Raw genomic sequence first — 249,325 nt, forward strand, 5'->3', positions numbered from 1 at the left:
GATGGACAGAAGCTATACACAATATTAAGACAAGACAGAGCCAAGACGGAAATAACACATTGAAATAGTTATGTTTATATATAGTGGGCGTTTAAGTTGTTCACCCAGCAGCCTTCATTATCGTCTGTCTCGTTTCAAGAGGGGCAGGCCAGGGCCTTCAGGCTTTTCTAACGCACAAATCAACGGGGAACTGCTGCCGACTAGCACCCCAGCCTGCCATGGGCCTATTCATCTTGCACAAAATACACAAAAGAGCAGACCATGAGCCACATTCTTGACATCCAACCTCATCACCCCCACTACCCTCCCACCCCCCGGCCCTGACTAGCGCCCCTCCCCCAGCGCCTCACACCAGCCAGGGCAGACAGGAGCTGCTATGCTACACTACCTAACTGGCTGCCTGACTGGCTGGCTTGGTTGGAGTTGTTTGGTGGAGGAAGGGATGCATGGAGGGGAAGGGAGGGTGTGGGAAAGAGGGGGCAGGGATGTTTTCTCTTCAGTCAGCTAATTGACTCACAGATGTCAGGAGGAGTTGTGTTTGTGGCAGGGCTAAAGCACCCTGTGACACTCTTCCCCACAAACACAACACCCATGCACGCACATATGCAGCCAGGGGTCGTGCACACACACACATGCATGCACCGTGTACCTGTGGCCTCGGCGAGTGTTTCTCCCACACTCAGGGGGGATTCAGAGATGGCTTTGTTCACTTCTCTAAAATAAATCTCAAGGCCTAGATATGACGTAGATATGATCTGTGAGGCAGCTCACAGCACAATAATGATCTGGATTGTTCTGGGCATAATTTCATTTCTCTGTTCACCATCTGGGGAGCCTCTCTGGCTGTCGGGCTAGAGCAGGTCTCATCTACTGATACATTGGTGCAATAACACTTGAGGCAGTTCAAATGCTGTACAACCTATGAAATGACCTATTTTCTAGCCAAGGTCTCATGTCACGCCATGTTTGCACAGTGCAGTTTCATCTGCTACATGTACACGGTGCACAATTCAAATGTCTTCTCTGAGCACCCAAGCCACTGACAGCTGTGTGTGTGTGTGTGCGTCTGTCATCATGTTCACGTGTTTGTGTGTTCCAAGTAGGCTGCTAAACAGCTGAGTCCAAATTGAAAGTCAGTGCTGTCACTCCCTATATTTACCAAATGACTCACTCACAGCAGAAATCTGTTTGGACACACAGTTAGTATTCAAGCAGTTGGTTACAGCGTCTTTGACAGCAGGAAAATAATTACGAGTGAAAGTGTTGGTGACTGTGGAAAATATTGCAGAATTACAGTGGTGGTCTGCTCATGTGCTAATTTACTGTCTCTGGCAGGATACCTTTGCCCTTTGGGGTTGTGATGAAAGTACATTTAAGTTTTTAAAGGGTGTATCTTTTAGTGTTTATTTGGAGTGGAAAAAGATCTGTACATTTTCAGAAGTATTCATCCCCCAGAGGGGCATTCAGGAAAGCAATCATGCTGTACTACCAAGAAAACACAAATCATGCATTATTGACTTCCCCCAAAAGCTCCATGCCTGGGCGAAGTTCCCCCTATGGTCTTTGTCCATTGGTCTTCCCATCATGAGGTCCGTTAATGGTTAGTGTTGTTTCCCTTGGTATATACTGGGTGGGGACCTCTTGATGTATTGAGTATTTAGAGTTTTCCAGTATTTGGTGTTGCTGCAGGGCACAGTGTTGTGCCCTGCAGGACACAATAACATTATATAACAGCAGTGAATGGAGGTACAACAATTTTATATTATTCTCTCGGATTAATAAACTGCGGGCTTCATGTAGCTGATAACTTCTTGAACTCAAGAAGTGTTTATTGTGCAGTGTATTTTTACAGAAAATAAATAATAATTTTTCCAACTTGTCGACAATATGCTGTATCAGTGGTAGATATAAAAACACAACCCAGAAATTAAAAAGTGTTTAAATTAAAATACAAAACAACAATCAATACACAAGCACTAAAAGTTTACCTTAACTGACCTGCAGAGAAGTGACAGCAGGCGATCAGGAGTAATATCCACAGGCTAACAGGCTAACAAGTACTGAGTCTACATTCTGGCTGTGGTGTATGAATGAATTTGGTGAGCCCTGGAGCTCTGATGCAGCCTCTTTGGCATTCTCTGGCAAACAGGCTGCAGTTTGGCATGTATGGGGAATGTTTTGTAGCATATAAAAGGCGAGTAGGCGAGAGATGGTAAAAGCTTTTGTCAGTGTTAGAGTGCGGGCACATGGCTACCTCCTGGAGGCTGTTATGTACCTGTGTAAACTCTATTCATACCAGTCAGTAAAGGTTTGTTCGTGTTGCCAGAACTAATGGCAGAGTCATATCCCACACCTACACGGGTGCTGAAAGCTTCATGTCCCCACCAGGAAACAGCTAGCTCTCCTTCCTGACCGAGGAGCCTCTCTGTGTTACACCACCGTCCCAACTGAATGTCCTGGTGAGCACATGTCTTAGCAGGTTAACACATATGGTGTATATAGACATGCTCAGGCTTCAGCGCACACACACATAAACACACAGGCCAATCCGCTGCCCACTAGAGCTGCCTATAGTCAGCCTGTCCTCTTCCTGTTTTTCCACTCACCCACACTGTTGTCACTCTGGCCAGGAAGCTGTGGGAGAGATACGCATGACAAAGTCTTTCTTTATTAAATTGGCAAAGAGTGTCTGTAGTGCTTTCGGAGTCCCTGTATGTGTGTGTGTGTGTGTGTGTGTGCGTCAGTGTTTGAGTGTGTCTGTTTGAGAAAGAGAGAGGAGGATAGAGAGAGAGAGAGAACTAGCTGTAGAGAGGTGGGGGTGGGGACCTAAGCCAAGGGCTAGAGGCTTATCCAAGATCCACTCTAGGCTCATCCCTGGATATTGCTGTTTGAAACCATGAATCAAAAACAGAGGATACAGAATAAAAACCAAAAGGCGGCTGTCACATATCCTTAACAATATCCATCCATCGCAAGAAACTGTCAAATAACATTTTCAAATACTTATTAAAAATACCCAGACTGCATGTCCAAACCTTTCTTAAATATCAATATTATTCACTCAATGTACTTTAGTAACGAATGCTGTGATATTTAAACTACCATAGCCACAATAGACCTTGGCAGTTGGAGGCTGAGTGCAGCATAACAGTAAAATATGGGCAGTTCATTTCAACGGAATGGCAGTGATCTGTGGATTTGGGGAGTAAGTTTGTGCTGAACTTTAGTAAAAGTTCAGCTTTGGGAAATTTGCATAATTGATAAATTGTCTTGACAGTGCTGACCTTATTGAACGGAGACCAATATGGAGGAAGCTATCAGCTATACATTATGTAGCTGCGTATAAAGAGAATAAGCTGCCCCAGGAAAGAGTTGACAGTAGGTTGTGAGTTGACAAACACATTTCCGTGAATGGACCATTTGCTATACTCAGCCCCCCAACGTCTGGCCATAGCTTAGCAACCATGCACACATCAGACCTGCCCAGCTGTTATATCAACACATGCACAAACAGCGTGCACAGGGATTTCCTTATATAAAAAGTTATTTTTATTATTAATATTTGCTAAACTTATGCTGTTTTACCTCAGTGTAACCTACTGTATTTTAAGGCAGTTTGAGTTTAATTGATAAAAACTGATGCAACTCTTTCATTTGTAGAGAAGAGTCGGCCTGCATGCTTCCTCCAGTCTCTGCTGGTAGAAAACAGCTGTGTACAGTCTCTACGTCCATGTGCAGGAGATAACGACAGGGAGGACAGAGGACAAGATAAGACATTGTGCTCTGCGGTCAGGGAGTACGCCCTCCTATCCCTCCTCCATTCTCCCTCTTCTCCTCCGTCCCTCTTATCTGGTGCCTCTGTCTTGACCTACACCCTGCTGCATGCTGTTTAGTCAGGGGAGAAAATAGCATGGGACTGGAATGAGTACAAGTGAGCACTGTTAAAAACATTCTCCAGAGCACCGCTCTCATACAGAGATAAAGCCCGTAATGCTTTCATTTTGCATTTGCTCAAAATGAGCAATCGAACTGTTGCATAATGAACAGCTCTCAGGTTTGTGTTGCTATGCATTTGGCGGTAGAGTAGTTAAAGCTCTGTTTGAGATGTGCACTTGACATTTATTTTTATTGAAGACGTATACCGAAAACATTGTGGACGTGTTCATTGAAAAAAAAAAAGTATGATGTGCATTGTGAGCAAAGGGTGGCTGGTAATCTCTGATTATGACTGTCGCCGGGGCAATAACACTCCTAAATAAATTTTAACTGGCATGTTTGCTCAGGAAGAATGGCCGGTTTATGACCAAAATAACATCTCACTGCACATGTTTGGTGACTGGGCGCATTTTTTATTACAGCATTTTACACACCCCAGTGCAGCACACTGCTCTGCACTTTAGCATTTTCCCTCTCAACGGTCTGGCCCTATAGCAGAGAGCTAATTGATTGTAGGCACCTGATTGACTTCTGTAGCCACTGCTTTGAAATGAGACTGAATGTGTCAATACAGTAATGAAGGTTGAGTGGCTGAAAACATTATGCACAGAGACATTAGCACAAAGACATCACCTTCTGTTCATTTTTCTTTACTTGCATTCTTCTTTCCTCTGCTCAATCACAAGACAGTAAACTTGCTTTAGTTCAGAAGCAACTGAACTGTGTAAACAGGGACAACAAAACACCCACTGTCTCTCCTGTTATGTCACTGTAAAAACACAATCTCCACTCTCACAGGAATGTTATTAAGTGAATTGACCCGAGGCTCAGTGACTTTTTGTTCAAGTGCTATTTTCTAGTATAAACAACTGTCAGCTTTCGTGCTTAGTGTGTGCTAACGAGTGGTTATTGTTATTATCAGTCACCGAAAACCATTGAGGAGCGGCCCTCTTTTATTTTGGCGTTGATTAACAGAGCATTAATATGAACAGATAATGCACATAAATAATTAAGAAATTAGTCACATGTTAGTATCAGGCCTGTGTAAAGATGGCATGATACAGACTTACAGAACCAAACCAGCAATAAAAATAATTTTCCAGCAACAAACTTAAACCCTTTTGCATACGCTTCACATTATCCATTAGTCTGCTTCTGCTGTATTAAAATGTGGAGGTGTTTTCTGATATTACAGCTGCAAAGATCACGACAGGCTGAGTCAACATGTGCTGAAATAGAGCTCAGATTGTTGAATTAAAAGAAACTACAGAGTCAAATTCACTTGTGCAGATGTTGGAACATGACAGCACCTTTAATTAATTCCACATCTTGTGTAATCTTCTCACTGTTTGTGAAGTTTGATTCATTTCCACTTAGTGGGCTTCTGTTTTTACATGAAAAAAACAAACAGTACTCGATTATAAAATAGAAAGAATTGGCCAAGGCCACCAATCCTACCTGTACATGTCTGTCTCAAATACAGCCTTATTTATTCATTGTTTAATCCTGAGGCTGTATGAGCAGCTATGGCGCAACAGCTATTATGTAACTTCATTCGTTACAGATTGAATGAAATTGTGTTGTAAGCATTTTAAAAATGCTGCTGATGCCATATGAGCTGGTACTTGATATTAATAAATAGTACAACTGTGAATAGTGCAGATTTAAAATTCTCATTCACCAAATGCAGGTTATTATCTGGGTCTGTGCCGAGTTGTCAACATCATATGTAATCAAGATCCATAATCTGAAAATCCCAAATATTGAAAACTACCATATATCACAATGATTTTTTTTTTTAATTCAAAGATCCACCTCTCTATCTTTGACTGGATCCATACCAGAATGTAAAATCCTCAGCAGATGAAAGAATTCAGCAGCAGAGCACTGCATCACATGGATCATTGAGTTTTTACATTTTATTTTAGATCTCACAACAGCTCCCTTTCATAGCAGCCACCTGCTGATCATGAGAAAAAGTGGTGTTAATACACACTGTTTATAGTTCTTCACTGTCAAAAGAGAAAGTTTCAGTTTCAGACAGTCAAGTGCTCAGAAGTCACTGTGTCTATTAATAAGTAAGTAAGTAAACTATTTTAAATTCCTGCAGAATGTTGAATATAGTCACAATTTGGTCTAGTATTTCTTATTTCTGCACTTTACAACCATGTGATTTCAAAGCTCCACATAAGAGATTCAGTGCATGTCTGGGTTTAACAGTGGAAAAAAGAAAAACTCAAATTCTTGGCACTTATCCCTGTGGTTTGGCCAAGTCCTCTCTCCGAGGTTATTAGCCATGTTAGGTTTGGGAAACTAATGAGAATGCATGCTCATTCATTGTGCTTATGGCTCCTACCTAGTAGGAATGCACTAACTGATCCGGAATAATGACTCTCTGCTCACATTAAGGTGTCACTATGGCTCAAACAAACAATTTTTCACTTTGCATTGTTGGATGGCGTTAAAGGCGAGCTGTGTTTATACCTGTGCTGAATGGTCACACTCTCTCCTGCCCCACGCTGATCTCTCAGCATGAGCCCTCACTTTTGCATGTCTCAGTAGTTTTGATGCAGTAAACCACATACAAAATGAGGGTGAGCACTTTTAGACATTCTCTTCTCATTCATGCAGCAGACAGATTGTGTTCCACTTAATTGGGTTCAGGAAAAGTGACGTGTGTAGTTTTGTGAAATGAAATGAAAACAAAGAGCTAACTAATTAAAGAAGACCTCGGTCAAGGTTTAGCACAAACAACTTGGTTGCATTTAGGTACAGACCAAGGTTTGTGTTAACTGAAGTACTGAAGGTTCTGGAAACATCGTGGTTTGTGTTCAAATTTCTGTTTGATTAAGGTTCAGGGACCTTTCTTCCTCTGAGATTACAACAAAAGAAAAACACTTAAATATGTAAAAATCAGTTGTTTGGAAACAGAAAACAATGAGCAATGATCTATGTTGAAAATAAATGTTCTCTTGACCTTGACCAACCATCCCAACCCTCCACCCGACCCTCACCCTTGTCCTTAAGCAGATTTCGTTGTTCTGAAATGACATTCCTCACCCTAACCCTTATGTCCTCCTTTACTAACAACATAAACCACAACAAAGGAAACAAAAAAGTTTTGTTTGATGCAAAGAAATAGCACTATTCAATTTAATTATTTGTTCTTAATCACATTCTTAGGGTGGTTAAAAAAACAAAACATTCTCTCACTTCTTGTTATAGAGACATAACTGAAAGAAAATGGTTGCACAATCAGAATGGGCAGCACTCAGTCACTGGCCAGCAAAGACTTCCACTTGACAACTTTCTGGTTTTAGTTTTAGTTCCAGCTGGCTCTATGGAAAAAATTTCATCAGAAGATGAAATGACTTCACACCTCCTAAAATGCACTGGGAGGTGTGAAGTTTATTTAAAAAAAAATGGTGACACAAGGTCAGTTTGTCATTTCTGCCAGGGGGGAGAGTACAAGTAGAAGCCATTCCCAAGTCAGCTTTAGTAACTCTTTTACTTCCTGGTGAAAAAAAAACAACCTGTGATCAACCTATTGTGATGTGCCATTTTGCCATGAGGAACTGAAACACCTACACAAACCAAACAACACTCATGATGTGTTACAGTGATTTCAAACACATTTAAAAGGTTATACAGTTTGGAGCTGTGAAAAACACAGTGCTACAATGCTGCTGTTCTTGCCGTGGCAAAATCATTACACACACATGATAGAAGATTTAAAAAAAAATCAACAATAGGTTTGGTGATCCAAGGTGGACAAAGACATCATTATTTGACTATGACAGCAAGTCAACCATAAGCCCAGGGCATAGCTCATTTCCATCCCTTTCCAGAGGGACAATGATGGCATTATCAGTGAAATGGGATGAGGTGCCACAAGCTGCCTCCTGTGGAGATTTCCTGGCAATGTGGTGAACAGGACACACACTTCCTCACACACATGCACATACACAAATGGCACTGCCTATTTGATGGACTTCTGTATTCCCTTCTAGCCAGGCTGCTAAACATACCTCCTCTGCCGCCTGTTATCAAGGCGCGAGCACATGACTGTTCAACTTGTGATGCATGTTAGTCATGAACATCATAGGATGACAAAGGCAACAAGTCATACTTGTCTATATTTACGGACTACCCATAAGTCATTCTCTTGTTCAGACATCAAGCTTTATGTGACTGATAAAGTGACAGTTTCTGTGCTCAACAGAGGACGACAGGAGCGCAGCATTTGACAGAAAACAAAATGAAGTCTGTGGCTGCAAAACATTTCCTTTATCTAGTCACGACAATTCTACTATGACAAACTGGAGTGCCTTTCACAGTAAGTTTTTCACTGCCAGACAATTTCATTTCCAAAACAGGCAGATGATTCAGTTTCTATATCTATTTGCAGCAATGAGGCAGTAGAGGAGCTACAGTTTAGAGCAGCTCCCTTGGTTCAATTGAGTTCAATACAGCAGAAAAACAACTGTTCAGAGCATAGCAGAGGAGTCTCTGTCAGTGTCTCTTTCTGACTCACCTCTTTGTTCCCTGTCATAATACAGCCATACCTTGAGCCATCAGTGCTTTTCAAAATGCCCACAGCATGTATAGGGAGCTGTGTAAAATCAATAAACTTTAAGTGCTAAATTGTTTGTTAGCCATTGATCGTGTGAAATCTACATCTCTGTAATTCAATCCGCCTAATAACATCCAATTATTGTTTCCACCTCTGCTTCAAATCCCAGAGTTAGAGTCCCTCCAACCTTGATTTGATTCCAAAGAGACAAATCTATATATCGATGCCTCTTGTTTTCCTTAGCTGACCTTTACTGGCGCGAGGTTGAATACATAACTCCCTGTGAATTTGTATGAGTCTTTCGATGGCAAGACACCTACATGTGAGGCACCACTGCTGGTCATCACAGTCATGTTTCTGGCTGTTGACAGTTATAACTGTCCACAGATTTACAGTCAAGTCGAACCAGCGTGCCGCACGACTGAATATGCTTCATTCTGCCTGGCATAACATGACCTTTAGATACTGTTAATGCATTTATACATGATAAAACTACTGGTCCATGACTGCTAAAAGGCAGCTGGTCATTGAGGACAGATTTGAAAGCTGTTGTTCACTTCAACTAGGAGGGACTAATTGAGAAAGGCTCAGGCAGATATTAATGAAATTTATGACACACCACGGAACATGTATAACATAATAAAAGCTGGAGTTATGTCAACCCATTCATCGGGTGACAAGTGGCAGCAGCACCAGAGAGGAAAATCAGTTGGTTCAGAAAGGTCCTCCTGACAAAATATGATTGAGCTAGGAGGAAAAGAGAGAGGGCAAACATTGTGAAAACTTTTTTCCTGACTAAATCCCCAGACAACTTTTCAACTTTCCCCCAGCTCATGGTAACACTGCCGACGGCACAGTCACAAAAACTGGATCGCAACATGGCCGCTACTATCAGCCTGGCTAGAGTTCAAAACAGGAAAAAATAAATATTGCACTTTTAAATAAAAAACAGACTGCAATCTCTGTGCTGTGCTGAGTATAACATCAAGTTGTGCTGATACAAAGTTGTATTTCTACCTGATCCAGTAGAAATAATGCCGAATGTACTGTACATCAGTTTTCCAGTAAGGCTGCTTCCTCGGCGGGGCGGTGGACAGTCTGAGTTTCACTCCCGTCTTATCTCAGTTTCTATCACTCTCCAACTTCAACTTCTTTCTTCACTCTTCTGCAACAACAAGGCTGTTTTTCTTGTGCTGAGTAGAGTTTCAACAGTTGCTTTGGCTGTGCCAGCGTACCCGTGGAAAGTTATCGGCAGCTACTTGGGAATTTAGAAGTGCTATCCTCTTCCTGTTTTGGTTGTGCAACGGCAGACAAAATTCCGTAAATCACGCCTTGATTTTCCTGAGAAATTTCGTACCTTACAGCAGACAGAATTGCATAAGCAAAGTGAGGCTTTCTGAGAACCTACGGAAATAGTGTCATAATTCCAAGTAGTTACGTCGTCTAATCAGCATTTACAAAAAGAACAACAACAACAACAAAAAACATGTCAATTATCACTTTCACTTTTCATGTTATGGGCTTATTCAACATGGATGAAACTACTCCCATCTCTCGGAAAGACGACCACACAGAGTGATGCAACAACTTAACACGGGAAGAAACAAATGATGCCAATGAGTAATCTGAAGTATCTTTGTACTTGACAACAAGTATTACAGACAGAGGTGCAATCCTCTTTGCAGCACTGTTTGGATCCCAACAAAGTGGAGAAAATGTGTCCCCTGCGAGCTGCTGAGCTGGCGATTGCCTTATCAATATTTGAGGGGTAAGGTGTGTAATTTATGGGTTCACTGACACAATGACTGTTTGGCTGAGTGGGGGCCTTGCAGCTGTAGTCTCTCCAGACTTCAGGGGTTTCGAGTGGGAATGCTCGTAAATAACGTTAGTGCAGTGTGCCTATGTGTTTTGGGGGAGGGTCGGGAGGCTTTAGGCATTGATCAGCACTTGTGTGTATATTGTGGGACTTTGCATTAAATATGCACGTATGTGTGTGATTGTGCACACATGGTATATTGTATTACAGGCGCCAGCGTCCAATCTTCTTCCCTTCTCTTCTCCTATCCAATGAGACCCCCACTCTGTTTTTCCACCAGGCTTATCTTGCCTGGCCGTTCATTCTTGCGAGAAGCAGCGTTTGGCAGAAAGAGACATCTGCTCAGTGAGAGAATGCCCTAATTATTCATGACCATTTAACCATTCAGGATTTGGTCTGCGTGGCATATGTGGTGTTTCTCATAAGTGCGCGTCAGCCACACTTGTTAATGGCAGTTTCATTACTGTTGTTTTGTATTCTGCACCTCCAAATTATCACAACACAGCATGCAATAATTCTGTTCTGTCAACCAGTTGTTGGTTATTATAATTCAAGACAAAATGTATTTATGTTTGTTGAAAGGAGAAAAACACAACACACAAATTGGGAAGTGAAGTGTTTGCTGTCCTATTTTTTTCCTTTGGCATGTTTTTTTTTTCTTCTTTTTTTCTTGTAGTTTGCTGCAGTTTGGATGTCTGTTCTCAGACCTGTGTGAGATCACTCTGATACCTCTGTTGTTTTTTTTCCCTCAGGTGTGTTCAGAGCTTTCTAGAGGGGATTTCAGACCCACACAAACACAAACAAAGGCCCAAACTGCTCTCCAGCTTCATGCATTTCTTTTCATCTGACTTGACTTCTCATGCTCACTCTGTCTGCCTTCCTCCTCTCCCTCCCCTCTCCCTTCATCTGTTTGTCCCTATCACAACAAAACCCTGTCACCACGGTAGCTGTGGCCACGTAAATCAGCCCGGCCAGCATCATCTGTTCCCAGCTGTTTACCTCCAGCCAAACAAAGGAGTCTGCCTTTTTGTTGTCGCTGGGGTGGAGTGCTGCGTCGGCTGAGGGCTGTTATTCAACAGCGCACGCTGCTATCAGCCCCCCTCTCTGAAAAGGCCAATTCAACACAGGGAATCAATGGAACAGGAGAGGAGACCGGGAGGGAAGATGTCAATGTGGGGGTTGTTGGACACTTAGAAACTATAAGCAATCCTTCTTTCCCAAAGGAGCAAAGACAGACGGGGCACAATGGAGGCACATCACAAGCAAACGTGAAAAGCAAATAAATAGTTGCGCATCCCCTCTCTTCCCAGCTCAGGTGTATGCGGGAGCTGTTCTCCGGGGATGGGGGGGTGAAGGGGGGTGGGGCATTTTGTGTCTCCAGAGGAGGCTTAGCAAGCGTCGGTAGGAGCTGCAAGGTCTCGTTTGCATCTGCAAATGAGACAGAACCCGGCTGGCCTGTGTCACCTTGGCAACAGGCCATCAGCACCTCCCTCTCTGCTATATTAGCAGCCACGGTTGTCTGTCTGCTTGTCAGTCTGCACCCTGCCTCCCTCCATCCCTCTGCTGCGGGTCTCATCACCAGAACAGCAGCAGGAGCGGAGCGGCATCCATCTACCTGACTAGACCCATAGGATTAAGCATCTCCTTGAATCTTTCATTGAGACCGTCAAATATAGACAAAAACAGCATTATAAAAGATGAATGCCCTAGGCTTTTGTGGGTGTCCCAGTGAATCCGACTCAAAGCGAAGAATTGGCAGCGGTAACATGCTGTGGTCATGAAATTTACATGGCGTGTCTGTGCCAAGTGATGAGAGGCAGGCAGCTTCGGTTCTTTAGGTTTTTTTTTTTTTTTTTTTTGCATAATGTGTGGTGCTGATCAATTAAGCCCCAGCCAACAAGTTGCATACAGATACCAGGCAGGTCTGTAGCACTGATAGAGGAAATAGACAGAGCTTGGTTGGCTTGTCTTTTCAATTATCTTGACTATCGATCCTCAGACGGTTGCTGTGTGTTGGGCGCCTCAAAAAAGAGCTGCTGTTTCAGTGTCATGTGTCAGACAGATCAGCGACAAAGTGCTGCACGTTATGTTTCTCTCTTCCTCTTTAGAGAACTATTCTTAAAACACACAGGAACGTTGAATGCTGTCTACTGCAAAATGCTCTGAGGTCACAGAGTTTAGCTTTGTCTGTCACGATCCACTTCAGTCTTTGTCTTTTCTATTGTTAACTATTTAACAAAAATTATGGTACACCACATAGACCTGTTGTATGTGAGTTTAAAATATTTCTTTCTTTCTTTCTTTCTTTCTTTCTTTCTTTCTTTCTTTCTTTCTTTCTTTCTTTCTTTCTTTCTTTCTTTCTTTCTTTCTTTCTGTCTTTCTTTCTCTCTTTCTTTTCTCTCTCTCTCTACCTACCTCCTCATTTGTGCTTTCCTTCTAAGCTTGTGCCTCCCTTCCCCCTCTTACATGCCACACGCTTCCTGTTTACTCTTGATACAACTGGAAGAGGGAAGAAGACAAGACTATTTGGTTTGGGCCTGGCCTCTCAAATTCCCTCAGGATACGTGCCAAAAGTAGCCAGCGTCATAAAATCCCCATCAAGTCATCTCTTACCATTTCCACGTAAGTCCCAGCGAAATGCTTGAATGCTGGTGAGTTGGAGTCATTTTACCAATTAAACTGTTGTATTTCAGTATATGTCAAGATTTGAGTCCAAACTAGGTGAGCTGGCAGTATTGCACACACAGTGTCAAACAGTGCCAGCCCTTCAATTCAAATGATGCAAATATGATTTCAGTGGATGGGATCCGAACAGTTCATGCTGAAAGCAATTAAACTCAACTGATGCAACTCTGCTTGACTGGGACTCAGCACATGCTTACATCATCACATCCAAAGTGACTCTATATTACACAGTGTGAAAAATGCTCATCTGATGAGAATATTCCTATACACTCCATAAACATTCAGCATTTGTTCACCATGGAAACCTCACAGCTTAGGCTACGTCACAGCTTATGGGTTGAATAACTATTTATGTCACAGATAAGAGATAAGAACCGATTTCACCTTTAAACGTAGACTTGGTCACGGCACTTCAGTGATAGTTTACCCTGGGAGTAATACGTAGATGTTAAGGCTTGTTTGGGTGTTCGTGTATAAACATGGGCCACGAGTCCAGCGCCTTCTGACCTTTGAGCCTGTGAGTGCAGCGTGCTTATGTTTGCCTTGGCGACCAGTGTAACGTTAGCCTCGGCGCTGCGGCCACAGGGCGTAACTTAATCACGTCCGGTGTGATTGGCAACACTGATGAATGTCCACTTTGTTCACACAGCAACCCCCTCCGCTACCCCCCACCCCCCAGGTTGGTTGCAACCCGGACTAAATCTAATTAAACAAGGCCACCAATGCTCCCTGCCCCCAATGCTGTCTCATCAGCACAGACATAGTCACAGTCCCTGTGTATACAGTGGCCAGTATGAATCCTTTTGTTTTCTATAACTCAGACACAAGGATCAGTCCTCCCACACGTGTGACCCATTTTTCAGACATCCTGTAGGCAATGAGCCACACCTCCGGCTGCCTCGTCTGATTTTTCATCACAGGTCACAGCACTTTTTTAATGGTCCTGTGGAGTGAAGCCATTCCGGCGCTCATCGACTCTTTGTCATTGTGGTAAGATCATCTTTAGTCATGAAGGTAAATTGGAAATGGATCAATGCTGAGTGAAGCACTGACAGGGAGAAGAGAGGGTCGGGTCCTGTGTCCTTTTCCTTTTCAATTCAATGTCCTTTTCTGTCTGGTGGTCCTTGTTGGGGCTGATCCTTCATCATCCTGTGCTGCTCAGTATTGTGAGATATAACACAGAATATGTCCTTCATAAAACATTAGCTATTATTGTTACATACTGCAATGGTATATGTCATTGTCTGGGAACAGAAACTATAGTTATATCTATGAACAATAATCCAATATCTAATAACTGTCTGAATCCTGTGACGATGTGTAGTTTCTTTTTTTTAATACTTTATTTTTAAAGTCTGATGTGTAGTTTCTTAAAGGGATAGTTCAACATTTTGGCAAATTGGCCCATTGCCATAATCGCTAAAGTCATAGCAGTAGGTTCGTTGCCTTTAATTGTCGGTGTAAGCTATTTTTAGAACGGTGGAGCAGAGCTGCGAGCTGCTCAGAGCTACGCTACGGAGGCTAAAGGAATTTCTTGGTTTCCCTCATCAAACTCATCAAATACATAATCCAACAACTCCAAAACGCTCTGCTGGACAAGTTGTGACCTGCACATTCACCATGCTATGAGATAATAACGGAATGTTATGAGACGAAGTAAATTGATGCAAAACCACTGATGCGCGTTGCATTCAGGGACAGTTTTTCAGCAAGTCTCTGTATTTACCTCGAAAACGGCTCTGTTTCATAACGTTCCGTTATTATCTCAGATCACAACTTGTCCACGAAAGCGTTTTGGAGTTTTTGGATTTTGTATTTGATGAGTTTGATGAGGGAAACCAAGAAATTCCTTTAGCCTCCGTAGCGTAGCTCCGAGCAGCCTGCCGCTCTGCTACGCCGTTCTAAAAAATTGCTTACACCGACAATTAAAGGTAACGAACCCACTGCTTTGACTATAGCAATTATGGCAATGGGCCAATTTGCCAAAATGTTGAACTATCCCTTTAAGTAGTAGAGTTAACCCTTATTATGCAAATTCAATCTATCACCCAATGCAAATTATATAAATGACAACATGACACATGGAAGCACAGGCACATGGATGTTGCACTAGTGGTCACGCATCACAAGTCATAGCATATGGTTAAGCCATAGCACGCTCATAACACGCTGTGTTAGTAGTGAATGTAAAAGCACCTGACTCCCGCTCTTCCTCTGGTTAGACCCTGGCGATCATAAACAGGCTTTATATTCCCTCTGACCACTCGTTTGATGGTCAGATCACTTTAGAAGAGCTACTTCCCACACACATTTCCAGTGTTTTGTGGTGTGATGTGATGCAGTGCACGTCTCTGGCATTCACCTGATGGCTGGTATCACGCTATGATTGACCAAGCTATACAAAGGTGACAAAGGAGTCAGGCCTTGTACTTCTCTCTCCAGCTTTTTTTTTTTCATCTGTTACACAATATTTGCGACACTGTGTCAACAACTGAGTGCCACACTATGAATGTCCTCCTTTTAGTTTTATCTCTCTTTCTTAATAACACTGTTAGCTCAAGAATATGTATATTTAAAACACATTGAAGATACAGATGGAGAGTGGAGAGGTGTCGGCCACCTTTGCACACTGCCGAGGTGAGGAGGCATTTCTGTACAATAGAGCCAGTGCAGGCGGAGAAACAAGCAGGTAGATTGCTCCTCTTGCTCACCCACTTGACCTACATGGCAGCAATGATAGCTTCACTGTGAGAGCTCCGTGTCTATACACATACACATGTCTTGGCGGGAAGAGAAATGGCCCCTCTACGGCAGTCAACTGCTACTTATTATCATTTTGAAAAGAGCAACACAAGTCATCGCAGAGGGCTGTAGCTACTGTCATCCTAATCAATCCCTGCTTATTTGTTTCCAAGGCACTCATCATATCCAATGAGGACTGGCAATGATGGCCAGGCTGGGACACACAAAGCACGATCACAAGACCAACTGACTCAAGATGAGTGTCGTTTACTAGGCTCATCCTGATTGGCTCCGTACAAATATGCAAATTTCAGGTTGTAATAGATAGCCAGTTTGCACAGACCTGTTTGGGAGTGGAGTACAGCTCCTGTATCAACAGCAGACTTTCAGTTTGACTTCATTCTTGTCTTCTGTCATTGAGGTGGCTTGCTTTTTTTTTTTTTTTTTCATTTTCTGTTTTCAAGCAAAGCACAGTCTCACTGGATGAAACAGGGTGGTAATAGTTTGTGAAAAGCATATTTTCATGAAGCACTCTTGCGTGATCATTTCATCATTGATTGCGATCATCTTTGGCCCTGAACATCAAATACAAAGAGTGGCAGGAAGACGCACAAATAAGTTGATGTGCTAGGTCAACAACAGAGACTTTTGCTTGGCAGAGTAATTATGCAGGGGAAAAAAAAGAAACTTTAAAGTTTGTTTCTGGCGTGATTCAAAACCCAAACTGTCCTTGGAAGACTGCAGAGAGCCTGGATGACAATAACAAAGTAATGCGTGCTGATAAGGAGCGGCAAAGAAGTGGAAGCCTGAAGGTCAGTCCTGGTTGTGCTGGGAGCTCCCAGAGCGCTGAGGATTCTGCTGACATCGGCCGTCTTTGTTCTGCGTAATTGGCTAAAAGACTGAGCAACTATATTTACACATCCCCTGAAGAACATTAATTACAGACTGAGTGAGGAGAAGAAGTAGCACCAATTCACTGGTAGATGCACATATGAATACATATCAAGGTTAGCAGATAATAAACTGAGTCTGGTAGTTAAACATAGAATCCAGGCAGTTTAATAAGGGTTAATACATGTGAATATTCACTAATGCATATGTGGTTGAGAATGAGATCAGTATTAAATCTGATAAGATAATAGTGACAGCTGATGTGTTATTTGCAACACACAACAGCCAGTGCTACATTTTTAAAATGATACAGAAGGATTTTAGTCGTCTTCGTGTAATTCCACGGTTGGATTGCCTTTTTACAATCTTTTATAAAGAAAACGTCTGTTGCATTCCACTGTGGATTACAGGGATGAAATACAAATAGCAGTAGGAAAGAGAGAGCAATCAAGAAAAAACTAGTCATGCTCCCACTCTAACACAACATGTCCTTTGGCCACGTTGCGTCATGGTCCACTGAGGCGACTGCCAGAGAAAAAAGTTCTCTGCCTTTTCTACAGCAGATACTTTTAGTTTTTAAGCTAAATGGTGCCTGAATTCCTTTTTTTAAAACATAATTAGGGAAAATCTCTCAGCCAAGCTGCAAAGGTCTTCATTCTGTTTGTGCTATGTTTGCTACATGTCTGCTCATAGACACTAAAGTACCGTTCGTATGGTTTATGGTCATGTTAAGGCATTGAAAGCACTTCATTAAGGTCCAAGAAAGATTGCTCTCAGGGGGTGAACCCTGGTGTTCATGGCCCACTATACTGCATTTTGTTTTCTGAAAATCAACCTTGATCATTACCCCATGATTTGGATGTGAACCTCAAAACATAATTATATTTTGCATGATGTATTTGTTGTAAAGCAAGGAGACAGGAGTTGACTACTACTGTACTGTATTATATATATAGGCTACAGTATATACTGTTATTATATACTAGAATAGTGGCTCTAGGGATTTAATCCAGAACAAATGGCTATTTGATGCATTGCCATTAAATTTTGTACTGACATCGACGCTTTTCAGGGGATAATTACAACTAATTTTGGTGATCCCCTTACTTTTCCTGCGTCTATATTTTTTGTTTATCCTGTGTAAGAGCTCAGTAGTAGAACATTTGGTACAGACACTCGCAACATTTTTTTGTCAGTATTTGGTTTGTGTCCAAATACCTACAAAACTAATGATATTACCTCCACTTGTACCTCCATTTGATGCCAAATAGTGCTGCTAAGATGCCTAAGTTAAATGTTGAACATAGTTAACATTAATCCAGCTAGACATCAACCTGATGTGAGCATTGTGTGACATGCTAATGTTAGCATTTAGCTGTGGTAAGTACAATCACATGGAGACACTTTCATGACTCACTCTAGCCTTTTAATCTCTTTTCAGTGGAAGCCACTGACATTAAGCACCGATGACTTCTTTTCTCACCCTGTATGTGCTGTTTATTAGCAGGAATAAACTATTATGGGAGGGTCAGGAATGTCAATAACATCTGCCTCAGCTGACATTATTATTCTTTGTATTTGAGTGTGTGTTCAGCAAATCCCCCATGAACCAATAAAGCTTGTTAAGGCTTTTATTATTACACTTCTAACAGTCTCTAACACTGACACACCCCTCCATATGTTTCTGCACGACCCCATCACATGGATGACTTAGTCAAATTGAGACCCCACCTTTTCCTGCGGTACGCAGTTTGTATCCTGTGTTTTGTGAACAAAACAAATTTTGTAGGAGTGTCCTGTGCTTGTGGCTCTGTGCTCTCTGACATTCAGTTTGAAGCAGCCGTGTTGTTGTGGAAGGAATCGCATGCATTTCCACTACAGGGGATGCCTGCCATGGACCTTGTTAACCACTTCCTTTTATTGTCTGTCGCAGGAAGTGGTTTGGCCACTACATTGCAGAAGTTCAATGGCAGACTTTCTATTTTCCTGTGTTTGTGTGTGTTCATATTTTGCAACTGATAGGTGCAAATTATCCAACACATTAAGGAAACTGGAAGAAAAAACGACATGACTGAAGAGCAAAGAAGCAAAAACGTTACCGCTGATACTGTAAACAATAACCGCAGCTATTTATTATGTGCAATCAGTGCTGCTTTGCCAAAACATACTGCTCAGTAAGCAATAGACTAATCATTTGCGCATCGCGGTGCAAAAGGGTAATACACTTCACAGTATAGCTCACAACAGCTTTAATCATTATCACAGTGAATTTTTCTATTATGCATTTGGAGAAGATCCTTCAGAGGTTACTTTGAAAAGGCAGTTGATTAAGTATAGCGCTGTGTGGGAAATACAATGGGAGCACTTGACCAGAGAGCGAGAAAAGTGGCAAGGGAACCATGATAAAAGGCAGCAGGGATGCAAACAATCTGGATCATCAAGCTATTTGTCTGATTCTTCACACTGGAATAGTGATGAAATACTCCACAGAGCGGTGAGCAATAGAGCAGTTTGGATGATGTGACAATACTGTTTGCAGCAGAGAGACACCTGTGACTTATAAACATGACTGGAAAAGACAATTCATGGGTAAAACCTGAGCTTCTGTGGGTACTTAAAAATCCATTCTGTAAAAGTGATTTATGACACTCAGAGACCCTAATCCTTCACTTTATGGCTCTCCTGCCACAGAGGAGGATATACTTCTGCAGGTAAGGGATATCTGGAATTTTTCCAGCTTTATGAAACATTTTTTAGGCTTGGAGAAGTGGAAACGTGTAATTACAGGCATACATAACCATGAACACAGGAGAACAAGTGATAAATCATATTTCACAGGCATTGTTACATCTTGCCTGATGTTTGTCAAATTACATCATGCTACGCGTTTGTGAATCTTTGAGTTCATAATGTGTGACCACTACGGCTTATTATTTGGAGTAACCAAGAGTGGTGATGCAATTGAATGCAACTGGCCAATTATTTCTCGTGTGGCATGATTTTGTCCGCCTCCCAATTTTGTCTTGCCTCCACATTGTTCTTTTGTTTTGGGCTGTAAAACATCAAACTCACACCTGAAACCTATTGACACATGTGCCAATCATACAGTAGTGTACATAATATATTTTATTTCATATTTATCTGAATGTGGATCATATTATTATATCACACCAAATACTGGTTGGAGGAGACAAAACAGAACTGACAAAGGGCACAAGCGCAGGCATAAGGGAAGAAGAAAAACAGTTCTTGCTGAGGAGGATGGGGAGTTGGCTGATGTAATTGAGATAGAATGAGATGGTATCAGCACTGGGGTCGCCATGAATAAATAGAGGGAGGGCAAAGAGGACAACTGAGTGTATGAAGGAGAAAAAGCCCACCCTTTGCATGTGTGTGTGTGTGTGTGTGTGTGTGGAAGTGTTCTCCTATATGCCTTTGAGCATATGTTTCGCTCACATGCATGTCCATGTCCGTGTGTGTGTGCGTGAGGATCACGGTTGTGATGGGGGGAGGGGAAGCCTTCGCTCTAAGCCCTGGAACTGACTGACTATGGTGCGTTTCCCCCGTGGAGCACTGGCTGTGTTTGTACTGCATGGAATAAAGACCTCGCTCTTGAGGAATACCCGGGGGACAGTTACCTACACAAAACAGCATCACGACGTCATCTTCTCTTTGTCTCGCCCACACGTGTATTTACTCAAACTCCATGCTCTCATGCACACACGTATCACTGACACATGAACAATCAACAGCTAGTAAATAATAGAAACTGAGAGCTGAAGGGGGTGATCATGAGAGATATACTTCATGAATATGAAGAGCAGATGCTCATCATCAAGTATGTACAAATAATTTATCGTGTTTCCACAACATGTGTGGAGTACCAGAGTGGTTGGGTTTACACAGTTTCAACAGTGTCAGCTCATCACAACTTTTTTGATATTTCTTTGCAACACGTAAATTAGCTTAAAGATTAGAATGCTTACCAAACAGACTTGTGTCATTCGGCAAAGAAAATATTTTAACATATGGCCTTCATTGAGCCTGGGTTGGGCTGGGTGGGACCGCTGTGGGTTTCCAGCAGATCAGATTCAGACACCAAAATTAGCAAGCATGTATTAGCAGGTTTGTTATTGGTAAAACCCTTTAAACATATTATTATTGACTCTTTTGGCACTTTACCAGCTGAGTTGACCCTTGTGTTCACAGAGGAAACACACCAACACACACAGCTGTAATGAGCAATGTCATCTCATGTACTTAAAGATTGCATGCAGGGAGAAAGCATGAGCTGTGCCGATGAGTAAAATGGATCCATTGCATCTTAAGGCAAGGCAAGGCATCTTTATTTATATAGCGCATTTCATACTCAATGTGCTTTACATAAAGACAAAACATGTTTTAAAAAGAAGCATAAAACAGAATAAAAACAAACAAAACACTAAAAACAGAGTTAAAAGCAAGAGCAAATAAAAGTAAAATAAAAGAAAATAGATAAAGTTCTTAGTGCATTTTAGTGTCAGAGACTCAATGCAAGACGCTTTAATTGGCAACTTGTGTTTTTTAAATGTGCTTCTGTAGCTGAAGTGTTTGTAGTTGAGTTGCACCTTGCATGGAAGGTGGCTGGTCCTCTAAAAGACATCATAAAGCCCTAGTGTTGTGTTTACTTCACTGCAGATCAAAGTTAATAAATGCACCTTGTAAATGACCAACAAAGACCAACGCCACCAAACCCAATCTGAACTAGAATTTAATTGAAATTATTGTCCAAACCTAATTTAGTTCTAACTTTGACCTGTCTCGTTACAGTACAGCTGGAATGTGTCTCACACTACACACATACAGTAGTATCTGGTCTCTCTGAGCAAGGTTTCCCTCAAAAGACCTCATACAAGTTGCAGTAATTTTCTGAGTAATTATAGTCAAAGAGATGAGAATAAATGCATTGCAGGTCATTTGCCATATTGCCAGTGTGTGAAGGAAAGGGTATTTTGTCAGACAAAAATCCACACTTATGGCATATGTAAATTTGGAAAGAGCATTGACTGTAAACACTCCAGAAGATTTATATCACCCTTGTGTCACTACGTTATGAGGCAGGAGCCACGAGATGATTAGTTTCGAAAAATAATGGGCAAAAGCTTCCCAGACTTTTCCAGAATTGAGAAAACACCCTCTATAGCTCACAAATGAATATCTTGTTTGTTTAGTTCATACACAGAGAGGTATAAAAAAAAATATAAGTTGGAGGTTTTAAAGGGAGTTGCATGCTAAATTTGTTTGTATTGTATTCAATCCAGAAAACTGTGAAGGTACTTAAAAAAAAAAAAAAAAAAAATCAAACAAAGGAATATCATTTTTTTAGTCACTCATTTCTCTTGCAACCCCATTTTTGCATCAGGTGTCCCTGGATGGGTGGCACATAATCAGCTTTGGACCTTTAATTAAGTCTTCTGACAGTCAGCTGGCTGCCACTGTTGGGGTATTCTTGAGCATCTGTGGCTGGCTGTTATGTGTAGCATTTGCAGTGTTTCCTTGAGTGGTGACTAGACTAATAGACTGTGCAGTTAGTATACCGCAGGTTGTAATATCAGTGAGAGATAGCGGTCCAACCTCTGTGTACAAACACTTACCAGCCAGTATAGCCACAGCAATCACAAGATACAGTGATCCCTCAACTGCTTCCCACAACAACCCAGTGTCTCTGACATCAGAGACACTTGGGAAGTGTCTCGGTGCTGGTATTTGTACAAAGATTTGTATTACTCAGTATTCACTAAAAGATCTATTGTATTTCTTATGGGAAAGACATTCTAGGCTATGCTGTATCACATTAATTCGATCAGTGTAGAAGGGACAGGTGGAGGAAAAGTGTGTAGACCACAACTTTTATTTTTTGTTAATTAAAAGTGACCATACAGAAAAAAAAAACCCTGCTAGTTTTTAAGCCTCCTTCCCTGGTAAAGCTTTAAAATCTAGATAAGTCAGTGATATGAGTTTCAAATGTTTGATGCCATGTGTTTTTTTCAGGGATGTGTCCATGATTTGCTTCCGAAAGAGGTCTTGTGATAGAAGTGTGACAAATCGGGAAAGGATATGCTGTGACTGATGAGACCCAATCCGGAAGTGAACACAAATGTTTGCTTCATTCTTTTCTAAGAATAAAATACAAGCACTACTAAAACTAGAAAAGGCGCATCAGCCCTTCCCAAACTCAGTTTTTGTTGCAAATAGTATGGACACCTGGTATTAATGAAATTATCTTTTTGTTTTAAAACAAAAAAATCCAACCCAAACACAAAAAAGTACACACAAAAAAAGAAAAGAAAAGAAAAACATATACGACCGTATTCTTTAAATATTAGTTTTTCTCATGTGACTTATTATGCTCATACATGCTTGAACATGTATGCATCCAGTCCTCCACAAACACACCAACCTGTTCAGAACAGATACAGACATGTCGGCTTTGAATCCAAGCATGTTCTGGCTAGTGTCCCTGGAAGCAGTCTGTGGAGAGCCTGGGGACTGAATGAGGCCTTTTGAGTCCTGGCTGGTGAGGGGCAGGTCCATTGTTAAGGACAGCTGGGCCTCTTGTTTTTTGCTCTCTCTCTAGGGGCAATGGGCACCCAATATGAGGAGATTGGGTTTCTACCACCCACTCCTTCCCAGCCCCCCTCACATCTGCAGCAGCATTGACTGTGATTGTCTGCCCTTTTCTCCGAGCCCACTTCTAGCCTTTTGCAGCTTCACTTTTCTGGACATGAGAGGGATGCAAGCAAATTTCCTAAAAAAAAAAAAAATAGGCCTACACATGCAAGAAACTGTTTTCTGTAAAAAGTTACAAACTATGGAATTAAGTTGTTGCAGTCTTAGCTGTAAACCTGCAAGTTATGTTAAGTTTAAAAATGTGCAGCAATGTCATCCCCTTGTATATTAGAGGGCAAAGCAATCAACTCTTTAAGAGCCGTGGTGCAGAGGTAATCAGCTCTTTTGCGGGATCATGTTGTCTAAATGGCTTTTCAAACAACAAACACAGCTCCAAGCTCATTCTTGTCGCCACATCTTGTCCTTCTGTGTCTCCATCCCCCATTCCTCCACCCCTCTCCTTTTTCCCACACTCTCCTCCTTCCTTCCCCGCCCGAGGGAGCACTGTGATTGGGTGAATAGAGCTGCTCTCTGCGGAGTGTGCGCCGTCTGTCACTATCCTTGTGGCAGGAGATTGGAATGGAATAAAGCTCCCAAACTGGGCTATTAAAGGCTATTTTCATCCTTGCACGTCTGTTTCTGTGGGCTCATGCTCCAAATATAGATCTGGCACCAGTGACACTAATGAAACATGTCCCCCTTTTCTCTGGTTTAAATCTACTTATGTAATCTCTTCCCTCGCATGAACAGGAGCCGGCCATACCTTACCATGTGGGCCTGATCCTGCACTTATCTCCTCCTGTCATTGCTGTTTTACAAACTCACGCCTGCACGTGTGTTTTTTCATGCAGTTCTTTGAGGTCAGGTGTGCAAGTGCTATAGTGCGGGTGTTGGAGCAACATGTTTCCATTTGGATGTCGAGCTCAAATCCAAGAAAAACATGCTGGGTGTGACCTACAAGTTCCAGCCAGTATCCTGTCATTCCAGTGCACAATGCAGCGAGGGAGGTGACAAATCCCTAAGCCACTTTGTGTCCAAAGAGTAAGACACAAATAGAGTGGCGTTCCATGTGACAGATGCTCCACACACAGGGGCCATGTTAAAACTCAATGACTGTTCAATTCACCTGATGTCCCTCACTTTGTTTCTCCAAAAAAGTAAAATTAATAAATAAAGCTGTTGGAACAAGGAGTCTGGATTGGACTGGAACATCACCGACACCCCACAGACACAGTCACTGAAGGTTTGTTGGTGTTGTAGTGTGGCCTGTTTTTGAATTAACAAGCAGTCTTTAAAAAAATTAAAAAAAACAAGTTGATTCTATGGTGTTAAAGATTTAAAATCCACCTGTACATCTGTCTCCATCTACATGGAGGACAGATACACTATGCTGAAATGGCACCTACAGCGTTTCAGCGGTATGTCTTCATAATGAAGCAAATAATAGGTGACTTATACAAATAGAGTGCCATTCTCAGTTTCTCCACAGCTACACGCGAATGCGCGTGGCAGCACTCTCTCTCTCTTCTGTGTTTGCTGAATAGAGGTACTATGGGTCAGTGGAGCAGCTGGTGACTGGGAGGAAGAACTTAACCAGGCCTCCTTTGTGGATCAGCTGTCTCTTGCCGAGCTTTGTCATTCCAAATTGGGTCCCTTACATCCAGAGCCTGGGGAGGTTTTGACATGTAAATGGGGGACTGAGAGCTCCAAAAACCCTACGATTACTCACTAAAATGCTACAGGGGCCAAAAACGGTTCCCTGAGATGCACCCCTGGTGGGGGAGGGGGGGCGGACACACGCAGCCTCACCACAGACTGAAGTGTGCCTCACAGTCTGGAATTATGTTAATGATTGAGCTTCCGTCTGGACACCAAACAGTTTCCACCCTAATAGAATTATTTACAGACGATATGTGGGCAGTCACGGGAAACATGGAGTCCAACATGTAAACTCTGCAAAACCCCACAGTGACAATGTGATACTGTTCACTATAATATTGTGTTATCTCTTCATTAATTTAACAGGAAAAGCTATAAATGTTGCAATACTTGGCCTGAGCGATCTGCATGTTTATTTAAATTCATTTCACATTCATTTAACCCCTTGTTGCCTAAATTATTTACAATTATCTTGATAATTTGTGTATTTGCCTTCAAGCAGATGCTAAATTAAGTGGATTCTGAATGGAAGCAGTTTGAGGTGAGTTCGCGACAACCGGCATCAAGGGGTTTATACATACAGTACAACAAAAAAAAGGAATAGAGACTGTAACACACGACTTTAAGAAAAAGGTGGGCAGAACAAGTGGAAAAATGACCTGTATGGAAAACCATCTTATACAAGCCTAACCTTTGATCATTTCAGTAGCTCTATAAAATGAAGCTTATGGCCAGACAGCAACACCCCAGTGAGCTGGTGTTCAGCATGTCTGTGAGCCACATGTGCACATCGCTGTAAAACAACCAACACTTCCAACTCACTTGCAGGAGAAGCTGCCCATATGCTGTTAAGTAGTTACACTGCTGCTTTAACCAAGAGAGCAAACAAACAAGAATAACTTTGCACATTTGGACAGACGCCAGAGCTGCAAACATCATTACTCTAACACAAACAAAATACTCCACGGTCTCAATAATGCACAACATCACACATCTGGAGCGTGTGTCTCTCTCATATTTGTAAGAGAGGAGAAAACCAACAGCAGAGAGCTGGCAAACAGCGGGAGCAGTATAGGCACACAGGAAGTGAAATTTGCTCAATATACTGTAGCCTGCGGCAGTTTGAGGGATAATTGCTGACACTCCTAGCTTCCTAGATACCCATTCCATGCTGCAGTGGTCAGGAAAACCCTCTGTTACTGACAGCTGTCCGAAAGCACGGCACACAGAAAGGACATGACACAAAGCATGTAAACATGGATTTACCCCTGTCCTCCATACTGCCCGCACAGCTTATTATAGAAGGACTCTGGCAGCATAATAAACCAGGAATTGCTGCCTGCTGTGGCACAGTGCTTCTTTCCAGGCTGCCCTACTTTCTGCCTGTAGTTGTTGACTTGGTTTATTTGTTCTGAATGGCCATTTATCGCTGTTTTTTTTTTCTTTTTCTTTACTTTTGCTGTTTATGAGTAAACTGAGTCGCTCCACAATTGAGGGCAGAGAACACTGCTGTGCCTCTGTGAATATTTTCCATCACTGGTGTCAGGGTTGTGAAGCTGAGACTCTGTAAACAAGGAAACATGTATCACATCCACTGAGAAGACCATAATAATGAGTTTTAATTGACGGCAAAACAAACAGTTTAAGTTGCCTAATGTGTTTGCATGATGCAAAACACTTAATAACATGTTTACATTCAATGCCAGTCACACAGTAACTGATCTGATATCTCTTTGCAGCACAGTGATGCAGGGAGATAGAGATAGATAGAAAGATAGAGAGAGAGAGGGCATGAGGGTGTGGGGAGTAAGGAGATGAACAGAGCAGCAGATAATGACCTCAGCTTCCATCTGCTGGGCACCGTGGGGCGGAGACACCTTCAACCTGCCACCGGTCGGTCGCCACAGCAATCTGCCGCTCCCCATCGTCCTGGTGACATCTGCTTTTGGGTGACTGAAAGATGAATGCAGCACCAGCCACACGGGCACAGAACAGACGTCACGCAGACCACTAGACACACACACTAACACTGCGGCACAGATGGCCACAGACACACTACTATGGAGATTACAATCCAGGCATTCTCCGCTGCCTCTAACCACTCAGCAAAGTGGATGTAATATAATCACAGATTTGTAGCGCTGTTAGCTATGACTATGTTTTGGGTCTCTTCCTAAAGAGCTGGCATTGGTTTCCACTGGCTTGCATTTCAGAAACCATGCCATAGTGCAATTTATTTAGACAATCTAACAATCTAGCAACCTCCTGTTACTCCATGCACACGAGCTTTCACCTGTCAAAGGGAATAGGTTAATGTCTGCGTCTGTTTGAAATCACAGTACCAATTTGTTTGTTTTTAGAGCAGAGGGAATAGGTGTCATTGTTTACTAGTACTCTGTATCTATGGTAATATTGTTTTGCTTGACTGGAGTCCCCAGCCACAGCTGTCACAGTTATTTAGTGCCTCTGTGGTAACCTTGGAAACACCCACCCTTGCATACAAGTGTTTTCACCAAGTGAAATCCTGATAAATAGGTGAGGAGCTTGGAATATGGTGATTAGACAAGAGGCAGCTCGAGAAGGTGGCAGAAGCACTTTATGTGTTGGGTTCAGTGTGAGGAGAAGGACAGCTGGAGGGAGGACAGAGAGAGAGACAGAGAGAGGAAATTAAGGGGTGGGGTGGCAGTGACAGAGGAACAGTGATGCAGAGGAAGCAAAGGAAAAAGAGGGGAATTCAGGTCAGTGTTGTGGATTATGCATGCTGGGCTGGGCATACTGAGCCACCTCTGGTCGGGAGATAGAGAGAATCTGTGGGTGAAAAAAAGGACAAATGAGCATTAGGTGGAAAAAAAAAAGACAAGACGGACAGCATGGAAGAAAAGCAGCAGACTGAGAACTTGATCAATTGTAATTGGCTTTCCTAATTTCTTAGGGAGCAGGGCTGAAACTTTGTCGCAATCATCTCATGAGACAGCTGGTTAGATTTAAAGTGAGTGCTGACAGGTTATGCCAAGTTTGAAATATTACACAGTGCTCAGTTGGATGGATGGGATCCAAAAGAACAAGACTGCAGTTTGAAAATCAAGAAAGTAAAGCATGGAACTGGCAGACGTGAAACTGAAGTTAAAATAAACTATAGAAGCAGAAGAGCACTAATTGTTAGTTAAAGCAGGCCAAACTTTAATGGGTTGATTTCAGTTTTGTGAAAAAAAAGGGGAAGTTTAGTTTATAAATTCAATTTCCAGGAATGACTCTGTGTTTCCTGAAGCTCTGTTAAGCAGCACTGTTTAGAGTCCAGAGTTGCCCTTTTATGGGTGTTAGAAAAACAGAGTCTCTTCCATGCCAGTGGAAGAGGTGTCAAGGTATAAAAGTGTGTCAAATTCAGTGTTTACGGGGTCGAAACTATGTGGGTCAACCGAGCTATAGTGATGTTTGTGTCTGATCCAGATTGAAGTGTGAGAGTTTGCCACGCTAACATTTAAGGTCCAGACATGAGGCTTTGTAAATAAGCCATGAGCCACTATACAACTTTGCTGTATTTCTCATACAAAATCATAATGATGCCTATTACCCTATGAGAAATCTCACCACCTGGTATTTAAAGGGCCATTCCATCACTCAATATATCATCTCATCCCCCCATTTCTACCTTCTCTGCAGGGGGATAGATTAATCAACATACACAATAACAACATGTCAACACTGATTATTGGTGAGTTAGTAGTACTGTTGCCTCTCAGTAAGAGGGTTCCAGGTTCGATTCCTGGGCCTGAGGTCTTCCTGGGAGGAGTTTGCATGTTCTCCTCATGTGTGCATGGGTTCTCTCTGGGTACAACTGTTGATCTGTATGTTCCCTGTCATAGACTAGTGACCTGTCTGTGGTACACCCTGCCCTCGCCCTATGTTAGCTAGGATTGTGTATGTTTGATTATGATGAGCAATAAAATTAACTTCTAGTTGCTGGTGAACATCTAGCAAGTGTAAATGATGCACTGCATCTCCTCAGCTGCTCACAAAATATACATAGAGGAACTAGAATGAGTATAAGCTGCTGCTGGTTGTGAAGAGATTTTCACATTTTTACATTCAATTTAAAGTTAATGTTTATTTTATCTTTAGAAGCAAAAGCAAGGGCAGTAGGGCTCCTTTCCCTTTTGTGCTCCTCCCTGATCAGCTGGGTGACTGGTGTGTGGTAGACACCCTGGAACTCTTGGAATTTCTGGTCCAAGTGATTCACTGTAGGCACTCTGTAGGAGGAAGTCTGTCGTTCCTCTGGATAGAAGACTGTAGAAATACTTCTTGTCCATACAGGGAGGTGAGATAGCTCTGGCTACAGTTACCACCCCCTGGACTTTCTTCCAACTGGGCTCTCTGATGTTGAACTCCACTGTGGGTGATGTTATGTCCAAAAGGACAGGGGGCCTAGCTCTTGTGCTCTATTGGGGTCACTCAGAGTTTTGTGTAGGATGTGGTTGACCTCTTCCTTAGAGCAGGAAAGACAGCTGCTGTGCTTCTGCATGCTGCTTTGTGAATCCAATCAGAGCTTAGCTCTCTGACGTTTTGGGCTCTGTGTGTGCCTTTCCTATGTCTCACCAGGAGTAGATCCTGTGTGTTGCTCTGCTCTGTCTGCTCTATCCTGAACCAAGAATTTTATTTAAGCCTGATGGATTTCAAGGCTGCACTTATTCTTGCAGACATTGCTGCACATACATCACTTACTTAAGTTACGTTGTGGCACTGCAAATCAGTCTTGTCATGGACACACAGAATATGCCATACAGAGAAAATAACTAACTACTAACTAACAAACTACAGTAGAGCAAAGTGTGCTGTCAAAGTGCAGAGTGAATTTGTTAAAATTACGTAAAAGAAAACCAGGCTTCATGTGACATGCCCATTTGCGATTAAAAGCATTAAAAAAGCAAATACTATTAAAGTGAATTCAACTACCTGCATGGCTTGTTGTTGTTGTTTGTAGCTACAATAACACTGTTGTACAGCAACTGACTTGTGGAAGAATCACTGGCCTGTTTCTGGCTCTACAGACTCTGCAAATTTAACATCACACCACGAAGATTCCACTTGCTACCCCCAGCCAAGTGTGGAGGCCCACATAACACACTCACAACACACACATGCACAGCAACTCATTTAAATACACATACGTGCAGCCAGAAAATCACATGTTCCCCCAATACACATGCGGGCACATATTCACACATGCATCCATGCTGACTTTCATATGCACACTTTGAAACACACACACACACACACACACACACATACACACACACCATCCCTGCTGTGCCTGTAAAATCAGCATAGCTCTCAGAAATTCCACTAACACCTCCCACCCCATGTGGACGCACACATACACGCATACAAGACGCACACTCTTGTGAACCCACACAATTAATGTGAAATCACATCCATCTTCCACCCCTCTGCCCCTCCCCTGTTCTCCATTACAAATAGCTGAGGACTGCATTCTCTCCCCCTGGCCTTGCCTGATGTTGTTTTTACATGTCTTGTTGTGTGCAATAGTCTCCCTTATGTAAGACAAAATTACCCAACATGAGTGTTATTCTCAGTGGGGGTGATTGCACTGGTGCATTCCAAACTCAATGAGAGATTTAGGGAGATTGAGAGAGAGGTGAGAGGGAGATAATCTTTCCTTAATGATTATTTTTACGGCAGCCACGCTTCGCTGGATGGACTACAGCGAAGCTAGAGAGCAAACAGGGGAGAGGGAGGCACGGCGCAAAAGTCATGAGTCAGATTCAAACTCACGAGCACCTGCTGAGCTATCACGATGCCTGAGAGTCAACAATCTTAAGTGGATTATTTCTTTGCAGATTTAACCTCAGCCCCAGCGCCACCACTGAGGATTCCTTGATAAACACTGACCAAGAGATAAGGAGGCAGTGTGCGCAGTTAAGATCTTGTTTACTGTGTACACAGTTACAGGAGACCAGAATCTAGTCTAGTGTGCTGTGAATTAGATTGAAGAGAATAAAACAGGTACTGTTTATAGCGCACATCACATGGAAAAGATCCAAGTTCTGGATGTGCAGAGGAGAAGTGACACCGAGACAGGAACATATTTGTTGGTCAATGGCTTTTTGTCTCTGATGCTTCATGCACTATGGGCAACAACTGATACATTCAGTGTTTTCGCCTAAAATGACCCACACATGTCTTTGAAGCACAGTCTCATGGTAGACCTTGATGAACCTTTGCTCTCCGTGGCAAATCAGTGTTACATGGCCAGGCTTGTAAACCAAACAGTTCACAATCCATAAGGGCCAAACTGCATTGGTTCAGGCTGGGTCACGGTCCTGCATTCTTCCATACATGTGATCCAAACAGAGATGTCCTCCAATCAAGTCGTCCATTGTCCTTGCACTCCTTCATGCAGACGATGCAGGGGGCTGAGATACTGACAGAGACAGATCCTCTATTGATAAGCAGACCAAAATAGTGCACTTCATTGTATAATACTGTAGCTCCTTTGTGGACATAATGCACTGGCAAGCGCACATGAGATATTGGACATGAATGGAGACAGCCAGTCGACTGATGACGGGTCCTGTTGACAAAATAAATGGGTCAAATTATTATTTAAAGATGATGTTTGTAGTGAAGAAACAACAGAGGATTACCACTCAATGCCGAACGTCTGGAATTTTTAATTTTTTTTTTAATCATTTTGTTTAGGTATTGTAGTCCACAACTTATGTCAATCAGTTTCATGGTTGTCTAGAATCAAACAGCAAACAGACAAAGCTAGCAACAATCTTAATAACCATATAGCGCATTTACAGCTCAATATGTCATGTGCATTTCTCAGGAGTTGGAGGAGACAAAAACAAAGCTAGAAGGAGACTGAATACTGAACTAATATTCTTCATGTCACTAGACACAAAACTTCAAATAAAAAACTGATGCTGCTCGGTCCCAGACACAATCTCTTGAAGAATCTCCGGGAGACTCATATCTTCCGAGTGCAGCTCCCCTCCTAACACCTCTAACACCCCGACACACCTCGCTAACACTTACTTTGTACTATGTGCTTTCCGTGCACTTCTTTACCTGATCTTTCTGCACCTTGCCTTGTTGAATAGACTTTGTACTTAATACTTACACCAACATCTCTCACTGCACTGAAGCAGTGGGAGGTGTGATGGTGAAATGGTAGCCAAAAAACTAACTTAAAATAAAATAAAATATCTGTGTCCTTGAAATGAAAGGTTTTACCAACTTGAATGGAAATGTCTGTGGTCATTGAGAAAAAAAAGTATCCTGTAACAATGTCATTGTAAACATTCCTGCCTCAGAGCAAAAGGGGTGAGGTGGGTTTAGTCACCTAAACACCACATAAAATCATGGTTGTGAGCTATTTTAAACTTGTTGGCATCAGCAGCCAGTCACACCTCTTTGGTCCGTAAAGGATGCTGCCACAGCTAAAGTGATGTGAGCGAGCTGAACAGTCTTCAATGCATGAAGAGGTTGAAATAATTGAATAACTGAGTTAGTGATAAAAGGACTGCTTGTTCACCCCAGCCTAACATCTGACTTGAGAATGACATGTGGTCTAGAAGTGCTAATGCACATGGTCACAAGGCATCAGGGTGCATCTCTTCCCAATCTCTGGTATGATCTTGTTATCAGACTGAGTACTTGTGTCCAGGGCATCGTGAATGTCACTTCAGTTATTTTAGGGCGCAACACTGAATATGATACTAATTGAAGATGGAGAAGGGAAATTACCTCTCATTGTGTTTTGATTTGAAAAAGAGAAGGGGGGAGGGGGGATCCCTACTGAATGGAGTCGTCTTCTTTTCTATTAAATCAAGTGTGTGACCAGCATCTTTACATGGCTTCCTTATAACAGTGAGAATGTAACATATGGAGCGGTTGTTTCATTATAAGTACAACAAAAGAAATCCCTGTCTGTTTGGCTTTAACATATCGATCTCATCACCACTCCACCATCAAAAAACTTTTCACAGAACATATAATAGCAGAGCCGGTCAAAGGCCACAGTAAGTACCGAGGCTTGTTTGCACATTGCACACATTATTTATAATGGAATACACAGCTTGATGAATGAGCTCCCATGATCCTCCTCTCAATCTCTCTATTGAGCAGGCTTGTCCTCCTGAAGGGGGGCTCAGCGGAGAAAAAAGAGGAGAGCATGCGTTTTAAATTAATCAATCCTTCTCATTTCCCCCTCTCCTCTTAGGCAGACAGACCTCTCCTGGAGGGGGGTCTGCGGCAGTGTGGGGAGGGAAAAAACAAAACACTGTCGTCTGTTTTCATGAAGGTGGCAGAGGCCCAGCCTCTAGCTGTTCTTTGGCTGGCTAAAAAGAAGAGAGAGCGAGAAAAAGAAAGGGAGAGCAAGATGAGGGTGAGGAGGGGAAGAGGGTTATGGGAATAAAGGAGAAGGGAAGGATACAGTAGAGGGGAAGGAGCAGGGAGGTCAAGGGAGGAGGGCAGAATGGAGATAGGCAGGAGAGAGCAGGAGGCCACATGCTAGGAGCTGGGTCATGATAATAGTTGAGGATCATGAGATATGCTGGCCTCCATACGTGTGCAAAGGCAGCTCACAGATGACAGTTCAGTGGCATACCAGGCACTAATCCAGAGTCTCATCCCCAATGGGAAGAGTCTCTCTCTCTTTCTCTCTCAGTGTCCCTCTCTCTTTCTCTGTCTCTCTCTCTCTCACATACACACACAAGATAACTCACTCTCTGTTTTTCTCCATTTTACTCTCTCTCATCTCTCTATTGTCATCCTTGGCCCCATGTTATACAATAAACTCTCCCTCAATGCCTTTCTTCACTGGTGCTCATAATCAAATTAGATTTGCTCCAAGTAGCGGGAGGAAAGACTAACTCTGAGTGCAGACACCAAACAGACAACGCCCTTCAACTGACATTTGTTTTCTCAATAACTTGGCTCAGGCAATAAGACGGGAACGGTAGGTGTCACACTCCCACACAGGCGCGCGCACACTCACGTGTACGCACATAAGCGTAAACAGAGTATTAACTAGGTTTAAGACAATGACAACAAACTCAGCGTGTGGGTTTCCCCCAGAGGTCTATGAGCTAAATATCTCAGAGAGACTATTGTTCGCCTTAGGCTCCTGTTTACAACCGCACCTGACCTCATTGCCACATGTGTGACACTATAGCTGTCACGGGGGGTATGTGGGTGTAATTTAAGAACATGTAAATTTTCTGTCATAGCTATAATTTCAGTGATTGACAGAACGCCAAATTCAAGAATAATTAATTAACCCTAACCCCCCCCCCCTTTATTATTATTATACTGAGGCCCTACACTACAATACCTGTTGTGCTCTGAATGCTTTGTCTGATTTATCCGGTTACAATGGCAAAGTGTGTATTTTGGCTGTGCTGCACGACTTCACTGATCATCATTATCCATGCTACCCACATGCCTAACCCTTTGCCACCACAGCCACTGTTTATCCAGCCCAACAAGCACATGAGCAGCCATAATGACACTAATTGCCCAAGAGCTCACTTTTCCTCTGAGTGGTTGTGTACTGCATTGAGCCTTGAGAGCCATCTGTGTTCCCTTCTTAAATCGATCTATCCTGCACATTCCAAAACTACAAGAGGACAGGGGAAGGCACCACTCCCATTCATAAATAATGGGTACTGGGTGCGGGGGATGAGGGCTACTGTTTCTTTTGTGTGTCTGTTTGAGTGAGGAGTCGGACCTCTCCACAGAGATCTGGGAGAGGAGAAACTCAGGACATGTTTCTTATTCTTGTAGCTACTGTCTCACTTCACAGGGTGTAGGTGAAGTGAAGAAAACACTGACAACATGACCTGATATTTCCTTTTTCCTTTTTGGAGAATGTTTTTTTTTTGTTCTCTTTGCATTAATGTGCTTTTTGTTGTTGTTGTAGTTGTTGTTATGAACCATTTTGATTTATTCTAACACCAGCACAGTGCATGAAATATACACAAATATTTCCAATAAAGGGTGGTACATGGCTCAGGTGTTCAGAAACATTACCCAGTAGGCCTTTTTCTTTTCATTTGTGCTGCTGATAATCTGCATCACAGACTATATACAGACTATGGAAATGTAAAATTTGTATTTTTTTGTTAAGAGTCATATAAGTGAAATAACGACAGGTTTGTAACCGATTATTATTTTTATTGGTGGTATACTACATCTTATTTGGTCTATAAAACAACAGATAACACTGAAAATGCCAACCACAATATCATATCTTTCAGCATAAGGTGACATCTTTACATGTCCTGTTTTGAATAACCAACACTTTAATATTTAATGTAGGGCTATACTACATCAATGTATGACTCGAAAATGCAGCAAATTCAAATATTTGATGAAGTGACGCCATCAAATGTTTTTCCTTTGGCAATAAATCTCTCTTTCAGTTCTTTCGTTCTTTCAGACCAAAGCAGTTCCCCATTCAGCACCAACATTGTTTGAATAGCAAATACACTTGCACTGTGCTCCCAGGACCAGGCTCACTGGTCAGCGACAATATATAATCAGCCGACTGCAAATAGAATCAAACTCTCTATGAAACACTGTGCCATTATAATAGCAATACGTCAAGGCATCTGCATCTGGTTTTTAAAGGAGACATGAGATGCACTGTGATTGGTATCCAAAATACTACCATGAAGAATTAAGAGATTAAGTGCAACTTTTTTAAACCACGGGTCTGGCACATGGACTGTTTTTTTTCCATGTTTAAAACAGCAAAAAAGACATGGATATGTCCACATCACATTTGAGCCTCACTTCAGACCATTTCGATTTTTTTTATTGTATTAAATTAATGTGAACGGAGCAGTTTGGGAAATACTCTCATTTGCTCTCCTAAGATGAAATCAATATCAGTGTCGTGTCTGCATGTTGAATATTCAGTTAGAGCCAAGAGGCGAGTAGCTTTGCTTAGCATAAAGACTGTGGACCCAGGGGAAAACAACTAACTTAACTCTCCCCAAAGTTGACCCAGCTGCAGCTCAGTTATTTATATAAAAAGATGTCAATGACAAGTTTTGGTTTTGCAGAGACTCATGAGCTGTAACTCCTTCTTGGAAAACAGTGTCTAGGTAAAGTGACTTGATGGTAAACCCCTCGAGCACACTGGCATCACAGTGGTTTCTTGTCTAAGTGTAGTAGTACTAATCCCAAAATGTTGGAATATTCCTTTAAAGGTAATTCAGTCCAATTTGTACAGCGTTGCTGACTGCATTGTCACAAGCCAGCAGTGCTATATGATGTTATGTCCATTTTAATAGCAGCAAAGTCAATCAATTTTGTATGAGCTCCATTATGATTTAGCTGGATAAATCAGGTCAGGTCCATTTCCGCCCCCTCTGAAAGACTTATAGCCTGGAGTTATTTTGAGTTACGTTTCATTCAGTGTTCAGATCTCTCCAGACTCTTTGGCTTCTCTGACTTTTTGTGAAGGGTAAAAATAAACACCTAAAGATTACAGATAATCATTACCAAAAAAGGATGAGCCGTCACAGCTGACTCTGGCCACACTAAGACATATGACCAAAACACATTGCAAAACACGACATTTCATGCTGTTAGCTGTATCAAAACACACACACACACAGTACTGTAGCTGAATAACACTGTGCACTGCCATCCAGTGATGTGTTTTCCAAAAAAGGTGAATTCAAAGAAGTGGAATTGCCTTTGAATTGCCCTCTCTGTGATTTCAAGATTGCAGAGAGATGAGGGAAGCACAGTACCTCTTCATGCTGGAGGTTAATGTGTGTCTGTGCTCACTTGTCAGATGTAGGCTAATTGAAGGGAACAGCTTATGAAAATGAGGTGGCAGGGATGAGGTCTTTAATTAGATCAAGATCATGGACAGAAATGAATTAGAATCACCACTCTCATTACCCATAGCAAAACTGGAGCAGCACGACAGTGAATAGATGAAGGAAAACTTTAATATCTCAGAGACAGTGCGACAGTGTGAACAGGATTTTTGGGGGGCTGCTGTTCTAATTTGCTGGTCACTGGACCAAACCAGAATCTATAGGTGTAGAAATTTGTCAATAAACTCAGTGCTGCTAGATCTGATGCCTTATGCCATAAATCCACAGTATTTCTACTTGTAAATAACCCTGTGCATTTAAGAGCCCATTGTAGCCTAGATGTAGCTTACATACTACTGCATAGAACTCATATGCCACCTGGTGGTGAAATTGCTTGAGGAACAAATTGAAAACTAGTAAATGACAGAATTAGATTATTTCAGTAATAATGATTAAGATATTTAGAATCTAGCCTAATAGTAAAAAACAAAACAAAACAAAACAAACAGCATTTTCTTTCTGTCACTTAAAAACAAGGAGCAAATGTGATGATAGCTATGTACATGAACACTAATCTTGGCAAATACGTAATTTGCTGTAGAGGACAGGACGTGATTCATTGATAATGTTTCATTTAGGTTGTTTATGTGTGATTACTTCGCACCTTATTGCAAAAATGTACACTTGCACTGACCTTGAAATACTTCATTCAGCTAACACATGTGATGCTAGGCCTGGGTGAAATCCTTTATTCCCAGAGTGCAGTCTCACAGGGAGACCTTCTCAGCAACCGTATCTTAAATCCATGCACCTGATTGGTGGATTCATAAGGGGCGGTCAAGCGATGTTGCCTTGAAGGCAAGCAATAGGGCAACAAATGAAGAGGGAAACGGAAGGAGGAAACAGACTGTAGCAAAGCCTGCGCCAACCTCTGCTACACGTGCTCCTGCTGCTGACACTGAAACGTGGAGTTTGAAGCTTCGTAAATAGAAGAAATTTCCCTGAAGTGACAGGGAAAACATCTCCTCTCTACGTACCTTTGGACGTCAGTTTCTCTGTAGCCGTTAAGTAAGTTTGTCTTTGATTTGTCTGGATTTAAATCGCGGAACATTTTGTCCTACATATCGGCGCTCAGAGGCTAGTAATGCTGCAAACTCACACTTCATGGGGCTGCTAGCTAGCTGGTCGACCGTAGCTACTGCTGTTTGTAGCAGGCTGGATATATAACACTATTATCACCTCAGTGTCCAGTTAATACTCACTGTAAATACTAATGTTATCATGGGGAACTGTGGCTGAGAACAGGCTGCTCATTTGGGCAACGGCGGTAAATAAACTAAGCTATGTCAAACTTTCCAGCCACTCCGGTTTTACAGCGTCCTTTATATTTTAGCTTCCCTTTGTAATTAACATTGGCTGTCAGAGTTATGGACTGACATTATGCAGGAGACTCGACGGAAACGCCATTAACATTTGCGCGCTTATTGTGGTATTTCCCGCCATCGACATTTCATATCATGGTGTTGACTGGCGGGAATTAATGTGGAAGTGGAAACTGCAGTGATATTAAAATATAATAAAGTTTAAACACTTTCTCAGTTGAGCGTTATAGTTTTTGATTTTATCAAGTGTGCTGCTTCACTGTCGTTGTGCTGTAACGTTATTTATCCGGTTAATGTAGAAGCACAGGCGGTTATCCAGATGTAAACAAACGTGTAGCTCCACCTCCAAATTTGAAAACATGGTGTCGCCTAAAACTTTCTGCCTTATAAAAAGAAATGATGGTGACAATCTCTGATACAGGTTCAGAGATGCTTCATGTTACATTGTTAAAATGTGAAAATAGTTAATATAGTGAGAAATAACGTTTCATGAAAGTCTTCTGGCAGTTTGGTGAATCCTGTGATTAAAGCAAGTTGTGATCTAATATAAACAATCTACCTCATTGTTGCAATACACTGCTCACAGTATTTACTGTATAATGCACTGACTCAGTCTCACATCTGGTTGAGCAGGTAAATAAACGCCTTAGGTGTTGTGCACAATGTTTCTGCCAGTTATTTACTATTGCCATGTTTTTTTTTCTGTGTGTTTTCAGCCTTCTAATGCCATTATGAAGTACATACTTGTTACTGGCGGTGTCATATCTGGCATTGGCAAAGGTATCATTGCCAGCAGCGTGGGAACAATACTGAAGTCCTGCGGCCTTCATGTCACAGCTATCAAAATCGACCCCTATATCAATATTGATGCCGGCACCTTTTCACCATATGAGCACGGTGGGTAAATTGAGTGTATTCAGCATGTTTTTTTTATTTTTTTTTATTGTCTGTTATGTTTGGCTGAGTTCTGCAGTTGTTATAACTGACACGACGCAGCTTAAGAATGTGTCATTTCCGTGTCGTGCAGGTGAAGTGTTTGTTCTCGATGATGGCGGGGAGGTGGATCTGGACTTGGGGAACTATGAGCGTTTCCTGGACATCCGTCTTACCAAGGACAACAACCTCACCACAGGAAAGATCTACCAGTCGGTGATCAACAAGGAGAGGAGGGGAGACTACCTTGGCAAAACCGTACAAGGTGAGAGCTTGTTGGTCGTGAAAGGAGACTTTGATATATAGCAGCTTATTAGGGAAAGGGATATACTTGTCTCAGTGAGTGTTTGCATTTAATTCATACTTAGGACAGAGAGACCATTTCACATGACTTTTTGAATTCACTGGTGTCTGTTCTCTTAGTGGTACCCCACATCACAGATGCCATCCAGGAGTGGGTGATGAAACAAGCCAGGATCTCAGTGGACGACGATGGTGTGGAGCCTCAAGTTTGTGTTATTGAGGTAAGTGTTGTTTTAGGCATCATGTATTATTATACTTGAAAACACTGAGTAGAGTCTGTGTCAGGTCAGAAGTGGAGTACTCTAACAACCTCCTCAGGCAACTCGAATAAGTTTTGACCAGGGCATTTTTCTGCTCGTCTGTTTAAAAAGGAAAGAGGAAGTTTTTCGATCAGAAATGAAATCAACCATGTTGCCTCAAGCGAGAGAAAATATTGGCTCATTCTGCAAACAGTGGGAGAAATCGCTGAACCTACACAAGCGGATATGCCAGTGAAGCAGAAAAACAAACATTATTTCTGAAAAACTGAAAAATAAAGGAGTTTAAAAACTCACTTGTTGAGAAGAGACTGAAATAATCCACTTGTTTAAGAAGAAAAGGACAGCTGGGTATTGTGGATGTAGTCATAAAAACAAAAACAAAAATAATCTTGGCGGTGGAGTAAATCAAGTGCTTTTTTGACAGGAGCGCTGTAAAAGTATTTCATCTCTTGTAAATTTATAGTTGAAACAGTCATATCCTCATAAACCAAGTTAAATTATAACCCTGCCTCCAGCCTTTCTTTTCATGCGGCATGCATCAAAAGCAGCCCTGACATTATAATGGGCTCAGTGCGGGTGATGAAATCCAGCACTTTACAATTCTCTGTCGGGGTGTGTGAGCTGCTGAGAAACCGGCCCGTGTGTTCATCGTTCTGCGGTCTAAGCTGATGTTTTGTGTCAACAGCTGGGAGGCACAGTGGGGGACATCGAGAGCATGCCCTTCATCGAGGCCTTCAGACAGTTCCAGTTCAAGGTGAAGAGGGAGAACTTCTGCAACATCCATGTCAGCTTGGTACCACAGGTAAGACGGACAGATGAACACACATGTAAATAACAGCAAATAACACAGACAGGATATGGTATCAGCATTATTATTATTATTATTATTAATTACTTTAGTTAACGTTTTGTTCTGGTTTTTGAAATAAAATCTGTAGAATCACCACCATGAATAATGAGGGTAATTTGCTTTTTTGTGTCCTCAGCCCAATACCACAGGAGAGCAAAAAACCAAACCAACCCAAAACAGTGTCCGAGAGCTCAGAGGACTGGGCTTGTCTCCAGATTTGGTGAGTCAGATTTACAATTTGTTCTTAGACTTAGTCCACCTCTATGCTCCAGATATAAAACCGCCATTCCACCTTTCCCTTTTTATGTGCATATAAATCAATAATTGTTCATCTCAGTGGCTTAAAACGACCAAATAATAGCCTAAGCTACAATGTCTGCATATGAAATACGTTGAGATTAGATTGTACTGTGGTCCTGTAGTATAACATGATGTTAAAAAATAAATGTATTGAATTTTCTCAGATTATGTGCCGCTGTACGACACCCCTAGAAACGGCTGTCAAGGAGAAGATCTCCATGTTTTGTCATGTGGAGCCCACACAGGTGAAGTACCAGGATTTTTCTGCAGTAAACCTCATTTGAAATTCTCTGTGTAAAGCATGCTGCCAACACCAGCTAGGATCTAGGGCAGCTCCTGTTGTATCCACTTACATCTGCCACTGTGGCACAGTGAGATGAGTTTGACAGAACAGTACAATATAAGATGGATATAACAATAATGGTAATAATAATAATAATAAACTGAATTTATATAGCAGTTTACTTGACAAAGTTACAAAGTGCTTAACAAGTAAAGCAAAGCCAACACAACACAGACAACAGGGATCATAAAAGGAGAGTACAGAGTAGATACATTAAACATTTACAAAGGCTTGTCAATTCAATAAAAGAAGAGTTTTAAAAGACACTAAGGAATTGGCCAGTCTTATTTCAATGGGAAGTCTGCTCCACAGTTTGGGGTTTCTAACAGCAAAGGCTCAGTCACCCTTAGTCACGAGTCAAGGTCTTGGAGCGACTAGTCGAGCTCCATTCACTAACCTAAGTGATACTACTACACACAGGATACTACTACACTGTTTCTAAATGTTGATTAGGATTGAATAATATTTGGGAAAACTGTTCTCATGTGTTAATGTGTTTGGCACTGGCAGGTGACTTGGGGGAATGTAATGTAATTAGGTTTGATTTAAATATTGACAAGCTCTAGAAACAAATTCAAAAATATCTCAGTTTCAGCTTTATTTGTGTCCCCGTAGGGCAATTAGTGTTGCAGCAAGTAGAAAGACATAAAAAACATACAACTAAAAGTCCAAGAGGGAGGGATAATACAACATCAGTAGCTACATCAAAGCACATCTTAAATAACGAGGAAAGGTTTATTTCACCAGGTAGGTTGTTGATGGACAGTTAGGTCACAAGTTAAAATCTTACTCCAAAATAAGTAGTCTGTATCGTTCATCTGTTAACAAGTGCACAGGAGGAAAACTGCATTGGTGCAAAACAAACTCAGTCAAGCAGCCTTCAGTAGGCATCTCAGCTGAAACAGTGTTGGCAGTGTGCTGGAGTCGATTCTTTATTTGTCTTGTGAAATAACAATGTCTAAATGTTGACATAGCTCAGCTCCGTTGCCAGTTAAAATTGAACTAACATGTTTTGCCACTCTCTGCAGGTGATCTGTGTCCACGACGTCTCCTCAATCTACAGAGTGCCTCTGCTGCTGGAGGACCAGGGTGTCGTGAGCTACTTCCGTCAGCGGCTGAACCTGCCTATCGAAGTGAGACCCAGAAGGATGCTCACAAAGTGGAAGGAGATGGCTGATAGGTGAGCCAGCTTGTCTCAGTCACTGACATTTCTCCCCCCGGTTTTGTGTCTCGCTCAAGAAAAGTGAGGATATATGGGCACAAATTCTTTACTTTTTCAGCGGCGGACCAGTTAGTTTAACCACAGAGACAGTTTGTCTCCTCTACCATTTGTTTTACAAACCAAACCAAATTGAACTGCAAAAGATGAACTATTCCTCAGCTACTGCAGCATTGTGGTCGAGAGGTGAAATCCAACGAACATTGAATTGTTCTCTGAGTAGCTGTGGGCTATGATTATGAGTCAGAGTTCTGGGAATCATCTTCCTCTCTCTTCAGGTCTGATCGTCTTCTGGAGCACGTTTCCATAGCCCTGGTGGGGAAGTACACAAAGTTATCAGACTCTTACACTTCAGTCATCAAGGCCCTCGAGCACTCGGCCCTCGCCATCAATCACAAACTAGAGGTCAAGGTATGGGAACATTTCTTGCTTTTTTATGTTCTGAATATTCATTTCTGGATCCACCATGAGTGGTTTGTAGTCCAGGACTGGAGTAATGCCTGACAGTTTTTCAGTCTGTTGGCCATGATGTCGACTGATCTCCTTCCAAACGCTGTGTTTGTTGTTAATACAGTACATCGACTCTGCAGACCTGGAGAATACCACGCTGCAGGATGAGCCAGTGAAATATCACGAGGCCTGGCAAAAACTCTGCAGCTCTAAGTGAGTAGATAAACCCGGGAGAACACACGTGCCAGTAGGCTTGGATGATATTGAAAATCTGAAATTAACAATGTTAGGTTGTACACTGTGGTGATCCAGTGCTGTTCACGTGCCACATGATGGCAGCAGAGTGCTGTCCTTCCTAGAGGTGAATGGAGCCTCATAAAACCTTCAGTGAGGATGTTTGGAGGTGCATAATGTTGTAGTATTGTTTTTCTCTGAGGGGAAAAAAGACTTAAATTTATGAGTTTTGAATCCATTTTTGACACGCATGCAGATTTTTGTACCCAGACTGCAATCAAAGAGAGGCTTGTAAGGTATTGATTTCCAGTACTTGGAGATTCTTTCATTAATGATATTTTATGCATTAGTTTAAGCTTGTTGAGAAACCGTGTCCTACTGTAATGAACTTTTTTTTGATCATATCTGAGAAGATAGCATCTTAAAAAAAGAAAATGTAATGTTGATAGCAACCTCATTCAGTAGTTGTATAGTAGGTTTTAGAGCTCTACCAGTCCTGAGGAGTGAGAGGAAAAATGGAGATTGCATTCTCATTGTCTCCCAACTATGTGTATGAATTCTCCAACATAATACCAACAAGGAAATTATATGAATATAACTGAAAGTGTGAATCTATAAGCATCTCCCACCATTTCCTCAGATGAACAGGTATATTAACATCAACTCTCCCCCTCTCTGTCTTTAGTTTATCTGAACAGGGCTTTATGTACTAGCCACGTTCTTAGGAGCAACACGCTGGTACAGAGGGGTTGGGCTTCTGGTTGGGCTGGTTTCAGTCTCATTTCTTTTGTGGCATTGATTCCACAAGATGTTGGAAACTTCCCCCAGATTCTGGTCCATGTTGTTATGATTGCATCAAGTCATTTCTGCAGATATGTTTGCGACAAGTTCATACTGCCAATCTCCTGTTCTGCCACACCCCTGAAGTGTTCAATTTAATTGAGGTCTGTGACACAGGAGGTCATTAAAGTTCACTGTCAAGTTGATAAAAACCAGATTGACATGACTTTTACTTTGTGTCATTGTGACATTATTATGCAGGAAGTAGCCGTTTAGAAGATGGGAAATAGTGATAGTGAAGGGATGCACGTAGTTGGCAACAATACTCAGAGAGCCTGTGGAATTCAAACCATGATTGATTGGTATTAAGGGGTCCAAAGTGTGCCAGATAAACATTCCCCACACTATTACACCACCAGCAGCAGCCTGGACTTTTGGCTCATAGCAGGTTGGGTCCGTGGATTCGGGTTGTTGACGCCAAATTCTGACCCTACCATCTGCTGCCTCAGCAGAAATCCTGATTCACGAGACCAGGCTTCGTTTCTCTAGTCTTCGACTGTCAACTGCTTAGTGAGCCCGTGCCCACCGCAGCCCCAGAGGTTCAACGTGCTGTGTATTCTGAGATGCCGTTACACTTACCGCAGTTATAAAAAAAAGTGGTTGTCTGAGTTACCGTAGCCTTCCTGTCATCTTGAAGCAGAACCAGTGTCCTCTGACCTCCTATCAACCAGTTGTTTCCATCTGCAGAACTGTCACTTGCTGGATGTTTCTTTTTCTTTTTTCCCCCCCACCACTCGAAGTTAAAACTCCACAGACTGTTGTGTGTCAGAGTCTCGGGGGATCAGCATTTTCAGAAACAGTCAAACCAACCTGTCTGGAACCAACAGTCTGAGTCACTGAGATCATTTTCCTCCCATTCAGATATTTCATGTGAACATTAAATGAAGCTTCAAACCTGCATCTACATTATATTGTACATTGTACTGCTGCTGCCATATGATTTGGATCATTGCATGGATTAGCAGGTGCACAGGTGTTTCTACTGAACTGAGGCCGTCATTCTGTTCCTCTTCCCCACAGTGGCGTGTTGGTGCCAGGAGGGTTTGGTGTGCGTGGGACAGAGGGAAAGATGCTGGCTATCAGCTGGGCGAGGAAGCAGAATAAGCCATTCCTGGGTAAGAGATCGGAAACTGCTACGTCTCATAAATTCTGTCCTCTCCATTATTACATATTCAGATTTGATGCATATCAAAAAATAAACAGATAAAGACTAGACATAAGGCTGTTCTCTTTTATCTGGTGACTGATGATGCAGCTTCATAGCTGTATTACTATGCCGGTGTTTGTAGATAAAGGAATTAAAGTGACAGCTAAAGTGTATTTTAAAATGCATTTTGTTTGCTTTGAACTGTCGTGTTTTATTGTTTTACAAGACTGAGTCACAGTTAATTTTGATTCAGCACATAACAGACATGAAAACAAACCTCTTGAATTTATCTCAAGTACAAAATGAAACATGTAATTGATTGCATTATTGAACCACTTTGACACACCATCTCTTGTCTGGAGTATGCTAACGTTGCATAATATTCAGGGCCCATTGGTGTGTGGCAGCAACATGTGACATGGATGTTTCAGTGCAATATGAGCCTCAACGTTGAAGGTCTTTGAGGAACTAAATGAACTGGGCAAAAATATAAAAGAATAAGTTGAATTAACATCTGCACACAGCTTGCCAGAGAGCTTTAACGTGCCAAAACTACACTTAATGAAAACGTTGATGTATTTGATAGCCACATAAAAAGGAGAAAATAATCAGTTGTTTGAAGTTGTTAAAGATCCGCTCTATTCATAGACTCCAAGGTAAAGTGTCTGCTAAAGAGGAAAAATAGCAGTGAGGGGGAAGAATACTACTGCAATCATTTGCTTTGTGTGTAATTTAAGTCCATTTGTTCTCACTTTGACATTACACCATCTTTGCGTTCCTGTTTTGTTTAAAAAAGAAACCTTAATTGCATCCACTTTCAAAAGTTGTAAAATAATGAATCCAAGTCCACAGAGATGTGAATACTTTTTTTTATAGGCACAGTATAATAAAATGCAGAGACAGTAATGTTAGCCATGTAAGTGTTCTGCACAGCGGGATGTTGTTCTGCCTTTCTTTATTAATGAGTCCTTACAATAGCACTCATTATGCACGAATCCTGCTGGTCTTGTTTTGTGCAGGGGTCTGTTTGGGCATGCAGCTGGCAGTGTGCGAGTTTGCCCGCAATATTCTTGGATGGCAAGGTGAGTAATTGCACAGTTCATCTGGACACATTGCCAAGAAACGTTTAATTCCTGTGGTTTCTAATTTAATGATGAAAGAACCTTAGTCGTACTGCGAAGTTGATTTTGAGCTTAGATCAGTTTTGCTTATCTATTTCCAGATGCAAACTCCACAGAATTTAATCCTGAATCCAAACACCCTGTGGTAGGTTGTATCCCCCCCCCCCCTCTCTCTCTCTCTGTGCTCATATCAGACCACATCATCACAGCTGAATGGTTTTAACATACAGTATTATTTGATCTCTGCAGGTGATTGACATGCCAGAGCACAACCCTGGGCAGATGGGTGGAACTATGAGGTTGGGGAAGAGGCGGACACTCTTCAAATCCAACAACAGTGTAATGAGTATGTGTCCTGAGATAAATGGTGGACTGCTGACCTTTTTAGACTTTACAGCTATTCTGTTTCTGACAACTGATGTTTCATTCTTGCAGAAAAACTGTACGGAGGCTATGAGTATGTTGAAGAGAGGCACAGACACAGATTTGAGGTACAAATGAAAATAAGGTTTCAAAGCTTAATTTTCTTTCTGGGAACAGAAATTCAAAAAGACTATATCTAATCTTGAATTATCATAAAAATTATTATTTTTCTTTAAAACATATCCTGAATTGTCACCCCTTGTTGTTTAGGTGAATCCTGAGCTGAAGCACCACTTTGAAGCAAAGGGTCTCCAATTTGTTGGTCAAGATGAGGAGGGAGAGAGGATGGAGATCATCGAGTTGGAGGGTAAGTGAAAAGTGTTGTAGGAAAAAAAAAAATTCACATGCTGTTGATAATCCATACATCATACTTTCATACGTTCTTTGTTGTGTTGTGTGTATATACACCCCTGTGTCTAGTTGCATGCTTTTGAGAACTAATGTAGAGGAAACCAAAATGTCTACTTTTATGTTTCAGGACACAATTACTTTGTTGGAGTGCAGTACCATCCAGAGTTCACCTCCAGACCCATCAAACCATCTCCTCCATATTTTGGTCTCCTGCTGGCTGCTGCAGGAAAACTCCAGAGCTACCAGGCCAAGGGCTGTCGCCTCTCTCCACGGTACGCTCCGACAGCACTCTTATCACCCAAAAGCTGCTTAGTGGAAATTAAAATGTGATATTCCTATACTGTGTGATGCTCCAGCTATTCATAGGTTTACCTCTTTTACCTTATAAAAAATGAACTTGCTCCACTCTCATCTTATTAACATTTCATTTCATTGATTTTCAGTCCAAATATACTTGTTATTTGATGTTATGCTTTGTCATTCCACGCTGCTTAAATTGGAAAATGCCTTGGGCATTTTTCACATTATATTTTATTTAATTGGCTGAAATTTAGTTGAATTGTGAACATGAATTGTAATTTATATGAATATTTCAAGTCGGTGTCATAATCTACACAACACTGTGTTATTATGTTGTGAAACTGTATCAGAAAGTCCCATGGGTGTTTCAGCTTACAGTGAAGCTGTAACATCAATATTGCATCTGCACTGTATGAAAGCAATCCCTGTCAGGCGTCGAGGCCATAATACTCATTTTATGTTTCTTGCCTCTCATTGCAGGGACACTTACAGCGACCGCAGCGGCAGCAGCTCTCCTGAAGCTGACATCTCGGAGCTGAGGTTCCCCTCTTTGTAGTGGTGCAGATGTGTTTGTTTTCATTAGCGCAGTTAAATGCAAAGCCCAGAAAAAAAAACCTGCCCTAAATTGACATTATAATACCAAATTATATGTTAAACAGGTTTTCTGCTCTAAATGGCACAATGTGTTGTCAATCATTTTTATGTTGAATAAATAATGCCTTCAGCACAGTGCTTTAGAGCTGCTGCAATAAGTACAAAACTGAATAAGATTTTTACAGGGAAATTGTTAGAAATCATGGAAAACCTGTCAAGAAAATGGGTGCCAGTGATGGGGGCACATAGCAGTATGTTGGGGTAAAAATGTAAAGGAATGGAAAATGTATTTGGAGTTACTGTAGGTATAGAAAGCGCAGTGACAAAGGGCTAAGATGAGAGTCGGGAACTGTGCAATCAGGTTTTTGTTGGGACAGCCATCTTGCATATCAGTCCACTGAAACACATGAAAACACTGATGAGAAACAATGACTCCGTACAGTTGTGTGTAACTTTTACTGTTAGAACTTTGCCTGTGTTGTGACAAGCTGACCTATTAACTGATAATTTAACCATTGGAAATGTTTCTTATTGTCTGTCTTACCCTGTGATTCCATGGATTAATGTATTTTTCATTTCCAACTGAGAGGTCATGGTACTCACTCAGGGGAAGTACACAAATGCGTAGAGAACTTGTTTGGTTTCAAATAATTCAGTTACGCTTTTGTGGCTGTGGGGTGTACAGGGATTTTTTGTTGTTGTAAAGAGGTGGATTGTTTTAAGTAATAGTCAATATCACATAGACTTTGGGTTTTAACTTCTGCATGCAAGTTGTTCTACCAACACAAGTTTGTCTTTATAAGTTTTTAAACCTTAAAACCGAACTCGCCGGCTCAGGTTGCATGACTTTTTTTTTTTGGTTTGTGACCTTTCCGCTGCTGACATCAACACAAACGGTTTTGAACTCCATTACCTTTTATTGTCATATCTGATCCACAGCTTCCTAAAAATGTTGCAGCCATCTGACAAAGCAGCCAACTTAGAGTTGCCCCTGAGTCAACAATATTAACTGGAAAAGCAAGCTTGGCATTTAAAACCAATGCCATAAACCGCAAGAGGAAGACCTAAGTTTTGATCTCAAAGCGTCAGACGCAGTCAACTGTAGATGGTAAGCATCAAGCTTCCAAAGTTACATTTCTGTATGGAGCGTTGTGAAATTGGCTTGAATAGTTAAATTATTTCTGCCAGTCTACTCGTTAATCTGTTTGTGACCCAAATGTATGAAAAAACATATTTTTATATTTATGAAGTTCAGATGCATGTGCTTGAATATGTGCATTAATTCTGAATAAATAAATTTTTATTTCTCATGACACTTTTGGCCTTTATTCTAGCTGAGCCGCAAATTAGGGTAAGTTCTGCTTTGCTTAAGTCATGCCTTTTATTAAACCTCTGTGTTCACTGATGATCAGTGTTTATATGTTGTGTGTATTCAAACCATAGATAATAAGTATTACAAGTACAATCTATTAGTGAAGCAGACAGGATGTCATCTCTAAATATAAACCCGCAGACATGTAGTCATCACGAAAGTAGAAAATGTAAATATAACACTATACTGTCTGCAAAGTAAACCTATTATGAAAAAATGAATTGCATATCCTGAGCCTTTCCCTGGGGATGTAAGGCTGTATTGTTATCAACTTCCCCTTTTTTGGCGGCACTGCTCACTCTGCAGTCATGACCATAAAAACGCATGAAAAACGTTGCTTGCACTCAAACTCATTTTGCGACGTTGGTGACGTGTAGTTATCTATTGGGGAGGGCAGCACAGTGAAAGTATAAATTACAACTACTGCTTCCTTATAAGCCTTTGCCCTCTTTCACACATCTGGCCCTCCCTTTCCACAACCGCCCTCCCTGCGTCCTTGTGCTCTTGCCCCTCCTTTTGTCAAGTATCAACAGGCAAACTTTAGAAGTCCACGCCCCTGCACGGCACACTCATGTTCATGCATACAGTAGCAGCACCTCGGATCAGAACTACAGCAGTGCTGGGATCTACTTTACGGGACAGATTTTTCTACACACCTGCTTTTGGATTGGATTTGAGGAGCCACCACAGGAACGAGACTCAGAGAGTTGCGCTTCAGTGATACTGTGCTGCAGGAGTGAGGAATGACTGTGAACACACTGCTCTGCTGATTGTGAGATTAATAAGGAGTGGCTGCTGTAGCTGTTACTCAACATTGGAGCGTCAGCACACAGGGTACAAACTGATGGGAAGCTGGGGTGGGACTGATAGGTTTCATCTCTTTCTCCATCCCTCTTGGTGTCATCCAGACTGTTCACTGCTCTCTTCTTGAGTCACTCCTGACTTAAACTTCCAACCTTGTTCAAAATTGCTGCACTGCTTCTCGAGACCCACCCTTCACGGCACTGTGTCTCCACCTTCTCTGCCGCTCTCATCCCGTCACAACAATGGACCTGACGTTGTGGCAGTACCAGTTCAGGATCATCATGCTGGGGGACTCCACAGTGGGCAAGTCGTCCCTGCTCAAGCGTTACACTGAAGACTTGTTCCTGGAGTCCATCAACCAGACAGTGGGTGTAGACTTCTATGTTCACTTCCTGGAGGTGGAGCAGGGGGTCCGTGTTAAGCTGCAGTTCTGGGACACAGCTGGACAAGAGAGGTTCAGGTGAGGATGAACTCATCCTGTGACAGAAAAGGTTTTATACCAGTGCTAGTCATAGCTTATTCTCATGTTTGTATTCATTACATTCATGAATCTCTTCATATACCACAAGTGCATAAGACATTTATGCATCGGGCCTTGTATTGCATTACTTTGACTACAGCAGTAAACTGTATCATAAAAACAGAATGCCGTTCTTATGACGCATATTCAAGATACAGCTCGTATCCATGCAAATATGCTATTCAAATAAACTACCACTGCTTATTCCATTCACACCAGATCAGTTCATCAGTGTTTGCTTTCAGCAAAACACTGTATCCACCCTGTCACCCTCTCAAGATCGGTGTGCGCCATTTGAAGATAGGCAGTATACGAATTGCTTAAAGTGGAAAAGGCCTTATTCTCCATGCTCAGCATATTTAATGAAATAACTAGAAGTAACTTGTCTCATTCTGTCTCTAAATTCATTATTTCAGTTCTCCAGTTGAATGAACCGCAGAAAATTGCAAACTGTGCCTGTTTATGTTTACCCCCTCTCTGCATGGTATCAGTTGCCTGCTAATCCCACATGAGTCAGCGAAAAGCCTAGAAAAATTTGGTTGTTTTCCTAAAGAAGTATTCTACTGCAGAAGTTTTGCAAACTGGCAGATGGGAAGCTCCACTCCAAAGTCTTTCCCGTGGTTTAAACATTCTGTGACTCATCAGGGAACTACTGTACATGCTGCTTGTCAGCTTCCTGATTAGGATGACAAACACAGTGGTTATCGATTACTTACAAACAGACAGTCTCTGTCACTTTGCTTATCTTAAAGCGCTCAAACCAAAACAGTGCAAAGAATCAGGTAATTATTTGCTCACTAGAACTAGAAATAAGCTGCCGGCAAACTCTGACCTCTGCACTGCCCTGTGGGGTTTGAATTTTTCATATGTTGAAATCCAAGGGTCCTCACTCTTTCCCTTCTATGTGTTTTTCCCTTTGTCTGTGTTTTTTCCTTCCTCAGGTCAGTGACTCGTTCTTATTACCGCAACTCAGTTGGAGGACTGCTGGTGTTTGACCTGACCAACCGAGCCTCCTTTGACCATATCAAGGAGTGGCATGCTGAGGTGTGCGAGCGAGTGCAACCACATAAGGTTCTGTTCGTCCTTGTGGGCCAAAAGAATGACCTAGACGAGTTTGAAGAGAGGGCTGTGAGTCGAGAAGAGGCTGAGAAAATGGCGGGGCAGCTCGGGATGCCGTACGTGGAGGCCTCCGCCAAGACGGGCCAGAATGTGAGGGAGTGCTTCGAACTTCTCACTCGAAGGGTCTATCAGGGTCTTTTGAGTGGTGAGGTAGAGCTGCAAGAAGGCTGGGATGGAGTGAAGTGCGCTGCCCCACAGGCGCTGCAGTTGCAGAGAGCCAGCCTGGCTCAGCCAAGCGCAACCCCCAAGACCAAGAAGTGCTGTGGTTAAACTGTAGAATGACGATGGTCATCTATTCTTGGATTTGTGGTGTGACCATCAGGAAATGCACTGAGTTGAAATGCAATGTTTTGCACCTTTTATTGTGAAGATACTGTCTTCAAAACTTGGCAAGAGACTGATTTGTTGAAATATTTTGTGACCTAATGTGTAGAATATTTTGTCATTCCTACATAGGTCAAGATTTAGGCCTCGTCCAGACGAATCCGTTTTTTTCGAATCCGGATAAATACTTTATCGGATTGGCCTCGCGTCCACACGAATCCGGCGTTTTCAGGGGGTGAAAACGGTATTTTTTGAAAACGGGTCCCAGAGTGGGAAAATTTGAAAACGCCTACAGTGTTTTGGGTCGTTTTCAGGTGATCAGTGTGGACGCAGATATTTCTGAAAACGATGCCGTGTTTACGGAGATTTTTTTCAAAACGATTAAGAAAAAGATCGGATTCGGTGAAGCCGCGTATTCGTCTGGACGGGGCCTTAGGTTACTTTGATAATAAACATTCAGTTTAGTAATTGATATTTATTATGTCATACTACAGTGGTGTGGGTCAGTTCATCTACCACTTTGGTTCAGAAATACCTCTAAAAAATTCCACGACATTTTGCACATTTCTGATCCTCTGACTTTTTCTCAATACAGTACCACCTTTACCTTGACATTTGTGATTTTGGAGGGAAATATGATGACTATTGGAGATACTGCTGTAAAATGCAAATAGGTCCCATTCCCAAGATGTTATAAAATGTCCAATTCTAAACTAAAGGTAACTCCAAAACTAAAACCTCAGTTGGACTTGGTGTTTTTTTTTTTATTGCTAATTAGCAATCTTATTATGCTAACAGATATAACGGATGTGAAAGTGGTAAAACACATTAGTGTGTTAGCATTGTCAGTAGCCTATATACAAAATGTATAGGCTTTTGTAGAAAACTTTGAAAAGGTCAGCAGAGAAGTTTGTGTTCTTTTGTGTAACATGCTGGACTTACAGCTTATCTGGCTGCTGTAACATGGACTGACAAGGTCATTCCACCTTAACTGAGTAAGACGAGTGGTTGTGTAACATTCAGAAACTGGAGCTTTTTCCTTTTTCAGTCTAATAGGTGCTAAAGATGAGACTTCAGGGTCACCACTGCATCTGGTCTACATCTTCCCGACCACTGATTTTGGACCTGAAGTGAGTGACCCATGCGCTGGAAAAGTGGTTCCCAAACTGGAAGTCTGGCCCACTCAAGATCTGTGATAGGATCTCACATTTGGTATTTCAATCTCTTTTAATTAATTTTTGGTTCACAGCTCATGACCACACTAAAGGTCGTAATTTGTAATGACAGCGTGCAAGTAAACCTGGCACACGGACACTGTGCTGTCTCCTCAGAAGCCATGGACAGAAATCTGTGAGTCTTGTATGTATTGTTGTTGTCCTGTGAATAACTGGCAGCAGTTAAAGTATTAGGTTCCCTGGCTGAGATTATAAAACATCACCATAGGCTTTCATGTGAACTAATCTCCTGGGTCTGAGTACATGTCGGGAAAAGGCTTTGTTGTATCACCAATAATTGCACAGCATCCTGCGAGTGACTGATTGTTTTCAGGTTTTGTCATTGAAATTAATTAAATGAAAACTCTAGGGCGCCTTTGGATATTGTTCTTTTGAAATGTGAGAGGTTTCCATAGCAATTACTGTTCATCCGGCTGATGAACAATCTCCTGTGTTTCTGCAACAAAAACGCAGACTATTTATTTTGCGAGAAGACACCCCCGATTCACTGCTAGGTTCTTGTGATGTTTAATCTGTATATTGGTTTGTGTCCTTGCTTCACTGGAAATATGTCAGCTAGTAAAATAAGTGTATTTCAATATTTTAACCCTTTGCTTCGATTTCATCCTTCAAGACCTTTTAAGTAATTTATGTAGGCTACTCTTCGTTAGTGTGCTATTTCAAAATATACTGGGAATTTAAATCTTAAGTGTGTAAAATATTTAACTAAAAAACACTATTTTCTCTATAGGTTAAATAATATTTAAAGTCTTCCTTTCTAACTTAAAGGCATAGTTCACCCAAAATTCAAATTGCACTCATTATCTACTCACCCTCATGTCGACTAAGGGCTGGGAGAAGTTTCAGAGTTATCCATGGCTTCTCTGAGTTACAGGGGGTCTCGGTGTAGCAGTGCATGTCCATATAACGGTTGCAAATGGATACCACTTTTCTTCGTAACAAAAAGACACACCAAAAACGAATTTTGGACGAACCAGGAAGAGGAGCTTCCGCTACAAACAAGCTTGAAATATAGACTTGTTCCATTTTTTTCGGAACAATTTCGCATTTCGGGGCTTCAATACAAGACGGACATTACATACGAGCAGCATGGAGGCATTTGGATGTTTTTTGGTGTGTCTTTTTGTTACGAAGACAGTTGGTATCCATTTGCAACCGTTATATGGACATGCACTGCTATGCCGAGACCCCCTGTAACTCAGAGAAGCCACGGATAACTCTGAAACTTCTCCCAGCCCTTAGTTGACATGAGGGTGAGTAAATAATGAGTGCAATTTGAATTTTGGGTGAACTATCCCTTTAAACAGCAATTTCCTATAGCTCCTTTGGCTAACTCCAGTCTGGCAACAGAAGCCATACAGAAAAACATTTGTTTGATAATATCCGTCATTTATTGTTTCTGACACTACGAAAAGCCAACACCTGGGGATAATTTCTTCTATCATTATTTTTGATGCAATTTGTGTTAGACTTAAATTGGACAAAAGTTAAGATAAAATGTATAACAATTGTTGAAATACATGTGTTAATGTCATAAAATCTATTATATTCAGTAAAGGTACAGCACACGTATCAAATGGAAAGAAAAAAAAAATCATTGTATATTTTTGCCATTTTTTGCAGTATAAGAATTTGGTATTATAAATCCTCTATATAAAAAAAAACTATCAACAGCATTGTATGAGTAGAGTGGGTAAACAGTGGAGCAATTATTTTTTACATACTCAACATTTATGATAATCTATTATTGGCAAGATAATACCAAAGATAATTTTGAGAAGGCAGATGAATCAGCAACATTTACATCCAAACACTCTAGAATACAAAAGGCACACTGGATACAGCACTGGTCACAATCCAAAATAAGTATTCCAGTAAATGTTTATTGACAAAAACGCAATGAACAGAGTTTTGCCTAGGTTAGCTTAATGGTAACAAAACTGAATCAGGGACAACAATTATTTTATTGTGTGATGTTTCTGGCAAAACAGTCAAACGTTAGGGAGACATAACGATGAAACACTAATCAAAAGAAAAGAAAAAACCCCAACCCAAACCCTCTCTTCTTTAATCTTAGTCCAAAATTCCCAACTGAAAAGAAAAAAAAACTAAACAAACAAAAATCATCCAAAAAAAGAGTAAAAGAAATTACAGAGTGGGTACAACATATTAGTGTACTTTCTTGCTATTTTTTGGTTGTCTTGCGGATCAGCGCCATTCTCTGAAATGAAAAAAATTGCAAAATGTTAGATTCAGCCATCATGTTATTCCTCCCAAAACGAACATTGATGAGCTGTAACTTCTCTAGAAAGCCTTCTTATTCCTCACCTGTTTATGAGCCTCTGTGGTGCACGCCTTCTTGAATGGCCGGATCTCATCTGAGCCATAACCAGGAATCCACATGTTCCACTGACGTTCTGAAAGAAGCAATGCACAACTCGCTCAACACCGGCTTAATGAATTACTTATGCCTTCAAACAAATAAAAAAATGTAGAGATCTAACGAGGAAATTTACCAACTCTGCCTATAAGTACATTCAGAGTAACTCAGTGTCAGCAAAGTGTCACACTCTCAGGATCAAATTTCCGATTCATTTCCAAAAATTGTTAAATGTGTTGTCAGGGCTATAAAACAAAATAATTACAACTTCTGAAACTGTCTGTGTATCCATTAAGTGTGGCGTTCTGTGTGTGATCTACTGGCAGCAGAGATGTACCAGTATACCAGCTGATGACATGGTTGCCATGTTACTCATCTTCCCTTTAATTTGCCAACTGTCAGAATGTCTTGTGTTATTCAAATGTAACAAATCTGCATGCACATTGCATTAAACCCAACAGCCATATTTGGGGGAAAAAAACAATCATGGCTAAAATGAATGAGAAGATAATTAGATGAATGATTCATTTTCACACTAAATTTTTTCTCTTGCATGTCCTGAAGAGACAAAATAAATTAATCAGTGAAAACATTATTTGGTACAAAAAAAAAGCCAGAGCAACTTACCAAGATGTAACTGAACATCCTTCACCTCTAAGGTGTTGGACTTGCGATGACGTGCCAGTTGACATGCCGCTGTCACTACACTCTCTATAAAGTCATCTGCAATTTGTAGCAGCATCTAAAAAAAGAGGCATTTTGAAAATCATCAATCATGTTCAGTAAAGGAAAGTTATACAACAGCTGGAAAGACCCTTGAGTTTTCAGCTGCTCACACCATTTATCATGCAGCTTGGCTTTCAACGGAATAAAATTTGATGGATGTGGCAGTGGGTTAGGGAAGCATTTGAAAAACAAGAACAGGCAAGATGAAAGCCGTATTAATGTCACACGAATATGCTTACTCAAAAAAAAAGTAGTACAGTGTGCATTTTAAACTGCAGTTAAAATCCCAGACAAACCTCCTCGACATCTTCATCCAGCTGCTCATTAGGGTCAATCTCTCTCACCAGGTCCTGCAGCTTCTTTTTACTGAGCACCTGCAACAGGAAGCAGATGTACCCAGCATTCATCACTCATTACAAAAGAGCGCAAGCATTGAAGATGTTGCATTCTCTCTACAGTAGTCTCATGACAAAAAGAACAAGACACATGCAAGTTAAATATGATACCACGATAATCAGAACAAGCTTAACATAATCAGTCTGATTGATCTGAAATCTTTTTTTTTTCAGTCACTGTTTCAACCAATTCTCTGGTGACTAAAACCAAGATCCTAACAAGTCAATTTTACCACAACCCTGCCCAAAGATTACACTCATTCAAGTGTATACAACTGTCCTGGTGCAGCACTTTCCATTTTACCATGACTTGTCTACACGATGATATTAATGTGTGTGTACAGTTCACCTATCAGTGGGATCCTATCCTGGTTCACTGCAACATCTTTGAATTTGCTGAATCAAAATAAACTTACCTGAGAACCTTCTGGGCTGCTCCTGCCAGCAGGACCAGGACCCCCCAAAACCTTGACAGCTGTCGTGGTGCTGTTCGCCATACTGCAGGAAAAGTGGAGGGACTCTGGAGTTTCACAAGACTCTCAACTTCTGTGTCTCTGTGTCAGAGCAACAACCCAGAGAGGGCACACGTGTGGTGGATTATCTTCTGATGGGGATCACGTCCGTAGTAGTTCTGTGGTAAAATCTGAAATTATATCGTAGACACAAGCTCAGTTATTAGTTTTAACGGACAAACCAACCTGCAAGGAAACGCTTTGTATTGATATTTTCGTTTTCGGCTCGTGTAACACAGCATGTAGGCTACTTATGGCATCCGCCGGTAAAATCAAGTTTGTATTTCATTTTAGCGTTGATGTGTTAAGCACTCAGTAGTATTGTTCCGAATGGCTTTAAGAAACAATGATTACGTGGATTTTATGATCGATTATCTGTATCGACCCCAGGACACATAGTGATTTTGCCATTAAACAACGCTATAGATCTACTCAAAATGTTAAAGTAGCGAGCCAGTTAACACTACATTAATAATATAAACATCACAAAGAGAGCTGTTTCGCGGCTGTGGGGCTTCAACAAATAAAGCAAACATTTTAACTAGTGGCGCTAACACAGCGTTAAGTGCTAAAAACAATAGCAGCTATCAAGCTTTGACGTTAGCCGCGGGTGCTAATCTAGCAGCTAATCTTGTGGCACGGTTTTCCGGTCGCCGCATCTTGAATATTCACGTTAAACTTGAAACTTACCCGAATAAACAAACACTATCTGTCCATGTTTCGGCACTGTTGTCGCAACATATGAGGTTAATACAGAAACAGCGTTTTGGATCGCCTCCGAGCAGCTAGCGTACCGAGCGAGGATAATTTTTCACTACTTCCGCTTTGTTTGTGCCGCTTCCGGTGGCAACACGTCGCCCACCACCTGCCACCTGCTGGTTGTTTGGTAGAACTACACGAGGATTCAATCATGCATGAGCTTAATTTGGTAAAGTGGAGTGCACTCACTGACAGAAAACATATCTACTTTACATTCAGATGAAATTGCTGCACCGGGCCCAAAAGTCCTTAATTTCTTTCTTTTCAAAGTGTGAGTTTGCGCTATAAGATATGCGGTTAAATTAAAAAAAAAAAAAAAAAACACACATCAACACCAACAATAGCCTAGTAGTAAAGGTTTGGTTACACCATGTGGAATATGTGAACTACTTTACGTTATGTGAATTTTGGCACGTGAATGCATCAGTTTATGTTGAATACAGCGGCTGGTCGGTGATTTAAAAAAATGTTTGCATAGCAATGAGTGTAATGATTAATCAGTTAGGCTACAAACCTGTTGCAAATTAACAAATTAAGCAGCCCTTTAATCTCAGTGCTTTAGGAATGAATAAAACAACAATGTATCCCTCTCCATCCCGGGTTCCTTTGAAGGTTAATTGGGCCATGACAGCATGGCGTGAAAAGCGACATGGATATAATAACACTTAAAAAAATTTGTTTGTGCCTTTTCCTCTCAGCTGCTTAATGAGCAAAACACACCAACAACATCCCATAAATAGTATGCTATATGAATAGGCTATAGGCTGCATATTTTTACATAATCATATTAAAATATGCACGTAGGTGGTAAATGCAGTGAAATGCAGCAGGGCATAGGTTAACATCTGACTGCAAGTAACAAATTAACATTTCAGTAGATGTCACTGAGTCTATAGATGTCAAGTGTAAGCATGTATAGCGGACAGGTCTCTAAGGGCTCGACAGACTCGCTTTCGCTTGTGTCTCCAGTTCAGGTTTGGTTAACAGCTAATGAATCAAAGGTCACAGCAAATGAAGCGTAAAAGGTTTGCTTGTTCGGTATTACATATCACGCCAGGAAATCGCCGAGCTCTGTAGCAACAAGTCAAGACTTATTTCAAATTCCGCTGAACGACTTCAGAGAAAACAAACCGGCCTCGACAACAACAAGCCCCGACTGAAAACGTGATAGGTCCGACTCCCCTCAGAGACCGGTGACGCACTGGGAGTGAATTTGATTATTGGAGCAGCTGCTGCAGCACTTTCCTACTGTTCATATACAGGTATAATTAAGGCTTGAAGTCTCATCAGCAAAGAAAGGGGGTAGACATATAATGAGGCTAATTGAGCACTTTATTCTATTCATAATTGTTTTCATGATTAGATCATTTCTGCTTTCACATTTTCAGACTACTTTGAATTCACTTCCTGCTAAAACAAAGAAATGAAAGCCACACCCACACAACGTTACGGATAAATACTGAGAAAACTTTCATTTCAGATTAGAAGCTGCGTAGGTCTGGACATCTTTATTACTGATAACTTCAACTGAAAAGCTTTTCCACAGCCATGAAAGCTGTTGTGGTTGCTGCACTGATTGCCCTGATTCATGGCAGTTTTGGTAAATATGTCTCTTTGTTTATGTTTTTTTTTTTTTATTTAGCTATTTTTTTATTATCATGGACTGCTCTACACTCTTTAAGATTTTGATTTTGTCACTCTTCTGTAATGTACTACAGGTTTAGTCCTCAATTCTAGTTCTGGTATTTTGTGACTATATTATACAGTTGCTGTTGCCCGTATTTGTTGTGTTGTTTCTGTGTATGTGTATTGGTGTCTGTTTCAGAGTTGAGGAAACTCTTTGGTAAGAGTTGTTTTCCCCTGCGGCTTCAGCGCACAGACTTAAAGCAGGAAGTGTATGTGAAATTACCAAGAGACTCGTCATGAAGAACAATTAAATATCTTTATGTATATAGGCTACTATTTTCCGAGCATATGAACAACCTCAAATTCAGTTTTTAGCAGTGAAATAATGTTGCAATATATTTGTGATGTGCACTAAATCTTGCCTGTAGCCAAAGATAAATTACTTCCATTATTACTGGTGTCAGTAAAGTGGAAAAATCTGCTGCTGGTCATGTGGCCCTGGTGACTTTGAGGGTATTGGCGGTTTTCCAACCGGTGACCGAAACAAATGTCAGGAAAAGGGAGAGGTTGTTTTGAAAGTGCTGCCTGGAACAGCAGCTAGATCCACAGTGCAGGTCAACACGCTTTCACTCCTGAGCCCTCCATCTCTTCATGTTGTGATCAATAACCTGCATCTATAATCTCTGTCCACATGCAGCCACTTTGCTCATTAAAGGGCCGACCCAGCCGGTTCTGGAGGGAGAGCAGATCACACTGGAGTGCCTGTACTCAGACTCTGAGGCCAACATCAGCCAAGTCCGCTTTGAGATCTTCTCCAAGGTGAGCCATGGGTCTGTGTTCGGAAGTAAGAGATAGATTTCAAATGTTCAGCACTCTCCTTTCACTATTATTTCGCCTTCCTTACAACACTGCAGTAGTGGTAAAAAAAAAAAAAAAAAGCTAAAGTGTTTTATTATTGTAGTTTGAGCTATTGTAAAATTTGTATTCTCAGACTCATGTAATAACTCTTGGAATAATGAAAGAAAAAAGATTATATAATGAGGTATAACATTTTATGGTTCTTTTCTTTTTCTGTCTCTTCACCAGTACATGCAGGGCTGGCGTCCAGTTTTTGAGCGATCATGGTGCTTCTATTCGATGGATATTATGCGGACAGGTGACAGCGTGATGCTGACTATCCCCCATGCAGGAAGGTACTCTGAGGGGCCCTTCCGCTGTGTGTCGGACGCCGAAAATGTGACCGAACCAGACAACTCCTCCCTGCCACTGGCCTTCAAAGTGAATTGTGAGTTGATATGACTAGGAGCTGTGTGGGAGCTGTCTGCTGAAAGCCTATGAAACAATGTGTCTGTGACACTGAATTTCCCTTTTTACCAAACAGAGAGCCTCTCATTGTTTTTTTGTTTTCTGTGCCCCATAGAGGAAAAGAGATTTCTACAGAAACTAGTTAAATAAGTGACTTGTAAAGAAGATACGCAGTTTCTGAGTTTCACTTTCCATTAAGAAAATGCGTGGCATTTCTGAGAATACTGACATGACTAGCAAAAACCAGTCTAGGTGAGGAAACAGAAGACAGAATCTCTGAATCCTTGCAATTTTCCTCATATTTCCAACCAGCAGGAGGTAAAGACAATCTTTCAGACACTGTGGACACAGCTTTCCTCACAGTGAGGGATAGAAAAACACATTAATACTTAATGACACAAGACATATCTGTGAAATGCAGCTGCTCCCAAAAAAAACAACTGCAGAAAAGTACAGATCTAATGCACACAATGGTTAGTGATGACAGGTAGACTACAGTAGGTTCAGAATTTGTTTTTGCACCCAGAGCAAGAACAGATGTGTTACGCTAGTGGGACTCGAGTTTTAAACCATCGATATCGTATACACAACTGCATGGCACAGCATCCATGGCATAGCTAGTCAGATTATCGGTGTCCTCTATCTCCTCAGTGGCCATCAAATTGACCGTAATGCTGTTTGATAGGCTCCTCAGTCTCATGGGATGAATCAATAAGAGAGAAAGATTAGAATGGTCTGAAGGACTGAAGGAGATAGTGGAGAAGAGAAGCCAGGAGCGAGATGGACCTAGGCCATCTATTGAGATGGAAGAGAAAATGAGCCATTATTCACAACACTGCCCCTCTAAAGACTTCGATAAGATGAAGCCTATTATCATTATTATTGATTGCTTTGGAACAGTCTGCACCGCTGGGGGGTATTCATCCTTGAGCCTATACACTCAAATATGCATAAAAGATCGAAGTGTTTACCAGCTGTTACCACTGCAAATACATATTCAGCCACTTGAGGAAGTAGCTTGAGCGTCCATTACATTTCCTGCTTCATTAATGTCTGATCATGCTTCCTCTCTCTCGCTGTGTTTCAGACATGGGAGAGCTGCTGCTGTCAAGGGAGGGCTACACCAGCTACCTGGGTGTCCCACAAGACCTGAAGGTGCATCCCGGGGATGAGGTGGTGCTGACCTGCTCCGCAAGCTCATCAGAGGAGCCGAGTTACTTCTGGCTCAAAGAGGTGAGAAAGCCGCAGGAATGCGCGCAGCAGCACTGTCCTCATTATGCTTTCGGAAAGTTGTCTTTCTCTCACGCACGTTCTCTCCCTCCACTTCTGCTGTGACCTCTTTATTTCCCCCCCTTCTTCTTCCAGTCTCTCCAGGTCTCTCTTGGCTTTGTTCAAGTATTCTCTTAACTTTCTCGCCTCCTCCAACACATCCCCATTTCCCTCGCTGACTTTCCTCCAACCACTTGTTTCCCCTCGCCTGTCGTCTCTCCGTCCCCTCCACAGAAGAAGTGCTCCGTATTTAAGTGACCAGTTGGCTTAGGCCCACCTCTCGCTGGGGATTGCAGCTTGCCCACTTATAGAGGATTAATAGTTTAATGAGGTCTAGACAAGAGCCAGTCAACCTGAAAACAATTATGTGGAGAGATTTCTAATGATTTTTTTAGTGTTTGGTTAACCGGTATTGAATTATTCAACTAGGCTCTTCTCTGAGCTGAGAAACCCGGCCCCCAGGGAAATTAAGACGCTTCAGTGTAAAATGCCACTGTGACAACAGGCATGTAGAACATGAAAAAAGTTGATCATCTTGGAGATGGACAGTGCCCATGTGGTGAGAGAACGGTATTACACCTTTAACTCCACTACTGCCACCAGCAGGTGACAGGTGTAATGAAGCAATACAAATTATGAAGATATCTTGGGAACAGGCCGACGTAATTGCCAAGGTTTCCCTTTTTGTTATTCTTCTTGATAAGTCCGTTCGGGGTTAATGTGCTTTTGAAAGGGTCACTGCTAATCCGGGTTTTAAATGGGCTTACAAATCCAAATCCAATTCACTGGACATTTTATACAGCTAATACTGTTTGCCCCCCCCCCACCCCCAAATGATCATATGCTGCGCTCTGACGCCGTTCGTCGAATATGTGCCAGTGTCATTTCGATGAAGAGCAGCAGTCGTTGTCAGCATGAGTGACAGGTTTGTCAACTGATGAAGGTGTAATCACTCTGTCCACCAGCGTTCACTCTTCACCTGTCAAACTATTTGTGTTGCATTTACATAAGTCACAAGATCTTTGAAAAAGAGGAATGACACGTTTGAGGAAATAGATTAGATGTTTGATGGGAGTGTGTTTGGGTGTGTGTTTTTACCTGTGTGTGTGTGTGTGTGGAAGCCCACTGTATGTTTGACAGGCGTGGATATGGGGCAGAAAGTGGCATCAGAATGGCCCACTTTGACAGACAGTCGCCGTGGGCACATTGGCCCCCGGTAATGACAGCAGGACAGAGGCAGAAACGGGCCACTGCTCTGGGAGCCAGTGGATTTGCATACAAAATGCTGCTTTGGCCAGACCTGGCCTTTATGGGAAATCCTCTTAATTCAGATCCTTTCAAATTGAAATGGACTTTCTTGGCAGGAGCTGAAGCTCCCAGGAGCCAAATCATTTGCATGGTGTAATGTCTTTTTTTTTTTTTTTTTACCCCCTCCTCTACGTCCATTTGTTTTGCAGTCCTTGTGTGTGGCCTATTATTTGTTTCCTCCCATGTTGGGCTCTATCTCATAATAGTCCTGCTATTTTTGTGTCAACAATTCATCCCGCTCCCTTGCCATCTCATTATGTGTTGTGTTAACAGTGTGTTGTTGCAGCATCATTCTTTGCGGATGATGGTGTTATCTGGGTTATTGACTTGTGTCGATGTGTATTCATTCATCGGGATTATTGCTCAGGTAAATACACTTGATTTGGGACTTTGGAGACTGCTCTCTGAGGGCCACACAGCAGCAGATATTTCTGGCTTTCTGTTTCAGCCCTGCTACCATTGCCAGCCTCTCTATTTCTCCCTATCTTGTTCTATTTTGCTGCCTCTCTTTGTCCCCCTTTCCACAAATCCAAAAAAACACCCTCTGCCTCCATTCTGCTGCCTTTTCTCGTCTCCTTTTACATCCGTCTTGTCATGTAGCATTGTTTATTCTCCATTGCTTTTTTTATTCTCAGCTAAGCACAATTTTAATTTGTGCTGATTTGTCTCAAAGGACTGCAAACAACCCAGCCAGTGAGATATCGTTTTTATTTCCGCTTTCTCTCATGTGTTTCTGTTTCTCCCTCTCAGGGAAGCGACTGGATCCTGCCTTCCTCTAAGCTGACGCTGAAGAAGGTGAGCGCGACGGATGGAGGACAGTACACTTGCATGGCTGAGCATCCTTCCGTGGAGTCGCTCAGCAAGAAACGCACAGTCAGCATCACTGTGCTGCCTGGTAAGAAAAGACTTCAGATCTACCTGGACAAGCCCTGTCACCCTCTGTACTGACTGAATCTAGAGCAGTTGTTTCTCAATTCCCCTTTCAAAGAACCAGTTTGGGATTTCTTTTGAACTGTTGGGAAATTCAGCTGTCAACATTCCCGTAGCAAAAGAAAAACCCCGTTGTGCTCTATTTCCTCTTAAATCAGCTACGCTAAATGTTACCAGAAAAGGTCAGGTGTTGGAGAGCAATTTTGTCATCAGGAGCATAAGTGGAAGCTGCCATTTGTGCGAAACCTTTAATGCAGATTTTTCTTTTTTTTTTAAGGAGTAGTACAGGCAGGGTTAAGGTTTAATTTGTCTGCCATGGGATTCATAAAAAAAAGCAGGAAGTAGACGGTGACGGTCTGACAAAGAGAGGTAAAGACATTTATGAAAACCCCTCACATTAAAAAGGTGACAACGACTTCCTGAATGAAATTACCTCTGAAATGTCAAATGAGAACAGGCGATCAGACTAGATGATGATTTTTTAAATATCATTAATAAATGGCAGTGACAGAGTGGGGCTAACTTTTAAGAATGAGAAGATAATGCTTAGATGCAAAAGAAATAATGATTTTATGTGACCTTTGATTTTTTATTTTTCTTCTTTTGAAAAAACTATTAAGTGAAAACAAAAGAGCACTCGAAAGCAAGCACCGGAGAGGCACAAAATTTGAAGCAGGCTGCTTGTCAGCTATAATAAAAGGGAATTTGATCTGTTGCACAATGATTTAGCAGCATTGCAGTAAATGATAATAATAAGATTTATAGTCCAGTTGTGTGTGTAAGATTTTATAGATGAATATGTGACAACCTGTCTTGCTCTGGGTCTGTATGACTGACATCACTGTCTTATTTCTCATGAAACATGAATATTATATTTAAGTGGATGACTAATTTCATTACAGCATTATCGCTAATCCAATTTATAGCACCTCATCTGTCTTCATCATATTTATCAGTGACCTGTGGGATGGCTGCCCTGTGTTAATGCACTGCAGTTTTTAAGCACCCCCCCCCTCTCACCCAGCAGAATTCATAAGCCTTTGTGACTTCAATCGTTGAAATTACGCAACCCCTAAAAATGTAATTAAGCCAATGCATGTTATTTATCACGGGAGAGTCGTTTTATTTCTGCTGAAATTAACTCATTGCTCACCGCTCTCTGGTGTCTGCACTGTCGTCTCTGAAGCATGTGAACTAATGAAGAGGGTCATGATTTCTGGAGTAGTGTTTGCTCATCCTTGAGGGTGTGATGAGCAAATGTTTGTGTGTCACTGCTGTTGCTTTCAGGCTGCACCACAACAGCAGCACCAACCTTTAGCAAACACTCGTGTTGCAAACCCATGCGACTGCAGCCACCAGGAAATCCTCTTAACATAAGGAATGAATGTGGATGTGAGCACACAAAGCATTGTGCTTCCAATTGCCTAACCTTCATTTTCTGAATGTTCAGTTTATCCAGTGCTCCAAAGAAAGTTTCTAGAACGCCAGGTCCCCGTAATCCACTTTTTTATATTCAACATAATTGCTATATAAAATTTGAAATTTCATGCACATAAAGTGGAGAGTCAGCCATTTGTTTTTAAACTGTCACAGGCAGAACTCTTGAAGATCAATGCTGCGTATGGGACTCTAACTGTCTGAACTCCTGACAGACACTCTTTTCTTCCACAAACAAACAGAGGGGTTCAGTTAGAAGCTTTGCCTGGAGGCGGGCAGCTCATATTGTAGTTTAGCTGATTTTAGATTCTGTGTGATGCATGTTTCCCTTCATGTCTGACTGATCTGTCCCACAGAGGATGCCCCCTGGTATGAGTCTAGCAATGGCCGACTCATTTTGATGACCTCGGCGGCGGCCGTGGCTCTCTTGGTGTTCATCCTGTCCATGAGCGTATTCCTGTGCCGCAGGGCCAAGCAAGCCAGGACCAGCAAGGGACCCATGTAAGAAACAGCTGTCTTAGTCTTAGCATCTGCTCCTCCTTCATTGTAAACAATCACTTTGCACTTTGCTTGTGATCTTCATCTTAAATCATGCTCAAAATCTGATGGATAACGCTCATGAATGCAAGTAAGTGTGTGTGCACGTGTGTGTGCGTGCATGCCTGTATGTTTATGTGATTTCTCTACCGTGCTTTATCCAACCTAACTTCGCTGCAGTCTCTCCTCCTGCTGTTTGACTTTATATTACGGATACAGCTATTGCAGCAATATTTCATTCTGTCTCATGTGACAGAACCAGGGCCATTTCCGTTACAGTGTGTATATTTTGTGTGCACCCTGGTGTATACATTCACATTATACACTCGCGTTGTTTGTTCGTGTGCCCTGGTTATGTATGGCAAGCACTCTTGCAAAAGACCCTTTCTATACACGTACAGACTGGTACCTGTGTGATTTAAAAAGCATCATCCACGCTGAATATTAAGGTCTGCTGAAGTATGTCTGACCTACTTGACCCCCGTCCTTGATCTCTTTCATGCAGCCTCTTCTGCTGTTTGTTTTCACACAAAAGCCTGGACTAATAGCATCAGGTTTACTTCTAGCAGTATATGAGGTATAAAAAGGGGCTTCGGCAATGATAAGAACATTAGTGGAAGTCCCATTAAACCTGGATGCTGACAGCATGTTAATGTTCTCCATGACCTCATGCAGCTACTCTCATTTGCTTCTTATCCATGGGGGCTAAAAAAGGGCATTTTCAAAAGACAGAATTTACATTAATGCTCCATACATGATTTCATTGTCTTTGTAGCAGTGTAGAGGAAAAAGGGTTAATCTGTACAAATGTGGCTGAGCATGTGCCACCTTGAGTATATAAGCATAATGTGTACAAAGAGAGACAAATGGGCTTTCATACCAACAGCAAGGTGTGGCTCCATCGCTCACTTCTAGTCTATAATTTTCTCACTTATATTTTTCTAGCGCCCACTGGGAGGTCGATACACTGATAATCATGCCCCTCTGTCTTTCCTTCTCTCCCTCTTTTCAGTGATGACCGGTCCCAGAAAAAGCCCATCTACAAATCCAGTTCAGAGTCCCTACCCTCTGCCTGTGGAGACAAACAGCCTCTGGTGTGACCGCACAGGCAGGTGAAAGGATGAGGAAGGGAGGGGGAAAAGGAGGAAGATGGAGTAGGCGGCCAGAAAATGAGGGATGGCATAGAGAGGATACTTAAAGAGGGAGGAAATGGTATGGGGTTATGGATAGTCACACTGTGGGAGGAGACAGTGAGGTAAAGGCGAGTTTTGGAAGACAGGATTGTAGGGCGAGCAAAATAAAAAATCAGTTACAAGCTTGGTGTTAGAAAAAGTAAAAAAAAAAAAAAACTGAAGGGAAAATGACTGCTTTGGAGGCACTGGGGCTGCTTTGCTTGTGGGAGTGGGCTGTAGTCATGAGTCTTGGACAAAAAAGGTGTGCAATTTTGTTTTCATTTATTGTGAAGTGTGGAAAATGGTGAGCTACATTCTTAGCCAAAGCGATGGAAGGATGATTCTTGTGTACTACAAGAGCTGAAAAGACCACATGCAATTCTCCTCTCCTTTCTGTTGCAAACATAATTGCTCAGCTGTGTATTTTGAATGAACCATTTGGGCGACAGGAAAAGGTTTTATTTTGTTGATTTGTTTTCCTTTCAGCCTTTTTTTTTCCCAAAGCGGCACCAGCTCAAAGGATCTGTGAAAATGTTATTATAATCTCTTTACCATGACAGCACACAAGCACGTTGCACTCTACTGTTTAATTCAGTGTACTTTGAATTTCTTCTATATTAAATGGCTTTCAGAATAAAATATTATTTACTGTCGTCCGGCGTGCCATTGATTTTGTTCCATTTTAGAGACACAAAAGAGGTTGGGGAATATTGACGCCCGGTGAAAGCCGGACATGCATGTGTGCTTCACTGCACATCTTCTTGATCCAGCTCTAGCTCCGTATTGCATCAGCTTGTTTACCAACCTTCCCCTTCAGTTTGTAAGACCTCACTCTGAAGCAATGACCTTTACTCAAAGTTCTGTGCCTGTACCTGTTTCTGTGCCCCCCCTTCCTCCATCTGTCTGTTAGCACCAAACACATTCTCAGTCAGTTCAGGTCACAAACACTCGCATGAACCAACGGCTCCCACTTATTCAGAGGGAGAATAATTGCAGACTGGGGTAACCTTGATACTTTGCCCATACGTTTCAAGAGCAGACAGGTTTAGCCGCAGCTGGTTCTTTTTTAACACAACAAGAGTTAGCCTATTGCGACCCCCCCTCCTACCCCCCAAAAATAACCATCATAGCCTACAACTTCATCGTTTTAATTTTCTCCTCTGTTGCCTTGTAACCCTTAACGCCATGCCACAGCACCACTGCTTATTACCATAACCGTGCTCATAACGCTGAGAATTTCATTACACTTGTCTGTTGAAGTTATGTTGGGTTTTATGTGGTTTTATTATCGTGTGTGGTTGACCGTAGGCCGTCGTTAATAATGGGCGAAGTGGCAGTTCAACAATGACACTCTATTAACGGGTGCATGCACCACAGAGCACAGCCAGGATAATGTTATTAAACTGATTATTCAAGCCCCCTGTACAGTTCGCCTGTGCTGCAGTCATTTTACAGACTCCTTGTATTTCTTTTTGCAACTCTACAAACTTGTGTCTTAGGTCAAGCCCAAGAAAATTGAGACGACAAAGATAGGGGGCTATAACCATGACAGAAAGACTTAAAATAAAATAAAAATAAAGGAAAAAACGGTCATGCTCTGTTGGGGGAAAAAAAACAAAACAAAACAATGCTGTAAATTTAAAATGCCCTCCTGCATGTGAAATGCCAGCGAGCACCATTTTGTTTTGGCCTTTGAGTCAGTCATGAGTGAAAAGCACCATGCTCCCTTGTGGGCTTTGGTCCAGGAGCTTCATACGGTTGGCCAGAAAAGACAAGATTATGTATCAGAAATTTCACACAGTGGAGCTTTCCCTGAGGTTCCAGGCTCTGGTTTGGGGGGAGGGGAGTGTAGTTTACAGTGACATTTTGACCTTGGTAGTGGCTCGTGGATAAACTACCAGACATGAGCTTAGGGCAAATGCAGGAACAGCGCACGGAATACAGAGCAGCCCAAGTGTCTTGTCTTGTCCAGGCTGGGTCCTAACAGGACAAGGATGCAGAGCTGTGACATTAAGGTTAGCAAGTCAGGTATGCAAAAGTCCTGGCTCTACCTCAGCACGCAAACCCATATACAAAGGTGAGTTATACCAAAAGTGTCACTTTACTGACTAATACACTGATGTGCCATCACCCGCTGCTGTTCTCGTCACGGTCACTTGGCTTTGTATGTGCTTCCTGCATATGTTGTGTCAAATGGCTGAAAATGAAGGAGTGAAGTTTGCTGGTGAAGCAGGTGTTTTCCCTCATTACTTCCTGACAATGCCCCATCTGGTGCCGGGGAGCGGCTGCCACCGACTCCCTGCCAAGTGGGGAACAAACACTCGCAGAGAGGCTGACAGGGAAAAATGGGATGGGCTGGGAATCGGGGGAATGAGCAGGGCAGATATTATCCTCACCAAAACAACAAGGTTAGAACTCGTGTCAAGAAAAAAGAAGTCACTGGGTGGCAAGAGCCTGAAGCTGAGCCTTTAAGATTTCGCACAGATCCATAAGTCGAGGTCAGATATGAGTCGAGAGTTCAAAGCAACTTTTAAGGAAGTCAAGGATAGAAACATTAATATTAATGCTAACAGACTGCTTTGATGCTTTACTGCCTGACTCAACTTTTCTGACTGTTTGAACCAAACTGACCTAAGTGTCTGGAGGATTTGTGACAGATGAGAGAGGCGCCAAAGTAGATTTGAGACCCATGACGTGCTTTATTTAATGTTGCCTGAAGGGGGCGCCAAAGACACAGTTTCATGAAGATGCCTTGGAGACAAGAAGCCCATGGTATAACACTAGATTGGGGGCTGGGGGTAGGGGGGATAGAGATGTGGAAAGAGAAACAATTTTCATAATGGAGCAGCGCTATCTGACTGGAAAACACAATTATGGGCAAACTGTGGCCACAGCATGAGGGTAAAGTTAAAGAGCCCCTTTAGCAGGACCTAATAGGCCCTGACTACAGATGAGCAGAAACAGTGGCTCGTCCGGAGCACAAGTTTTTGTTCCGGGCCATTACCGTTATTCTAAACGGTGATTTAACTGTAGTATACACCCAGGTCTGCTCCTGCTCTCCTTGATGAGTCCACTGCACATTTTGGAGACACGGCAGCTTCTGCAGAGGTTGGTGCAGATGAGATGAAGTGACACTCACTTTCTTCCCATCTTTTACTCATGAAAAAAACATCAGTTTGCCATCATACTGTATCAACCTTAAAATATAAAAACAGCGAGTTCACCTGATTACTAACACGCTGATGGATCAGTTCACATAATAAACCCCGCTGATTAATCAGCGCTGTCTGTTCCCAGCTGACTTCAGAGAACAATGCATGATTGCAATATTATTGTCTCCTCCAACAACAAACATCTGTTTCACTCTCGTCATCTTAATCATAGTGCCACACATCCTTTTCGGTCCGTGGAGTTGAATTTCAAATGAATTGGTTATTTGCGTCGGGAATTAATGTTGGTTATCAATCACATTTAGAGCGAACTGATTTCAATTAATTGGAAGATGCAGCCCTTCTTCTCCCTCCCTCCTGTGCAGCCCAATTCCTTCCTTCTTTCCTTTTTTTTAAGCCCATCCCCTCTTTCTCATCCGCACACCCCTCCACCTGCTCCTGCTCTCTGCAATTGGTTAGAATGACACACGGGCCCGCCTTATTGGCAAGCTTTTTAAATATATTTACAATGTAAAATGACCAAGAAAAACCGGCCAAGCCATCACATTCCGGCTTCCAGAGGGAGAGAAAGTGGGTGTGCGTGAGGGAGCATTACTATGTAAACCGCTGTTACGCACTGAGCACTTGATAAAACACACACACTCACACTCACACACTCGTCCACGAACTGTCGTAGCCTATACGCGCGCGCACCCACACTCACACATACACATACACAGACGCTGAAGGCGCCGTCGGAGAGTGAACCTGCGGGTTCATGTCACTCTGATTTCTCCAACGAAGAGGAATACTGAGCAAGAGACCGGAGGGGAATATCAGCGACAGACAGCGATGGCTTTCGCGTCCGTGTGGAACTACTGCGTCCCTCTCACCATCATCACAGTCGCCTGCTTGGTGCGCACTGGTAAGGAACCCCAGAATGAATGAGTGTGATGTGAATGAGAAGAGCGTTCACCCGTTTCGATGTGTGTGTATGAGTGTGTGTTGGACACGGCAAGTTTGTCTCAAGTCCTCCACGAGGAAGACGAATAACGCTTCCTCCCCCCTATATAAAAAAAAATCACCGGGTCGAACTGTCAGGAAGTGGGGACAGGGAAAGGAGGAGCGCACCGCGGGACAAAAACACGTGCAGATATGTCAGTTTACTATCAATGCTGTGGACCTCTATTAGTATTCACCACTGGTTAATTAGACCAAATCCCCTTTGCGCAAGTCTGGTCTACATCCGTGGTGCTACTTCGCTATGAGTCACTGTGTTGACCACTTAATCGAAAGTGAGAAGCTGGAAAGCCCCTGAACGCCCCATGGATGAGAGCAAAAGTAAAAAGGCACAGGTCACTGTTACTTTTCGGAAATATGAATTAAATGAAATCACAGCGTGCTGGTGCAAGCTTTGTGCGTCATGACATTTTATTGTTTTATTGTTTTTTTATGGGCTGGCAATGATTGGGATGCGTTGTGTGTGTGTGTGTGTGTGTGTGTGTGTGTGTGTGTGTGTGTGTGTGTGTGTGTGTGTGTGTGTGTGTGTGTGTGTGTGTGTGTGTGTGTGTGTGTGTGTGTGTGTGAGAGAGAGGGGGGACGCCAGGCTGTGACATATGGCGCTTGTGCGTACAGCGGTGCATGTATCCTCTCCAGAGCTTCGATTGAATATTCTGACAGCCACGCGAGAGCTCATAATAAATGCCCGCAGTGGACCAGACATGTGCCACACACCAGCCTCGGCAGTCGGTGTGTGTAACTGCGTTTATATTCTGCAGCAGTATATGTGTGTGTGTGTGGGGGGGGGTGGGGACTGAAAGGACCTTTGAGACCTTCTTCTTATCAGCCACAATAACATCTAACAATCTATTACAAAGCCTTGTAATGGCACCTGCAGCCCCTGTGCTGCTCTCACTCTCCACACCGGAGCATCTCAGTGTGGGATAGTCCTGCATGGCATCCCTTGCAGGCATCATATATCTCATGGCCGCTTCCCCTACAACATGTGCATCTGCTGCCAAAATAAAGGGGGATTTGGATAAGGCTCAATCATAACTCTGAGCAACTTCAGCCTCATGGTATTCTGTGCCATCTGCTTGCATGTCGATTGAAATGCAGACTCATAACAAACCCTATTAAATTCATCCCAAAGCTTCAGTAATTCTGACAGAAGCAGAATGGTAACGAGGAAATGCACACAGATGTTATTTTAAGTGCTTGTTTTTTTTTTTTTTTTGTGGTCTTTGCTTGTGCTCTGTTGGCCTTTGTTTACATTGTCCTGAGGCAGTGAAAGGGTTAAGAGCTAGGTCGGGCATTGTCATGGTCAGACCTGTGCTGTGCTGTTGTGATGATGTCTCTTGTTTAGAAGGGAGCACTCCTTTGCTCCGTAGCCATTCTCCTGCCTGCACTGATACCAACCTCACCATGGCCTGTGTATTGATTTCTTCCCCCTGTGTATGCGTTTGTGTCTATTTGGATGTCTGCTCAGTGTACGGTTCATTTTTATGCATGAGTGCGTAGGTGTTTGTATGATACTAACTAACTACTGTGTAAGATTTCAGTATGTGCGTGTGTGTCTGGCTGCCCATTTGCGAATATACTTGTGTGTTGCATGTAAATGTGTGTGTGTGTGTGTGTGTGTGTGTGCCTGTGCTGCTTACAGTGCCGGGTTTTGCCTGAGCTGCAGGCAACCTCTGCTGGGGGCTGCTCACTGATCACTGTCATTAATCTAGCCACTGACAGGGGCTGGGAGAGACAGGGGGCCTGTGGGTGGAGGGGTGTTGCTGGCAGGGAGTGGATGGAAGAAGGGGGAGAGGAGGAAGTGTAAAGATGGTCTGTTTCTGAACACCCAGCAGAAATGCACGTAATACCTTGCATGTGTTTGGAAAAAAACAAACAATTTCTGATAACAAATCATCACTTATCTGCAAAATCACTAACCATCTCAGTGATTTTTTTTCCCCTCCAAAGAGAAAAATGGCAAAACCAATTAGGAGAAATGGAAAAGGAAGAGAAAAAGTGGGAGGGGATGGGTGGTTGTTATTATGCTACGATAGAGATGGACAGATTGATTGGGTGGATTGATGGATGAGCGGACAGATAGATTGAGAGGGCGCTGCGAAGACGGCAAGGCCGTGGGAGACTTGGCCCTCTTTTTGTACGGAACGGAGGAGAGGCGGAGCAATGGAAAGATGGGGAGAGCGAGAAAGGCAAGAAAAGAGCGAGGGAGTGGAGGAAGAGTGGGAGAAGAAAGGCAGAAAGACTTCACAGTCTGTCTGACGGGCAGGCCTGAGGGACCCACATTGCACGCATACACACAATCCACTTGGAGACACATGCACGCACACACACAACCGGAGTCATTGCTGTGTGTTTGTGCACTTGGCTTGTGGGGGTGGCTGATCCACAGCAGCTGTGGGCCAAACTTACACTCCACGTACGTAACAAATGTGGTTAACTCCACCTCTGCTGCCTGCCCAGCCTTAATCGCCACCACGCAACCCTCCATCACTTCCATTCTTCCGCCTCCTCCCCGGTCCTCTCATATGCCTCCATTACCACCTGCCTTATCGCTGTGTGCATTAAATCACCTCCATTTGTTTATTTGAATGTGTGCAATGAGAGCCATCCGTTTGAGCTTGTTTCCCATCATGCTGTTTGGACCTTGGCTGGGGCTCTGGTGGTTGAAAAACGGCAGCAGTTGGACGAACTTGTGGGATGAGATTTGAATACCAATTATGGCTGGTGTGTGTGTGTGCGAGCGTGCACTGCACACACACACACACACACACACAATTGCACAGAGGCCATGCATAAATCAATGTCGGTGTAAGTCACAGAAGGGAGGCCTGGCGTGTAAACACAAACATCACGGAAAAATGCTGTACACACAAAAACTAAAAATATGGATGTGCATGAGCGCACACTAGGTGCAGAGGCACACGTGTACACATAGCCTACACTTTGCCTATAGACAGCTTACGTCGTACATTAGAGCATCTTTTGAACACAGGATAGGAATAGGACTGCTTATGCAAGAGTTTGTCTGAGCCCAATTGCAGTTTTTGATGCTTGTCAGACGCAGTTTGCATCATGCCAGAGTCAAGATTGCTTTTTTACCTTCCTCCACATTGCGCTAGGCTTGCTATTTCAGCGTCTTTCTTTGTTCTCTAATGCGCCGAAAAAGTCTTCACCATAAGCCAAGGTTTATCCTTTGATCCAAACCTTGGAGGGTAATTCACCCCCAAATAAAATAAACGTTGGCAATTTAATTAAAAAAGAGCGAGACCTTCCCTCCTTGCTCTCCTTGCCCTGCCATCTGCTGGTTCATGGTGTAAATTTGAGCCCAGCGCACAATCAGATTTCACTGTTACATTCTCTCTTTTTTTCTTCTCCTTGTGTGATTGCAAGTCTTTTGTAGGTCTAAATAATTGGACAACCTGAACTTGGCAGACAGTACTGGCATGGTCGTCAACAGAGGAGAAGCTGAAATGAGCCTTTAAAAAAAAAAAAAAAAGAAAAAAAAAGAAAAAAAGATGCTGCCTACCGCTGTCGTGCACGGGCCTGTTTGATCAACTGATGCAGTCTTAAAGGGTCCTGACAAGGGTGGCCCACTATCTCAGCTGAGCAACTGCCTTGGCATAAGCTCCATAAACAAATTGGACTGTATCGCTTCTTGGGCAAGTCACGACTGAAAGAGTTACAGAGCTTAGTGTGGGCTGCTTTTATTCTCCCATGGGGTTTTATAGGTCCATTACTCAGAAACAGAAGAAGTTCCTAGGTTCAGTGCAGGTGATGTATTTTACAGTAATTATCTCCTAATCTGCCCCCAGACTTCAGTGCAATCCATAACTCCTTGTTTTGAGCTGCTGTTGTTTGTGCAGCGATTGCATCTCAATAACCCCTCTAGCATTATAGACTAAGTCCAGGGAGGGTTTTATTTTCACTCTGAATGAAATGGAAATAAAGGGAAATGAGACAAGTCATTTTGGTACCACTGCAAGAATGCATCATATGACAAGGCCATCGCACATCCCTAATCACATCCTGTTTCCAGCACTGTGTTTTTGTCTTTGTGTTGTCCTCGTGGACACATTCTTGTGCAAACACAATACGTGAGGCACGATGATTGAGAGGGGCACACAAAGGCACCGATTGGTAATTGAAGCCTTATATCTCATTTGACCATTTGTTTAATTGTCTATTAGTGAAACTTTCTGTCAATCTAATCAGGCCAACGCTAATGTAGAAACACTCTTTATGACTGCCACCTCATCTCCTTCCCATTACTATTCCCCAGACAGTGGTGCTTGTGATTATCATAATGGTGATCTATGTCGTCCTTACGTGTCTCTCTCTCAGAACAACTGGCGTTTCACCAACTTTGCAGCTCAAGTTTTTTAATGCTGAGTAGGATGCCAAGGACGTCTCCTTCATTTGCTGGCATGCAAAGCCTGCCAATCAATCGGCAGCTCTCTGACGCAACCTGATTTGATTGGCTCTGGACAAAAGTGAACCACCGCCCCCCCCACCCTTTGGTTACAGCATTCTGTATTGTGACCTGACGTCCCCTGAGCCAGCAGCTTTCCTCTTGCTGCCGACCCCTCTCCCTGTATATTTGTCTTTGCCATGGGAGTGTGAAATCAGTAAACAGCGAATCCCTCCGCACTGCTACTTGGCATCACACACAAAAGGCAGTTGCTATTTGTTTTCTCTGCTGGGGTACAAGGTGTGCTTATGTTTAAAGCCAGTCAATGTTGAATTGCGGTCAGGGAACGGAGACCGAGGGACAATGATGGTATCCTGAGTCTGAAAAAACATGAAAAACACTAATGCCGTGGGGTGAACATTCCTCACTATTGGTGCCACAGTTTCCATGACTAAGAATAAACGTTTATAACTCCTGCGTGGCCCTGGGCTTGTTTAATACCCTCCCTCGCTGCTGTGACACCTGTCTCCACAGTTCCCACAGGGCACAGTGCTAACGTGGCTAGACAGCGGCCTCCGGTAACGCTGGTAACCAAGGTGATTATCCTCACTCAGGCACCGCAACGGAGCTCTCACAAGCTGTGATTGGACGAGAGAGGCTGATTGAGCTGAAAAGGGCAAGTGCGGAAAATTGTAGAGCTGGAAACTCTGTGTATCTGCCAGCACAGGGGCTAATACACATCTCATCGGGAGGACAGTGTCGATGATGATGTTGATGTGGAGGTGAGAGGAGGGGCGGGTGGCTTGTAATGAAGTGCACGTACGGGGGTAAAGGGGGGGATCGGTAAGGGACTTAAACCCAGGTGCAACTGTCAAGTCAGGGTGTGGAGGTTGCCAACAAGACCCCATTTCCCTTTCCCCTTGGGAGGTCTGTGTGTCCAGTGGCGGCTAGCTGATGAAGAGTGACCAGGCTTAGTTGGGGCATGGAGGGACTGATGGGGTCAGAGAGAGAGAGTGAAAGAGAGAGTCAGAGGGGGAGAGATGGCTGGCTGCACAGTGTATAAAGGAGTGAAGGAAGACAGCGAGGAGGGAAGGGAAAGCGCCAGGGGCATGCGTCACAGACCAGTGAAGCAAGGAAGAGCGGAGCAGAGGAGAAAGTCAGGCAGAGAGGAGTCCAACAAACGAGTGAATGATTGCGGGATTTCAGCTCTAAAATGGAGGGGTGTAACAAAAAAAAAGACAAGGGAAAGAGAGAGAAAGAGAGGGAGAGACGGCAACTCTTGCCGCACTGTGAATGACAGATTTAGAGGGGCCGAAAATGTTGAGGAGGGAGAGAAGGGGGGAGATTAAGAGGGTCGGACTGGAGAGAAAGTACAGGGTGCAGGGTGAGGAGAGGGAGGAGGAGGAGGAGGAGGGAGACAGAGAGATGGATGGTGATACATAGAGATAAACAGGGAGTGAGGGCGAGCACTGTGTAGGTGACCACTCCAGAGAGACAAGGTGTCATGATCGATGAGGTCACAGTACGCGCACACACACACACACACACACACACATAGACACTTCGTAGACACAAGCGAACAAGTGTTGAAATTGTTTCCCAGCAGCTCACGGCCAGTCCGTTCTCCTTCAGCGAAGCTGCGCGCCGCTCCGGCTCGGAGCATTAAGCCACCCACACACGCGCAGGGCTATTAATCTGTCTGCCATTTAGAATCCCTCTTCATATCATCGCCATTAATAGGTTCGCTTTGATGAGATTGTTGGATGCTGAAAATTGCCAGTCAAAGCTGAGCACTATCTACTGGGAAATCAGATGAAGATTTTTTGAATTGCGGACACAACAACGTTGAAGAGGTCTCGGATGAGTTTTCCATCTCCGAGAAGTCTCAAAGTGTCTCTCCCACGAGCGTCAAATTCATTTGAGCCTCGACCACGGCTGAAGTAGATAAAGTGGCGGCGTCAGACCCGGCAGTTACAGAAACATTCAGAGATGACATATTGTTTGTTTAAGTGTAATCATCATATTAATGAGTGTCTGGAAAGCATTTTGAAGTTAGCGGGGTGTCGACTTTAAAGGAACGGATTTGATAGGCAAAAGACGATCACATCTTTGATTAAACATCTTTACAAATGTTACAGAAGGCACAACTAGGCGTTTAAAGAACTAAACCCTCCTCTCAATGAAAGGCTAGTGATAACAGCAGTTGCCAATAGATCAAACTCAGATTACCAAGGTCCATTCTGGACAAATGCCAAGTGGTTGTTGACACAGCTACTGAAAAAAAGAGAAGAAAAAAGGTTTCCACTATACTTCCATGACATGGCTCCATGCTCCCCGCCGCTTCTCTGTATCTGTCTGTTTCCTCTTTATCTCTTTCTCGACAAGACAAGAACCTCAACATCAGGAGCAGAAAGCTTTCATCCACTTCATTAGCAAACCGTAAACAACCATTAATTAGTGGCAATTAATTAGCCGCACATGTAAACAATCCTTGAAAAGTTGGCTGCTCTGAAAGACCAGAGAGAACTTGTAGGCAGGAATAAGTGAGTACGAGGGAGAGGGAGAGGGACGGACAAAAGATGGAGAAAAGAGAAGGGGGGAAAAAAGAAAGTAGAGGGGAAAAGCCTGCGGTCATGCTTAATGTGCTGGGGCGAGATTTACTGCAATGATTTGCTGGGCTCTTTTGAGATTCATAAGGTCATCAATTCATGCTCTGCTTTCAGCGGGGCAAACAAAAGTGAGGCTACGCAGCCGTCTGCACCGAGGTAAAGAGAAAAGAAAAAGAAGCCAGACCAAAGTGGATTGGTGCTGTGATTGTTTCTGCAGAGATTGTTACAGTTGGCAAGGCCACTTAAAAAGTGGCCAAGCACCAGCGACCTTGAGGAAAGCTCTGGCTGATTCCCTCCCATGACTCATTTTCTCCTGAGCGGCTGGAGGGGGGTGGTGGGCATTTAAGTGCATGCGACTGATTCACCTTATGGCTGTTCGCAGGTACAACCCCTCACCTCTCATAAAGTTCCACCAGCAGATTGAAGCAGTGGTTTCAGCTCATGTCCGCAGACGTGTTCCCATCTCCGCGTCCATCTGTCGGGTGAATAATGTTAGCGCGGACCGCAGAAGGACCGTGTCCTTCCTCCCTGGCTGTTGCCGAACAGCCGCACGGTCTGTGATACTGAGTGAGTCTGACACAGGCCTTGGGCGGCAGGCACAGTTGCAGAGGAATGGTGGTTCATAGCAACTACCACCTGCTGGGCCATACTGGTGAATTGAGCTGTGAAGCAGCTTGTAGAGGCCAGTGGGGTTCTGTAGTCCCTACCAGAGTCGTTTTTAGCTTTGTAGACCATGTAGCCATGGACGACAAATGGTGTTTGTGTCCGCTATATGCATCCTAAAGTCTGGAGAGCAGCACAGAGTACACACAGCAAGACACTGTCGCCTCTTGACTGCATATACAGTAACGTACTTTATTGCAAGAGAAACTAATAAAAGAAAGCTGTGGGGGAATGTGCTTTCACTCTTGATTATTTTTTCTCATCCCAAGGGCCAAGATGGCTGCCATCTGTCCTCCCGTTTTATTAGAGCAATTCTGTCTGCAGTTTTAGTCACCAAGCTTGCAGTTTGCTGTATGTCTCAGTCATCATGATTGATGTCTGGGAATAAAATGTGTCGTCTTTTTATTCAGTGTTTGGAAAATATTTGACAAACATTATGGTTACAAGTGGTAGTTTACCTTTCAGTCTTGCACAACATTAGTGTAAACTTATATATCTGTGCTGTGGTTATGTCAGGTCAGCATGTACCAACAGCTCTTTGATTTTAATTTTGTAAGACAGGAAATTGAGGCTGCCAAAATGTGTGAAGACTGCAGTAGTCTGAGTAAAAAAAAATAAAAAATACGCAAGACAAAGTTAATTTCTCAGTGTCAGGATCAGATCATCTGATATAATGAAGAAGTGGTCTGAACATAGCAGAACAGAAAGTCATTTGACATTTTGGACAACTTTCTTAGAGAAATCTGACCCTGGATACCTCCAAGTTTCATCTGCAGAAATCATTTTTTCCGAGACTTATTTTCAGTGTGGAAAAAATTGTCATCTCAATTTCTCCGATGGAAAACATTGTTTATTTGTATGAACAATGTTAACAATGAAAATACTGACATAACATTGTGATGCCAAGATTGCTTTTAATCATGCCGACTTTCTCAACATCATTTTCTATGTCAAACTTGTGAATGCAATGAATACAGTAAAGTGGGGGGTGGTTAGTGACAGAGCCACTTGTTTTTGCAGTTATAACTGATGCTTATTTACCATGGAGATGGATTTTACTCGTGCTGTGGGGAAAGCGATTTATGAGCTTATGAGGAAAATTAAAAACAAACATAAACCACTGGTAATTAAAAAGCAGGTTGATCCCAAATGATGACTGATGTATAAATCACTGGTTGTGTTACAGAACGGTGCACAAATCTGGGCAAAGCAGGCAGGCAGACAGGTTGGCAGGTTAGCCCATGCACATCCACTCGCATACACAAATTTGCATATGCATGAATGCAAACATCACACTGCACCCGGGAGGATGTGGAGACCTTTTGGAGTTTCCAAACTTATTTACTGCAGTGTCATGTGTCCTGACACTTTTTTTTTTTCCCCCAATATCATGTTCTCTCTCACCGGTCTGCTTTTTATGAGCTTCCCAAGGAGACTGTAGACAAATGGATATACATGGTGTTCTTTTGGTCAAGTCATGCTTTTTCTGCCTTTTTGTTCTCAAACAAAACATGTTTTCTGTAGTGTTCTCTTCACCCTGCCTTTTTTTTAATGCCTTGTTCATTTTTGCCCCCATCTGTCTTTCTTTCACTCAGCCCCTCCCGCCTCTCTGATCTCTCACTCCCACATCTCCCACAGTGTGAAGCCAGTTCAAGGGCCTCGGCAGTGACTTAGTGTCTTTTTGTTTGTACTCACCATGATCACTCAAAAGCTTTTTTTCTTTTTTCTTTTTCTTTTTGTCATCGCTCCCTGTGTGCCTGTTTTTCTACTTCTAACCTTGCTGGTACTTAAATGCCAATGCCTTTGCCCATGCACACCCTCCACTTATCTGCTCCAGGTGCAGGTGCCTGCATGCATCTCCCCCAACTGTTCCTGTGAGTTTACAAGGAGAGAGAGGGGAAATCACAGATCGGTGAAAAGACAGAATTTTGTGAAGGGGAGGACTTGTCATTGCCAGGATCGCTTGCTGATGGATCTTTTGGCTAACAGTCTCTCCCTCCACCCTGCTGCTTGCACCCTGCTCCTGCCTCTCTCTTACACTGTAGCTGCAGGCTACAGGGATGCCAGGGCCAGGTATGGAGAAGTAGACAGGGGAGAGGAAGAGAAAAGGAGAGAGGGAGGACTGACAGGACCCAGGTGGCCAGCTTGAACGCCTGTGCCTCTGCTTCCCCCTCATTTGCATAGACAAAAAGGTTTTTTTCCCCTCTGTCTGACTCTTTATTTTCCTCACCCTCTCCTTCCATTTGCACATGCCACATCAATTCATTTCCAATATTATTTTTGTTTTTACCTCGCTGCTGTTGCTGTTTCTCAGAATAAGTTACACTTCCACTTCCTCCCTATTCTTTTAACTTTCTATTTTCTTTTTATAGTCAATTGCCTTATTTTTGTATTTTTTTACCTCCAATTGTACCCTTCTCTTCCCATCTCTCTTGCTCTGGGCTTGCTGAACTGTGCATTTTGCTTATATGCTGCACTGCAATATTCCGGAGGTGGAGGCTTATTTTCACCATACGTGCACTTCAGAGACCGAGCAGTACCCCCAACCATCTTCATTCATCTCCCACCCACCCTCTGTTACTCCCATGACTGTTCTAACTAACCCTATATCTTCTCTCTTGCTCCCAGCATCTTCCTTTCTCTCCCCCCTGACTCCTTTTATTTCATGCAAAGCCTCTGCATAACTTTGTGTTCCTGTTATTTGCAGCAAAGCAGAGGTTAGCTCCTTCATATTTAACTCCCTCGTCGACTTCCTACCAGTCTTCTTTGATCAGACCATCGCTCACACACAAACAGCCAGATGCACACTTCATCACTCTTGTCTTATTTTCTACTTTTTCCATCTCTCTTCTTTAACCTCTGTGGCACTTTATCTCACTTGTCCATTATATATCATGACTCACCTCCTCTACTTGGCTTGATCTTGGCGTATTGGCCATTTTACAGTTGTGTGTGTGTGTGTGTGTGTGTGTGTGTGTGTGTGTGTGTGTGTGTGCTTGAAAGAGCCTGAGTAGTATTCTGCTCGCACATGCAGGCACATACACATGCATCCTTGTCCTGGCGTTTTTGTCATGCCAACCACACTCCTAACTGACTGAGCCTGATAAATGATAGGTTGGACATAAAGAAGCATGTGCACATGAAGATTATGTTTTTAAATTCTTTTTTTCAAATACAATGCACAAACTAATATAAAATTCACCTTTATTTTTAGAGATATGCTATATAAGTATATAGCCGCCTGCATATATGAGCCTCTGTCTGTCAGATAGCTACATACCGATTTGTACACACATACACCCCCCCCTGCCCACACACACACACACACACACACAAGGGAACAGCTATAAGGTTTCCTCAGAATTGCTGAATTGAGTTATGTAGCCTGTCAGTCAACTGGCACACATACTCCTGACAGATTCCCTCCACACACACACACATCCGCCCGTCTGACGGTGCATATTTCGTATGGGGATGGGACTCAATTACGGCGAAGGTGAAAGAAGCAATAAACATGGCACAGATACAGTGAAGGCTCGCTCAGCAGCATCGCAGTCAATCACAGGGCCAGGTAGGTAGCCGCTGCCGCTTTGCTCATCCGGTTGTGAAGTGCCGGGAATGGCCACAGGTAGTGTGTGTATTTAGAGGAGAGGAGGAGAGGGGAGGGGAGGGGAGGAGGGAGTGGGTGGAGGTGGAAGTGCAAAACGCTGCCATCCGACCCTCCCGAAAATTATGTGGCTGTAACCGACTTACATGGACCCACCGCTGAGAGCACAGAGAGGTGGGATGGATGGAGGGAGGGAGTTGGGATAGGTGATGGGAGGGAGGGTGGGAGATGATAACAGCCCACCTTCATTTCTGTCCCCTGCACACACACACACACACACACACACACACACACACACACACACACACACACACACACACACACACAGGCAGGCAGGCGGTTATTTCCCACACACACGTACACACACTTGACTGTCAGTGGCACTGTAGCAAAGCAGCATGATTTGGCTGGCCACCCACGCTGAGGTCCAACACGAAATAGTGCATCATTTGCCCAGAATGCATCTGTTGTCCTTTTCCCATTGTCTGTCTATGTGTGTGTGGGTTTATGTGTGAAGCTGATACAACAAACACTTCACCTGATGTAACTGTTGTTAACGTGGCAGAAGCTGATTATGGTACAGTACATCATGTGACAAAAATCGCACCTGATCAAATGTGCAAAATACAAATTCATGACCTGGTTGATATTGTGTTTCTAATGAGAGTTCATAACAAGTTATGGATGGAAACATGAATGAATATTTTATTTGTATTAACCAGAACAAGTTAAAAATTAATTTTAAATGTATTTCCTTATTTCTGTTGGTTGTGACAACATTGTGTTCATCGCTTGCATGGCAGCCTAATAGGAGCAGAAATAAAAATGCACAGGTTGTAAAACCAGATCTCATCTTGGCCAAACTTGACTGGAGGAAGTGATAAATTATTGCCAACTGCTTATTGTAAACATTCATCACAGTTTACTTTGCACCTTCCTGCACCATTTTTCACCCTCTGTACTTGCTGCAGTTGTACTCTTGCTTTGAACTTGAAATTATGACTAAAATGTTGGCTTGTTCATAACGTCTGGCCAGCTACCAGTCTGTGCTGTTTTTGCTACTTACTTTGGTGAGTAGGAGATTATCATAATCAATAAAAAATAATGGTCACAGGCTAAGCTATAAAAATAAAAACCTGAGCTAGAATAAACTGAAATGATCCATCCTGTAAGTCCCAGCCACCTGGTTGCAGAACCTCTCTGAAGAGAGGGACCCCAGTGTGTTGGTGAGTGTTTGGCAGCCTTGGGCATGTTCACAAACTAACTGACAGTTACACTTGGCAGAGTAGCCCCCCCCCCCCCACACACAAAAAAAAGTAAATATATAAATAAATAAAGCAAAGAGAGCCAGACAGCTGACAAAATTCTGCTCCATCTCAGCTGTAACATGGAGCCGGTATGTGTGCTGTTGTTTCACCCAAGTGTCAAAGAAAGTAAAGCTGTGTTTTCGAGCTTTTAAAGGCACAAACTGTAAGTGTAAGTGGACCTAACAGACTCGAACGTACTTGTAGTTGCAGTTGTTGATGTTCTGCCATAAAACACACAGAAACACATACGCACACACACACAGCTCTGAAAAGTTTATACCTCTCAGTCTGCAGTCCTGTGGTTGCATGCAAAGCTGAGGTGGACAGATGCAGATGGATGAGTGAGCCCCTGACCTCTTAGACACATGTCCCCCAAACTGTGACTGTTTAGTGGTTATATCAACAGCGGCACATGAAGCTATACATACAGACTTGGTAACTAACTACAGCAGCGGTGGGGAGAGAGAGGAAGCGACTACCTACTGAGATTCTAATGGTTCCAGCGGCTCCTTCACTCACCTCAGCTACCTTTCGATCCTATCTGTCTCCCTGCATCTTTTATTCATTTCTTTTACCCTCAGCACATCCGTATTTCTTTCTGCCTCCTCCCGTCTGTCTCTCTCTCTCTCCACCTTGTCCGCCTCTGAATTTACCACCGAGGTTTGCCTTTTGGCAGTTCCTCAACCATTTTTCCCACCCTGCTCTCCTCTCCTTCTGTTTCCTACCTCGCGTTCCTCTTGGCCTCTCTTTCTTTCCGTCATACTCCCTTTTACTCAGTCTTGGTATCAAATCCCGTTCTTTTGAACTTGGCCCAAACCTCCCATCCTCTTGCCTCTGTGTCTCTCACTCTGCACCTTCTTTCAGACATTAAAGTTGGCAGAGAGTAATAGAGGGAAAGCCTCGAGGAGAGGGGAGCAAAAAAAAGTGGCATGGAGTCAGGGAGAAACCCGCGCGGTGAAGAGCATCGCAAACACGCTTCCGCCAGCTTTAGATTAATCTTATTAATTGCTTGTGAGAAACTTGGGGTTATGACACTCTTGTTATTGCTTTGTATTATTAATAAAAAGAGTTATGGAATGGAAGGGGCTGGAATCAATGAGATGGCTTAAAGGGAAATTAGACAAGGAGAGAAGGGGACAGGGCACAGGGACAAGCTTGGTGCAGCTTGGACATTGTTATTAGTTGCTGCTGCCCTTTAATGAGGGTTATTTAACGGGCCAGAAAACGGGCACACACAGCAGCCAACAAGCTGAATGCTGATTTGCAAGTGCAAGAACAAACCAAAGTCTGACAAAACTCCTTTTTACACTGAACTGGAAACAATGGGAGTGAAATATGAAGGTGCCGGAAAAAGCAAAGAACTTGGCCAAAGCCCTCCAGCCTCCTCGCCCTTAAATCCCCTCACTCTCACTGTTGGTTGTGGAGTCGTTTGTTTCACTTTTATCCTCATTTACCTCTCTGCGCTCCGGGTCTTTCTTTATTCCTCTTCCTCGCGTTCTCCTCTTTTCCCACAGCGCCTTTCTTTTATGGGAAATGTATTCATTACAGGACAATAAAGGTCTGATTGGAAAGACTGGACTGCCTCTGAGAACGGCCTGTTTCAAAGCGGGCAAGGAGACTATGTGATGACATTACACACCTGATGTCTTCACTCAAGGGTAGCGGTGATTTTCTTCACACTTCCGCTTACTCATCAGCTTTGAAGCAGAGCTCTGTGAAGGAACATTGTTTTTTTGTTTTTTTTTCATAAGATATTCTAGCTGAGGAGAGTTTGAGGAAATCAGGTGTGCTTTACTGCTGCACCCAGCCTGCAGTGCAAATATAGAGCTATTCATAGACTAGTGTGAACATGGGTTTTCTGAGCCACTTTGGTGACACCATATTTACATTTAACAACTGTCTGGAGCTCCGTGACACGCGTTCAATTATATGATACGTCTCCCCTGTGTAAACAACACGGTGGTGTAATGTGATCCACTGTAATGAAGACGTCTCAAGGGTGGGTGGCATAGATGGATAGGGCAACGCAGTCACAGAACCTCATCCGCTTTTCATCTCATCCTGCCTCATGACTCCCAACTTTCCTTTCCTTTCCTTTTTTATTCCTCTGCTTTTATTGTCTCCTCCCCTCCAAAAACAACGAGAAAATCCAAGATTTCAGTTGCACAGCATTTGTTAGATGACACTAATTGAGTTTACTTCGAACTCTTACACCTTAAGTACACACTCCTGTGTTTATTTATATATGCATCACCAGAAACACAAAACAAAATACCTGCAGTTGGTTTATTATTGAATTTAGATTGGTATTGGTCTGTATCTGAGAAGAGATTGAAATAGAGAAGATAAATAGAGAAATTTTGGTGTTCTTATTGGCCTTTAACACCAACCATTAATGATTAATAAAATACATTATAGCCAGCAGACACTTTTATTACTTCCTAGCTGAGAGAGATGAGTGGCATTTGATAGGAAAACAGTTCAGTAACTGAAACAATACAAACTCTGCACTGCACTGCACTACACAGCCAAGTGAATATCTGAAACTGTAACAATAAACCCAAACAAACCAATCTTAATAGAACTAAGTGATGGAGAGCGGTGCTACTCTGCGTGCCAGCTGTGGACTAATTAAAATAAACAATAAATAGAGGTGTTTTTGCTCTATAACATGCAGGGTGTTGAGTGAGTTCCAGGCCAGAAAGAGAAAGCAGCAACAACAAAAACATCTGACATTAGGTGTAAATACCTGTCACTATCAAGACTCTAACCTCAGGCTTAATAGCAGAACTTGTCAAGCATTTCTCCCATCTGAGTTCCCTAAAATGTGAGCTCAGACTGTCCATTTACACATAGTCCTCTCAGCAGCAGCTGCTGTCAGCACTCATGAATCCAGCCTTCAGGTGTGGACAAGTGCTACTGGGGGAAATGGCAGCAAAGAGTCCAAAATAAAATAAATGTGTGTAAAAAAAAAAGAAAAAAAAAGCAAAACTATGCATTGTTCTGTCAATTCGGTGTGAAATTTTTGTGCAAGGGCATACGTGTAATTCCTGTTCCCATAATTATCCAATAAGAGATGTCACCTAATCCCTGTTTGACCTTATTTGGACATGAACCAGACTTGTTTTGTCCTCGATCTGGCGCTGGTGACATCCAGCGACAGCTCCACAGCAGTCATTTTTCTAATTACACACTGATATCTTGTGAGCCATAATAGCCTTTATGATGTCATGGTTGTTGTTTTTTTTCACCACACAGTGCACAATGTGGGTGAGCATGCTATACATTAACCTATCTGCTCACAAAAGAATGAAATGTTCATGCAGAAAGACGGATGTTAATTCGCTCATCTATTAATTTTATGTGGAGCCGCATTGAGAATCTGTTGAGACCGACAGCATGATGTGCAGCAAAGATTAAGCCTCCACATAGAAATGTCACCCAAAGCCTAAATTTCCTCTTTGATGTTATCTTTCTCTTTGCCACGGCGCTATTTCATACTCAGCTCGGCATACTTGTGAAGGTCTCCGTGAGCATGGTGCAAAGCATGCATGGAGATTAATGAAGTAGTTGGAGGATAGAAAATTAGCCGACAGTTATTTTGGTAATTGATGAAGCATTTAAAAAGGTTCTCCTATGACTTTTGTGTCGTGCTTGGATAATTTCCAGCTCTTTTAGAGTGGTGTTAATTCAGCTGTAAGTTCACTTTGGAAGCTGCAGTCTGTGCTGCTATTGAATTGTGTGGTGTTATAGCCTAGTTGTATTACTTTTTTGTCCATCCCTTTTTCAAATTAAGGTTGAATAACAGAAACACTTTTCTGTATAATGCATTATGTACCATACACGCCTGTGACATTGACATTTTAGTTCTCTAAAAATGAACATTATACTCTTCATGAATGTAGTTGGTCTACTCAATAAACTAGATATTATACTGTATGGTCCTCACTTGTTGGCATATTTCCTCTGTGCTTGTATCTACATTTGTTTATGCAAGAAGAGTGTAAATCCAACCAAAGCACAAGCACAGTCATAGGTAGTATACGCCTGCACATTTACTGACATGCAGACTGCACACTTCATACACAACACGTACACATACAATTACCACTTTCATGTCTTGGCAAAGCAGAGACTATCTCAGTCTGCAAAGATTTACCTTGCCCGTGTAGAAATGACCTGTTTTATTTGAAGTCGAAACCCATCAGTTATCGCAGAAAATGTTAATACACCAGCATTATCCACCGGCTGGAACACACAGCACAAGGTGTACGTCCGATTCGCGCTATAAATGAGATGAGAGATATTTTTTCGCCTATGCATCTTTACTTTAGCTTTTTCATTTTGGTATATTAATGTGTTTCAAGAGACGTGTGTGTGTTATCTGTGTGTGCACGCTTTTCGACTTGTGTTTGTTGCCGTTTCCGTTTTTGAAAGAGTACAAAGAGCCCGCGGTGGGAGTGGAAGCTCAGCCTCTAGTGCTCTAGGCCTCCGATGGAGAGATTAGCAGGGAGAGCTGCGAAATAAAGAGTGTTAATTAAAAGCAGAGAGTGGGGGTGTGGGAAAATCAGGTAAGGGAGATAACATGGAGTCAGAGAGCTGAATAAAAAAATTATTTACCTGCGCCCACACACACACAAACACACACACACACACACACACACACACACACACACAGAAAAAACCCATTTTAACCTGAGAAGATAGGGGTTGCGGAATAAAATGAGCAAGTTAGTGATGCGGAAAGTGTGCAAGAAAGGGAGCATCACTGAGTAGGAGGCAATGGGAATAAGGGATTAATTGAATCTGGTTTTAATCCTGCTGTTTGTATCTGCTCCTTGTATATGTTTTTTTTTTTTTTTTGCCTAACTTTAAAGGGTGGGCTGCTGTACGTGTTCTTGTGCTCGTCCCAGGGGTCAAACAAGCAGGGAAAAAGTTGAAATGAAGTCAAAGCCATTGGGGCTGTGATCTCAGATTAGGATGAGGAAGGAAACTATCTGCCTCACTTCCTTTCTTCATGTTGATGTAAAGTAAGAGAAAGGAGATAAAGCCAGGCATCCGAAATGATTACAGTTTCGAACCATAACATAATTACAGAAGGGAATAATGTTGACGTGTCTGAGAGGGAGGAAGAGAGAGGGTGAGGACAAAGGAAGGGAAGAATGAGAGGGACAGAACGTCAGCTCATAAAACAGTTTCAACTTAAAAATTTGGGAGCTATGGTGACGGGAGTAGGGGGAGGTGACGATGCTGGGGAAAGTTGCTGAGATGTAAAGGGCAGTACAGAGGGAAACCATGGAAAGAGAGAAGCAGCGAGTAAAAGGGATTAATCGAAACGGATTTTAATCCCGATGGTGACATTAGGGCGAGTTATATTTGGGGGGTGCCAAGGGGCGGGAACTTCGAGGAAGAGAGAAGAGGGGGAGAAAGGGAGGGAGAGAGAGAGAGAGAGAGGAGGGGGGGGATTACATCTGTAAATCTTTTTAATGACGCCTCTCCTCTGCATTAGGCGGCAGCCAGGAGGCCAAACAAACAGTGTGTAATTAGAGCAGGGGAATGGGAAATAGAGATGGCGAGAGGGCTGGGGCAAGGGAAAGTCATTTGGTAAAGTAAAGGATTGGAACAGGAGACCTTTGGACAATAATGGTTATGACTCTCATTATATGCTGCCGCAGTTAAGAAATGAGGCCTGACAGGGTCTGTGAAACCACCGAGGAGGAGGAGGAGGAGGATGAAGAAGCTGCAGGTGGCCGCGGCGGTGACGTCTGTTAGTGCCGTGATGATGGCCATGATGACAGAGGTGGTAATGCAAGAAACCATCCTCCTGGGCAGATGATGAAGATGGTGGTGGTGGTGGTGGTGACGAAGGTACTGGTGTAATGGCCATTATGATTATGATGGTTGGAGTTATGATTGCAGTAATGGAGACGGTGATGGATGTGATGACAGTGTCACGGCTCCAGTGCTGTCAGTCCTGCTAATCATCCATCCATCTAATTTTTATACACGCTTATCTTGCCAGGGTCACAGGAGGGCTGAGGCCTATCCCAGCATGCATTTTGTGGGAGATGAGAAGTATATTACCGGGGTGTCGCATTCACACTCATATTCACACCTTTTAGACTTCCTAAGTAATCTGAACTGCATGGACATGTCTTAGCCACTCTGCTGCCTGCTCTGCTAATTATTGTAAGCTAGGTTTAAAATATGTTTTCAGCACATTTCTCATTTTGTGGTCAAGCGAAATAGACTAGACAAGAATTTTCTTCCTTTTTTTGTTTCCCAGAAGCACAAAACTGTGGAGGGGAACAAAAGGTTATAGGTCTCCTTCCAAAGCCTTTATGCAGTGAGGACATTTTTCCCCTGCCAAAATTAATTATAGTATAATTAGAGGTGATTTTGTATAGGACTGCGACTGACATTTGTATTAACTATCGATAAATCTGTTCATTACTTTCTCACTTAATTGTTTAGGCTGTAAAATGTCAGAGAATGGAGGGGAAAACAGCCTAATTTCCCAGAGTCTAAGGTGTAATTTCCAAATTACTTGTGTTCAAAACTAGATGTACTTAATTTACAATATTCTAAAATGCTAAAATAATGTGTTGAATGTGTTTGGGGAAAAATGTCAACATAGTAGGAGTAGATGTTAATGCCTCCCATACTGCATACAGCAATGATGGCATACTATAGTAATTACCATAGTGCTGCAAATTACAGTGACAGAAGTCATGTTGTTGGCATGAACTACAGGTCACACCTGCGTACACCTCAGTGTGGATACAGAGATGATTAGTTGTGGTAGGAAGGGGACAGTGGAGTGGGCACTGGATGATGATGATGACAACAGCAACGTAACACAAAGCAACCGCACATAATATCATTTCATTTGCAGAGGTCACATGTCATCCCCCAGATATGAGGGTTGTGTTCTCCTGCATGTTGACAACGGCACCGCCAAGTGTTTTTGATCATTACCAGAGAACCAACATCGATAATGATGAAAATGAACTGCTACGTTCACTGTCGTCAATCATCCCGCAGCCCACGAGAGCTTGCCCTTTGCTGCTCCTGTCTGACCTCGTCCTCACACTTACACCAATCCATAATTCATGTGCTGTGTTGTGGCTGCAGGATGGTGATACTGAGATGCTATCTGCCGTACACGGACGGCTGTTTGTTTTGCTGGAGAGCTGCATATAAATGAACACAGGCAGGAAGGAAAAACCGTATAGGCTTATCTAAGGTGCAACGGATGCTGGCTCGGCAGTGAATGAAGGGGAAGATGAACAGAATGATGAGAGGGAGCCAGGTGGAGGAGTGCGGCACTGTGCACTCAGCTGATGCGTAGGTGTGTGTGCTCCTTATGCGAGTGTGTGTGAGTGCAGATGTGTTTAGTGGCGTGGAGCAGATATGAGGAATTGTGCAAAAGAGATGAGGAGTGGGATTGCTGATGGAGGCGTTTGAGCATCGCTGTGTGTTTCACTGTCCCATGACTATAGGCATGTCTGAGTGTGATTACACTCTGACCTGTCGCCTCTGGCTCCGTGTCTGCAAAGACCCTCTCATTTTCACCACACACACACACAAACACACACATACACACTCCTCTAAATCCAGTGCGTAAATCCAGCCAAGGGCCACAGGGCAGGCAGGAAAAGCACCCAAGAGACAGAGAATCTCTCTCTTGCTCCCACTTTTTCACTCTCTGATCTTTCCCTCCCTCGATTCTTCCCCTCTTTCCTCCTCTCCCACTCCCCTAAATCCTCATCTCCATATTCATAGACAGAGGGGCTCTTTAAGAGGGCTGCTATCTGAAATGGGCCAGCAGCACCTCTTGTTTGTGGCTCTCCAAATGGAGAAAAGCCATTTCCTGTTCCTGTCAAGCATGGAGGTATACTAGTGTGTGCGTGGATGTGTTTGTGCATGCACGTCTGTTGTGCGCGCCTATGTTTGGGTGGAGAGATGCGTTGTCAGGCAGTTTCACAGTCTTACAGGCTGAGAGCAGGCCAACTGTTGGAAGCTAAACCTCACTTCCACTTTCACGATCACACTTCTCGTAAAACCCTTAAACTGCAGCCGTGCTGGAACAAGTGGAAAAGTGAAAACATGCAGCATCAAAGGCAGGAAGGGAAAGTCAGAGACTGGGGCTTTGGAAATGTTTGCAGTTTTTTTTTCTTTTTTTTTGAAAAGTGCTTCGATGCTCATATTAATATGATACAGTAAGTTGTATTGCTTTCAAAACGTAAAAGTTTCAATCTTCAATATTTTCTACGGCTCTGCTAAGCATGATTGATGGTCTTTTGTTCAGTGATGGATTATCTGTGTAGACTGATGTTTCCTGAGCTGGTTTCTGTGCTGTTTGGATATGAATGGAACTTAAAGGACAGTGAAAAGACTTAATGAAATGTCATTAAATGAACAAAAGCCCAAATTCTGCTCAAGTGACCTTTTAGAAGACACTTGAATGTCTGCGACTTTGGCGCTGCATTCATGTGTACAAGTGTGGCTCAAGCATCAACATATTATGGTGTAAATGTATTTCATTAAATGGTGGAATAATTTCATAATGAAAACCCCATAAATAACAGTTGATTACCAGTAGGCATAATTGCATTAGTGGAAGAAATCCAATTCATGTAAGACTGCCACCACAACACGTTATATCTGCAGTGGAATGATGCAACACCACTGCATTCTCTAATTTAGAATGAATGAACATACCAACACTAGACCGGCAATTTAACACAATTTAAGAGCCTGAGGGACGAGGAGGAGTAACAGAAGGGGAGAAGGTGAGTGAGACAACAGTGGGGTAGTCAAGAGTTTCTCTCTTTTTTTTGCCTTCGCCCATCTCTCCCCCTCACCTCCCTCCCAGTGTTTTAAGTCTCTCTCATCTTTGCTGTATCCATGATGCAACAGAGGACAATGGCTGCTTTACTTGGAGATTCATTGAGTCATCAGCAGAAAAAAAGATAATGGCTGATGAAGGAGGTGATGAAGGGGGGGCTTTCTTTCCCATCCATTGGTATATCCTTTTCTCTCCCTGTCTCTATACCTCCTACTTTGTGTGGATCGAGTCCACCTCCGTAAAGGATCAAAGGCATGATGTTGCATTAATGGTACGTCACATGTTGACTCGTGTCTAGCCATCCCAGAAACACTTTGCGTGTCTGGCTCAGAGTCAGGCTGCTGCTCCACGGAGTCAAATGTTCGAAGCTTTTGTTTCTTAAACCTTAAATCCCACAGAGCTTTAAGTAGAACATGGGTGGCTGTGGGCCGCTGTAGAATTTGGATGGTGCAAGCTTGTGCAGAGACAAACACAGATGAATAAATGGATAGATGGATCCATGGTTCAACCCTTACTCAAGATGATGAAAAAGTTTGAAGGGCCAAGTTAGATATAAGGTGTGTTTATAATAAACCAACAGACAAAACTCATATTAATTAACAAAAGCTAAGCGGGCTAATATGCTCACAGTGACGGTGCTAACATGTCTAGCAGCAGAGATCACCATCTCAATGTAGCAGGTACAGTACATTGCAAAAACAGATGTATTAAAATTGTCAATAACCAAAATAGAAATTAAAATTCTATCTGACAATGCTGCTACATGGAAAGTAAAAGACATATACATCCTGAAATGGAGATAAACAATCTGTTCAATAGTTGTTGAGATACTTCAGTGTGTGGCAAAGTGGTGGAGTGTCAGAGAACAATATTGCAGTTCCCAGAACCTCACCACTAGCACGGCTAATAGAAAGTCAATGCTGATACAAAGCACAAGATGGGACCTATTGACTTTGATGTATTTAACCAAAACAACCGTCTTCCCTTGTAACAAAGTGTTTTTTGCCTTAATTGAATAACACTTGGGATGTGGGATGCAATCCACAGGTTGTAGTGTCAATGGCCTCTTTGCACAGACATCACGGCCTCGTGGAGTACAGCAAATTTCCAGTAAATGTAATCCAAGCACCTATTAAACCTCTTTCAAAACAGAACTAGTCATATATGAATATATCTTTCTGAAAGACATGGTTGATTGAACCACACAAATTAAATATGCTAATCAATTAGAAGTAAAAGCCCTGACAGTTGCCCTCAGTCTGTCAACATGTTATTGTGTATTACATACACGTTAGAAAATCCTCTTCCCATAAGGAAGAACCCAAAACTCTTTCCAATGACACATCAAAATAAGAATACAGCTGCATTGCATCAGTTATAATCCATGTTAATGAGCATGAGATAAAGTTTGGTTGAAATCCTTCAAACTTTTTCCAGTATTTGCAGTAAAGGCCTATTTTGTGCAATTTCATACTTAAAACCATCACTCTTGGTAATAATGAAACAATTGATATTCAATTAGGAGATGCAGCCACTGGCAGAGGAACTCTCTCTAAACTTTATTGATTATTGTATACCATTCTTTTGTTTTATTACAATGTGTCCAACAAAGCACAGTGGTTTACGTCTGACAGAAGATCAAAGTTGTACGAATGGAGAGGTAGATTAAGGTCATGTAGCCTATACTGAAGAAAATGAGCTGTAATGTGTCAGATATGCGATGGCATGGCTGTGGGGCGATTGGCACAGAGATAGCCAGGACAATGCTTACACATAGGAAGATGAGTTAATGAGTTGACTTGTTTCAGTATAGACGACTAGTTAAAAGATTATTTGCTGTATCAGTTCTACAAGTTCTGGCCAGTTCCTAAGCAGGCACTTGGAGTCTAATCATGTCGCCGGCTCTGAACAAAAGGCACTGATGACAATTACATAGAAATACATTAGTGTCAGATTTGAGTGTACAGTGGCTTTTTACTCATGTTATTTTTGTAACCCTGGGGGTGATGGGTAATCATCACAACACAAGGGTCCTGATGGTTCCTGCCCCCCTCAGCATAACAAGCATTTTATTGTGAAAGGGAAAGATTTGAAGCACCTCAGGACAGCATAATGAAGGTGTTATCAGGGTCACAGCTCTGACTTCAGTCATTAATACGCGACCGTGTGAGTGGCTGATTGGCAAACGCAACGTGCAAATGACATACATGCCAATCTGAGCACCGTGTTCAGATTTGATTGCAACTGTTGTTGAAAATGGGTACGTATCAGCAGGTGGACAATGATGTGACTTGAGTTGACTGATTTTTTTTTCTTTTTTTGTATACTTGTGCGTGTGTGTGCCTGTTTGTTGACTTTTGCACTTCCACGAAGGTGGGTATTTCTTAACAGTCCTGTAAAACCAGTCTCATCTGTCAGCCACACACACACACACACACAGAGGGATGTGTGAGAACTTGCCTTGGTGCTTGAAAACAGAAACCCCCCAAAATCGTGTATGAGTGTAGGCAGCACACACACGCACACACATACACACACTCTTGCGCAGACTACACTGTACATTTATCCTCATTTACTTCTCCTGCCTCCCCCTCCCACTCTCACTCTTCCTTCACTAATCCCTTTTTTCTTAGCATTCTCTGTGGGCCGATCCCCTCCTTCTCTGCCTCCATTTTCTCTCCTCTCTCCCCATTCTTTTCATTTTTCACTTTTCCCTTGTTTATTCCCCCTGCCTTGTTCCCTTTTCTTCCCAATCCCTCCCTGCTTGCCTCCTGTCTTTTCTCCTTCCACCTGCTCTCATTTCTCTCCCTGGCTCATTTTCTCCTTCTCCTCCTGTCTCATAGTGTATCACTGCAGACTCTTGTAGTCAATTATCCCTTCTGTTAATGAGCAGATAAATCTAATTGCTCTCTCCTTCAGTGCCTAACGGCGTCTCTCTTCTCTGCCTTTCTAAGCCTGCAGGACGCGCATCACTCTCTCGCCCTGTCATTTTTCACCCTTCCTATAAACAGTGGCACTGATCCTCTTTTTCATTCTCTCTTGTGTTGTCCTCCACCTGACAAAGATTTCAATTGGTTTCACTACCCACGCACATCTTTTGTCTTCTCTGTTTTATTTCTTTCGTCTGCCCTTTTCTTTCACCTCAGCTCCCAACTTCTTTACCTCCACCGGATCTTCACCTTCACCCAAACTCCACCTCTACCCACTCTATCATTCCTCCTCCTCTCTCCGCCTCAGTGTGACCAGTGGTTTAAGAGCGATGATAGGCTGTGAATGGCCGGCGGCCATGGAGACTGATGGCGACAGAGGGCAGAGGGTGGTTTATCTTATCCACTCGTGTGGCTGCAGCTAATTAACCACTTCTGCTAGTTTTTCCAGCAATGATATCGACTTAAGACAGAAACTGGAACAGAAACTTAAGCAAAGGAGAAGTTGTTGCTAGTGTTGGCCCAAGTTTATATTTTTAACCACTGTCTTGTTTGGGAAGAAGGTTTACTTACTCACTACTCAGACAGTGAATTGTGAACTTATCAGTGTGAGAGAATGTTGTTTGCGGTTAATTTTAAAGTCATCTATCATAAATAACCCAGCAGTTAAATCGTAAATAATAATTGGTTGTATAAAACATTATACACAGTGTGTGGATCTACCACATTGAGCAACCTGTCACTCAGGCGCTGATATACAGCTATACAGTGCACCACACTTGGTGAAGAAAACTACATTTTATCAGTAGCCTAAATGCTCTTTCATAAATGAAGTTGGACACGCATACTGTATGTTTCTGTAAAATAAATATAAATATAATTATTAATAAGATTGACAGAGATGTAGTACTACATGGAGGGCTTTTAATTTTGATGACATATCTTCTTGAGCTGACTGTGTTTGCCATCCAAATGAGAGCAGATATTCAATGTTTTCTCTTGAGTTAATGTGTTAAAAGTCTGCTCTCTTGGAGGCGAATAACTCATTGCTCAGTATTCTGTACTCTGTGTTGTAAAGCCAGCTACACTGATCCTTTTGCTCACTCTAATGATCTGCACAAGCTTCATTTTGTAGGCTTGTTTCCCCGCTGTGTGGTGTGAACGCCAGTGTGCCTCCTGCTACAGTTACAATAGGATGAAAACTGACACTGTGACACTGTAAAGCGTATGAGAAATCTGGGCAGATGTCTATAATCACAGTGAGAGTGTAATAACAGACGCTACACAGACGTAAGAACCCAACATGGAGATGGGCCTGAATCAGCTTGCCATGGCACGCAGGGGTCAGCATGAATTATCGGTTACTGTCACACTTGAAACAAACTTGGCCAGGCAAGCGTGTTAAATGCTCATGCCATGATTCAAAGCTGCTACTTCCACCCAAACAGGATAGATGAGCTAGCGTTACACTAGAAGACTTAATATGCAGTCATGTAAAACCAGTATAACAACAGTGCTGTTGCTTTAGATGTATCTAATACAATAATTAACAAGCTACACAACAAGATTGTTTGGTTGGGTCTGGCAGTCTGTGCAGCTTCAGCTAAAACAGATGCACAGACTCTTGTCAGGAATCAATATTGCCAACTCTTTGCAGCCATTCAAAATAACACAGATAGGCAGGCTCCAATACATCCCTCACAATTGCCATTTCTGTATTTATAGCTTCTGTGTGTGTCTTCCCGCAGATACATAGCTGCAGTGATTTCCTGCATTGCTGGGGGAAAAAGAATGATTCTGCCACTGGAGTATCCAGAGGGGAGGCATAACAAAAATCCCCCTCAGACTTTCATACTTGAAAAAAAAAACTTCTCTGATGTATGACTGCATAAAGTATAAAAGTACAGGCAGGGTAAACCAAGTGTTTAAGTTGCATACTGGCTCTGCGTTAATCATGAGGCTTTATGAAAAGAGCTAAAATAATCTTTAAGTCTATTGTGCCATAACCATACTGTCAACGCAATGTATGTGTTTCATTACACGTTGTAAAGTTGTGTTTTGTGTAGGCACAGTAGAATAGCACTGGCAAGGTACCCACATTTATCTTGTCCTGGCAGGAATTTTGTCTTGGTGATGTAAGCGATACACAGAACGTCCCATTTGGAAAGCCAACGGCTGCTAAAAATAATCCTTCATACCCATTGTAGACCTATAAGGGGTTCGGAAAGGCATAAACATAAATACGCAAGGGAGAAAGAGACAGTGCAGTACACACCGGTATGCAAGTAGAAATTATATTTCACATAATTCATACTCGTGCATTCATAAACATCAAAGCTTTTCACTATCTGCAGCCAAACACAGATGCATAAAAATGGGCAAATGCACAGTGGGACATGGAAAGATAAAACATCTCTCAGATGCACAAACCAGTGAAACCCAGAAAAAGCACAAAGAAATGTTGAACCTGCTGTACATGTACTCAATGGGATGGAGAAGATTAAGAAAATAATGTAGGGAGCATCACACACAAACGTATATACACATGCAGCGAGGCCAGTGGGAATACAGACAAGAGCGCGATGAGCCGTCATATGGTGTCGTCAAGCTGTGCGATACATCTATGCATACATGAAGTGAGTCTGTATGACTTTAATTTGAGTGTAAATGAAATGGTGTATCAAAGCACATCTGAGAAGCTTTTATCCTCACAAGTGTTTATGTGTCACTGCTTGTGTATATGGAAAAAAACATGAGTTGTGTGTGTGTGTGAGAGAGACACTGTGTGACTGTGTGTACCTATGTAGCGGGTCAGGTTTAGTTCATTTCCACCTCATCGACCTCAAGCTCATCGTCCCCTGCTGGGCCAATCAGTGTCCTCGGAGACAACCTGTGTCTCCTGCAGAGCCGAGCTCAGTGATGAACGGAAGCTCTGTCTACACAAGTGCACACCTGCTTGCATTTAAGCGAACACATACACACACACTCTCACACACGCACACATAGAAATACACACTTCAGACATGCTTGACTCTCCCGCTTGGCCGTGCTCTTTTTCTCATCACGGCAGAGCCCCGTAGGAAAGTGAGAGGAGGAGGATAAGGATGGTTGGGTAATGATAAAAGATGCAGTTAAGGCATAATTTGGAGCCGCACCCATTTAGTACCGCTGCTGTCATCATCAGACAAAGCTCCCCATCAAGAAGCAGCCAATGTTTGCCACCTGACACACAGCACAGGTCAATGGCAGTGCCTCTGGCTGCCTACATCAAATGTGGTCACTCTTTCTGAGTGGGTGGCCATGCTGTTGGATCTGCTTTCCTGGGCTTTGAGACTAATTTGCCACCTGCTGGCACATTCAGTGCCAAATTAGAAAGCCTGTTGTTTCATCAGAAGCCTGCAAGTGTGATGTTTGTTCAGCAAGGAGGGAAAAAACTTTGGTCCGATTACAGACAGCGATCAAAGCCCAGAGGAGTTCTTTTTTAGCTGGAGTGAAGTGTTAAAATATTAAATGACACTTACTGTTTTTTATTGTTTGATAAAAAATGGTGTCCTTTGGCCTGAGGGTAAAGTTAATTAAAGCTGCATTGCAAAGTAAGATTCATGAAAACACCATCACTGTTTAGTCTCTGTTGGTGCACGTAAAACAAAAAAGTACTATCTGTGGTCTTCCAATCTTTATTTAATATTGGCCTTGAGAATATAATCACAGAAAACCCTGCCGGTTATCGTCCAAGCCGCTGACCTGAAAAGCAAGCCACATTAGTTGACCAGTGTGATTCTCATCACTTCCGCATGGAGACAGGCACATTTCATTTCTGCTCGTCTATTGGAAAACCGTCAGATGTGATTGATTCCATTGGAAGATACACCTTGATAATATTGATCACCTGCCCGGCCTTGGGCAACATTCCCTCCACTAACAGTGAGATGAAATCTGCTGCAAACAGCTCAAAGCCAATTTTATCCAAGCCAAGCCCTGTTTGTCTTGCGAGGAACAAGAGGCAACAGATTTGACAACAGCATCAGCCGAGGGTCTCAGAGGAGAGGACTGTTAGATTTTAATATTGATAACTTAGGCAAAAAGGGAAAAAAAAAAGTTGAAGAAGAAGATGAATTCTTGGTGGTTTCATTTATAGATGCGGTGTGGGTGTTTAGCTCTATAGCTTAAGACTTCTTTCCACTCTCGATTCTTTTCTGCTCTCGGTGAGATGATATCATAGGTGAGAATAACAGAGCCTATTCATTATGCAAAGGATGAGGGTACCAGTGGACATTCATGCAAATGTGATGTATAAATAGCAACTGTTGGCAAAAAAGATGATGTTCAGTTCAAAGTCAGATACAGTCGCTGCAGAGAGGTGCTTCAGTTAACTGGCTGTGTCCATTGCCAAGTGAGTGTTTATATACATATTCTGTGGGAAGGCTTTGACTTAAAACTCCTGTTACTGCAGACTGATCCCATCTGGCAGCAGCAGAGAGATAACAATTCATTATATGTCTGGCTATTCTTAGTTTTTTTTTTTTTTTTTGCTTTCATTTTTATGAGATGTGATGAAATATTGCAGATCATGAAATATAATGAAAAGGCTTGATCTGTGAGAAGGAAAAAGCACAGCTCATGCACAGCGAAGCTTGCGAAATGAATTTGGAAAGGGGAAAATTAGGCACTTGAGGAGTGGAGAAGAGCTGATTAATGGTAGGGAACAAGTGTGATTGATTATATGATGAAGTTAATCTTTTATTTCCCCCCCATTCCCCTCTCCTGGACCCCTTTTTCATATTAAAGCCCCCCTCCGCTGACCTCAACCCCTGTGAACGTTTGAAGTTTTTTTTTTATACATATAAAAACACTCCATTTCACTGAAGGATGTGTGATTATCTCCACTTGCTGCTCTCCAAATCAAATGCAGTTCACCACGTGCAGCTGATGGATCGGCACAGAGTTGCACAGCTGTGTCTCTTCCTTTTAGCAGAAATCAGTGTTTTCTCCCATTATGCCCTGCAAAAAAAGATGAGCTAGAAAAAAAAAAAAGACTGGCTGACAAATCTCAGAAGAGCTGAATTAAAAAATGAGGGTTTGAAACAAAGGAAATGCTTGAGTAGCATCTTTAAATTACAAAATGTCCTTTTTACTCGAAAACAGAGAAAATGAGTTCCGAGAACCGCATAGCTCACTTATCTGGCAGAGTAAATGTTGAGGCGTTTGTATTGATCGGCAACCCTATTATACCCCTGCAGAGGAATATGTTGATTTTATTTATTGATTGAAAAACGTCTTTCATAATCCACCTTTAAAACTACAACGTCACCTATAAAGCAGTTGCAGGGAGAAGATGTAGAATGAGGTGATTTCAGATTTAGATAATGTAAGAAATTGTTAGTATGGATGTGAGAAGAAATTGTGCAGACGGAGCATCTATATGTATGTGTGTGTGTGTGTGTGTGTATGTATGTGTATACTGTATATATACATATACTGTATAAATGTGTGTGTGTTTTGAAAGCATTGTAGTTTTCCAATTTACTGATTTACTGTTTGTTTTGATAAAGGCTTAAAGGCAGAAAACATGATCTGACTTTACATGAAGAATATGGAACTGAATATACAAATCAATCAACATTATAAGTGAATGAGAAGACGGCAAACCTTATTACCAATCTTGTAATAATCTGAGACGAAACTGAAATGAAATAGTGCCAGGAGTGTATGAGGTGTACACACAGGAATTCAAACATTTCTCTTCAAATAAAAACATAACATTTTCTTGTGCAACTTTACAAAAAAAAAAAGGGAGAAAAAAGCTCTGTGCTTGCCTGGGGAGGGGAACCAGGGTGTGTCAGAGAGAATGATGAACTGTTACTCTACAGGCAGAGAAAACACTGATTGGTCGGCGTGGAGACGGAGCGTGTTGGTTGGTTAGTCGTTCTGGGTCTGGAGAGTCCCCAGTCAACTCCTGAGCTCCGACTGCAGACAGAGCCTGCACTCATCTGACTCCACCGCCTTTACAGTCTCATGTGGGCCTACATCAGTTTTCTCCTGCACGTCTTACCCGCCTCTGATTGATCATGACGACATGTCTTCTCTTGTGCGTGTCTCTTCTGTGTGGTTACATTGTGCTTTATGGCAGCTGCAGTCAGGGTGGAAGGGTGAAGGCTTGCATCGCAGTGGTGTTGTTTTTATTTAATTTTTATTTTCTGGCTTGTAAAACCCGGTATTCCTGGAAAAAATAGCCGCAGCAAGTGAGGCTTTATTTCAACAAATAAATATGACAAAATGCGGGGAACAAAGTGGTAAAAGGATTGTGGAGGTAACATTAATAGAAAAAAGAAAATAATAAAAGGCAAGGGGCTTATAAAACATCACACTGAAAAAGTAATGGACCAAAAAAGCTAAATGACAAAAGCGCTGCTGAACTGGGTAGAAGAAACTAAATGACAACCTATTCAAGAAGAAATTATTGTGAGTATTTACACAATAAAGGTATTTCAATGGATTAAACACCAAAAAGGAAAGAGCGTAAAAGGAAAAAAATATATATATATCTGTGCCCTGCTCATTCTCTGTGTCATAATTCTACTTTGTGTGCACAACAAAGCTTTTTTTTTTTTTTTTTTTTTTACATTTCATGCACTATCCAGGAGTAGATTAATCAGAATGAGTTGGATTCCTGCTAGAGAATCACTTAAAAAGACAGATGGCAGCTGATCGACACTGTAGATGTTGCAGGGACTTTTAATCTGTGGACCCTCCGCTGAAGGTAGGGTCTCTCTAAACATTGCGTCATTCTCTTTGTCTTCAAAATAACCACCCCGCTTTATTATTCAAACAAAGGCACAAAAGTGATCTTCAGTTAACTCGGCTCGGTTTAAAAAAAGAACAAGACATGACAGTTGCTACGTGATGTGAGCACAAAGAGGAATCCTTGCAGCGGTCTGTTTGGACCAACATAAACTGTATAGGTCTCCTGCGGAGCACATTGTTTCAAACGGTACTTATCTGGGACCTCACTGGCGGTTATCAAAGTCATTTTCTGAAATGAACAATTGCGAAAGAAAGCTTTTTCTTCCTGAATAAAATGAACATGCTGCATTTACATTGACAGATTGCAGCCGCGGATTGACAAGATTGTCTGTCAGCAGGATGTTTGATAGAAGTCCACATTCGAAGACTTTGACAGAAACACACACACACACACACACACACACACACACACACACACACACACACACACACACACACACACACACACACACACACACACACAGTCTCTCACCTGGAAAAAAAAAAAGAAATCATTTAAAACTTCACCACAGTGAATGACAGTGTAGTTGGGTCAAAAGTAGCAAAGGAAAAATCGCAGAGATAAACAAAAAAAAGAAAGACGGGGAGGGGGAGAAAAAAAGGAAACTCAATAACCCCAGCGTTTTCCTTTAGGTTGATTTTTCTTTTTTTGGCATGCTCATCTTTTGAAGTTAAACTTCTCAATGACTCCAAAGTTGTCTTGGGGCATTTAAAGCTGCGAGAGAGAGCAGCATGGTTTTTGACTGCCGGGAACCTCTGTTGAATTACAGAGGCTGTTAAAACTGTTAGTCTGCCGTTTCAAGTAGGCGATGGATGCTCCTGCACTGCTTATAAGCTAAGCCAGGCTATGACAGGTAATCACTATTATGCCTGCGTTTCCATTTGGGTTACTGATCACAACATAAAAGCCCATAGCCCTGATTTGTGTGAGCTATAAAGCCCAGGGAGTGAAATGAGAGAAAAAGTGAAGTGGAATGTGGGAATGGTGTTGAGAAGGGCGGAGAGATGGAAAGATATAAGTGTTAGAGGAGGTGTGATAATGAAAGAATGGAGGCAGGGATATATGGAGGTGGAAGAAAGGGTGGGGGGGGGGGGGGGGGACTGCATATGTGTGTGAAAACTATTCTCATAAGGAGATGTGGAGATTGGACAGGAGGGTGAGAGACTGGAAGAATGACAAGTGTGTGGGCCAATCAATAAGCTCCTGTCAGGCAGATGGCAAATTGGAGAGTGGCATGACACTGAGACAAATTGACACAATCAGATCTATGAAGATGAACATTCGCTGAACGCACCGTGTGTGTGCGTGTCGGCATGTGCACGCGCGTTTGTGTGACATACCGAAGACAAATGGTCAAATCAGCACTCGTATGCATGGGGAAAGAGAGAGGGGGAGGCGGATGAGGGGAGGGGGGGATGTGAGAAATGGACAGAGGGAAAGAGAGAGAGAGAGAGAAACAGTAGCCAGAGCTGGTAGAGGAAATGAGAAGAGAAGAAGTGGTAGAAAAGTGAAAGTATGCCTGTGTGTGTGTGTGTGTGTTTGTGTGTGTGGCCGAGGAGGAGGGCGCACAGACCATAACCTTAAATCTGTCAGCCTTGGGACCAATATTCCCTCTCTCCGTCCTTGTGTCACTCACACATTCTCTTTCCATCTCTGTCTCACACGCATTCCTCTTTGCAATTGCGCATTAATTTTTCAGTGTCAATCTGGCTCCTGCCCTTAGCCCTACTATCTTCTCCACTCTCTGCTTCCCTTTTTTCCCCTACTTTTCTCAGTTCCCGTAATTTTCTTCCCTGCTCTCAGTATTTCTTTGCTTTGGATTTGTTTTGTTGTTGTTGTTGTTGTTGTTGCAGCCGCTGCCGCTTGCACGCCTTTGGTTAATATGTGTGTTTGTGCTTGTGTGTGTCTGAGTGCCTGTTTGTACCCATTCAGCTTTAGTTTATTCAGTCGGCACCATTTGTCTCTTTTGTTTGTTTGTGAGCGAGAGATAGATAAATATAATTAGACAAATGAAATAGCGCCTTCCTTGTTTTATCTCTCTTTGCTCTCCTTCTGTTGGGCATAATTCATCTCGGGCTCCTTCCTCTCCGTTGCCCCTTTTACCCTTCCCTGTCTTCTCTCCCCCTCTCCCGCCTTTTCTCTCTCCCTCTCTAACCCCTCCCTCCCTCCTCCTCTGTCTCTCCCATGCTAACGTATTTTCATTTGGGCTGTGAAAGTTGCTGTTTGAATAGGCATATTTGTCCTGCTTAATAGCATACCTCCTCGCTCACTATGTGATTTAGCTCCTTGGCCTTATCTCGTGCAAACACAACCACTTCTCTCTATATCTGGGGGCTTCTCACACTCTCTCTCTCTCTCTCTCTCTTCCCTGTTTTTTTTTCTTCTTCCCCCTTACGTGGCTCTCTCTTTCTGCCCACACCTCTGGCCATTGCAACTCCCCACAGCTTTATCAAAATAGCGTTAAAAAGGCGACAACCGTGTATTTTGTATGACTAGATATGATAAGTGCTGCATTTCGCCATTACACCGACGAGGCTCACTATTAACTCTTTATTTAATGAACAGTGTGAAGCCCGATACAAAGATTCATGAACCTTTCTTATCATTTAAAATGAAAAGGAAAAAAGCTGCTTTAGTATTTGATCTCTGTGGGCGAGACAAAGACACAGCCGTTGTTCCTCAAACATTTTACTCATAAGAAATCTGAGCCTGTGTCATTAAAAAGCATATTGCTTGTGTACTGTATGATCAGGTTGAGCCAACAGAAGGATTTGCAATATTACTTCACTAGTTACCATAGCTTTGGAAAGAGTTCTGCTGTTGGGATTTTGGTACTAATTTACAATTAAAATATGAGGGCTGACCTTTTACAAAAATCATCACCAAAAAAAAAAAAAAGGAAAAGAGGAAGAAAGAATACCTGTCCTCACCACACAAAAATCATCACCAAGGTTACATTCCCTGAGCTGCTTGAGTGGAGCTGCTTGGTGTTCAATACCAGAAGACTGCAGTTGTACTGGGGAGCTCCCTGGTGTGGCTGTGTGCAACTGTGAATGTGAATGAATAGGAGGAACTGCTTCACTGAAAGAGACAGTCCATGGATCTATAGTGTTTACAATGTTTTGCAACAAGCTAATAACATAAATTAGAGTAAGTGGCGTCAAAGTGCTATAATTCCCTCAATAATTTACAAACAAAAGGTAAAATGAGCAACTCCCAGGAAAATGATCCATTTATTTATTATCACAATAATAAATGACAACTTCATTATAATCTCTTGAGTGGATGTCATAGCTTGCCCGCAATTTATCCACATGGTGATTGTTATATCTGACAGTATGAGTTGTTTTTTCTCATCTCAAATGTCAATGGTTGTGCAACAGGAAACTTTCTGTGTCAGAAATATCACAGAGGAGAACATGAAGCCATTTCCCAGGAGAGAGGCGCTTCCAAAAACCCAATTACATTGTCCTTCCAAACCATCAGTCAGCCATTGCGTGCATCCATACGAATGGAGAGAACAAGCCTCGGTGTTGTTCTGTAAATTGAAAGAACATACTTCATTTTTCTCTCTCTTCCCCCTCTCTCTGGGATTTCATGAACTAGAAAGGATGGGAAATTCATTTGGAGAGTCTTTTGTTGTTTGTTTGCCATTTTCCAAACATATCTGAGTGACCTTCTCCGGTTTCAGCATCTCTGTTCTCTTCGTTCTTTATTGCATCAACTGTGATCTGTTGCTGAGACTCGGGCAAAATGTCGGAACACACAGGAAAAACACATACAGCCCAGGAACAATTGATTCAACACGTACACACACACAGGGCACACACATGGGTTTCCTCATGAATTTCTGCAACAATACATGCGTGTACACAGACGTTACTGTTTCAGGACAACACACAAGTAAACACTTATGCTTGTTAGGTTCTTATATAAGGAGATTTTACGTAACCGATGTCTGAGACTGTCACTGTGACTGTACTGTCAGTCTTTGTCTGGCCTGTGGATGGGCAGCACTTGGTATTGTAGCAGCTTTGTACTTGCACTTGAAACACTGCGAGGCGTGGGAGCTGACCCAACCCTTTAGCCTAATTAGTCTGATCTTGTTGAAGTGTGAGCAGAAGTGATATTTTGTTGGTGCCTATTCATATGAGAGCGTGCGGACTGAAATTCATTTTGTATTTTTTAAATGTTAAGAGGAGCTTGTGGACTTGAGGTTAAAATTTGATTTTCTTTCCACTTTCTTCTGCGCTGCTGTGAGAAAAAAAAGTCTCATGTCCTTTCATGTCTTTTGTCATTTGAAGGAAATATCTTGAGAAAATAACCGTCTTTACTAAGTGGATTATGGTGTGCTCAGTAAAGGGGAATGAAGTCGGTTAAGGCCACAATTGTAAAACCAAGCATTGGTTTTAGTTCATTTTGACAGAGATAGCTGGTGAAAATGTTTCTTTCATCTTGACAGGAAGATTGGGCATGACAGGTGTATTATTTGACTCATTACTGATGACTTAAAAATCTATCAAACTTTCAGCCCTTCTCTGACTTCATCACATACTTAAAAATGTCACTCCAGCATTGTTCTGGTGGGTGAGTGTTTAGTGAGTGTGTCCCGTATGGCCGCTGGCCGCTGGCCCCTATGCGTGACATCACCAACCGGTACGATCATTTCCTGTGTGTATGTCCCCCCATTCTCTCTCCCCATTTTCTGTCATACCGTCACTGTCCTACCCAATTACGGCAAAAATGCCTGAAAAAAAATAACATTGTAACATGATACAATGTTGATTTGACCAGATTTTATATAGGAGTAATATATAGTGTAAGAAAAAAAATAAACAAAACTAAATTCTGAATGCAGGGATCACAGCCAAATGTTAAACAATAAAATGCAAATTCCTAACATTTTGCTTCAACACCCAAGAAAACATGAAAACACTAAATATGAATGAGTTTTTTCTAGTAGGTCATTTTGTTGGGAACAAGCTGTATCAGATGCCAGCATCTCTCTCCATATATATACATAAAATTCACCTGAGGATTATCCGTTGCAGTTGTTTCACCCTCTCATGACAGTGTGTGCTGCTGCTCATTTTGGATGAATACTGAGGTGCAGGTGCTCTACAGTTCAGTCATTCAGAGGCTCAAATGTTAAATAGGCTTTGTTGTCATCTACACAAATGGATCAAAGCAAAGGAGTTACGTTGCACAGTATGAATGGTCCACTTGCATGTGAACATGCCCTGGAAAGCGCTTGGTGAAAGCATCCAGAAGTCAGGGACAGTGCTTGTGAGCGTTGAAATGGAGATCAAAAGGCTGTAGTGACACTTTATACAACGAGAACCTGTTTATGATGCCAGTGTGTTGATGTTTATGTGTGTCAGGGTGTGTATGTGTGTGCAGGTGAACTTCCGTATCGATGGTTTCCGTGTGAACCACATGTGCATCTGAGTGTCGCTGCTGCCAAAAAAAAACAAAAAAAATGTCCAGATTGCGCTCCAGCAATCTCAACTCTTACTGAACTGTCGTCGTGATTGCTTATTCATATCCAGCGTCCTCCGTTCCCCAGCACCTCCTATTTGCATGTTTGTGTCACAGTGCTGCAGGTACGCCATGTGGGTGTCCATGTCTGGCATCGTGCTGTTCTCACTGTATGCCAGCTCACCAGTGTGATTTTTCTCGGGGACAAGGCTGGGTCATGTTTGTACTTGTTAGTTTCGGGAAGCCGACTGTGAGTGTGTGCCAAGGTGTGACTCTGGGTAATTTAGTATGTGTGCCTCTCTCTCTCTCCCTTACAACATGTGTCTGTCTCTCTGTCATTGTCTCCAGCAAGCTGTCGAGCTTTACAAACCAGACCACCAGTGGTTATGTTTTGAAATATGTTCAGATTCGTAAATATAGATTCCTTGAAGCCACAACACAGAAAAAAAGATGTCCTTCATGTCATAAACACTATCCTAAATCCTTGTTGCTGATTATACACTGTACATCTGGACTGTGTTGTGGCAATATAATGTAATGCCGTTGTTCACTCAATATTGAACTTTGAACAGTTAAATCTGTATCTAATTAACTAAAACTGTGCAAGAAAAACACATTTGTTTTCTGCAGAGTGAAAAGGGATTAGAGGAAATGAAGTGATAATAAAATGTTTCTTTAAAAGCCATGCAACACTGTCAACTGGTCCTTCAGGGTACAGAGGAATCAAAACGGCTTTACTGTTATTAATTTGTGTTTTTTTGCCTGTGTGGAAGCAGCTGAAAAGGCTGTAAGCACAGTACTGACATTATTAACTTAGAAGAAATTGTTATGGCTAAAGTGCTGGCTAACAGTCACTTATTGAGACAGAGAGAAACATTAGCATTCATTCTGAGTTGTGTGTCTGACTAATCAATACAGTCACATTCTTTCTTAATTTTGTTTTGGTCTGGCACCAACTTTTGAGCTTTTTAGTTGCTAAATGCTATTTTGCTAAACTTACTTTATTGCTATTTGCCGCAGGAAAAGTGCCAATAGCCTACATTGGGTTTATTATATCTTTTTTTTTTCTTCCTCTCCCTTTTTGTGGAAAGCTGCTGCCTGCTGTGTTTGAAAATGAGGCTGGTGAGAGCAGTGGGACTGAACCGGAGCAGTAGAGCTTCGGGCTTTCAAAGCGCAAGGATGAGCTAAAACAAGCTAAAAACACTGATGAGCAGGGTGATACATAGATTTCCCAGTGCTCATCACTATTAGCAACACCTTTCATACACATAATGACTTCTTCCATTGTCATATGACATATCAATGTATGCATCATTGTATGAAATGTGAGAAGTTTACAGCTCTGTGAGCAATTTGAAAGAAACTGTGTTACTGATTTATTGTCACTGTCAAACAGAACATAAATAGCGGCAATTATTTTGATGATTGATTTTTAAAAATTCAATAATTTGAAAGCAAATAGGGTGAAATAATTCTTCACATTCTCAGGTCCCAACATCTCCAGTGATGAGATTTACCACTTCTCTTTGTTATTTATAATTACACTGTGGTTTTGGACTTGTGGACATGGACACGATAAGATATTTGAGGATGACACCTTGGGAACTGATTGGCACTCCTTCACAGTACTTTTGACATTTAATCGGCTGTATGATTAATTGAAAGTTTGGCTGCAGTAAAAGCTGATTGTGTGATGGCACCTCGCGACACTTGTTGTGCAATTGTGTATTTCCAATGGTGAGTGCGCACGTTTGCATATCTGTGGATTTCAGCACGTGTGTGTTTCTGTGTCAGACTGTCTGCCCGTATCTGTTGCGAGTTGTGTTGTTGTTGTGTACGTAATATGTTTATTTATATTGCCCTGCGTTTATGTCGCAATGTCAGCCAGGATTAACATCACTGAGTTTGCGAGTGCTTAAGCGCACGCAGGGTGAGTGTCTGTGTTGACTCGGGTGGCTCTGAGTGTCAGTGAAATTCTGTGTCACTATGTCTGTTTGGATTAATGTCCTTACTCAAGTCTCCTTGGATTCATGTTTACTGTATGGTGACATTGTTATTTGTCTCTGTGGGCTGGTTTCTCCATGTGTGCGCGTACACATACGAATGTGCGTCGGCGCGCTTCTGTTGCATGCTTGTTTACTGCACCGCCACCACCTCAGCAAGTTAGTAGATTAGTACACCAGGCTCTGTTATCAGGCTCAGAGCCATGTGTCTCCCTGCTGTTCATTAAACTGTCTCTCCATCTGGGTATATGTGTCTGTCTGCTTGGCTAATAGGCTTTATGGCTTGTTGGCTCCTTGGATCACAGCATCAGAGGGTGCTCGAAAGCCTGAAAATGCCTTAAATTGTCTAAATGAATATTTAGTGAACAGTTTGGAGACTATATTTTCCCCATGCAATTTCTTCATTCAGGAGGAGTAACAAAGGAAGGAACTAATAGAACCATAAACACTGTTTTTTTTAATCCTATCTGCATTACTGAACACAATTGCACTTAATGTCCCCTAACAATTCCCTGGGGTCCTTTTTGTTTACATTGCTAATGTACAGTTTCAAATTTTAATTTGGCTGTGTTACAAGGAAATGGCCTAGTTTTTGTTAACTGTGATTGGTGTCATTTAAAAAAAAGTCTTACTAAAGCTTGCAGATGCTAATGAATGGCTGATAGCGTGGTCGCCTTTATAACTGTGTGTCTCAGTGTTTGGCTACCTGTGGATGGATGGATAGATGGACGGACGAATGGGTAGATGAATGGTTAGCCTCTTCTTGTCTGTTGCTGTCTGCATGTCCAAATAGTTTGCGGAGCGTGCTGGCAGGCTGTCTGTCTGGCACCAGCCCAGAAGCATTACCCCTCAGTCCCAGCTTCCTGTGTGAATATTTAATGAGGGCTGCATGCATGCTAATAGGTCTGCTGTAATTACCTCTTCCACTGCTCTCTCCCCATTTCTCACACCGTAGTCTCCCAATGCCAATGTTATTTTTAGATGGCAGTAATGATAACTCTCCCACATCACAAACATCCCCCACAACGCTGATTAGCAGAATCAAACTCTCCCGCGCCTCTCTTTTCCTCCCCGCATTTCCATCCTTCACTTGTTCTCCTGTTGGGTCATTTTCTTTTTCTTTCTTGCTGTGCCTTCTCCTCCACTCTTTCTCCATATCACAAGCTCATTCCTCCTCTCTGCCCACTCTTTTCTAATCCCTTCTTTCTCTCTTTCATCTCCTCGGTGGAAAATGGGATATCAACAAACATTCATTCTGCTTTGCTCTCATTTCTTTTTGGCTTCTGTCACCCCCACCCCCCACCTCCCCCTCTTCCTACCTTTATGCTCCTCTCTCCCAAACCGCCCTGTATGTTCCTTGCGCACTTTTCTCTCCTCTTCAGTCCACACACTTCCATTATCCGTCCACACCCTCTGTCTCACTTTCTCACCTTCTTTGTAAACGTCTGTTCTTTCTTTCCCTGAGAAACTTTTAGCAGCTGTGTGAATGTGTCAGCCTGAGCGATGACATTTTTTCTCTCTTGTACCATTCCCTCCATCTTTCTTACTCCCCGTTTTTCTATTCTGTCTCTCTTATCTCCCCTTCTTCAATTCTTCTTTGCCTCCTGTCGTTCCTCACCTCACAGGCTGAACCTCAATATCTAACTGGGCTTTATTAGTATGACATTCATGGCTGCAAAGCCCTTTATCCCAGTCTGCCCCCTCCCACCTCTCACTTCCTCTCTGTAGATGTCCTCTCTCTTGCACATACACACATACAACCTCCACCACACATGCTGACAGAGTGATAGGCAGACAAACACTGAGACCCCCCCACACACACACACCCACACACCTCTCTTCCAATCTAGCTGGTGATTTCCAGACCCTCTGATCTCCTTTTTTTTCTCACCCACCAACTTTTTTTTCTGCACTCACTACACCTCTTGGCTCCCTCTCCATCCCTTTCTTTCTCTTCATCCACGCAGCCATTCATCTCACTTTTAAAATCTGTCTGTCTCTAATATGCCAGTCTTTTCCCCCCTCTTTCTCTTTCTTCTTTTTCTCTCAGCAAGAGCTCAGGTTCAATTAGGGTTCGAGTCAAAATAAAGACAGCCCTGTGTAATTCAAAAGTAAAGCCAAATCCGCAGAGTGAAGGGGGGGAGAAGAAAAAAACTTGCCAGTAACTGGAGTAGGGCAAAGTATCATGTTCTTTATTATCTCCGTTATTCTATGTTACCCTCTGTTTCTCAGTTGTGTCTCCTTTCTGTGTCTCCCTCTCTCCTTCCCTCACGTTATCCCGGCCTCCAGAGGGATCCGCTTTAGAGCTGCATGAAAATCAATCACTCCCTCCATCCTGTCCACCCCTCTTTCATCTTGTTGTAGCGTTTGTGGTGGTGGGGGGTGCGGGGAGGGAGGTTTTCTTTTTAGCCTTCGACTTTCGTGCTCTCCCTTGTTCTTTTTGGGAGGCTCTATTCCATCCACTTAAAAAACAAATCACTTGGTATTTGCTTAAGGTGGAGAGGGGTGATAAAACAAAGCAACCCCAGTTTGGCCTCCACTACGCTCCCCTGCAAACTCCTGGCTCCATGATCTGCATAGTGATTGCAGTGTGAGAGGGTGAGGAGTCTAATTCAAGTTGTCAATGTTTTTGAGGTGTGTCCTTTTTAATTCTAAGAGTGGCCGCCTGTTCCGCCGGGCCGGTAATCCAATCGGTTGTCCTGTTTAAAAGACTAAATTAACCCCCGTCTAACCTCCAGCCTTCCACTGTCTGCCTCAGTCTGTCATGCTCCCTCAGGCAGTGGAGGGGAGGGAGAGGAAGGCGAGGAGAAGACCGAGAAGGAGACAGACACTCAGGATTTCTAACCATGTTATTGTGTTGTCCAGTCATTTAACTGCAAGTGTTAAAGGGATAGTTCAACATTTTGGCAAATTGGCCCATTGCCATAATCACTATAGTCATAGCAGTAGGTTCATTACCTTTAATTGTCGGTGTAAGCTATTTTTAGAACGGTGGAGCGGAGCGGCAGGCTGTTCAGAGCTACACTATGGAGGCTAAGGGAATTTCTTGGTTTCCCTCATCAAACTCATCAAATACACAACCCAACAACTCAAAAACGCTGTCGTAGACAAGTTGTGAGCTGCACAATCACCACGCTATGAAATAATAACGGAATGTTACGAGACGGAGCCGTTTTAGAGGGAAATTCATGCAAAACCACTGATGCGCGTTGCGTTCAGGGACAGTTTTTCAGCAAGCAGACTCTGTATTTACCTCGAAAACGGCTCCGTTTCGTAACGTTCCATTATTATCTCATAGCGTGGTGATTGTGCAGGTCACAACTTGTCCACGAAAGCGTTTTGGAGTTTTGGGATTTTGTATTTGATGAGTTTGATGAGGGAAACCAAGAAATTCCTTTAGCCTCCATAGTGTAGCTCTGAACAGCCTGCCGCTCCGCTCCTCCGTTCTAAAAATAGCTTGCACTGACAAATAAAGTTAACGAACCTACTGCTATGACTATAGGGATTATGGCAATGGGCCAATTTGCCAAAATGTTGAACTATCCCTTTAATACACTATATTACCAAAAGTATTCGCTCACCCATTCAAATGATCAGAATCAGGTGTCCTAATCACTTGGCCTGGCCCCAGGTGTATAAATTCCCTTAGTTCCAGTGAAAGGAACTTTGAATGCTTCAGGTTACCAAAACATTTTGGACGATTCCATGCTCCCAACCTTGTGGGAACAGTTTGGAGCGGGCCCCTTCCTCTTCCAACATGACTGTGCACCAGTGCACAAAGCAAGGTCCATAAAGACGTGGATGACAGAGTCTGGTGTGGATGAACTTGACTGGCCTGCACAGAGTCCTGACCTGAACCCGATAGAACACCTTTGGGATGAATTAGAGCGGAGACTGAGAGCCAGGCCTTCTCGAATCTCGACCAACATCAGTGTGTGACCTCACCAATGCGCTTTTGGAAGAATGGTCAAAAATTTCTATAAACACTCTCCTCAACCTTGTGGACAGTCTTCCCAGAAGAGTTGAAGCTGTAATAGCTGCAAAAGGTGGACCGACATCATATTGAATTCTATGAGTTAGGAATGGGATGGCACTTCAGTTCATAGAATGAGTAAAGGCAGGTGAGCGAATACTTTTGGTAATATAGTGTATGTGTGTGTATGTGTGTGCCGATGCCTCTATCCCTGTGAGAGCTATAGTCTAAGATCTAGACCTTGGGAGTGAGGACATTTCAGACAAGCCAGGAGAATTTAGTTGAGAAAAAAACAACTAAAAAACAACAACAGAAACCATAATTTCTTATTTTCTCACTTTCTCCTCAATGAAAAAGGTTTAGCTTTTCCTTTGCCTCCATTTAAAAACAGGAGAGGTTTGTTTTGCTGGACGGAAAATAGAAGTTTGAAATTGATGTTTTTTTACCCAAAGCAGTTTACAGTCGTTACACTTCATTCACCTGCGTACACACACACACACAAACACACACACTGTCATGCACCAATGGCAGCGGGGTTGTCAAACAAAGCACTTGCATAACCGTTGGGAGCACAGGAGCAATTGCAGTTCTGGCTCAAGGACTTTTGGAAGTGTGGACAGGAGGAACATGGGACTGAAATGCCAAACCTGTGATGAACAGACAGCCCGCTCTGCTAGTGTCAGTAAGAAAGTCTACTTGCCTCCAATGCAAAGGGTAGAAGAAGAAATCTCACTGATATTTTACAACATCAAAGGATAACTCCGAAGACATCTGACAGCAGGAGAAGGCGAGGAAATACTGAGTTTTGGGCGAGATGACCCTTTAAAGGAGAACTTCACTGAATAAAGTGCAGCAAATATGATGCAACCACGTCGTCTTCAGGTGGTATAGGTGCTTTTATTGCCATGAGAACAGTGGTTAATGTTGTGTAATGGTACCATAAGTTTTAAAAGAGCTACTTGTCAAGGAAATGATCATGGTTGCCATAACACATGGTATTGACTATTAGCTTCTCACTGGATATGAACGGTGGTTTCTTGTGTGTTCCTTTGTTGACCCATCCGTCTGCAAAATTCTCCTTTAACCAGACTTTGGTGCTCCACATACTAAGCCACCTGCCTTTGCTCCCATTCTAATGCTGACAGCCACTGGAGGACCCATGTGGGTTTTTTTTGTTTTACTTCTGTGCTGGTGACAGTCATGGCCAGAGGCGTTACGTTTTTGGGTTGTCTGTCTGTTTATCTGTCCATCTGTCAGTCTGATTTTTGTGAATGCGATATCTCAGAGACGCCTTGAGCAAGTGTCTTCAAATTTGGCACACATATTCACAAGGACTCATGTGTGGACTGGTAAATGGTCAAAGGCCACTGTAACCCCACAAAACACATTTTTGGTCATGACTTGAGATTTCACACACTAATTATACACCAACACAAAGATATATTCAAGTGATCAAAGGTCAGCTTCACTGTGCCGTCGTAATTTTCAGCAAAATATTTTCCTGGCCATCATTCAGCGCTGTAACTCAGCAACAGGAGGCGAAATTGAGACCGTATTTTCTGCAACCCGACTGGTTGGCAGAGGTGGTAATTCTAGTTTACAGACCGACAGTCACAAAAAGTTGTGTAAAGCCTTTTGTGGCTCTAGAGGGAGCAGCACAAAGTCTAATTAATACTCCAAACCTCTGCAGCCTGCTGCTCGTCTCTGCTCGAGTCTAGCAGCTCCACATGAGCAACCAGTTGCTAATAACAGCTGAATACTCAGCCGACATCCCTGTTGTCCAGTAACACTGTGGTCAAAGGAAGAATACATGCAATGTAAAAGATTATAGATTAATTCTGCTGCAAGAATTTCTTCAAAAAATACCTCAAAAAACATTTCTCCATGATCCTCAAAAGGAGAGTGATTCTAAATGAGTGAGGATTACTGCGGGTTAGACTGAGGACGGTTATAAATGAGTCCTTATGGGGCAGGTTAAAGGGACTTGCGCAACCAATAGAGAGCTGTCATAAGATTAGAAATAAGATGACAAGATGTTTTTGTGCATCACTCCATCGTCCAAATGCACACACAGAAATGCACACACCAGTGACACAAAAACATTCCCCCCCCGCCCCCCTTTTGGAAATGAAAGCGGAGGCAAAATAGAATACCCTATACACTCCCATAAATGCTTGAGGCGATGGAAGATTTATTTGTAAGACAGAGTGCCAAACCCCCTGGAGCTTTCATCATATTAAAATTCTATAATATGTTTTGTTGTATTCGCCAATCCTTTCCCCGGAAAATTCAAATGCACACAGACACACACACACACACACACACACACACACACACACACACACACACACACACACACACACACACACACACACACACACACACACACTCTTACACACATTTATAAACACACACATGCACCTTGTATTTCCAGCACTGTTCAATTTGTTATTCTAAAAATGCAACCCAATATCAGCTTTTTTTCTTTGCAGCTTCCTGCTAGTCAGAGGACTTTCTTCTGCTGCTTTCTCCCCCCTTTTCTCCTCTTCCTCCTCCTCCCTGCGCGTCTTTTTTTTTTTTTTTTCGTTGTCATTCCCCAGGAGTCATATCTAAAGTGTCCAGTGGGGATACAGCGCTTTCATTATAGTCATTATGCAACTGCTCATACACCCCCCCCTCTTTTCTCAATCATTTTCACTTCCCTTTCGAGCCCTCTCTCTCTCTCTCTCTCTCTCTCTCTCTCTCTCTCTCTCTCTCTCTCTCTCTCTCTCTCTCTCTCTCTTTCTCTCTCTTCCACCATTTCCATCTCCCCTGCCATTCTCTCTTGCCTGTCACTGTCTGTCATACACTGTAAGGAAAATACAGGAGATTAATATATTTATTTCCCCCTCTGTTTTTGCCTCTGTCTCTCACTCTCTTGCTTGAGTTTCTCCCTCTCGTCTCATCTCTATTCTCCTTTCAATCTGTTTCCATCACTCTCATCTGTCTCACAGCCCTCCCTGTTCCTTCACTTTCTATTTCTCTGGCGCTTCTGTCTCTTTTTCCTTGTCTCTCTAACCTCCCTCCCCCTTTCTCCCTCCGCGTCACATTATAATCTCTCCATCTTCTCTGTTATCTACCTTTCCCTCCCGGTGCGCAACTTGCCTTCATAACATGGGATGTACATGTAAATCCTTTACTATTCTCTGCAGATTAAGCCCCCACGCAGCATCCCCACCTCTGTTTTCTATCTGTTATCCATACCTCCTTTGATCTCGCTATGAATTACCTCTCTCTGCCTGTCTTTCTTCCCATTTTCACCCCCCATGCTTGATACTTTGATTTTTACTGGCTTTTTGCTGTGTTGCGCTCCGTCTCTCTCTGCACTTCCTCCTCCCTTTCAACTAACTTTGTTTCTCGTAGTCTTTTAATCCCTCTCTTCTCCCCCCCAGTTTCTTTCCCTCTTTTAATCCCTCGTTCTCCTCTCTGTCATTCTTTCAGTTTCTCCGGGCTTCCTCTCCACTGTTCCCTTCATCTTCCTGCTAACCACCCCCCTCTCCCTAAAATCTATAAAAAGCCCTCAGAGTGTATTAGAACTGTTGAGTTTTCTTTTCCTTCTTCTTTTCTCTCTGTCTTTCTTCCTCTTCACCCCCCCCCCCCTCTCACATTATAACTGTATGTGTACTGTATATACATCGTGCCCTTGGTATTGTCCCAGATCTGAATGGGGGCCCCTGGGGGACCGCACCCCCTAACGGGCTAATGAATTCAGGGCCCAACATGAATATTTCAAACTCTGCCTTGTTCCTGTTTACTTAATGACAGAGCTAATTCAAATGGCTCCATTGATTAAAAATTTATTTTATTTGTTAGATACTTGCCTTTTATTTATTCCTACCGCTGCCTACATAAACAGCCGGAGTGTTTGTGTGTGTTTGTGGGGCGTGGAGATTGCCTTGTGCTTCCCCGATCCCCTCTGAGTGGGTAACATGTGTTGTGCGGCGTGAAAGAGCACACATGCACAACTTTGGCCGTGTGTGTCTGTTTGCATGGCCTAATTTTCACATTGTTTAGATTTTCCCATCTTTCCTCTAGAGGCCTCACTATCACAGCGAACAACTTTCTTTATCACAGAGAGAACACAGGAACCATACCGCTCTAATGCATTCAGACCTCTTTTTTCCATCTTTTCTTGCCTTCTCATTTATTCCAATGATTGCTGCTGTTCCGTCTCTTCACCCCACCCTCTCTGTAGCTCCCTCCTTCGCCATCTTTTCTCATATACCCATCCTTTCATCCTGGGTACAACAAGCCTCTGTTTATTCCTCACATCTATTTTGGTGTGTTTGTTTTGTCGGCCAGTGTCTCTCCACAATACTGCGCTTTCACTTTAAAGCTGCCGGTCATGATGGGAATGATTAACACTTCACCGATCCACTTGTGTGTGTCTTGAAGCTTCTCAGAGTGTGCCTTTTTCTTCTTCTTTGCAAACAAGGACATGGTGTGTGTGGGTGGGGTGGGGGGTGGGGGGGCGGGCAGGTGTGCATGTATGCTCGGCCCACAGATCCTCAGTGACAGCGGATCACAAGCGTCCTGCACGCATGTCTTCCTTTAAGTCCTGTGTTCTTCATCTCTCCACTGATCTCCCTCTTTCCAACTCTCCACGTGTAGCTCCTCTCTGATCCTCCTCTTTGTGTCGTTTACACTCTCCATCTCGTTTGCTTCTCTCTATTCTCTCTCCTTTTTACCTCTTCCAGATGTCGGGAGCAAAATCTCTTTTTCATTTGATTTTCTTTACCCCCCCTCCCCAATCCTCCAACCCCCACCTCCTCCACCTCCTCCTCCTCCTCCTCATCTAATCTTGTCACAAGGCCCTGGCAAGTGAGGAAGAGAAAAGGAACGTGTGGAAAATGGAAAATGGGGTCTTTATTCATGTAGTTCTCCCTTTTATTCTTCTTGTGTGCCGCTTTTTTTTGCCAGAAGGGCGAGTTTGTCGCACATATCTGAGAGGGGGAAGGAGAAAAAACGCAGTTGGAGGAGTGAAGATGGTACAGAACAGCGAGGAACAGAGTCAGAAAGTGATTCTTTTTTGAAGGGTTGTCAGGCCGTGTCGAGTCAGAGAAAAGAAAGGGACAAGAGGAGAGGGGAAGAATGCGGAGGTGTCAAATCTGTTTATCTCCCTAAAGAAAGTGACAGTCGTTTACCAGCTAACAATCCATTCTGGCTGCTGCACTTCTCTCTCCGACTCGCTAGCCTCTGCCTCTTATTCTGTCTTTCACTGTATTTCCTTCCCTCCCTCCCTCCCTCTCCCCTAGAGCGTGCTTTCAGAAGCGGCCTTGCCAATTTACTGTAACTCTCCATCATCTTTTCTCTCTTTTCCTCGTTTTCCTTTTTCATCTCCTCGCATTTCCGTTCTCAATCAAATATACATGGGCTTTTGCGGGCCCTCCCTCTCTTTCCCTCTTTTCTCTCAAACATTCTCTCATGTTTTCCTCCACCACTGTCACAGCATTTTATCTTGACATTTCAAAAACCGAGGCACTCTCTTTCTCTCTCTTCCAGCAAAAATGTCTCAATTGTACACATGCTGTTGGGCTTATTCATATGTTTGAGTGTGTGTTACCCTGCCATTATTCAAGAATGTGCGTAGGTCTTCCATTTCATGAAGTATTCTGATGCCCTGCGGCACTGCACAAAATCACACCATTCATATTGTCTGTAGTCAACTTTGACTACAATCGCTTTGTGTGCGCGCGTACGTACATCTGTATTTATGTGTGTTTATGTGTAGACACGCCGTTTCTAGATTGCTCATGCGTGGACAAGGATAAATAATTGATTATGCTGGAAGTATAGCAGCCGTTGTCTCCAACATGACGAGTGATGGATAGTGTGCTGGGGGCCGCGCGCGTGTGTATATATGTCTATGTGCGCTCTCTCAAAGAGTAATTATCACTGGAAGGTTGCTGCCCTATTGGCAAATGCCAAATGTTTTGTTCTGCTCTGCTCCAGGTTAATTGGCTGATTGAAGTACAAGACTCCTACTAATGCTTTATTGTGCTGTAATGTGTGAGTGAGCATGAGTGAGTCATTTCCCGTGGTTATACTGTGTTAGAAAAGGACAGGACATGGTGCTAAATCTAGGAAAAGCTGTGACAGAGGTGATAATGAGGGTAAATTCGTATATGAGCAGACACACTGAATACCTCCTTTCTATTAGAACTTTCTCTTGTTTTTTCAGTTTTTATCAGTTATTTCACAAGTTATTAGTTGTAACAATTCACATCCTGAACCCAGGCTTCAAGACACTGCTCTCAGACTAATGGTACACAGTTAGGCTTAGCTCTGGAGATTAAACAGGCACAAGTTATTCATTCCATCCTCCATCACACTATTAATAATTACAATTACAGTTACAATATCTGATGGTGGATTTTATCATAGAAGAACTTTCTTCTATCACAATTTATTATTGTACTGATTTTATTAAAGCAACATTGCGGAGTTTCAGCTCAGTGCTTCCACCATCTGGTTGAGAAGCGCTATCGTCTGGGGGGAAAAGCGAAACTTAACGAATGATTCGTACCCGTGCAGGGAAGTTACATAGTGCAGTTTCAGCCGACGCGACCCGGCTCAGGCTGCAGCGGCAGCACCATTAATCCTATTAACCATTTTTCTACCATTGCAATGAGTCTGGAAACATTATTTTAAAGGTGTACAGAAATGGCCGTTTGTCCTGTTTGTCGTGCCGAGTTGTCACGAGCTGCAACACGAGTTTACCCGAGTGAGGAAAACGAATTTGATTGGTCGTTAGCGAGCGGGCGGGATATTCAAAGCTTGGGGCGAGCCCGAGCTCCGTGTGTGTGTTGTCTCAGACGTTTGAATGACGGATTACGGATCCAATATCAGTGGCTGATGAATCGTGTACAGGCTGACGTATAATCCGTGCGCCTGCATTATCCAATGCGAAAAAAAAAATACACACTTTCAGCCCGGATTTACTCAAAAATAGAATTTTGCACAAAGTTTGGCCTACATCGTCTGATAGATGAGTTATTACACGAATTTTATGACCCAGAGTGGGCTTAAATTCAATTTTCTTTTCTGTACACCTTTAAGGCCGAAAAACTCCGCAATGTTACTTTAAAGCAGAAGTAAGCGATCCGGTCGTTTTATCCTCGTCCCTACGTCACCACATTCGCGTGCATCCCTTGGCTGCACACACAGCCCTTCATGCCGTTCTCTCTCCTCATTGGATAAAGCTTGTAGGATACAAGGAAGTATACAAGACGTTTTCTCCTCGGCTTACAGCAGAGCAGAGTGACTGACAGACCCGTGTTTCGGACCAAACACTATATATAAGTGATTGCTGTCGGAAGATATAACTATTTAAGACTTACAGTATATTAACACAAATATTCCACTTACTTCTGCTTTAATGCAATTGTTTTTTTTATCAGCCTGTTTGTTTTGCAAAGGTTTCTGTGTGATTTATGTACTTGTGCACATGACGTGCACTGTGACATTGTTGTGAAACGACTTAGAGCCCAACACAAATTTCTTCTTTAAGCACGAAACATGAAGTAACGCACCTGAAAGTTTTCAGAGTGTAAAAGAAAACAAATAATCATAGCAAGTAGAGAAATTGAACTCTGAGGTGGCAAACTGTGATGCTGGCTTTAGTACATTCATTTTAAATGATGGTTTTACTGTTCAGCATTCTCTCTCTTCCAAGTAAGCTGCTGAGATCATCTCACTGCTTTTGTGTCTTGATCTTGACGTGCCATTTTCCCGCTAACAAACTTGGTGAGTAATGTTATGTTTACCGCAGAATCAGTGGTCTAAGTTGTTATAAACCAGACGTAGCCTTTGAAAAGACAATCCAATATCTCTTGGAACAAAGTGACAGGCTGACACACTTGGCTCTGAGGCCCCTTTGTTAAAAGAGCCCCACAGTGGACCTGAACACTGGAAACACTGCAGGCAACAATGTTATGAGGATGAAATGTCACTGGTGCATGAAAAGAATTCATGAAAATCTCAGGACACGTGTGTGCATGCACATTGTGTGTCTGTCTATGCGTTTGTGTGTGTGTGTGTGTGTTAGACTGGTCAAAAGAGAAATGAAGATAAAGTGTGCCCTTTCAAGTGTATATATGTTTGTGCGGGTGTGTGTGTGTGTGTGTGTGTGTGTGTGTGTGTGTGTGTGTGTGTGTGTGTGTGTGTGTGTGTGTGTGTGTGTGTGTGTGTGTGTGTGTGTGTGTGTGTGTGTGTGTGTGTGTGTGTGTGTGTGTGTGTGTGTGTGTGTGTGTGTGTGTGTGTAAGCCTGTGGATCAGAGCACTGCTTAAATGAAAGGGGTAATGCTATAGCTTTGTCAGAGCAACGAGGGGCCTAACTCAGCATTAGTCCGACTGATCTCCATTTGTTCCACCCGCGTAGAGAGAGAATCAGACGGAGAGCGAGTGAGTGAGAAAAAGAGGGAAATAGAGACAGTGGGAGCGTGATGAATTACATAACCATTTGGGAGTTGGGATGGGGCAGAAAGGTTGGATGGGAGAGAGAGGGAGGCAGACCGAAAAAAGGAGGACAACTACTGTAAGACAGCTGAATTTGAAAATACTGTTCATCTGTGGAAACAACATGACTGCAAACATATTCACACCATCCACTTATTTAATGAATATCTTCCATCTCCAATAAAAGCTATAGAGGCGAAGTTTCCCCTCTCCACACTGAGGCTGGACTTACTGTTCCATGTAAAGATCACTGCAGCTTCTTTGCAGAGAATGATGTTATGGATAACTGCAGGTTGCAGCAGCTCTCACAGGAGCCGATGCGCACAATTCCCAAATGTCAGCACTATGTTGGAATCAGAGCATCACAGAGCTGATTGGTTGGTCTAAATCCTGTGAGGTGGTGGTGGGTTTGAAATGGAGAAGCAGACCGATATCCATCCACGCAAAAGTCCCCTGTGTATATTAACTTGTGTGGAGCTCAGAGAAGGACGCTCCAGCTGCCAAATGGCTTGGTGTGGACACACATTACACGGAGAGGGAATAAAGTAATTTTGAAGGAGAAAAAAAATCATAGTGGAGAAAAGATAGCGAGGGGCGCAGAGAACTTTGGAGATTTCTGGTATCATTCCCCCTCCTCTTTCTCTCTTTCTTCACCATCACAGTCCTTTGATCTGAGCTCATGCCAAATTTAGAGATGTGGTTTAGCCCTAACCTTTCGTCATCTCCCTCTCTTTCTCTCTGCCGTATATATCGGCACACACACACACTCACACACCCATGCACACTGATAACGCTCTCCCTCTTTCTCTCTCTTTCTCTCTCTCTCACACACACACAAAGCACAAATCCCGGCATTCACATGGCTTCATGCTGTTATAATTTGGGTTCCGCGTGAGTGGGTGCATGACGATGACAGCTAGAGGACGGCATGAAAGCGCTGCCATCCAGTCATCGGGTTGAGACAAGCTCATAGACCCAAAAACCTCCTGACTATCTGTTTAACCAGCGCCTCGTCACATTATAACCAAGTCACAAAAGTCTATCACTGATGCCTTGGGCCTTTTTCCAGATGTAATTATCATACACTAGAAATCTCACTCCTGCACTTACTATGCTGCCGAAATGGATTCTTTGAAAAATTACCCATTCATTTTTTATTTTTTTCACTTTTCAACAGTCACTAGGCTCAAAGAGTGTAATCTGTTTTCTGGAATGAAGAGATGAATGCATGAAAGGTAGTTATTACAAAATGAAAAGGGGCTTATGATGTTATCAACAGACAAAGGTGAAGAAAAATAAAAAGTGAGCGGTTGAAAAAGTGGGATACAAATAAAAGTATGCTAAAAAAACAACTAAATGAGAGTTCATCAAAAGGCGCACAAAAGGACAACTTCAGACACAAAAAGGGAAACGGTGGGAAGGGAAAGATAGCAAGATTAAAAAAGATTTTTTCTGCACCTCTTCCTTTCCCTTGGTGTTTTTTGTTTGCAGACCTATTTCATATCTAAATATACACAGTTTATAACTTGTGCTAACAGCGGCCTGCAGGTGACCTTTATATCTTTTTTCACTTGTCATTTCTGCTTGTACATGAAATATGAAATAAATCAATACATTCTTTAGTCTATCTCCAAGGTTTTCTTCAGACTTGGCACCACACACCTGGTTCCAGCTGTTTTGTAAATTTGGAGTGAGGCTCAAGCCTTGCTGAAATGTTAGTCATCGAAATGTTTTTGTGGTGAATTTTCTTTTCTTTATTTATTTGTTGATTGTTTGTTTTCTGTTCAGGAAGGGAAAACATTGAGAGCAACTGCTGAGTGAAAGTATGAACACTCACAACTCCATGAGATGCTCTTGTCGCCACTCTTGCTCCAAGAGGGAGTGTTAGTCTTGTTAGTACCATCTTCAGCTGCACAAGTGTGATGTGAAAAATATCACAAATTATTTGAATTCAGACGGCTGCTCAGTGTGCCAGTGCATTTATTTAGGTTTTTATCATATTTCATATAAACCCCATTCATTTCCACAGTGGAATTTTTATTAAAAAGCAGAAATTAAATGAAATCCTTCAAGTGCCACAGTGCAGGCTTTTCATAACATCCATTAATATTTAGTTATAAGAGTGTATACATAAAATTCCCAGAATGCACCCCTAGAGCAATACACACTGTACGACATTTCACATTGCTATAATGATACACATGAACGTTATATAGATTCCAAAAGCAAAATGATCATTGATTCGTCTAAGAATAAAATGTCTTCTTATGTGAATAGTCACAGTGGATGAAATAAATGTCTGTATTTTAAAAACTACAGGGAGTTTATTTAAATATTTGCTACCATTTGATTCAAAACAACTTCATTTTCAATAATATCAAGTGTACAACTAATACAGTAATACAGTATGTGTAGGGGCATGACTTTTCTTCAACATGAACCATTAGGCATGACAAGGTACTGCACATCAGAATAAGACATTTGGCTTTTTTTTTGTCACATTACTTCCATTCAGCAGTCAAAAGAAGAAAAGACAAAGATCTTCAGCTGAATATTAACTGCAGTCCTGATCATACAGCAAAGTGTGACCAACAGATCCATGTGAAATTGTTTTTGGAGGAAATTCATTACAGTTTTGTATGTAAGACATAGTCCGCGCATTTGTTACATTAAAGCAAAACGAAATAAAACATTTGGGAGAAGAGAACTGTAAACACAATTAATTAATTTAAATTGAAAGTTTGAAGAGTAATGAAAAACCCCAGAGTATAATAATACCACAGTACACCGCACACATTGTATTAAATCTAATAATGCTTTGTCCGTGACCTCAGAGGTAGGTTTTTAATCATTTTAGACATCTTTTCAAGAGTGCCAATAAGTAAACTCAGTCATTCAGTCAATCACAAAAAGGCTAGGGAAACTTTTACATCACTAAAAGAGACACAGCCAATAGTCAGTTAATTTTGCTTCCACAGTTGCAAACATTTAAAGTTGAGGACTTGGGCCAAAAGTGCTGCAGCTGAGAGTCTTTAAAACAAATCCTTGAATTCACTAAAATAAATCCCCCAAACATTTCAAGTCTGTCTTGAAATTGTTCTAGGAGGAGTATTTAAAAGTTATTTTTTTGCCCAACTCCATCCTAACCCATGGAGATATTAAATGTCTCCCTAATCTGCAGAATCAAACCGACGACCCCCCATTCACAGGCACCATCTCAAAAGACGATCTCCAAGTCTGAGAACCACAGGCGAGCGGATACTAATCCTGTCCTAATCCTACTGTGAACTTTAAAATCTTTACACTGAAGCAGACAAGGGTGCATTTAAGGAACCTGGACCTAAAAACGCTCGCAGTAGAAAAGCTAAGTGTTGGCTGGCTGTAATGGGCAGATATGGTGTGTTTATGTTGCACCTGTGTAACCATGTTACATCCACGCTGACCTTGCCGCCGGCGGACTTCCAATTTGAGTCGGTGGCCTGCAGTGAGAGCGTGCGAGGAGAGCGGCAGCAGTACTGGATCTGAGTTTTCAGAATGAGGTTGTTGCTGGTCTGAGCCTGAGGGGTCAAACTACATTAGTTGTGGTCGCAGGCTGTATAGAGAGGTCTTGTGTGTCCATGCGCAGAAGGGATTGCACGTGTGTTTGTGTGATCCTGGATGAGCGGTTAGTTCATGTTCAATTTACTGTGTATGTTTGCAGGTGATGCTGATGGGATGTGTGTTGCGTTTTCTAAACCTCGGGGTTCAAACAGCCGATGAATTATGAAGTATGAGCAGGCTTTGTGTGTCTGGGACCACTGTGTACATTTTGCTACGCGGGTATCGACTTGCATCTGTAAAGCTCGTGGGCGATGTTGGGCGTGTTGTCTGCGCACAGTTGTTTTCTCTGGCTGTGACAGGTGAGAGGTCAGGGCGTGATGGAACGAGTGTGAGAGGGAGAGAGAGAAGCAACGGGGGAGCACCATGAGAAGGTTATGTCTGCCAGCACTTTCTAATGAGACCTGGCACCTGCCCTGCAGCAAGGAGGGGGAGGGGGGGGGGGGAGGGATAGAGGGAGGGGATGAGGGAAGAAAGGGAGGGAGAGCAGGGTGACTCCAGAAGGAAGAAATAAAAGAGGACAGTGAGGTGTTGTGTTTGTTGTGTTTAAGGGGCAACAATTCTTTATAAGGACATTTATTTCTTGTGGGTTTCAATCAAGTCTTTAATATCATCAACGTCATCTATCATCTAGCAGAGAAGAAGGGGTGTGAAAGAGAGAGGAAGACGAGAAAAGAAGAAGAGAAGGAGTCAGAGTCAGAGTCACAGATGGGGGGGAATGGCTTAAGGCTAGAAGTTGATTGAGAGAGAGGAGGGGAAAAAAATGAAATGATGAGAGCGGAGTATAATGAGAGAGAGGGAGAGAGGGAGAAAGAGATTGATCAATGGCAGAATGAGAAAGGAAAGATGAAAAGATGAAAATAAAGATGAAGAGGCATGTAAACGAGTGATCTCTTTAAGGCGCAAACAGAACGAAAGCAAATGAGATAACCTGAGGAGCCAAAATGCAAGTGGTAAGAGATGGAGGAGGAAGACAGAAAGAGGAGTGGGGATTACATGACGAAAGTCAGTGGAGTGATGCCAGAAGTGGAGGAGAGATTGACTCGGGAAGGAGGAGTTGAAAGACACAAGAGCGATAAAACTGCAAGTTCAGAGTCTTATGTGGTATCAAAACATCTCCCTTCATCTGACAGTTACTTCTCCAGCAGGCGCATTCTGAATGCCTGTCGGCGCGGGTCAAGTGGTGTTGACCCCAGTAGCTTGCTACCTCGCCGAACCTCACAAAGCCATTAATTAAGGAGCACGCAGAGGATCGGACGCCCTCAGCCAAGTATTCATACACTTGAGTTTTATAGCTCTGGAGAACTGTAGCTGCAAGTTAGTCAGAGAAAATAAGATGCCACCGTCTGCAGCGTTAGTGCAAATCTCCGAGCTGATGAGTGAGGGCTCTCAGGCCGGCGAGGTCAAACATCAGTTTGGACATTGATTGTTGGTGCAATTGTGTTTTTTTTTTCAGCTGCTGAGTCAGCTCTTTCTTAGGCAGCGCAGTCAGCTGGTAGATTCATGATGTTGATTTTTAGGGATGTCTCAGTGCAGTCTTCTAGTTGGAGGAATGGGTAAGTGTAAAGTGGTAAAGTGCTGACAGAGCAGATAAAGGGTGTTCGTTGAGTTTTTGTTCGTGAATACGAAAATTACATTTGGTGAAAAAAACAAACAAACCTCCAAACATCTGCAGTGGGTGATGGCAGCAACTTGTATTTTGTCGTTTAAACCAGGCTGCTGTGCAAATGCTTGGCTCAGATAATGACATAAGGAGATGTTAGGCTACATTACATCCTGTGTATTGCTAATAGAACAACGTTTCTATCACACACACCTGACAAAAAATTGTGTCAGTGGATATTGGATTGGTGGATAGTGAACTGGAATGGTGTGTGTGTGTGTGTGTGTGGTCATTAACAGGTGTTTATTCCAATAAACTGAGAAAACTACAGTATACACTGACTTTACAAAGCCAGAAAGAAAAAATAAATAAATAAATAAGAAAAGTGGAATAATATCACAGTGTAATGAAGGGGATAATTGTAGTAATGATATGGTGTATTTGTGCCCATGAAGCTATTTACCTGCCTGCATGGTAACACCAGCTTACTTTAATGCAAACAGAATTACAGCGAACACTTAAAACGCCGTGCAAATGAGGATCATTTGTAACCACTTGTTACTTGATGATGTAAATGCGAGCAACCATGCAGGTTGTGTTTGTATGACTGCAGTTTGGTGGTATCATTTTAATAAAATTCACATAGCCAGCCTTAAAATCCGTCCATTTGAGACAGGGTGAAGTTTTTGTACACTACACACACTCATCTTTTTTTAGCCACCAAAGCCCTCGGCCCACCTCCTCCTCCTCCTCCTCCTTCCCCCTGTCTCCTCCATTAATTACGCTTTCCATTCTCTCTTCTGCCTCCCACCTCTCGTCACTCCATCAAGAGGTAAAAATACCACACCATAAGACCTCCTCACCCTGACTACCCCCCAGCCCCCCAACCCCCACCTCGCTCCTCTCCACACCTTCATACCATCGTTTTTCCCTCATCCTAACCTCCGCCTCATTTCCTTCTCGCTCCACTCACATCTGCCCACCTCACTTCCACATCAGCGCCACGTTTCTTTCTCCCTTTTTCCCTCCATTATCTTTCCATCTATCTAACCCTCCGGAATAACTGTCTCTCCATCTCTCTCCTCACTATTACTCTATTGGTTTACCCCCCAGCCTCCCTCATCTCTCACTCTCTCTCCTTTGTCCACTCGTCTCTTTTTCTGGAGCGCAGCCTCCTCTTTCTCTCTTTTTGTCAGTAGAATGGAAGATAAAGATCTTTAATTAATCAATCCACATACTGTTGCCAGCACTGTCTCTCTGTCTTATGTCTGTCGCTCTGCTGATAGGAAAAGGAAAATAAAAAAATAAATAAAATAACCTTTCCACCTTTTCTATAATTCAGCTTCACTCCAAGAATACAAGAATATTATTTTTCCATATTTTGCGAGGTCAGTGTGGCTCTGACCTTTGTCTGCTTGACTGAGCGTTCACACATGAAGTGGAGTGAAAGATTACCCACTTTATGAGTCTCAATTAAAAACTAGTTGATGTCTTTTGTGCCATCTCTTTTCATGTCAGGTTCATTAGAAGTACTTTATTTCGGGTTTTTATTCAGTTGTGCAATTAAATTTTTTCATGTCAGGTTTGTCACACTCTATTAGAAGTCTCCTTTATCAGGAAAGTCTGCTTTTAATTTGAACGGAGATATTGGATGACCATCTGACTAGTACTTTTTCTGATCAGGTAGTAATGGAAGTAATTCATCAGTGTGCCAAAACAGATAGAAAGCTTTAGATCTATGACGTTAACATGGACCACGAGCACCAATGAAAGAATGCTAGTACCTATTAGTAGTAGCTGTTCGCATTGCAGTCATGTATATAAGTACAGACAACTGAAATTGGATTATGTTCATACTGCAGAAAACTTACAAATGTGATTATTCTCCGTGAACTTTTGGTGTTCATCTTTCTCTGAGTGGATTTAAGAGCATTCATAGGCAGCGGAGCAGTGGGCCCAACTATAGTAACTGTCTTCCAGTTGTTTTCAGAAAGTGTCACTCTCACCTCGAGCAGGGAGGCTCACCTCGCAGTTTGAAAAACCTCTTCTTAATACAATGCTAACTGGAGGGAGGAATTTATGGATGTCTGGAAAGCTTCCTGCTTGGCAGTGACTGTCTTTCACTGTATTGCACCAGACACAAAATAAAAAAAAAAATCCTGTTTGAGTTTTGCCTATTTTCAGCAAATTGGTGGCACCCAGAGCTAAAATAACATGTCTGTCTTGCTCTGTTGGCCTCTCTCCATCAGATTATACTTGGATGTTTTGAATTCTGGCAAACTACATACACTTTGAACAACAGCCTTGATCAGGCGCCTGAAATGTAAATGTGTGTCTGTGTGTGTGACTCTGTGATTTATAGCTGATACACAACACCATATTGTTCCCTTCCTCGTCTGCTGGCGTCATAGTTTCTTGCCCTTTCCCTTCGCTGCGCAATCTCATGCCTACTGTTCCTTGTGGTGAGAACGGAGCTGTAAGCACACACAGCACACACGCTCACACAGATGTTTACACATTACAGCATCACACATACAGACTCACTGTGAGCCATGATTGTCTTCTTCAGACAATAAGAGCGAAGTGTGACCTCTTGCAGCATCTCAGTGTCTCACACTGTCGCTCTGTAATCCCTCATCTCTCCCTCTCCTCATCTACACCTGCTTCTCTTCACACTTCTCGCTTCCACTGTTCCTGTATTGTTCTGTTCTTTTCCTTACAGTTGATTTCTTTGTTTGTGCTTTTCTTTGCTGATCTGTTTTCTTCTTATTTCTCTCCCCCCTCCTTCTTTCTTTCTCACTTTCTTATTTTCTTCTTTTGCGTCTCCCTCTTTCTCATTCCCACGCTCCTTGTGTTATCTCTAATGTTCCTTTCTTGTGTTTTCTCTCCCTCTCCTCCATCCATCTTGACCTTAGATTAGCTATTAGACCACCATCCCTCTCTCCTTTCTTCTCCTCTTTCTTTTCATCTCCCGTTGCCTTTACAAGATCCACTCCTGGCTGTGTGTTTACCTTTCCAATTAAATTATATGAATCAAAATTGTGTTAATTACTCTTCCTTTACTGGCAAGCATGGAAAATGACTTCATGTTACAAGGGCATATTTCACTTGTGTAACAAAATGCCAAGACACTCAGGCTATACTGTATGCCTAAATGGATAAACACTAATTAAATAGTGTAATTAAAAGACACTGCAAAGTCGGGAAGATGGTCATGCACAATTTAGCACAGCTCAGCATGGCACAGAACCCCAGTATGATAGGTTCATATCCAGTTTCTGTGACTGTCATTGATGTGAATCATTTAATTTTTTTATTTTATCATTGACAGTTTTCAGTTGGTACAACACAAACTGAGCTTAAATTAGTCATATAATTTGCTCAAAGTATCTTATCTGAAAAGGTCGCATAATATCATGAATATCATAGTACATATATTCACATTTAATTTTTTATGATGATTTCTCTTTAAAGCTGTGATTTAAACTGATACCAATAATAGTCTGCTGATGAAGTTCATGTTATTTAATTGAAAGCTCCAGAGCAGCTGCTTAATGGGCTGTGTGGTGGCGACTCAATCACTGGCAGTGACTCCAAATCACACAACGCTGATAGATTTTCCAATAAAATTTGAAATTAATTAGAAAACTGAGGTAATCCACAGACTCTGCGAACTCATACACATGCTGTGCTGTTGTGATGTAGAAATACACAGATCGCAATCACTCTTAAATGCCACACTTAATGTGGAATTGCACATCTGCATAGATTAGTCATACCATTATATGCAGGGTTTAAAAAATACAAATAGGAAAACAGAAACAACTTCTCTGATCTGCATATGTGCACTTTAAGATGTTTGGAGGGCAAACATTGGATATCAATAACTTTTTAAAATTGTGCCAGTGGGCAGCAGCAGAAATTATGTCAAGCAGTGGTGCATGAGAACGAAGCTAAATGTTGCAATGAATAATCCATACTGCAATCTGTAAATCTGGCTTTAAATTATAGAAATGTGTCTCAAACAGTACAACACAATTTAGTATATTGATACAATAACACTATGACACTATAATTATTGTGGGTTTGTGTTTAACTCCCACTGTAACATATATCTCTGTGGTGATTAGGCCATATTGTAACAGCACAGGGGACATAATGCTCAACCTATACATGGTGGTGTATACTGTAGGTGGTGTATAGTGATATCTGCACTTCCTCTTCACTCAGTCTCCATCAGCTTCTGTCTTTTTTTCTCTCATCTTATTCTGTACTGTATCTACATTCTCTTCCCTCGGCTGAGCTTTGATTGATGCATTCTATAGTTTCATTTGTGTCAGTTAAATCAGCAAGGTCAGTTGATATTCATGCAAATGTTACCATCCTCCCCCGGCTCGATCTTTCAATGAAAATACAAATATATAGGGCTAGTTCTTTTTAACATGCAATTCAATGCATTAGACAAGAAAAGCGTTTAAGCATTCATTGAAATTCTATCAGATTTGGATGGGTGCAATTGTTGTTAAAAAGCTAGCCAGTTCATTTTAGTTGGAGTATAATACCATCCATACTCCTTAGATAAATAAAAAGGCCTTTGACCTAGAAGACCACAAAGCCATGTTTAGACATTTATCTGATTGTCAGTGTAATGCAGAACGGCCTATAGTAAAATAACCTTTGGTTGCTTCCTCTGGATCTAGATCCACCTACCTAAAAAGAAAAGAAAAATGAATCTGACCTCTCTACCTAACTGTCTGACCCATGAAAAAGGCTGTGAAGAATTCCACACAATGCTATGGAAATGGAATACCCAGTAAGTACTTAGTATAGCAGAGGAGAAATGTCCTTCCTCCAAACCTTCAGCCATTGTCAATCAGTGCACTTCTGTCTCTGCTACAAAAATGGCTCTCCAAATGTAAGCATTTTTGAACGTCTTATTTCACCAACAGCTCAACAAAATATATTGGCTGCCAGTGTATGAAACAATGAATGTCAGAATGAAGGCGTAGTGTGTATTAAAAATGTGGACTTCATGTTTAATGCATCAATCTGTGATTAATTATCCCTTCTGAGATTGTGACGTGTTGAAACAGATTTGGCAGACTGTGACTGCACCTCCTCCTCCACCAGTGCTGCATTGGAGTTTCTGAATAAAATGAGAGGAGAGCAAAATAAATGGGCTTACATTTTCACATGGGCAGCAAGTTTATTTTTTCATTATATTAATAACATAAGAATAGAAGTTCTCTCGAGTCTTCCTTTGTTTTGCTGTCTATCTCAGATTTCTGCTGCATTCTATACCCCGGCCCCTCAGCTCTCTTTTTTTCTGCATGTGTGTCCACTCTCTGTGGCAACAGAGAATTATTTGAAAGATTAATTGCAACCTACTGTACTGTGGTTACTGTCAGCAGCCCCACTGGACCGTGCAGAAAGAAAGAGAGAGCGAGATAGGGAGTAAATGCAACAAGGGAGCTGTTAACAGAGTGGGATTGAGAGCGAAAAAAGAAAATAAGAGGTGGCCTACAAGAGAAGGGGTACAGAGGCAGAGATGTAGAGAGGGAAAGGGAGGGAAATGAGTGAGAGGTGGGGACAGCAAGGAAGGGAGGGGTTGGACAAGAGTCAGTGCAGAAAATGGAATTGGAGGCTACTGTAGCGTTACTCTATCTAGATGGGAAAATAAGGATATAGGTGGATTCAGCTCTGTGTATGAGAGAGAGGCTTAGGCACTGAGTTATATGCTTGTGTGATGAGTTTGCAGGCCCCCTGTGTGCATGTACTTGCATGTTCCATTTGCCTGTGTGTGTAAGCGTGTGTCCTGGTGAGTGTGCCATCATTGCACTTCTCTGAGGGGAGGCAGCCCCGAGCAGCTCGCAGATAAGACTTGATGTAGTGACACACTGAGAATCTCAGCGTGGACAGTGTGAGCACCTGACGTAGCTCTCATTATGCAGACTAAGCCAATTTGTCCTTATCTCCAACTTAAGATAGTCGCGAATGAAAGAAGCACACGAACACCAATATCCACTTCACACCTGTGAAGAATTCAAAGAGAGCTTATGCTTGGTTTGCTTATGTAAACCTGGACCCAAGTACACTCCCAGTGTGATTGGATCGCTTAGTGTTAATAGTCTCAGAATTACTTTGTGATTTAGAATATTTTCACAAAAGCCCACTTAGCCCTTATCTCTCTCTCTCTTCCCCCCTCTTTCTCTTTTTGTTATGCACTTTGACTCTGTACAATAAAAGCAAAAATTATGCAGCCACTAATAGTACCAGTGATAGCAGTGGTTTTAAAATATATGGCACTGCAATTTGCACACTGCTTAACACGGGGCACAACTGTATCTGTCAATGTCCTCAAGGATCCTCCCAGCACTGCCTCGTCAATTACTTTGCTGCTCAATAACCACTGGCAGACTCAAGTACAACAGTAAATGAGATTCTTGCATAATACGACACAGGCCAATAAGGAAGCTCACTGCGTGCATTGGTTCTGGTGGCCAGGTATTGCTCTTTTTTTTTGCAATTCAAATCCAATACGTTGTGTGCACACTTGAGTCCGTTTATCAACGTTGCACTAATAAAGTTATGCAACGTTCCTTCATACCATATGTCTCGGTTTTGGCCCACTGATATCTCTCTTTAAGCATCATCAGCATCATCATTTAGCGTTCTCTGGCTGCCAGCTCCAGAGCACATGAGACATTTTGATCAATTTTACATATTTCTTCTTGCCAGTATCTGCCTCTCACCTCCTGGTTTATTCAGGAGAGTGAACTCTCCTCGTCCCTGGGTAGCTTTTTTATAATGGTCTAATTTAAGGAATGTGGGCATATACAGGGAATGGACAAAGCCATATAAACTCCTATAAAATAGGCTAGTGTTTTTTTTTTTTTTTATCAGTTTGAATAATTTTTATAAATAAACATGTTCCAATTTTCCTTACGGATACCAATTCCAGTAATCAAACTTTTGTATCCACTGATAGTAAATACCAATCTGACACTACTGGAATAATAAAAATAAAAAAACAGCTGTATCATATGAGGCTGTATGGATGTGGTATGATTGCCATTGTTGTTTTATTTTATAGGTCATGTTAAAGCTTTTGTACAAAGCTGAACAAATACATGAATCCCATATAATCTCTCTTTTTACAGTGGAAACTGCCTATAGTGATCATGGTTACAGTGATTAACGGATCTACGCACCTGGGTCACCGTGGCTAATGGCTAATCTTACGCCATTTACTAGAAGTCAATTTTTCTTTGCTTCTCTACAACTGCCTGTGGCTGCACAGCACAACTTCCTGTGTGGGCCGGCTACTCTTTTGGAGCATCCACCCATTAGTTGTATTATAGTTTATCCTCACAGGATTGTGGAGGGCTAGAAAATCCCAGTCCCAGCTGACACCTGGCAGCGGCACGGTACTCCTTGGACAGGTTGCCAGTCCATCACAGTTGTCCAGTCCATGTTTTAGAGCAGAGAATTGATTTCCAGGGAAAAATGCATTTTACTCTGAGTGTGAAACTATAAAGGTTTTTATCAGCAGAGGCATTTCTATCAGTACCAGAACTATTATAGTTTTTTTTTTTAACTGAGCAGTGGGCAGACATGTCCAACCTCTCTAATCAATGTAATATAGACATTCCTTCCCGTAAGATGCTGGTGTTGTGTACAGATACAGATCTTAACAACACTGAGGTGCAGTGAGCAGGTGTGATCAGAACCAATACTGCAGCAGCACTGCTGTACAGGACCTGGCTTCTCTGCACCCACAGGACAGATACACAAGGGAAAGGGCTTTAATGATTATCATTACATGTTTGCGGTCTGCACACACTGGAAAAAAAGGCCCCTCTATCTTCATCTAACTACTTAACCTATGCTTGGCCTTTTTGGGGGAGTAGGCTCTTTTTGGGCTCCACTTAATAGAAATGTATTGTTTTTCAAAAGTTCTAACATCAATCCTCGTTGTTTTCTGACCTTGTCTCCACCATGCTTTTGAGCTGTAAATAAAACCTCTTTGTCTTAGTAAACCAATTTCCTAAACGTGTAAATCTGTATTTAGATAAACCCTTCATATCAGTGTTGTGGGCTAACTTCAACCACCGTCAGCACTTTAAGAGTTGGCTTGACAACAAAGGTCTTTGTCTTCTTTTCACATCAAAATGGATTTTCGTTGTGTAGCACAGAAAGAAAGTGTTACATTTGTGCCAAAAGTAACATTTGCTTATTGTGGCAAATGCACAAAGCAGAACAACGAGGAAAACAACAGGGCTCCTGCTGTGACAATTTGAGTGACGGCTGGCAAATAGTGATACATAAAGCAATATTATGCTCCGCAGATTGCTGTGCTGTTGAAAATTCAGGTGTAGTGGGGTGCTTCGACTGAACGAATATGGCGGAAACATTGAAATATAAGCAATCCAGTGCACCGAGCATGTAATAAAGATGAAGCCCGTATTGTTTGATCTTTATTGAGACTGTGTCAGAACAGTGTTCCATGGCCATTTTGGGGGCTTTCATGTTCTTGTTCAGTGCCTTGATTTGGCAGCATTATGGATGTGGATGTAATGGGCTCAATACACTCACAGAGGTAATAACAATTATTGCATTATATTTCATGTGTATGTGCCGTTGGCGGTCTGACACACAGAGATAAGGCAAAGCCACAGACGGCCGGCAGTTGGTTCGCCTTAGCGAGTCATGTTGGTCACTTTATAAAGCTGTTAGATTCTGACGCTCCAGCCAGCCCACACACTGGGCAGGCCACCAGGACTCATCCTTCGTCAGTGGCCACATGGTATGTATGTGTGTAAGTGTATGTATGTATGTATGTGTGGGAGTTTATGTAAGTGCGACTGTTTTCCTGTCTGTTGATGTTCCCCCTTTGTGCCAATTTAACTGTAAAGGGGTCTTTTGTTTCATCATGACGTGCTTGTGTGTGCGTATGTTTCTAACATTGTGTGCATGCATATAGTATGAGTGTTTTCATGTCTGTGTCACACTGTCTGTGTGTCTCTGTGCCCGTCTGTGTGTGGCCTTTGAAATGTGCAGAGGGGGTTGTCTGTCATTGTGCATCAGTCAGTCTTCCTGTCACGAACGTCAGACTGCGAAGCAAAGGAGGGAGGAGTAGGAGAAGAGACGGAGAAAAGGACAGATGGGAACACGAGGAGAAGGAGAGACAGCGAGGCAGTTGTAGGAGAGGAGCTTGAATTAGACAATTGTTTCAGCGAGACAGTTTGTGTATGTGTGTGTGCGCGCGCGCGTGTCTGTGCTTGAAGTTTAACCTCACATTGATCAGCATGACACCACACACTCAGACACAACTTTTGAAATTTTCACACGCTGGTAACAGAGAACTCAACCACATGGGGAGAGAAAAAGTTCAGGCCGAGATAAAATCTTTATGCAAAAAGAAAAAGATCTTTTCATTAATTATCGAATGCCCATGCACACCTTAAGTGAGTCAGGGGCTCAGGCAAGGGCACACAAATTCATCTGTTCATAAATAATGGAACGCACACACGGACACATGCGCACACACACATAGAAACACAGACACACACGTACAGAAATCCCAGTCAGACAGGAGTCAAACATCCTTTTAGAGATAGTTGGATTCACACAAATGCAGTAATGAGCTCTTCAAGCCTTGCCTACACACAGACTAGTTCTCCCATGTGTATTCACCCAACTCAAACATTAACAGGCTAAAAGATTAAGCGCACAAGTACATGCACACACACACACACACACGTGCAAACCCCCCCTCAGTCTCCTAGCTTTAAACTGTCTCTCTCTCACCCACACACACACAGAGATGTGCACACACAGACACACATACATGCACCCGGGCCGTTAAGCATGCCAATGTAGCTCCAATGGAGTGTCAACTGTACTTTAATTAGGCTTGAATGTCATGGCTGGCTGTGCTGTTTTATATCCGTGCTGGTGTTCCACATGCCAAGCCATGTGTGTTGTGTGTGTGTGTGTGTGTGTGTGTTCAGTCGACTGTCCATGCCTCTGTGACCACCATAGATGTATGAGCCGACCCTCGTCTTTCAGTCCCTCGGTCGTACTCTCTGTGGAACTTCACAGCATGACAAACCATCAAACTCTCACCCAGACGCTGCCCTGCAGGCCAGAGAGAAACACAACTCAACTATGTCCACACCAGAGAAAATCTTTTTCTTCTTCATTTTGGCCTCGTTTCCACCATAAGCTGGCTTTTTCACACACACCCCAAAAACGGAGGTTTTAAAAATACTCTCCAGTGTGGATAAATCCAAATAATTCCAGCCTCAGCTTTCTGTGTGATCAGGGAAAATTTAGCTTGATGTAATCCTGCTTAGACATGTTTTGGAGGCTACATGGTAGAAAAATTAAAGACATGACTTTCTGTCACCTTCAACATTCTCTGCAATCTCTCACTTAAAGTGTCACCCTTATCTCAATAAAGTGTTTAGTCTCTCTTTATGTTGACTTTTTTTGTCTTCTCCATCACAGCAGACGAAAAAGTATATCCATTGGCCTTGATCCAATAACTACTTTTTTTCTCTGCTCTCTGTTTGGTTGTTTGATGGCAAAAATAGAAAAAGAAAAAGATGTAAATGATGAAAGCAGCCAAATTGTAGGTTTGAGACACAGTATAGGTGAGTGTGTTGAGCTGGAGATGATAGCTGAGGCTGTTTTGCCAGCCAAAAAGGAGAAGGAGGGAGGAGAAGACATCCAACTGTGTTATTTTTTGCTATGGTTTTAGGTGTGAATGGAAATCTTTACAACCTGAAAACACTAATATGTGGACACATATTGCCTGCACATGTCAAGCTTTTTCACATTAAGCCGGCTTAAGGTGGATCTAGTCTGAGAGCAAAAACAAAACGAAAAAGGAAAAAGACAAAAACAAAAAAGAAAAGCAAATTTGTGCCAGTGCGAGTCCTCTGGCTTTGTTTTATTTGTATGACATTTGCAAGCAATAATTGCAACGTGTTTGTACATTTGTACCTGATTGTGTGTTGCCCTTATCTACATGTAGCCCACGCTGTTGATGGGAAGCAATCAATTGTCCAAGCAGCCGATGCAGAGCGGTGTAGAGAGAGAGAGAGAGAGGGGGTAGTGCACATCGGTGGTTGTAGTAGTGGTTGGGTCCTCTCTGTTAATTTGTGTCAGGCTATTTGCATTCACAACACAAGGGGTGAGACAGAGAGAGAGAGGGAAAGGAAGAGAGAGAGAAAGTGAAAAGGAGGAGATGAACGGGAGAACCTACCGAAAGGGACAGAAAACAAATCGAGTGGAAGAAAAAACAAGACCCGTGGCACACAGAGAGGGGGGGGCAGATTAGATGGGGGTGGGTGGGCGGGTGGGTTAGACGGAGTGAGAAAATGGGATGAGAGAAGTGTTAGAGAAGGCCAAGGAGTCAAAGTCAGCATTTAATCCCCGAGAACACTTTCACTGCAAGTTACTGAGCACACGAACGCACATACGATCTCATGCATGTCACGTGTTGAGGTGGAACCTTATATTCACTCAGTGCTATTGAGCTCTCAAACACAAGCAGCCCTGATTACTGACACAGTTTGTTTCCACACATTTTAACGATTGCTCACCTGCTGACCTTTAAGAACAAGGACACATGCAGGGCTGTATCCAGGATTATAGAATCTATCATCCACCCTTAATATTTGATCAAAACAAGTCTTTTAAAGATTTTACATTCATTCATTTAACAGTGCAATTACATCTTCAGCAGGTTCTATTTTCCTACTAGATGGTGTAAATGTTTCAGTGTCTTCTCCAGACTGCCAGAGACACTGTAGTGGAATACAAATATAAAGTCCCTTCATTTTATTTGCATAGAAACAGGTCTGGTGTGAGCTGCTTGAGTGTATTTTTTGCATGCATACTGTGCATTTTAAGAGTATACTGTATGTGCTTGTATGTGTTTCCCTATCTGCTCTGCTGCTGCACCAAGACAAGGACATTAGTTACTCAGGAGCAAATTACTTAATTCACAAGCCATTTAACACCTATCTCTTCCACCCCAGTAACTAGATCCTACTGTCTGCAGCACTTCCACTAGCATTAGCCTCAGTGTTCATTTCTTCATTACTTTTAGCCTTAGCCTTATTGCCTTAGCCATAGGTAGTGAGTCAGCCTAATAATTAAGTCTGTTTTGAACACGGAGCATTTCAGATCACGTTAGCGCAACAACTGAAGCAGGACCACTCTGTCTTGCCTTGTTGCCTCCCTCATCACACGCCTGTTTCTCTTCTCAGGCTTTACTCCTTCATCTCCTCGCCTTCCCCGCTCTCATTTTCTCCAGGGGTCATCGGCCAACCATAACAAAAAGAACTGTCTGTGTTTTTTGCATCGTGTGTCTGCTTGATTTCTATCCTTGTGAGAACCTCTTATTGCGATTTTAAAGCCTTGTAACAGGAACATGTGTTTGGGTTAATTGCTCTGTTTCAGACCTTGTTGTATCAGGTAGAGGTCAAACTAAGGGTGAGACACGTGACAGCCAAAGTTTATTAATAAGGGTGAAGCCTGAGAAACTAATACCCTGTTGTGTGTGATTCGATGTCCTATAGAGTGACTCAGTCATTATCATGTTTACCACATCAAGTTGAGTTTATCTGTCACCCCCTGTGTGTGTGTGTATACATGCCCATATGTGGTTTGGCTGGTGGTTCTGTTTTGATTGCCAGGGGATGAATAGAGGCAGGGAGATGTGGAGAAGAAGAGTGGATGACATGATAAAGTGTCAGCTCGGATGGTAACAGTGAAGCAGAGTGCAGAACGGGTGTCCAACAGAGGAGAGAGATGGAGACAGTGCAGATGGTGACAAGGAAATAGGTGAATACACAGTAGGAGGAAGCAAACAAGTGCTTTTTATGATCCCACTTGCTGCAGTGCAGACAGAAGAATTTGAAGGTTTTGACTTCTGTCTCTAGCAGCAATGATGATGACAGCATAGGAAAAAAAAAGATGCTTATGTAATTACAAGTTTGATCCTGTTTGATCAGAGTCGCTCGCTGATTACCAACCTGGCATACAGTTCATGTAGGGAGATTGGGGTGAACCAATTATTTTGCTGGCCTGATTAGTCATGTGGGAGAGATATGTTTTGTGTTTGGTGTGGAGGGTGTTATACCAGGCTGAAATGTTGAAGGTGAGAAGACACTTAATTAGTAGCCTTTAAACCAAGGCTGAAGTGTCAACTCTGATGTTAAAAGTCCTCAAGTGTCCTCAGCAAGTGGCACTGCTGGGCAAGGAAAGGCCGGATGTTTTCAAGTTCAACTCCTCATTGCTCATTTTTTCATTGACATAATTCAGCCGTTATCGTACAGTACGTGAAGCTCCCCTCTAGCTCTTCTCTGAATGAGTCAAGTAAATATTGTCATGCTTGCATGTGTTAGCATAATGCAGAGTTTATAATACGAGACACATGGCCTTGTCCCTTTCAATCTAAATGGAGATGCATATAGGCTGGGTGTTTTGCATTTTTATGTAAAGATAATGTTAATAGGCTATTAAAGCTCCTTAAGTTGAACTGAATTGATGAAAGGAGTAACGAATGAGGGAGAAGAAATTCAGTAGAAGTAGAGAGAGAGAGAGAGAGAGAGAGAGAGAGAGAGAGAGAGAGAGAGAGAGAGAGAATAGAACAGAAAGACAGCAGAAAACAAAACAAAAAGTGAGCAAGAGGCACTGAATGAAGAGCAGAGAGAGAGAGAGAGGGGAACAAAGACGGCAAAGAAACACCTCTAATGAAGATGAACAACAGAGAGAATCTGTCACTGAAGAGGAGTGATGGCTGATAGATGGCGGCGATAAAGGAGAAGATGAGTGTTTAACTCTCACAACGGTCATCATCTGGCCTGCCCATAATAGCCTGCCCAGCCTGGCCACCCAGTGACATCACCGCTCCCAGTCCTCGCTGAGAGGGACATTGGGCGTGAGTGTCGCCGCGGCAACTGGCTCTCCTCCAGCTGTTGCCAGGCGGCAGTCTCCATGGAGATGTATATATGGTGGAGAGTGGAGCTGGGAGAGGGAGTGAGTGGAGTGGGAAGGGGCTAAGGGGCTATGGTGCGTGCATGTGTGGGTGGGGCATTAGGTGGGTGGGTGGGTGGGGGGCGATTGGGCGGGGGCTGTAATGTCATTAAGCAAAATGGTGCTGTTGACAGAGAGATTAAAAATCCATAATGACAGATATCTGGCTAATTTCAGGATGTGTTTGTTGGACAGAGTCCCTGCGTCCTGGAATAAGCCTTAAGACTGCAGCTCTTGTTTCTGTGTGTGTCCATGTATGTGTGGCGTATGTGCAGCCTTATGTGAGGATCTAACTCCCGTTGCCAACACAACATATTCGCGTGTACATCTACACACCTGCTGTGTTTTGTCTCTCAGCACCAATAACACTTACTGTATGTGCAGTTCCTAACATAGAACAGTACATATGATTTCTATTGAGCCTCCAGCTGCTCAGCACAAACATATTAAGTGAAATAAGACGGATACACTGGGTAGCAAACATGATCAACTCTATGGGACTGATTTGACGGTGTTTGTTCAGATTTGCTTTAAACTTAATTGTGTGGTGTTTTTTCATTCTTCATGCATCCTCACTTGATTGTGACTGATTGAGCTATTTACCCCAACATTACTCAGCTGGAGAGAAAAAAAAAATCAGGTGTTCTGTTTTTGTGACGTGCTGGAAAGCTTGTATAACATCCAAGTCTGATCAATCACTGTCACTGAGCTCTGATAGATCCTAATGTGCTCTCATCCACTGTGATCAATTTAGTTACCAGAGGAAGTCTAAACAATAGTCAAACTCATTAAAATATCTTGTTTTTCTGCACTTAGAAGTAGGGATGTCCCGATCACATTTTTTTGCCCCCGAGTCCGAGTCCGAGTCATTTGATTTTGAGTATCTGCCGATACCGAGTCCCGATCCGATACTTTGGCAATGCAGTAAAGTTTTTAATGTAGATCAACTGTATCATCCCACTATTTTTCTGTTCTTTGTGCTCTACTAGGGATGTAACAATATCACAATCTCACAATAATACGCCCCCCCTTGCCGCCCGTCTTCGCTTTAGACAGATAGGAAAACCCTGACATGTAGATATGTAATATATCCGATTCCTGATCGGGATGTAACGTCCGATTCCGATCGAGTCTGAAACCACGTGATCGACCCCGATTTCCGATCACGTGATCGGATCGGGACATCCCTACTTAGAAGTTCTTCTTCTTTCTTTTTCTCCCTAAAGACTTCAGGTTTTATTTTATAAAAGTGAATTTATTTCCTCTGACGTTAGTGAGGGCTGTCATTATTTCAGCAGAGGAGGTCTGTCCTCACTCACAGCCACAGGAAATCCTAGATTACAACAAGTGGCAAACTGGGCATTTTCAGTTGTCTCGCTCTGCTTTTATTCTTTTTAATTATCATTATTATTTTTTAGACTAAAAGCGGTATGCGTGCACCGCACCTCTTTTACATTCATGTAGTCACACACTGAAGACTTATTTGTACTAACACTATCCACAGGGGCCTTGTAAAGAAAATATAAAACCATGTGGTTTGGCTTTTACATACCACTGCCATCATAGCTTTGCCTTCACAACATGTTTTTAATGACTCAACTTGCCATTGTTTCCTATAAATGTAATTTACAGATAGACTAGGACTTGCCTCAGGTGTGCACGGTGTACTGGACACTTTGCCTGCAAGTGCAGCCTTTAATGAAGGCAGCCAGATAGCGAAAAAAAGAAAAAAAAACCTTAATCACGTGCTAAAATGACTTAATCATTCAAATGACGCCAGAACTGCTGAGGTAAAAATGTTATTTTCGACCTTCGGTGGAAGCACAGGCTGTTAAGGCACAATATTTGTGCCTGCAGGGATTAGTATTGTTACTCTGTGAACTGAGACCCCCTGGCTAGCCCTGATCTACTGTGTCTAGTTGTAGCTCTGCCAGTTTTTCTGCCAGGCACTTTAATCAGCTCCTCATTGCTGCATGAATTCCCTATGTAGCCCTGGCCTCCTTCCCCTAGCGCCTGGCAGCCTGTTATTTTTTTCCTGCCACATCCACAGCACATCAACCTGTAAGTGTCATTTAGCTATCACCAGACACGGCTCCCCAGAGGTTTTTTGTTATTAAAAAATGGGACGCGCTCCCCCCTACCATCAGGGCACCACTTGTTTTTGTGTGTGCGTGTGTGTGTTGATTTTCATTTTGGCTACAGAAACACAGTGCTATTACTAAGAGTAACCCCGTGTTCCCCTGGAGGAATCGATGAATCAAGAATTATTTGTGCATCACTCTGTGTCTATGCGTGCCTGTGTGTAAGCACATCTTACAGAGCTCCAAGAGGTAGGTGTGCTTACCACATATGTTACTCTGTATGTGTTTGTTTGTAGTATATGTGTGTGTGATGCGTGGGCTGAATTCAGCAGAAAGCTCAAATTGCACAAGAAATATAACCCTGGAAATCTTGTTTTCCCTCATTGCTGTATGTCAGGTCTCAAATTCACAATTCATTCCATGACATTTTTTTTTGCTTGTGTATCTTTCATACCTGAAACCAGATAAGTAGGGTGATTACCTTCTTACATGCATACGATTTACCGGCTTGCGCGAAAGCCCCGTGGGTGATGAGTTAGCCTTGTTGTTGGAGCGAGAGCCCGACTCATACCTGAGTTTGTGTGTAGCTGTTTGCAACTGCTGTGTTGGTACCTTGAGTTGAGATGGAAAGGAAGAGTGTTTTTATCAGTGAATCATTAAAAAATGACAAGTAGAAATGTCTTTGCGACACAGCTGCCTGCCATGCCTGGCTTTGTATTTCACCCCCTCTGCAACTGGAGCAAAATGAGCTGTCAGATAGTGCATATAGGCTACTTGGAGTGTGTGTGTGTGTGTGTGTTTGTACACATTTTATATTTGATCAAAATTAAGCTGTCAGAGATGTGCATGTCTTTGCCGTGCGTGCTTTTGATCAATATTGAGCTGCCATGAGTGTGTGTGTGCGTGTCTGTGTGTGTTCAGTGCCATTTCTTAGCAAGCGCACTCCAACAGGCTTTAGCCTTGCCTAAATCTGTGCCATATTAGTATTTATATATTCAACTTCATTTTCCACTCGTTTACACGCAAGTGCGAGCACATAGGTGCACAAACAGTGTACACACACACACACACACACACACACACACACACACACACACACACACACACACACACACACACACACACACACACACACACACACACACACACACACACACAGGCACACACACTCACTCACGCACACCAAATGCTTTATTTATTTGTGGGAGTTTTTAAGCTAATTAGTTTGAGTCCAGGGGAAAACAGTAATTGCCTCCCAGGAGTAAAGGGGGATGACAAAGAGAAAGAGAGAAGAGGGAGGCCTAGAGGGAGAGAAAGAAACTGCAACAGAGGGAGAGAAAAACAAAGTTGTGCAGAAGGAGGAGCTTTAGAAGCAGTTTGAAGCATATTTTGACATAGCATCTTGAAAGGTGCACCCGTATATGTGCATGTCTTTGAAAATGTGTCAAAAGAGGGTGACGGATCACTATTGATGGTGATTGAAACAACGTGTTCACCGAGACATCACCTTGCTACCCGTGTACGTGTGCGCACGCCAGTCTGCGTTGCTTAGCTAATGGTGTGTTTGCAAGTGTGGGCAGTGAGTGAGACATCCCTAAGTGACACTGACAATACTGTATAATTTGAGTGACGGAAGGACTGAGAGGGGCTACAGTGTGACAGTGACAAAGAGACAGACACAGAGAGAGGAAAAATCTGGGTAAAAGGTCTGTGAGTGGTCTGATGTTTAAGGAGATATAGTGAGAAAGGAGAAGATGCAGAAAAGACTCACAGTGACAAAGTTGGTAGAATAACAAAGAGAGATGCAAGAAAGGCCAGTAGCAAAATGATGCAGAGGTTAGAAGGGAAGACACGAGGTGCAAAGCAATGCAGTGAGACAAAAGAAGAAGATGATGAAGAATAGGCTATCAGAGGTTTTTTGTCAGGGGGGTAGGCAATCAATCATTCTATTAATCTCAGTCCTTCCCCTGTCATTCTATGAATTTAACCCCGACTCACTGACACACACACATACACACAGACATTGTTTCTTCACTCCTGTCTACTGTCTCTCCCCGCGTCTATTCTGTTCCATTCGGCAGAGAAAAATGTAATCAATAACTTATTAGTCATTGAGAAGAAAATAATGACTTTCCTTCACTATAGTTACTTAACAAAGGAAGGACACTGCTTGTAAAATTACTTTCCATTACACAGCCCAGTCTTGTCAGGGTTTCCTGTTCCAGAAAGACGCCACTCTGCTTTGTAGAACACATGTTGGCAGCCAGCTTACACTTACAGGTATTTACTGACTCTTGACAGCTAGCTTAGCGCCAGTGACAACACGTAGCGCTTCAGACCTCCAGTCATCACACTGAAACTAAAAAGGTTCATATCACACACTTTCCAACTCTGAACACACATGTATCTTTACAAGATAACTTTTCTGGGGCTGTTGGAATAGATTGAGGTACCTGGTCGGCCTCTCTGGTATTGTTCTTAACTGGTTCATCTCTTACCTTACTGATCAAAGTTTCTTTGTAAGTATGGATACGTGTTCTTCAGGAACCCATGAGATAAAGTGTGGGGTTCCCCAAGGGTCAATTTTAGGTCCAACTCTTTTTAATCTTTAGATGCTTCCTCTTGAGGATGTCATCAGGAGGCACGGCATCATATTACGCAGACGATACACAACTGTACATCGCCATGTCTCCTGATGACACAGGGCCAATTGATGCCCTTTTTAACTGCATTTTAAATATCAGGTCATAGACGGCAGCAAACTTCCTACAGCTCAACCAGGAAAGAGGTTTTAGTCATTGGTCCTGAAGGCCAGAGAGAGAAACTTTTACCAAATTACAGGATCTTAAACCATCACAATCTGTAAAAATCTTGGTGTGATTTTTGACTCTGAGCTTAGTCTTATTCCACACATCAAAAACATAACAAAGATAAGTTTCTACCACCTTAAGGATATAGCCAGAGTCCGCCCATTTCTGTTTCACACCAGCACGGAGGTGCTGATGCATGCTTTTATCTTTTGTCGCTTAGATTAATGTAATGTCCTGCCTGCTCTCTGGTCTTCCCAAAAAGAGCATTTCTGGTGCTTGCTGTTTTTCAATCCTTCAGTGTATTTTCAAAAACTTGTACAATTATTACCCAAAGGGGGGCGCACAACAACAATTTCACACAGGGCGGCCATAGTCTTAATGTTTTTAATTTAGCCTTTATGCTGTGAGTTGAAGAGAGGCGTCGTGTTAGACCACTTTAAATTAAGTCCTGCTGCGGCACAAACAGTGAGACCGAGATGCCCCGTCTGCATCGGCCGACGGACCATCACACCGCGCCGCGGGCGGCTGTGGCATGACACGAGGGGTATCCTGAGTACTCGAGTACTCGGCTACAGCCCTACTAGAGGGCTTTGCACCTTGGTGTGGAGCCTGCTGTCTGCCTGGGTTGGGGTGGTCTCTGTGGCGGCGCTCCCTGTGAGTGTCTATGTATTTATATATCTCTGTGTGCATATACTGTATGTGGGGGTGGGAGGGTCGGGTTTTCTTGATTTTCTTTTCTTGTTTTTTTTGTTGTTTTTACCCTCTTTGAGGCATTTTGTGCTACCCATATGAAAAGTACCATACAAATAAATATTGATTTGATTTGATTTGATTTTGGAAGGTTTATTCCTCCTTTTTCTTGTGAAGGGTATATCACCCACATGCCAAACGCATGATCTCTCTGGGAAGGTATAAAGATTAAAGCCTGCATGTAAAAGAAAGGAGCATGGCTGCACTAACTGTTATAATCAAACTCCAAATTGTAAGTTTAACCTGACCTTCAGATATAATGACTTCCTTGCCCATGTCATTCATGGTGTGACATGTCTGAACTTGCTGCTTCCCATCATATCCGTGTCTTTACACTGTTATAACAAGCTGTGAATACATGAGTAAGAATAAAGTGTTACACATTGCACAGTAATGTGTTCCTGTACAACACAGAGAAAAGCTATTGCTTAACAAAAGCAACACCAGCAGTATGTAAAAGCATCTGAGCAGAAGTGGCTCTGTTGTGTTCTGCTCTGCATTGCACTACAAATGTTGCCATGCCTTCCTTTGTCCTCCTCACCATCAACATATGGTGATGTCAGTGAAAACAGACAATGCACATGTAAGATTATGATACAACAGTTTCACAAAATGCAGGTGGATTATGTTATCTACAATATAGCGCCAATCCGCCATCTGCCATGCTGCCAGAATGCTGAAAGTTTCATCTTTTCGATTTTCCGGAGGAGTAGACACACACTTTGTGGTGTGAAGGATGTTCCTCGTCTGCGGTAAAGTAATACAGCAGATTTGCCAGAAATCAAACCTGATGGTGGAGAGGTGAAAAACGATCTCAGAGGCTGATCGAGCTTTGCTTGTTTCTTTCTTCCTACCCTGTTCAAATGATGCATGCAGCCCTTTTAAACTACCCTAAACGAGGGTTAAAGAGATGCTTCTGCTCATTTTTCTCCTGCAGCGTGGCAGGTCTAGAAAAATTTAACTCCAAGACTTTTGCAGTCTCTCCCTCTCTAACTCCTGTCTCTCCCTTTCTTTGTTTTCTTCAGAGCTGTGCAGGTTCTGCGTGCAGCTTGTTGTCTGCTTCCATCAGCTGTTGCTCCTCTGCTCCTCGTATGTGTCAAGGTCATTAGTCACATTGTCATGGGGTCATCACAGGTCACAACAGGAGCACAGCTTGGGCTTGTTTACTCCTCGGTGCTGTGGGCTCATCTGTTCGTCTCTCTGTCTTTCTGTTTCTCTCTCCACTTATCTGTCTGACCTTCTTCTTCCCACAGAGCTCCATCTCATCTGTATCTATACTGTACATGCTGCTGCATGTCTGCATTTGCACGTATTCCTTAATTGATCTCTAGTAGGAGGGAAGTGGACAATTGTATCCAAAGCAACAAGGTGTATCAAACAATCAATGTTAAAATCATTCTCCGATTTTCTCTTTCTTCAATTCTCTGTCCATTTGTTTCACCTCACTTCAAATCAATTGAAGATGTTTTATTGACATGATCAACTGACAAAGCACCAGTGCAAAACACATCACTGCTACATCTCAATTTTTGATTATTCGAATGAGGAAACACAACTTTACAAACCACTTCCTCTTAAAGTTGTTAAATATTTTAATACGGGTCACAAATTTATCATTTCAAAAAAGGAAAGTAATAAATAATTTCTAAAACACATGTACACTGGCAAACAAGAGTAATGGTTGGGGATTATTTTCAGTTGTGAATTAATACAAGCTAAAGTGCATCTACAACAGCAGGGCAGTGTATGTGATTTTGATTTGAAATAAACTAGTATCCACCATCATGCGGAGCTAGAGTGTACTTTCATTTTTATTTTATTTTTTTGTTTGCCACAGGAATAAGGAATAAATATTTATTACCTGAGCCAATTTATTGCTAGTTATGGACATCTAAAAACAAAATTCGACAACCTTATCTTTTAATCAACACGATGTGTAACGCTGTCTTGTTTTCCCCTCTTCATCCCACATGTTCCTTCTCCTCCTGCATGCCTCTCTCACTGTAGTACAAATCAATTCAAGATGCTTTATTGGCATGATCAAATCCTTCTCACACTGCTTAAGCACGAGAACAAATCACATTACTAATACATCTCAATTTAGAGTAAATAAACAAGTGAGCTTGCCTTCGGAAATCATGTTAATAGACACCATCTTTATTTGTTTTCTCAGGTACATTCACTGACCTTTAGTGCAAAAGTTTACAGTGTATTGATGCCTGTGGAGAAACTGTACGTGTAAACCAACAAATGCACTGCTGACGAACAATAATTAGTCACGATGTGTAGGAAGTGGAAGTACAGATTACTCATTTAGAGTTAGCTGGAGATGTTAATGGCACTTCCAGCTGTTTACATGAAAGCAGATCACAATATTTGAAATCTCCAGCATATAGAAATATACATCCATCTGTTGAACCTGTCTCCTCGCTCTTTCTCTGACTTCCCCACTCCCCCATTTTACCCGTCTGTCTGTCAGACTCTGTGTCTTCTGTGCGGCTCTTTAACTGTATTATAAAGCCATTTTCCTACAGTAGCCGCTCTGTCTCCGAGCCTCCCCCTGTACCCCGCGCTCTCTCCCCTCCAACTGGCTCAAATCAATGAAACTGCACAGGCCCTTCCTCTCCCCCTGACTTTCTGAATGCTGCTCTCTCTCTCTCATTCTCTGAATACTTTTCCCTCCTGCTGCGTTTTCTCCCTCTCTGTCTCTCTTTCTTTGAATCGCCTCGCCCCCGTCTTTCTGCCAGTCTGTCTGTCTGTCTGTCTCTAGCTGTCTCTCTGTCTGTCATCTCTGCTGGACAGTTAGTCTGTTTTCATAAAACTTTCTCTGTCCTCCGCTGGCTGGCTTTTAAAATGTCAGACGAGAGCCGGCAGTGATTTTTTTTTTTCTTTGACATACACAATGTCCCTCTCTCTGTCTCTCTCTCTCACACAAATACAAGTATAAAGCACACACAGACCCGGGCTCAAACATTAATGAATGCTTCCTCCACTTCTCCGCACACACAGACACACGCACGCACGCACGCACACTCACACACGCACATATTTCCTTGCATTCTCCCTTGCTCACACACGCATATTTGGTGACTCAGACAACTAGGCAATTTTCTGTCTCATATGTATGCACACAGACACATCTGGGTCTCACAAAGGCAGCAAAACACACTCTTACAATATATCCACATACACAGTAGTGACTGGTGATGGCGTCTTATTTTTACCTCGTTGACATGCCACATGTAGGTTTGCCAGTAATGAAGCCTGTGAACACTTCTGCTCTTCAACAGCACAGCCAATTACAGCAGGCATCCTGAGCAAGGCTTTTAAATTCTCCACAGTGGTGGATGAGAAGAGACGGAGTTGTATGACAGCCATGTTCTCGTCCTACTCTCACATCATCTTGACTTTTTCCATTTCTCCGGCAGAACACAGGGAAAGGGAGGTGACTTTGCCACGTTGTTGATGCTCCCATATAATTTGTTGTAGAGTGGAGAAAGCAAATTAGTGATGCTAATCTCAGTTATGGAGAATTTGTTTAACTGAAAATCCTCGTGATAGGGGGAGGAAAAAAAGAGAAAATAAATGAGAAATAAAAAAAATGCTTTTGTGTCTGGTTAACCAGCTAAAAGATTTTCCAACATGTCGGATATGAAAAAGAAAGTTTAATTTCACAGCTACTTGGAAATGAATTTCTGAATGTAGGTGGAGTGTAAATAGCATTAATTGTGTGGATGTGCTTGTCTCTGCTGTCTTTGCTTTGGCTGTCTCTTTGGATTCTCAGTGGGGATTTGTTCACACATGAGTCTGTTTGTGCACGTGTTTTTTTTTTGTTTTTTTTCCCCCAATGCAGTATGTTCCTTGTTATAGTCTGTCAATAAAAATGTGTGTGTGTGTATATGCATCGTTTAATGCCATGCACTGTCAATAGCAACGTGTGTGCGCACACATGTTTAGCAGCAGCTGTGTTTGTCTGCATAGGAGATGGATGGAAAGCTCTTTGTCCGTGCGCAAATAGACTGCAAGTGCAACTCTTATTCAGAGATGGAATGAAAGACGAACAGAACAGTTGCAGCGTCTTTCAGACGGGTGTTTGGAATACAGTGGGATGGCAAATGATGGAAGAAAAATGTTTACAAATGAGAGTAACAGAGACGGGGGAGGTAAAGGCGCAGTTTGACAAAGTGAAAGCTATGTGTTTTCACAGCAGCAGCTAAAGACGGATGAGGTGAGAGGAAAAGGGAGCGCCTCTCTGACTGACACTGTTATGGGAGCAGGCGAGAGGGTGGCAAAAGCAAAGAGAGTGATGAGCCGAGATTGAGTCGAGAGGTTAAATGACAAAATGACTGGGGTGAAGCAAGACAGACAGAGAATGAAATGGACAGGGTCATGCCAGTTTCCCTACCACTGTCAAAGTCAAATGCCGCCAGTCGCTCAGGAAACATGCAAATGAATTGCAAATGAGCAAAACCTCGGTAGGAGGGGCGGATTTCATGTTGACGTTGTCATGGAAATGTCCAGCCACATACGCACTACCCAGTGTTTGTGTGCGGGCATGTGTCAGGATGGATGGAGTGGTCAAGGGGCGAGAGAGAGGATATAAAAGATGGGCGGACGGACAGTTAATGAAGATGAAAGAGTGAGTGACTGTTTACCTCGGAGCGAAGAAGGGCGAGGACGGACAACTGCATCTGGTCATTAATGCAAAATAGTGGAGAATCCTGGAACAAATTTAATAGAGGCAAGGGTAAACAACCGACTGTTATGGGTGGAAAATGAGACAAGTGGAGAGGAGGGAAGTGGGGTGAAGCAGACAAGAGTTTTGCCTGTCATCTGTTCATCTCTCTCTTCTGCTCCGTCCTTCAGGTTACTCCTCCTCTCCTCCATTTATGCATTAGCCATTATCCTCCATCGTCTTTTATTCTACGCTTCCTCTTTCAATTTTCAAGGTTCAACCTCTGTGACAGCCACTGTGTCTGACTTTGTTGAAGCACCATTAAGCAAGACAGGTGCTGCAACTGTTAAGTGAAACGCATGCATGAACACAGGCAGCCGTGTGTTAGTGCCTCATCATTTTTTTCCCTCCTGGATCAGTCTCATAGCCGTAACTACTGACAGTACTCTCTTATATATGCTCCCTTTCAAATATGTCCAAAGTGTTGTACTGACAACAACACAACCAACCACCAGGCTGTGGGTCGTTCCATGTAACTTTGACTGATAGTGAAAGTATTGTTCCCAACTATTCCTCTTGAGAGCGCAGCCAGCGCGAGCGGCACTTCATAAAGTATGCAGTTTAAAGTGGAGTTTCAGCAGTGACAGTGGCGACAGTGCATCTTTATACGCATATCAATAGGATGCCGTATGCGGAGAAACAAACTTGTAATTTAATTATGTGTGGGAAGCCAATATAAACCCCTAAAAAGAAATAAAAATATATAGAATAAGTACAGGAGGGTGAGATGGAGGAGATAATGAGAGCGGAGTATAGCAATGATGGACAGAGAAGAAAGAGGTAGAGATAATGAAGAAGAAAAATCACATGGACGAGGAAGGGCGAATGAGACCGAGAGAGCAGACAGAACGACAGAGAGAGATAAACAGCCAGCGAGGGAGAGATGTAGAGTGCACAGGAGGTATGGAGATGAGAGGAGAGAGAGAAAAAGAGAGGGAGTGAAAGTCGAGGGAAGGAAGTAAAACGAGTGATGCGAAGAGGAGAGGGGGAGGACGGATGAGGGAGGGGAGCAGTCTTGCAGGGAAGGGCTGTGAGGCGAGGGAGAGGGCTAACGGAGGGCCATGTTTTACAAATTGCCATTTTAGAGGAGCCAACAGAGGGATGAGGGGGAAAAATACAACTACAGACTGGCTCCAGATTGCACACAGCGAGAGATGTACTCAGGCACCTCCAAACACTGCGTCATGCACACATGGGCGAGCACATGCACACACAAACAAACACAAATGATTCACATAAAGGTACCACGAAAGCACAAGGCACACACAAGCAGAGCTGATGGGTAAAGTGGAGTGGTGCACCTGGCGTTGCAACTGTGAACTCGGTCTCACCTCTCATCGATTGCCCTGAATTCACTGATCCCTAAACGTGCAGTATGTCGACTCTCACACATCTGTCTGAAGTGACTGGGAGACTCAGTGCTGCTATGTGAGCTAAATGCTGCTTTTATAAAAACCTGAATCTCTCAAACAGACAGGGTATATAGAGACTTGATGACATAATCAGGCCTTCTGAAACTGAACTCACAAATGCACAATCGATTGGCACAGATGTGTCTCCAGAGAAATGACATATTTCCAATGAACTTTAAGTGCCACGGGACCTCCTCTGCAGAAATTTGCACAGTACTACTGCCAATGTCAAGGACTGCTGAACAATGTGATTGGATATTTTGTCACCACTGTAATATTGGCCACTTCCATAAATGAGAAAGGAATGAGAAACTATCATGACTTAAGTGATTCATTTACATAAATATAAAAATCATTTTACTCCTATTTATTTCTATTCTCACCCATATGAGAGATGACGGTGGTCTTTCCAGTGGGTGGAGGAGGGTTAACCATCTCCTTACTCTGCCCATTTCTCCATCTCAGTGAGTAGAGGTGGAACATATTTGTTGATGGTGCTGAGGCATGATTTCTTGCTCAAATCTGTGGCTGGAATTTGATTATTTTGATGTGTGAGAAGTCAATTTCATGCACAAAGCTGTTGTTCTGTGTTTGTTCCTGCCTGATGTTCAGCCCAAACATCTGTTGTGAGCTAGAACTGCAGTGAATTGCTCATTGAAGTGCTGCTCCCCTTTGGCTCAAAGTATAACTTTATACATGACTAACCCGGTCCCTCTAACCTAAAGCCAAAACCAAGTGAAACTTTTGAATAAATAATTTAGCAAAAAGTTTTGCTCTGCGTGTCTCAAAATTGGAGATTAGCATAGAAGAACAACATACACACAGGCACACCCACACACATGCACACACGCAAACACGCGCGCACACTCAGGCACACAGTCAGACACGCTTGCTGTGTTTGCACCCACCAGGTGCTCACACTGGAGCGTATCCTTCCAGAGGTCCCGCTGACTCTCTTCTCTCTTGGCCCTCATCCCTCCTCCTCCTGTTCTACGCTCCAGCGACACAGGACATCGTAAAAGTCCCATCAGCACAGCACCACCTTTCTTCCCCACCCACTGTCCTTCCAGCCTCCCATCTCGCAGCACTTTCCCGCTCCCCTCCAGTTCACTGTGGCCATAGGCAGCAACCGTGGAAAGATACTGAAAAACATAATGGGGGAGAAATGTCCTCCTGCTATAAATTTTACACCCCAACGACACCTTAGATTAAGAAAGTGGTTACTGATTATTCAGGACATTAAACACCGAAAGATTTAATGTATTTATTGATTATTTTTGACACCATATTTAACCTACATGTGTTATATTTACACTTATTTTATGTAAAGAAATTCATTGGGTGTACACGTTTAGTGTTTCTTATGCTGCATCCTCTTCAGTTCAACAGGAACTAAGGTGTTGAATGAGTTTCTCTCTTTAGAAGACATTTTTGGAATATTTTTTAAGCCTGCAGGTTTGCATCCATTTTCACCAGCTGGCAATTTACACCCACTGTTGGTGCTAGCTACTGTGGGATGGTGGAACAGTGTGATAACCACTCGAGGTGTACGTGTGCACGTCTTGTAGAACAAATTGAGGACCCACTCAGGAAACAGTGCCACCAATTTTCAGATACTCCACAGGTTATACCTTTATGTTTTCTTAAGAGATGCCACTCAATTTGTTGAGCCAAAGACATTTCAGTGGTCGTCATTTAGGGCAGCGCAAAGCTGAACTATTGACTCATTTGAAGAGACTCTGAGACTTCTTTTGATGAGTACAACTTTCATATAACTAAAGATAAGTAGGAGAGCACATCGAGTCACTTTTTTTCCCTTCCTAGAAATATTTCCAAATTACAGCCTATTGTGCTTCAAAATAACTACTGGAATTGATTATATATGCTTCGGTTTTCTCTTGGCTGTCGGCGCTGCAGAAATTACAGCTGCTTCAGAAAGCCACAGCAAGCTGGTTTATGTAGAATCAGCCGCGGGGCACATATCACCCCCTGTTCTTGATTTTTGTGTCATTGAATACTGGACAAATGAAATTCTGATTTCAAGACTTGAATGTCTCTGTGCAATCAAGCCGCTCTGTTCCTATTTGTGAACTTTCTAAACTGGACGAGGTTTACTGGTCATTCCTCAAGTCATGTTTGAGGACTAAGAGCATACTGAAACCCTCAGGGTCTGAAGGAGACATATCGCTGTCTTAAGGTGCTTCTTAAGTGCGTTTGAGCAAAGAGCCCTTTTATCAATGACTGTGTTTTCCTGTGTGGGGTATCTCTGTATCATTTGTTTTGGCTGCTGCCTTGAGAGACTGGCCTTTCTGACACTCATAATGACAGTGCTGCAAAAATACATGTTTTTACCCTTAAAAGCATCTCCCCAAGTACAGCAATTGTAAACTTCTTTATGAAACACTTGCAGCTGAATTATCAATAAGGAGAAGCAAAACAGACTTTTGTTTATTTGAAAAAAAACACATTCAGACTCACCTGCCATAGTGTACCCCTCTCTAGTTTGACGAACTAGATAAGACCTCACTGCTCCCTATCTTTTTCACTTTCACCCTGTTATCTGCATTGATTTTTGTTCAGACCGCATCCATGTGTCAGACATTGCTTCTTCTTCTTTTTCTACTTTTTTTCTTACACATAGTGTATTGGCCTGATACAGAAAAGCAATAATTGAGCGAAACTGCCCAACATGTTGTTGCCTTATTTGGCGTGTCATTCAGGTAGTGTGAGAACTGTGTCGCACTGTTCTGTCTCATACTTTGACAAGGGCCTTCACCATTCTGCTCTGTCAATATAGGCCAGATCCACTGGGGGACGGAGCTGAATGCATGAGCCATTTGGAGGAGAGGCTTTTCATGCGCTGTTTGTCTCTGGGGTTTTCTGAATTCTGTTTGTGTCACAGAGACAAGCAGTGTCTGCGTGTGGGTGGATGAGTGTGTGTGTGTGAATGCGTTGTGGATTGTGCAAGCAAGCAAGTACGTGCATGTGAGTGTGTGAGTGTGTGTGTGTAAGGGTCAACAAAGGCTGATGATAGGCTGACGTAACAAGGCCCAATCATAAAAATAAACAGTAGGTTGCCCTGACTGTCAAATTAGCTTCGATTAATGGACAGAAACTCTATTGATGTTGCTTTTGTGGTGAGCTGTGGTAGTAAGCGTCTGTGTGCATCCATATATGTACGTATGTGTACAGAATGTGTAAGTAAACAGGTCCTGTATTATTTCTTTCACTGCGCCTGTCACAGCCAAGGCCTGTCTTATTATATGTTTTTTTCTATTTCCTTTGTGCCTCTTCTCTCCCTCCACCTCCTCCAGTTTAAATATAACATCTAATTGAACAATGAATAATATAAGAGAATGGAGAAAGTCAGGTGATAAAAGTACAATTTGCTGCTCCGGTTTTTAATGGTTTGTTATTCTTTTTAACTCATTTTTTGGATGGATCGTCAGTGGTGGTGACTGCATACAGGCCCAGGGCCCCACTGGGGCAGGGGATCCATTAAGCCAGAGCCTCTGTGTGAAGTGACATTAAGATTTCACATTGCTGAGTGAAATGGCAAAGAAGTCTTTCTGACAAACTGAAGAAATCGCCCAAATATTCTCTTTGAAGCTGGCAAGAGAAAGAAACCATCGTGACACCTTCAAAGGGTTAGTATGCATTTGTCCCCTCAGGTTTTCTGTTGGATGGTTAGGTCTTGTACTCTGGAATGACACCATGCAGCCATGGCGTTTCAACTCTGTATGAAGAAAAAAGAAACACCTGTGTGGTTGCTTGACCACCAAAGTTAGGTGGGAGGGCCTGCTACACATCCATACCCAAGGGACCATCATCTCATAATCCCTCCACGATTTAGAGGGACTCTAGCGCATAATCAGCAGCTCATTTGCATTTTATCCCCATTTGTCCCTTCACTTTCTATTACCGGAACATTCTCTGAGCTGTCTCTTCACAAAAGTACCTAATTTACTGTAAACAGCTGTGGTCGGAGTCTTCTTGCTGCAGGAGGCAGCCATAACAACATTTATGGATGTGTGAAGAGGACATGCAAACTGTTCTCTTAGAAAAATTGTGGTGTTTGTGAAAATTGGTCGAAGCTGCCGGCAATAAACCTTACGTCTCTGACCATCTTGTGTAAGTGTGTAAAGCAGTTAGACCACCTAGGTGATAAACTGTGAGACTTTATAGATCCTCCAAGTGTTAATATGGACAAACAACTCTGCAGGGTGTTTACTGTGTTGTTTATTGGTCAGTGTATTAGCTGAGTGCTGTTATCTCAGCCTGTGAGGGTCAGCAGGAGAGAAGGGCGAGGATTATGCCGCTTATTCGGCCTCCATTGTCCCGTACTTGGTTTCAAATTTAGTAGATAAGTATGGGAGTAGGACAAGAAAGGGGAAGAGGGAGACATCTGAGGAGAGGAAAAGATGAAAAAAAAGGAGGGAATGCTTTTGTGTGCCGTTATTTTACAGCTCACAATGACCCCAGTGTTTGACAAGTGCGATGAGAGGGAGGGAAAGGGAGTTGAACAGGCGACAGAAGTGACAGATGATTCAGCAGCGTACTGTAAATGGTAAATAATCCCGGTGGAGAGAGATGAGCGAGGGACTGGAGGGGAGGGGAGTTCTGGAAATAATGGAAAGGATGCAGAAGAGGGGAGGAGAGAGGAGGCGTGTGTAGTCGATTATGCGGGGAATGGGGTATGTCAAAAATGTGTGGCCTCCTGACAATGCAGCACGGTAGCCCACTTCGCACGTGAACAGAGAAAACATCCCACGATGACATTTAATCACGACTTTTCTTTTTGCCTGAGGGAAAAAAATGCATGTAATTATTTAGATTCCCTGTCTCTAGTAATCACGGTGAATTTTCCCTCCACTTGTTTGATTCTCTTCACGTACACTACACACATACACACACTTGCGTGAATATATCCTCTCGTATCCGAGGTCCTCGAAACTCACACACCGTTGCTCACGTACACACAGCCCTCGTCTCCCTTTGTGTCTGTCCTGGCGAATAAACAATAACTCATCTTAGTGACAATAAAAGTTGACACCCCACCCTTCCCATGAGCATCTATTCACGATGAATGGCCCTCAGCACAATGAAGGAGCGTCACACAGTCGGTCCATCCCTCCTCTCCTTCTCCTCTCTGCATCCCTGCCGCCACTCAGACCCCCACCCCCACCTCTCCTCCCTCTCATCCTACCCAATCCACTTTTTCCTTCCCTTTTCCTCGTCTCTCTTCCTGGTGTTAAATTCAAATCGCGCAGGCTGCTTGATGAATCCATTGTTACCAAAGCACTTCACAGAGAGAGCTAAATGCGGGTTGAATTAATGGGGGGCTCAGGACCAAATAGCTTTCAAAAGGCAGCTCCTCTTCAGCTTTTCTCGTCGCTCATGTTCATCCCTTGCTCCTCTTTTTTTTTGCTTTGTTTCTTGTGTAGTCTGTCTCCCACTCGCTCTGTATTTTCCTCCTCCCCTCAGGGCTTAGATAAATACTCTTTCTACCTCTTCTCTGATGAAGATTCCCTCCACCTCTCTCTCTCTCTCTGACACCTTTCATCTTTTCTTGTTTCTGTGTTTTTATCTGTCCCGTTGCATATCTCTCCCGCTTCCTCCCTCGCTCTGTCTCCCGCTACCTCTTTGTTTTACCTTTCTCACTCGTCATCTCAAATTATCTCTCCTCTCAGTCTCTCCCTCTCTACACAGCACTCTCTCCATCCATGCGCCTTTTTCTCAGCAGCTTCCACCTCCTATTCATGTACTCCCTCTACTCTTTTTCTTCTCCTCCTCATCTGCCTCATCCCTCATTCATTCCTCCAATGAACAGCAGGCTGTCTACAGCCCTCCAGGGTGTGTTTGGTGTCATGGTAAGGCTTGTCTTGTCGCCGCAGGCAGCTTTCATCACCGTCGGCCTTAAAGGAGCACACATGCCTGTATGCACTCACACTCACACACACACACATATTTGCAGGCACACGCACAAATTTTAAGATGCTGACTCGAAGCAGCAGGGAGTTGATCCTTTAGGGACAGTTTTGGCCTGAGGGCTGTGACATTATCAAAGTGCTCTCTTGAATGCAGTAAGATTGTGTGTTTGTGTGTGAGGGTGTGACCATGGTATGACTCCACGCTGGGATATTAGCTATTTTAACTTGCATTTGTCTCCTCTCTACATGCACTTGAGTGTGTGGCCCCATGCTCAGATATATTGTGGTGTACCATCAGCTTCTTCTTCACATTTAATTTGCATATGGCTATGATTTGTGTGCATGCCCCCATGCACCAATAAAACCAGGTCTTTGGATTGCCATTCCTCTGTTCTTTTGTGTGTGTATGTGTGTGTGTATGTGTGTGTGCGTGCGTGCGTGCGTGTGTGTGTGCAATTTATTTAACTCCTCCCCTCTCCTGTCCTCTCTTTGAACTCTGCTCCAGTGTTCACCGCAATAACGGCCGGACACAAGGACCATACCAATCAGATTCTGGGAACACACACACGCACACACACTTGCATAGAAACACACATTTGTGGCTCATCAGTTTCAGTGTTTAACGATTTTCACAGAAACAGACTGAGTTTTACTGAAAGGAACACACCAGATCCGTTCAAACTGATTTTCACTTGAATTTTATGCTCCCACGCAGCAGAAAGTTGCTCTGTTTCCTGCTGGCATAGGAAACTGTTCACCACAGTTTACAGCAAACCAAGGTCCTCCTGTGGCAAAGACAACTCTGAATCTGCTTCTGCTAATAGATGGAGAAATGAAAATGAGGTGAAAATGCAGAAGATTATGATTATGCCGCAGAGCCGTCATCCAAGAGCTCCTAGAAGTGGAAGAAAAATGTTGTCGCAAATGTTGTTTTTATAATCCAGCATTCAGGAGAGAAGGAGTTTTGCATTACTGATATTTCCTCTTGTTATAAAATGAATGTGGAAGGAATGTGTTTCGCCTTGAATGAAATTGAATGATCCCATCGGTCTATAGATGTGCAAAATGCAGACATTGGCACAAAAAGGCAGGTCAGGTACACACTGAAGCATCAACACACATGAGACAGCGAGAAAGGCAGGGGCAGCGATGAAAGCTAAGATAATTGCATCACATAGAGGAGATGAAGCAGAACACAAAGAGAGACAGTGAAAGAGAGATAGTGTAACGGATTATGAATACCCAGCAAGAAGCAGAATGTGACAAACAGATAAGAAACGGCATGATGCATGATGACATGAAGGAGGACAGGAAGTGAAGAAGGGAGTGGCAGTAGAGGGGAAAAGCATAGCCTATAGAGTCAAGAAGAAGTAACATGGAGAGGATGCAGGGTGTTGAATGAGAGCGGCACAGAGGGAGAGGGCCAGAGAGGAAAGGGGGGGGGGGGGGGGGGGATTGGTGAAGCGTTGAGGCGAAAAAGCACAGCACACCAGGGAGAGATAGAAATGATGGAGGGATCGCAGCTGAGGCGCGGGGACAGACGGAAACAGACACAGTGACAGAGGAGGGCAGGGCAGAGGAGAGGAGAGAGGGATGGAGTGAGACAAAAAGCAGGAGGTTTTCCGTCTTTCCTGCTGCCTGAAATGATGATATGGTAACATAATAACATACCATTTGACAGATGTTTGTAGCCTCAGTTCCTTACATTTGTGCACATTTTTATTAGCATGAGAGGCCACAGTGGAAATAGAGCCTCTAACCTCTGAATTGAGAGGAGCTGCCAGATCTAGAAAGATTTCTTTTCACCAGAGTAAATAACATGTGAAACTTTGCTGAATGAAATAGTCGGTTTCTTAATATAGATACACTGGTGTGTTGTTGGACAAACCCATGCTCTTCAGCTGCTGCACAATGGAGTAAAGGCTGACTATGGTTGTTATTCATAGCATTTTGTTGTAGTCTAACAATGTTGCTAAATCCAAAATTAATCAAGTTTACGGAAGCTACTCTGAGTTTTGCTATTGCTACATAGCCAATGTTACTTTATGCACCAGTTTTCAGCAAGCCTCATTGTGACAAGTTATAATACACCCTCTGAGCAGCACAAAGGTTTAAGGGAAGATCGGACGCTACAGTGACTCGCTATCGTAAAGTGGCAAGACGTGCCTTCCGGTCAGGAGAGCTGGTTAATATGCTAACTACTGTAACTAGCAACAGAAGAAAAGTAATAGAAATAAAACCAAAACAAAAGGGTTGCTTTCCACTGCTGAAGACAGCTCTTGATGAGTGAAGGAATAAAGTCTGACGCTGAACTCATTTGATGCCAACACATTGCAGTGCAAGTAGCTATAGTTTAGCTCGCCACTTGCGGTTGCATGTGACATTGTTCTGCAGTTTGCCAACTGGATGTTTCATATTGAAATGCAACCTGGGAGTCATAGCTGCCATCTCTCCTTAAAGGGATAGTTCAACATTTTGGCAAATTGGCCCATTGCCATAATCGCTATAGTCATAGCAGTAGGTTCATTACCTTTAATTGTAGGTGTAAGCTATTTTCAGTACGGCGGAGCGCAGCAGCTGGCTGCTCAGAGCTACGCTATGGAGGCTAATGGAATTTCTTGGTTTCCCTCATTAAACTCATCAAATTCAACATCCCAAAACTCCACAGCGCTTTTGTAGACAAGTTGTGACCTGCACAATCACCACGCTATGAGATAATGACGGAACGATACGAAACGGAGCCGTTTTCGAGGTAAATACAGGGTAAATACGGAGACTGCTTGCTGAAAAACTGTCCCTGAACGCAACGCGCATCAGCGGTTTTGTATGAATTTACCTCGAAAACGGCTCCGTTTCGTATCGTTCCGTCATTATCTCATAGCGTGGTGGTTGTGCAGGTCACAACTTGTCTACAAAAGCGCTGTGGAGTTTTGGGATTTTGTATTTGATGAGTTTGATGAGGGAAACCAAGAAATTCCCTTAGCCTCCATAGCGTAGCTCTGAGCAGCCTGCTGCTGCGCTCCGCTGTACTAAAAATAGCTTACACCTACAATTAAAGGTAACGAACCTACTGCTATGACTATAGCAATTATGGCAATGGGCCAATTTGCCAAAATGTTGAACTATCCCTTTAAGGTTTTATATATATGCTCTGGCTCATATCTCAAATAACTAGGTATTTCATTATGAAGTTGCTCGTGTTTTGCACCGATGATTCATCCAGGGTAATGCCCATCGCATCTTTGGAGGTGCTCCAACTGCCAGTTACCTACCAAGCAGAAATGCAAAAATGAATGGGACTTTTATGTTCAAAATCCTGGACACCCAAAATAGCTCTTTATTGCGTGGCACAGGAGCAGAAGAAGAAAACAGGTGCACTGTGGAGTGAGAGAAGGGAGAGGAGAGCGAGGCAGGAAAGGTGTAAAACAGAGACAGAGTATGGCTGGTGGTGTGCCAGAGGATTATCAGGCTGATTTACAGCTGATTTGGCCACCCGGAAAATTGGATCAAAGGCTTGATCAGGACCAGTGGTCAACCTAAATTTATGTGGTGGAGAGAGGGAGTTTTAAGCTTCAGTTTCTGCTAACCCTGTGAACTTGCAGATTGATCTGAGCTGGCCCAATAATGTCAAACACGTCTGATAATTATAACCCAACATCTGTACGAATCCTGACCTAATCCTGCACTGCACAGCGACAGATTTAGTCCAGCAGCAGATCTGAGAGAGAGCGAGAGCTGAGTTTATTATGGTGTGTGTGAGGTGAGGCTGAGTGTGCTGAGTCTGCTCCTCTGCCCCTATTGCTGTTTTGATTGGGGTTTCATTGGATCAAGCGAGTTCTTGTGAGATTAAAGTCGGCGTCACCGAAGTAAGGAGCAGGATCATCTTAGTTTTATTGTTGCTGGATAATATTGTTTGCTTAAGTTTGTGCCTCTCTTCCTTGTGTTTTTCCCAGAGGTGTGTTAACAGAGCTGGAAACAACATTGTTCATTTTCAACCATCTAAAGAAGTCATTTTTCCTGCCATTTCCATTCTGCTTTAAAAACAACTTGCACAGACTTGAAAATTGCCTAAGACAGAAAATCCATCACAGTAAAAAATGAAGCCTTGATTTGGTCTTGTTAGAGTTTCTGTTTTTATCATTATCTCATTGTGCCAGAAAGTCCCCAGGTTGAGTGCTTTCATATCACTGTGTTACATTGTGCTCTGCTTACTGTCAATCACCTGACAGCTAGGAGAAGAAATGAAATTCTCTGGCGGGACATAATCCCTCTCAAAACATGTTGCATTACAAACACTGTCACAATCTAAAATATTGTCACAGCCATGTCTTGTTATGTGAGGCATCTTTGTTAGCCAGGATAGCTGTGGATCTCAAGTTAAATTTGACAAGATAAAGTCTGGGGAGGGAAAAAAAGAGAGCAAATGTGAAGAAAATCTAATCGGAGTGTGCAAAGCAAAATGTTTGGTGAAAAAAAAGTGGCTGCTAACACATCTCTCTCTAATCCAGATCAGTCTGTGAACTTACACGGATAGAAAACACAGCCCACAGTTACCACATGTTATCTGATGCTGGGTATTTACGAAATAGATTTGGGATTTAAAGTCATACAGTGACTCCTACACGCAGAGAGAGGCCGAGAGAGAGAGAGGGGGGACTGGAGTCGGCGGGAATGAGGTTCAAGTGCTCTGACATCAATAACTGTGTCAAAAGAACATAAAAACAGAGAGCAGTGAGAAGCCTGACAGAGGAGGGAGAGAGGGAGGTTAGTACCAGTGACACTGAAGCCTTATTGACTCACGCGCCACACTTGCCCTCCCCACTGCTCCTCTTCATCACAGTGGCTTGTCCGAGGCGAACGGCTCACCTGATTGGCTGCCTTTGCAGGGCCAGGCGACTTGGGTCCGGAGGTGAGCGTGTTTCCTGATAGGTGGTTGCTAGGCGATGGATGTTGGTATGAGGAGCTGGATGTGGAAGAAAGACCAGCTGAGATGCGTGTGTGTGTGTATGTGTCATGTTGTGGGGGTGAGGGCTGTGTGGATTATTGTGTTTTTGGATGCATCAGTGCATTTGCATGTTTAACACTGTTGGTTCCCCCCAAAATAACTTGATGATTGAACTGCACAGTTAAACATGTATCAATTAAATGGCGTGTAAATGTGTGTGTAGGTGCGTGGGTGCATGTGCATGCATGTAAGTGTGTGTCAGTGTGATAGCCTCCTGCAGGCAGAGCAATGTAATAACTATCATTACCAAACCATGGGCTGAAGCTCTCATTTAAGACTAAAAGGAAATTAAAGGAGGGCTGCTGTCAGAGCCACAGCAATCATAAAACAGTGTGCGCCTGTTCGTGTGTGTGTGTGTGTGTGTGTGTGTGTGGCATTTGTAGATAAATACATATGGAATACTTATGCAAACATGCTTTCAGTCACGAAGGCTTTCTTGAAGTCAAGTAATAAAACTGGAAGCCCTCCATATATCTCTGTCCCTCAGACACACATGCACACACACACAACTTGGATTCTATGTATCCTTGTGCAGGCCCCACATAGAGCCTTATTAGGTCTGTTTGTGGCTGCTACAGTTTAATTTCGTCCCTGCTGGGAGTGTTATTCTCTTCATTAGAATTATCAACAGGTGTACTGGGGCCTCACAGATAAAACACTGCCTGATAGCAGCAGTGTTTAAAGTGTTAGTCATCCTAGTTGGGGTCTAATTCTTCATCTTGTGCTTCGTCTTAAAATGGTTTCAAATTCCCCAAGTTCCCTCAAGGTAGTTAACCAAGCGTACTGTTGATCAAGCTGAATGAAATGTGAAAAGTGGAATTTTGAAAAGAGGCAGGAGGTATATAATATTTAGGCTGGCTAATTGCTGCAAGCTACTTCAGCTCATTTGATGGATCCCTCTGCTGTGGCTTGGCAGACTCTACGTCCACTTTGAGTCATCCAGGAGTAAATAGAGGAAAGTGCACGCAAGGATCTGTGTGTGTGTCTGTGTGTGTTAAATTCACTGTTCACTGTGTTCTGAGAGGGAACGGTGTGCTATCTTGCTCGTTAAAGCGGTTTGAGCGAGTATTTGCCTGTTAAAGGCAAACAGCGCCCAGTGTCCCACTGCACAAAAAACGAGGGAAAGAAAATCTCTTTGATGAATTGATAATTTTTTTTATTTCGCTTGGCACAAGACGGATGTAGACTGAACAAGCTTTTGCTCATTTTGGCCCTGGCTATGATCCACTGAGAGCTGTGTGTGACTGACAGTCCTAATAAATGGTAAGGTGAAGTGGAATCTGACAGCTTTTCTGAGAATTTTCATTTTTTTCTCTAAACTACAACTCATAATAATCAATCATTAGTCTCGCTGAAAGACAATTGGCGACAAGAGCCTTTGTTGAGCTCTGCCTGTGCCTATGTGTATCTCTGCTTGAAGAATGATTAATATATTGTAGATATGTCAACTTAATTTTCCCCACACAGTAGTGACTGATTGGTGTGTGTGTGTTTGTGTGTGTGTGCATGTGTCCGTGTGTTTGTGCAGCCACATGGTCACTGCTGAGTCCAGTGCGAGAGAGCGCAAATGCTTATTACAGAGATAAAAACAGCAGTGGTGCTTTATAAATGAATAAACAGAGCCTGAGGGTAGTTAGAGCTGGAGGATGTGAGGGAGAGTGCAGAGGAGAGGAGAAGAGGAGGAAAGGGCACATGAATAAAAACAGCGCTGTGTCAGGTCACTATGAGGAGGCAGTGATAGGTACCTTCAACATGCCAACTGGCTGTTTAGCACAGCACTGGCGCATGTGGGCAGCGTGTGGAGTGTTAGTGAGGGCGGGACAGAGGGAAAAATATGCTGCAGCCTGCATCTGATACCTTTAGCCATCTGATGTTCCAAAAGAAACAAACTTTGAACAGAATAAAACGTTGCCTTCTTTTCTCCTCAGAGGGAAAAACACTCACACACACACACACACACACACACACACACACACACACACACACACACACACACACACACACACACACACACACACACACACACACACACACACAAGAACATAGAAAAATAACAAAGCCACAAAAACAACACGAACAACAAAGAACTGAGAGAAATCAAAACAGAAATCCATAAGACACTTCACTTTGCTGGACTTGAGACGACAGTATTAGAAAGACAGATGGTGAAAAAGAGGGAGATGTTACAGCCTGAAAGAAATGTGATAAAGTTGTTGTGATCCAGTAAATCATATCGTGCTTTATCTGTCAGTTATCATTGCTTTAATTGGTTTATAAACCACTGCCTTTTAAAAGCAAAATTATTTGCTTCATCATCTGTCATTATTAGTGAGATAGTCATTTGTCTGCGTCGATCATCAGTTTGATCACTTCATTGTGATATGGGAAGTTGGAACGTGGGTAGAGTGCAACTTTATAATAAATCTGACACATTTATCATAGATCAAGATGCAAAACAACAAAGACACAAAATCCCTGATGTCCAAATGTTTTATCATTTAAAAAACAGCTAAAAATGCACCTGTTTACACTGGCGTTTTATTCATTTTATTAATTTCTCGTTATTGTAACTGTTTTTTTATTGCTGGTTGATTTGTATCTGTCAATGTGTCATTTGAATCTTGACCATTGCACTTTGCTCTGTAAAGCACCTTGTGACTGCTGTCTGGGAAAGAAAGGTGCTATATAAATCAACTTTCTTCTTCTTCTTCAAATGAAAACTTCACACAATTTTTCTGACTTCCATTAAAAAAAAAAAAAAAATCTGATATTCAGATTGGGGAAAAAATGACACAACATTTGGCAGGGAGGAAGGGAAGCGGCACAAAAATAAAAGAAAGTGTAAAAAGGAAAATGAGGAGGAGTGCTGCTGTCAGAGTCACCTTGTAGGAACAGGAAGTGTGTCCCAGTGTGGGATGTTTGGTACAAGACGGACCAGAAGTGAGGGGAGCAGAGGCAGAGAAAGAGAAGACAGACAGATGAAAGAGGAGGAACGGTTAGAAGAGAGCTCTGACAGATTGTCATTAAGAGGGACAGCTGCGTTTTTTCACTGTGACTCTTATAATCTATAATACACACACACAGACGCACACACAGATAAAGTGTGCAAGCACTAAGACACATAAACTTGCTTTTCAATTTTTCATTTATGCTCCCAGGTACTGTAGTCTCATTAAAATTGAGATGTCTGTTTCAAGAGAAGAAGTGTTTGTAAATACAAGTGACAGTGAAAATGCACAGTCCAATTTAATAATATGTTCAGTCAACATACACTAAAAAAAAAAAAAGCAATTATTTAAATTCCTGGAAAATATGATACGACGGGAGCTTTTAATTTCACACTGCTTTGCAGCCAGTTTTGTTTACAAGGTGCAGAAACCAATCACATTTGGAATTTATGCCCAATGTATTTAATTATAACAGGATCTGTGAACTGTTACTATAATTACTGGACTTTAAAAGGAGAGTAGAGATGTGAACTACGTGGGCAACTTCAAGAGGATAGTTCAAAACAAGCCATATTGTCTCTTATCCATTGGTTAAAGAGATAACTTTGTATGTATAAATCACAACCTAGGTTTTTAATTTGTCTCCATAATACACTCTCCCTGTAATACACATAAAAAACATGCACCTATTCAAACATACACAAGCCTGGATTGTTTAAGTCTTGCCTATACTCCCATGCCATAATATCTGTACAATCAAGTGGCTGTAAAGTGACACGCTGCTCAACTGTGTGTACAGACACAGAGTGTGAGGTAACATGTTTGCACACAAAATCAATGGAAAGATACAAGTGGGTCTGACAAGCCACAAATACCCTTGTGCAAAAAGAAAGTTGTGCTTTACTTATATATCTGCTTCATGAGCGTACAGAGAAGAGAAGAAGAGGAAGACAGACTAAAGGGAAATGACAGGAAGGAACCAGAGTTTCTGTAGCCAGTTTGTAGCCAGTAACGTCTTCACTGTGGCTACGCGGGTTGTCTGGAGCGAATCATCACCGACTGCACAAACGGTCCAGCTGTCAAATTTGGGTGAATGAAGTATGGCAAAACTGCACTTGATTCATATCAGGCTTAAGCAGTCTGAGTTAACAAACTCATCTAGTTGTCTGTGTCCTTGTAGTATGCAGCAGGTTTATGACTGATATCGTTGAGAACCAAACAGCGACATGCAGGGTTTTAGAAATGTGTTTTGAATCTATAACTTTACACTGTAATCGCCAAAGAACATTAAATGCCTGTGGTAATTAGGTTACATTGTTTGAATGTGATTGGATCAGTTAGTTTTTGTTTGTGGTAAACAGCACAGGGACATAATTCTCATCCCGTCCTGGGCACAGTGAGCAGCTCCAGCTCTTCCTCTCCCATCTCCATCAACTCCTCATCTTCCTCTCCATATTTTGTTTTCCCTAAGCTGAGCTTTGATTGATGCAGTCTTTCTATTTTATGTCTGTGTCAGTGAGGAAAGTAAACACAAGGTCAATTGATATTTATATGCAAATGCAACCAGGCTCTGCAGGGATAATCTTGATCTTGCAATGAAAATAGAAACATGGAGAGCTACCACATTTTAACTTGCTTTTAAAAGCCTCACACAAACTGAATTCCAAATTGACCAGGACGAATATCAACTTTCACTGAGGTATTATTAGTCAGACATTAGATCTATCAAATTAATTGCTTAAATTAGTTCACTGGCTATCTAGTTAATTCATGCAAATGGAACTAACTAGCTGGCACAATAATAGACAGCTACCGCTGGATAGGGCATGACCACACAGCATGTATGTGGATGAAAGGCACTGAGATTTTTTATTTGCTTTGGCAGATTTAGCTGCCTGTCCAGTTGGTTGACATTAGTAAAAGATTACAACACCATTCACTCCACCCACCTACACACGTGTCGTGCAATAACACTTGTGATCAGGGGAGAAAGTCAGTGATCTTGTCATTTGTCAATATCTTCATGTGACAGAGTTATTTTAGGCTGCTATTTCACAACATCTGTGATATCACAGATTGGAATAATATAGTGGTGCAGACCTCAGTGACCCCAGTGTGGGCACGACCATATCCCTCTGCTTTGGCCCAGCATGGACATAAAACACGCACATTTTTTAGTCACTACTACTAAAACTTATATAGATACCCTAATTTGGCGCACCCAGACCACAGGCTGCTGTTGACAGGATGTATTGATTGTATTAATTCTTTAGGGGTCAGTTACATTGTGCGTATGGAATCCAAATACTCTATCAAGATTGGTTTTAAAAGATCCGAGCTAACGATTCACAACAAACATGAACGCATGCATGCATGCCGCTGTGTGTAGCCATGCACAGACACGCGCACCCCATCACAGAGTCAGACAGGCATGAATGAACTAATTAAACGCACTCTCTCCTTCTCTGATATACACACGGCTCCGAGTCCATAAAAGAGTGAATAAATGAGCTGACGTACCTACAGTGTATTAACATAGTGTAGCTTTAATATGCAGAGAGAGAGAAAACAGAGTAGAAAGAAAGGACAAAGAGGGAGAAGAAGCACGTGACGGGGAGAGAGGGGGAGAGAAGAGATGAAAAACATGTAGAGAGAGAGCAGAATGGGAACAGATGAGAGGGAAAGAATGGAAGGAAGAAAGTGGGAGAGATAGAAGTGCTAGAGTGATAGGGAGGCAGTGGAGCAAATCAAAGTAAAATTAAGTGCATTTACATATTTAGATGAGCGCTTCTAGTCAGCCTGTCTAATTATTTCATCTCCATTTTTCATTTGCACGCTGTTCAATCCAAAAGCATCAGGCCGTGAGGAAAGTTTCCCGCTCTCTCCCTCTCTCTCTGTGCCCCTCCTCACCGTTACTTTATCACATTCACACTCGTCCCTCTCTCACTCTTTCTCTCTGACTCTCCACCCCTTGCGGCCGCCTTTCGTTATCCGGGTCATTACCATACGCTTTTTGTCCGTCCGCACTTGTTCTCCCTATCTCCCCCGCGCCCCCTGCTCCTGCTCTCTTGCCATGTTTTATGCATACGAGGATACTGCCCCATGTGTCCAGAAATGTGTGTGTGTGTGTGTGTAAATGTTGGTGTGTGTGTGTGTATGTATGTGTGTCTCTGTGTCTCTACACCCACCCACTATTAAACCCTTCAAATTAGCATGAACTATGTCAGGAGCAGCCAGGCCATGTTAACCTTCTATCACTGATTTTCTCCTTTTCTTTATGCCTTTCTTCACACTCCATAAATCTGTCTTTCACCTTGCTCTCACAATCTCTCCTCCCCCCTGCCTCTCTCCTCTCTCTCTCTCTCTCTCTCTCTCTCTCCTTCTCCCTCTCTGCAACACTGCTGCTCATCACTTTGTTTACATTGCCTTTCCCTCCATATTACCTCCCCTTGCTCCTATAAATGACACCCTCCTTCTTCACCCACACTCATCAGCACAGTCTATCAGTCAGTGTGTGTGCGTGTGTGTGTGTGATAGTGTATTTTTGCTTTAGGGCCTGTTGGTGTGTTTCTGTTTATGTGATCTTATTTTCTATAAGGAGATGTGTTTAGACTGAACTGCAAAGTAATTGATGTGTGTATTTTTCTTCATGTTTTTATACACAAGTGTGTGTGTGTGTGTGTGTGTGTGTGATGTGCCTGTGTTTGTGTGTGTGCGTGCAGGCACATGCATGCGAGTGTGTCTGCTGGCATAAAAGGTTGTTATGTGCTTTAGGTGTTAATTGGCTGAGGAGCTTCGTTAATATTCTCCTTGCGAGCCTGCTCGTCAGGAACAGAGCCGGCAAACTGATGAGTGTGTGATTTTCCTCCAGAGAGAGAGAGAGAGAGAGGGAGAAAGAGAGAGAGAGAGAAAGGGTAACAAGAGTGACTTCAGTGCAGAGACCCTCTGTAAGGTCAGAGTGAAAGAAGAGAGGACCAAGAAAAGGAGTGGAAAACAGCAATGGAGCGAGGGAGAGAGACAGGCGAGCAGGGAGGGGTCGCTATAGCAAGAGACAGAGGGAGAAAGACAGAAGGAGATGGAGGGAGGGAGAGAAGGAGAGATGTGATAAAAAGCCATAAAGGGTTCCATTGAGGCAATGGGTGAAAGGAAAGATTATATCATGCGAGGGAGAAATTATCCCTTTGTTAGGCAGTTGTGAATTGGCGGAATGGGGGCAAGTTGGTTGCCGATGAACCCCCCCGGCGAGGTGGCACATAAATGTGCAATTTTAATCACCCACAGTATGCCAAACGACAGCACATAACCTGGTCCAGACCTCACTTCCAGCTACACACATCCGCACCAATATATGCAAACTGTCCTCCTGCGGAGAGAGCACAAGAATGAAACATCATAAGCTGCGGCCTTGACAGGTTGATATTCACATCAATAACACATCACACGCACATACCTGGAAAGTACAGAGCGAGATAATGAACTGGAGCACGCACACATAGGCACAGTGACAACCTATCTGTCAGGGGGTACGCACATCAGGGAACAAAGAAGAATTCCACACACGCAACATGCAAATGTTAGCACATACACCAGGAACAGAAAAGAAGAAAGACTGACACATGCACAGCAGCAGGGAAAACAGTGAGCAGGGAGTCGTAGCCTGTCACTAGGAGGTACGATGCCACATGGATAATGAGTGTTACTCCCAGCAGGTAGCTGTGTAGCATGTGGCTCACAGCATACACGGAAACACTCGTTAGGAAGCTCAGACAGTACGTTCCGAACTTGGCAGGTAACATTGTTTGCATTTATCTTACTGAATAAGGGATGACTGAGCTCCATGCTCCCTTTGCATCCCAATGGAGGAGGCCTTTCATGGTTATACACAAAATATGTCTGTAATATCTTCTCATATTGAAACCGATTCCCGAGATGAGTGTGTAGGCTACTCTATTAATGTGTGTATAAAAACAGCAAGGGCAAATGGCACAATAAAGGGCCATGTCTGCATTCAAAAGTGTTACACCATGCTGGCTTATATACTTTAACACGTTGTACCCTGCAGTTCTCTTTATTTGACCAAATTAGAAAACCTGCAGCTACCTGTATCTTCCCTAGCTGCAAGTGGTAGAGATGTTATTCACACAAGCGAGAACTGAGGTCTCTTCTGAGGCTGTGGTCATACATTACATACAACTTTTTCCACTTGCATTTCGGTCCCGATTAGATGCTATCCTGATGGGTTCGGGCTACTGAAAATCTTGGTTAATAGTTAGGCAGAGTTTGTGACTCAGTGCATCGCATCTAATGCTTCAAGCTGCCATTGACTTTTTCCCACCACTATATCTGGTCTGACTTGCCTGAAGTCACAATGTAAATGTAACACTTTTTTTGTATCCTACATCACATTATTGACCTGCACAGCACTTTGGTAAACTTCAGTTGTCTTAAATGTCTCAAGGTTCTGTGTGGGGCCCATTATTATTCACCATTTACAGAAACAATCTTGGTCAGAATATTTAAAACCTGAACTTTTCATTTCCATGCTGATGACACTGTCATATAATGCACAGCACCCACTCCTGCTGAGGTCTTTCAGTATGTACAACTTGCATTTGAAAGAGTAAAATAACAACTTTGTCATCTGCAACTTGTTTTAAATGCCGATCAAACAAAATGTATGTTCTTTGCCACTTCAAAAACTGACACCAGCACTGTCTGAATAAAAAAACAAGAAATGATTAACAAATTAAGTTGGCTATATATCTTTCTAATATCTAGGCTTTTTAATTGATAACCACACATATTCAGTATGCTGTTAAAAAAAAAAAGTTTTATTAGGATTTTACTAGAAACAAGTCTTGCTTTTCACCTAATGTGAAACAAAACTGGGTGGAAACAACTTTTGCCTGTTATTACTATGGAGATGTGCTGTATATATGGATGCTTCTGCTCATTGTCTTTGCATGCTAGATGTGTACCATGGTGCAGTGAGATTCATTACCAACTGTAGTCTCCTTACTCACCATTGTATACTCTATTCTAAAGTTAACTGGACATCGCCTCAGTCATTGGTATGTGTTTATTTACAGAACCATTCTGGGTATCACTCCCTCCTATTTGTCTTTGTCACAATCTCCAATCTTTGGTTACTCTGCAATTTGTAGTTCCAAATGTACGAACTGAACTGGGCAAGAAAGCATTTAGGTTTCTGGCAGCTAATGCGTCAAGCCCTTGGTACAAGTGTTTGTAAGATGTTTTGACTCCAGGAAGAATAGCTGCTGTCTTGTACAGCAGCTAATGGGGATCTAATAAACAAACAAACATTGAATGAATTTAAAGTTCTGGTGAAATCATTGTACAGTAGTCTACCCTGTCTGTCTTCAAGTGTTTTGTGAGCAATTCTTTAATGTTGTTAGTCTGTCACCATGTGGATGCCCTCTTGGCCAGGTCTCCCTTGGATCTCACTGGGACTCTATAGCCTACCTTTCTAAATAAAGACTAAAAGAGAAAAAAAGTGATTTATGAATAAAGTTTGACTAGATTTGACTTGACATACCATAGGGACTCTATAGCAGGGAGAACAAAACATGCTATGACAGTGAAAGTTGAGCAGGTGTGTTCATGCAGTCTTTTCAATTTATGCACAGTGTTGCACACTATCACTGTGGGTTTCAATGCTTTGGTAACAAGAAGCTTGCGCTATTTAGTTTCATTTCCAGGCATTTTTATTTTTAATTTTTTTTGTTTGATAATCGTCTATCTTTTGTCTGTTGTGGCATTAAAGAGCGAGATTCCCCAGAATTTGTCGAGGAGCAAAAATTGCAAATCTGGCTCACATTCATGTATGGCCCCAAGACAGGAACACTTCTGCTAGTCTTCAGGATGAAAGCATGTGCATGTGAGAGAGGTTTGTAGTCCTGGGTTTGTTAAATAACTCCTCTATCTGATTAAGTGAATTCATCACAGAGAATTAAACAACAGGAGATCATTGTTACTGGAGCAGTGAGCTTCACATAGCTACTTTACTTACACGAGAACAAGCCATCTCTATCATTCTCCATCTTCAGTTCTGTCTGTCTGTCACTCGAGAGTGTTTTCTTCTAAAATGCATGCTAGGTTCTTTGCCAAGTTTGGGGAGAATAAGATGAAATTGTCCCTCCTAATGTGCGGTTGATGCACGGTAAATGGATAATGGGATGAGACTAATAATAGGATGTCTACAATGGATTCCACAGTGCCTTAATGTCCTTCTTTCCACTCTGTAAAACCAGTGCCAAGCCTGTTGTCTGCCAGAAACTGACTTAAATGTCTGTGTTTACTCTAGATACACAAAGAAAGGTGAGACGAAAAAAAATACACACGCACACACCCTGTATGTGCATTCCAATCCAAACCATGTCATTTCAAACAGTCGGCGATTCAAATGCTAATATCTGTTTTGTATTCTTGTTAGTCAGTCATGATGTGAGCCATATTGACTTTTATTTATTTGCCAGGCTACACCATCAGCAGACTGTGAAAAACAAAGAAAATCAAAACTTTGTAATCCTTAGTTGTGTGAAGAAAGCCGGGTGGTGTCACTCGAAATGTACCCAAATGATTGGGCCCTATTGATCCCTTTGCCCAGCAGCATGTGGTGAGCAGGAAGTAGACTGAGCCGCGCCTCCAGAAACTGCAGTCACTGATAGTGTCCATAGATCGAGAAGCAGTGACTTTTCTAATTAGAGAGTTCAGAGCAAACCAAGTTGGATTAGCTAGTGCATGGCTCTAGGCTAGCTATTAACACCAAGTCAGCCAGACAAACAAGAAATCAGAAAAACGAGAGAAGTGGGAGAGCAGAGGGCCCGGGGGTGGGTGGGTGTGTGGCGGGGGGGCTGAGCTGAGCACACCAACCCTGATGTGAATGTATTCAGACCTGGGTCAAAACAGTTGTTTTTACATAAAACAGAAAAAAAAAAGATTTTAATTTGGTGTTTCTAATGCTCTCCTTGAAGAAGTTAAAGATAGCGTATAAGGGATTGAGCTCATCGGTTTTGCAAATAGTATTGTGTGTTTTGTTTACACTGGAGAGAATCCCAGAGGAGATTACTCAATCAGGACAGTTCAGATAATACTTTCCTCTGACTTTCTAGTGCTCTGGGACTTTGTGGCAGCTCCGTGAAACAAACTTTCTAAAAAAAAAAAGAAGAGAAAAGAAAACTCGAAAATGCTATTTGGATTGCACTTATATACACAATCTATATTCATGAATATCTATATGTATGAGTTCATAGCCTACATTAATGTAAATACTCTAATACTTGGATCCTCTTTGTTGCTGAAACACCCTTGGGGAGGTATACATTTGATTTATCTTTACCTTTCAGGAACACATGCCCTCCTTCACACTTTGCCTGCTAATAAACCCTCAAGATTCACACCTACACAGGCGCATATACAGTACATGTAACCCACCACACGCTCACGCACGCACACTCACACATGCTCCCAACCCACTCTCCTGCACAACCTCAAGGGAGACATAAGAAATAAATTCGACACTTCCGCTTAACCAAGAAGCGCCTTAAGGACAAAAAGAAATTTAATCTTGGATAAGCCTCCCGATAGAATCTCTGCATTAGCCTTCTGCTGCTGGTTCACAGCTATCCCATCAACCCTTACCTCCCACACCTTGGCCCGATTCCCTCACATCTATCTTCGTTGCCATTATTTGCCTTTTTTTTTTTTTTAATTTTCATTTTCTGTACTCTGCTTCTTTACCTTTCTTTAACTGTCTTGCCACCTTCTTTCACAATCCTTTCACTCTTTCCTACCTAGTGCCCCCACACCACCACTGTTTTGGTCCCTCCAGTCTTCCTTGTCTCCCACCTCATGCCTCCTCTGGCTCTTTCCATTATTCCCGCCAGCCTTTATCTCTCCATCTATTCCCCGGTGCGGTACATACTGTATATATCTATATTTCTGTTCTTCTCCGTTGTTGCAGCGCTTTAATACAATTGGTATTAAATGCTGGCACGACCTCCTCTGCATACTTAAACAGCCAGGGATCCTTGTAAGGCTGTTTGAGTGCTTAATATTTTCAGCACGCCGCTGACTTAAGCCCCTTAAGTGCTTTGGCAACACTTATTCCACGGTGGCACCAATGAAGCCCATTAAAAATTTGATTTCGATGAGAGAGAGGGAGGGAAAAAAAGAGGATTGGGGGATAGGGTACACAATTTGCTATTACCTCCCTTCCTTCCGCACACACTGCGACAAAAACAAATACACCCATGAGGGGGTTGCCCACACAGGGACTTTGCAGACACACAAATACACACACTTTCTCACCAGTCAGGCAGCGGTTTGTAGTGTGTCCTTTTCGTCTGTAATTATGTCCTTTGTTTCCCTATAAAGCACTCTGCGATGACCCTGTTTTGTTAAAAGCACTTCATAAATAAATTTGACTTTATTTGGCTTGATAATAGAGACCAGCATGTTACTTACATGTAATGCATATGGATGTTTGTAAACACAGCCTGTGGCATATTAGAGCTGACACTCTACATGATCAGTTAATTACAAGAAGATTAAGAACAAGAAAAGGTGCTATTGCAATAGCAAGACTGTGTTGCCTTTCACATTTTACAGGACAATGAAAGTCATAGATGCACAGTCTCCAGTAGTTAGCTCCCGCCGTTGGATTTGTTTTGCCAGTTTTATTGCCAATAGCAGTAATGATAGTACAAGCGGCAATGGGCATGAACAAAGGAATTGCATTATGTACATGTTGATGCAAAACGTACTGACAGGTTGGAGTAGCTGTTAGCGATGATTTCTGTTTCATCAGTATAAAGATATGGAGCAGATACCTTTTACTGAGCCATGTTCACATCAGCATAACTTATAACACTGTCATGGTCACGTTTATTTCTGCCTCACCCACATCCCTTTCGAATTACAAATGCCTCATACAAACATCGTACACATTTCTTGTCAGCAGACAGCCGTGCGCATCCCTGCAGCCATAAAAACCGCCATTTAACATAAAGAGGCACTGTGATGCCTCTGTGTGCAGCCTGCATGGATAAATTAATGGGTAGTAGATGGTGAAAGGGCCAAAGAGAAAGCCAAATGTACACTCTGCTTCGGTCAACACTGGACAGTCAAGCACATTCAGACACACACACCGCCACTGTTTGTTGACCTGAAAGGCAACCATTGTCGCTGCTTCCATCCACACACACATGTCTCTAACCTTCACAAAATAGTATGCAGAGTATGCAGACACTGATCCCACACTGACATACACACACAAACACACACACAGACACACACACATTCTAAGCAAGGGGAGGGAGGCCAGGGTTATATAAACAAGTGCAAGACAGAGAACGGAAAGACAGATGGATGTGATCAACAGTGATACCGCATTGGGATTACAGACATTTTCATAGACCAACAGGAGGGAAGTGAAGTACACATTCGTGGGAACTAAGTGACTGCTACACACTGACTGGAGGACTGAAGGAAGAGGAGAGGGAAGGAGGGCAGAATGGATCAACTTTTTTTTTTTCAAACACAATTTGAGGAGATCAGTTTGAACAAGTAAATGCGCTTTGTTTTCCATCCGTCTGCTGCCAGGCCTCAGAACTGCCAGACCCGAGCTGCTGGTTTACACCAACACAGAGTAATTTTCTCAGCGTCAGCCAGTTGACGGGAGAAGTCAGAGCCGTGGGGGGAAGATTGGTGATGATCCGCTTTCGGCTTTGCCAGAAGTGTCAGGGCCGTCACCGTTAGAGTTCATTGTGTTTGCAGTGGCACGGCGAGTGAGAGAGCGGGGCAGTGTGGAGTAATCTGAGGATGACACCCGCACTTTATTCCATCAGATAGTGTTCAGTGAGGTGTGCGGTGCAGCTCATCATCACGCTTTGTCTCTACACCGCAAACACATATACATGAGCACATAAAACACGCGTACTTACACATGCAAACACACCAGAGCTACACACTGTCTGAGGCGGATGACGCATTAGGGCTCCGACAGTCTGCAGGAACTCCGTCCGGACTTTAAACACAGCAGTTTCTCAGATCAGTGTGTGTGAGCGAGCGTGTGTCTGGAGTGCACCCAGGCGCTGACTGCACCCAGTGGAGCATGTTGGAAAGGAAGAGTTAGGCAGGTCGATGCTGCGCGATTATACTGTCTGATAGCCTGTGATTATTCTGAGGAGTCTGAAATTACCATGTAAAATCACTGTCCGTTTACGCTGCAGTGTATACATGATAGCGTATCAAAAGAGCTCTGGCGTTCAAGCGAATAATGATAGACACCTTGTGAGAATAATGTGCCAGTCCCTGGAGTAAAACACCAGACCAATATCAGAAACTAAAGCGTATTACTGCAGTTTGCTCAACCCCGTTTTCCGGTTGGTTATTCTACACTGAGCAGGCACCTCCAGTCTCTGCCTTTATAGAGAGGCACTTGAGCTCAATAGATTTTATTTAACCTTAGCTATCTCCAGATGAGCTGTAGTGAGATGGTGTCTCCTTCTCTCCAGAGGCCTGCTCAGTTCAGCTATAGCTCACAGGAACATTGACTTCCTCCTGCTGATCTCATTGGATCAGAAATGCTGAAAACCTCATTCGACTCATTAGGGTAAAATCTGTTTGAATGAACATTGTTGCCCCAGATTCCTCTTGGTCCTCGGGGGGCATGGTAATGTAGGTAGCATTGTTTCAAAAGTTGGCATTCAGTCAACATCAGTGCAGATAACTTCACTTGCCTAGTGAGACAGTTTCCCGGTGTGTATCTGATTGAAATATAGTAGTATTGATCTTTTCTGTTATTTTCCTTGAGCGGTGCGGTTTGACCTGCAGCAGAGAAGCAGTCTATTTGTTGTTGTGGTTTGTTGTGTGGATGATTGTTCAGGCACCTGATGCTCAGACCCAGTTTAGCTCTGAGTTTGATACTGCAGTGTGGAAATGATGACCAGTACATGCAGTTGTTAGGTTAGCTGCATAGTTACGGTTACGGTTGTTGTCTACTCTTGCTGGTGAAGTGTGAAGTATTGCAGGTCTGCTCTGGTCACACTGGAGTATTGGTTTTTCTGGCTTATTGATCTGAGGTCATGGGCTCTGGTCTTAGGAGGCTCAGAGTGCTGTGGTAGAAAATAGCCACCCTCTCCGTGTTTGCTTTGTTGTCACTTTGCTTAGATGGGACTGAGCCCCTGTACTGCTTTGTAAGAGCAAAGCTTCTGCACTGCATGGATTTAAGACACTGCATGTTGTAAGTTATTTCTAAGCAGCGCATGGCACTAAAGTCAACAGTGGAACATTTTGTAGCTCTAAGCTCATTTCTGTGTGCATTGTGATGGAGTGTCTAAATCGCTAGGTCTGGCCAGACTTCTGTGTATTGCGTTCAGGCCCTGGCTACAATTTAATTCTATATTATTCTTTTGCAGCTGAAGCAGTTTTCTTCGCATGTGTTGTGATACAGTTCAGTGCAAAAGAGTCCTTTCTTGAAGTGTTGTCCTCAAACAACAACTTCTGTCTGATTGCACTGAAGAAAAGCTGGGCAGTTAGTGTGTGCACGTGCCTGCAGCATTGCAGGGAACAAATCAGTGTGTGTGTGTGTGTGTGTGTGTGTTTGAACCAGTTTGTCTGTAGCAGTGCAGGCAGGGTCACAGAGGACCCATTGATCAAACGTGCACATCCACACACACACACACACACTTCCACATAAACGCTACACATACACACGCAGCCTCTCAATTCACAATGAGGCCTGTCCGGAGCTCTGTCCTCTGCCGCCTCCTCCCTGCCCCCTTCTCTCTGGCCCTGCGCAGCCTGGTCCTGGTCCTGCTCTGCATCACTCGTAAGTCATGCACGCTTGAACACTCACATGCACGCACACACACATAAAAATTAAATGAGACGTGCAGTATCGATTCTAGAGGGAAGCTCAGGTGTCATTACACATCAAATAAGTGAGGGAAACAAGGAGCATAATGTTCATGTATACAGACTCATTTCGTATTATAGCCGAGATGTGGCAATTAAGTACAAGCTCTCTCTCTTTCAATTTCAACTCCCCGCAGATATGTCTCTAAATGTTGTAATGGGATGCTTCTATTATACAAAAAAAAGAACACAATTGTGAATATGATACTAATTGGTGTAAACCGATACAGAAAGAGATCCGGCACAGCACCAAGCAATTGACCAAAAGAAGAAAACCTTATGATGGAATCATTAAATGAGCACTTAAGATGAATTGTTCAAAATGCTGGTAATTAACTTAGAATAGGTAATTAAGATTGAGAGAAGAGAGAATTTGAAGACAGGAGTGTATGCCCAGGAGGTGAGAGGACCGGGGAATGAGAAAGCAGGCAGAGAAAGAGAGGAGAGGCTTGAACTAAAGGACTTAAAGGGAAAGAGTCACAAATGAAAATAGAGACAGAAACTAGCTGAGGCCTTTTTCTCAGCTTTTCCTCTGAAGAACCTAATAAAAGAAAGTTGGACCCCAGAGTGGTTGAGATATAGCGAGTCAAATAGAGAGCTTGTTGAATAGAAAGAGAATGGGGGGTAAAAGTGCAGTGCAAGAGACCAATATATGTTGAGAGTGAGAGACATGGCAAAAGGGAAAAAGGGGCTGGACCAGATAGACCCTTGTTCTTCATGTGAGAGAGAGAGGGATGGAGAGAGGAAAAGAGAGAGCAAGAGAAAGAACAATGCAGACTATGTGTGCAAAAGAGACCGAGATGGAGGGGAGGGGTACCGAGATGAAACATTCAAGATTTCAAAGATTTTTATTGTCAGCTCCCTATATATTTCCAGAACATACAGAAGAATAATTGAAAAGCCGCTTCTTTTTCACCTTAATATAGGTATAAATTAAACATTCTAGAAAAATAAATGAAATATAATATAAAATTAACTCAGTGCAAAATAGAAATAAACATGGAACTTGGTTTAAAAAAGAGCTGCATGAGGTTGAGAGCTGAAACCAAGGAGTCATACGGTTGAGTGAACATTAGGCAGAGATGGTGGGAAAAGCAGCGCAGAGTGGAGTAGGATCACTGGCGGCGCTGCTGGTTGCTATTAATACTGCCTGTCATTATTATTATGTATTTAATACAGGAAGATGTTCTTTCCCCGCTGCTCATTGGTAAACAAGCGTAGTACCACTGCGCACAGTGTCTTCTCCTCTGTGCCAGCCTAAATCTCAATTCAATAGTGTGTGTTTTTTTTTCTGTTTTTTTTTTCTTTTTTCTTTTGCATATTAGATCAACAGAAGGACATTGTGTTTTGTCGGATGTTGTGGGGGACGCTGGGTGGGGGTGACACTAGGGGAGTGAGGGATACAGAGAAAGAATGAGTTTGTGTCTTGGCAGTCAGTATGGTTATGTAATTCATGCCAGTAGGGCAGTTTTGTGTTGGGCCTTGAATGTGCACACACATATATAGTCTCTCATACACATTTGACACCATTTCACAAAAGGGCACACACACACACACGCTATCACTTTTACATGCATGCACAGGGTTGTATAGAGCATTTCCTCTTTGCGGCATACACATTCATGAGCATCTCAAATACACAAAACACACACACACGCCAAAGGGAAGGCTGCCATGTGGTGGATTTTGAAGGGGTGTTAAGACCAGTGCTTTTGGCCGTGGTGAATCTCCAGTGTGGTAGCCGTCGCGTAATAGCCCTGTAAATTTCCTTTAAGCCGCTGTTGGGGTGTGTGTGGTGGCCATTGTTGCAGGGTTGTTAAGGCTGTGACGGACCCGGGCCATAAAATGTTGCACAGTAGATAGAGCTAACCAGCTTTGGCTGTCAGAGAACGAGTGGAAAGAGACGAGTAAGGGAAGAGAGAAGAAGATGGTGGTTTGTGAAGGGTAAGAAGAGGTGAATAAGAGCAGAAAGAGTAATGGGATGGGTGGACAAGATGAGAGAAGAGCGCTCAGGGAGATGCAATGCAGCGGGAGAGAAGAGGGGATGGGGCAAGAGAGGGACGAGGTGATTGAAATACACCGAAGGGCTGGAGAGACATAAAGATGCGAAGGTCAAAACGAGAGATGCAAGAGCGCAGAGCGAAGGGGAGGAGGTGCATGAGAGCTGCAGGAAGACAACAGAATTCAATGCCGAGGTTTGAAACGGCGTGACTGGGGAGCAAAGTCAGAGTGTTAGAAATGTGTGTGAAATATGTAAATAAATGAAAGTTAATGTTTCTAATGCGAGGTCAGGAGTGAAAAGAGACAATTTTATGCTGATTTTGCTGATTAGCAGTGCAGTGCTCGCGGTGTATCAGTGGGCGATGGAGAGAGAGTTGGATGAGAGGAGGTCTGAAGTTCCTGCCAAATAGAGAGAAAGAGAGAGGGAAAGAGAGAGAGATTAAGGAAGACAGGCAGGCAGAAAGAGAGAGAGAGAGAAAGAGAGGGATAGAAAGTGTAAAGTGGGTTGAGCTATATGACAGGCAATTAAAAGAAGCAAAAGTAGAGGAGAAGATGAAAGAGGGAGGCAAAAATGAGTCCTCCAGTCCACTCATTTGTTTTGTCCTCTTTTCTCATTCACCCCTCTCACTTTTCTCCCTGTCTTTCCTTTGCTCCCTCTCTTCTGCTCTCCCAGCACACTATAAAAACAGCGTGATTATGCTGCAGACTTGAGCTGCAGAACAAATCACATTTAGCGAAGGAGAGTGGGGAGATAGAACCAGCAGAGAGGCAGGAAAAGATTCCCACTGAGTCACAAAAAGAGGAAGAATGAAACAGAGATTGCAAGGGGAATGAAAGCGTATTGCGGCTTGGAAGGAAACTGTTGCAAAGGGGGTAAAAAAAACTACACCAAGAAAGAAAAAGAAGGAGGGACAGGAGTGAAGAGATGGCGAGCTACAGAGTTGTAACAATTCTCCTGAGGCCTCTGAGAGGAGAAGAGAGGAGAGAGGGATCTTTAGGACAGCTCTGATGAGGAAGATGCATGATGAACGATGCAATAAAAGATAAGGGGTGGAAAGAAGGGGGGAGAGGACAGGAAGAAAGAGAGGGGACTGATGAAAGGAGGAGGAATCAAGGATTAGATCGGGCAGAAGGTGGGGTGGAGAGGGATGGAGAGACTGCGGGTTTAAATAAAAAGAGAAAAAAGGGAGATGGTGAGAATGAGATTAGACATGAAGGCAGTGGGTGGAGGGAATTATGAGTTTTGGACTAAGTGGAATCGAGGGAGGTGTATTGAGTCGGGTGGGGGTTGGGGGTGGGGGGGTATGCTCAAAAAATGAGAAGGAAGGCTAAGCAGAGGAGAGGGGAGAAAAGGAGGACAGGAGAAAGTGACAGAACGAAGGTAATGAGAGAGACGAGCGCAAGATTTGTAAAGGATTATGTATTATTTATAGAGGGAGCATTTTTTCTTTGCACTGGATTTGATTGGCAGAGCTCCGGCTCCCTGAGAGAGATGGAGTGATAATTTTAGACTGGGAAAAGAATGGGGGGGAATGGGGGAGAGTTGTGGGCTTGCAGAGAGAGGTATGGAGGAGAAGAACCTCAAAGTCAGCTATTTCATAGAGTCAGTATACTGCAAAACTCTGTGATTAACCTGGAGCAAGTGTTAGTGCGCACACACACACACACACACACACACACACACACACACACACACACGCATGCATGCGCTCACATAAACATCGCAAACTTCATTTGCATACATACCATGGAAACCGGCTTGTCTTGCGGACTCAGGGGATCATGGGAAAAATGTACATCCAGATGGGGAAGAGATGGAGGAGTTGCCAGTGGATGACCCCAGAAGAGTGCAAACTATGAGCTCCTGTTATTGTTTTAATTAAAACAGTAATAACATAAGGGGTTGTGCATTGTAGTCTCCTGCATCGATTCTCTTGTAAATCCGTGGCCAGCATGCGAAGAAAACACAAGCTCTTGGCCCACTTCCAACTGAAAGATAATGAGAGATAATGAATAGGGAGACGGTGACGGCACCGCTTCAAGGATACATGGGGGCTTGTTTGGGGCAAATGGAGACAGCTCCTCTCTTATGTGACTTGTCTTTTTATTCCGTCTTTTCCTCTCTTCACTCTGAGACGTGGTGGGAGAGAAATAAGGGGTGAGGGAGTGGGAGAGAGAAAGAGGGAGGAGGGAGGGCGCAGCAAGGCGGTAATTCAGACCGCTAACCCTGCACCACTGAGGCACTTTCTAGAATTTACCGTGACCGAGGGTTAGCCAGCAGTCCACCTGGCTGCCTCCCAAATCCACCTCTTTTAACTCTGCACACCTCCCTTCATCCCCTCCCTCTGTCCCTCCATATCCCTCCGTCTCCCGCCGCTTATAACTCAACCCCATTGCGGGACCATTAGGACGGGCCCCTGAACAGCCTTGTCCTATGAATTTGCACGCCCATTATTTATTTATTTGTTTATGTATTTTGAAATGATGGCCCTTCTTGGATCTCTATTGCCATAGTAAATAAAGGCTTCTTTTTCCAGGGCCTGACACCAGGGTGGGGTGTGGAGTGTGTGGAGGCATTTCAAATGATGAGAGGCATCAATTGAGTGCTATGAAATACTGCCCCCACTTGGCTGGAGAGAGAAGTGATTGTTTTTGTTCCCTCTCCTGTTTTATTTATCCTTTGATCATAGCTGTCAGTGCACTACCATGGTATTGATTGCTCTCAGCATTCTCTCTTAATATAATTCAACGCTTGTGGAGTATTTTATTATGGGCACAGATTTTAATGGGCCCCAGATTAATACCTCTGTCACAGAGGTTGATTCCCTCCCTCCCCCTCCCTCTCGCTCCCTCTCTGTACTGTGTTGTGCGGGTGATCAGAGGCACAAACTCATGGCCTTGATATGAATGGCGGCCTATAAAACCTACAGTCAAGCTAAAGTGCTGTACCCAGCTGTGTTATGAGCGGGACTAGGAAGAATATGCGTCATCTCGTATATTTCGTCCAGCCCCCGCCAGCTGCATTATTATATCCGAACCATCACTTCCTAACTCCCCGCTATCATTTCCTGGTTAGAGCCACCACCCACCCCTGCACCGTCTCCCCATGCCGCCGTTCTCTTCGCCCAGATTGATCATCCCCCAGCAGCCAGCAGGTGTTTCTGGGTGGCATCTCTCAGCAGGCGATAGCGGATGCCAGTCATCCCACTCACGACGGCAGTTAACAATTCTTTATCTTTCTTTGTTGCTTTTTCTTTGCACTTTACTGTGATGCCACTGCAGCTAATTTCCTTTGAGAGGGGTGGCAGCTGTCAGGAGAAGTGGCTGTATAAATGGACAGCTGAGTAGTTTTCTTTCTGGCTACTTCCCAAATGAAAACTTCTGACCGCTTTCCTTTCTCCGGAGTCGCTGTCACTTGAAGGCCTCTTTCTCTCGTGGTACTGACGGGTCACTAATCCCACAGGGGTGCTGCGCGTACTTAGCCAGGATACACTACCGCACTACTACAATTAACACCGTTTAAAACAATGGCGGCCAAGCTTGGTTGCCACGGTGATGAGTAATAACAGCCATTAGAAAAATAATTGCGATGGCAGTGGCAGGCCCTGATGCCCCCGATATGAATCACAATATTGATGCAGAGAATGGCAGCAATAATGACTACAATTAGTGGTAATTGTCAAGATTTTCTTTTTCTTTTTTCCATAGAGTATTAGCATCCCCTTTGTCCGTATCCCCTCTTGGTTTCTTTCTTCAGTTCAATATCCACTGTGTCTCTCCTTCCCCTGATTTGATGAATATGTAGGATTTGAGTCTTTCATTAAAAGAGATTAAAATCGAGGGGAGAATTAAATTTAGATGAAGTTGGCAGCATCAGATGATGTCGAAGTAACTTAATTGCAATATTCCAACCCCTGCATATGCGCACCCAATGCACTTGCCCACCTATTGAACACGTGCGTGTGTGCGTGCACGTAAGCACACAGAAACGTATGCAGAATGTGCTCAGTGGCAGATAAAGACGTTTATTTTGGCCCCGAGCAGTCAAGTCAGCAACTCTGCTGCTATGGCAGCCACCATCTGTTTGTCTCACAACATTTCTTGCCTTCTGAAGGTGTTTCACCGAGCTCACAGACACTGAGAGGCCCCGGCAGTGAAATACATTTACTCCCGCCATCTTTATCGGCACTTCTTATTGCCTGCTTCATCATCATGTGTCAATATTGATGTCATTCTTTCTCTAAATCCTCCCCACGGCCAGCACTTTGCCAGGGAGAGAGGCAATGCAAATAGGGATGCAAATTGGTAAATACTGGTTCGGGGGAACCCAACAAGCTGGTTCTCTCTTCAAGGCAATCACTTTCCACTTCTGGCTGTGGTTATATGACTAATTGCTCCGCGGATCATTTGAATTCAAGCCGTGGAGCTCGGTGTCCATTGTGCTCAGCAGGAGGTGTGACTCAATCGAGCCGTGTCAACAGCCTGACCCACAAACACGGAGGGCGCTCCAATCAGAGCATAATCAACCTCCTTATTACCGACTCTTGGGCTGTGAGCAACATCAAAGAGCCTCCCTGCTGCTCCCCAGCCCCCGTGTCTGAAAAAACATCGGGTTTAGGGGCCAGACAAGTTTGTTTGAAAGATTATGTGTGGAAAGTTTCTGTGAGTTTGTTGAGGGTGTTGTGTCGCTCTGAATGCATGGATATTTTCAGTTTCTGTGTATCCTCATTTGCAACACAGAGAGAGTGCTTGCTGGAGCATGTGAGTGCAAGCGTAAATGTTCAAGAAGGTGGCCGTGTGTGCGTGCTTAGTCATTCACAAGAGGCAAAGCCGCTGCATGATTTCCCCCCAGCACTTTGGAAATACCTGTAATAAGAACCATTACGTCGGGATAATGGAGTGTAATCAAACGGTTTAGCTTGCACCTGGATGAGAAATAGCATTAAGAATGTGTGAAGTACATCTGTGGCTGTCACCGTGCTCTAACCACCCCACACTTTGACCAACTTTTTCACACCGTGTCGATCACACAAAAACTATGGTTTAGACTATTAATATACACACAGGAGTGGTAGCGGAGCTGCAGCCAGTCTGTGATCTGATTGTGTTTGTGTGTTGGTCCATAAGTGGTCATGTTTATGTGTGTCCATTCATGTGTGTGCGTGCTGCTGTGTGTCTCGACCAGCAGCCACTTAGAGACCTAATAAGGCGTAATGTATTCAAATGTGTGTGTTGATGCATTCTGTTCAAGCCAGAGGCAATGGGGTTGTTTGTATGTGTGCGCTTTTGCACATAAAAAGATGAATGGCGGTATTTATAATCATCCTTATTAAAATCATAAGAACATGCTCATAAGGACCCTCTATTACTTGTTGAGTCCTTCAGAGTGTTTTGTCTTAACTCAATCTTATTATCCCTATCACTCTGTCTCTCTCCCCTCCCTCCCTCTCTCTATTTCCCCCTTGTTTTGCCCAGATGATGAATAGCAAGTAAATGAAAGATGCTTTAAGTACCTTATTTTGAAAGGTTCTATCTCAAGTGAGGTGCAAATTGAACATCTTTTTTTCCCCAGCATCTGTTCCTCCTATTTGTCCCTCTCCTCCTCTATCCTTTTTTCTACTTCTCCATCATCCTCCCTCTGTATCACTTTAATAACATCCATCTTTCTCTCCCACAGCTCATTGTCAGGCAGTGCAGGCGGAGAATGTCACAGTGTTGGAGGGAGGTACGGCCCAGATCTCCTGCCGCCTGCAGAACTACGATGGATCCATCGTGGTCATCCAGAACCCCCGCCGGCAGACTCTTTTCTTCAATGGCACGCGAGGTGTGTGTTAACATTTGTCTCCACAGATAAATCAGATCTGTCTGTGTGGAAGCCGAGGACCTCAGTGGCATTTGAAGGGTTTTAAACACGGTTTTAAGCAATGACTCACCAACACTCACATTTTACATTTCTCTTATTGCAAATGTCCTCGTATTTCCTTTGAAGTAATTCCACATTAAAAAGTCAGATAACCGCAGAGTTAATGTAGGAGATGGTTTTACTCTCTGCCCTAACAGTGTGACTGCTTTAACTGTTTTAAAAGCATATTTTGAAGCTCTCTGCATAATCCACTGTTAACCCCAGTGATGAGATCAGAGCTTATTACTGTTTCTCATTAGAGCATGGCCTTGGCAATCACATGTTTTTTTCAAAGGCAGCTTTATGGCAAATTATCATTGTAACCAATATTATAATGAAGGCAAATTTCATTGAGGGCCTCAGGGTGGAAAAACATTACATGTTTTTTCTTAACTAATTAAGGGTAAAAGTTGCTACCTTAGCCCGATTTTCTGTTAGCGCTGTTAGAAAACCTCTAAGCAAAGGAACAGTGATCAAGGATACTTAACATTGCCTTTGAAATTTGTGTGCGGCAGCTTAATTTAAGCAAAATTTCATTTTACATGTTGTGGCTCCTTACATAATCTACATGATAAAGCTCTTCAGATGTGAACTCAGGCTCAAGGCTATGGTGTAAAACTATGGCTTGTAATAGTTTACAATTAAGGACAAGAGGCTACATTTAAATATATTCAAATCATTTTGGTGCTTTGGTGGAGACACTACTAACCAAACCGTTAAAGGGACAACGAGGAGTTTTGGAAAAGCGAAGCGTTTTCACACTACATTTATGAGCCTCCGCGCGCACCGTACATTTCTTTGACCGGCGCAAGACAGACTCATGTTTTCATTCATCAAAAATTAAAGTCAGAGGTTCAAAGAGGTTCACATACCATCGTAGTTCCGACCATAAACGGCGATTCTGCGGCGTTATTCTCATAACTCGCCATGAAGGAAACGCTGGTCGGCTCGACCAGCATTTCCGCCACCACTAATAATAACAAAATAACGATAGAGACAGATCGATATATTTAGCGAAAATGGAGCCATTAACAAGTGTGGGTAGCGGAGATTCATCCACATTAACGTGAGACTTTTTTATAACCGAATAGAAACTCCTCGTTGTCCCTTTAATTAATGCCATGGTTTGAATATATATGTTTGTTTGTTTTTTTTGTTTTTTTTACAGTACATGGAACCAAGGATGCAGATTAAAATCAGAATAGAATAGAAAAAGAAGCCCATCAAAATCACTACTTGCATAAGTAGACTGAAGTTACTCATTATTAGAGGAACAACACAAACCTGCACACAGGTGCAGAATTTCCCGGCCCACTTTTTGTGTTGTAATGGTGCTGTTTTACTCAGCACTTTCTTTTCCCTCTCTAAATCATAAGCCAACACGGTCTGCTGCCATCCCACACAGAAATCATCTCTAACAGGCAGAGCAACCAATCGGAAACCCCATATCCCCACGAGAAAGAGCACTCACTCAGCTTTCATTCAAGAAGCTTGGCTTTGTGCAAACTCCTCGGTTGTGCCTTTAACATCCATACTGTACACTGTAAGAAATGTCCGTAGAAATTACGGTAAAAAACTGTCAAATAGCAACAGTAAAATACCGTAAAATCAAAAATAGTATATCACTGTAGTAAATACACTGAATTACCGTAAATCAAGATACAGTAAATAACTTTAAATTTTACGGTCTTACTAAGTAGAAAATATGGAATTTTACTGTGAATGTTGTAAAAAGTTCGCAAAATTCACGGTAAAATACCATAATGTCACAAGCGTGTAATTACCGTAAAATTGACGGTATCATTCTGTCTGAATTACAGATTTTGCTGGTGTTTACGTTTAAATTTACGGTACACAACCATTAAATCATACCATCATTTCTATAGAAAGTAGAATGTTAAAAAGTATGGTATCAGGACAGGCTGTGGTCACGTGGGCATTGTTCGGGTCGATGTGAAGCACTTAATGCAATAGAAAAACTACATGTTGTCAAAACAGAATTAAGATAAGATTAAGATACTAAGTCAAAATAACATGTAATAGCCTATATGTAACATATATTTCAGAATAAATGTGCAAAAGAGTTTAGACATAAATATATATATTTTTAAAATACAAACATCTCTATTGTACAAACATGTAGTCTCCATACCTACACACAGTAAAAAAAAAAAAGAAAGAAAAAAGGAAAAAAAGAAGCTTGAGTCAGCTCTGGCTTGGGTGACCTACAGGTGACCCAGCAGTAACCATAGTAACCCATTTGTTGGGTCAACGGTTGGTTTGCTGCGCGCCACCAAGATCCGTTATTTTTGGCCGGAGCGCCGTTACAACCTGGTTACAACCAAGCTGCTCTGTTGTCAGCCAAAGACGACATAAGTAAAGTGGATTAATTTTATTTTTGATGGAAATGCCCCAGCTTCAGTCTGCAAAAAAGTCTGACTGCTTCAGCAACGAGTGTCGGTGGATCGGACTGGACTTTCTCAGGTTGGATCGATACCAACTGTCCGTGGAAAAGCTACAGATGAACTGTAAGTATTTAAAAATGAGCATGGTTTGTGTTACTTTGGCCGTTTAGCACATGAGCTAGGCTAACGCTAACGATGGCTAGGCTAACGCTAACGACCGTTATGCTAATACAGCTAACGGTCTATTGTTATGCTAATAACGATAACGGTCGTTATGCTAACGCTAACGGTGGATCGTTAAGCTAATAACGCTGACTACTATAGCATGAGACTAGCGTGAGAGACAGGACCTGAGAGTAACCAGAGTTTTTGTGTTTTCTAATCAGAGTAAAGTATGTGGAAGCTAACGTTAGCACATGGAGATAGACGGTCTGAAGAGGAGCCTTGCTCTCATGGAGGTGCAGAAGTTCCTAAGGGAGGCCAACATCATTACTGTTAAGGTAAAGTTATGTGTTACTGTGTTTGTGTGGAAGAGGGAAAATACACCGGCCTAAAACTGCCTTGTTCAGATATCCATGTAGCTACTTCTGTCCATTATCATTATTACTGAAGTGTTACATGAGTTCATTTTGTGTTCAACATATACTATATTTGTACAGAACCATCCCATCCTTAGTTGTACACATTTTTAACACTACAAAATCATTTTACCTTCTCCTCAGCATGGTGCAGCTGGAGAATGCAAGGCAGCCTACTTTGCAGGAATGTGGCATGGCCAGTACATCTTCAGCGTTATCAACACTCAGCTTCAGTGAGTACATTTAAATTGATAGGCTTCTGAACTGGTGCTGCCATTAGCCTAAATGTTTTTGTTTCTTCATACCTGTCAAATATTTACATGGCCACATCAATAATTATGTCTCCCATTTATGTCTACTACCCTATTATCTGGAGTTCCTTAAGGATAAATCCTCGGAACTATCCTTAAAAAAAAACATCAAAATCACTGATTTAATGTCAAATCCAAAGGATTGTGTGTTTTCAGCTGTAGCCTCCACAGTTTCTCCCTCAATCTCTCTCAATCTATTAGATCTCAGGGCTCCAGACTGCGACTAAATGGTCGCATTTTGCGACTAAAATTTGATACAATGCGAGTCAATTTTTCATCTACTCGCGCATGTGCGACCAGTAAATTTGCCGATTTTTTTTTTTTTTTAATGACCACTGTGATTGGCTAATGTGTGAAAAGAAACGTGTGTTTCTCTTCTCTACATCTCGGAGCGGAGGAGACGTCTTTCCACAGCAGAGCTCCGTGTGAAACAGCAGGAGACACACAGACCGGTGACCTGCGCGCGTGTGTGTGCTGTGTCACCTGCATTTGTTTTTTCGACGGCTCGCTACAAACCTTAAACATCCCATAATATGCTCGCGCTCTCGGCAGCGGTACTCAAATCGTCACAAGGCAACGAAGCAGGTTGACTCGCGCTGCAGAACGCGCTGCACAGACTAGGCTCGGAAATGATTGATTGATTGTTGATCGATAGATCCTTTTTTTTTTGGCCGTGCGGAGGAGGTTGGGGGGAGGGGGGGGGGGGGGGGTCGACGAGTTTGATGCCAAGGAGGAGTCCGTGCACATGTGGCTCAGTCAGGGTCAGCAGACAAGGAGGCCAACAAGGGCTGGCCTACACAGGCACCTTATCCCCCAAGGGGGGGGGGGGGGGGGGGGGGGGGGTTCTGTTCTAGGATGAGTTTACCACAAGTGGTGTGTCTACTTGTTCTGTTATTGGTCAGTGCAGCCTAAACATTAACTTTATATTTTCAATATTTAAACTGTTGCACAATAAAATGTGAATTTAAAACATTATAGTTTCTGCATTTATGCAGTATTTATCAGTAATACAGTGAAAATTAGAGGAAATGTGCAAATTTACTTTGCAAGTCGATTTCGGTGTGCGCCCCTAAATTTTCTGCTTGCACTCCTAAAATTTTAAGTTAGGGGCCACTGTGCTCCTAGTCAAAAAAGTTAGTCTGGAGCCCTGGATCTGCTAAATCTGTTAACTGTTTTAAGCGCCTCCTGAAATCATATTTATTGGTTGGCCTTTCTATTAGATTTTTTAAACCTACTCTTCATTCACCATTTTTTTTTTTTCTGTTCCAACTTCTTTTATTAATGTTTTGTTTGTTGTTGTTGTTGCTGCAGGAAGCACTTTGCAACAGTGTGCTATATAATAATAATTATCATTATCATTAACAATGTTTTCTTTGTTGTCTTTCTTTGTCTGGTTGCAGAGAGGTTCATGCCAGTCCACAGTAAACACCTGATTGAAGACTGCTGGTGAATTTTCAAGCAGGAATGATGACAACACCTGCCCAAAGTTTCTTCAACATTGTACCATGTCTGTATGAGACTCTGTCCCACCTGTCTTCAGTCAAGTCTGGACCCAATGACTCAAACACCAGTCTTGTCAAGGCTAATTAGAGGTAAGCAATGGTTTATGTCAGTGTAGCAAATGAGTAGATGCAAGCACAACTCAAACTTCACTCAATCGATCTCCCACAAATGCACGGTGCCAACAGCTTCATACAAACATACAGTAGAAAAAAAATCAGTATTACGGACAGGATTCAGGATTTTGGCTGCAATTCGACAAGGGTGAAACAAATACTGATGATCATTTAGTCCTGAAAAGTGACAGTTTCTACCTTTTACACTAATACAATAAAATAAATGAAATACTCCTGATGACCTGCAAAACTATATTCCAGAGTGCTGGTTTCATTCTATGTATAGCTCATTGGAGCTCAGTTTAACAACAGAAGGCTGAATTTATCTCTGTAGGCACCATGCTCAGGCACTGCATCAATCTAACCTTTGCTTTGTTTCTGTTTTCTGGCTGCAGAGAGGATCATGCCAGTCTACAGTGGACACCAAATGGACAATATATGAGTCTTCAAGCAGAACTGGTGACTGCTGGATGCTTTAAGTTCCAGTTTCTTGAACACCATGTATATGTTAAGAGCCCTCTTCAGCCAAGTCTGGACTCAGTGACTCATTAGTGTTGATCAACACAGGGCAAGTGGCTCCTTTTTTCATTATGTTTATTTCTTCTATCATGGACTATCCTTCTTCATATGTATGGACACACACTGTCTTTTCAAGATGTCAACACTGCCTTGTGAGTATACTGGACAAGTTCTGTTTTTCACAGAGAATGTGTATATATGCAAAGAGAGGTTCTTAAAGTTTATCAATTATAGTATGTACTTTGGTTTACAATGGGCTTAAAGGACAATTCCAGGCGAATTCAACTCGGGGGTGTATTTTCCTATCATTTTAGGTCTAGAAGAAGGAATCTGAAGATTTTCAGTTTAATCGCTCCCGTTTTGCAGTAGTTGCGTCTGTTCCCGCATCGCCACGGCAGCGATGAATGGGAGTGGATGTAAGTTCCGCTGTTTAGGCTGTTTCCAGCCCTCAAAGCCGCAAATTTTTCCCACAGACAGCGTCAGATGGCTACTCAAACATGCACCGAGAAGTTTATTTAAGCAAGCAAGCAAGCCGACATGTTTGTAAAACTAGATCTAATTCAAAGTCTCCCGGAGTCTCGCGCGAGACCCAGTTGCCGTGCTCGGTGTGTTCAGGTGCAGTAGGAAAGCTACAGTTTGTGTCATAAACACAGGAATATCAACTCTTTACTTGCTTCAAGTAAAAAAAAACTTCTCAGCGCATGTTTGAGTAGCCACCTGACGCTGTCTGTGGAAAAGAATGTACACTTGAAGCAAGTCAAGAGTTGGTATTCCTGTGTTTATGACACAAACGATAGCTCCAACTGCACCTGAATACACCAGCACTGCAACTTCGGGCTCGCGCAAGACTCTGGGAGACTTTGAATTAGATCTAGTTTTACAAACATGTCGGCTTGCTTGAAGTAAATAAACTTCTCGGTGCATGTTTGAGTCTCCATCTTACGCTGTCTGTGGAAAAAAATTGCGGCTTTGAGGGATGGAAACAGCCTAAACAGCGGAACTTACATCCACTCCCATTCATTGCTGCCGTGGCGATGCGGGGACAGACACAACTACCGCAAAACAGGAGCGATTAAACTGAAAATCTTAAGATTCCTTCTTTTAGACCTAAAATGATAGGAAAATACACCCCCGAGTTGAATTCGCCTGGAATTGTCCTTTAATTGGTTATTTCCTTAATAATTTACCATTTGCATTTTCTGACTGTAAAATCTACGCCAACAAACTGTAATTCCATTATGTGTTGTACCGTATTTTTTACGGTGAAATTCTGGCAACCACAGCTGCCAGTATTTTACCGTGAATTTTGCAATAAAATACCGTACTATATCTTACAGTTTTACCGTGTTTTTTCACTGATGGACTGTAATTAGGTTTACAGTATATCCGTTATTTTTAAAAGAATTTACCGTAAACAGGTTTATATTATAACTGTTATTTTTACAGCAAATTACCGTAAACAAATAACAGTTCTCTACTGTGAAATTTACGGTTGCCAAAACAGCATACCGTAATGTGTAATACATTGTGACCGTATTTTCTACGGTAAAATTCTGGCAACCACAGCTGCCAGTATTTTACCGTAAATTCTACGGAATTTTTTTTACAGTGTACGTCCCAAGCAGGGATCCTCTCAGTGGTCAGTCCGTTCTGCCTCTCATTAACCTTGCTTATAATTATGATTGCATATGATTTGGAAAATCACTGCCATATTGTTGTTATTGTGTGAGATGTGTTGATTTTTTTCCAGCTTGATTCAGACTCCAAGAGTCTATTTGCTGAGCTAACATCACTCAAGCTGCTCTTGCTGAATGTTGCTCCAAAGTAGCTTATGAGATACTCTTATGCTTTACATTAATGTACTCTCAATCTGCTACTGTTACTGTTGGTTTAACTGGGTTTAATTGAGTTGAACTAAGCAGGGAGACAAACAAGCATCAGACAGCTTCTATCCTATTCCATATTATCACTTGTGTATTTGTCTCATGGCTTTGGGTTTGTAATTTGATAAAGAACTCTGCCACAAGGATCATGAAAGAACCAGTCTCATCTCACGCAGTCTTAAACTGGCTGCATATACAGTACCTGATCTGTTCAAGTATATAAAATGGAAGATGAAGTGCTCGCAGTGTGTTAGTACCCTCAAGTACCATGGTTAAAGAAAGGCCTTGTGGAAATGTCAAGAAAATGAATGACTGGCACAACCTGAGCCAGTCATTCATTTCACAGCTAACCTTGCATTTAAAGCTCCCCGTGACGAGCAGAGGTTGAATGGAAATTTCCCGCAATGCTTTTCGCATAATTAGCGGATACAGACTACTGACAGACCTGACACAACATATAGATGATGCAGAAAATAAATACAAAAAAATCCTTAACTCAAGGGCACATCTAGTGCATATTTGTAAACATACGGCATGATATTTTTATATGTGAAAGTTGGCACTTGAACACATTTTCACATTTCTAATGATAACATCTTCCAAGATTTGTAATTACATTGATTCGACAACCAAGACTCCTCCACTCTGATCGAGAACAGTCTCTGTCAGAGCCACTGAAGATTTTCTGAACAGTGTGCCAAAAATACCCAAGACTAGAGAGAGCCGCTTCCACTGTTGGCTGATACTTCGTTCAAACACTTTTGTTCCACACAGTCACGTTTGCTTCGCCCGTTAGTCGCCTCGATCGCAGAGTGGCTTTAATTGGGCAGTTGAGGTCACTACTTTGGGAAACCTTACGTTCAACTCTCCCCCCAATTCCATCAGATCAGCACTATCAGTAAGTTCTATTAAGTATTTAAACAGAGCAGCCCCGTATGCTCTCCCACGAGACACGGTCTTGCACCTTTTCGGAAAGCACGTCGAGGTCTAATCAGAGTGAGGCAGGAAGACGGGGTATGAAAGTGAAAATGAGACAGAATAAAGAAAAGAGCGGGGGAGAACGAGACAAAGGGCAGAGGGTTAAGAAAGACACAGCAACAGAGAGAATAAAGACGGGCAGCGCCAGGCGACAGAGGGAGAGACAGCCCTGGGAAATGATCCAAAGGTTAGGCAAGGTATAAAGTATAGATGGTTTCCCGTATCTAATTTGGCTCCCGTAAGCACCGAAAAGCCTTGTTGGGGACATTTTCCAGGAGCGTAAATTACATCCCGCTCTGGCTCTTTCTGCCTTCACGTCTGCTCCATCACTCGCCGCTGGGCCTTCTCATTTCTGCCTATTGCCCATCTGACGCTGGGATACCAGGCTCACAAACTAAGGCCTTTCTGTGCCGAGCCATTCCGCGCTAACTGCCCAAATGGGGTCGCTGCTGTAAGTGCTGTGAATTAGACGGCCTGTTTTGCAAGCGAGCAACCAGTCAGGGGTGTGTTTTATGAGATTGTGGGCACTGATAGCTATAATGGAGCTGTGGAACTAACCAAATGGACCATTTCTCCTCAGTGGTCCATATCTTTCTCCTCCCAACCCTAGTGCCAACTCTCCTCAGCATGCAAATGAGATAGGACAATAAAGGTGAACTTGGACTTGAACAGAAGTCTGACATTTAGTTGCCATTTAGTGCAGAGAGGGGAAAAAAAGATTTACCTATCTGGAGGGAATAGCTCTCTAACAATGCTCTCCCTGCCATCCGGTGGAGGGGACATTTTTTGGTGGGTGGGGGTACAGAGATTAGTGGGAAGAGTGGACTAACTCCATGGCTCCAGGCCTCTCGCTCTGTCTCCTGTGGATTTCCCTCTCTATCTATATTATTTTTTCCCGCCTGCCGCATTATGTAGCTATATTAGTCTATTTCTCTCATTCTTTCGTCCTCCTCCACGCTCTCAAGCACACACACACACACACAAAGCCAATATCTATAGTGTAGTGTCTGTGTTGTGATGAATTATCCTGGGAGATGGCCGGGTGTTACATCAGGGAAGTGTCTGCTGTTCCCTCCGTGAGCCAAAGCCAACACAAAGGAGTGAGGAGAGGGACAGAATAAAATAGAGATGGAGAACGAGAGAGAGAGGTTTCACAGTCAATTCGATACAAAGTGAGTCTCAAAGGTATTTATGAGAATCTATGGGCATCGAGCCACTGTCACCCACAGACTGTTATTAGCGTTATTTGTTATTATCAGCATTTTTCTCGCCATTGATTCAACTCTTTCTTCAGTAACAATAGAAGAATTGTTGCATGCTCACCTTCTCTTGTCCTCCCTGCTACTGTCCTTTCTTCCCTTTATCTATTACAGCTTTGCATTCATGTGGGGTCCAGGACTAGCTATAGAATTAAGCGTTTAGAAAGCTTATATGTGCTTTTACATTTTGTTTTTCAATTTGTTGGTAATTTGCGATAGTTTTAATTGCTGTGTTTACTCTGTCTCCCCAGTACCATTGTACTATTGAGCCTTTCTCTCACTGACTTAGAGGGCAGCTCCACTCAGTTTAATAGCTCTCCTAAAATAAAATTTGGTTGTGCAATACGCTTTATTTGCATAGCACTTTCCAAAAGGAGTTAGCAAGTGCGTCATAGCAAGTATAACAATAATGTTTAAAATCTAATAGGATGAACAATAAAAATGACAGACACTAATTAGAAATGGACTTACAGGGGAATAAAGCAAGCAGTTACAAAGAGAATGAATGAGCACAATCTAGTTTAGGATGGTCCAATCAGTACTTGGGAAAATGAACAACATTCTCCCTCAAAGCTGGAAATGAAAGAGGCAAGACATCTGTTATGTTGTATCAATGTACAGCCTGGAGCTGCTCCACCGAGACTGACTTTGCAAACTCTCTCTGAACTTTCTATATCAAACTGAGCTTTAGATTTAGCAACACTATCAATTCCAGAGCAGAAAATCGTCCTGGGTGCTGTCACAGCCACTATTTCTCCCATGTTTTGCAATTTTTCCTCTGCAGAGCTGTCCATAACAGTGACATCACAAAATAGAAGGCGGTGAAATCTCTACTCTTGTTCCAGACAGTGGGAGATACGATTGACAGTTTGCTAATACAGATCATACTATCTTTAGTCTAAGAAATAAGTTGAAACACCACTCACCAGGAAGCGTGTGCTGTTTCATGTACTTGCCAATTACTGTATGCAAAAGGTAAATGTGCTGTATTTTCAGAAAACAAGATATGTTCTAAATATTGATTTACAGTCTTGTTGTTCATTTGAAGCACCTGCAGCCATTCTCGGCCAGTGTAACTAAACTGTGGAGCCACAGCCCAAGCACTTTAAGATCTGCAGTTTCAAATCTTATTTTCTATCAGACTATCTGCAATAAATGTTCAAGCAATTGCAGCATCTGTCACTTCCTTGGCCCGTAAGTCAGTGTTCATATATCTAAAGGCCTGAACTGCTGTTACTTTACCTACCTATAAATGATGCTCCTTTGCTCCATCCTGGTTCCAATCGAAGATTCTCAAGGTTAGGGCCATTAGGGTCACTCACTGAAGACTGTTGCCCTGGTTGGAGTGGAGAGTAGCTTCCTTCTTTTTTCAACCAAGCCAACAAAACAGATTTTAATGTAAAAAAAAACATTTCCTCTGTCTGTTGCTAACACCAAAATCACCAAAACAAGAAAAATGTCAGAGAAATTGCATCAACATCAGCAGCAGCAGCAGCAGCAGCAGCAGCAGCAGAAGCAGGAATTTCTAGTAATTATTTAAGGGGGAAAAAAACTAGTTCCCCAGAAACGGAAAATGACTGACATGATATCAGATGCTGAAAATGCCGGATACCATAAGACAGAATAATGATAAATTAATGAAATTAAGGGAAGGAGTGAAGCTAATTGCCCCTATTTGCGGAAAATCTCCAGCCTCCCAAAAGAGTGACTGTACAAACCAAATCCCCTGTGGTGCTTCTCATCTATAAACACTTGAAAGTAAGGCAAGGCCTGCCAGTGAAATGGGTTCAAACAAGTTCTTAATAATAGGATTCTCACATTGGCAGACTATGTTTTGTGTGTCTGTGTGAGGGGACATACAAAAGCAAAATGAATCAATTACACACTGACCCTGAGCAAAAACGATATTTCTTGTTTCTCCTTTGTACGGTCATTCTTTTTTATTCTGCCTGAATACTCTTCAGTTTTGAAATTTATTTCATATCACAGGTTAATACTTGTGATTTTTTTCCCCCTCTACTTATAAGTGATAAACTGACCTTCTCTCTCCTTGGTGTCCCCACCCTCCCTCTGCTTCTTTCCATCGCACCTCCACTTCCTCTTTCCACTCCCCTCCTCCTCAACAACAACCATCCCCTCTCTCCATTATCCTTGCCCACTTGCAGCACTGAAGGACGACCGTTTCCAGATGGTGCTCTTCACGCCGCGGCTGGTGCGCATCGAGTTGACCAACGTCAGCGTGTCTGACGAGGGCGGTTACTTCTGCCAGCTCTACACGGACGCCACGCACCACCAGGTGGCAACGCTCTCCGTCCTGGTGCCGCCAGAGACGCCCACGGTGGATGTGAAGCAGGAGGCTGTGGAGGGCGGCGAAGTAGAGCTCACCTGTGTGTCGCCACGCAGCAAGCCGGCTGCCACCCTGCGCTGGATGCGCAATGGCCGGGAAATACCAGGTACCAGGATTCGACTGACAGATGGACTGATGAATGGTTAGATGATTGTGAGGGATAAATGAGGAAATTAATGAGGTAATATAGGGCAGGTGACATGAAATGGGTGGATTGAGTGCTGAATAAAAGAAGGATGAATGGATTGGTGATTGATGGTTTGACAGAGGGAATGGGAGATGGATTACTTGATGGAAACAGGTAAAGATTGATGGATGGATAAATGGATGCAGAGAATTGAGGTTTGGGGCCGCAGAGCCGCCACAATCTCTCTCCTCTTCCTGTTTCCTTGATTTTGATCAAGTGTTATTTGCAATATTTAAAAGCAGTGATCTGATTTTCCAATGATGAAACACAGTTTTTGCTAACTGAACAGTAATAACTTTCTGTTTCCGTTCCTTCGAGAATAGTTTAAAGTTCACCAAGAAAATTCTCTGTACAGACTTCACCAGCTAGAAAGATTTTTAGTGCTTTTTTGTCCTTCCAAGGTGCTCACGAAAAAAACATCCACCACCAAAAGAGATACAGCACTGATCTCCTCCCTTTCTGCATATCCCTCTCCTTATGCTGTCTTAAAAATTAAATTCAGATAACCTTGATTGGCACATAATCTAACAAGTACCCCATTGCGTGAAAGCACAGACACTACATATACACTTCAGATTTTCTCCTTTTCCCACTCCACTCTTCTTTCACACACACGCATACACATGAAGAGACACTTTCTTATTCACCATCCTCTGACTCTCCTCACTTCTTTGCTTCTGATAAATCTATGAGGCATCCATCAGTCGGTTACCTTGATCTATCCTTCATTATAACTCGCCGTCTCCCACAGCTTCTCACAGCTAAAGAGGCATTTCACTCAATAATACATCTGAGACCTATCTTTCCATTGCTTTCAGTCGGTGTAACCTACGCTGTTAAAACGGCATTTGTGTTCTGATTTGAATTCCTCAAAAACCCGGGTAAAAAAAGAAAACTTGAAGACTAAGTTATACATAGTGTGCCCCACTCATATATTTGGTAAATATTGTTGCCCTGGACTTTAATTCAGATTCTTGTGCCTTCAGATAACAGACACAGAACAGATGACATAATGTGAGATAATCTGGTGTCAACAGTATCAAACTTTATGCCAGCCATCGTCTTTTTACTTTCTATTTTTGTCTGGCACTCAGCTTCTGTTTCATCCAGCTTCTTCCTCTTTTCTATGTCAGAGCACGCCTGTCACCATCATTCTGTCTCCCCTCTCTCTGTCCTTCCCCTTTACCCCTTCTTTGTCCTTTCATCTAATCTCCCTTTCATTTTTTGTTTCATTTAAATTTCACTGGTGACAAAGATCAGATGCTCCTCAGCTTGATTATTGGTTGCTTAAAAGAGCCAAAGAGACAGAAAGGGGGCTGCACTCATGTCTCGCTTCTCTCATGTTGTTTCCTTTCCTTGTTTCTTCTTTTTTTTATTCTCTCCTCTCCTCTCCTCTCCTCTCCTCTCCTCTCCTCTCCTCTCCTCTTCTGGCCCCGAGTTAAATGAACTGTGACACTAAAGGTTAGAAGCAGATCCCAACAGATATGGGAAAGCACTCCTTAATTACGCTACTATCTTCCCACCGCTCCCTTATTCCGGCTCATCTGCACCCACCGCCATTCTCTCACTCTCTCACGCTTCGATTGGGCCTGCTTTCATTTGCTTGCCGGCAATAATTGAAAACTCAGCGCGATATAAGTAATATTGTTGTATTCTGCCTCAACAAGCACAAACTCCTAATACGTGACCATGTCAGGTCCCGTTAGTTTGGCCTGGCTGTTCCTCCTCCTTCCTTCTGTCTCTCCTCCTCCTCTCTTCTCGCATCTTTATTCCACCCTGCATCTGTCTTGGCACTCTTATCATCCGCTTTCATGTCTCCGCTCGTCTCGCCATCATGCCCGTTTTGCTGGCCTCTCTTTCCGTCTCTGAGTCCCTCTCTCCTTTGCCTTTCTTCTCTCACCCCGTTCCTTTGACGCCCCTCTCTCTCCATGTCTGGCTCAGTTAAAATCTCAATTCTGTTATGCATATTCTCCCTTTTATCCCTCTCTCTCCTCCATCTCTGTCTCACTTTCTTTCGCTCGCACAAAACATTCAGTTGATTTACCATCTCCAAACAAACAGTTCTGCTGCTCATAATTGCCATGAAATATAGATGCAAATTGCTTTCACTTCTCTCTCTCTCCCTCTTTCTCATTTTGTCCTCTACAGGTACCTGCTGCTGCTCCAAAAAGCCCATTCATCAGTTGCTAACTTCCTCTTCCTCTCTTTCTGCTCATTTCATCTATCCTCTTCTGTCTTCTCTTCTGGAAGTCTCCCATCATGGTTGTGATGTCTCAGCAGGAAAAAAAGGAAGAACATCCATGTTTTGGCTGCAGTTTCGGTTCTTGGCCACCTCAAATGTCTTTTCTTCCATCATCTCATCCCCTGTTTTTCTGTCTGCCTCTCTCCAGGTGTAGTGTCCCAGCAGGACAACGGGAAGACGTTCAGTGTCTCCAGCACCATCCGGATCCCAGTAGAAAGGAAAGACAATGGGGCAGCGATGAGCTGTGAGGCTTTCCATCCAGCACTGGGCGCACAGAAGAGGATTCGGCACTACCGCCTGGATGTGTATTGTAAGTTTCTGCCTCAGGCCAAGAATATGTGTGTCTACATTTTATATATAACATGTTTTTTTATTAATCGTTGAAACAAATGAAGTAATATATTGTTCAAAATCACGTATAAATCCATCTGTACATGCTGTCACTTAATTTATAATAGTTTTACTTAAATGTCAGTAATAACTTTGTCAGGGCAGCAGCCTCATTTTTCAAATGGTGGCTATCTCATCTCAGAGTAATGCTCATTTATACACAGGCCAGGATTTTCAGTCCAGAGGTGATACTCTGGCTGCCCTGTATGAGACCTGCGCTCATTAAAACCTAATACATACAAATCTTGTCATGCAGAGAGCGGGCAGAATAGGCCTGTGGCCAGGTTGGGGTCCTGGCCTGAGGTTTAAGCAGCTAACCCAGCATCAGCTGTGAAAACCTGCAGTCACCTTACTATGTGCAGCGATCCCAGTGCTTTTCTGAGACTGATTGATCTTTGCTTGCTTATTCGTATGCGTTGTAATGCTCTGAGATCTCTGCACATACGGCCATTTGAGGGAGGCAAATGCATAGAGTGAAAATATTTTCAATAATTTATAATTGGCCTAAGATTAATGTTAACTTGGGGCAATAAGTTCAAATAGAGGCATGTTTTTATTTTAAGCAGGATCCTCAATATTTTCACATCTGTAGATGGTTCAATGGGATTAACGCTTGAAAATGTCAGACATCTATGATTTAGGGCCCTCTTGAATGAGGTCTAAAATTCATCATTTAATATCTATTAAATGTTAATCCATTTTGTTGACCTTTTATCCTATCAAACATGTTAAGTTTGCCCCCACTTCTGCATATTTGACCTTTCTGTCTTTTGTTAGTTTTTTATGTGTGGAAGAACAATTCATTTTACTCTGTAATAATGCTATTTATTTGAATTTGTTATGTTACTCTGTCTACAAATCCTTAAGATGATTTAAAATAACAAAGAAATGTCAGAAACACATCAACAGAAATTTAACGCACTGACAGGTATCACATTACGGTGAATGGACGATGCATCAAGACTATTTATATTTGACGGAAATAGATGCTAAAAGCTCAGATAATTGTTTTTGTCCCCGGTATTACTGCAATGCTATTCAGCAAGCCAGCCAATATTCAATTACTCCATTTGTGCGCCTGTATCAGTATTGCTGACAGGTCAATATGATTCTTATCTGACGATATATCAATAATTCTGAGTAGTCAAACATTTCGCAGGCCTGTGTAATTATTTGGTGATGTGATTCATGTTCAGCAAGTACCCCTGCACCGGTCTCTCGGTACATTTCATTTGCCACGTGTATATTAATGTTTGTTGATGGATCAGAATGATTCATATTCAACAGTTTTGTCAATCTGCGTACCGCTGGGTTCCTCCAGCCCGAGAGCTGGCAGTAATGACCAACTGTCAGTGTGCATTTGGCTTCCCATCTCTCTGTTACTGAAGTAAGTGCAGTACAGCAGCTGCTCGAGCGGTGGGCTACTTATGATAACAGGTGTCTCAGCCATGGGATTGTCGGCTGGTTGCCTTGGAAACAGATGTTAAAGACCCTACCCGTGTCACTTACTCACTTTTCCCTTGTTCCTCCTTTTTGTTCCCTCTCTTGTTGCTTCTAGTCATTTTTTTTCTATCTTCTATGAATATCATTACATTTTAATAATTTGGATTGATTTTATTTTCTATTTATCTTATTCCTGTGCTCTACCCCCTCTTTCTTCACAGTTGCACCCACAGTGAGAATTGTTCCTCCCTCCGGCATTTTGCGAGAGGGCGACTCGCTTACTCTCACCTGCTCCGTCAGTGGAAACCCTCTGTAAGTCTGTGTGTGTGTGTGTGTGTACATGTGTTGAATCGATTTGTCATCGTCTTCCTTGTGAAAAATATGTGAATGACAGCTTGTTTGGCTTCTGTAAAGAATATTTGAATTCACACTTTTAGGAGACATGATGACTTTTTTTATTTGCTCACTCTTGAAAATTGCATTTGAATATGAAGTGGAATCACATATGCCCCATTGCTTAAGATATCATCCTGACATATTTACCAACAGCTACCAAATGCTTCTTGTGAACCTGTTTTTGGTTTGTCATTGCAGCGTATTTAGGCGTTTTCTCTCATTCGATAATGAATGCATGACAAAATAATCTCAGAGTACAAAAGGTTTGTCTCAACAAAGTGTCTGCGCTCAAAAAGCTGCAATGAGCCTTGACAAATCGGCTTAAGGATGCACAGGAAGCTTTTGATTGATGAGGACATGCAGGAGGTTGCCAAGTTCAATGTCAACCCTTACAAACACAACATACAACAAAATGATATTATAGGACAGCAAATACTCATGTTGAAACACTCAGGGTTTTGAGCTCTGATGAAGACGATGTCCAACCATCACCAAGCAAACAAACACACAGGGCTCCTGTTTCATTCCACCAGTCTGTTTGGAGGGTGAAGTTTTTGCTCTCTTTAGTCTTAGAGGTCTCATTTTTCACACTTTCATTTTTATTTGATGTTGTGATATGTAGCAATATATCTGTGCTTGTAAGAACCAGAAACAATCTTTTATAGTTTTTCATCTCTTCTCTCAGTTTTCTCTCTGGATCACTATCCTCCGCCACATTTCTGTCTTGCTTCTTGCTTAGTGACAGAATGGCAGCTTGGTGTTGTGTTAGCTTTAACCTATTTAAAGGTAAAACAACAAAAGGATAAACTGAGGATGGTGTCTTCTTTTTTGTGACATCACAATGTTACCAAAGCCCTGTTGGCTCATTTGAAAATATAACTTCCTGAATATGGGCTGTGTAAATTTCCCTCTGGATTGAGCACCTTGGCTTTCACATGCAGTATTTATGTATAACTAAGACCTGCTTTGTAATATAAAAAGACATGTAAATTCACTTTCTATAATATGGGACCTTTAAGTTCACACATAAATATTCTACACAAAAAGAAGCTCAAATTCAGAGACCTGGACTGATTGCAAGTCAAAATCAAAGGCCACTGCGATCACAGACTGTAGAGAGTATCTCAGCATTTAAACCGATGAAGTTGATATGTGTCTGGTAATGTTAAAGCATTTTTTAAAGCACATATATTTATAAATTTATGAGAATGATAATAGTTCGGAAGATTTTAAACTGTTTTTGGTCTATAAACATTCAAATGAACACACACAGTAATGAGTTGTCGGTTCAAAGGATTCTTTTCCTGTAGTTTGAATTGTGGGCGACAGAGATGAATCAGAAACAGTAGGTGATCTGTGAGCATCACACAGCTTTATTGAAATATGTTTCTGTTCATTTTCCAAGAAATACTATCCACTGCTCACAAAAGACTCAACGGCTCTATTGTGTAAATATCCTGGAGTAACATCATCCTACTCCAGTGAAGCTTCTCACATGGCCACAGCAGAGCGAGGAAAGGAAATATAGCTATTATTTTGCAAGCAATTATTATCCACATTGGAACATATGTGATTCCTTGGCCCTCATACAGTAAAAAGAAAGAAAGAAAAAAGAATGAGAAGAAAAATGTGTTCCCTTTGTAGCCTAAAATCACGTACAAGAGAGGTCTTCACCCTCTGTGTTTATTTAATGCATGAATATTTCTCTTTATGTGTTGTTAAAATGAACAGTAGCTGACCTCTTTCTTTATAATTGCTATCCTATATAATTCCAGGGTTTTTTTCTTGGAAACCTCAAGATAATTTCCAAGTACAGACTATATTCCCTGTAATTAGCATTTGCTTTGTAGGAAATAATTAGAAAATACACTTTCAGGTCAACCAAACACTGTCCTCCATAAATGATGCAGCCCCTGTCAATAGTCCAGTCTATTCTAAATACATCATCCCTTGGGCTGTGATTGATGTTAAATCAGAAGTAAAAGATATATAGCATGTATATTTACAGTGTTTCCACCATCACTGAACCGATCAGGATATTTTAGTATTCATGACTACACGGTCCCAAAGAGTTTAATCAAAACCAAATCAGTGGTATCTGTGCTGAAAGCTCACATTTAATGTTTGGTGGACAGATAAGAAAAAAAAAAACACCTGATCCATATTTTATTGCAGGGAAAACAAAGAGGAAAAGAGCTTAAGACTTGAGACAGAGAAGTTGCCAAGAGGGTGTAGAAGGATGCTAGACATTGATTATGAATGTGGACAAGTTACAAACTTGTTTGTGACTGTGTGAGGGAAGAGCTACAAACCCAATCAGCAGTCAATACTTTTAAGAGCCAGCTTTGAAACAAAGCCCCTTTTCTAGTGTGTTCACAGCCCTTTGTGCACTTTCCAGAAGGGTATTGGGTCCTAAGCTCTTAAACCCTCCCCTAGATGGTCCGTCTGTCTGTGGGCATCAAGTCCACTAAAGCTCCCCAGTAAAGCTTCATGCAGCCAACGTGTGTGTTTGTGTGTGTGGGTCCGTGTGTGTGTGTGATGACTTTAGTGAAATCCCACAGTGAGAACTGGCTGAGAAGTGTATTGGCTATAGCCCCACTAAAGCTTTGTAACGGCTGGCTGGGGACTCTGTGTGTGTGTATGTGTGTATTTTATGCACACATGTGTGTGACAGTGAGGGATGGGACAGCAGGCCACTCTGGACTCTGACCCATATCACGCTGGAGTGCACACTGACACACACGCACACACAGACATTACAGTCCCCTTGTCACCCTCACGCCTGCTCCCTGGCCCTGTTAACTGCCTGTTAAGCATTAATGACCAATTATGTGCCACTTCCTTTCGGTGAGGGGGTACACTCATTGTCTGTCTGTTATTAGGAGGCGAGATGGGGACAATGTCTTGTCATTTGCCTTGATTGCCTGCTTATTTGTGTGTTGGCGTTAGAAAGAATTAACGTGTGAGAGAGGACAAGGGTGTACAGTGTGTGTGTGTGTGTGTGCGTCGGGGAGAGGGAGCAACGGAGGGAGATCTTGTTTGCGCACATTTAGCGTGTGTAGGAGTGGGAGAGATCGTGCTTATGTGTGTGACTAAGCAAGACAGAGGTTTAATTAGACTTCCTGAGGGATTAGAACCCAGATGAGTCAGGATTGTAATCTGGCCAGGGTGGCATGAGCCATGACACCCAGTCATGGCACACACACCATTACACTTATGCACACAAGGCTTGTTCTCGGGGATGTCTCTGTAATCCTTGCACCTCCTGTGTGCGCTGCCTTCTCGTCTTTCATGACCAATTCATTTTGTGTGCCTGCTCCCTCCTGTCATCTCCCACCCCACCGCCTCTTCATCTCCCTGCCCTGCCTCCACCTGTAGTAACACTGTCTTTCTAGTCCTGTCTTCTCCTGTTTTTTCTCTCCAGTCTGCACATCTAATACTCTATTTCTCTCTCATCTGCCCCCTTCTCCTACCTGCCAACCCTTTCACACCACGGCTTGCCCTCTGACCATCCTTCCTCTCGTTATTTGTCAGGATGCAGCCCTCTGTTGCCAGTGGCTCCTTCTCAAAACTCCTTTTATACTTTCTTCTCATGTCATCCTTCACTGTGGCCTCCTTTACCCTCCTTTCTCACCTCTCTTTTTATAGCATCCCTGCCTTTTGTGCTTCAAATCTAGTCTCTTTTCATTTTCTCCCTTTTAAAACCTTTTAGCAGGTTTTTACAAAATGACTAACAGTGGAAGATTGGTATTAGTCAGAGAGGTGATTGGCGGCCAGTCGCCAGTGTTTGTCATTTGTATTCAGATGTTAGCTCTACATTACCCAAATCCTGCACACCCACACGTCCACATCCCATCTTCTGTGTTCTATGGGTGTGGAAACACAAAACACGACATCATGTGGGCAACCAAGTGTTTAGTGAGCATCAACAACTGGATGCATGTAGTTTAGCCCTCAGACTAAAGCTGCAGGGTTCACACACCTTTACCTGTAGTTGACACTAACAAGCCAGTTACATGTCTTTTGTGGACATTAAAGGAGACAGGATGAGTCGATATAACAACCAGAATTAACACATTCCACCACACTTCCAAGTCCTGCTTCATGTTAACACATCTCAGTCTCTCCAGTGCTGCACATGGAAACCAAACTGATGTTAACATTTAACCAAACCACCAGTGAGACAGCAATCAAGCTGCAATCAGCAACAAGGAACCTCTAAAATTTAAATTGTAATCCCTTGCACTGCTTTTTACTGAAAAAGTAATTATTACATTCATTTTAATCATTACTGTAACACAGTACTGGGTAATGTGTAAATGCCCAACACTGATTATAGAGTTAATAGCAGCTAAAACTTGCAGATGTAAAAAAAAAAAAAAAAAAAAAAAAAAAAAGTGTGTATTACCAATTTAACTGTATTTAAGAAAAATAGAGTATGAGTGAACATTGTGCACTTTCAGGATTTGTGATAGTTATGTTTGAATACTTTCAATGCATGCTTGTGTAATGCCATGTCGCTCTCTGTTTTCATGAGTTTAACATTTTAAACATTATGGCCTCAGGTAATGATGCACTTTCAGTATGTATTAATCTATTTTTGATTTTTAAACAAAACACTAGAATGAAAAATGCCCTCAGTCCATGTCATCAGATTATTTAATATGTCCAACTCATTGTCCAAACCCAAAGTTTTTCATTTAACGAACATGGAAAGCATGACTTTAAGAATTGATTGATAATTAAAAGAGTGATCTCCACAAGTTTGGATGGGCCATTCGGCTAATGAACGAATGGAGATATTCATCCAAAACTGTCAAACATGAACTCCTCTGTCGCTCCTTCCACAGGCCCAGGAACATTCAGTGGTCCAAGATTAACGACACTTTACCTGAGAGGGCAGAGATCTCCGGTCCCACCTTCCAGATTTCCCGTCTCAGCCAGTCACACAACGGGACGTACTTGTGCCAGGCCCAGAATAACTATGGACGTGCTGCTGATCATTACACCCTACTGGTGTACGGTGAGTTACTGAGGCTAACGCTGAATTATTTGTTTTCTCAGAACTTCCACAAGTGATTTTAAAGTTATGTCAATTATTTTCATTTCCAGTCTCTTAGGTGATTATTAATGTAATATTTTTATGATCAATAGAGGTTTTGTTTGTTGCACCTTTCATATCATTCATATGTTTTGAAATATATTTTTGTTTTTATGTTTTTTATCTATAAAATTTCATTGATCCTTCTTCTTCCCCGTGTCTTAGCAGTCTGGCTATTCTGGCACTGGACAACAGATCCATTAAATCTTGATGCTTGTCTCATCTGTCTTTCAGCTTTATTTGTTTTCCTGATTCGGTACACAGCAGGAAACCTCTGCTAAACCCCCAATTGATTCAGCAGAGATATTGATTCCAGGAGAAGATGTTGGCCACTGTGCTGCGATACTAGTCACCAACATCATTATTCAGGCTATCTCTCGTAAAGAACCAATTTCTCGTGTCCTCTGCGACCCGCTCGTCTCTTCAAGGAATTCAGAATAACTTAGATCTTTGAGTGCAATAAATAAAAATGCTTCATGCTTTGACAACTAAATGAATTCCACAACACAAGCTGACATGAAAGAAACAAAGAGAAGTTAACACACATAGCAAAGTATTAATATGAAGCTGAATCTGCTCTTGGCCCAAAAAACACATAACAAAACAAAACAAAAAAACAGTGGAACAACAAGAAAACAGTGGAACATCTGTTGCATTTAAAATTCAGGCAAATCAACTTTGCTTTTTGCTTCAGTGGAGGTATCACAGGGGGAGAAAGATGTGGGTGAGGGGCTTTTGTTGTCAGGTTTTACAAGTTTTCCAAGATGTTGCACCTAGATTCACTGGTGGTGGCTAAATTCTTAATGAAGGTTGACCCAGATAGACGGCACACGGCGGCTCAAAGAGGATGACGGTGGAGCTTGCAACATCACATGTATCGCTGTGTTTTTCAGGAAATGTGAGAACTTGGCCGACGTTTCAAGCACAATTGAAAATGAGGTTTTGATGTGTGTTAATGCTGTGTAATCCCTACATGAAACAATTGAGTTAAGTTGCAGTGGAATAAGAACAAAAAAAATAAAAAATAGGACCTGAGATTTTAGTGGAACGACAGCAACGATGAATTACGAAAGTAGCTTCATCATGAGAGGCTTCCACTCTGTCACATCAATACTTTGTGGTTTGGCCTAATTGCACTAGCACCACTGTCACTCAGCAGGTTTGCCCTTTTGATCTTCATCCCCTGCTGGTGGCTTCTGCCATTGCACCCCAGCACCTGATTAGTGAGATCAGACAGGAGTGGGACGGGTGGAGGGAATAGAGACATCACAGCTTATGTAACATTTTTAGTCTGCTTTTGGTTCGGCGCCCCCTCATCTATCCATCATTCTAACACTCTCTCTCTCATGCACTCCCACAAAATCAACACTCTTGGCAGTTTAGCACAGGTATCAAGGGTGGCAACAGTGGCATGATGTTAAGGTGACACCACCCCCCTTCCCTCTATCTCTCGCCCTCTACTCTTTTCTGTCTCCCTCCCCCTCTCTGTCCTAGAAGTTGCGATATGTTGAGCTTTGATGTTCGTTGCCACCTCTGTAGAAAAATGGTCTGTCTCCCGCCCGCTTCAGCTTCCTCCCTCACCATTTTTTTTTTTGAGCTGTCGTCTTCATTTGTTTTGTTTTTTTTCTCTGTACCATTTCTTCCCACATTACATCATTTGTCATATTTATTTCACACTGTTTCTCTGTGCTGGTCATTAATTTGATTTATCATGCTTTTTCCCTCATCCTTCTTTTATTTTGAGAAAAAGGGAGGGGGTTCATTTTAAATTAAGGAATTTGCTTCGACCAAAATCCGTAAAAGATGAGAAATCCTTATAACCAATATAAGCCAAGCTTCATCTCCTCTGCTCTGCACCACGGATTTTCAGCAATCAGCTGCTTAAAGGGATAGTTCACCCAAAATTCAAATTTCACTCATTATCTACTCACCCTCATGTCAACTAATAGCTGTGAGAATTTTCAGAGTCCTCCGTTCCTTCTCTGAGTTACGGGGGGGTCTGCGCAGCAGTATTTGTCCATATAATGGTTGTGAATGGACACCACGTTTCTTCGTCCAAAAAGACACACCAAAAAACATCCAAATACCTCCATACTGCTCGTCTGTAATGTCCCTCTTGTATTGAAGCCCCGACATGAGAAATTGTTCCGAAAAAAATTAAATAAGTCTATATTTTAAGCTTGTTTGTAGCGGAAGCTCCCAGTGTCTCAGTTCACTGCTCTGCCTGTGTAAGTGCAAATCTCACGTGATTTGCACTGACCGGCGGAACAATTTCTCATGTCGGGGCTTCAATACAAGAGGGACATTACAGACGAGCAGTATGGAGGTATTTGGATGTTTTTTGGTGTGTCTTTTTGGACGAAGAAACGTGGTGTCCATTCACAACCATTATATGGACAAATACTGCTGCGCAGACCCCCCCGTAACTCAGAGAAGGAACGGAGGACTCTGAAAATTCTCACAGCTCTTAGTTGACATGAGGGTGAGTAGATAATGAGTGAAATTTGAATTTTGGGTGAACTATCCCTTTAAATCCTCCTGCTGTAGCCTTGTATCAGTGGTGGTTTGCTCTACTTCAAAAAATATGTACTTGCCCATTGGGCAGATTGTTTCAAACCTTATCTCAAAGAGCTCAGAGTTGTTGATTCAGCCATCACGGTAATCTGTAGACTCTTGATTTCCCCGTATGTTTCAACTAATAGTCTGGTTAAAATGATGTTCATTCTTACTCAAGAAATATCAAAGCTCTTTGCATTCAGGCTATAATGTTTCTATTGAGATGCGTCTTACATAACTTCAGAATGATGCCTTAGCTACATCAATGTCAATGTAAATAACCCACCATGGATGGCTTAATACTGAAGTGCTATTCGCTGATGATTAAATACAAAGTTAATCAGTCAATACTGAAAATAAATATGATTCCATGCTGTAAAATATGTTAAGATGACTCATAGCTCGAACATTTCTCCACAGCGTGCCTGTGTGCTTTTCATTCCAGCACCCACGTTGTTTTAGTAGGTGTCTTATTTTTATTTTTTTCAAACAGAGAGACTATCTCATTTTGTAAAAAAGCTCTTCACTTATTTCTAAAGACTTAAGTGATAAGATACATGCAGTCTCATTCCACTCTCGCTCCTCTTTCTTGAGCTTTAACATTTTATTCTCCACAACTTTATTTTCTCTTTCACTCGGAGCTGTTTCAACCTCCTGTTTCATCTCTTTCTCTCCTTCATTTCATTGCTTTTCTCATCTCTTTTTTCATTCTCTCCTCCCTGTTGCAAGGCCTTTCTCTGACATCCCTCATTTCATTTACTCTGCCTGCTGTTTACACCTCTTTTACACCTCATGCCCACTTTGTCTTCCTCTCTGCGCTCCTCCCACACTCTTTCAGCTGGTTTTCACCTTGACACCAGTTTGCCCCTCGTCCTCGGTTCAGCCGCAGTTCATTCTCTCTGCTCAAGGAGAGCCATGCTTTCAGAGGAAAGGACACTGAGAGAAATCGTGAAAGTGAGAGAGAAGTTGTGGAGGGATGGATGGAAGGAGAGAGGGAGGGAAGGAGAGAGGGAGGGAGAGAGCCATGAAAAGGGCAACAGAAGGACGATGGAGGTCGAACACAGGTTAAAATTCAATACTACAGCCTGTCAGATGAACGGAGTGTCAGTTTAGTTGGCTCCCAGCCTTCCCAGAGGGAATCCCAAGGTGCACTGGGGGAGGAAGAGAGGGATAAGAGGGAGCACTGGAGGAGTGTGCTGTAAAGGATGACTCAGCATAAAAGAAAACACTTTATTCCAGGTGCAAAAAAACTACCAGTGCTCTCTCACATCTCTCTCTCTCAGTCTTCTGTTCTGTGCCAGCCTTCCCTCTGTGACAGTTATCTGCCATCAGGGTCTGTGCACCGAGCACAAACGTGGGCAAAAGTGGCTGCCAATTTGTCACAGGTGCTTTAGGCCCTGTCACTTCATGAAGGGACACAGGCTTAATTCTGGCACAGAACAACAGATAGTTCAGGGTGGAAAACTCTTGAGTGTGGTAAAGTTGTGAAGTATTGAAGCTTTTGGATTGGTCACATGTAAAAAAAAAAAAAAAAAAAAAAAAAAAAAAGTTTCTGTGTGTGTGTGTGCGTATGCACAGTAATGAGTTTATGATTTAGGGAAAGAGAGTGACATTTCTTGTTAATGTGTGCACACAAATTAATACGATGAAATTAACTTTCCTCAACTTTCAGAAAGTCACTAATGATATAAAATGTGAAAAATTGTTTTGAATGAATCACCAAGCGTGCACACTCATGCACATTACATACACACACATAGCAAGTCTGCACAATGTGAAAAAGGATGTGGCCTGGTGGTTGTTTCATCTCTGCCACTATTGTTTAGGAGAAATTGGATTTTTTTTTTTCCAAGAGTGTGCATGTGTATGCATGTGCATGTGACTGGGAGGAGAATGTTGCTGATTGTCTGGGGAAAGCCTGCAGGGCTCCCTTATGTAATTGAACAGAGCTGCTGCACTCAGATGAATTTCCAAGCCAATAAAACCCATTAGAATTGAATTGCATGCTAGAAAGAAAGAAAGAAAGAAAGAAAGAAAGAAAGAAAGAAAGAAAGAAAGAAAGAAAGAAAGAAAGAAAGAAAGAAAGAAAGAAAGAAAGAAAGAAAGAAAGAAAGAAAGAAAGAAAGAAAGAAAGAAAGAGAGAAAGAAAGAAAGAAAGAAAAGATGAGGATTGTTAGTTTTTGCATGTATGCAACACATGCATGTGTTATGTGTGTGCTTAGTTCTGCAAAGTGAACCATGGAGTGAGAAGAGAAGAACAGAGACACTAATAGTTTTAGAGAGAGATTCATGGAAAGCAGCGGGGAATTATAGAAAGATGAAAGGATTGATGCATAATGAGATGGAGAGGGATACTAGGTGACCAGGGTTTAGTCTGTGTCTCTGCGACTGTTGTAATGAGCTGTCAGGATAATTGGAATGAAAAACACAGACCTCTGTTTAATGAAGTGAGACTCTCAAAAAACAGAATGAGAATGAAAATGGAAAGAGGTTGGGGGCGAGTGGCAGAGGAAGCCAGACACAGATAATGTAGAGTCAATTTTGTATGAAAAAAAAAAAGTCTTCAGTGATGGTTCCCTTCACACGTGACACTGCAACTTTATTGGCATCTGAGTAAATTTTGAATGATTTCTCAGCCAATCAGTGTTGGCCTTAATGTCCTCAGCAGTGGACCTCTGATCAATGTTGTATATTCGGCACATTGGTTGACAAGCCGAGTCACCACTGCTCAAGGCAGGGCCCTCATAATCACAACCACAGAACATGAAAGAATAACAGGGCTCATCCAAAATGGTGGCGCAGTGTCCTCAGGCACACTTCTGCAAGAACTAGATACGCAGAGAAACGTCATTATCGCAAGTGCTGCCACATCCATCCCTGGAAATAACATGGGCTGTGTGCCTGATTGGCAGCCATATAGTGTTAATGAATAACAATATGATGTGGTGGAAAAGAAGGGACGCTATCGGCCAAGAGAACGACAGCTGTATGGCATTTTCCTTAATTAAGTTGAAGAGAGGCAGTGAGGGAACGCAGTCACCAAGGAATGAAACTAGAGAGGCAGTTGATTGAAGGGAAGTGAATGAGGAAGGGGGCCGCAATTAAAGGAGGAGAGTTTTGGTTTGGTTGATGAAGAAAAAGGAAGTGAGAGATGGTGGTAGAGAGATAAGAAAAAGCTGGAAATGGTGCGGAAGGGTTTTTTTTTTTTAGGTCACTGGTGTGATAAAAATTAATCAGTGTCCGGTTAATTAGTGCATCGATCCCGGCCATTAATCCTCAGTCCTCAGGCTCAAGTGACAGCCACATATGTGTATTCACTCACATATGCAACATACATGCACTCTTACAGGGAAGTATCAACACAAACACAATACTTAGGTAATTGTAAGTTCTTTCCCTCTATCAGGTTCAATTAGCTTCTTTTCACTTTTTCTTTGCATGGAACTCTCTATTCCACAAAATACATCATGTACATTTCTTTTCAGGCAGAGGAAGACCAAGGCAGAATTGCAGTAAAAAAAAAAAAAGCTAGAAAAGAAAGGAGGAGTGGAGGTATAGTGCTGACATAAGAAGAGTGCAAAAAGAGATTGATGATCTCAGGGCCAGTGGGAGAAAGGGATGGAAGAGACAGAGGAATACTTACCAATAAATTACTCCTGAGCAGAAAGGGCAATGTGTGTGTGGGTGTGTGTCTTTGTGTGTATGAGTGTATGTGTGTGGAGGCTATTAAGCATTTGTTTGTAGGTATGCGGGAGTGTGTTTTGAGTATGTGTGTGAGCACAAGCCTGCGTGTATTTGGAAACAAACTGCAAATGTGTTCAAATCTCTGTGTGTGCGTGCACCTGTGTGTGCGTGCACCTGTGTGTGCGTGCGTCCTGAGACCTGGCGAACATAAACTACACTGCACGTTGCGGTTTTAGATTGTTTGATGAAGTGGCATGTTATTCACTTTGAGAGTGCTGAAGCACACTCACACACACACACACACACACACACACACTCTCATACACACACTCCTGTCTCCTTTTTTGTTCTTGTCAGCCATTATTTTTGTCTTTAACAGCAATATGAACTTGTCTCTTTCTACCTCTCTACCTACCATTGTGTCTCAGCCATTGATTTGGAGAATGTGTCAAGATCCAAGCTATTGTTCGGCATTGAATGAGACAATCCCGGCATGGCACTTATCCATTGGGAATGCATCTGTCACAGACAATGTCTCTGTCTCTGCTGCCATTGTACCACAGAAAATGTGTCAGTGATAGAGAATGTGTTCTATATATTCCATTTGCCTTGTAGATGAATTGCACTTTGCCAGGTGTAATTCTCTTCAGCACCTGCTTTAAAGCATGTCTGTCCCATTGTAAACTTTTACTTTAACCCCCTTTCATTTGGTGCAGAGTTCCGCCATTTGTCTGCGTCTTTATCGCTTGTCAGGGGTCGAGATCGATTCCATTTCACACCCACATTCAATTTGTGAAAAATAATTAGCGACATTTGTCTCTGGTGCAGAAATGGCATCTGCTTCGGTCGCTGAACACCATGTCTGAAATCAGTCTTTCCTCAATTTCTTGGGTTTTACATCTGTGCCTCCTCCTTGAAACTCATCAGAAAAGATGAGGTGTCTTTTTAGACCACCACCCAATAGCTATCAAGCGAGATGCTGAGCCACATGCAGCTGTGAAACTGGATCATCAATAACCATCCACAATAAAGCCATGTTTTATGTTTTATGACTTTCTTGTAAAACCCTGCAACCCTGTGTTGAAATGTCACTGCATGATGTAGATAATAGTATTTGTGCATGTGTGTCATCCCATTCCCTGTCTGTCTGTAGAAAATGTGTCAGTCACTACCACGGCCCCTCCCACTCCTACTTCCACCTCCCATCCCGTCACCCCAACCTCCCTAACACCCAGCTTCGCCTTGGATCCAGAAGGTAACACACACTCACCTTTTTTATTCTCCCTCTGCTACCCTCCATCTTTCCCCTTGTCCTTTCCTGCTCTCCTTTGGTGTCGTCCACTCCCCATATTCATCTAATGACTCGTAGGTGTCCCAGTCCCACACACACACACACACTCACACACATTATATTTCCACTACAACCTTCCTTTGCCCTGCATCTACATGAGCGCTTGTGTCTGCAGACGCTTGGGTATGCATCATGCGCAACCACCCACTCTCCCTGTTTCTTATCACTGGCTGTTTGATGCACCCCACACACACTGCCCAGTCAGCATTTGTGTATGTGTGTGTGTGTAGGTGTGTGTGTGTGTGTGTGTGTGTAGGGTCTGGGTGGGTCTCTTGGTGCTTGGTGGGTACTGTTAATGAATCTGCGTTAAGAGTTTAAGGGATTGGCAGCGCACCCAGCCTTTAACTGACTGACACTGGCCTCTGGAGAGCTGAGAAGATGCTACACAAACATATTTACCCGCACACATCCACGCTCACAAACACACACACATGAGAGAATGACAGACAGAAAGAAAGAGGGAAAGGAAAACAAGATCCAGGTGGCTGTCTAATCACATTCTCCCAGATGAGTGTTACACAGCAAGAGAAAGTACAGGCTGCTTGGCACTAGTGCTACCTTGAATCCATATGTGAGTGAGTGTAAAACTCCACTTTCACTAGTTTCCCTCGCTTTTTATCTACACAATCCATTTATACATGAACTGACACAAACACACAGTCACTGGCATCTCCTCTTTCTTTCCACACCTTTTGGCTGCTCTGTCTCCTCTCTCTGCGTCTTAAAAGAGAGAGATGAAGCGAAAAAGGGAGCGGGGGCATCCTTCTTGTTCTTCTGTTACCGCTGCCACCGTCTGTGGCAGGCAGAAGGTTGTTCACCTGCTGGGCATGTGTGGAAATGTCATAAAGACTCATAAGAGAAAGCTGCGGCTTCTTGAACAGTTAGCTGAACGTTTAGTTGATGCTGATGTATCATCTGAGGGGCTCGGAGAAACAAGGCGCTTTGGAATGCCGTCAGTCATTTCCTGTGGCGCTCTGGGCTGCTGTGGATTTAGCGCAGGGTGGCGTGAGGTAAAAAAAGGTAAGGGAGCGCTTGAGTGCTTTTGCTTTTTCCGTTCTCCTGTGAAATATTGCCTGGGGCAGCTGCTTGATCTTATCATAGCTGTGTCCTGGGTGCACAGATGCACAGATGTGTAGTTTATCACACACAACGCATACACACCAATACTCGATCATGCAGTTTGTCACAGTGCTCAATGAGACACTTATCCAGGAAATATGTGTACCAGAGAGCTCACTCTCCTCTGCAGTGTCATCAAGGCTGCCTCTTCCTCTGCTTCCCTCTTCTAAAATCGCTCTCTCCTGATCTCCATGTTAACACTGTATTAATGATTCATGTTCTAATTCTGCTTTGTCAAGGTCCAACAGCTGCATCAATAACACTGTGTCCTTGCTTCCTATTGGCTCTTACATGACAACCCCCAAGCCCCTTGCCCATCCCCTCAAAAAAGCCTTTTCTTGTCTGCAGCTCAGATGCTGTCTCCTCATTTAAGTTCATATTCACAAACGCAACCACTCCTTTCTCTTGCACCACACTCAATGACCTGCTTCTATTGTTTTTTGAAATTGTATACCGACACATGCCCACAGACGTGTTACTGCTTGATCTATATTAACTGACAGTTAAGCTACTGATTTATTTTTTGTCAACTAATCACTTAATTGTTTTGTCCTGGAAATGTCAGTGTCAGAAAAAACAAACAAACATAATATTGCAATTTTCCAGAGCTGGCAGGTGATGTTCTGTCTCTGTTTATATTCTATTACTTGATTTAAAAATCATACAACAAGAAAAGAACATTAAGTTGTCATATCTCAGATGCAGGAGCCAGTAAATATTCGGCTTCTTTGTTGATAAATGACTGAAGCAGTTCATCAATTGTTAAAATTGCTGTCATTACATTTTTGTGTCAGTTGACAAATTGCTTCATCGACTAATCATTTCAACACAGTTTCTTTCCCTATTCCTCTGTGTTTGTTGTTGTCCTTTCCTTTAAAGTGTGTAAACTATTAAAAGAAGAGGTCGACATAGAAAATACCTCTTTGCAATGTTACACCACAAAATGTCACAGAATTTAACTTATCTTCTTTATCTTTTTATCTCTCTTCACTCATCTTGTGCTGAAGTGTTTGATTTCATTTCCCAGGGTTGCTATACCTGGAGTGTAAACACACTCAGAGTTCCCCTCATTCAAAATGCATTGTGCTCTTGACAGGTGCTTGGCTGGAGAGGGTTTTTAGAGGCTGACATACTTATTTCTTTATTCACTCTCTTCATTTCTCCACCCTCTTCTCACCCGATATGTCTGCCTGACATTCTGTGCAGTGGGGGGTGATGAAAGGTGATAATGCAAGTTGGGTGGAAGATATTGACTTCTCTTTCCCATTGTCTTGTTCCTTGCACTCTCTCCCACGCTGGAGTTTTAATGTGCTTTCTTTCTCTCACTTTTATCTCTTTCAGTTCTTTACCTTGCGCTTCTCTCTCCTTATATCTCCATATTTTCCTCTATGCACGCCACACTCCACCCATGGACGTGAATTGTCTCTCTTATTGTTTCACAGATCCCGGTGCAGTGGTAGAGACTCACAGTGCAGTGCCATATGCGGTGATAGGTGGCGTTCTGGCACTGCTGGTTTTCACCGTCATCTGCGTCCTCATTGTGACCATCTGGTGCTCCGTCCGACAGAAAGGTAACACATATACACTCACAGTCACTTGCATATCGAGCAACACAAAAGTTTCCTTCACACGGCTTGGCACTCAGAGCGTTTTATCACATTTTTCATAGACACATTATCTAATTTCTGTACTTTTCTTTTATAACATTGATGTAAAAAAGTCATTGGAGCACACTTAGACCCAGATTCTCTGAAAATAATATTTTAAACCAAGGTGTAAAATTGTCAGCACACAGCAGACAGGATGGGATGCTCATCTCCAGTCGGGCACCGTCCGTGATGGACGACCTTGGCCAGGATAACGGAAGAGAAAGGGTGGGGTGGGAAATGTAGGTGTGGCCCCGTGTTTTATGACTCTGTGTTAGTGTATCAAGGCTCATCTATTAAAAGCAGCCTCCCTGCATCCCCTATCTTTTAAAGTGCCCTCATTTTGGCAGCCTTTGACTGGGCGCCAGAGCTGCCAAGAAATGATCCGGGAACAGTGTAGCAGGCTGCAAACAGCCATTACTTACCCTATGGCTAGACAACCCGTCAGTCAACAATCCGTATGACTTGACCGCCAATCAGCACAGAGACAGGGCCATTACAACCAATCAGTGTTGAGACAGGGCCATTAGGGCTTTGTCTTCGGCCTGCCGTGACTGTCAGCATGCCAGTCAGCCTCTGCAGTAAGGAGAATGAGAGTGTCACTCACCCCTGGAGTGAAGGGACACCCTCAGCAGGAAGATGACTTGAGCAGGCCGTGCTCCCTCTAACCTGCACTGCTCCGGCTCATTAATCATACAGACCTAAGGGGTGTTAAAAAGTGTTTGATAGGTTTTCTGAGTGACGTAAATGTGCCATTGTTCACTTGCACCTAACCTTCCCTCCACCCTCTTCTGCCAATCTCTCCTCCCTCCCCGCCTTTTATTCTCTATCATCTCCTCCTCCTCCTTCTTCTTCTTCTTCCTCTATTCCCACTTCCATCACCTATCTTTAATGTCCACCGATAGGCTCATATCGTACCCGAGAGCCTATTCTTGCTTGGTATTGACCTAACATTACTTAACTAATGAATTAATCTGTCACAGGTATGGTACTTGATAATATTAGCGCTGATTGTTTTGATAATTCTGCATGGCGCTGCAGTGATCATGACGCTTTGCCGCCTAACCTTCCCCTCCAATGTCCCTCTTGCTCTCTCTCTCTCTCTCTCTCTCTCTCTCTCTCTCTCTCTCTCTCTCTCTCTCCATTTAGGTTCCTATCTTACCCATGAGGCCAGTGGGTTGGATGAACATGGTGAGGTGCAGGAGGCCTTCCTCAATGGGAACGACGCCAGCCAGGGCAAGAAGGAGTACCTACTGTAGCCCTTTTTCCTTCCCTGTCCCCTTCTCTTCTGACCTCAACCCCTATCCCTTCCTCTCCCTGTCTCCTCCCTTATATACAGTATATACAGCAACACACACACACACACGCACATACATACACACACACACACATACACAAACACGTGTACCACTATACAATGCGCCATAACAGGCGGCCTTCTGAAAACGACTGTATACAGATACTGCACACAGCCAGTCCATCCCATACCATCCCATCCCATTCCACCCCATATCTTTCGTACACACAGACACACATACACACTTGAACCCAGAGACAGAATGAGAAAAAAGAGAGCCTATGACCCACCAGCCATTAACGACTGTGCCATATACTGTAAGTCAGAGAAACGAGCGAGAGGGAGGGGGTGGGGGTGGGAGTGGGATAGGGGTGTGAGGGTGAGTTGCATATAGAAAATAACGAAATTATGCCATGATTATTTTTGATCACGAGGGAAGCGGGGAGCACAAAGAAAATGTTATTCTGCCCCGTGCAGCTGCCAAAGTGGAGGGGGAATTAGGGGCAGATGACTGCTGTAATTCCATGCCTGAAGAAAACCATGCATTTCACAAAGCTCAATCCTTAACTGCCAGAGACAGCGGGAACAGCGTGTGAGGAGAGGGGGGGGGGGGGGGGGGGGGTGGAGGGGTGACCTGGAGCTACTGAGCACCCAGTGCTAGCAAAATTGAAATTTAAAAAAAAAATTGCCAAAGCATCTTGCCTACAGACCACATCTCATCTATAATTCCCTAACAACACTGGAGTGTGTAAGCCCAGAGTCCCGGGAAGTATCCATACTTTATGAACAAGTTAACTGTCCTGTTTTGCTATCCCTGGTGGGTGGCCTGCCAATAATTCGTGAACAAAAAATAAATCAGCTGTTAGTATTTTTTGGTTCCTCCCATGTACCAGCAGTGAGGGAAAGGTGGTTCTCCTCTCTTTTAATTTACTCTCCATCTCCTTCCTCGTCGCTCACCTGTTACATCCTCTCCCCTCTCCCTTATATCTCTCGTTCTCTCTGTCTGCCCCCCTCCTCAATCGCTCCTCCTTTGTTGGCTCCTAATAATGAAAGGATTAGTGTTGGGCTGAGTTCCCGACAAAGAAGAAAGGAATATGACTTGCGAAGGCATTAAAGAAAAGCTTAATTATTTTAGAATGTCATTAAGAGGATAAAAAGGTTTAAAAGTCTTATTAAGAAGGGCAAGGGGAGCGATAGCAAAAGGAATGAATGGGAATATAAAATGGATGGATATTTTTTTCTGAATGCTACCACACATATGCAGATACATGCACACATTCATACAGTACAGTAAACATGTTGTCAGAACAAATATACATATCTCCGAATTCCTTATTTGTATAAAAAAAAGAACTGCTACATAAATTAAATGAAACTTTTAAGAAATAAGAAAACAGTTTACTATTGAACGCATTATGAAGCAACTATACTAACACAGAATATTAGCCTATAGAGGTGCAAAGCCGAACAAACTACTGTCCAGTGATCTTTAAAGAAAATATAGAAAAGAACAAAAAAAAATCATTTGTCTTTATGAGAAACCAGAGGTCTTATTGATTTTTTATTAATTATTATTATTATTTGAACAATTATGATTGTTGTTACTGTTATTATTATTGCCGTTGTTATTATTATAATTGTAAATGTTAAAGAAATGTACACTTCCCATGTTTTGTTTTTGATTCTACTGTAGAGAAATTGCTGTCTTTTTTCACTCTCTTCCTCTTACCTTTCCTCTCTTTCCCAGTCTTTCTCTCTCTTCGTCTCCTGTGCCTAGTCGTCTCTTCTCCTGTCTTTCACTCTTGTTTATTTTAGAGTCCATGTGTCATTGTTGATATATAGCTAACTATTTCTTTATAGGGGAAAGATACAAAGCACGACAAAATAAAAAAGAATTCAAAAATAACCTTGGGGATCAGACTGGTTTTTGGATGTATTTACTCTGTAATTAGCAGGTGCTGTTTTTGAAATCCTGTGAAAAGAGAACAGGAAACTGAGCATATGATTAGATCAATGGGGAATAGTGGAGTTATAGGTGGGAAAATAAAGATGAAGGCGGCAGAGCACTGGCAGCTCATTCAGAATAAATAGAATAAACAAAACAGAAGGTTCTGTGGTGCCTCTAATGAATCATAAGAACAGATAGCAGGGAAGAAAGGGTGACAGGAGGGTTGAGTCGGATGCACACAGAAAAATATGACTCTGCCATTAACTTCCACGCAATCAATACCCGATTCTGTCGAGAAGCACTCAACATGTCCATCTGTGCACAGGGCTAGATTTGAAAGCCGCCGGAGGTCGCGGGGTGATAGATCGATGTGTTTCTCTTCCATCGATGGCAAGGCTCCACGGTCGCCTGTCATAAAGACAGATTGTCAAACGGCAATCAAAGTAATGGACTTGCCAGGCGCCACGAGCATGAGTTGACACTCTGGCCAACAAACAATTCGCACACGCACGCATCTACACAAGTCAACAGTAGACATATCTTCAGTTTATGATGACGCAAGGGTAGCACAGGTAGTTCCTGCTATCAGACCTTCTGTGGTCGATGGGTAATAAAACAGAGAATATTGTTGCTTTATGTGTCTCACAACAGGAGTGTGTGCCCTTCAAACAAAGGTGTCACATCGGCTGTTTTCCCAAGGGACAAACACAGTCTGGTTGTGTTTGATATAGTTATTTCTGCTTCTCCACACAGAAAAGAAAAACCTCAAAAAAACTTTACTTTAGTTTTAGTTTCAGATAAATATTTTAATCACATTCAAATTCACAGGGTTAAATGTCGATGATTGGTCATACTTTTGATGCTTACACTGGTGTATTCTGGGAAAATCGCTATTATCTGATCATAGCGGTGATACAGTCCAGCAGCTAGACCTCCTGACAACCAGAGCACCACCATGATCATAGGAGGGTGATTATCAGATCAATAGACATGAGCAAAAATGAGATAGGGACAAGCCAGGCAACACTTAGTTGTGTTCCCCCATGCGTTTATGACATGCAGTGAATGTACCATAATCTGACCAATAATGACTGCAAGAAGTCCGTCAATAACTCACACAGTTCGCTCTGATGGTAGTTTTACCGATTAACATCCTGGAACGGGTACACATCAGAAAATTTCCCATTTATGACCCAATATATGGCTGTCGTATTTCATTTCTACGAGTTATAGTAAATATCACATTCCATCCACCTCTTTATGTTCCCGGTGGCTACGTGATGGATTAGACACAGTTGTATCCATCCAGTCAACCCAAGTGACCCAAGGATGGCGTCCGTTCATTGGTCACAGTGAAGCAAGGAGGTGTGTACAGAGCGGCAGCATAGCAGGAGGCATTGATTGAGATGACTGAGTGTGGCGAGGCCTAGCATAATCAGGAAGCTTTCAGGCAGACAGAACAATTGAATGGGCAGCTTCACCAGGGAAGCTGGGTTTCTTTCTTTTCTTTTGATAGTTGCGGAAGACACTACAGTATTCATACACGAAGACAAGATGGAAAGCAGAAAAATAATATGTACATGGTGAGTGAGAAAAGGAAAAAAAACTGACATTAGATCAGTATAAAGAGCTGGAAAATGATTAGGTAACACGAAAGAGCCAGCAAGAAATCTAAACTCTGAGATGACTGGAGAGAAGGAACAGGTCTGTGATCAAGGGAGGCACAGAGAAGAGAGAGAAATCGTGTTGACTGCCATGGCCATGTTCCATGCAGAAAGAGATGGATTTCTCCTTTTTTTCTCCATCAGTGGTTTCTTACACCAACACGATTCAAGATGAACAATCCAATTAGTGCGAGCAAGGCCCTTTTATTACAAGAGAGCATCACATTGTATTTACAAGTTTAATCAAAACAGCTATGAAGATTGTGTCATAACCAGGTTAATTATGTTTCCCTACAATGCTGTGTCCTCTCTGGACCACTATGTTATTACTGGATGTTTAATTAAACGCTGTCACTCATACATCTACATTACTGCTGGTTGGCTTAGCAGAGACTTAAAACAGGCTTAGGATAACACCCATAGGAAGAACAGTCAAAGAAAACAGACATCTGTGATCAGGATAGTTGTCATCATCTGGAGACTTAATTTTCTCACTGACATTTGGTGTGGGACCTGATAATTAACTGGCCTTTTCATTTGTGAGTTATTCATAACGTCTGTGCACGGGGTTGCTGATTAGTTAAGAAGCCAACAACAAACAGGAATGTGCTATATATTTATTCTTTTTTTAGTGCTTAGCCTTTTGTTTCAAACATTGTGCAGTCAACATAAGGAACATTGTTCAAGGGGGGTTATTAAACTGCTTTTTGTTGATGAAATGGTTTACAATTCAAACAACTGCTCACAACTTCCACTGTGTCAGGAATTTAGACCTCTGGGCACACTTTGGCTTTCAGGGAGCGCTTGGCTGAAGACCATGGAGCTGCCTGCACTGCCTCGCACAGGGCCATATGGACAGATTTTCCTCTGGACAGGGCTACTGCAGGTGGAAGGCTGGGAACAGAAAGAGGAAACGTTGCCCGTTTGTCCCCCACTTGTTTCCTGGGGGGAGTGAAGAGGATCTGGGGCACAAGGCTGTACAGCTGGAAGAGGAACAGGGTAACTGCGTGAGCCCAGGCAGGGAGATTGGTACTGGGGGTAAAAAGCATGAGGGCATGCATAATGTGGATAGGCAGGCACAGCAGAACTAAAAGGGAAAGAGACAGAGCCAATGAACGGACCCAGTAGGAGTCATGTTTTGGAGGGTCTGCATCACTAAAAGGAGACTTCCTGGGCTTAACACATAGTAGGTCAAGGTAAATGGCCAGCAGGCAAAGCAAGGGTAGCGTGAAAACTGTCATCCCATGAACATAGACTAAGAATTGGGGACTGAGAATAGTGTCAGGGGCACACACTCCCCAGTGGCTGCTGTGAATCTCAGCATAGGTGAAGTTGTGCATGTCCTCCACATAAAACTTGGACAGGAAGCCTCCATATGGAAGGTACTTCCCAATGACTTTGCGGTCATGGTGGTACTTAGGAGGTGGGGAGGAGGTAATCTTAGGCAAAGAGGTCGTCCAGTTGCCCCCCAGCCCTAGGCCAGCTGTGCCTGGACCAGAGTTGCCACTTCTCCAGGTGTCAAGGACGTCTGAGCCGATGAACTGCGCAAAGGACGCCAGAACAGAGCCCACCCAGCACAGCAGAACCACGCACAGAGCTCGCCGACGGGTCACCACTGTGGAGTACCTGGCACACAAAGACATCAAGGTGTGGAAATATTCTAAATTAACTTTTGGCGAAGACTTTTGAAGACTGCTCCCCAGTGCTTTAGATTATAGAAAGACATCCACATGAGTATCTGCACTGTTCCTACAGTCCTAAACTACTTTAACACTCATGTCTCACAATAAAAATATGGGGTAGAGGAATGCTCTAACAGCTGTAATATGTGAGCAAGCCCCATAGCTAACCGCAGATGACTGTTTTTGACAACAGATCTGAGATCAAGTGCACAAAAATACCAGCCTACTTACACCAGCCAGTTACCTCGTTGGCACAAAGCAACTGAAGTTGATGTAAAAAAAAAGAAAAGAAAAAAAAGGCAGTACTGACTCTCTTCGACTGAAAGACTGGATTGTTAGGTCATTGTCAATCAAACATCTAAGAGCCTCTTACTGATATTTACACACTTGTATTTCAGATGGAAAACAGTCTTACGTACAATGTCAGATCTTGACATGTTTACTTCTTTTTTGTTACCCATATTGATTTTCTTCTAAGAGCACTCTTGAGAGTGTTGCTACTTACCACCCACATATCACCCTCTCCCACACGTACAAAAAAGTGTAAAAGCACTGATTTGATCTTAATTCAGTGTGTGATGCTTTATTTCATTTTTCTCAGATTGTACCAATCTTAATTGATATTTGTACCTTGTAAATATTTCACAGACAGCTTTTCCACTTAAACACACACATAGGATTTTGATACTTATTACGAATTTTACTCACCTTTCTGCCAAGTGATGCTGTAGGTGGGTGTCTAGTGTAAGCAGCATCATCAGGAACATCGTAAACTGCCTGACCAGCATGGGGCAACACACCAAGGTTATGCAGGTGTACAAACACTGAGAGGTTCGCAGGTTGAGTAACACAGTTAAAGGGACATCCACTGCACCCCCTACAGCCCCCACCCAGCCCAGGCACAGTCGAAGACAGCGTGAGACGCTTCCAGGTTGGGGTCCTCCCTGGCCGCCACTGACTGCCATGCACAATCGCACACTCACTACGATCAACGCTACAGATAGGATGCACTGGCACAGGGAATACAGCCACATGAATTCCATGTCTCGAGGAGATAAAAGAGAGGGGGGGGGGAAGAGAACTGTTAAAGGCAAATAACGTATCTGACCACAATTTAAAAAGCCATTACTGATAATGGTGTGAAAGATCAAATATTAAAGATAAATATATGTCTGCTTATGCAAATACAGACTCATTACGCCCACAGTAGTTGCCACCCCTGGCCTGTATGTTCCCATGGCTCTTTCGGCAAAGACTGGCTCTACAGCGTTCACTTATATTGTAAAGGGAATGGTCAAACATGGGGAAAGGCGAAGACCAGAAGGAATGCATTGTACATGAGAACATAGTGACAAAAGGTAAAGGAAATCTTGAGGTTAATCCTGTTCATTTAAATTCATTTTTATTATTTCAGCCATTCATGTTGTTGCAAAATTAAGCATGTTGCGCAAAAATTGCAGAATGACTTCTATCAAAGGTGCTATATAAATAAATAGTGATTGATTTTGATTAGTCATGCTATAGGCATGGGCCTAGTTACTACAGGTGAGTAGACTGACTGGGCCTTGTCCCAGTGATGATTCCTTGCTGCGTGATGCTCGCTCCTTGATATGCTCTTGATCTCGAAATAATTCACCGCTCTTATTTCTCTGTCATAGAAAATCTATTAGTGATTGGACGCTGTAAGTGACTGCTCTGAAAATACATCAGCAAAGTTTTATACCAATATTGACAAACAGATAAAAACTTAATTTCTTAGGAAGACAATCTTTTATTTCCCCATTTAATCTGCATCAAATGATTGGTAAGTCATTTTCCTTCAGTCGATTGTTTTTACAGTAACCATTAATTGAATTATGTTTCATTCAGACCACTCTCTATAGTTTCCATCACTTTTCTCTATAGAACTCAATTATCATGCTGCAACTCTCCGTAGAGTTGGAGTGCCCATTTACATTCTGTTTTGGAGCTATGTATGGCTACCCAGTACCCGCCATTTTTTATTCTGTTTCTACTTGTAATCAAATTTTGGTACCCAGGCCCATATGATGCATTTGTTATTAAGCATAAGATGTTGTGCAGAATAATAAAAAGCGTTAGAAAGAGAATGAGCAAGTACATGGAAGTCCATAGAATGCAATGCAAGTTTATGCTATGGGCAGAGAGACAGGCACTGAAAGAGTAGATATTTTGATAGGTATTGGAGAGCTGTAAACGTGCCTGGAGAGTGAAAAGGTCAGGCCAGACCAGACTTGACAGAACTTCGCCACTGAGGATGTGAGCACCATGCAAACAGAGAGCAACAAGCACTGAGCTGGGTGGCAACATACTGTTAGCACTTGCTTTACTCTCCCCTTTTTCTGGTCTTTGTTTTTGCCTAGCCTCTCCCTCTGGCCCAACATGCATCATTTGCTCAGTCATACTCTCTAAAATACCAATTGACCAAGACATTTATGCGTAAATACATGAACACTGACACTCACTCAGTCACAAGCACACACTCCCCTGATGAGTAATTTCCAGCAAATCTATTCATAAATGATTGGCAGCTATATTTTCAAACAATTGTCATGAAGCAGAGTACATGGATACTGAAATAGTGGATTTGCTGCTGCAATATGCCACCTGTCCATTCTACGTAATTAGTTTGACCTTTTCAGAACATTTGGTGTTAGTCGTCACTTTTCCATGATAATCCCGACTGGCTGAAATAACCTCTTTATACCGCTTCATAATCACTTTACACAGTAGTCTCCTGTCTCACCACTTGAAGGGCCTCAACAAAATTGATTTACTGAAGTAATTAAGGGAGTTTAATCCACGTTATGTGAGTTTTCAATTCAAATTAGTGGCTGGTCACTCCCAGTGTAATTAATTGCCTTAATTAATCAATTAAGCTCTTTGAAGCAACATTCACGCTAAAGGGCCAAACCTTTCAGCGTGGTCACTGCTGTGTAGAGAAAAGTCAAGAAGTATCAGTTTGTTGATATTATGTCAGAGAAGTAAATTAGGATTTTTAAAAAAGGTATACAATTACCTGTTGTGAAGACCTGCGATGACACAGATAGTTTATACAAAGCTCTATAATCTGTCCTCTGTGTGACTTGGCTGCCTTTTTATTTCCCTCTAGGATCTCTATCTCTCACTCTCACCTCTCACTCTAAACTGTCTGCCCCCACTGACAGGGTAAACCTGATTCATAAACCTCTGCTTATCCACCTGCCTGCTATCTTTCTCTCTCCTGTCTCTGCAAACATATCAATTGTGTCAATGTTGGAGCATGGCTGCCCTTTCCATCGGAGATGTGCAAAGGGCAACACCACCTCTGCCAGCCAGCGAAATATGTAAATAAGGCACATACACCCACACACACACATTCACAAAAAATAAGGTTGATTATTAATTTTTTCACTAAAAACTCTGGTTTTCACTCAGGTGTAGGCATTCTTCTAAATTTCTCTCCATTTGAAAAAGACAAAATACATGTACTTTTTTAATGGAGGTCGATTAGACAAAGATGAATAGGGAAATAGGCCAATAGGGAAATCAAAACTTTTCCAGGAGGATTGTGTAGGCCTATATTGAGCTATAGGCCTATTGCTGAGATAGAGAAAATGTGCTCACCTTTTCGCTTAGCCAATGTTACTCTAGTGACTAGTCTTGTGGTGTGTGTGTGTACATTAAATAATGTTGTAGGCTAAGGACACAATGGAGAAAATATTTAGGCTAACAAGAAAGACACAAAGTTTGGAGATGGCCAACTCCTGAAAATTTGTAGAAGCGTTTTGTGTGCTCTTGATGTTTACTTTAGTTTTTACATGCAAATTAGTTCCATTGAACTGCAGGGCTGACTGTTACGGCCTAAAAAATATGCCCATATTTCCAAAAAATCATCCAAGCATGTCAATGTGACTACAAATCATCCCCCCACTGTCTGCCAAAAGGGCCAAACTCCAAGTTGCAGGCAGGGGCACACTGAGTTCCATGTGTCAAGAGCAGAGATTAGTGAAGTAGCCTAACTTTTCCTGCTGCAGTTTTAAAATATAGCCTATAGACATTGTTAATTGTGTAAGTGGGGACCCTGCAAGACAGTAATACAAAAAAGTAGAATCATAGTAAGCCTAATTAACAGTGTTAAAAAAACAAATGTTTATTTTGTGTCTGTGGTATCATTGTTATAGTGACAAGACATGAAGGCTAGTTCTTGTGATTTATTTAGCTTCTTATATGTGTTGACTCCTGCAGACTTAAATCCAGATGTAGGCTAATAAACTTAAAAAAGATAACATAGGCCTAAATGGTGGGGGAAAGCCGTAGGCTGAAAAGACTGCCTGCAAAGTTATGTTCAGTGCTGCGGCGAGAGTCTTCTGTCTGTATTTTATAATAGCCTACGTCCATTGTCTCTGTCAGAGAGAGTTACAAATGTGACTGTGATGAGCCTCATCGCTGGAAAAAACAACGCTGTGATCTCGCGTTAATAGAACGAGACTTGCCCGTTTTAACACGAGTTGGAAACCCCGTTCCACCCTCTTCCCTTCGCTGTCCACAAGCAAGGTAACGCTCTATTTTTCCCCTTGTCGATTTTCTGGCTCAAAATTGCTTCAAATTATAGCAAACAGACGCGAAACGGGGCCAGGTAGGATATAAGGTGTAGATTAATAAAATGATGGAGCTTTATGTTAGGTTATAGGATCTGTTCATCTATTTTTTTAAAGGTATATTCCATGGCAGCGCTCGTACTATCGGTCTGCTGGTTATGGCTGCCCCCATGCTACCGCGTTGGGGCCTGTTAGCTCGTGGCTAGCTCTCCCGAGTCCCCCTACATTAATTGCTGAATTATTAAGCAAATATACACGTCCAAAACACAAAATGTGTACAGGTCGTCGGGATCTAACTGAATGGCCCCTTGTGTGGTAATAGCTTGCTCCCAGACAGGTACCACAGGCAGCTAGCGTAATGCTCGCTGTAAGGATGGCTAAAGCCGGCTGAAAGCGTGTGCTCGAGAGCCCGGACGCATGTATCGCATGCATCTGAAATGTTTCTGTCTATACTATTAAACCAAAATTGTTACAGCAATATCACATTTTGATTTATGCTGAGCGTGACACTCAAGCCCATACGATATAGTAATGTGTTTAGGAGGATCACATTATTTCAGTCAGCAAATTAACTTCTACAGTCTGAAGAATATATAGGGCTTTATTGACTAATTTTATTTCCTTAGAACGTGTTTGGCTATGGTGAAAGTAACATTGGTGTATTTATTTGTTCAGATGCCTGGTGTCACGGTGAAAGACGTCAACCAGCAGGAGTTTGTCCGTGCCCTGGCGGCTTTCCTGAAGAAGTAAGTTTAATGGTGTTTACCACCAAACTTGCCTTTGTCATTGTAAAAGTCCATTAAAGTTGTATTTAGTTCCAATGGATTTCACAAAGTGTAGATTTGCTGGCATATATTAACAAAACACTGATGTAGCTGTCTAGTCTGGTGGGCATCATGCTGATGCATCTCTCCTTTTTCCAGGTCAGGAAAGCTGAAGGTGCCTGACTGGGTGGACCTGGTCAAGCTGGGTAAGCACAAGGAGCTGGCCCCCAGTGATGAGAACTGGTTCTACATCAGAGCTGGTAAGTGTCAGTATTTATATTTGCTTGGTTGTCCAACTGGTCACTGCATCTCTTTTAGATAAGAAATATTTATGTTCTTAATATTCAACATGTGTCAATTGAAGGTGTGATACTGAATCCAGAATAAGTCAACCATTTGCTCTTATTGGGAGTTTCTGCTGTCCTGTTGAAGGACTGTTACATCTTTGTGACTGTATGGATGTTAGATTTCACATAGTTGTGGAGGCTGTCATATCCACTGGGAGATTGATTGGCTTTTCAAATTTCAACAAAAAGCCCTGCTCTCTGATTTAGAAAATAATGATTGATCTGAACAAATTCTGGTGCTATCAAGTCAAACAAGTTTTCTGTGTTTTGCCACTTCAGGCACCTTAGTATTACTGCAGTTGATTTGAGAGAATGATCTATAGTCCTGCAATATTTTTTTCATGCAGACATTCAAATCTGTTTTAAAGCAAAGAGACATTAAGATGTAGTTACTTTGCATTTTCCAAGACAGTTTCTTTAATCTATTACTGAAAATGTGTAAAGGATTGAACTGTCAGTGCCCATTGAAGTCTAAAAAAAACTCATTCACTGTTGATTCCCAACTTTAGTGTCTTGTTAAATGAAATATTAACTGGCATTAATTTCCTTGATGTCTCACTGAGAGCACAAAGCCATGTATGTGCTGAAGATGCATCAGTTGGTGAGGTAGCATCACCACACTCAACTGGTTTTCAGCTTGATCTGCAGTGATAGGTGTCCAGAAGGCATTTTTCTTCACACTTATTCAGTGATGGAGCCCGTAAATGTTTATTACTGTTGAATCGATCATGAAACAACAATTTCAAAATGTCTAACGCATCATTTTTCTAGAGAGGGCATACTTACAAAAAATTAGACAATGAAATTGGTACTCTTAACTATCCAGTTTCAATCATGTTGAGTGACTATTGCATCACAACTAACGCTACCACTATCTCTGCTCCCTCAGCATCCACAGTCCGCCACCTGTACCTCCGTGGAGGTGCTGGTGTTGGCTCCATGACCAAGATCTATGGAAGTCGTCAAAGGAACGGCGTGTGCCCTGCCCACTATAGTGTAGGATCCAAGAATGTGGCCCGTAAGGTGCTGCAGGCCCTTGAGCTGCTCAAGATGATTGAGAAAGATCCCAATGGGTGAGTGTCTCTTTTGCTGTATCTATCCGGTCTTGAAAGCATCGAAAACTCAATATTTTTGAATATATTTACTTGTTTGACTGTTACACAACATGCACATGCAGTTCTGTTAATTCTTACCCCTAGCCCTTTTTTGATATGTGCAGTGAAAGCTGACAACATTTATAAATTGGCAAATGCATGATGTGATCTCTGGGCAATGTTCATACAAACCTCCACCCACATAGTCCTCAACTTGCATCTGCATTTTAATCCATGCAGAACCAAAATGCAAAATATACTAATCTATTTCATGCTGAATAACTGCAAAACCTTAATGTAAAAGGTAGAGTTTGCATTGAACCTTCAATACAATCACTCTCTAACAAGAAGACTAATTGATTGGCTTCGTTTTCATTTGATTCAAGTGGGCAGGAAAGTGAAATTCCATTTTGAGTTAGTCTCTGTTTCATGGTTGATAAGTGCTTTTAGCCAATGTGTAAAGGATGGAGAATTGATCAGCGGCCTTCCTTGACAAATACTTAAAGCAGATATCAGTGGAATGTTTTTGTTAATATAAGTCCTAAATAGTCCTATTTTCCGTCAGCAATCACTTACATGAAGTATTTCAGCCTAAACACGAGTCTCTCCGTCACTCTGCTCTGCTGTAACCCGAGGAGAAAATTTTCCTTGTGGGATACAAGTGTTATCCAATGAGGAGAGAGAACGGCATGAAGGGCTGTGTGTGCAGCCAAGGGATGCGCGTGAATGTGGTGACGTAGCACGAGGACCAATTGATGCCTGACAAGGGCGGGGGCTGCTAACTCATGGTGCGTTCAAAGAAACTCGTACTTTGTGTTTTTCCTTCCTGTGAAGTCATACCAGTTCGATCTGGTACGAGTTCACGGGTCGGAAGTTACGAGTGGCCGTTATAGGGAACTTTCACAGACAACAGGATGGTAAAAACACGAGCTACGGGTTACCTGGAACGCTACCAAGTCGTAGTTGTGACTTGAAGCTGTAACTTACGGTTTCAAAAGCCTGCCTTGAACGCAGCATTAGCCGAAACGGCCGTGAAGCTGATATCTGCTTTAAAGCAGAAGTGAGTGATATATTTGTGTTAATATAAGTCTTAAATAGTTATATCTTCCGACAACAATCACTTACATAGAGTGTTTGGACTGAAACACGGGTCTCTCAGTCCCTCTGCTCTGCGCCGAAGAGAAAACATTTATCGTATCCTACAGTTTTTATCCAATGAGGAGAGAGAACGGCATGCAGGGCTGTGTGTGCAGCCAAGGAACGCCGTGAATGTGGCGACGTAGGGACGAGTGACTGTTATGGTGCGTTCAAGGAAACTCGTATTTTTCCGACCGTGAAGTGGTACCAGTTCAATCTGGTACGAGTTCACCGGTCGGAAGTTACGAGTGGCCGTTATAGTGCACTTTCACCGGTAAAACAGGTCGGAAAAACACGAGTGGGTTGCCTGAAACGCTACAAAGTTGTGACTTGAAGCTGTAATTTACGATTTCAAAAGCCTGCCTGGAACGCAGCATTAGCGAAAACGACCGGACCACTCACTTCTGCTTTAAGTCAAGTGGCCTAATAGAAGAGATGTTGAAGACTTAAACATTTTGTACATTGATCCCCCTCCTGTTAAACATGCATAGATTGATGTATCATTGTGTCCCCTCTATTTCCTGTTTTGATTTTTACTGTTCTTTATTTTTGCTCAGTGGTCGCAGACTGACCTCCCAGGGAACCAGAGACCTGGATAGAATTGCTGGCCAGGTGAGAAATTTTCCCTGATTATTACATTGACTTGCATGTAAGAACTTAATTATTTGAGAGTTTTTGAGTTACTGAAAGTCAATTCAAAACCGTACGTGATTGACAGCATCCAAGATATTAATAATCCAAGTACTTAAACCACTGATAATTGGAATGTTGTTTGCCCTGCTGAGTCAATCAGCTCATGCACCAACTATATTAAATGAGGTGCTAAATGTATTGATGAATCCCTACAAAAGATAAAATTTTCTCACAGTGTGACAGTGAACATTGTGTACTAAGCCCAGCCTTACAACACAGATCATTTGAAAATGGGGTGCAGGAGTTTTTTGAGTTGGTGAAAAATGTATGAATGTTTGTTGTGGGAACTGAAACGGATGGATCAGTTGGGTGATGTTGCATACAAACAATATGAAATACTGGCACTGATGTTGGCAATTGGTGATTATATTTCTTAAAAGACTTATCACAAATTGCTGTACCAGTGGCCACGGGTATGACAAAACCAGTTTTCTAAAGCACAGCAAGTAGCCCAGGTCTGCAGGTTATGCATAGTGTGATTATGACATTGGTTAATATGTTATCACCCAATATGCATTAAAAATATCCCCTGAATTAATCTGAGGTCTGTGTAGTGGTGTAAACCCATTTCATCTCACTCCAATAAATGGTGCTGGTTGAATCCCACCAGACCTCCTTTTCCTCTACTTGTTACAGGGGAGCAGACTTCCCAAAACTTTCAGTAGTAACTGGTACTGAACAGCGAAAGCACATGCACAAGTGTTCAACCTACTGCTGTGGTTTAAATGCTCTAGTATCAAGCGTCCGCAGCTTTTGAATGTCATCACAAGTTCATGCAGGCTGGGCAGAGGTTGGTTTCAGTGAGTGACTGTATGATACACTTTGCCATTTTATGTGATGTTCAGGCGCTCTCGGGGTGGTGCCTTCAGCGAGTGTGATCACAGAAATATCATCCCTTTGCTTTGATGCAACACCGTGTCTGTTGTGGGAGTACACAGCCTCAGTGTCACTTCAGCATGCAAGGCTTTTTTAAGCACTTGTCCTTGGGCAACATTTCCTCTGCCAACCAAGTCAGTTATGTGTCGTGGATGGCACAGTACTGGAATTCCTTGTTCGCCTGTTTTACTGAAGAAAAAAAAAATCGCGGTTGGGCCTTGTCAAAAATCAGAAAAGCAGCAGCGTTGTGATAATCCAAGGGTAAAGGGGGTAAACATGAGGAGGGAATTTCATGCTTGGCAAGTCCGCCGTATGGCACCAGTTTTCTCCTTGTTTACCCATGCTAATGAGCAATATGCAGATGAGCAGACCTGGGCCCGGCCTGCTGCACAAAACTGGCAGGAAGCATGTTGGTGTGGCTTCGTTACCTTCTTACGAATCCCCCTTGTGTGTTGTAGTTTCTGATGGCTTTTTAAGAGATTGATGCTTTCCCTTGCAATTGAAGTTCCTGCCATGTACTGTCAGTAGACTATTCAGGATGTCTTTGGCAGCAACTGGAACGTAGTTTTTCTTCCAGACTGTGTTGACTCTAAAGTCCCCATGAAATTGCATTTTGATAGCATCTTACTCCCTTAAGTTGCACGGGTCCCGCTGAAACACAACATTGCGTATAATGTGGTCAGAAATTTTAAAGTGAACAGGATAGTAACAGTGGAATATTAAGCAGAGGAGAACTTTCATTTGGTGGTTCAAATAATTGGGATAATTCACAGCTCTATGGCAGCATGATGAAACTATTTAAACATAATTCCCACCCCCTTCTGCAAGTAATTGGATTTCAATTTTAAATTTTATAAAGGCAATGTAATACCCTCTGCCCTTAAGACTTATCTTATGCATATGTTTAATGTCATTTTTTTTGTTTTGTCTTTTCCACAGGTTGCAGCTGCAAACAAGAAAACTGTTTAATAAATCTTTTTTGGAGAAAGTCAAATGCTGTGTGTGTCTTTGTTACTGTGTGTGAACTACAAGGAGCTGAGGACAACAATAGTCCGTTCAGTATTCTGAAGTGCTGTCTAGATGCACCCTGTCTGGTTTTAAGAAATGGCTTGAATGTTTGTTTTTTTTGGACTTGCATTTCATCGACCTTGCTCAGACAAATGTGTTGGCCAAAAAATGGAATGGAATAAATATGAACATTACTAAAACCAGCTGCTTTTTGACAATCCTTTAGCTTGAATGTCCTTTAGTCTAAAGGGCATTGAATGACCCTTTGTTGTAATGTTTCAGATCCTCACATCCTTTAGCCAGTAAAAGCTCACTACGGGGTGCAGTTCGATCGAGCAGCTTGAAAATGCTTCCTTGGAGTTGATCCATCAGTGAGCCAATACAGCTTCTCATCTGTGGCCAAATGTTCTCTGCTGTCGCTATACCACTTATGCTTCCACATTAATCTTTTGTTCTTGCCACCGTGTTCTTGTATCTGGTGTAGTTTGCACTGATTGATCCATGATTCCAAAACTACAAAGGGGGAATTGTTCAGTTGACAAAGGTGGATGATTGCATGTCCATAAGCAACATAGTCATTTCAATAGCTGGTAAGGAATGATGTCATGATTTAGTGGGTTCATTCAGGGCCACAGTGCCATCTACAGACTTGCACGGCCAACAACAGGTACTATATACCAAGTTTGCAAGGATAATGCCATGGAGCAAAAAGTACTTGTGTATTTTACTGTTACTGCCAAGATAATTGGGACATTGTGTAAAGGGTGCCTGAAGAACCTAGACCAGTATTCATTTTATTTGTGTGGAAATTGGGTTGCTCATTATATGAAGGCCTTTAATGGTGCTTAGCAATGCCTAATGTGTCTTATGAAAACAACTTAAATGGAAGATTTAGTTACATGGCTGTGTTTGAGAATAAACCACTTATAAAGTTTTTTCATGTGATTGGTTCTCAGTTTGGGCAACTTGAGGCAGCACTCTTGCATTCCTCAGTGGAGATGTAGTAGCACATAATGTAGCACAAAGCTCAATCAATGACAGCACTTGACTGCCTTAATTTGGCGGTGCTTCTAAAATCCTGCAGAGGGTGCCAAAGCCTATAGAATATCTATCATGCCTATACATGAACTCTGGGGTGATTGTTTCAGAGGCGCCTTTGCAGGTGCCAGAAGTGGTAGCATTGAGTAATCTAGCAGCAACGGCATGATTTTAAAAGGAATAGTTAAGTAGTCATCCTTATAATTAGATGGATTATGTTAAACAAGTGATACTTATGTTAAATTTAAAGGTGCAGATGAAGGGTTACTTATTCTGTCAGCTGTTTTTTTTTTATGTTTCAGTGCTGAAATTGTGAGTAGTCCACTATGCTTTGTATTTTCATTGAAAGGAGCTTTCCACAGAAATGTAACACACAGAGGCAATTGACTGTAAAATATCCAATCTATTTTAATTCTCACTTTCAGTATGGGCCAGTGGAGCTTCATGTGCTGGCTTTTTTTCATTTCTCAGCTAGCCTTGGGGCAATGAAACTACAAGCACAACCAAATGAGAATGGTGGGGAGGGAGTGCAGCGTAGCAATTGTGTATCTATGTCCCCTTTGAGAAAATACAGATTGCTTTTATGTTGTTAACTGAATTCACGTCCAGATTTGAAGATCAACAACCAGAAGGCATTGTTTGCAGACGGAGTTGAGCTGTCGTACACAGCCTGCGCTTTTCTGTGTGTTTGTGAGCTTACACTTGGTTCCTGTGTTTGCAAGATATCATGTGTCATACATCCCTGGACCGTGAGTCTGCTGGCTGTGCCAGTCTGCCATACACTGTATCGGTCTGTCTGTGTACACAACATAACAGACAGTGCACATCCGCCTGAGCTGAGCACACAGCTGTCTTGTCTATTTTATAATGTCAGTCATCATAAACAAGTATTCTACACATCTCTGAGGAAATATTAATCTCTAGTCTTTTCATACACCCCCTCCCATTCTCTCTCACTCATCCCCTCCATCACTGTCTTTCATCCACCCACTCTTTTTTTCATTTGGAGACCAGCTGTTCCTGAACACCTGAACCCATCGTCTCTCCCTCCCCTGGCCCATCCCTCTCTCCCCCCTCTTCTCCCCTTCATGATCCCTCTTTTTCTCCACCCTGTCATTTGGGAGAGAGGGAAGGATAAACATGTCCTTGAGGAGTACAAAGAAATGTATGGAATCCACCAGAGGAGGTCTGCCATGTTGTTTCCCTTACTCCTGTTCAAAAGCATGTGTGTACATGCTGACAAATGTGCGCTGAGCACCCATATGTGTTGATAATGTCTTTCTGCTGCAGTTTCAGCTCTAGTCAGTCACCTTGCTTATGCACCGATATGTCATTGTTTTCAGTGTAATTATCAGACTTCACTATAGCAATTACTGCTGTGGAACAATTACCACCTGAACAAATGCACATCCAAGTGGTTTGTTTTGCCTGTGTGTGTGTGGAGGTGGCTGCACCTACTCATTCTCCCAGTTCTTTGGCAGCTCAGTTTGATCACACTGAGAATGGATGCAGACCTGCCTCGCACCTCCTCGGGGCTGGAAACAGCAGATAACTAAGAAATGTCTCTGCTGCACAAGTCTCCAAAATAGAACCACTATCACGAGGAGGACTGCTACACATATACACACACATTGTCAATCCACAGCTTCTTGCCCTGTGGCATATTTTCCTCTGAAGACATGACATACCTCAGTAAGTTTCCCAGCATTCCCCATCTCTGGTACATGAGTCACTGTAAGTTTCTTGGGAAATTGGATACAGATCCCATGGAATACACAGCAGGCTTAGTTAAGATATAGCAGGCCCTTGCGTTGCACAACACAGTGTTTTTCTTGTGATCCACAGTGCTTTCTTATCAAAGCATGTTATTTTCTTTCCATTCAATATTTTCAAGGACCTCAATCTCATTCAGTCTGTGTGAAAGAGATTTTTTTCCCCTTCTCTTTCAAACCCATGATAGTAATCTTGGGTATTTATCTCTGTCTGTGTGCAGTGGTTTCAGTAAGAAATTCTGACCTCTTAACCTTTTTCACAGTTTATTGTGTTCTGGAGGTAATTATAGGTGGGTAACTCTAATATGCATTCAATAACCCTTACAGACAGCTTGAAAACATTTCAAATAAACATAGAAGGCTAGAGTCTCTCATTTCAGTGTTAAGAACCAGAATTGAGTATTATTTTTGAAGACACTTTGTGTTTTTGGCCAAGTGTCTTCAAGATTAATCCCGGCAGATCCTCGTATACCACAGAATGGCTGAGAAGTGCAAGTTTCTAACCAGATGTCCAGTTGGATTTCAGTCTGGGCTTTGGCTGAACCACACAAGGACAGTTAATGTCCAAAAGCTGCCTCAGCATTGTCTTGGGTGTATGCCTCTGGTCAATTTCATGCTGAAAGGTGAACTCGCCCCAGGCTCAGGTCACATTCACTTTTCATTCATCCCCAAATCTAACCATTCCCCCTGTCACTTAAAGGGACACGCATAGCATGATGCCAATGCCACCATGTGCCTCAGTCGGGTTTTCATCATACAGATGATGAGCAGTGTTTAGTGCCCACCACACAGTTTGACTTGTTGTCGTTTTCTGTCATATGCCTCTGACTCAATATAGTGACCTCTGTCTAGCCACTTAACCATTTAAGTCTGATTGAAGAAGGGGGGCGGCTGAGATGGTTGGCCCTAGTTGTCTGTAGAACACTTGTGACGAGACTATGGGCTCTTGGTAGGCTACCATCCCTGGTTTCTCAGATTGGCCAGATGGTCAACACCAGGATGAATCTGGTGGTTTCAAACTATTCATTCATTCATCATTTCATAATGATTGGCAATATTTTCTTAAGAACACTCAAAATTGACATCCTTGATATCTTTGTCCTTATTTATGCCCCACCTAGATTTCATCATGGAGGTCATCAGAGAGTTCCATTGACTTAATGGTTTTTGTCTTGACATGTAATATAGACAGGTATTTGCCTTTTCTAAACTATGTCCAATCAATTAGTATATCAAAGGTAGTCACCTTTTTGATAAATTGTTTGATTGAATGAATTAATAATTTACTCTAATAAATTAATTTTAAAAATCTTAAGATGTTCTCTCCTCGTCATCTTGGATTTCTATGAAAAATGTAAATGTTATCCATTTGAAATTAAATGTACAACATAACTGGAAAAAGTGCATAGCCTACTTCTGGAAGGGAAAACAATCATCGATGTGTCTGTAATGACTGTCAACATCATGCACATGTTCTTACAAGATGATCCGTAAATCATTTACTGAGATGCCATAAAATCTTGCAACATTAATGGTAATGATAATGATATTCCTGGATCCACCCCTTCAATTGGATCGACAGCAAAAAGATTTAATGGGGTCCACACCCCAGCCCTCCACTAAATTTGCAAATCAGTTCAGTACTTCTTGTGTAATCCTGCTGACAAACAAACCACAAAACAGCCATGAGTGAAAACACAACCTCTCTGGCAGAAGTAGTATTTGTGTGAAAACAGAGAGGGTCTTAAAACTTTCTAAAAAACCACTGTATGTTGTGTAACTTGAGCTTCAATAAAGTTGTATGGTTAAGCTAACACATTGGACATGGTGCAGAGGCCACATAAAGTTTGTTGATGCTGTGTGGCTAGGGTCAGCCCTAGTCTACAAGAGTGTGTTTATAGAAATTAGTTTGAGGCCAAAAGGTCTGTGTTTTCTCCGCAGCGAGCTGAGCTGCTTCCTTCTGCATTACAAGGCTGTGAGTGAGAAAACTCCACAGCTACATAAAGTAAGGCTTACACCCTTATCTGTCCCAGAGGGTGTGTAAAACCTGATTGATGGATGGTCATGGTGTTCCTTTGTGTGAGTGGGAGAAAGAATAAGTTTGACCTTACTGACTTTCTGGATAGTTTTAGTGGCCCCATATACATCTGTCTGCTGGATGTGTGTTGCTGCACTTCTGTGTGCTGTCAGCTCTAATCCCCCGGTCTGTTTGGCCGGAGAGCAGGTGGTATAAACATGTAATGTGCCGCTCAGCCTGCCTGGCACCACGGGGCACTGTAGCACTGCCCCACAGCAGGTGTGTATATACGAGAGTGTGAGTGTGTGTGTAGGCAAAACACTGGCTGTGTATCGGTGACTTGCGGGTCTCTGTGAGCTTTATGTGTGTGTCGTCTTAGCTTGAGCCTGAATCCCCTCCACCTGTCACAGAGGGTGGGGGTGCAAAGGCAAGATGACGGGGCACAGAACAGATGCTGTCTACAAAGGCAGCCGAACTGACTGAATTGCACAGTGTGTCTTCTGTGTATATGCGTGTGTGTGAGTGCAGCCCGTATCGTTTCTATGGTGTGTGTGTGTGTGTGCGCGCACATCCAGATCAGAGCTTTCAAGTCATTCATACTTTGATGCTGCGGCCCAATGCTTTCTTCAGCACCGAACAAAAGAGTGACAGGGGGAGACAGCTAGACACCAGTGTGACACCGACTGGCTGTGGAGATAGTTGACACAGACAGACTGAGGTGGGAGAAGTGCGCATGTTTGTAGCTCTGTGGTCCATCATTTCATTTCATATCTCCCTCACTGTCTCCCCCTATCTTTCTACATGTCCGCGGGAGGCGGGGTAAATCTCCAAAGAAATGCCAGTCAGGTGTCAGAAACTGACCAGGCCACGTATGAGCTTAAGCCACAGAGCGGCTTCAGTATCTCAAAATCCACATTTTTCATTACCCACAGTCCCGACAAGTCGTTCTTCCTGTCGATTTTATTTTCAAGGTTTATGCAGAAATATTTTCAAGGTTAAGTACATGCATGAGATGATCCCTATTAGCATGCTCCATTTACAATGATGGGTTGAGCTATCCCACAACTCCATGGCCTTTAGCTGAGTTTCACGTCCTGTTGGATTTACTGTAAATACGAGCAGCTCAAGTGGGAAAGGGTTTGCTTCAGGCTCTTGGCAGTGGCAAGTTAGGGCAGAATCAACTCTAGAGTCAAATCTATTAATTTAATTATTTGAACATAAAATCAAAATGATCAGTTATATTCACGGCAGTCATGTCTGCTATGCTCTACTTTTATTTTGTCTTCTTTGCAACAAAAGCTTACGATAGAGACATATTTTTTTCAATTAACCCAACATTAAAGGGGAACTATGCAAGATTTGCACTTTATTACAAAGCTTCGGAGTAATTGTGATGGTTAAATGACTTGTTGCGGGGAGGCTCTCTGCCTTAGTCTCAGAGATCACCTCGAAAGAAACATGGACTACTTTACGACACTAAGACACAAACACGCCAGGGCCCAGTATTTCAAAACTTGTAATCTGGATCAGAATAATCCGGATAATGAAATCCTCCTTTTCTCAGTCATGGATCACAGTGATCCTGCTGACTTTATCTGAGTATTTCAAAACACTGGCAGGGTGGATCACCTTGATCCCTACCTGGCCGGATACGGATTTCCAAATCTCAAGTCTCCGCCTCCGGATCTGAAACATGGCGGACTACTTCACCAAAGGAGCAGCTGTGAGCGCGACTTTCACGTCAAAAATGTAAGTTTACCGTCGTCTAATGTGTAGCGGTTTTTAGACCATACGAACGCCAACCAACACATCATGCAAGCCAACTATTTGATTTGTCACCTACTTGAAACGAGAGCGTAACGATCCCTAATTGATCCACGGCCATGCTAACGGGAGCTAACTCGGCTCCATTGACTTGTGTGTTAAGCAGCTAGCGGGCTAGCGACGTAGCTGCTATGTTGATCAATTTTGCGGACTTTGGTTTAATTTACAAGGGAATGAATCTGACGTACATCATACCTTAACTGTTTTACACTTACACCAATCTGTTCAGAGTTTATTAACGTTATGCTGGGGACTTTTTTTCTTTTTAAAGCAGGCTACCTGTGCTGCAGACCAGACTGCTGTAGTAGCCTAATTAGGAAACGTAACATTACACAGCACGTGAACAATACAGTTCATTCAGAAGTGTCAGTAAAGCTGGTGATATCATGTTTTTGACCATTTCTGTGACTACTGTTTATTTCTGACTATGACAAAGATATACTCATACACCGTCTCTTTTTACTTTCAGAGCCTACTCACAGCCATAGACCACTCAGCAATACCACTGCTAATAAGGACAACAGTGCAACAAGAGTCTTGGAAACCTTGGTGTTTGGATGAATAAAGTGCTTGAAACTGTACTTGAAATAAAGCCATTGAAACTGCTTGAAATTGTGATTGCATTATTTTTCATAGCATAAGCCTATAGCTTGGTCAGTGACCCGATTAGAAACACTTTCCTCTTAATTTGTCTTCCTTAAGTCTCTCACTAAACTAGCCTAGAAATCTAGACGCACCCTAGCGGCAGCAAAAATATTTGCTCCATAGGTGGGTCTAGAAACGAGCCATAGGAACTTTTTGAGTCTCGAACACCGATTGTGTTCACCAATCACAGCGCTCTATCTGTTTAGAGAGTCGTTGGGCGGGCTTAACGCGATGGCGACGTAGATTTTAATTGGCTTGTCAGGCTAACGTCGTCCTGCTCTTTGCTCTGATTAGTCGTAGCGCTACCCTATTGGTGCAGAGGCAGTTTGAAAGACAGCCTTCATCCCGCCCCCTGGACTGAGCCGAGGTCTACCGGTCGTTGCCAGACTATACATTTTAATGATGTAGTCTGGCTTGTCAGGCTATCACTAAACATGATCACCGTATATTCATTTATCGCACAATAACATTTGATTTAATGAAGTAAAATAATCAGTTTGTATACAAACACGTTTTGAAATACATTACTGCATGTTTTAAAATATCATTCACTCTACAAGCATTGTAAAAATGCATTTTCAAGTTTATTTTGAAGTCAAATTTGTCTTCATTAAATCAGAAGCATGAAAATATGCCTTGTAAATGCTTGGAAAGTGCTTGAATGTGATTTAAATTAATAAATACAGCAGTTTCAGGATGTATGGCCAAACAATATTTCTTTGCTATGTTTTAAATTTCTTCAATTACTTCAATTATTTGTTAAAACTTAAACACTAACAATTTAGATTAAGTGTAATGAACATATTGAGTAACAAAATCAAGGAAAGTGGAGCTGAGACATTGTCAATCCAAGTCAAATCCACCTCTGAGGTGGGATCAGAATGATCCTGAAATTTTGGTATCAAGTTGATCCTGATATCTGACTTAACTTTTGAAATACCCAAATCAGCCTTTTATCTGGATTCAAAGGAGGATTGGATTACCAGAGCTGAAACCCTGATCTTCAGGATCAGGATTCTCTGGATCTGTGTTGAAATACCCAGTTTTCAGATCAGATCTAGATTTAATCCAATCCGACCAGGATAATCCTGTCAGATCACGTTTGAAATACTGGGCCCAGGTGATCTGTAATCTCTTTAATGTTACCCACCTAGACATTGATCCATGGATTGCCTTCTCGTCGGCTGTGTTGAAAACAAATGCACATGGCCGGTGGGGGGGAGGAGGGTTAGTGGTGAGTTTTTACAACAATGAAAATATGCACTCTCAAACTGTAGTGGGAAAAAAGCTAACCAGCTTGTATAGTTCGCCTTGTGAAAGTGTAAATGCAAAAGTAACTGGACTTCCTAAAGATACTTGAAGACATTTCATCATCTTCTCATCTTCTTTTTTTTTAAAGTTTGCTCTTGGCCTTTTTTTATTTTTATTTTTTGGATAGTATAGTTGAGAGAGAGTGGAAATAGGGAGGCAGAGAGAGAGGGGGAATGATATGCTGCAAAGGGCCGCCCGATGCGGGATTCCAACCGGGGTACACTGCAGCGAGGACTGAAGCTTCTATATATGGGGCGCCTGCTCAACCTACTGCGCCACTCGACACCCCCATCATCTTATCTTCAACCTCAGGCAATTCCAGTTGCCTTCGTGTAGCACTGTGTAGCAAGAAATAGCATGACCCGGATTATGGTACTTGAGACTTTAGCAAAGCTTCAGTTAAACAAAACTTTTTCTGACTTGTCACCCTCTGTATTTTCTCTCAGTCCATGCTTCTTTCTCCATCAATGTCAACAATCCCTCACACTCTAACTTCATCACTCTAATGATCCTTCTTGTTCAGTCTTTCTATTGTACGTCCATGTTCTTCCTCTATCTTCTCTCTCCCATTCCACTTAATCCTTTATCCTTTTGTACCACTACTACCCTATTTCTCCTTCCTCCAGCTTTATCATGCCTTATCACAGCTAAAAGCCCTCAACCTGCATTGCATTGCCTCCGTGTCATACTTGCCATACTTGTCACGCAATCAGAGAGTGCAGACTGCAATTTGATTGAAATGGTTTTCATGAACAGTAGTACACAGGAAGCAAACACATGAATAGATGTACCTTTTTCAGTGTCATTATTAGCAAAATGTGATTCAAACATTTCTCAGTAGTGTGTATCAAGTGACGTAGAATATGTCATTATTGCACATTTAATAATAAAACAGGACATCTTTAATCTTAAGTAAAGAAAACTGGGATTGCTGCTGCCAATGTTGGAAAAGTTTCCAAAGGACAATTTATTTTGCTTACATTTTTTTATGCAGCTCAAATTGTAGATTTTTTTTACACTGTAGAAAATATTATATGACCAGCCTGTAAAACATAATGCATTGTTAAGATTAATCTGCCCCACAAGATATAAAGTAGGAGCTTTACTATCCCCAGCTACAACATAAAATGCTGCATAATATTTCACTAACAATATTCAGTATAAAATGTACATAAACATAAAACTGATGTGGGTCATTCTGCCTAACAAGTACCAAGGATTTTATTTTGCTGATAAATATGTATGTTTTTTTAAATCATTATTATTTGAATGCATCATGCAGTTATGTACTGCTACATTTATAGGATTGACTTTGTCCTCTGTTTAGCCAGATAATAACAAATCAAGTGCATCTAAATGTGTCTAACAAAACCCTCACTGGGTTGGGAAGATACATCAGCAAATCAGTCTAAGCATTTACATTTGTTTTTGTATATTGGCTATATCTGGTGACTCTACCCCCCCTAGGACTTCATTTAGGCAGTATTTCCACACTACACAGTCTAGATAACAGTGACCCCTGTGTGTGTGTGGCTTCAGTGTGATTATCTTGTGACTCGCTAACATGTTTCCCAATTAAATTTTGGGCGGTGAACTAGATGAAGCTGTGGCGCTGCACGGATTGAGCAGTGTACTACTTCACTGACTGGCTGTAGTCACTGTACATATTCTGTTTGATAGACTTTCATTCAGGTCAACATGACCCAGGTGTGAAGTGTTTGTGTGTGAACGGTTGAGTGTGTTTAGTGTGGGGTTGTAGAGGTTAGGGAACTCATTTCAGGCTGCTGTTGTAGCTACTACTGTGTGCTATACTTTTCTCTTACACACAGTGCAGTGAGCTCCTTGACTCAACGCAGCGTCCTCTCCCCTCCCCCTGGACCAATTCCAACATGCCCTTATTTTCTCTCTGTCTTACTTCCCTTCCCGTCCTGTTGTCTCTCATGTTCTCCTCATTTTCCTTTCAGCACTCCTTCTCTGCTGTACAACTTTTGCACTCTATTGTGTTATTCCTTCGCTTTTCTTTTTTCTTACCTTGATAATGTCGGTACATCACGTCTCTGTTTCTTTTTTGTATTTTTCACAGATTGCCACTAATTCCAAGAACACATTTGTTTATAATATTCCTGTCCTTGGACAACCTTTGGTCTGTCAATGGGCTTTTGTTTGTGTATCTCACTTCACTGTGGAGATAGATAAACCTGCCTATCCTTCGCTGTTGTCAATGGGCTACTGTCTTCCATGTGCATGTCAGAGAGAGAGAGAGTAGAGGCAGGGAGACTGAGAGACAAAATCTCAGACATTGCCTTTGTAAATGTGTGCGTGCAAAAACTGTGTGACAGATAGGTAAGGTTGTGTTAGTGGAAATCTTATTAACTGCTGAGCTGCTTTCAAAGCTTCCTCATCTCTTTACCCACAGTTTTCTGTCAAAACATCTCCTGAGAAATTACATTGCTTCTTTTTTTAAACCAGTGCAAATGTAGATTTTGCACATTTTTGCACATTCCACAAAAATGCCCAATTTTGCATTCCAATTTCACACAATGAGTTTGGATGCAGTATTTGCAAGAGGTGCTGGTTTGTGAGCCGAGATTATGGGCCATTTGTGACCTGTTGGGATTCTGAGGCCTATTCCTGCATTTGACCGCTGACGACAATCATACAAATCGCCCTGTACCCACATAGAAACTAAGGCACCCCACAGGGACCCATCCTCTGAGAGAATTTAATTTGATGGCAGGGTCCTGCTGTGGCAGAGGTTTGGTACAACATTAGGTTAACAATATGCACTCGCCTCCGGCCCTGCTGAATATGGGCATGAAGCAAAGTACAGGGTCACGCTTCTCTGAGTCCTGATAGAAAAATTGTTCTCCTGGTTTCTCTGTCTCATGTTCTCTTTTCATTATTTGATTTTACATTATACTGTTTTGTTCCCCCCCACCCTTTCTCC

The 249,325-nt window shown here is 42.5% G+C and overlaps 7 protein-coding genes and 1 long non-coding RNA gene across 14 annotated transcripts; 6 read left to right on the forward strand and 2 right to left on the reverse strand.

The window, feature by feature from the left end:
* The first annotated feature begins 37,695 nt into the window (after positions 1–37,695).
* Positions 37,696–49,174, forward strand: LOC310998723 (CTP synthase 1-like). The gene is made up of 18 exons (XM_083988897.1): positions 37,696–37,879; positions 38,910–39,090; positions 39,221–39,391; positions 39,550–39,650; positions 40,375–40,491; positions 40,676–40,759; positions 41,004–41,084; positions 42,211–42,362; positions 42,680–42,812; positions 42,976–43,064; positions 44,946–45,040; positions 46,092–46,154; positions 46,295–46,338; positions 46,443–46,539; positions 46,629–46,684; positions 46,827–46,923; positions 47,095–47,239; positions 47,748–49,174. Exons 2-18 carry the CDS (start codon positions 38,925–38,927, stop codon positions 47,821–47,823), a joined length of 1,767 nt encoding a protein of 588 aa, XP_083845023.1. The 5' UTR covers positions 37,696–37,879; positions 38,910–38,924; the 3' UTR covers positions 47,824–49,174.
* Positions 49,175–49,992: 818 nt separating this feature from the next.
* On the forward strand, positions 49,993–52,024 carry rab42b (RAB42, member RAS oncogene family). Its single transcript, XM_083990215.1, has 2 exons — positions 49,993–50,497; positions 51,499–52,024. Exons 1-2 carry the CDS (start codon positions 50,280–50,282, stop codon positions 51,944–51,946), a joined length of 666 nt encoding a protein of 221 aa, XP_083846341.1. The 5' UTR covers positions 49,993–50,279; the 3' UTR covers positions 51,947–52,024.
* A 2,633-nt stretch (positions 52,025–54,657) lies between these two features.
* Positions 54,658–58,096, reverse strand: taf12 (TAF12 RNA polymerase II, TATA box binding protein (TBP)-associated factor). 2 transcript variants are annotated; one of them, XM_083989213.1, is made up of 6 exons: positions 57,939–58,090; positions 57,153–57,379; positions 56,638–56,715; positions 56,243–56,357; positions 55,564–55,652; positions 54,658–55,456 (listed from the first exon to the last, which is right to left on the reverse strand). In XM_083989213.1, exons 2-6 carry the CDS (start codon positions 57,231–57,233, stop codon positions 55,421–55,423), a joined length of 399 nt encoding a protein of 132 aa, XP_083845339.1. In that variant the 5' UTR covers positions 57,234–57,379; positions 57,939–58,090; the 3' UTR covers positions 54,658–55,420. The 2 variants fall into 2 exon arrangements, with proteins under 2 accessions (XP_083845339.1, XP_083845340.1); XM_083989214.1 differs by having other exon boundaries at positions 54,661–55,456; positions 57,153–57,367; positions 57,939–58,096.
* Positions 58,097–59,326: 1,230 nt separating this feature from the next.
* Positions 59,327–68,244, forward strand: LOC310999346 (cell surface glycoprotein MUC18). Its single transcript, XM_083989710.1, has 7 exons — positions 59,327–59,607; positions 60,331–60,452; positions 60,720–60,918; positions 62,026–62,171; positions 64,266–64,410; positions 66,239–66,383; positions 67,432–68,244. The coding sequence occupies exons 1-7, from the start codon at positions 59,556–59,558 to the stop codon at positions 67,517–67,519; spliced, it is 897 nt and encodes a 298-aa protein (XP_083845836.1). The 5' UTR covers positions 59,327–59,555; the 3' UTR covers positions 67,520–68,244.
* A 3,083-nt stretch (positions 68,245–71,327) lies between these two features.
* cadm4 (cell adhesion molecule 4) lies at positions 71,328–222,289 on the forward strand. 6 transcript variants are annotated; one of them, XM_083989423.1, is made up of 10 exons: positions 179,685–180,663; positions 188,428–188,574; positions 200,367–200,654; positions 203,126–203,287; positions 205,032–205,122; positions 210,057–210,229; positions 217,701–217,802; positions 220,460–220,588; positions 221,569–221,646; positions 221,813–221,910. In XM_083989423.1, exons 1-9 carry the CDS (start codon positions 180,567–180,569, stop codon positions 221,607–221,609), a joined length of 1,230 nt encoding a protein of 409 aa, XP_083845549.1. In that variant the 5' UTR covers positions 179,685–180,566; the 3' UTR covers positions 221,610–221,646; positions 221,813–221,910. The 6 variants fall into 6 exon arrangements, with proteins under 6 accessions (XP_083845548.1, XP_083845552.1, XP_083845549.1 ...); XM_083989422.1 differs by lacking the exons at positions 179,685–180,663; positions 221,569–221,646 and adding an exon at positions 71,328–71,665 and having other exon boundaries at positions 221,813–222,289; XM_083989426.1 differs by lacking the exons at positions 179,685–180,663; positions 221,569–221,646 and adding an exon at positions 178,206–178,397 and having other exon boundaries at positions 221,813–222,289.
* LOC310999104 lies at positions 190,926–191,930 on the forward strand. The gene is made up of 3 exons (XR_014596031.1): positions 190,926–191,180; positions 191,444–191,557; positions 191,780–191,930. It is a non-coding gene; the product is annotated as an uncharacterized lncRNA (long non-coding RNA).
* A 4,050-nt stretch (positions 222,290–226,339) lies between the features above and the next one.
* LOC310999676 (adenosine receptor A1) lies at positions 226,340–230,381 on the reverse strand (the record flags this gene model as incomplete). The annotated part of the gene is made up of 4 exons (XM_083990216.1): positions 230,292–230,381; positions 230,187–230,204; positions 227,963–228,299; positions 226,340–227,198 (listed from the first exon to the last, which is right to left on the reverse strand). Exons 3-4 carry the CDS (start codon positions 228,295–228,297, stop codon positions 226,340–226,342), a joined length of 1,194 nt encoding a protein of 397 aa, XP_083846342.1. The 5' UTR covers positions 228,298–228,299; positions 230,187–230,204; positions 230,292–230,381.
* Positions 230,382–231,751: 1,370 nt separating this feature from the next.
* On the forward strand, positions 231,752–237,757 carry rps19 (ribosomal protein S19). The gene is made up of 6 exons (XM_083990205.1): positions 231,752–231,808; positions 232,528–232,598; positions 232,776–232,876; positions 233,853–234,036; positions 235,752–235,806; positions 237,703–237,757. Exons 2-6 carry the CDS (start codon positions 232,528–232,530, stop codon positions 237,730–237,732), a joined length of 441 nt encoding a protein of 146 aa, XP_083846331.1. The 5' UTR covers positions 231,752–231,808; the 3' UTR covers positions 237,733–237,757.
* Positions 237,758–249,325: the final 11,568 nt, after the last annotated feature.

The sequence above is a fragment of the Trachurus trachurus genome (assembly GCF_905171665.1).
Source record: "Trachurus trachurus genome assembly, chromosome: 16".
Taxonomy (NCBI): domain Eukaryota; kingdom Metazoa; phylum Chordata; class Actinopteri; order Carangiformes; family Carangidae; genus Trachurus; species Trachurus trachurus.

What these genes read in the sequence shown, in the direction of transcription:
- LOC310998723 (XM_083988897.1), top strand. Translation starts at nt 38,925, where the DNA reads ATGAAGTACATACTTGTTACTGGCGGTGTCATATCTGGCATTGGCAAA. An exon ending in CCTTGGCAAAACCGTACAAG is followed by an intron (nt 39,392 to 39,549) that starts GTGAGAGCTTGT and finishes CTGTTCTCTTAG; the next exon opens with TGGTACCCCACATCACAGAT. An exon ending in TGGAAGGAGATGGCTGATAG is followed by an intron (nt 42,363 to 42,679) that starts GTGAGCCAGCTT and finishes CTCTCTCTTCAG; the next exon opens with GTCTGATCGTCTTCTGGAGC.
- rab42b (XM_083990215.1), top strand. Translation starts at nt 50,280, where the DNA reads ATGGACCTGACGTTGTGGCAGTACCAGTTCAGGATCATCATGCTGGGG. An exon ending in GCTGGACAAGAGAGGTTCAG is followed by an intron (nt 50,498 to 51,498) that starts GTGAGGATGAAC and finishes TTCCTTCCTCAG; the next exon opens with GTCAGTGACTCGTTCTTATT.
- taf12 (XM_083989213.1), bottom strand. Translation starts at nt 57,233, where the DNA reads ATGGCGAACAGCACCACGACAGCTGTCAAGGTTTTGGGGGGTCCTGGT. An exon ending in GCAGCCCAGAAGGTTCTCAG is followed by an intron (nt 56,716 to 57,152) that starts GTAAGTTTATTT and finishes TTCCTGTTGCAG; the next exon opens with GTGCTCAGTAAAAAGAAGCT. An exon ending in CCACAGAGGCTCATAAACAG is followed by an intron (nt 55,457 to 55,563) that starts GTGAGGAATAAG and finishes TTTTCATTTCAG; the next exon opens with AGAATGGCGCTGATCCGCAA.
- LOC310999346 (XM_083989710.1), top strand. Translation starts at nt 59,556, where the DNA reads ATGAAAGCTGTTGTGGTTGCTGCACTGATTGCCCTGATTCATGGCAGT. An exon ending in ACTGGCCTTCAAAGTGAATT is followed by an intron (nt 60,919 to 62,025) that starts GTGAGTTGATAT and finishes GCTGTGTTTCAG; the next exon opens with ACATGGGAGAGCTGCTGCTG. An exon ending in GTTACTTCTGGCTCAAAGAG is followed by an intron (nt 62,172 to 64,265) that starts GTGAGAAAGCCG and finishes TCTCCCTCTCAG; the next exon opens with GGAAGCGACTGGATCCTGCC.
- cadm4 (XM_083989421.1), top strand. Translation starts at nt 180,567, where the DNA reads ATGAGGCCTGTCCGGAGCTCTGTCCTCTGCCGCCTCCTCCCTGCCCCC. An exon ending in CAATGGCCGGGAAATACCAG is followed by an intron (nt 200,655 to 203,125) that starts GTACCAGGATTC and finishes GCCTCTCTCCAG; the next exon opens with GTGTAGTGTCCCAGCAGGAC. An exon ending in TTACACCCTACTGGTGTACG is followed by an intron (nt 210,230 to 217,700) that starts GTGAGTTACTGA and finishes GTCTGTCTGTAG; the next exon opens with AAAATGTGTCAGTCACTACC.
- rps19 (XM_083990205.1), top strand. Translation starts at nt 232,528, where the DNA reads ATGCCTGGTGTCACGGTGAAAGACGTCAACCAGCAGGAGTTTGTCCGT. An exon ending in CTGGCGGCTTTCCTGAAGAA is followed by an intron (nt 232,599 to 232,775) that starts GTAAGTTTAATG and finishes TCCTTTTTCCAG; the next exon opens with GTCAGGAAAGCTGAAGGTGC. An exon ending in CTGGTTCTACATCAGAGCTG is followed by an intron (nt 232,877 to 233,852) that starts GTAAGTGTCAGT and finishes CTGCTCCCTCAG; the next exon opens with CATCCACAGTCCGCCACCTG.